We start from the raw sequence: 285,912 nt of genomic DNA on the forward strand, positions 1-285,912 counted from the left end.
TAAGCACAGTGGGTATGGGTGGTGTGTCTCCAGAACGCTGCCCTCCTTGCCTTGCCTGGAAGGCTGAGGGTCCCACCTGGGCGATGAATTCTCATGGCCACTTGTCTGTGGCCTGGATGCCTGTGGTCCCCACGCTAAGAGACACCTGGGGCTAATTGTAATAATCACGCTCTGCACAGTGAGGACCCATGGAAGGCCAGGCTCCAGCCAGGCAGCATTGCAGCTCGAAGGTGAGGGACAGGACCCCAAGTCAGGGCACCAAAGGCCTTCCTCGGAGCTCCTGGCCAGCATCTGCCCTAGCTGCAAATCTAAGAAGGACCCAAAGTCTAGCCTGCTCCCAGGCATGGTCACCTCTTTCTGGTCTTTTTCCCAAACAATCTGCATTGTTTTCTCCTGTTTTTTCTCTGGATCCAACCTGTGGGGGTTGGGGCAGTGGGGACAGAGGATTTCTTTAATTTGACCACTTCAAAAGCAGTTGTCAATGTGGTTTTCTATTTAGAAATGTCTCAGTAGGGATCAGTGGGTCCTTCCTTCTCATTTTATGTCAGCCTCACCTTCACTGAGGACTTACAACATCCTAGGCACTATTCTAGGTGTGCTTCACCTTGACCTCATGTTGCTCTCATGATACTCTCTACTAGGCCCTCACTTATAGGGAGGAAAAAATTGAGGCATACAGAGATTAACTTGTCTTTGGCCACATGGCTACATTTTATAAAGTAATAAAGACTCAGAAAAGTAAAATAGTTTTGACACCATGTATTAAGTGTAGATGTCACAGCAGAGCTCTACCAAGTCCCAGAAAACCCCTTAAGGTGGTATATTGATCATAAGCTAAGGCTGAGCTAATGAAATACTGACAACTGGGCAGCTTAAACAAAAGGCTCTAGGGTCTTCCCTTGCTGGAGGCTGGGAGTCCAAGATCAAGGTGTTGGCAGGGCCCTGCTCCCTCTGAAGACTCCGGGGAAGAATCAGTTCCAGGCCTCTTCTGGATGTTCCTGGGGTTGTGGCAGAATAACGCCGATCTTCCCATGGTGTTCTCCTTTTCTATGTCTGTGTCCTGATTTCCCTTTTATAAGGACACTTGCTAAGGACCACTCTAATGATCTCATCTCAACCTATTTGCATCAGCACTTATTTCCAGATCTCACACTTGCAGGTGTTGAGGGTTAGGACTTCAGAATCTTTTTGGGGAACTCCATAAAACTCTTAACGGGCTCCCGTTTTACCAATGAGGAAAGTAAGACTTGGCCCACTCAGAAGAGCTGGTCAGTGGACATCCTGGACTCATGCCAAAGGCTGCACATTGGACCCACCTAGGGAGCTTTCTGCCCTCTCCTGGTTGGCTTCCCCTGAAGAGATTCCACTGGTCTCAGGTGATTCTACGTGTGGCAAGGCTGAGGAGCTCAGAGTGACAGACTGAACCTGGGCAGTTCAACGCCTAGGCAGTTCCACACCTGTCTAGTCTCTGACCTGTGTGGGAGAGAGTCAGGGCTGACTGCAGCCTCCCGGTCCTGCCACTGGTGCTGTCCTGATCTGTTTTGTGATGTTACAACAAAATACCTGAGACTGGGTGATTTATAAAGAAGTTTATTTCACTTGTAGTTCTAGTGGTTCCAAAGTATGATGGCTGATTCCTGAGAAGTTTCCACTAACTTATCACATGTTGGAAAAGCAGGAAGAGAAATAACCATGTGCAGAAGGGGGCAATTATGTGGGGTGGCCTCAGTCTATAAAAACCTGCTCCCACCAGAATGAACTCATCCCTCAAGAACTGATCCTCTCAAGGGTGGTGATGTAATAACCTAATGACCTCTAGTAGGCTCCGCCTCTTAAAGGTTCCATGACTTTAACACTGCCACACTGAACAAATCACATCCAAACCATAGCAGGTATGCCCCCTGCACCAATTTCCCAATGCACATGATTCCCCGCTAGCCAGCACCTTCAGAACAACCCCAGCTCACCCCTGCCGTCCTTGAGCACCTGTGCTCTCCAGGTACGTGCTCAGCTCCGAAACAAGCTCAAGAGCTTCCCTGCTACCCTGGCAGTGCTGAGGCAAACCTTCCTCATCTCAAAGACCTCCTGAGAGTGATCAGGATTTGAGCAGAAGCACAGAGAGACACATGCCAGGGGACAGGCTGGGCACATGTTGTCTGGCCTCACAGATGACGGTCTACCCACCCGGTTCTAAAAGCCCAGATCAAGATGGCGAACAGGTTTCAACTCAAATACCATTCCATTGGCAGACAGCCTCCGTGTTGCAAGGATGTAGTTTGTCAGAATTCAGGTTAGATCTGTAACAAAGAGACCCCAAAGGCATTAAATAAAAACAAAAATGAAAGCTTTTTTTTTTTTTTTTACTTTATTGGTTATTTTTAGTTATATACAACAGTAGAATCCATTTGGATCTAGTTATACAAGCATGGAATGTATCTTAGTCTAATTATCCTCAGTTAAACATCTTGGGTTACCCAGAACAGGTAGGATTGCCTCATGTCGGTTGTTCCTTGAGGTTGCCAGGATTTGCACCTTGCTCTGTTCTGATGCTCCAAATATGACTCACCAATGCCTTATCTGCACTCCAGTCAGTGGAGAGGGTCAGGGAGAGCATGCCCCTTCACTTTAGGGTAGTACCACAGATTTGCACACGTCGCTGCTTTTCACATCCGCTGGGGAAGACCTGTCACAGGATCACACCTTCCTGCAACAGAGGCTGGGAAATGTGGTTGTCGTCTGGGTAGCCCTGTGTCCGGCTAAAGTGTGGCAGGTACATTAATAAAGAACTGGGGAAACAGCTACTGGGGGACCCCAGCCTTCTCTCCCATGGGTTCTGAGAGGAGGGAAGTGCTGTGGTAGCTTTGTGATGCCTGTGGTGGAAACAAGATGTAGACATGAAGGCTCCCAGGGCACCTGTTTCCTCTACCCATCGTGTGACCCACGGGGCTGAGGCCTTGCTGGCCCCAGGCTCCTAACAGCTCCTCTGATACTCTGCTAAGATATTTTCCAAGACATTCAAGAGATAAGTTAGTATCACCTGTCAGAGCTTTCTCAGATCCAGTTCTGACCCCTGCAACAAAGCAAGGAGCAGCGGATGGGGGTGAGGAAGCAGGACAAGGAAGACTGAACTGGGTGGACAAGCTCTCCTTACCTGGATCTCTGTCTGCCTGTCCATTCAGTTCTTCTTCCAGCTGATGTCAGACCTCAGGGAGAGATGGGGGACAGTGGGCACCCAGGCATTGCATGTGCTAAATGCTTTACATATTGTTACACACTTTTTTGAAAAGCTTACAGAAACCCTCACTTTTATTTCTGTTTTTAAAGTCTCAGTCTAGGAAAGGGAAACCAGAAGCAAAAATCTTGTTCAGTCAAGATCTGAATAGCAATGTCAACCACCTTGACCTAATTGATTTCTATAGAATGCTATACTCAACAAATGTAGAATACACATTCTTTTCAAGTTTGCGTGATATGTTTTACAAGATAGACCATACACTGAGCCACAGGACAAGGCTCAATACATTTAAAAGGTGGCAATTACATAGAGTATGCTTTGCGGCCACTATGAAATCAAATTAGAAGTCAATGCATCTATAAAACTATGAGTATTTAGAAAATAGCATTTTTCTAAAGAGGCATGAATTAACGAACTTAAAATCTACTTTTACATGACAATCATTTGTCATTTTTCTGATTATTAACTTGACTTGGTTAAAAAAAAAACACCACATCAAAAGTCTGGCTAAAGCAGTACTTAGAGGGGAATTTGTAGCTTCAAAGGTTTATGTTAGAAAAAAAGAAATATCTAAAGTCAATTATTTAAGGTTCCACTTTATGAATCTAGAAAATGAAGAGCAAAGCAGACCCAAAGTAAGTAAAAGCATGAAGATAAGTGCAGAAACCAAAGTAGTCAGACACATAAGTAATCGAAAAACTCACCATCATGAGTCACAAAAGAACTGAGGAACCTCTAGCCAGACTCATCGAGAACAAAAGAGAAGATACAAATTACCAGTATCAAGAATAAGAAGAGGACATCACTACAGATTTTAAGGAAATTTAAATGTTAAGAAGGAAATATAAATAACTTTATTCCAATAAACTTGACAACTTAGATTAAATGGACAAACTCCTTGGAAGAATCAAAATGTCAAAACCAATTCAAGAAGTAGAAAAGCATTAATACCTATGAAGTAATTTAAATTCATAAATTCTGTTCAAATAAAGGAAATTCCATGCTCACGTGGTTTCTTTGGTGAATTCTATCAAACGTGTAGGAGTGAAATGGTACCAATCCTACTCAAACTCTGCTATGGATTGAATTGTGACCCTCCCCATCCATATGTGGAGCCTGAACTTCCAGTGCTATGGTCTTTGGAGATGGAGCCTTTCAGAGATAACTAAGTTTAAATGAGCCCTTGAGGGTGGGGCCCTGGTGGTAGGATTTGTGCCCTTGTAAGAGACACCAGAGGGCTTGCTCTGCTTCTGTAAGAAAACAGGGGGGGTGGCCATCTGCAAGCCAGGAAAAGAACCCTCACCAGAACCCTACTCTCAAAATTCTAGCCTCCAAAACTGTGAGAAAATAAAGCTCTATTGCTTCAACCACTCAGTCTATGATATTGTTATGGTAGCAGCTGAGCTGACTAATACAAACTCATAAAATAAAGCAAGTGAAAATTCTTCTTTACATTTTTAAAATTTCTTTATCTGCTTTTGGTATTGGGGTAATACTAACCTTATAAAATTAATTGGAAAGCTTTTTCACTTCCTTTACTGCTCAGTCATAAAGAAGAATAAAATTATGGCCTTTGCCAGTAAATGGATGGAACTGGAGAATGTCATGGTAAGTGAAATAAGCCAATCCCCAAAAAACCAAAGGCCAAATGTTCTTTCTTATATGTAGATGCTAATACACAATAAGGTGGGGTGGATAGAAGTTCATTGGTTAAAGGGGAATGAAGGGAAGGGAGGGGCATGAGAAAGACAGTAGAATGAATGGGACATAACTTTCCTATGTTCATATATGAATATATGACCAGTGCTCTACATCATGCACAGCCACAAGAACAGGAAGTTATATTCCAAATATGTATAATATGTCAAAATATATTCTACTATCAAGTAGAACTAAAAAAATAAAAATAAAAATAAAAAAAAGAGGAAGGAAGTAGAGGAAAAATTAAAAATAAAAAAATGAAAATCATAGACCAATAACCTACATGAATATAGACATAAGAATCCTTAATAAAATACTATCAAAATGAGTACAGTTAATAGTGATATTATTACATATATTACATATTATTACATATATTATTACACAAATACATAATAGTTGTATATTTGTATTACATCCTAAGTAAGGTTTGTTTCAGTAATGCCAGATTGGTTTAACACTCAAAAATAAATCAACATAATCGCTAAAGTACTAGAATAAAGGAGAAAAATGATCATATCAGCAGATGCAGACAAAACATTTAACCAAAATGCAAAACTTAATCATAATAAAAACTCTTAGCAAATTAATAATAGAAAGGAACTCCCTCAACTTGACTAAAAGCATCTACAAGACTCTCATAGCAAACATCATACTTAATGATGAGAGACTTAATCTTTTCCCTCTTGTCCAGAAATGTGAAGGGTCTGAGATTTCACCCTAATTGCAGAACAATAAGCCGACCGCAGTTTCGTGGATGCTGATGACTGCTCAGGCTGCCATAGCCAAACACTACAGTGTGTGGCTCACACGCAGAAATTTACTGTCTCATAGTTTTGGATGCTGGAAACCAAGATCACGGTTCCAAGAGAGTTCAGTTTCTGATGAGGGCTCGCTTCCTGGCTTTCAGAAAGCAGCTCTGCCTTCGCATCACTTTCTCTCTGTGCTAGCTGGGTGATTTGGGGGGATGCACTCTCTGGCGTTTCTTCTTATAAGGACATTAATACTACTGGAATCGGGGCTCCACCCTGTGACCTCCCTCGTTCAACCGTAATTATCTCCTTTAGGTCCTATGTCCAAATACCGTTACACTGGTGATTAACATAAACCAACATGGGGATTATGATTCAGCATACAAGTCATGCTATGAACATGACTCAGTCCATAGACATTGACAGGAGCCGAAAGACTCCAGTGTCAGAGACAAAGGATTAGTACTCACAGCAAAGTAGGCAGCGTGAGCTTCAAGTTCTTATTAGCTATCCTCACCCATCAAGTCCCACCAGGCCTAAATGGCTTCTCCATATGCAGTGAGTTTGCATCACAGCTAAGGAATCCTGATCAATAGTAAGAGGCTAAAGCAAACCTGCCCAGCCCTTGCCCTATAGGAACATCCCAGACTGCAAACAAATCTGCCTCTTCTCCATAGGCAGACATTGTCCCTATCTGCTTAGTCTTTTTGTTGTCCAAACCGTTCTTAAGAAGATAGTCTAGAACAACAGGACAACAGGACTTCTGCCTGTAAGCGTTTCTCTTCGGGAGAAGAAAAATGAGAGCAACCCATGCAGAATTATATCCCAATACCTTCCAGATGGAAAGCAAGGCAGGAATTCCCATTGTCACCGCTTTAATTGGACAACCTACTAGACCTGATGGCCAGTGCAATAAAGCAGGAAAGGCATGGGGACTGGAAAGGAAGACATAGCACATAGCACATAGGTGACATGGTTGTTTCCATATAAAAAGGCAAGGGATTAGAAGTTGTTCCACAAAACAAGTACTAGAACTAATAAGTGAGTTTAGAAAAATTCCAGGATATAAAGTCAAATACAAAATCGAATATATATATATCTACCTGTAACAGCAACTGTAACATTTTACTTACAATAGCAACAAATCATCAAATACTTAGGAATAAATTTAAGAAAATAAAAGCGAGACTAAAAAACAAACATTGAGAAAAAGTAATGAAGATCTAAATAACCGGAGAGATGAGTTGGAAGACTCAAAATTCTATGATATCAAGTCTCCCCCAAATTAGTTTCTCTCCACAAATTCATTACCATCCCAATCATAATCCCAAAAGAAATTTTTCATAGAAATTGATATGTTAATTTTAAATTTATATGGAAATGCAAAGAACTTAAAATATCCAAAGCAATCTTTATACTACTTGTCTCAGACATGTTATAAAACCTACATTAATCCAAACAGTCTGGGCTGACATACAGATCAACAAATAGATCAATGGAACAAAACAGAAAGTCCAGAAATAGACACAAATCTAGTCATATTCCATTTTCACCAAAGGTACCAAATCTGTGTAAAGGAGAAAGTGAAGTCTTTTCAGTAAATGGTGCCGAAAAATCTGAATATTAACAAGGAAAAGGTGAATTCTGGACCTTACCAAAAAAAAAAAAATCAATTAGAGATAGATCACAACCTATAAAACTTATAGAAGAAACTAAGGAAGATTATCTTTGTGTCTTGGGGTTGCAAAGGTTTCCTAACCAGGATTAAGGAAGACAACCATTAAATAAATGATTGTTAAATCAGAATTCCTAAAAAGTAAAAAATCCTTGTCATCGAATGGCATTATTGAGAAAGTTAATAGGCAGTAACCAACTGGAAGACATATTTGCAAAACATACATCTGACCAAAAACTAGTATCCAAAATGTATGTATCACTCCTACAACTCAATAATAAAAAGACAATCTAATAAAAATAGGCAAAAGGTTTGGACAGACACTTTGAAAGGAAGAAAAATGAATAGCCAATAATCACACCAAAAAAATAATGCTCAAATTTACTATTTACCAGGGAAATGTAAATTAAGGCCACGCTGATATTCTGCTACCCACCCATTCACGTGACTAAAATTACCCAACCCGACAACCCGGATGTTGGTAAGGATGTAGAACTGAAACCACAGCTTCTAGACTGTGAATGGGAGTGTAAAACAATCCAACCACCTTGGAAAATTCTGGCAGTTTGTTATAAAACTGAACATACCTATGACCTTGTCATCTTGTTTCTGAATATTTACCCAAATGAAATGACAAGCCTATGTCCACTGCAAGAGTTGTATAGAATGTTCATGTCGGCTTTATTTCTAGTTTCCCAAGACGGAGAACAGCCTACGGTTGCATCAGCAGGAGAACTGGTAATGAAACTGTGATATAGTCATTCTGTGAACTACAACTCAGTCGTCAAAAGGAATGAATTACTGATTCAATGCAATCTGCATGAAGTTCAGAAATATGCTCAGTGAAAGAAGCCTTATGCTAAAGAGTATAAGTTGCATGCTTCTATTTATATCAAATTCTAGAACTGGCAAACTATTCTGTCGAAAAAACATCAGAACAGCAGTTACTTTGGGGGTGGTGGTGGCAAGGGGATTGGCTGAGACACGAGGGGACCTTCTGGAGCTACCGTGATGCACTGGGGGGAGTGTGCTGTGCAGCTGCGTGCGTTCATCAAGACCCATCAAGTGGTATATTTGAGATTGACGCATTCACTAAATGTAAATTTCACCTAAAAAAGAATTTGAAGCAAATATTTAAGTCTAGTTAATGATATGTATACTGAAGTACTTAAAGGTAAATTGCACTGATGTCTATAATATGCTTTGAAATCTATCAAAGATAAGCTGTATTAGTGAATTAATAGATGGAAGGATAGGCGGTGGTTAGACATTAAAAAGCAGACATGTTAAAATGTTAATTTCAGAAGATAAGAGATAAGTTGATGAGTGTTCACTGAAAAAAATATTTTATCTGTTCAGAATGTTTGAAATTCTTTATATAAAATGTAGAGAATTAAAAGAGAGGAATATTGTCGGAAATACTTTCTGTGTATAGGCTATAGTTTGTGGGAAATAAAATTTTGCCTTATAATGACATATATCTGCATGCCTAGCTGTTAAGCAACAGATCTACAGCAGAAGATGCTCCCAAAGAACAGAGACAGCATGCACTAATTAAAGAACTTGCATATAAACTTATAACCCCCAGGCTTGGCTTTCGTTTTGCGGTGTGACGCTCCGCCTTCACCAAAGCCATTAGTAGGAATGAGAATGGGATTATGTTTCTACGTGTCTGTTTGCATTACACAACTGCTGGTCAGGCTCAGTCAACACTTCCACGTGCCGATAATTGTAATCAACCCATTTGTTACTTAAAACAAACAAATGATTACTCTTTGGAGAAGAAATACCTTGAATCTAAATTTGTTAATTATTGGTTCTTAGGAACATTAGCCAATTATTCTGTGTGTGTGTGTGTGTTTTTTTTTTTCCCCCAAACATATAGAACCTCTGAGCTCCTTTTTTTTCTTTCCTGGAAGATTAGTGCAGGAACTTTCTTCTATGCCCCACCTGGTTTGTAAATGCCCAATTAAAAGAAATACACAGTGGGTGTTTCTATCTCTCTCTCTCACACACACACACACATTCAATAATGAGAAGATGAGAGGCTTTTCATTTTAGTGCAAGCATCATAGTTTAAATTACACCATTATAATAAAAATCACAATAGGTCAGCTGCAGTCATGCCAGGTAGTGACCGGGATGCCCAGTTACATATGAGGGTCTGGCACACCCATTCAGCTATGTCCAGGCCCTATGCTCCAGAGCTCTGTCCTTCCCAGGTCCTTCGGAACTTACTCAAACACCGCTCTGTGTCTCACAGTGGAATGAGAGTAAGGGGGACTCAGGGACAGTCCTCCTCCACGTGGCTTCCTGGAAAGGCGAGCTCCTGGACCAGTTAAGAATGACAAGAGAATGTGAAAACCAGCACACACAGAGAGACTATTCCAGAAGGCTGTGAGTGAATGAGTGGAGAGAAGGACATAGATACTGGGGAGACGCTCACCTTCCCACGCCCTAGCACGACAAAAGCTCCCGGCCCCAGGTCTCCTCTGCGTGGCAGGTGCTCACTTTAGAAAAAGCAGCAGGCAACCTTGATAAAGCTGTTCAAGCTCAGTCTCTAGCTGGGAGCTGCTCCTTCTCCTACCCCAACCCCAGGACTGAGGAAGGGGCGATGGAGGGCACATCTAGCCCTCTCTGCCAGCACTGCTGCAGAGGAATCTGAGAAGACACTGTTCCTTCTAAGCCTGGGTCACTCTGCATTCTGGGCAGGCATTCGGAGAAGGGAAGCTTCCATTCTGGCCATCCTCAAAGATCGGGCCCTAACTGCTTGGCAGCCAGCCTCCTGGCTCCTCAGGGGCCCTGGCAGGAGTGCGTCAGTCACGGCAGCTCGTATCGGGCCCGCCTCCCTGGCTTCTGCTCTGACCACTGCAGTAGCCTGGATGGTCCCAGTCTTGACTGGACGATCTAGTGACTGGGGCTCGGCAGTGGGGGAGCACAGTCCCTGAGCTGCACACACCCCACTTTGCCAGCTGGGCGTGGGGATCCCGGCCCTTTCACATTCTAACTCCCGCCCCAACTTCCACCCACCTCAGATACACCATCTTTCTGGTGCAGGGCAGTGAGTGACCTTGAACTGGCATCCCAGCCTTTCCCTGTGCCAGCAACACCATCTGGAAAATGGATTTGAACCTTAATAATAGAAGGCTCAAGAAATGAACTAATCGAAGGGAGCTTTGGGCCACGGAGGTGGGACGCTAAGCTGGATAAGAGGCTCAGAGCACCGTGCTGGCTGACTGTTCTGGGCAGGTTTACAAATGGCAACATTTGGTTTTAGGTGTTCTCTCAGCTGCAACCCCAGGAAGGGGGTACAAGCAGCCACTCTGAGTGCAGCAGAAGGGCAGGGACGAGCAACTTCTCTGGGGCAATCAGCCCAGGACTCCCCAAGGAGAATGGATCTAAAGCCAGCGGAGAGGGAGACTGAGATTTTCTTAAGCAACTATTACAGTGCTTGGCTTGAAGCTGGCCCTCTTTAAATAGGTGCCATTATTGTTATTCTAGAGAGATCTGAGAGACAGAGATTGACATAAGAATGTGTATGTGTGTGGCAGGGGAGGGGTGCTGACAGAAAGGGCCACAGAGGTAGAGACCAAGAGGAGTCACAGGAAAAAGAGCCACAGTTCTGCCAACTAGTGAGTTAAAGGGAGTGACAGTTAATAAAGCTTTCCATGGCCCTTATCTAGGTTGCTAGGAAGAGAAGCTCCAGTTTGCAGATGTAGATGTCAGTTAAGGTTGGAGCTGGGATTTATTTCTGATCAGCAAGACCTCTAGCTCCGAAGACTGTGTTCTCTCCTTTGCCCACTCTCTCCCCACCCCCTCTGAGGTACCTGAGATTGAACCCAGAGCTGTGTTACCACTGAGCTACATTCCGGGTCCTTTTTATCTTTTATTTTGAGACAGGGTCTCCCTAAGTTGCAGAGGTTGGCCTCAAAACAGAGATCCTCCTGCCTCAGCCTTCTGAGTCTCTGGGATTAGAGGTGATTGACACCTTATCCAGGTAGCTCTCTTTTGAGTCCAGCATTCTGCAAGTAGGGAAGTGAGATGTATCAGCTGTTAACTTGGGGAGTCCTTGAGGGTGGGGCTTAGGTTGTTTCCAGCAGACTAGAAGCCTGGTAAGAGCTTATCTGTTTGCCATCCGGGAGGCCAAGATCTGGGTCTACCCCTCTGACTGGGATATCTCTGCTCACTGCCGCTTGTCACAACTAGGATGAGGTAGAAGTGTGACTGGTTTGGCCCTGTCACAAAAGCTACCCTTGAGGGACACAGGCTTTTCAAAGACTCTTGTGCTTGGGTGATGGAGATTAGGGTGCTGATCAGAGGTGGGACTCATCCCTCCAAGGGGAAGGGACAGGCTTGTTAGGAGTCAGGTAACAGCCTGTCAGGCTTGGGAGGACCCGCTGCTTCTGCTCCCCTGGGGCTGCTCTGGGAGCTGGTCTTGTCCTGTGGGTGGCACCAGCCCCCACAGAACTCCGAGGGGACTACAAATGTGTACTGTGCTTCCTGCTAAAGCCTGAGTTATTGCTTCTCTTCTCCTCAAATGCAAGCAGCGTTTTATTGGCTTGGGTGTAGAAACAAAACATAAAAAGCGCCTTGTTTTTATTTTCTGACATGGTGAAGCTCTGGCTGGAGAGAGAGGGGTGGTGAGGAGGCATGGAGAAGGTGGTGCGGGGGGGAGGCTAAAGAGGGAAAGGGAGATGGAGGCCATGGGCGAGGAAGAACTGAAGAGGCGCCCCGGAGGCCAGGGAGGAGGACACAGGAAGATGGCGGCGGAGGAGGAGAGAGAAGGAAGGAATTGATGCCGCACAGGGAGATATGGGCAGTCATCTCCCTGGTACCTTCTCCCAGGGGCAGGGGTCAGTTTCAATGGGAAAAGCTTCAGTTCCCCAGAGACACAGTCCAGTTCACATGCTGGAGTCCCCTGGAGGCCAAGCAGAGCAGGCAGGGCTTTCTCAGGTTATTCTGGACCCAGGTCACCACTGGGATTTCTCCACCTGGGCTTTGAGGTTCCCAGGAAGAGGATACAATGCTTACCTCATTTTTTGAAGCAGGAAGGAAAGAAGTTCTGGATTTGAGACCCCTTGAAGTGGTTCTTCTCCCTTGGTGTCCAATAGTGTCACTTAATATTAGTATAGAGATGGAGTGACGCAGGGGACAAGACCCAAGCTGCACCAGTGGCTGCTCCTGAATCCCAGGGTTCTGTGGCTGCGCCACCCCCTGCTCCTCTTGCCAGACCCCCGTTCATGCCCCAGGGCCTGCAGAAGGCTCGTCGCTCCTTGCATCTTAACTCAGACCTTGCTCCCTTCTGAAGCATCTCATGCTGCCCCAGTCTGCGTTCCTACATCGCCTGGATTAATCTTTATCATCATTGGTGTCACACCGAATTTCGATTATAGTTGTTGTTGTCAGTTGAGCATTGATTGGGAGGTCTTCGAGGGCAAGAGCTGTCTATTATTTACCTTTGTGTACTTAACACAGGGTCAGAAACATGGGAAGTGCCCCTAGCCTTCAAGGAAGGAGAAAAGGAGGAGCACAGCACAATATTGTGGATGACATGAAACTGGGGTCGAGACAGCCATAGAGGCTCAGCTGGCCTCTGCCACTTGTGGCTGTGTCCTCAAGAGATTATTTTTCAAGACCGTCATGGTCACCAGAAGGAACATAAGGAAATCACTCAGTAATTAATGAGTTGCTTAGAGTCTGGCGCATAGTAGGTGCTCAATAAATAGTAGTGACTCTCCGCTCCAGACCTCCTGAGGATAGGGGTCAGTTCTGACACGCATCTCCACACCCCTCTGTGCCCATCATCAGCTTCTTCCTCAGGATCTCTGCACCATTTTTTCCAGGAGGCAGACATCGATTTTTTATGGGAGGAAACAGCCTTCCTACATCTTTGCCAGCATCGTCAGAGTGTCTGCCATAGCACTGTTGATAGGAGGTGCAAATGTGTTTCCTAATTTGAGATGATGGTGTTTGGAATGCCTGTCACTGGCTATATTTAGTCCTGAATTCCCCAAATAGCGTCAGGGAGGAAAAGCCTCTCAGCCAAACATCTCCCATCCAGCTGGAAAATACAACAATCATAATTATTATTTTTATTATTGATATTATTATTTGTTGACTCAATGAATTAATGGGACTTGGGTATCCATTGGCATCAGAATGACAGCATTTTCAAGTATCAGGGCCCAACAGTCCTCGTATGCTATCCAGTCAAATATGACCTGTTCTACAAAGAAGGGGGCTGGGACTCAAAGAGGAGATGTGACTTGAACACCCAACTGCGGCACTAAAACTAGAGCCCAGATTTTTGGACTCTCAGTCTGATGCTCCTTGTTAAGTGCTAGGGAAATTTACCTAAGGACATTTGGCTGGGTTTCGCTAAGAAACTGTTCATCTCCATGTCTGCTGTTGCCTTTCAAGGTCTTCTTTCAGCTCTTTGAAGGCCCTGTGGAGTACTAGCTCAGAGGCTCAACTCTGCCCAAAGCTTACCAGACAGGCAGGCTATTTAACTTTTCTGAACTTCAGTTTCTTCATTCATTTGCCCATTGTTTATCCACACCTCCATCCTTCTATCCTTCCTTCCATCCATCCATCCATCCTTCCTTTCTCCCTCCCTCTCATGTTCCCTCCCTCCCTCCCTCCCTCCCTCCCTCCCTCCCTTCCTTCCTTCCTTCCTTCCTTCCTTCCTTCCTTCCTTCCTTCCTTCCTTCCTTCCTTTCATTCTTCCATTTATCCACGTATCCATCCAACAAAGGCATATAGAAAATCTCTATGCCAACTGGGAATGTGAGAGATCTAAGGGAAGTACTGGCATCATTCCTGCCTTCCAGGACCTACAAGAATCCCGTTGGTAGGAAGTAGAGCATCACCTGACTTGTCCACAGTGGACAGTCCTAAAGACCTGGCTATACCAAGAACCCCAAATAGCAAACACCCTACAGTTCCTTTCTCTCTGGTATCAAAAGGTAATGAGAGATGGCCCGTGAGTTCCTGCTTGCACAACCTGTGTGCACGGGTGCACACACACACACACACACACACACACACACACATACACACCCTCCTGCCCATCCATAGCTCCTTATAGTGAATTCCCCAGGAGAGATTCTGGGCAGAGCTAGGAAAGGAAGAATGAGAGTCACAGCTAACCTATTGTAGGCGTGCTTCCAATCACAGGAAGTAAAAGGTGAAGGCCACCGGGAAGGATGTGTTCATTGTCACCTAGGTGTCACTTTCTTGGAGAGCTCCCAGAGAATCAGGCATTCCAAATCACTACTTGTTGGTGATTGGTTGAATACCACTAGTGACCTTGAGTGAGTCCATTCCCTTCCTGGCCTCTGTTGCCACATCAGTAAATGAAAGAGGGTGCTAGAATAGATACCATTTGAGGTCACTTCCAACTTTAGGAATCCTTTGTTTCATGATTGAGTGATCCCCAAAGACCTTCAATCTGAGTCATAATCTGCCTCTTCTTATAATCTAGTCTCAGATTCTAGAATTTGTTGCCCCAACCATCTGACTCCCTCTTTCCTACTCCTATGTCAATGTTTCCAACATTGTCTCTACCACAATCTCCTTCTGCTAACTCTAGTCCCCGTCTAATCTCTTGAAATCTGTCAGTCAAATTAGAAGTCTCAAACTCTTGTCAGGGGAGACTGGGGCTCCCCTCTCTGCTGTGTACGCATACACATCTGGACCCATCTGTGGAAGACGATGAGCCCAGGTCCCAAGAGAGATTCCAGCTCTTGTCCGAGTTAATAGGAGAAGGGATGAGAAGACAGGAACTGAATTTCAATCACAATGTGATTATTGGCCTTTTTGAAGTTTTGCTGAGGTTTTTTTCACCTGGTTGGCTCAATATCACTAACCAAATGCTTGTCGCACAAATCGGTTTTGGCCACAATTCAAATTTAATTACATTCTAGCTAAGTGAAAGCAAGCAAGAAAGCAAAAAAGAGAGAGAGATTGAGAGAGAGATTGAGAGAGAGAGAGAGAGAGAGAGAGAATGTAGCTTATGTTTATAGATCAGACAACTCTATTTTAAATCTTCCAATCCCCCCAAGAGGAGCAGTCACTATGAACAAGGCACAGATAGGTCATCCCTGAGATAGATGTGAAGCAATAACCAGCTTCCTGTAATTTGAAACTAGTGAAACTGCACACCAAGGCTGGGGGGGAGATTGGGAAGTTGGCAGAGTTTGACTGAAATGTTCCAGCTTCCTGGTTCTGTGCCTGGGAGTGCTCCTTGGTCTCCATTTAGCTACCACCTAAGGCATTCAGGCTTTCTTCCTACATCCCCTGTCATATTCTTTTATAAGGAAACTAATTCACACTAAAGTATAAATGACTAACAACTTACTCTTCCTGTTTAAAATTGCATTTTACTAGGAATAACACACACAAACACACACACACACCGGTAACTAAAAGTTAAAATAGCCAGCCAAGTAAAACAGCCTAAATGGAAAATAAAAAAAGCCTAACCAGAGACTACCCTCCTTAAATCACACCTCAACCAGTCCCACCAATTCCTAGTGATGCATTCCCGTGGATATATGTCTTCCTAGATTATACGAAGGAATCCCAGGAGGAACTGGGAGTGTGACTCTGGTCCAGCTCTGTCAGGTGTTGGATGGCCATGAGACTAGACATTTAGGCAACTTCAGATCCATAACTCATGAGATGCTGCTATAAGATGGTGGGAAGAGCAATGTGGAGTCTAGGGTGACCTAAGTCCTAGTTATAGAGAATGAAAGCAGAAAGCTAGTTTGCCAGGAAGGGTGCTGGCATCTGTGGAGGAGAAGATGTGTTTGCAGTGCTCATGGGCACCCAGCAGGGATCTTCACATGGCCTTGCTTGGTTCACAGTACACACTGAGCTGAGACATACCCTTGGTAGTGATTAAGAGAAGCGTGGAACCCAGAAGGTAGAGTGCATGGAGTGAGAACAGGGACAAGCCCGGGATGGGAAGGGACACTGACTTTTTAAGGCATGTTCAGGAGACTGAGAAGGTGTGATCCAAAAGGTAAGAGAAGAACCAGTGTTGTCACAAAAGTCATGGAAGAAATGTCCTTAAAGTACTCAGAGTGTGAAGCAGTAAGATAAAACAAGTATTAAAAGGAGTGTGTGTGTGTGTGTGTGTGTGTGTGTGTTCCCTAGATGTGGAGACATGAGGTCCCAGCTGCCCTCAGCACAGTGGCTTCAGTGGAATGACTGAACTGAGTCCTTAATACAATGAGTGGAGGGATGAATTGTGGGAGAAGACAGGAGAAGAGACTGTAAGACACTCTGCACTCTTTTAGAAAATGTGACCTTCAAAGGAAGGAGAGAGAGGAGATGCTTCACAAGATGGCAGACACTTGAACCTGCTTCTGTGCTGAGGGTAAGAGTCTGTGGGAAGCAGGCTGATGAAGAAGAGGGTGGCTTGATAAAACAAACTTCTCCTAGAGATAGGAGGATAAAAACTTCCCATAAGGATAGAGGGATTGTGCTTGGGCATAAAAAGGGACATATCCTTCTTTATGCAAGAAGGAAAGAAAGAAGGGATTGATTTTTTAATGGGGCTGGTTTTTCATGCCTTGTAGCCTGAGTCTTCATGCTTATCAGGGAAGCCTATTGCCTACCAAGAGGAAGCTAGGCAAGTGTCATGGCCTTCAGAGAAGTTGAAGAAGTATAACACAATCCCTTTGAGAGTAAGAAAAAGAGGTTTCCCAAGTCCAAGACCCAGGAGGGGATAAGAAGTCAGATGAGGCATGAGATCCAAACTCTGGTTTGGATCCAGTGTGTGACTTGTCTCCCAAAGTCTCAGCAGCAGACATACAGGGGGAGATAGTCAAATGAACCAAGGATGGAGGCTTTCAGGATGCATGTGGTATACTAACAAGGAGTTAAGGACAGTGGCAGCTGCATAAGGAGGTAGTGAATAGGAGCTAGTTCTCAAAAACCATGGAGATGGGGATAGAGGGGCGAAGAGTAGACAAGTGGAGAAGGAAAGGAAGGGAAAGAGAGAAGGCGGGAGGGAAGGGGAACGTTGTGAAGACTGAGTGAATGTGTCTGTTGGGTTGGTAGAGTAGTCTTTAGTTTACTCCATGAATATTGTCCACAGGACATCCTTCATTCTACGCTGGCTACTCCCTGGTGTTTCTCCCTCCTTCCTCCATCTTCCACTCTCTTGTCTCCTTCAGCAGGAGTTAACATGATTACAAAGGTACACCTGCAACCCTCTTCCTCCCCCATCCAATTGGCTTCAAATTTAATCTATGCTCAAAATAGAAATTATTTTGTATTACATGCTATTAGGAATTCTACGAGCTTCCTCCTCTTTTTCATTGACACAGGTTATCAAAGCCAAGTTATATTTGATCTTAAATAGCAGGTATGATCACATCAACTAAGCAATCCCATTCACCCCCTGGGCCTCCCACCCAGCCACCTTTACCATGAAGGGGCTGAAATAAGTCATTCCAAAGCTCTTGCCCAGATCTGATGATGTTCTGGGCCTCTGAACACCAACAGCTTGGTCTAGCTCAGCCACATCTAGACCACCAGCCAGCCCCACTCCAGTTCAGGACCAAGGCCAGCACTCAACGGCACCAACAGCTGCTGAGAAAGGACAGGCAGGAGGGCAGCCTTCCTGGACAGGGATGCAAACCTTGTTTTAACCTCTCTAGTCCCAAAGTCTCAGGAGAACTGTGCAATTAACCTGGGTCAGGACTGCAGACTCTTCTACCCATAGCTGGCTGGATAGGCAGAACGGTGTGAAATTGCCATCAGTTAAAGCAAAGGGGGAGGGGAGTCATAATGAGATTAATGGACTGCGGGTTTTCCTCCACGCACTCACTCTTTCCCTACCCTCCTTACTCTGCTGTCCAACCAGCTCTACCAATTCCTGGTGGTACATTCCGGTGATATGTGTCTGCCTAGGGTTTCACGAGTTGATCCCAGGAGGGAACAGGAGCTGGACTAACACCAAGACATGCAGTAGGTAGCAATAGGGGATGGGGGAAAAAAACCAACGTAGGTCTGCAGATGACCAGCTTACCACTGTGAACAACTGGTATTCAATGAGAATTTCTGGGAGATGCTGTAGGACATGTGTTTCAGAATTGTCCCACTTGCCGGATGATGAGATCGTTAATCATCAAACTCCCATTCATCATTGGCTGGGAATTTTTTTCTGGGTGTTAACTCCACAGCACTGACAGCCTGTTTGGTATGAGGGCCGAGTGTGTCGTTACTGCCCGAGGAACCCTCAGGCAGGGAGATGCAGGTGCTTGCAATAAGAGATTCTCAGCAGGCGCAGAACCAGTGAGTAGTAAGGGGATATGGGCAAGGCACTGATAGCATCTGTCATGCATATTTAACATCCTCAAAATTCTATGATTTCCTTTGGCCAAATGAACAGTAAAAAGAATCATTCACCTGAGAAGGACTAGTAAGAAAAAAACCCTTTTTACTATGAACATCTGAGTCTTCCCTTCTCATTCTGAAATCTTTCCAGAATTAAGAAGACAGAAAGTTTGCATGATAATCTCAGGCCACACAGTTACTATGGGCAAGTTTTTCAACCTCTGTGCACTTCAACTTCACACCTGCAAAGAGGGAATACCAATGGTTATCACCTTGAAGAGTCATTATGATAATTAAATGTATTGGGCAAGTAGAAGCAGGAAGAGGGGCTGGGACTGGGGTCAAGAATGGAGATACATCTGAGTGCACCAGTGTTATAGAATTCAAAGGGGATTAGGGAACTGGAACTGGGCTGGAGTCAGCTTGTCAATCTTGTGAATGGTGAGCATGATGGGGAGGGTTTAGTAGTGGGTATACTGAGTTCTATGGTAGGTCACTCTTGAGTGAAGGCAAGATCTTTTGTTTGGAGCATCGGACATCAAACCAGATAAGCTGTTAATGGGAACAGGACCTAGACTTGCAGAGAACTAACCCCAAAGTTAAAAAGCATGTTCAAGGAGAATCCCAGAGGAAAGCCAAATGTAAGTTATGATCCAGAGCAAAAATTGGGGGGAACCCCGATGTTGTGTGTGTTGTACTCACATCATGAATTTCACTTAGAGGTGAAGTAGCAGAAACAGCAGAAATATTCATTCCAACTTACTTGGTGGAAGTGGGAATGTGTCATATAAATTTTATATATATATTTGTATGTATATGTAGACATGTATATAGACATATATGTATATATGCATATATATGTATACATATATACATATGTATACATATGTGTGTGTGTGTGTGTGTGTTTGCATATACACACATAATATATATTATCCCTGGCAAAACCTGGCATGACTTGGGAATCAGATTCATGCAGAAGAATAACACAATCACCTTGTTTAATAGAAAAAAAGTTGTCAAGGGAGGGAGAAGATATCCCTCTGCCTTCAAGTCACATACACGGACTTCAATGGACCCTGAGAAATTAGAGATTGGCACAGAAAGACATAGAAGATGTTTTCCATCAGGACAATTTCTTGAATGAAGGAAGGGGTTTTGGAGATTCAGAAAGGGATATGATTGTAAGGTGCACAATATTGGGAGCTGATGTCCAAAGCATCAGTTCCATGAGAACAGAGAAGAGAAGGGAAAAGCAGAACAGAGCAGTAATGGGGTACACAGTGGGGGATTGGTACAGAAGAGAGAGCAAGAAAAAGCAGTGGGAGAAGAGGATGGAAAGACTCAGTATTTACAAAGAAATGAAGGTGTCTTGTGTGTAGCCTCTGGGTGAGAGGTCAGTGCCCAGCCAGGCTGACTGCAGTTACTGGTGGGATGTCGCTCATCACCCAGGGCCTGCGTTGCTGATCCTACCACCTCAGCCCCACGCTAGCCCCAGTGCAACTCTCTTGGAGTCAAACCTCAGCCCACTCTCCATATAATGTGTTGTAAGGAATCCAGCTCCATCTCTTCAAGGACTTCTCTCACTGGCAGCTGCTGCACACCACCCTCATCACAGATGGCATCTTGAAGTTGGGGACAAGGAATGGAGTTAAGGAAAGATTCTTTGTTTGGAGGGGACTATTAAACTGGAGAGACTTGGACAAGTAGAGAGAGGGAAAATCTTGGGGGAAAGGAACACAAGAAGGAAAGGGGAATTAAAAAGGTTTATGATGCACAATAAGAGATGGAGGAAGCTCTTTTACAGAGTCAGGTGTCCCCCAAGGGCCCATGATGAATGAATGGGGTGATGAGTGCTCTCCTTGGCAGTGTGATCCACACCACACAGATGGAAAGCTGTCTGTGACATCAAGGAAATTGCATAAGAAAGTCATGCAGCCATCCGGGATGGCAGGCATCTGCCCCATTGCGTGAGCACATAGCATGAGCCTATTGGACCCTGTTTGCACGGTACTCAACTGCTTCTTAGGGCACTTATCACTGAATCACATGTAGCTAGCCATCTGCCTGTCCATTTTCTGTATAAGACTAAATCCTCTGTGAGAGCAGCTGTCTGGTCTATAGTGTTTATCTTTGAGAAAACTTAAGGCCAACCTAGAATGTAATGAGTTCTTTAAAAAGTTTAGGGAATAAAAAAGTCATCCATGCACAGGGATGTTGGGGCGAGTGTGTTGCACAGATGTGAGGGTGAGGGGGTGTGAGGACAGGGAAGTCTTGGTAGAGAGCCCAAAAAATCAAGACAGAGAGGTGTTCCAATGCAGTATTTTCCAAACTCCTCTTCTCTGACTAGTGCAGAAGAGCCAAAAACGATGCAAGCTAAAATTATACATTCTCGGAGTTCTATCCCAGTCCTATCAAAAGTCCATAGTTATACCTGGGAATATACGTTTGTTTTCCTCCACAGTGATTCTCATGACCAGTCAGGTTTGAGAACCGCTGTTTACTGGCATCTAATGCATTTACAAGCAATTGATTCTTAGGAGGCTAGAGATCCGAAGATCCTTTGGGAGCATCTGGAAAAAATCGTCACTTGCAAATCAAAAAAGCTGAGACCTGGAGAGATGGGCCTTACCCAGGACCACACTTGAAGCTGGTACTCCGGCAGGGAAGATGTCAGCTAGGTGCTCCATGATACCCGCACAATGTTAGTGGTTCAGATGAAGTTATTCCCCTGCGACTTCCGAACGCTTCCCAGAACTCGCGGTGCGCTGTCCAGCACCACGTGCTTCTTAAGCACACCGGCCTGAAGCTGGGTGAAATCCCAAGGCCCCGCACTGCGGTGAATTCCGCGATGGTGGGCGGCCGGCAGCGAGGACTGCTGCAGTGCCCGCCTGCAGTGGCCCCCGCCCCGCTTCCTGCACCCTGCAGCACTGAGATCCCGCCGCCGCCGCCGCCGCGCGGTCTTATCCCTACCGCGCATTTTCCGACTTCAGGCTGGTTATAAATTACTATGGTGCTGAAATGGTGACCCCTTCCCTGGCAGTTAGTCCGCTGTTCGCTGATCGATTCTCTTGCTAAGGGACCACACAGGCAGAGGAAGTAGATTAAAATATAATGTAATGCATTGAAATTTAACGCAATGCTATATAATATTCAGCCGGATCTGCATATTCACATTGTCCCTCCCCCTCCCAATTTCTCCTAGAGGTTCCCATTGGGCCTTTCCTCGTTGTTAAGCTTCTATCGCTGCCGGACAAAGAAATTTAATGACTTGAGGGGCTTAGAAAGGCCTTCAGCATGTCATCTAATTCAGCTCCCAGTTCCTGGCCCAAGAATATTGAAATCCTGAAGGGCGGATTATTTTTTTCTGCCCTTGAACTTGGTGAAGAGGGAAGGAGAAAGGCCGAGATAGACCTATTGGGTGGTTTCCATTTCACCCTTGACCTACTCTGTCGTGTCTTCTTCCCATCTGGTCTTTCATCCTCAAATCTGCTCCTTTGAGCTAGGAGAATCAGCTGTTTTTTCTCTGCTTCCTCCCCCAACACTCTCCTCTGATTTCCCCGTCTCAGCAACAAGCCCCGCCCACTCTCTTGTTTTCATTAGCATCCCTCTCTTGATTGGGAGCCAAGCTGATAGGGAATAATGTTAGATAAATGCCCAGGCTCCAGAGGCTTCAAATAGTGGAAGGACAGGTACCAGAGAAAAGAACTCAGTGTGTTGAAAGAATGACAGCCAAAGAATCCCATTTAATTTGATGGCACGATGAATATTTAAAGTTTTATAAAGAAATACAGGAAAGCAATCAGGCTTATTCAGGCGTGTGCTCTGGGGAGCAGAGTACCGCTCCCCATGTGTTGGCAAGATGGGGATGGGAGATGGAGGATGTGGGTGGGGGTGGGGGACCCACACATAAATAGTCCATATTCTTCCCATTCTTTGTATTGAGGTGAAAAAAGAGCTTACTAGTGCAGTTCAAGAAGAAACAGGAGGGAGGAATCCTCCCAGATAATTATCATAACGTGCTGACACCCTAAACAGCTCCTTTTTAAAATTGAATTTCTAATACCATCTCTTTGGAGATTATAATATTGAGACATGAATCCCTTGGCGAGTGATTCAGGAATCATACACACTTTGTGATAAAGGCACCTGCCACTGAACAGGAGGGGACATAAATCTACCACCACGTGTGTGGAATGCCTAATAGTGTCACCTGGCAGAGTGGGGTCATCAGATTCATCCCAAACTGCCACTCCAAGGACTGTCAATTCATTATAAATGTGCATCAGATATTTGCATTGGGTACCAACCACTGTCAGATCTTGGCATCAGAGAACTGGGTGAGAATTGACCCCTGCCTTCAGAAAGCTTCCAATCTTCTTGGAGTGACAGATATGCATGCCCAGAATACATAATGCTAGCCTAGCACAGAGCAACAACAAAAAGACAAGCTCAGGGCTAATGGGGCATAGAGCAGAAAATCTATCAATGCTGGTTGAGAAATCAGGGATGGCTTTGGATTAGCCCCTGTGGTGGTCACAGTCATTGCCCTGCCACCATCTCTTGAACACTCACCCTTCTCCAACCAAGTTGCTACTGTGAGCAACTGAGACTTAGGCCTGAAGACTATTTCCTGGCCAAAGAAGTCAGGTGTATTGGGGAGTTAATGTTCCTGGAAGCCTTTAGCCAATGATACATGGCAAGTCGGTGGATAAATACCACAGTTCCTCACCCTTGAGGGGACAATGCGGGGTGTGCGCCACCCTGCATCCCAGACATGCCTGCTGGGGATGAGTTCCACCTGAAAACACTTGCTTGGTAACACATACTTTGTTGGATTCTTTACTTTTTGTTTTTCTTTTCACTTTTCACTCCTGGCCGACATTCTCTAGGTCACCTCCCAAATAAAATATGGTGCACTCATACTCCTTCCTAAAGGCCTGGGTCTGGAGACCTCCAACTAGCTCAATACCAATAGCTTGCATCTATTAAAAGTCAAGTGCGGCAGGCTGCTGTGCTGGATTATACTGTGTCTAATCCTTCTGACCATCCTAAAAGGCAGGGATCACTGTTGCCATTACAGTCGAAGAAACTGAGATCCAGGGAGACAAAGTGATTTCTTTGAGGTCACAGAAAAAGTTCTAGACCTTGAGAAAAATAAGTTTCCCAGGCTCTATCAATGAATGTTCTTCCCCTCTCCTCTGAATGACTCCCAAGATGAAGAGATTGCCTGCGTGCTTCCAGGTGGGTCAGAGTCCCCTTGGAGTCAGCCATGGGCTCTAGATCAAGAAACTCTTGTAAGGAGTAGGATGGCCAGGCTCGGTGGCAAACTACTGTCATTCCAGCAGCTTGGGAGGCTGAGGAAGGAGGATGGCGAGTTCAAAGCCAGCCTCAGCAAAAGCTAGGCGCTAAGCAACTCAGTGAGACCCTGTCTCTAAATAAAATACAAAATAGAGCTGGGGATGTGGCTCAGTGACCTAGTAATCACAATGAGTTCAATCCCAGGTAACCCCCACCCACCCCCCAAAAAGAAAGAATAGGACTTTAAAAAAATAGAGGACAGCATCTGTTTCTCTGGATCTGGGGAGGAAGGAAAACTGTAAAAGGGACATGGTTCAGGAAGGAAGGGCAGGGGAATGGATAACAAACATACCACATTGTGATTACAGTCACTGGAACCAGTGAGGGTACAGAGGAGGGTGATAACTTAGCAGGGTGCAGGACGAGGAAGACACTGGGGTTTAGTGAAAACTGGGATGTTGGGGAACTAGCCCATTAGCCCAAGAGAGTCCAGACCCTGGGCTAGGTGTGTGATTTCCTCTCTGGCCTCCACCATAGATTCACACTCAGAAGTTTCGATGTCCCCCATCTTGGTCACTTGGCTTCAGTGCCTCAGTTCCAAGGCCTCCATGATCACCCCCACTTCAGCCATCCAGATGCCTGGTCACATCCTGGGCTTTCATCAAGTAAAATGGTGTCATCTGGCAAACAGAAATCACCCCAGGTGTTTCAGATGGAGGGGAATTTAATTCAGGGAATGTATGTTAAAGGTGGTGGTTGGATTTTGAGAATCCCGAAGGGCACTATCACACAAAGACACTAGAGTCCATAGAGTGGAAAGAACAAGGGAAAAGTGTTGTAACCCGCAGTCCAGGCCCTGTGCTCCCTGACGCAGACACACTCACGGTGGAAACTGGCCAGGACCCAGGGGCTCACACCCCTGCTGCTGCAGCTACCCAAAGCAGGAAACAGCTGCCACCTTCTTCATACCTTCTAATGTCAATGAGTGCTTCCCATAGGCCCTATGACAGGCCTCAAAGACCAGTCAGACAGGAGCGAGAAGTTCCACTCTTCTCTAGCACAGCGGGAAGATGATAGTGTACAAGAGCTTCTCACCTATTTTATAAAGAACTGGAAAAGAGGAGTTCAAAGGCTCCACACCTGAAGAAATGATAAAGGTGAAGGAGACGAATAGGCTAACTGCCCTGATTTGAGCAATACCCATTGTATACATGCATTGAGTTATTTCACTCTACCCATAAATATGTACAATGAAGTAGATTAAATGAGAACACAAGAGCAATGACAACAAAGGCTGCAACTGACAACCGAGGCTTGGAAATGAGTTTTTCATGTGTCTAAGCCTGTGTGGTACCAAAGTATGAATGAGCAGGAATGAGTCTCTTGCCAACATTCCACACTCAACATGACCGATCCTTTCATCCTTCCATCTCTCACACTGTGTCACCCAGATTACCTTCAGAACAAGACCACTGACTCCCTACCCAATACCTCTGCCCACCCTCACTTGCCTGCTGACCTAGGACCCCATGATCCACTTTTTGGAAGAATCAGGTCATACATCCCCACTCTCCCTGACTATCCCTGACGATAGCTGGTTCTTCCTGCTGTCCCCAGGTTGGTAAACAGCAGGACAAAGCCCTTCACCTTGCTGGATTCCACAGTAAAGCAGTGTGAACAACAGGTCTCCCTGCTGTCTGGAATACCTGTGTTTGCCTTTACTGACCTCATTCCCCAGGAGCTGTTCAACCTGCTCCCCTCAAATTCTCCTTCCTGTTTCCCTGTCTCCCAACTGAAAGATCCAGCCCCTATCTCACTTCCCTCTACCTCAAATTTTCAGTGTTGTCTCCCTACCCTTCGTCCATTTCTGCTGGTGTCTGAGAAGGAGGGCACTCTTCTTCTTTCTAGGGTTGCCTTCCCTTCCTCCCCTGGATGATCTCCCTTACTTGCTTTCTACCCTGGCTGCTTGGCTTTGGCTTACTACCAAGTGTTTCCCACCCCCCTTTCCTTCACTCCAATTTCTCCGGCGCTTCCATCCCACCTTCCACCCTCCTTTCTCAGCTAAACTTCTCAAAAAAGTATTATACACTCACCGCCTCTACTTCCTCACCTCCCACTCAGTTCCAACCACTAGCAATCTGGTTCCCACACCCGTAACACCGCAGACATTGCTCTCTTAAAGGCCACTGATGACCTCCAGATTGCCAAACCTGACAGCTCTGCTTTATCAGTCACCGCCCTCCCAGACCTACTCCTCTGCAGGGTCGGGTATATTACTTAACCCGATTCTGAGCGGGAAGTCCAGCTGGCATGCTGTGGCTCACAAGAGCGGTGCAGATTGGTCATCGTCTGGGCCAGGACATGCCATTCAGTCATGTGAGTGATCAAAATTCAGAAATTCTTCAGTGCCGCCCCCTAAGCTCCCTTTGTTTTCCCCCCACTGCCCAGCTGCCCAAGGCCCTGTTTAGAACCACAAGATGGACCTCCTGGTTGTATAATAACAAGCAGGAAGACGTTCGGGGTTGGCGGGGACTTCTGGTCTTACTGGTCGGGGTCCGGGTTAGACCACTGTTAGATATCTCTGTGTCATGCCAACAGTTCCCTCAGCACTTGGTACAGCTGCATGAAGTCAGGCAAGTCCGAACAATGGATCACTTCTGGTGAAGAACAACCTGTCTCTTCACCCTTCGTGTGTCATGAAAATATCATTTCCTACATGAGTCCTGGCGTGGAATATTTGGGAGGCAAAGTTCTAAGCCCCCTCTCCTACTTTGATTTCTCTCTGGGTTTCTCTGTCTCCTTACCTGGCTTCTCTAAGTAAAGGGTGACTGGAATCTTGTGGAGTCACATTGTCTCCTTATCCATAAATGGGCCAACCAATTTCTGCTTGGCAGGAAGGTCACAGATAATATGTGTAAAAGGGTCAGAGGAGTACCATACATGGGATAAAGCTGAATAAGTGTAGTTCCTAACCCCCAGCTCCCTCTCACCCCACCCTCTCTGTCCTGGGAATTTCCTCCATTCCCATAACCTTCACTTTTAGTCTACCCCTGATCGTCTCTTCCTCACCTTTTATCTGATTGTCTTGGACAGGAGAATCTGAACGTCCTCAAGTTCTCAGGCTCCACATGTCCAATGTGGGGTTCATGGCTTCCTACCTCTCATCTCACTACCTCTCTCCTTTTCCCAGTCTCTCCCAACCATTCTGCCAGCAGTGAAGTTCATATTCTGAAGTGGGTTTTGAGTGCCCCTTCCTCATCCTCAGATACCACCTCTGATCACCTCTGAGTTTCCTCTGTTCTCTCGCTCTCATCCATCTCTGCCTATTGTTACTTCCACAGCCTCTGACCTCTTCTTCCCCCTTGCGTGGAGTCTCCTAACAAATTTAGAATTGCTGCATTAGTTTCCTTTTTGTCACTACAACAAATAACTGCAACAATCATCTTATAGAGAGAAAAAGTTAATTTTGGTTTACAGTTTGGGAGGTTCCAGTTCATGATGGGCTGACCCTGTTGCTTTTGGGTCTGTGGTGAGGCAGCACATCATGGCTGCAGGGTGAGGCCAAATGGTTCACCTCGTGACTGGGGAGCCAGAAGGAAAAGGAAGAGACCAAGGTCCCATAATCTCTGTTGAGGACGTCCCCCAATAACTTACATCCTTCCACTAGGCCCCACCTCTTAAAGTGCCCACCGCCTCCCAATAGTACCATGTGCTGAGGCAAGCCTTTAACACGTGGGCTTTGGAGAAAATGTATCCAAACCTTAGCAACTGTGTTCCTTTCCTTCAGTTCCTTCTCTTAACAGTTGAACCATCAAATTCCTACCCAGATCTGTTCAAAAACATGCATGAGTTACCTGCAGAAATGGATCTGGATACATTACCTTTGTGTTTAGGGTAATGTCAACCTACTGCACCTTTATTTCCCAGTGTATTTGCTAATAAAAATAACAGTAAAGCAACAACTAGCACATGTTGAAAATTAACTGTGCGACACTCTTAAAGTCATTTATGTCACTTAATCTTCTCATCCATCCCATGGCATAGTCACTATTATAATTCCCACTTTAGTGATAAGAAATGAAGGCACAGACAGGGTTTGTAATTTGCCTAAAGTAACCTCCCTTTGCAGATGGGGTCCTTGATTTAAACCCAGAGAGTCTGTTTCCAGAGTCGACATTCCTAATCACCCTACCTTCTTGTGCCCTGTGACGGGGTCTCCCCAGAAAACTGCATGGCCACAAAACTAACTTACTGGCCCATCCCCTAGCCTTCATTACCACCTGAAATGCTGGGTTCTGCCCCTCTTTCCCTACCCCAATGCTGTGTACCCTTCAAGTGTTATTTACCTGTCATCACCTTCTTGAAGTCTTATTTGACTTCTCTAGTCTGATTTCTATACTGGAAATAGAGAATTTCCTCCAACATTTCTATTTTTACCTTCTTCTCTTTCACTGCAGTCATTTGGATACATGGCTGGCCGGCCCTACCAGAGTGTAGGGTTGGGCCACAGCCGATCTTGCCCTTAATCCTTCTCTGTACTTTTCACGTGGAACCACAAAAGCAGTTTTATTAGATTAAATTGAATTATGGTCCTGCTCAGGACCAGGCATGGGTTGGCTCCTGCTCCATTCTCCAAGCCCCTTTGAAAGAGAAGCCAAGGACTTGATTAAGGAATGGAAAGAGTCTTGTAGTCAGTCAATTCCTATTGCGATAAATCTCTTGGGTGAACGATGCTGAGGCAGGGACATAAATGACGATGGCTGTGCTTCCACAGTTGACTGGATTATAAAACAAACCACACACTTATGACTCTATGTTCCAAATAATACATAAAGGAGGCAGGGAGAGGCGAAGGCAGGGAATCAGAGCTGGTAAGAGAGAAGGATGGCGTGCTCTGACCATTTGGGGACTGAGATGCTGGTTTTCCTTCTACTAGTTCTTAAACAAATTGAACTCCCAACCAGCTGGTTCTAGCACAGGTGCCAGGGTTGGAACCGTGGCTCTGCCACCCGCCAACCCTCTGAGTTAGCAAGTTGCTTCGCTGCTCCGTACCTTGGTTCTCATACCCAGTAAATGGAGATAATAACCTTACCTGCCTTGTTGAATCTTTACAAGAAATAAATAAACTAATCCTAATCCAAGAAAGAAAGGAGTGACTGCTACATGGTCTTAGCACTCTCACTGTTGGCGAGTGGGGTGGGGGTGCAGGGTGGCCTGGGGAAGCCCGGGGACACTGGCCTGGGCTATGGCGAGTGTCTGGGCACAGCAATGAGTTGTGATCCTTTCCAGATCTGCCCAGGCACTCGCTACAGCCCACAGTATTTTCTGCTGCCATCCCACTCTTAAGAATTGGGAATTCCCTGGTAGGAGACAGGACACCAAGGAAGTCAATGACAACTGTTGTCTCAAGTTCTGCTTTGAATGGCTGTTTTCTTTATTGCTTTTAATTGGATCTTAGAGACCACTTAGCCCTGACTGCCTCATTTTAGAGATAAAGAAATTGAAGGCCAGAGAGAATAACTGTTGCCTGAGGTCACACTATAGAATCAGGATCTAAAGTCATTACTTTTCTTCTGGTGCTTTTCCTACCATATCACCCCAAATTCCAGAATGTTCTAACCATGCATCTGTCAGTGTGTTTCTCTTGGGCTGGAAAGCTTTGATGAAGCCAGCCCTGGTCACCTTGGTCTTCTCTTTGCCTGATGTTTACTGTACGCCAGGCTGCACTGGGTGCTTCGCCAGCTGGTGGCATCCAGGTGGGTATTGGAGAGGTTGCTCTGTACAAGGGAAGGAGCCTGGGATGTGGAATCAGAACACTTGGTTTGAAATTCAGGGCCATCAGTCCACAGCTCTAAGTTCTTGGAGCTGGAATATTACCTATTGATGACTCAGTGTCTTTGTTAAATGGGGATAATGATCTATGTCATGTGATTGTTGTGCCAAACCAATGAGGGAGCATTTGAGGATGCTCTTTATAGACTGCAAGCTGTTCTGCCAACATTGGTGTGAGCCTTTTCTCTCTCCTTCTCCTTCCTTATCTTCTCTTCTATAGTATTTAGCAAAGTGCTAGGTGGCACATAGAAGATGCTCAGTAAAGTCTTCTCGGATGACAGATCATGAGGATCCCGGATGGTCTGATCCTTTGGTGCATCAGGAACCCACCAGCTGGCAGAGCCGGCACTGGAGCAAGAAGCTGTGATGGGAGCCCACTGGGCTTGGGGGAAGGAAGGAGGTAAACAGAGGGCTGGGTAAACTGGATTTAGAAAACAAACTCTAAACATCTACAGCTAATGGCTGTGGGTGGTGTTAGTCATTCCGTTAGGAATTTGGGAATACATATGCATACTAATAGGAATTTATTTTGGCTGCTTCTTACTCCAGCATCTGGGAAGGGAAGAGTGGTTGAGGAGGATGTGGAAGTTACAGACCGCATTCCACATGTTCAGAAAGTATACTCCAGCACTGGGACCCACTTCCTGGGGATGCATTTGCCCACATTCTATAGGCCTGTGTGACCAGCTGGGGATAGGGTAACTGTTGGTTCTGGAAAAGCTAGGTAAAGGGGATGCTAAGAATTCAACTGGCTCCCAGCTTCTAGCCCATGGAATAGACTCAGTAGACCATGTCCCGGGATCTCTCCCATTCTCTTTGTTGATGGCCACTCTTCAGGCCACGATGAGCCAAGGGAAACTGAGGTGCACAACATGTAATGCTTCCTGGGATTACAAACTGCACCCCTCTTTGATGGAACAGGTTTAATGGTCCCCATCCTGGGACTCCATGACCTCAGACACCAGGCTCCATCCTGCTATCTAACCTGAAGCCCTCACTTTGTTTTGAGCCGATTCCTTCTCTTTCTACTACTTCGTGGACACAGCAAAGAGAAGTACAGCTCCATTCTCTGCATGGGGTTCCTTCCATGGATGTGTAGGCCCAGGCTGACTCAGTCTTCTCCCCAGGCTGAGTGCCTCTCCACCTCGAGTTCCTCTTAGGAAGTCTCCTGATCAGACACAGATTCCAATTAGCCAGCAGGTATTGGGAGCCAGTCCTATGCCCAGAAGTGTGCCAGGGGACTGGTAGAGTCAGAAAGTCAGGGCTGCAGACAATGGGATGAGGCTGGTGAGGAAAGCCCAGGAGAGTAGTTGGCCTCAAGGGATGGTGAGATCTGCCTGGGAGTAGGTGGGGCTTGACCTTCCTTCACACCGGAGTTTTAGAGTCATACTGAAGGTAGAGGGTGACATTGGTGTGCAGCCTGGAGCCCGAGGCATAGGTATGCTCTACCCCACGGCGACAGTGAGAGGGACTGGAAACATCCTTAGGCTTCTGCGGGGAGCTCTCTGGGAAACCATTTATCAACCCTGCACTTCAGTCCTTGATTCCAAAACTGAAAGAAAGATGTCTGTTCAAAGACCCTTAAAAATGTTCATACCCTTAACCCAGCGATTCCACTTCAGGGCAAAAGCCTGAGTAAAGAAATAGGAATGAGGGCAAAGACTTAGGTACAAAGACGTTCACCACGGGGTTATTTAGAAGAATGAAAATGCAGGAGAATCCAAATGCCCATCATTAGAATGTCTCCTGTGCAATGTTCTTCTCTCATACAGAATCATGGTATTACCTTGTAAAGCCCTGCTTCATTTTTGTGGTAAGTAACCAGTGCAAGCAGCCAGGTGCCATGTTAATGTCCCTATCCAGCCCTCTGAGTTTGCTCAAGGGAACAAGAAATCCACCATCATTCGCCGTTCCATGATCCAAGTATGGATTATTTTCTGGGGATTTTTCATGCTAGAGGGGCTGCAGACTGGTTTTCTCTTGGCCTCCCAAGGTACATCTGGGATCCCATCCATCTGCCAGGATTGCTCAAAAGTCATTAGAACTGGAAAGGGTCTTACAAAGCATACCTTTTAAGGGGAAAGGACTTGTCATAATCACCATTTCTTCCGAAGTCATGGCAAGCTCCCACAGGCCATCTAATTCCTAGCCCAGTGCTCAGCAAAGGCAATCTCTGAATCACCCATGATCCAGGGTCTGGCTCTGCAAAGACTATCCACATTTCCTTCTCTGACCTGGGAAAACTTTCCGATAGGGTATGGGGGTTTATGTTGGAACAGGGATTGGGCCATCTTTCCCATGCCCCACCCCTTCTCCACACTTTTTTTCCCTTTCCCAGAACAGTTCCATTTCTGCTCTGGTAGTCCCCTGGTCCTATTTCTGCCACTCCCCCGGTCCTCTCATGGAGGGCTGTGAGGCACAGAAGTAGCCTAACTTGCTGCCCCCACTCCTTGGGGGAATTCAGAGACCAGCTTGGGCTGTAGCTCCTACATCCATGCCTTTCCTCTCCCCAGGAGTCTCCACCCATAGTATTCGAGCCACAGATAAGCAAAGAGGAAACGCCCTCCTCCATTCCCACCTCCTGCTCCTTCTGCCTTTCTCCTTCTTCCTCCCTTCACATGTCCTCCAGCTTCTCCCCACACCTTCTACTTCTACTCCTCCTTTCTTCTTCCTCTCCTTCTTATTTTTCTTCTCTTCCTCTATTCCCCACACTTACTGTGCCTCTCTCCCTGAGTTAGCTTCCTTCTCCCCACCCTGCTACACCTTGAGCTTCCTCCTGGCCACATCCTTCTCCTCACAGGCTCTCCAAAATCTCAGTAGGGAGGGTTTGTCTTCAAGGGTCTGTAGCACGCCAGTGTGGCAGCTTCCCTGGTACGTGGGGAGAGTGCTCAGCGCTCAGCACGTGGTAATTAGCTGCCTGGGCTTCTGCGTATATGCACCCATTCATGTGCCTAGACAAGAGACTGGGTCTTAGGTTACAGAAATCCAGCGGAGCCAGTCCTGTGCTGCAGAGACTCATCCACATGCCACATGTGCCTCCCTGTGGGTAACTGGGACAGGTGCATGGGGTGTTGGCCACCAGGAAAGAAGTATTGGATGGAGATATTCTCCCTGCCCCTGGATGCATCAGTTGGAGACCAGTAGGACTTGACAACTGATTTCCTTCAGTGGGAAAGGTACACGTGCCTCTCCAGGAACCCAGGAAGGCAGAGCCCAGTTCTGCCTTCCCCAGGAACTGGTTGTTACTATCCCAGTGGGCTGAGAGTATAATCAAGGATGAAGAGACCCTGGCCACCCTCTGGCCTTTTGAATCCAAACCCGCTATCTGCTTTGAGTGAGGATGCCACTATCTACCACGTGCCTCGAGCAAGTCGCGTTGTTCTGAGTCTTCTTCCTCTTTATGTCAAATGGGGGTTGCTGGGAAGATCAAACAAGCTAAGAGTTGTAAAGATTCGCGATCCTGTTAAACACCACGGATTCTTGTAATATTCACGAAAAGTCCAAGTGAGTGTGCGTGCACCAGGCGCTGGCTTTTCGTAGGTTCCTCGCTAGGGTGCGGACTCAGAGCGGGGCTCCAGGGCTGGGTGGGCGCGATCCTCCCAGCCCCCAACCTCGGCCCAGGGCCGGCGCGGTCGGCTTTTCCTCCGGCAGGCGGCGGGCTGACGACTGCACAGCGCGCGCCGCACGTGAGGCGGCAGCACCGGCGCCGGCTGCAGCCGCGCGGCCCGGGCCGCCTGGGTCGCCTTGCGCAGGGGCTGCCCGCGTCACCCGGCCGCTGAGCCCGCCCTCCGGGTTCCAGGGCTAGCGGCCCACCAGTTCGTCGCTTTCTTCGGCCGCGGCCCCAGGCCATTCCCTCCGGTCCGTGCGGGCCCAGCCAGTTGCCTTCACCGTCCCTGCGCCAACCCTGCCAGGACCGTGAATCCCTAGGGTTTCCTGGGCCGTGTCGGTCCATGCAGAAGCGAGTGCTCTCCGCGGCTGGCGAGGTGGCGGGCAGGGAGGCTGATTCCGGGCTCCTGCAGCTCCGCCGGCCGCCACTGGGGGCTGCCTAGTCGGCGAACCCGGCGGGGACGGTGCGCACGGCCGCCCGGCTCCCGGTCGCCTTCGGCCGGTAGGCTTTCTCCACTGCTGGCCCTGCGCTGCCTCCGCAGCCGCCCGCCCAGCTCCCTTCCGGATCTGTGCGTGTGATCGTTCAGTGAGTGTGTGTGTGTGTGTGTATGAGAGACTGGGTACGCGCGTGTGCGCGCACGCGTGGGGGGCAGTGTGCATGCGGGGAGTGCGGGGGAGTGTGTTTGTGTGTGTGCGTGTGGGTGTGAGTGCCTGGCTCCTTCTCGCTGACACACACACACACGCGCGCGCACACACGCTGTCACTCACACACACACACACACACACACACACAAACACACACACCCCGGCAGGCTCGTCTGAACTTGAAGATACCCCACATTCCAAGATGCCCTAGGTTCCTGGGAATGCCTAGGGTTCTTCAATCCGGAAAATCCTACCGGCATCTTCCTAGGAAGGAATTATCTTTTCTTTCCTTTTTTTTTTTTTTTTTTTCCTAAACCTGGAAGAGAAGAGAACAAGTTGTGCTCCCCCCACCCTTCTTCTTGCTAAATGCCATGGATATAACTGAATAAGCCGCTCAGGGCTCTCCCCGCGTGGACGTCGGAGGCCACCATCTGCCTGCATTCGCCGGAGCCGGAGGTTTAGCTCGAGCCTGTCTCGGGCGGGGAAGGATGCGTGGCCGAGCCGGGGAGCCCGAGCGCCCCGCGGAGCCGGCCTCGGAGCCTCCCAGCCGAGGGTAGATGCTGCCTTGCCCAGGTGAGTGGTCGCCGCCGCTGCGTCTCGGTGATCCGGGGTGTTCGCGGGAGCTGGGCGCCGGGCTGAACGCACCCGAGGGAACGGGGAACTTTGCATCCCTTTCTTTCTCACTTGAGGACTTCCCTCATCCTGGATACTCGTGCGGGCACCCCCTTCTTTTTTTCACCCATCCGTATCGCGAGAGGTTTCCTTTCCTTTCTTGTTTTTCGATAGTGGGGGTGAAACTGCCGGGGAGCGAGGAGAGTGGGTCGGTGTGAAGCCGGGAGCGGGAGGGAGAGACCGGGAGCGGCGGGCAAATGGAACCGTTGAAAGCAGCAGGAGAACTTTGCCGCCAGACCACTCTGTTGCATCTCGGCACATGCGAGGCCTGGCGAGAGCCATTGCTGGGGTCTGGGTGGGGGCGCGGGGACTCCGGAGCTCGGTGACTGGGTAGGGTGCAGTAGATCGAAGTGCTGAGGGGTTGATGCAGCGCCGATGGAGCGGAGAAAGGCATGGTTGCAGTTTGGGGAGGCAGGTAGGGCAGGCACAGGACCCTATCCTGGCTTGGGTTGAATGCAGGGAGATGGGGGGAACGTGCATGTGCAGCTTGGGGCATCGGAGTGGCATGATGAAGCAATATGGAAACTGGCACTAGCTGTGCCCTGGTTGGTAGGTCTGACTCCCACCCAGCCCTGCCCTGGTTCTAAGGTTGGAAGGGGAAGGGAAGAGGAAGAGCCCTGGACAGCACGGGGGAGGTAGACTGTGTCTTGCTCTGCACAGACCTTGGAGGGAGTGTCTTGCCCATCTTCCTGTCAGCCCAGTACAAAGGACAGAGGCAGTGAGTTCCAGGGAGAGCAGCAGGAAAGCCAGAACTGGAGAGAGAGAGAGAGAGAGAAGAGGGAGCTTGAGCAGAGACCGCAGAGGGACTGAGCCAGACCAATCCAAGTGCACCCAGAGTCAGGGGCAGACAGACAGACAGACACCTACAGGAGAGGGCGCTTGTCTGAGCCTGTGCTCTGAGCTGGAGTTACTAGCAGGGCTGTAGATGCTGACCCTCTGCCCTGCCCACGATGAAGTGTTTGTGTGTGTGTGTCTGTGTGTGTGTATGTGAGAGAGAAAGGGGGATTTTAGCTGTGAGCTAGATGGTCCGATTGGCCTTGTGGGGCTGGGGGAGGGGGCTGCTTCAGGAAACTGACCCCCGCGGCTGGGGAGGAGCAAAGCAAAGCTGGGGATCTCTAGGATGCAATCCTAGTGACCAGGCATGAGGTTCTTGATGGGCTCCTGTAATTGGGTGGGGGCTAATTTGGAACTTGTGGGGAGCCAGCCCAGGCAGGAATGACGGGGGAACTGGGTCTTGGGGCTGTGCCTGGGCTGGTCACCACCCTCTGCAGGAGCTACATCCAGCGGTATGGAACAGCCCAGAAGGCAGTGGGACTTGCTCCTGGGGTCCCTCAGGGCCTGCAGGGGGTCAGGGTCGTGCAGGGAGGACAGGAAGCTCCCAAAGGCCTGTGCTTGGAGCCATCAGCCTCCAAGCATCAAGACAGCTGCGGCCCTTCTGCTGACGCTGGAATGTTGTGTTTCCCTTGTGCCGGGGGCTGGGAGTGCAGGGTTCACCGCTCCTCCAGGCTGCCTCTCATGCTTCTTCCCAGGCCCCCTGCCCAGCCCTCAACTTAGAGTTTCTGGTCTAATTCCTGCCCAGGAATGTAATTACCTATCTTCCCGTCCTCACCCTGGGGAATGCAAACAGCAAACTTGGCAGTTCTCTTCCAGCCTCTGGCGGTGCTTCTCAGGAGGTCGCTCCCAGCTGCCTCTCTGGCAGGCAGGACTGGGTGCCTGCCGGTGGCTGGAGGGAAGCTGGGGTTCAGGCTCCTTTCTCTGAAATGCCAGTTCTTATCCCAGGCCCAGAAATGTGAGAAGCTAGGGAGTCTGGTCCGAGGGAGGGTGAGCAGGAAGCTTCCAGAAGGCCAGGCTGAGGAGAAGAAGGAGATGGATAAGGATGGGAGATGCGGTTGGTGTGGGGCACCAATACTGGAGAACCAGGCAGCTTTCTGACCTCTCAGGCCTTGGTGTGGCTAATGGCGGAACCTCTTTTCTTATCCGCACTCCAGGTAAAATCAAGGATTCAGGGGTGCTGGCCTCCAAGTGCCAGCTTGCCAAGCCTCTGCAGCCTGCTGGGTGGAGCAGGCCTGCTCTTTTGTTATCGTTGGGGGGCGTTTGGAGAGGCTTCCAAGCTCCTGGCCAGGCTTCTGTCTACTCAGAGACAGTTGAGAGTCGAAGTTGGAATTAGAATTATTTTCAGAAACTTCCCGGTCCTAAGGTGGAGCTGAGCACAATGGTTGACATCGAGGGAGTCACAGTCTAATGGGGGATGTTCTAAACTGAAAGCAGAGACCTCAAGTACAAAACCACCTGAGCTGGCTACCTGGACTTTGACTCTAAACAAGAGCAACAACAGTTTGGGTGCTTTGTGATTTTTATTTGGCAGACATGGAGTTTTAGTACACAAATTATTTGAAGGGCTAGTATTATCATATGAAGGAACAAAACTTAAATGTAGAGAGTCTGGGTTCAAATCCTGACTCTGCCTCATCTTTGTTAGCACTTGAGCCTCCGTGTTATCATCTGGTGAAATAAAACAGTGGCAAGTGCCCTACAGATGTGTTATGGCCAGATGTTTTCCTGGCAGACCCCACACCCCTTCTCAGAGATGAGGGAGTTTTCAGTGGTAGGGGTGGTTAGGAGACAGGGAGAGGCCTTCAGAGGCATGGTGGCTATTGCCCTTGCCCAGGGAGCTGCCAGGAGGATTCAGTGCCACTGCTGATGAGCTGATCGTTGAAAGACTCCAGGAAGCCCTCCAGAAAACTTGAGAATTGATAGCGGGGAAGTAAATTTCACCTCTGGGGCTTGCGCATCTGCTTCTCTCCCTGTCTTTGTTCACTTTGGAGTCTTGTGACTCAGGGATCAGAGGCTCTGTATTTTACAAGTCATTTGTTACCCTTCCCTGTCTGAGGTTTGAAATATCCCTGAGAACCGGCCTCTGCCCTCTCTTTCTTAATTCTGTCTCCCTCTCCTCCAGGGATGACCTCAGAGAAAAGGAAGGCCTCAGGCCAGGCCATGTGAATGGCCGCAGTCCTCCTGGGGTCTGGGAAGGGCTTGTTATTGGGCCAGGGTCCAGTCTGCAGAGCTGGACACACTCAAGTCTGGGAGGGGGCTCGGACCCAGACATGTATTTAGCGGATGTACTAACAGGCCAACCAGGACAGGGGAGAAGGTGGTCTAGCCTTAAGAGGCAGGCCTACAAAAAAGGCATTTTCCAGGGATCAGGTCTAAAGGTAGCATGGGGAGGGAAGCCCTGCCCAGCCTGCCCAGGGTGAGGGTAATCAGGAGGCTGTCTCTAGAGGAGCTGAGGGTTACAGGAACAGCAACAGCCCATCAAAGCTAACTGAAGGCACATTTTATTTTCTCTTAAATTCTTAGAGGTCAACGAGAATATGGGGGCGTTCAGAGATGGGACACTGAAGAAGTAGGATGGAGATTCTGAGAGATTTCTTAGGCTATCAGCCTCTTCCGTTTCTTATGTGCCAGACAGAGTACTAAGGGCTTCTCATTACTATCTGAGAGAAGGCTCATGATCCTGTGAGATCATCTGTTAGTATCTCTACTTTACAGATGAGAAAACTGAGATTAGAGAAGTTGGGTGCCTTGTAAGTGGCAGAGTTGGCACCCAGTTCCCATGTCCTCCTGACTTCAGAGCCCACCCTCTTAACTCTGCACTACCATCCCCCACCCCGAGGTGAGGAAGGGTAGGCACCATGGGTGGGCACCTCTACACCCCTGCTGGCCTTGTGCCCTGGTGAAGGTGACTTCGGAGCTTCTCCTCTTCCATCCGAGACCCTGGCCCAGCTTAGCTTTCCTTGCGGGTTTAAAAACACACGTGACACAGTGAGGACCGCTCCTCTGAGCTGTGAGCAGGACAGGGCGGTGGGGTGACAGTGGACTTCCTCCTGTCAGGGCAAGCCACTCTGCCTCCTGGGTGAAGAGGGTAGGAGACCAACCCTGGTCCTCCAAGGCCTGGTTTGCCTTTCAAGGCCCCCTCCCCCTCCCCAGGTTGTAAGGATGGAGCAGCAGAGTGTGTAAATGCACTGCAGAAGACTCCCTTCCCAGCTTGGGCTTGGGTCTGTGACTCCTTTCTCATTGAGACTAAGTCATCAAAATGTCAAAGGTAGAAATACCCAGGCCTGGGGCGTGAAAGGTGGGCACGGAAGGATGGGTTTTACACTGGACTGTGGTTGATCAATAAGATCACAGGCCAGGCAGGTGGGCACCGTGCCTGCTGCAAAGGGTGATGATGGCGGGCCTGCAGAGAAGGGACAGTGTGGTCCAGAGAGTTGGGATTGGTGGCAGGCAGCTAGGAAAGGACAGGATGGCACATGCTTCACTGACTTCTGCAATCAAGCAGCTGTCACTGAAGGGAAAGGGCACAGGCGTGGGCACAGGGCATTTTCCTTGGGCCAGTGTTTCTCCATCGTTTTTTCATTATTGCTCCCTGGCAGGAGGCTGTTTAGACACTGTTTCCTGATTGTGCCTCCCGGGAGGTCTTAGCGCCACAGATAGACTGGATATCTCTTTCTGTACTGTGCATTTATCTGAGCCTCATACACACAAAGATGTGTTTGTGTTCATTTCTTTTTTGCCTCCCCACCAAAACCCAAATTTTGCCCCCTTGGGGGCGATATTGCCCCCCACTGAGAATACCTGCCCTGGGGCCAACAGAAGGAGAAGAGGTGGATTAATGCCCAGGGAGAACCCAGGAGGTGACTTGCGGGCAGATTTCCGGCTCCTTCCTGGCCCAGGTGTGGATTGTGGAGCAACAGCCTCAGCCTCACCTGGGAGCGGGTAAGGGATGCGAAAATCCCACCCCAGGCTTCCTGAGTAGGTATCTCCATTTTAGAGGGAAGGGGTGGGGCGACCAGGTTGGATGCACTGCCTCAGAACTCAAGGCTACTCTTTGATCAGAAGGTCAAAGGAAAAGAGGTGAGAAGCCAAAGGCCAGAAATAACTGTCTTGGGTCACCTGACTCTTAAAGCTATTGAGCCCAAATGCACAAAGAAAGTTGAAGTGACCACAGGGTCTACAGGTGCCCTGCTATTGCCGACCATGTTTGCCTTGTCAGTGAAGGCTGTGCAGAAGGAGCTGGAGTCCTCCATGGAGACCCAAGCCTGAGGCCCTGCTTCCAAGCAGTGGAAAGGCAAAGCATCTGTAATTTGGACATATCTGGGACTGCTTCCTGGAATCTTCCCAAGGATCAAGGGCTGTGGGGTTCAGACCAGCCTGTGGGACAGATTGGAACGGTAGAGACAAGACATAAGTGTTAAACTGTGTCAAAGAGGATTAAGGGACAAAACTGTTTCCTGTAATTTATCAGCCTTCTTGGGATAGCCTGTGATACAGCCCAGCCTCCCTGGTGGCCATCCTTCTATAACTGGACAACCCTGAAACAGGGGAGGCTGCACAGTTCCAAAGTGGGACTCTTCGGGGCTCCGTGTGTTTACGGTTGGCATGTCCTCCCTGTTGGCATGTCCTGCATGAATTCATCCCCTGCAGGGCTGCACTGGAGTTGAGGACACAAGATGGAAGCAAAAAGCCAGCTGAGGGTCCCTCTCTGTCTTCTCCCTCGGCACGTCTCTTCCTCGCTCCTTCCCCAAAATGTGTGACACACTGTCACTCAGTCTGTAGGATCTGGAGAAGTTTGGGGAGTGAACTAGATTCAGGCTGTGACTTGAATTTTGGGGGTCCTGGGAATGATTGCAGTGAGGTTAAAAGCATGGTTGACTTTCTGAACCCCTGGAGGCCCTTAGACATGACCCCAAAGGACAGCAGGACGAGGCTCTGTCATCCTAAAAAGATGTCAGAGATTCCCGGATAGGCAAAGTTGATCCCTTAACTCAACATCCCCTGTAATTGCCATGATTATATCCAGGAAGGTCTTGGGTGGGAAGGGAGGGAGGATGATGGTGACCTGGGGTCATGAAGTTAAAGGTTAAAGGTCTTCTACAGGTCAAAACCCTGGGGGCTGGTCATGGAGTACTCTCTGGGGTACAGGGAAGGCTGGAAAGCACTCTTCCAACTCTGCTGGCCATTAATGAGTGACATTGGCATCCTCTCTCCCCTCCCGAGCCCTCTGGTAGAGCAGGGTCTGCCACTCTGCAGTTCAGGCGCTGGGCCTTTGGTTCATGAGTTTAGAAGCCAGCCTCAGAGCAAAGAGACATCTGCTGAGCTGCCTGCGTCCTGGAAGGACTCTCCCGGGGACCTGAGCCTTCCTTCTTCCTCTTCTGCAGGCACCACTGATCTGGCACTTCCCCCTGCTTGAAGTCCCAACTACTCAGTGACCAAACTCTGAGACAGGGTCCAGTTTCGAATGCACAGGATCCAGGGCAGCAGTCTGAATGGGAACATGTCCCACCTCCCCACATGCATGTGCAAACACACACTCATGCTCAAACCCACGCACCCCTGGTTCTGCATGCCTCCACATGCCTTCACACACACATCCACAAGACAGGCCCAAGCACGCACACTCACATACATGCGGCCACACCTGCGCATGCAAGGATGTGCTCCCACATAGCCACCGGCGCACACTCACACATGCACACACACTTATGTACACACTCCCTTTGTGTGTGGCCTCTCTGCCTCTCCCTCAAAGACATGGCCGCATGCTGTCCATCCCTCCTAAGGTGCTGTCCACTCTACCAAGAGCACTTCTGCCATCCCACAGCCTCGCAGGCGCTCAGTAGGGCAGGGCTTTCTCTCTGTGGCTAAGGAAACTGACTCAGATTTGAGTGAGGCCAGGTAAGTAGCAGGGCCAGGATGAGAACCCAGAGCTCTGGTCCCCTCCCGAGGTCCCCTCATCACTCCAGAGCACGGCACCTCTGCTCTGCAGAACAACTGTGGGAAACAGGAAGGGCCTATTTTGTCCCTGGGTGAGTGACGGGAACCACACTGGGTGGAGCTGGCCCTGGTGCCCTCTGGGCTTCTGGGCCAGGACCCAGGTGCATTCCTCATCTTGCTTGGTGGGGACTCCTCCCTTCCTCCTTTCCTTCCTGCCTGCCTTCCTTCCTTCCTGGCCCTCAGGCTGCTGGGAGCATCTATTCATGTCACATTCCAGCAGCTGGGAAATGCCACCCTTGGTCAACCCCACAGGCACCCACTCCAACCTAGTTCTGACTCTTCTTCACCCTGGGAAGTCCAGAGAGACCTGGCACCTCTGTGCTCGGGGTCAGGGTGAGTGTCCTCGTTGCCGTTTCTCATGGCGCTCATCAGGGATCCAGCTCCGCTCCTCATGGGCGGGCATTCTTGGTGGCCTCAGCCTGCCCCTCCTCTCAAGGTCTGCATTTTGGCGCTGCTGCGGGATGAGGTTCCCTTTTACAGGCTTGGAAGCACCTCCCCCACTTCTGCAAGCCTTAAGGTCTGGGGAGCCTGAGAGTTTAAGATGCTGCGGTCAATCAAGCTTGTCCTCTTTCACTCAGCCCTTCTGTGACTCGATGGCCACTGGTCCTCTCCTGTTCAGTCTAACTCACCGAGCACTTATGGAATGCCTACTGTGTGCCCCCAGCAGGTCAGGTGCTGCAAAGATGAATCATCTCCCAGCTCATGCAGCCTTAGTCTCATTGACAATTGGATTTATCTTCTGTACTTTTTATAGCCTTGTCTATGGATGGACTTGTCAGAGTTGGTGGTGAAGTTTTCTGTTTTTCATTGGTTTCTCGTAACTTCCCTCATCTGCATGCTTATGAGTGTGTGTGTGCGTGTTTATTTGCTCAGAACCCAGCCAGAGATCACACACGATGAACTGCTTGATGTAAAGCTGACGGTGGTGGTGGTGGTGGTGATGGGTAATGATGCAGATGGTGTGCTGGGGAAGACCACTTAAGAGACAGACTCTCAACCTGCTTCTCCAGGTCCCTCCCCCCACCCAGCACTAATCTGACATCTGACCCTCGCACCCAGATAGAAACTGAAGGGATGAAGAGATTGGGGCCGTTGTCCCAATTTAGGGGCAGCTGTCCCCAAAGGAACCATTTAATCTTCCTCCTGGCTTGGATACTTGCGTCATAAGGACTGAGCTGGGGAAGAAGGAGGGCTGAGGGAGAGACCTTAGAATAGACATGAATCCTGGACTCTGTGTCTGGAGTCACAGCTTCTAAGCAGTGACAAAGGAGGGCCATCATACTGGGGCAGGACACTGCCCCAGTCTGTAGAGGGGCAAGAATCCAGATGTGGGACCTCTGGCCAGAGGCCGTGCTTGTATTCCCAGAGTAATTGCAAATGGTCAAGCAGGTTCCTCATGCTGTAGAAGTCTTCCTGTGATGCCGGCAGGCCTTCCCTCATCCTTGGGAAACTTATGTCTAATAACAAAGAGTGTCTGTTACTCATGGCCCATGATTAGGGGCCACGAAGGCACAAAATATGTGGAGGCAGCATCCTTCTGGGGGTGTGTGGGTAACGGGGTCCCCATATCTAGGGCCACCACGGTGTTCTCTTTCCCTGGTGGTGTGAGCTTGCACAGCTGTCTCTTGGTTTCCTCATCTGCAAAATGGGGATAATAATAGTTCTCCTAGGGTTGCCAGAGAATTAAATGAATGACTGTAAGTAAAGCGCTTGGCGCGGTGCCTGGCCCCTGTTGAGCGCTGAGTGGGAACCAGCAGCAGCGGTGGCGGAAGGAGCAGGGCTGTTTTCCTAAGCGCGGAGGGGACCAGGGTGCACTCACTGAGGTACACAGCAACTGGGGCGGGCGTTTCCCGGTGTGCGCCATGGTCTCATTTGCCCTTTCTACCAAGCCTACCAGGCAGACCAGACAGACCCAGTGATTCTGTTTGAGGGGAAACTGAGGCACAGAGGTCATGAAGCCGTTTCCCCCTCATGGGGTTTCCCATCAGACTTTACAACCACACGTTCAGCCCAGGGGTTACGGGAGTTTTGGAGCAGAGGGCATCGGGTGACAATGGCTTATGGGGTCAGGACTGGACTGGGACGATAAGGCCCAATGCGGGAGGAAGTCCACACCACATCCAGGCCTGGTAGAGTCTGCATGGCATGGTCAGGAGAGGGCAGGCTGCTGTGTCTACACCGCATGGCACCTCAGGGGTGAACCTGGTGGCAGGGTCACAGGACATGCATATTGAGAGCCTTGGGAAACTGTCCTGAATGCCCTGGGAGGGACTATGATAATGGTACCCACCTCCTGGGACTGTCCAGTGTGTGCTGGGGGAGGGGCTGAGAAGGAGCTCTGAGCAAGCGCAGTAGGGTGGGGGCTGGGCTGGGGGCCTCAGGTGGTTCAGCCTGGCCTGGAAGACGTATCCTTTGGGACAGGATTCCTGCCCTCTCCCTCAGCTCCTGTCCCCGGGGTGCTGCTCTGGTGGTGGCGGAGAGGGTTCCTGGGGCTTTGGGTTTGAAGGAGCTGGGAAAGCATTTGGGGCAAGAGAATGGCCTTGGATCTTGAACTCATTCCCAGCAGAGGGACTGAAGACCTCCAGGGGGAGAAACCAGACCAGGGGAGGGGATGCTTGTGGGCTGGGGTTTCAGGACCTCCTGGGAAGATGGGTGCAGGGGTCAGTGTCCAGAGAGGGAGGCAGGGCGAGGGTGGAGGTGCTACCAGGGAAGTTGAAGGGTGGGCAGTGAAAGCCAGAATGGGACCCGCTGGAGCACAGGGGGCCCAGCCACTCCAGACTGCTGAGAACCCGAGCCCCAACTCAGGCTCCTTGCCAGGGGTGGCAGCCTGGCCCCAGTCCACGCACAGTGGCCTGCTCCACAAATCTCAGGCCGTGTAAATCCGGTGTCTAATTAGGGAGGCACGGCAGGTACAGCAGCTTCTGGACTGAAAAAAAAAAAAAAAAAAAAAAAAAACCCAAACCCAGCCCTGGGAGGGGCGAGGAAGACCCAGCAACGAATCATGAGTGGCAGAGAGGCCAGCAGGTGGCCGGCTGGGCTGGGCCTCCGCTCTGCAGCGCGCGGCTGCTATTTACCGTCTCTTGGTTTTTAAATTACAGAAGCGCATCGATTCCTGCTCGCTCAGTTCAGCCCTTGCGCTGGTCCCCATCTCGCTCAGCCTGCCTCTTCCTCCGTCTGTCCCGTCCCTCTCTGGATCGGGCTTGATTGCTGGGCATCCTCCCCCCTGCATGGCGCTCCCCGAGGCATTCCGTCCACGCGGCGCTGTATTTACTAGGGTTCACAGTCGGGTGCTCCCTTCCCGGTGCGCGGCACTGTCTCCATCGGAAAGCTCTGCGCACCGCCAGGCTTATCTCCTCTGGACCCCATGACAGTGAGGAAGTAGGGCAGGCAGACTTGTCTCCATTTAAACACGAGGACAGCAGCGCTCAGAGAGGCTAATGGAATGACCAGGTCGTGCTTGGATTATATTATATTGTACCATAATAAGAATGGCTCTGGTGTTGAATGCCTGGCACCGTCCTGGGTAAGCTTTATGCACTCATTCTTAGCCTCGCATTCATTCTATGTGGTGAGTACTGTTATTAGTACCGTTCACAGGGGAGGAAGTAGAGGCCCAGAGTGGTTAAGTAGCTTGCCTAGGGTCACACAGCTAGTAAGAGGGCAGAGCTTGGATTCCAACCCAAGTTAGCTGGCTCCTTAGCCCATACTCTTAGGGATGTTCCATGCTGTCACATTCGGATTGTGAGTCCTGATGGGGGGAGGGTTCAGACCTGGTGGGATGACTTCACAGAGATAATGGAGAGGCTACCTGTTCTCGCACACTTTCACTGCACCAAGGGAACGACCTGGGGAACCTGGTAGCCTCAGGAAATGTGGCCTTGGGAGCTAAGGGCCATGTTTCTCTGCCCCCATACCCTCAGGTGACTGGGATCCCATGTTGCCCCCAGTCGGGGCAGAGGGCAGAGGGCAGAGGCAGACTAGCCGCTGATGTGTGGCACAGCGACTGTTCTTCCTCTTCCTTTCCCATGCCAGGGAGGGCTGCCGTCCTGACCCCCGCAACACCAGGGTCTCTTGGGACTGTTTTCTGCACTCTCTGGCCTTTGGGTTTGGCTGTAATCGGAGGCGAAGCGCCTGGGCTCAGGCCCATCCTCTAGCTGCACCAGGCTCCCAGGGCACTCGGCCAGTGGGCGCTGTTGGTACCCTGCTGGGCACTGCCTGCTGCGAGCCCACCTGGGGCTCAGTGTCTGAGCAGAAGTCTGCAGGGGTTCTGCACATCTGGACTTTGGTGGGACTGCCGCAGAGAGAGCCTTTGGGTTCCCTGGGTGAGTCCCTGCCCTGTTCCTCTCCACTCTGCCCTGCCAATGTGGCCCTTAGTAAGGGAGGTGTGAAGGACAAAGTGGCCCTCACGCCCCCTCCCGTGGGCTCAGGGTCCCCAGCTCACACCCCTGTGCTGCCACAAACCAGGGAGATGACTTGGAGGGTCACTCGCTCTTGGTCTTCGTGTTATTGGCGACTGTTGGTTGAGCACCCGCTGTGTGAGCAGTCAGGCAGCCTGGACGCGGCTCTCAGCCTTCCACTGAGAGCTGCGTGCTCTGGGGCAGGTCTCTTGTCTCTCCGAGCCTCCGTTCCCTTTGGTGAAAGGAGGCTAATCCCAGGACTGCACCCGAGGGTGGTCGTGGGCACTGCAAGTATTTGCACATACCATAATTTAATGCACTCTTTCCTTTTGTCTCCCGACTACCTTTGCAAAGTCGATGCAGATGTGGGCACTAAGCTCCACAGAGCAGTGAGATTACTCTCCAGGAACTGTCGTGGGCTGCCTGGAAATGAGGGAATTCCAGAGAGGCAACTCCCAAGTCAACTGGGAGGAGTCAGCCATCCGGTCCAGGTCACAGAAAACATATGGCCAAGCTGGGATTGAACCCACTGCCTGATGCCCGCCGCCCTTAACTCTACACATCTCCTAGATGCCCACGTCTGTGGGGCCCTGGCAGACTTTAGATACAGTTTTATTTCAGTCTCACAGAAACTCTGTGAATTAGGCATTCTTAGCCAGATAAACCAGAGGAAACTGAGACACAGAGGTAAAGTAACGTGCTCAGGGTCACACAGCCAGGAGGTGGCTGGGTTGGGGTTGGAGCCCTGACTATCTGGCAGCAGTACGCCACACTCCTGACCCCTCAGCCACAACTCCCCTCCTATTTTTTCCAAATTTCCTGAACATGTTCATGGTCTCATTTCTTCCTCCCAGTGGCCTGTGGAGTAGTGACTGGGCAGGTACTTTTAACTCTATAAAGAGCAGAAAACTGAAGCTCAGAGAGGCTGTTTCTTAACAAAAGTCACACAGCTCATGGGGCAGGGGTGGGGGCAGGACTAGGCTTCCTCAGGGCTTCTCATTTGGTACTTCTCAGTGTTGTTAACTTGGGTGCTAAATGGGCAGGAGGCCTCCAGTCTGCTCCAGGCTATTTAGACTGATACGCCAGTGTGAGGTCTCAGTCCCCACAGAACCCAATATGTGGCAGGTTGGGGGACTTTGGCTCCCATATTTCATTTGATGTAGTTGTCATGATCTGATCCCTCCCCCAGGTAGAGGAGGCGTGCCCGCCCGCCTGCTGGCCGCACACTGGCTGACAATAGGATCCCACAGGGCTCCACGCCAGGGTTCTCTGTGGACATCCAGCCCCTCCTCACCACCTGGGGATTGAATGCAGAACAGGCTGCATTCCCAGGACAGGCAGCAAAGGCACTATTAATGCCAGGCTTGCTTCTAAGGCAACTAAATAAAAGAGCTGGGAAGGACAGTGACAAGAGTCTATAAATTCTGAATGATGTTCTGTAAAGTGGCCTGGGCCCCAGGGCCCGTAAAACCCCAGACGGTCTGCAGGGTGGGGGTGATTTATGAGCCCCTTCCTTGCTGCAGGTCACCTGCCCATCAAGCCTCCCCTTCTCAGGAGCCTTTCCCTTTTTAACTCCCACTCTTCAAAGTCCTTAGCATTTCATGAGTATCTTCTAGTTACTTATAGGGATGGGCCACTCCGCCCTTTAGCAGATGGGGAAACTGAGGCATGGGCTGGGTTAGTGAATACTCCAATCCCTTGACACTGACCTAGGAAGCTCTCACCAACATTCAGGTTGATTAAGCACGTGTTCGGTGCCAGGTGCTGTTCTGAGCACTCTATACCTATGAACTCATTCAGTCCCAATGACAATCTGAGGGCACAGGTTCTGCCACTGTATCAATCCATCACAACAGTGATCGATGGTCTCCAAGTCCAGTGAGGAAACTGGCAGAGAGCTTAAGTAACATGCTCAGGGCCGCCCAGCTGGTTTGCAGCAGAGCCAGGATTTGAGCCTACACCTTCAACCATTGTGCTGTTGAGCAGAAAGCTACTGCGCTCCCTGGAGGGCCGTCTGGGTGCCTCTTCCAGGGCGCCAGTGGGCCTCCCTGTTTCGGGTACTCTGCCCTGAGTAAGATCAGCACCTCTAGAGAGCTTCATGCCTCCAGGAGCTGCCAGGGCAGGCCAGGGGCTGAGACATGCCCTGGAGAGAGCCCTGAGCAGGGGTCTGGAAACCCGGATGCCCTGCCCAGCTTGGCCACCAACTGGCCAGGTGACCTCTTGGCCTGCAGGAAGCCTCTTCCCCTTTGCCTCTGTCCTCCTGACTTGGAGGCAGGTGGGACATCACATGGCTTTGAGGCCACCTGGTGGTAGTGACAGCAGAGAGTGGCTCACAGAGGCTCAGATGCCAGACCCAGGCCTCCCTCCTCCCTGAGAAGCCCAGAGGAGCAGCCAGGGCCTAAACAGCCTGCTAAATACCTGGGCTATTTAAAACATCCTGCAGTGCCTGGAATTCCGGGGTTCTGCTATTTCTGGCGGGCCCTCGGCCATGGCTCCCTGCCTCCCTGTGGCCCTGCCTAATGGGGTTTGCTGGGGCTGGGGGCAAGGATGGGCCCCGCCGCCGCAGGTATCTGCAGTTCCGTGCTCCTCTCCCTTCACGGGTGGAGGGCGGGGTGAGGGGCTCTGCCGGGCCAGGAGCAGGCGCCACATCCCATTCTGCTGACCAAGGGCCCTGAAGTCCCCAGACCTATTGGGGAGAAGACCGAGTCAGCCAGCGTGATCCACTGGACCCACCTGCAGCGGGCAGCTGTTTACTGAGCACCTGGTACTGCTCAGATGCTGGGCGACAGAGGCCCGTTAGACTCGTCCCTGCCCTTGAAGTGCTCGCACTCTGATGGGGAGGTGAGGAGATAAACAGACCATTAAAATGCCCCGTGGTGGGACTGACTGCGGGGAGGAACCCGGAGGGCTTCCAAGAGGAGCCTCCCGAATGGCTCCGCCTCCTCCTGTACGCCTCGAATGCGCATGCGCATGCGCACTGCTCTGGGGCTTCAACTCCAGGTGGTCTGCAAGGCACTGTCCTTGCCACTTCCGGACCTCCCCTGCGCTTGCCCCATCTCCCACCCCGGACTTTGAGAGTTCCTAGGATACTTCCTGCTCTTCCCTATCTCAGGGCCGTCTGCCTGCAATACCATTTCGATCCTTTACTCTGCTAGAATCCTCCCACCCTTCAGATGTCAGCTTAGTATCCACAGCCAGTCCCTCTGAAGCTGGCCTCTGCTGCTCTCGGTGTGGCTATCCCTTTCCATACCGTGTTTGCTTACTTGCTTCTTGTTTCTCTTTGCAGCCTGTGAGTATTGTGAGACAGGAACGGGGAAGAGGTGGGGTGGTAAAGGGGTCAAGCGCAAACTCTGGTGCTCAACCTGCCTCCGGGCAGATCCCCCTGCACCACTCATCTGCTGTGTGACTTTAGGAAGTTGCTTTACCTCTCTGTGTCCCAGTTCCTCATGTGTAGAAAGGGAAAGATAATAGTACCTGCCGACAGAGGTGTGGTTTGGGTTATACAAGTTAATATATGTAAAGTACTTAGCAGAGTGTCTGGCATATGGCAAGTGCTCAATAAATATTAGCTATCATTATTATTTTTATATCCAGTGCTTAGAATAGTGCCCGACTCAATAAATATTTGATGATTGGTTGAGACACCTGGGCTGAATCTTCAAGGGAGTAGGATGGAGTTGGTTAGAGAGAGAACTCTGTTTCTCAGTCCTGGTGGCACATTAAAATCACCGGGGGGAGGGGACTTTAAAAAACATGAGGCCCAAGCCCTACCGCAGAGTCTAATTTAATTGGTCTGAATGTCACCTGGCCGTTGGAGTTTTAAAGTGTCCCTGGGATTCTGATTCCACATTCACAGCCTCAAGAATGTCACCCGGCCAGGAGGGCCTTGCTGGAGGAAGGGCACCTGAGTGGAGGAGCTTGGAGCTGAGTGGCCTCACGGAAGGCCGAGCCAAGGAGCTTGGGCTTGGTGGGGAAGTCAGCTGGGCCTGGAAGGCCTTTAAGCCCAGATTGACAGCAGGCTGCAGGCCTGAGCCTCTGTATGGAGGGTGGATTACTGAGCACAGCAGGGGTCAGAGTGCACCAGCCCTCTGCCAAGCCACGGAGGTTCAGGGCCAAGCTTGTCCGGGGAAGGCGACCTGTGGGTCCCCTGCTAAATTACTCCAGCCTCCTTGGTGTTTCTGAACAGTGGAAGCTGGGCAGGGCAGCCTTTTCCCTGTCCCCAACCATAATACCAAGCCGTGACCCTCTCGTCCTGATCTGAGGGTTCTGCCTGGTTTCGAACCCCTGAGTCTCTGTGAAAATTCCCTAGTCCACAGCCCCTGAGCTGGTTGTGTCTACCTGGAACTCCCTCCTGGAGATGCTCCCTCGTTTAGAGTGCCCCCCAGCTCAGAGCTAACCCTCTAATGTGCCAGCTCTTCCTGGCTTCCAGGCTGGTCCAGCCTTGATGCAATAGGCCACCATCCTCCAGGGCTCTAACTCAGCAGCAGCGTAAGTCAGTCTGTCACCTGGACCCTGGATGGGAGTCACACTTCCTGACTCCCAGCTCCTGGGCTCCCAAGCAGTTTCCCTCTAATTGTTCATGTCTTCCCGCAGGAGGTGTGGCTCCCAGAGCTGCCTTTGTGTGGCAAAGTGAGCTCTTGACAAAGTGCTCTGTGACCTTCCCAAGGAACTGCACTATCTGCCACCCCTTGGAGTCAGTGTCCGTAGGCGCTCTGGGCTGACTTTGTCGTTTGCTAGCTGTGTGATCTTGGGCAAGTCGTCTGACCTCCCTGTGCTTTGGTTTCCTTTTCTGTTAGAATGGGTGACAACTCAGAGACATTTAGTTGGTTCAGTGACCCCAGTGGTGGTCTCAGGTTCAAGTGGGTCACCCAATTCAGAGGACACTCTAGGCTTGAATTTAACTCTGTGGTTCTTAGTATCAGAGAAGGATTTGGGACAGGACAGGAAGCAGAGCGTGTGCAGCATCCTGATCTGGTGAGGAGGACCAGAAACTCCCCAAACACACACAAGCACCTGTTTATCGCCCCTCACACACTCGGGCACGTGGGTAGGAGCTGAGATGCATGTTTGTCTCCATGTGCAGAGAAGCTGCGAGACCTAAGGCCTGCAGGCCACCTCACAGTTGCCCAGGCCACAGAGCAGGGGCTTAATGGTACACAGGGTGGAACCTCAGCTCCCACGTGTCTTACCTGCACTGTGGGAGGGTAGCCTGCGAGGCCTAGGCCAGCCCCGTCTAAGGTCAGAGTCTAAGGGCTCCACTCACATTATCATCGGCACACATTTCTCTTCTTAGGGGGACAGTCAGTAAATTGCTGTCAACCAGTAAAGGCAAAAACCAATTTATAAGACAGAGAGACAAGAAATGAGGGAGGGACGGCTGCGCACAGTGAACCCTGTTTTCACATTTTGGGGGCAGATCTCAGTTAATTTGGGCATCAGTGCTCTTCAGCAGGTTGTCTACAGGACTCGAAGCATCTGACGTCAGTTGTGGGTTTTCCAGAAGGACCTCAAGAGTTGGAGCTGGGGCAGAGTCCCTGTGGCCTGCCTGCCCTGCTCCTCACCAGCACCTCCGTGTTGACCGGGCCAGGCCTGCACTTCCCTCCCTCAGATTTCCTCCTGGTGGGGCTGCTGGGGGTTCAGCGGATCGGTGTGTGACCCGTCGAAACTGAAGGAAGCTCTGGCGTGTGAGCACGCTGGTCGTCGGTGCTTGAGGGAACCTCTGCCTGCCATCACTCTGTCCCTCCAGCTCTGTGGCCTGTGTCCCACGTCTTTTCTGAAGCTGGGATTGAGAAGGGAAGAAGGGAAGATAAGGACAGAGAGGAAGCCAGGAATCATGACAGCTTTGGCATAGTGGGTTTAAAGTCGTCAGGTCACTTCATTTGTGCCTTTTAGGGACTGGAGTTGAGGGGGATTTCTTGTTTCCTCTTTTAGTCCCCCCCCCCCAAAAAATGGCAGCATCCATTAGAAGGGACCCACCTCAGCATTTCACTGTACTGGTGGGGAGTAGACTGTGACCGCCATTTTGTTTTTTCTCTCAGCTTTGGAGAACAACCAGAAGCCCAGAGGAAAGTTGTCCTACTCATTCCTCCTTAGAGCCCAGGGATGAAGGCCCTTATTTGAATGACTTATTTGAATGGCTCTTATTTGAAGATTCCTTATTTGAATGACTCTCCTCTCCACTCCCTTTTCTCAGAGCCAGGAATCCTGGCTGCATCCTGGCTGTACTAGGGACTTGTGGTGTGACCTTGATCACGTGCCTTCCCCTCTCTGATCCTCTTCTGTTTCTTGAGCTTTAAAATCCGGGGATGCAGGAGCTACACACATAATATCTGAAGGGCTCAGAGAGATGAGCCTGCTTCTTCCTCCTTTGACCATGTTCTTTGTGTTTCTCTCGAAGGCTGCACTCTAACGTCTTCGTGCCAGAGTTTAACCTGAGTCTGTATGTTGGTGGAGGGTCCTACAGTGACCTGTCAGGGGCTTCACATCCTTTGCTGGGTGGTCCTGGCTATCGGGCATCCTGTCTGTAGGGCAGGGAGAGCAATGCTCCCTCCAACTGGGGGCTGCGCGTTTTTTCTTAGAGCAGGAGGAAGTCTGGAAACTCCAGAGCAGTCTTATTAAGGCTTCCCTTTGAACAGACAGATACCTGACTGTGTGATTCTGAGTGCGCATCTCCGCTTCAAGCAGGGCTGTTCCGCTTCATCAGCAGGCCCTACACGTGGCAGGGGCCTTCAGGCAGGCTTGTGCTTCTGTGAGGGCGAAGACTGCTGCGGTGGTGCAGGATGGCGAGGCTGGGATGGGGGCTGTGAATGCCCTGAGGATGGAGGTGGCTGGTCAGGAGAAAAGGGACCATCTAGATGGTAGGTAGGGCGTCATGAGCTGGGAAGAAGAATTTTTGCAAAGAGCAGTGGAAAGCCTTTGCAGGATTATAATTCAAGGGAAGGAGAATCAGATTTGCATTTTGAAAAGATCACTCTGATTACATTGTGGGACACGGTTCCGAGCAAGGCAAGGTGGTTGAATGCAGACCAGCAGGGAGACCCTTGGGTGAGTTCTAGACACAGACCATGGTGGCTCGGATTGTAATGGTGGGGATGGAGGCCAGAGCGCTGCAGGTGGACTTGCTAATAATGATCAGATAACACCTTGACCGGATGCCAGGGAGCTGTGGACAGGAAGGAGCTAGCAAAGATAACCCTGAGGTTTCCAGCTTGGGCAACTGGGTGGATCATTAGATTTCTAAGCTCCATGGGGGCAGGAACTTCATTTTGTCCACTATCTTCCCCAGCCATCAAGCGGTACCTGGCATATGGTGACTCCTCTGGAAATGTTACTTGGATGACTGCTGCTTGGTCATGAGTATGACAGAACTGTTTATTACAGTTTTGGGGTCCCTGGCCATATCCTCCACTGGACACTAAACATTCTTGGCGCTGACCCACAGGGATGGCTACTGGTTTAGGAACTGGACTTCAGACTCAGCTGAGCCCAAGTTTGAAACTCATGGCCTTCATTTACTGCTTACATGATTTTGGAGGAGTAACTTGACCTCCCTGAACCTCGATGTATTCACCTCTAAACTGGGGATAAGAAGAATACTTACCTCACAAGTTCATTCTACCAGTTAAATGAGATGATATAAAGCCCTGAGCCCTGTACCTGGAATGTGATTGGTAAGTGTGATGTGGTCATGTGTGTAGATCCCCTGTATCTAGAACCCAGCACCCTGTAGCACAGGGAAGGCATGTCTGCAGACCAGGTGAGGAAATGAGCCCACAGGTCCTTGGAACCAGGGGGACAGTGAGTGGGGAAGATTTTGGGGACACGGCAGGCGATTGTGGGGGGAGTGTTGTCCCCTCCACATTCATCCTTTTACCTCCGCCCTGGTTCCTGTTCATATTTCTTAATATCTCAGGAGACAAGGCTCCTTGTGATATGGCCCCTGGGCCCATGGCAGGTCCCCAGTGCCCAGGGGGAGGGCTGACATCTGGGGACTCAGCTGCTTATACCGTTACTTCAGCTCAGTACCAAAGAAACAGGCTTTAAAATGGCAACAGGTGATATTCTTCCAGATGGAGCCCCTAAACAACTGCTCCCCAAAGGTCTCTGCACCGTGATAAGTGACTGAGGACTGACAGGGAGCCCCTGGCAGCTGCTGCTCCCAGCATGTTCTGCTTTTGATGAAAAGTGGAAACTCAGGGAGCCTGAGGACCCTGAGGGCCCAGAGGGGCTGATGGCCAGGAGCTCCTTGTCCTTGCCACTGTCCCTGCCACTGTCCTTGTTTGTCTGGGCCGCAGTCACAAATAGAGAGCAACTCATTGGAGGCAGAGGCAGTTATTTCCAGAGCAGCACAGAGAGAGGGGACCAGGCACACGTGGATCGTCTGTGGGTCTCCTGTAGGTGTACAGGGAGGTGTCTCCTGTGTCCTGAGCCTCCTGAGTCACCTGTCAGCTTAGAGTTAACCCCCAGGAAAATGCAAGTGGGTTGGCAGCTGACAAGGGGGCAATCGGCTCTTCAACAAAACATGGAGGTAGATTGTAGGGCTACCCCATGACCCACATCTCACACGTGGGCACACACACACCCACCCTCGCAACATCCATGGCCAGCCGCAGACTCAACTGCAGCCCCTGGAGGAATGCAGCCAGGGGAAAGCTCCAAAGTGGGCCTCCTGGGGATAATGGTGTGTGTGTGTGTGTGTGTGTGTGTGTGTGCACGCGCACGCGCGGGCATGCCTTTGCATGCACAATGGAGGCTTAATAGTCAATTTCTGGGGAAGCCTTCATCTCTAAGCAGTGACAGAAATAGACCAGGCTTCTTTTCCGAGCTTTCTCTAGCTGGTTAATATGTGTGTGTTGCCAGGAGGCCCCAGGCCTGCTGCTCCTCCAGTGGCGAAGGGTCCTTTAAACCTTGCGAGCTGCAGAGGGACACTCCTTTGGAGCTCCTGCCTCCGGCTGGAACCACAGTGCTCTGGCAAGATGGCCTGCTCTCCAGGTGGTCCCCATTTCCACCCAGGGATATGAAATTGGAAATCTCCTCTCCTCGCACACCCCTCTCTCCTCCCTCGGCTACCTACCTTGCCCGCCCCAGACCTAGTCACCTGGCCAGTTCCCCTGCTCCTGCTGACCCAACCCTGCGAAGCCTCGGGTGCCTTCAGGTCTGCACTAGAGAGCCGTCCCTCTCCTGTGCATCTCGGATGTCCTGTACTTCCCCAGCCTCCCCTTCCGCCTGGCCTACCCTACCTGGCCCTAACCCCACAGGCAGGAAACCTCCTGTGATTGCCCCAGCTCAGTCTTGACCTCTCGCCTCATTCGTGATCGGTTCCGCTCTCTGTTCAAGTCATCTTTCACTATCACTTTCCTCACGTCCTAGAGGGACCGTCGTCTTTCAGAGACAGACTCCAGGCTCGCGGCTCTCAGTTTCTGGCCTTCACTCACTTGGTGGTTGATTCAATCATTCCTCAAGTGCTTCTTGAACACCTGCAATGAGTCCACACTTGCCTAGGCCCTGGAGCCACGGCGGTGAGCAAGAGTCACGGCTTCCCGTAGGGACTTCTGGACTCAGGTCAGCAGGGTGGCCGGGAGAAGCCCGGTTCCCTCACCTGGAGCAAGGAGGCCTGTGTCTAGCTGGGCTCCCTGGCCTGCCGCATCCTGCCCCTTTCCTGCAGCCTCTCTGGCGCTTGTCCTCATTGTCATTCTCTCCATTCCTGACTCTCCCTCCAGGGCTAAATGTGGATAAAGCTGGGGCTCTTGTTTTTCTAGTAGCTAAAAAGGCTGGGCCTCCCTCGCCTCCAACCCAGCCTTGAATTCTGAGCAGCTTCCTCTCAAACCCCAGGGCTGATGCACCTTTGTGCAGAAGCTCAAGAAGAGAATATGCAGCAAATCTCATCAATCCTCAGTGCACAGTGAGCTGGCTGGTGAGGTCTGCAGCAGCCAGCCCACGACCCAGGAGAGAGCCCTGTGTCAGCGTGGCCCACCGCTTGACCCTGTGCTGGCCTCTGGCAGGCCTGGACAGCAGTGCTCACCCGGAAGTTTTAGGCACCATGAATTCTATTTCCAGGTCCCTTCCAAACCAGCTATTGGCGTCTCATGGAGGCTTTAGTTTCCTCATCTACTAAAATCAGGTTGCTGCCAAAGCTCCTTGGGGTCCCTTCCAGCCCTGACCTACTGTGAGAGGCCTGGATCCTGGCCAGCTGTCCTGCAGCCCACACAGACTTGTGCTTCACTTTCTGTCCTCCTGAAGGCAAGAGATCAGTTCCTGTGTCCAACTGAGCCAAGTGTCAGGGGGCTTGTTGCTCCTGTTCTGATGGTCCTGTTGCTGGGGACTGAGCTCCCAACACCACCTCCTATCTGTGTATCATAAGGTCCCAATGAAGGTGACTGCTCAACATACCCTGCTTGTGATACTGGGTGGAAGATGGTTCTGCACAGAGTCAGGGTTCTGCTCACAACGTCCCTTAGCACAGATGATGCTGGTATCTGCTGCATGAAATCAGGGAGCAGGTGAAGGCACACGTCAGTGAGGATGGGAGGCTTGGGTGGGGTCTTGATCACTGTGTCAGAGGTTTTCAACTCTTGACTGGAACCCACTGTTAGAATATATTCTACATGGCAACTTAATATATGCATTTGATACATAAAAATACCAAACATGAGCACAATGGTAACAAAAACAAAAACAAAACCAGCACGACCGAAGTCCTTACTAAACACAGTGCTCTTGCCTGTTCTCTCTGGTCCTCTCCTATCTTGTTCTGTCCTGCTAAGCATGCTGGTCATGACCTCCTGCATTGATTCCCTGACCCGCTAATGGGTCACGAACTGTGGTTTGCTGAGCGCTGCTCTGAGGGATCGGCGGACCTGGCTGGATGGATGTGGGAACTTCTGTCTATTCTGGTTAGTAGAAGCTTCACCTCCTGGCTTGTCTCCAGTCTGGCGGATCCAGACAGAGAGCATTTCCGTAGGTAGGGACCTGCAGAGCCCTTTGCCTGTGGGAGTCAGGCTGATTCTCCTCGTGCCACCCTGTTCCACTGCTTCTGGATATCTTAGGGTCCCTGACTTCACCCCCATCCTCCACCAGGGATGGTCTCTCAGGCATTGCATCCTAGAGCTTGGTCCCAGGAAGAACCCAAAGGACCTTGAGTATGTGACCTCTGAAGGGGTGACTGGTCACAGTGGCCCAGGCTGCTGGCTAGAGCATCCCCCGGGGAGGGTGCAGGCATCGGCAGCTTCCAGGTTCAATCAGAGAGTATTCCAGACTGGATTCCCTTCAGTCCACTCTTACTTAGCACCCTGTTTCCCACACTCTGGGAGATGTTAAGGCTACAGAAACAAGTCATTTTGTCCAAAGCAAACGTTACTGAGCTTCCTCCGTGTGCTCTGCCCGGGCTCACCAAGGTGGTGCAGAGATGAAGGAGAGGGGTCCCTGCTCTCTAGGAGCTGGTGGCCAGGGTGCAGCAGAGCACAGAGAGGACTTGGGCGATGGTTAAATGCTTCTTGGCCTGGGGAGAGCTCAGTCAGCACTGTGCCTTCCAGAGGGAGATGACGAGAGGCTGCCCTGGGAGCCTGCTCCTCCGGCATGAATGGAATTTGCCAGAATGGCATAGAAGGATAAATGAAGGATTGCGGATGAGACCAGAGGACCCCTTCCTGGTCGGGAGGTAAGGGTCTGCCCAGTCAGAGAGGCTGGTCAAATGCCAGGCGGCTCCTCAGGGTGAGGTGGAGCTTGGGCCAAGCCCCTGCAGAGGCGTGGGTGAGGCATCTGCCCTGGCTCTTCTGGGACCTCTGCTACTTCTCTCATCTCTGAGGCCAAAAGGTGAGGTATTAACAGGGTATTAGCAGGAGGTGCCACGTAGCCACTTCCCCCCACGCTAAGCCTGAGCCAGATTCCCAGGCCAGGGGACCCTCTGCAGCTCAGCCCTGGACAGACAGCAGGGCTGGGGCTCCCCAGGGTGCAGAGGCATCTGCCTCCCGCCAGCTCTCAGCGGGATTTACAGCAGTGGGACTCATAAACTAGACTCAAAATAATGTCGCAAACAGGGGCATCGGGCAATAGACTGAGTACTCCCACCCAGTAATGGCTTTACTTATGAGCCCTGATTTACGGCGTCATCAGGAAGCCTGGGCCCCAGTGCTGCGCAGAAGGAGCGTTTGGAGGCTGACCCCCTCCCCAGCATGCCCGCTGCTGGCTCCCAGGACGCTTGAGAAATGCAGGAAACAGTGGCACCCCTTCACCCCACCCAGCCAGCACCCCCACCTCGGGGGCTTCCCCTCTCACCATTCTGACCCCACATACTCTCTTTGCTATGCCCCTCCCCCGAATCCTGGTCCCATGGCAGGGACAAGGATGGGGCATGAGTCCTCAGTGTCCTTATCTGCAGAATAGAGGTGCCAATCATGTAACCCACCTCTTAGTGAGTTTTGTGGGGATTAAATGACAGAATGCAAGCTAAGAGTTTGATGGAACAGAGCAAGAGTTCTATGGCACTAAGAGGAAGAGTTAATAATAATAATAATAATTTAATAATTCTGACAAGAGTGCAGCCACCCCCTTCCTCCACCAGACCCCCCCAAACTCCACAAGATCAGGAGCCTTCTTGCCTATCAGACTGAGGGCACCCTCTCCCCGTCCTCTCTCTGTCCTTCGCTGTCTTCCTGTGACCCACATGTCCCCCACTCTCAGCCCACTGGCTGTTTAAAGCCCAGGGAGCAGGGTGGGCACAGTCGCCCCCACCCATCGCCTCCATCATGGGCAGACCAGACCTCCCCCTGCCTGGGACTCAGGATGGAGGACAGCAGGTTCTTAGCAAAGCACAGTGTCCCAGACCCTTCAGGATCCAAGAAAGGATGTCCAGCTGTTCCTCCACCCAGCACAAAGTCACAGTCAGGAAAAATCAGTGCCCTATCTGCTGGTAGTGCAGAGGGAGTGGTGGCTGCTGGCCCTGCCTGGGTCCCCAGGGAGAGGAGATGTCCACTGGGGAAGCTCGACTTCAGGAGACTGCTGCTAGGGGACTCCTTGGGGGCATTAGGTAGCTTCCCTGGGGCCTTGGCTTACCCATGCCCAGGGCAAGAGAGACACCCATCACCCAGCTGAGACCTGGCCCCTTCACGAGCAGAGTCGAGTGGCGTCCACGTGGCTGGCCTGTTACATGACACCCCGTCAGGAATCTCCACCACTCACCGCTGCAATCTGGAGAGTGGGCGAGTGACTCCTTGCCCAAGATTTAGAAATGAGGTAACAGCAAAATTCCTAGGGATTCTGTTAGAAAAGGCTTCCATGCAATAAAGTAACAGGAGCATCAACGATGTCTACCAGTACCATCTATAGAGAACCCTAACCCTAACCCCTCCCTCACTCTCACCCTGTGGCCAAACACGGCTTTCTGTTCCTTGTGAGTATCAAAGGACTTCAACCTCACAAGGATCTTAGGAGTTTAGGTGTGTTTGTTGACCTTCCATCACTGTGATAAAATGCCTGAAAAACAACTTAAAGGTGGAAAGATTTTATTTTGGCTCTTGTTTTCAGAGGTTTCAGTCTGTGGGAACTTGTCCCCATTGCTGTGAGCTTATGGTGGGGCAGAACATGATGGCAGGGAATGGGTGATGCAGCATAGCCTCAGTGACCTTCTTCCTCCAACTGCGCCCCACTTCCCAATAGCCCTTCAGCTATGAACTCCTCAATGGGCTCATCTACTGATGTGGTCAGAGCCCTCAGGGCCCAGCACTTCCCAAAGCCCCGCCTCTGGACATGGCTGCACTGGGGACCTTCAACACATGAGCCTTTGGGCTCATTCCAGATCCAAACTATAATTACAGGTGCTGTTTTGAACCCTATGCACAAAGGCTAAGTAACTTCCTGCTAAGGTCACACAGAGGGCCTGGATCCGCACACTTCATCGTGGGCCTGAGTCTTTGGATGGGATGGTTTGGATCCGGCACTTCACTCCCATCTTTATTTGTAGATGTCCTCCTATCCTTTGAGGCCACGGTCTGCCTCTGACCCCAAAGCTCTTATGGATTCTCCCTGAACCTCACCACTGGGATCACCTGTGGATCTTGTCTTGCTGTGGCTCTCCAGGGTGAAGGCCAGTAGTGGCAGCCTTCCCTGCCTGTCACCTTGCTGCCCTTCTCTGAACCTGCTGTGACTCTGCTTTCTTGGCTTGTGATGCTCTTGACCTTGTGCCTTGTTTCTCAGTCGCCATGGCCTTGTTTCTGCCAGTCAGATGTCAGTGCCTGGCTCGGCATGTCCTCTGATTCTTGGAGCCCTCAGAGAGGGGACACATGCTGGACCCAGCAGGTATTGCCCTGGTGAGCGAGAAGGCACGCCCTGCCAGCACCAGCTGCATCGTCGGTACACAGTCACCCAACCCCAAGTCCTTCGGAATGCAGTCCGGGGCCTGCACAGAGCCAGGCCTTGCCTCGTGGCAGGAGGGCTGTGAGGCTTGCAGCCAGGACTGGAGGAGCGGGCAGCGGGAGAGGGGACCCTGGGTTGTGAGTATTGCTTATGACTCTGGTTATTCCGATGTCTCTCATTCTTAAGGAGCTCACAGTCCCAGGGAACATGGACGAGACAAAAATTGAAAGATCCCTTGAGCTGGATTTGTATCATGAGAGGTTGGAGCATGGGTGGCCATGGCCTCAGGAATTCTGGGGCTGGCCCAAATTTGGGGTCACTCAGTGACTTGGCTCAGATAGGAGTTTAGGGTATCCTCCATTGAAAAGAGGGCCCAGGGCGCCAGCAGTGTGGGTGTTGAGAGAGAGACCTGGTTCCAGTTCCTTCTCCATATTAACCAACTTGTGTGACCTCCTGCCCACCCCCATACCCTCCCACCAAAGTAATTTGTCATCCTGAGGACAGGTGTGGCCTCCTCTGATTGACTCTTTTGTGGTGGCATCTCCTGCAGAAGCCAGGTGTGGGTGAGTCCTTCTGTGGGGATGGTCACACTGAGGTGGCCTCCACTTCCCCTCCCTCTGTCCTTCCCCAGGGTCACATGGGTCACAGCCTGATCCTCACCATTCTGCACCTTCAGCCCAGTCTCTTGTCACATTCTCCTCTGCAGCAGAAGGGCCCGCACCCTAGATAGAGGGTCCCGGTACCCGAGAGGGCCTGTGCTCAGACGACTGGGTCCTGCAGCCTGAGGAAGTGCTGTACAGGAAAACTGGCACCCAGCCTGGGCCCTCCCACAGGGGAGGAACCCCGGGAGGGTCTCCTGATGCTGTGGCTCCCCACAGCCACTCCAGACCCTAATTCAGAACCACAAGGCCAATTCTAGACCCACCAACAGGGGGAGCCTTTTCCAGGTGGCTTAAGTGGGTGGGATTGGTGGAGCCTGGGGAGAACAGGTGGCCTACAGGGTCAAGGTGGCCAGAACAGGCTTGATGACCTAGGTGCCTGGAACAGAGTGTTTTATTGTGTCTCTTGGGATTCCCAGTCCAACATGGACTTAGCCAACAAGAGAGATTTAGCAGAGCGAAGCATGAGCACCAGGTAGAGACTACATGGTCAACATGCATGTCAGACACGTGGGCGGGTGAGGGTCAGTAGTGGGAATTGTAAGTTAGAGGACAGGGGCCTGGGCCAGTCTCCAGGTTCATCTGTTTTGTGGTGGAGGGCTTCCCACACGGTGGAGATCCCTGCAGCCTTGGGGAGGACGGGAGAGAAGCTGGAGAACAGGCGGAGGTCAAAGAGAAGCAGTGACTGCGAGGTGTGGAGCTGAGAATAAAGGGTTTCTGGCGCGCAGGCGCTCCTCCTCCTGCGCTCAGGCCGCAGCGTGGGAGCAGGGGCTCTGATTGCCTTTGGTGGACCTCCGCTCCCGGATGGGGCTAGACAGCCCATCACTGGCTGCCACCCATCCCTTTGTGATCAATACTTCTGAGAAAGGTTTCCTGCATCCTGTCAGCCCAGTTTCACATACAGAGGGGAGGAGGAGGGTCGCCTTCCCTCTTTGCCATGGGTGAGCTCATCTCCGGTGCATCCTCCCCACCCCCACCCCAAGCCCCTGCTGTCTACCCTCCCCAGACCCCAGCCTTCTGCTCTCTCCAGGGTGACCTCACTTCTTCCTGGAGGGGTGGTAGGTGGGCAGGAACCTGAAGTGCCCACTCTCTCACAGCCTGCCCTTGGCGGGGCTTGCTGAGGAGCAGGCAGGAGAGGGGGCCCCCAGCAGAGCGCTTAGAGTGCTTTTAATCATACTAGTCCTTCTAAAGCTGGAAGTGACAATGCCATGTATTCCCAGGGAAAAGAGAATTCTGGGGAAATTATTTAATCAACTGGAGAGAGAAGGACAGAGTTATGTTAGATGTCAGGAAGAACTTTCCACTGGCATGTAAGGAAAAGGCCTTTTGAAAAAACACATTATAATTAATTATACATTATTGAAATGGCTTTGTTAGAAAAAGAATGTCGCCCTTACCTCCTGCTTTGGCTGCGGAAGCCACTGAGCTCATAGGTGGATTTGCTGTGGGGTGACTTTAAACAGAGAAACTGGCTGGGGGCGGGGAGAAGCAATAGCTGGAAGGTATATAGGTGAAGTTCAGGACAAGAGTGATGTCTCAGAGAGGGAGGGGGGACTGAGTGCCACAGCACTGGAGACTTGGGGCCAGTCTTCTGTCCGGGGGCCTCTGTGGGCTCATCCGTACCAGGAGAGCTCATTTTACCTCAACTGCGATTGCATCTTGATCACCAGAATACAAACTAGTGGTCTGGAGGGCTGAGCCATTGTTGGGTTCACCTGACCTTGAATTCATGGTTACTCCCGGGAAACAAACCAAAAAAAGAATGAAAATATCTGTTCCCTTGGGACCATTCTGCTTCTGTCAGTTTGTCCATCCAAGATGGCGCCTGTCATTTTGTCTTTCTGATCATCCACCTTCACATCTCTCTACCCATTCACCTTCCCACAACCATCCATCTATCCCCATCATCCACCCACCCATCCATCTTCCCATCTGTTGACCACATCTTTCTATCCATCCACCCATCTCTCCATTCTCTTGGATTCTGACTTACTCCTAGATGAACCCAAGGTAGAGGGGACAACTTTGGGGGAGGCCCAGTGAGAGGAGACCCTCAGGAGGGCCTGGGCTTAGTCTGATGAGCAGAAGCTCCAGAACTGAGGGATCCCATAAACCAACACCAAGGTCCATTTAACATGCCAGTTCTTGGACGGTCTCTTCCTTTTGCTGTAGTACATCTCATGAACGATTCCCCTCCTTCTTAGGAGGGAACAGGGAATCAGAGCAGGAACTTGTCTCCAGTGAGGCCACCCTGATTCCCCAGTGGTGGTCACTGAGGGACCAATCTGTGGAAGGGTCCAGGTGGCTGGGGGAAGGAAAGGTTAAGTGTGATGTTCTCTGAAGACCTTGAAAGGTCATCTGAAACAGGAGAGCCTGCCTGAAGCCACAGATAGACAAAGGCCTCTCTGGCCCCACGGGCAGCCATATTCAGGGCTAGAAGGACACCTGCGACCCCAGGTGCAATCTGAGAGAAGCCTCAGAAGTGGGAAGCACAAAGCCAGGGTCCCAGCCTGCCTGGGCCCCTAGCTCCCTACCAGGAAGCACCACCACGTTTTCCACCTGTGGAGTTAAAATAAAACCTGCATCGTCCACCTGTAAGACTATGGTGTGGATAATGTGTGACTCTATTTCATCTTTAAAATGTCATTCAATCCAGGGTTGATTCATTAAGAACCCTAGTTCCCTGGTCACCCACTTCATTTGTCGCTCATTTATTTCTTGTTATTGGACATTCGCTATGTGCTGACCCTGATCTTAGAACAGAATGGCCTTGTGCTCACAGACCTTCCTGTCTAGGGTGCAGTGGGGACAGTCCTCTCCTGGTTATGTACAGTGTCTAGAAGTCCTGCACTTAGCTTGTCCCCTGGAATTGTTGCTTCCTCAATTTCCCAAGATACCCAGAGTGTGAAACATGTCCTTCATTTGGGCATTTGGGGCTTTCCTTTGGTGTGACTCAGTTTCCATTGCTGGTCCTAGCTCCTTGGCTATCATTATATTTGTTTATTTTTCTCTCTGTGTAGGTTCTGTTGATATAAAAAAAATCAATTGTGTTGATCTCATCATTGCCTTGTTTAATATTTCAGTCTACACTGGGTGATATTTACCATAGCCAAATCTCTTTAAATAGTCAGGAGGCAGAGCTGGGCTGAGAAGCATCTTTCTCCTAGGGATGTGGGTTAATTAGAAACTAGAAATGGCTGAGGCAAGCAACTGTCTCTCCACAGGAGAGGAGAGTACCTGAGAAGGGAGATGCATGCTGGCGGGAGGAAAAACCAGAGCCAAAGGTCATGCACCTGCTCTGCGTACCCGGAAGTATCAGCCACTGCAAATTCAACAAAGTATGGCTCTTCCTAACTTGCTGATTGGCTGATATATTAATGGGATGATTAGACTTGAGATTTTTGCTGATTAAGATAAATGAGAATTGAATAGCAGCACTCCAATGCAGAATTGTTCTAGTCGAGAAAACTCCATGGTACTCTTTTTTTTTTTTCTTTTTTCTTAAGGATACTTATGAATAAAATTGGAAGGAATATGCAAATATAAATAATAACTGCTTGGCCAGGGTGATTAGAATGTGAGTGTTTTTTCTTCCTTTTCTTTTCTAAAAATCTTTTCATAATATTGCTTTTATAAGAAAAAGATTTTTTAAAGTGAGAAGGGAAATAAAGCAGGTTTTGATACTTTATTTAGCAACTTATGTTTTGTACTTGAATTATCTAATGGGTTAAGCTACAGGCATGATTTGGTATAAATCTATCCCTTCTGTGAGGGGATTGTACTTTGTCAAGTCCCATGTGGTTCTGTCTCCTCAGCTACCTGTTTAAGAAGTTCCCATTTCCACAACTGACGGAAGGAGAAAGGAAACTGTGCTTTGGTATAGAGAACTTGTCTGTTCAAAGTGTGGTCTGTGGATGAGCATCGGTTAGCATCACCTGGGAACTAGCTAGAAATGCACATTCTGGGGCCCTGCCCCAGATCTATTCAATTTGAATTGACATTTTAACAAGATGAGATCCCCAGGTGATTTGTATGCACATTAAAATTGAGAACTACTGTTCTAGAACAGCGGTTTTCTAAAACTTGGGCATACATTGAATTACCTGGAGGGCTTAGGGAAACCAGGCTTGCTGGGCTGGCCTCAGAGTGTCCAATCAGCAGAGCTGGGTGGGGCCTGGGAATTTTTGTTTCTAACAGGTTCCCAGGTGATGCAGAAGCACAGGCTGGAGACCACACTTTGAGAACCACTGCTCTAGAGAATGCAGCAGAAAGACTTGGTCCCCAGTGTGAGCACAGGAGGGCAATGGGTGTGTCCTGCCCTTTCTAAGTGGACTGTAGTGTGGGCAGGACTTGGGTGGGTCTCGTCTTTCCTTTGGGCTTCAGTTTCCTCATTAGCAATGTGGGTACCTTAGACCTGACTAAAGTCTGGACTTCAAGTTTCCTTCTTTCCACCTCTGATCGTTCACCTTTGGGCCCATTAGGTTGTATGTCAGAACAGAAAAGATCACGGTGATTATTTTCCTCCTCTTCTTAGATGCTCTGACCATTCTTGCGTCTCTCTACACTGCTAGGTTGACTCGTCATGTTCAATCTTAGCACGATGGCCTCCGTGGTTCCATCCTGGAATCCATCCACTTCTAACACACATTCGATGCTTTTCCGAATTCGTTTATTCATGCATGCATTTATTGATCACTGTCTGTGCTCCTGCCAGTGGTCCAGGTGCTATGATGGAATCCAAAGAAATGAATTAAGCTCAAGGGATAAATAGCAAGCAAGTAATAGAAAACTCAATGCAAGCTAGATTGAATGATCCAAAGCATTTATTGGGTCATGTGTCTGAAAAGCCTAGGGGTGACCTGGAGCTCAGAAGCAGCTTGTGTGGGCCTGGGGCTCCATCTCTTGTCCTTGCTCTGTGTACTGACTTCCTGCTCCTCAGGCTGACTTCCTGGCCTTATGTCTACATACCACACTCTCGTGGAGAATGAATTCCTGGAGGACAGAGAATCATGCCTGGTACACTTTCTGTTAGCCCCTGTCACTGAGTGCTTTGTCTCTGAAAGTCACTCTAAATGGACTGACTTGTATCACAGACTCCCCGGGAACCGCCCTTTGCAGCCAGCGGTCACTGATAGCCTAGTATGTTGGAAATGCAATCAACTTCCCCAGACTTCACAAGATGCCCTTCCTGGACATCAGGTAACTTTACAATGGCTCTCTGGAAGGCAACCTCTGCTCTCTACTATAGTCCACTTCTTTGGCTGAGGACACGTATCCTTGTACCATACATACACTTCTGAAAACACCCACCTAAGTGCAATGCACATGTCTCCAGAAGGAGACATATGAGGCGTCACTTGGTTGCTTCCTATGGCTCCTAGTCCAGCCCCTCTCGGTTCTGTGAATCCTCTTCATCTTCTTCAATAAAATATGAAGACTGAACTGGACCACTGGTCCAGATCCCTAGCATTTTCTGGCAGTGCATGATTTCCTTAGTTAGCTAGTCTGGGGTGGGAAGCTCTCCCTTGTCCCTCGTCCTCTTAGGACCCCTCTGAGATGGACATTAAAGAGGACCAGATGCCACCTTTTGGATGAAGCTGAGAATTTGGGGGTTGCCTTAAGATTTGAGCAATCAAAGATTGCTGTCAACCAGGCTTGATGATGTAACTCTAAGGACCTTAGATTTCCTGCCTATTTACCTCCCAGTCAATACCAGGTGCCAGAAGCTGCAGCCAAAAGGTATCACTGAGTCAGCCCTAAGTCTGGGCCTTGTCCTAGGAACAGGCTCCTGGGTTTTAGCTTCACAGCTCCTGCCTCCATGTTGGTCTGCACCTTCTAGAGGTCCCTGCAGCACGGATCTGCCCTTCCCTTGCCGGCTCCACCCCAGCTCCACCCTCCCACAGGATGGCTTGCTTGTGCCAGGAAGGGAGTTGGTTGCAAGCATGTTTGTGTGAGTGGCACTTCCTACTGATCCCCACTCCTGCCCCACTGCAGTCCCCCACCTGTCTTTGCTCAGATAGCATCACACCGCCTTCAGATCACCAGAATCTCAGGAAAGCTGGATGCCAGGCCACAGGTGGCGGCAATGGCCTCTCCTGATAAAGCCCTATTTTCTTCTCTCTGTTCTCAGGGGCCCGGCTGGAACCACAGTTCATCTTTCCACCGTCGGGCCTTCACTTTTTATTGAAGGCCACAGGAGTAACCAACTTGTTCCAATATCCAAAAGTTCTCTTACCCGCCACAGCCTTATCAGGAACTTGGCCTGACACCGAAGGAACATGAGCTGCAGGTCAGCCACCTCCCTGTCGTTGCTGATTTGCCAGCCCAGGGGAGCGACAGCTCTGCTCCTGGCCCCGTTGATGTCTCTGTGCAAATTAGGAAAAAACCTCCCTTTTCAAGTCACTTCGCTTCCTTTTGCTAGAAATTCTTCTTGTAAATATACAAACCTAGGATGACTGAATGTCAGCAGTGCCCCAGAGTCGTTCAAGACATGGCACTCGGTGGCCCTGAGAGTGCCACCTTTGTTGTCTGCCATCCCGATTCTTTGGTTTGGTCACAGAAACCCTACCGAGAATGCAGGGTCAACCTCACACTCCCAGTACCAAGTTCCCAATCCGATGGATGCAATCACTTATAAGTAAACAAAAGCCCAGTTATTTTTGTTGGGTTGTTTTGTTTTTGGGGTACTGGGGATTGAATGCAGGGGCACTCAACCACGGAGCCACATCCCCAGCCCTATTTTGCATTTTATTTGGAGACAGGGTCTAACTGAGTTGCTTAGTGCCCTGCCGAGGCTGAGGCTGGCTTTGAACTTGCGATCCTCCTGCCTCAGCCTCCTGAGCTGCTGGGATTACAGGTGTGCAAGTCCGGTTTGATCTGACTTTAAAACATGAATTCTATTGGCTTGTGTTAGTCAGCTTTTTGTCACTGTGACCAAAATACCTGACAAGAACAACTTAGAGGAGGAAAGATTAATTTTGGCTCATGGTTTCAGAGGATTCAGTCCATGGTCATCTCTAAGTGGAAAGGTGGGCAGGGACAATCTCATAGACTCTGGGGAGGAGATTGAGAGAGAGAGAGAGAGAGAGAGAGAGAGAGAGAGAGAGAGAGAGAGAGAGAGAAGAGAGAAGAGAGAAATCCTTCCAGGACACACTTCCAGTGACCTACTTCCTCCAACCTACCTCCTACCTACCAGTAGTCCATCAAGCTATCAATGGATTAATCCATCTATCCATCAAATGGATTAATCTACTAATGAGGTCAGAACTCTCATGATTCGGTCATGTCTAGAAACCCCTCTTCTCAACTTTTCTGCACTGGGGTCCATGCTTTCACATGAACTTTGGGGGGACTTTTCAGATAAAAACTATAGCACTTTTGTAACAAGAAAGTGGTGTAGACCTCAGGTATGGATTCATCAGAGTTTGGCTCCATCTCTCTGCTCTCTGTCAATTGGCTTTGTCCACAGATCAGCCTTCCCCCAGTACCAGCAGGGCCACAGCAGATGTAGGCTGCATGTCCATAGATCACCATCTGAAAGGAGATGGCACAGATCTCCAGTCGTTGAAGGGAATGCCAAGTTTCACACTGACTGCTCCTGCTTAGGCTAGGCGCTCTTCTCCTAACTAGTCACTGTGGCCCCTGGATTGAAATGCCTGGATTGGAGCTAGGCTGAAATGCACTTTCTAGAACCAAGCAGCTCCCCAGACTGAAGCCAGAGCTTGTGGGGAGCTAGCCATGCATCCTCCTGACCTAACTATAATGCCACAATGCTAATGGCTGACATTTATTGAGTCCTATTATGGTATTGTCAGAATAACCTAGAAGGTAGTTAGTATTTTACACCTAATTTTACTCTCCCATAAAAATAGATGAGAAAACTAAGGTAGTCATATAAGTCACATGGCTGGTAAATATCAGAACAAAAAGATGACCCAAAGTCCCCTGGACTTTAATGAGAACGATGCTTTTGGATGTCACCAAATGGAAGCCCTATGTTAGTGGGAGCTTCATCATCCGAGGGGCAGACAGACGGCACAGGGAAAGTAACTATTTACAAAGGTGCAGACGTGGTGTGGAGAAGCCAGGGGAGATGCCAGCACCCTGGGGCTCCTAACACTGAACTTGAAGGAGCCGGGGAGGCCTGGTTCCTGAGCCCCAGAGTACGTGAACGTGAATGGAATGCTGCCTGCTGGGAGTGACGCCTGGCTGGAGGTCACAGTCAGACTGCCAGGGAGGAAGCAGGGGGGACAACTAGCAGGACACCCTCCCTTCTCCCCCTTCCATTTCCTGCCTCCCATTTCCCTACTGGCCTCACCCAGCAGGAGGCCAAGGATCTGGTGTCCCCTGATGGGGACCACACTCACCAGCCTGTGGGACAGTAATTGGGCGGAGAAGTATGGATGGTGGCTCTGAGGGGGCAAACAAGCTAAAATGCTAAAGGCTGCAGCCGTTGGAGGAGATTTTAGAAGGTAGGAGCACCTCCATGGTTGGGACCCTTACTGGCATGAATCAAGATCTGCCTTATTGCCATTTATTACCAACAGAAGTACACTCTCCAGTCCGTAAAATACAACGGCTGCAGTTGGTTGGCCACCTCTTCACCAAGTGCCTTGTGATAGATGCCGAGTCCTCTCAGTGACTCCAGGAAGACGACAGCGTCTTGGGTCTCATTTGGCAAAGGAGGAGACCAAGGTGCAGAGAGATGGAATAGTGTTGTAGGCGGTAGTTCAAGTCCTGTTTGTACCACTCCCTCCTTGGCTCTGGGCCTGCTCCTTCACCTCCCCATGCCTCGGTTTCCCCACTGAGAATGGGGTACACCCAGTGCCCACCACAGACGGTAGTGAGCCTGTGTGCAGGACTCTTAGTGACTGGGACAGAGCAGGTGCTCACCTGTCATCAACTTTGACTCTTTACTAAATGACTCAAGGCCTGGGAACTGCAGAGCTGGGCTTTGGGCCCACATAGGCTGGACTTGCACCAGTGAATGTCCTCTTGTCATTTGGTCTGTATCAAGAGTCGGCCAAATCAATGGGGGCATGTTATGGGGGTTCCTGGGCTCCCCACCAGTACTGGTGAGGCAGTGGTGATGGACTTGGGCCCAGCTGCTCACCACTGCCCCTAATGCATCTGAACCCAGCAGTCAAGGTGGTTTACAAAGGCTGCAGGGAGACCTGGGGTCAGTATCAGCAGCTCACGGGGATTCAGACTCCACCTTCTTCCCAATGAAGGATGAGCCTTTCAGTTACCATGCAAAGACCTTTAGCCTCTGCCAGACCCTGTGACCAAGTGGACACATCAGAGCCACATCCTCAGCTGCATTCAGGACATCTGCACTGACCCCCGCCACCATCATCTACCCAGCCCCCATGCTGTCTGTGAGCTCTCCTTACCTCTGCTTTCTCGGCCTTCTTTCCCTAGCCAAGCTGTGATCCTCAGAAACAGCCCTGAACTGCAGGACAGAGGTGGGGTGTGGCTCAGGGGCGGAGCACTTGCTTAGCATGAGCAGGGCCCTAGGTTCCATCCCAGCACCACACAAAACGAACAAACCAAAACCCAGCCCTTAGCATGATATTCTCCAATTTCATCCATTTGCCTGCAAATACCATAATTTTATCATTCTTTATGACTGAGTAATATTCCATTGTATATATATGCCACAGTTTCTTTATCCATTCATCAACTGAAGGGCATCTAGGTTGGTTCCACAGTCTGGCTATTGTGAATTGAGCAGCTATGAACATTGATGTGACTGTGTCACTGTAGTATGCTGATTTTAAGTCCTTTGGGTATAGGCCAAGGAGCGGGATAGCTGGGTCAAATGGTGGTTCCATTCCAAGTTTTCTAAGGAATCTCCAAACCAAAGGAAGAATGATCTCGCTGATAAGTGGATGATGACACATAATGGGGTGTTGGAGGGGTTAGTTTTAGGGTTAGAGTTAGGGTTAGGGAGCGGGGCAAGAATGGAGGAAGGAAGAACTGTATAGAGGGAAAAGAGGGGTGGGAGGGGTGGGGGGAAGGGAAAAAATAACAGAATGAATCAAACAACATTACCCTATGTAAATTTATGATTACACAAATGGTATGCCTTTACTCCATGTACAAACAGAAACAACATGTATCCCATTTGTTTACAATTAAAAAAAAAAGAAAGAAAGAAAATAGTTAAAAAAAAAAAAAAAAAAAAAAAAAAAAAACCCAGCCCTGTTCTCTCTTGGGAGTCCCCCACTGCAGCAGGTGCACGACAGAGCTTCCAGAAGCTTCCCAGCCAAGATGTGTGTGCTGAGTGCCTGCCCTGAAACATGTTCATTCACCAAACAGATATAGAATGCTTTCCTAGGCAGGGATGATTCTTAGGAGCTGAGGACAACATTGAAAAGAAAGGGAAAAGAATTGGTCACAATAAAAATGTCTCCACCCCTCTGGGGCGTTTTTTTTTTTTTTTTTTTCTTTTTTTGTATGGGGGATTGAACTCAGAGGACCTTAACCACTGGGCCACATCCCCAGTCTTTTTTAATATTTTATTTAGAGACAGAGTCTCACTGAGTTGCTTAGGGCCTCGCTGAGTTGCTGAGGCTGACTTTGAACTCGCCATCCTCCTGCCTCAGCCACCCGAGGTGCCAGGATTACAGGTGTGTGCCACAGTGCCTGACTGGAGCTTGCATTCTAAAATACCTTGCCCCTGGGCCAAGGATGTTGGCAGACTCCTTGAATTGTGCCCTCTGCTCTCCCTCTTCTTCCTTTTTCCTCCCTGCTTCGCCTCCGCTCGTCCCCAGGGCTCTCTCTCCCCCTTCTCTTTTCCTCCTCCTCCTCCTTCCCCACCCCTGCCTCCCCACCCCTTCCCTGGCCTTCTCCTTGGACCATCCCTGTGCCTCCTTTCGCCTCCCCAGCCCTCGGGTCATGGCTGCCCGCAGCCAGAACCCACTTAGCCTGCTCCAGGAGCTGGCCCGGAGCACCCACGTGGGACAGTGGGAATAGAAATCATCCCATCAATTCCTTCTCAATGAGGGTAGCTGCGCTCTCTCCCGTTTGTCTACGGTGGGTTATTGTGGCAGCTCAGTGAGCTTCGGGGCTGCCCGCTTTGCATTATGAATGAGAGAGTGGTCTTGCAGGACCCAGTAGGGGCTCAGAACTCAAGCGCTCTGCCCCACACAGTGACCCCATCTTTATCCTGTGTCAGTGACCCACCCCAGGCTCTGCCCCTAAACTCCCAAGACCTCTATCACTGCACAGTTCTCCAGCATTGGAAGACAGAGTTCCTTGCTGTCTGGTCAGTTTCTGAATGGGGAAAAGAACTCTCCCATCTGTGAAGTGCTTATTTTATACCAGGTACTATGCTAAGCACTGCTTGAATTGGTTCATTTGACCTTACGACAAATCCATGAGGTACTCTCTTATTACCCCTGATTGACAGTGCAGAGATAAGAAGTGAACTCTCCAGGGTCTTCAGCTCGTAAGTGGAAGATCAGGATTCAAATTCAGGATACTGGGCTCCTAACCACTACCTCATCCTCCCCTGTCGACATCAGCCTAACTATCACAGCTACAGAGGTTCCTGTCACCCAGTTGTTCTATCCCCTCATGATAAAGGTGAAAGTCTGGGGCCCAAAGAGGGAAGCCAGCTTGCATGAGGTCACTCATGGAGCTGGTCACTGACTTAGAACTCGCTCTCCCTGGCCAGTACTGCTTCTGCACCGTGAAAGATGAGCCACACCTTTAAAACAGCTGACTTGTGTTGCGGAGACGGAGACAGGCAGTTCCTCCTCATGAGTATGAGCTTGGACCAGCTTCCTTCCTTCTCTGTCACAGAAGCAAATGACTTCCCAGCTCAGGTGTTATGAATCTGGGGCTCAGGAGGCGGAGGGCTAGGCTTACAGATCTTTGGGGGTGAGGGCATATGGCCACTCAGGTGCCCAGTCAGGGCCTTGCCAGGAAACATGAGATACCCAGAGCTGTTTACTCAAATCCACTTAGAAATGTTCAGCTGCAGGAACCCCAAGCCTGGGACTTGGGGAACAGAGGCTGGCTTTTATCACAGCTTCATGTTGACACTGAAATTTGTGCTAAAAAAATTTTTTTAAAAAAACCAGAACAGGCCTAAACAACTGGTGGGAACTTCAGGCCTGGCATTTTTGGGGGTGGAAGAGGGGCTCCTCAGCCTTATGCATGTGACTTGGAAGTCTCTGTGCTAGGGCCGCTCTTTCCTTGTGCTCTCTCGCTCCTCCTCCTCCTCATCTCTCTCTTTTCTTTCCCTCAGTTGGGCAGATTGGATAGTCCCTTCCAAGCTTGGGTACCACTGGCTGGTGGTGCCCTGGGGTGAAGTCGCAGCATGGTGGCCCCTGGAAGGAAGCTGGAGGCCAGCAGCGTGCTCCCCAGGATGTGATGAGCGCAGGGGGCAGAGTGGGGCTTGCCCGGCCCAAGTCCCTCTGTGGCTCCAACCAAGGACAAGGACAGGAGACTGTTCACGGGAGCCCTGCATTTCATGAGGGCAGTGGATAGAGGGAAGAGAGGAGGCCAAAACCCAGGTGGAATTTCTTTCCAGCTTGCTGCCAGGAAGACTGGCTCTTTGCTGATACAAAAGATGCCCAAGCAAGGGAAGCCCCCATGGCCCGCAGCTGCTTCCCGCCTGGGACTTGACCCATAATTATAATCCCTTTCCTTTGATTTTTCTCTGCAAAAACAGCAACATTCTAGCTAGACTTCTAGCTGAAAAAAAGCACCGTGTCAAGCTTAAGAGATTTATAAACACAGTGAAAAATCACAGGCTTGTTTTCCCACAGCTCGTTTTCCTAGGTGAGTAGAGGTGGGGGAGAGGACAGTGGAGATGGGATGACAGGAGTTGGAGTAGGGAGGACACAGACGTGCACGGCCCTGGAGCTGAGCGTAATCCACGACTGTGACTCAGCCACAGAGCACATAGCTCGTGTCGTCTCTGTTGGCGAGGAGACAGGTACATACACATGGCCGTGTATGTGTCATTACCATGTGGTCTGGCTTCATCCAGAAAGGATCTGCAGGGCTGGTGGAAGTAGAGAAGCCGGAATAAATGAGCCCACCATGGATGAGCCCACCGTGCTGATGAGGCAGGGCTGGGATAAGCCAGGAGGTGTCCATGCATTGAAGGAAGGATGGATGTGTGGCCTTTGCAGTGTGCCTGCTCATGTCTGAAGGGCTGTCAATCAAGAGTAATTCAGAATGTCATGGCCTCTGGAGGGGCAGGGGCTCTAGAAGCCTTGAGACCCAGTCACTATGGGAATGGTTTGCTGCCCATTTTGTGGATGAAGCATGTAGTGGCAGGATGGGGGACTGGGAATCAGCACCCTGATTCTTAGTGGAGGAGAAGATGGGAGAAGGTCTTTGAGCATCTTACTTCCCTCCACCCAGCTGGCTCAGGGGTTGGTGCAGAGTCCTTGCTGGTGGCCTGGGTGGTGGTTGCTCTCCTGGGAGGGGATAAGGAAGTCACTACTCATGGAGGCTGTTGATACCAGTGCCCCAGGGCTCAGCGCTCTGCAGATGTGCTCCAGGTCGCTTTGAAAGTCTCTCTGATGCTGCTGTCTCACTGCAGCGCCTCCCACCCCGCATCTGCCCACCACCCCCAGTTCCTCCTCCTCCTCCTCCTAGCCTGCTGCTACCTGGGCTGCATCCTAATGACCCACTGTTAACTCTCAGGGCACAGGTTTCCTAATTGGAAATCTCTCAGCCTGCATGCCATGGAAAGGCAATCACCCCGGGGCCTAGGAAGCGCCTCGCACCGAGTGTGGCTTCCTCCTGCACCGCCTGGCTTCTCGTTAGAATTGGCACGAGTGCCCCTGCAAATAGCATCCCGCCCAGAGCAGCCCACTTGGAGAAGAAGAGAGAATGTGCATGTGTGTGTGTGGTGGGGTCCCTGTAAGTGGCTATAAGCAAGAGACATCCTGGCATGGTGGTGTGTGCCTGCATGTGGCACTACTGAGCGTGCGTGCACGCGGGTGCGTGTGTATGTGTGCATCTTGTAGGCACGCAGGGACCGGAGTGGCTCTTTGGGTTGCCTGCAGGGGTGGGGTGAGCCTCGGGTGTCCATCTGCATGCTGCTGCAGCGTCTGATGATGCACGTGTCTGAGTAACATAATGAGAGTCTCTCTGTGGCCCAGAAGCCAACAGTTGGGCGTGAGTCTCTCGGGGAGGGTGCTGGAGGACTGAGGGATCTAGTTGCCTTGGCGGAGCTGTGTTTCCCAGCATCCTTTGCAAGTGAGAACATCCCCATTCATGGTAGCTGAGATCTGTCTCCTAGGCCTGTGGTCAGCATGTCTGAGACCGTGCAGTGATCTCAGGGCTGCCCCCTACCCCAGGCCTTCTCTCTGTCATCCTCATCCTCTGGGTGTTCAGAGCAGCCTCATGGGGCTTCCCCTGAGGTCACCAGCACCCCAGTCTCTGCCTCTGTCATTTCCCTCAAGCCCCACCACTTTCCATCCTGGACTCATGAACACCTACCAGAGGCCTGTCACCTCTTGACATGTGGGACATGCAGAGAACAAAGACCTCAGAGAGCTCACAGCCGTGCCCAGGGGGTCTGCTCTGTCTGGCAGCTGTGGGCTCCTGCAGGGCAGGACCATGTTTTACTCCTCCTGGCCTCTGGCACAGACGCATCCTCGGGGAGAACAGGAGGTTTGGATGAGTGAATTGACAGGTGTGCCAGGTGGCCCTATGCAGTGGCCAGGGAGGTGTCCCCCACGCAGGTCATGGGAGGAGACTATTTGGGGTAAAGCCTGTAGCACCCCCTGTGACCAAGCTCCTCTCTGGGTGCATAGCAGTCCTGCTGCAGCAGATGGCATGGAGAAAGTGGGCACCAGGGCCCAGCATGGTCAGGCTCACAAGCCTCTGTTCTTTCCTCGGGAGAATCACTCCCTCCCTCCCGACTCCAGTGACCTCCTGCAGCCTCCGCACCCCTCCTGACCCCACAGGGAGCTGAGGAAGTACTTCAGTTGGCCAGACTGCCCTCTTCCATCATGGAGGTTTGCCTCCCTGGGCATTGGCAGACCCCTGCTGTGCCCCTGGGGCCTCTGGGGGCAGTGGCACATGTGTCCCCCGACAGCATGCCGGTGAGCTTCCTCCAAACGAGGAGCAAAGGCACACGGTGCTCTGCAGAAGGCGCCGCCTCCTCTGCCTTTCCCTTTCTCTGTGGAAATACCGTTCCTGTCCCTGCTCTCAACGATAGCACAGCAGAGGCAGCTGGCAGCCCCTGAGGGCGGCATCTTCCTTCCCTGCGACACCAGTCACGGCAGGTCCACGATGAAATCTGCCCCATCCCACCTCTCTGACTGTCCCTGCTGCCTGACATGGGCGCCTGGGGTGCAGGGATGCTCAGGGCCCTAAGGGAGGGCCTGGGGCCCAAGGGAAGAGACCGATGATTTGTAAGAGCTTGGATTCCGGGGGCAGGTCTTAGGTCCATCTGCTCATTTTACAGGCAGCACCCCACAACCCAGAGGGGGAACAGGTGGGCCCACGATAGCCCAGCAAATTCACAATTGGCCATATTTACCAAACACTTACCAAGTGCCAGGGACAGTTCCAGACATTTCATTTGTAGCAACACTATCGGGTGCGAGGTGGTCTCTCCCCCACACCCGCTGAGGACGCTGGGCCAGCGAGTGCTACAGAGGCTTTCCCGGCTCACACGGCTGGTGGAGGTAGAGCTGGCAGTGACGCCCGCGTGGACACAGCATGCCCTCTCAGTGACTGTGGCCGCAGCCCTGACTCCAGCCCGGTGCTCCCTCTCTGCTGGGTCTGCCAGATTTCAAACGATACAGCACCCATCCCCTCCCCATACCTCGCAGGAGAGATGGAGGATTAGCCTCTCTTGGGACCTCAAGTCCCAAGCTAGGAAAATCAAGTCAGGAGTGGCTGAATCAATGCCTGCCCCATGTCTCCCCTCCCCATGGAAAGTAGGGCAGAGACTAAGATCACACTAAGACCCTGGCCTCCCGAGACCCATCCAAGGCCTCCACCCTACACAGAACTTGACTTCTCCTTTTATGTTTTGCTCAAAACACAAACCACACCAACCAGTTATCACGGGCTGCCCAGCACCACGCGGGCTGTGGACGCCAGGCGGTCGGGGCCATGGAGGTCTGTGGGTGTGACTGAGCCTCCCACCTTGGCACCTGAATGGGAGCTCCTGAGGGCAGGATGCAGATCTGTTCTCCGCTGCATCCCAAGTCCCACCGTGAATGCTCCAAAGACGTCTGTTGAATGAGCGAGCGAGTTGGCCCTGGAAGCGCCCCAAGGCTGCCGAGAGTGGCTGTTTGCTGCATGTCCCCATCTTATTTATTCCTCTGTTCTCCAAACAGTTAGTATTGGCTTCAGTGATCCCTTGTCAGTGGCTGTCAGGGAGGAAACATCAAGATGAGTAGAGCTGGAGAAATGGTACCTCTGGCACAGCGTCGACAGGAGGGGGTCAGTGACCCCTCAAAGGAGAGGGTCACCTTGGAACTTGTTTAGGAAGCCTCCAGAAATCCACAGCTCACAGCCGTTCTCAGCTTCTGCCCTCCGCGGTCTGGCCTGGGCACAGGGTAGACGGCCGGCAGAAGGGGGAACCTGGGGCCGGGGTGGTAGAAGTTGGGGTGAGCATTGGTGGACAGAGCCCCAGACTTCCAGCCTCAAGGGTTGGGTGTGAACAGGGTGGAGATGGGGGAACACAAGGCACAGCATTCAAGGTGATGCTACCACACACGCGTCCAGATGAATAGCCTGTGCGTGTACATTCATAAAAGTGAGAATGAATGCACGAGAGCCGACGAGCCGGACATTCAGAATGGGACGCTTGCTGCTTCCAGGACTCGGGTCTCCCTCCCCAGCCCAGCCCTGGGCCTGACAGAGGTGGGATCCTTGCGTGTGTCCCCCAGACTATAGGAGGATGGGGAGGACTGTGCTCAGGGGAAGCCCTGGGACAGACACAGGTGTAAGACCCACACTGGAGGCTGGCGATGGGACAAGGTGTCCATGGAAAGCTGTAATTTGGGGGAAGGGCAGCAGTTGGGGTGCTGGTGAGCAGGGTTTTGTGATTCAGGGGTGGGGATGAGCCATGAGCTTCAAATGACCAGTTTACCTGCTACCGCAGAAAGAAGGGAGAGGACAGAGGCCTCCAGGGTGAACCCTCTGCCTGAAGCCAGCACCCTTTGCCTCTGATTGGACCTGTTGTGTGTGCTCGTGATGATTCTCCTCAGGTGCGCAGGCCTGGGCTGGCTGGAGGGACTTCCTCCTCTGGAATGAGCTGTCAGAGGGAAGGCAGTGGGTGGCTAGGGGCCATGGAGACGTGGGGTGCTGCAGACAGGGAGGGCTCAGAGTAGGGGACTCTGTTGGACCAGGGCTTCCCAACAGCCACCCAGGCCCAGCCCCTCTCCTGCCCTCCCCTCTCCCTGGGCAGCCCCTCCCTTCCTGCCCTGCCCAGAGCCCTTCCCATTTGCCCTTGCTCACAAGAGCAAAGAGGGGCTGGGGGAGGCCACCCTCCCTGCCACAAGCAGAGCAGACGGTAGTGGTGGGGCAGGGGGTCATCAGGAGGTTTCCTCCTGCAGGGCCTCAGGCCTGAGCAACCTGAAGCTGGAACCGTGAGGCCATGGCCACTGGCCCCTCAACTGCGGGGGCTCCGGGCCTCATAACTGCAGGTGGAGAGAGGAAGAGGCTGAACAATAGGGACGTTGTGCCCGTCGCATCCCCCACGACCTCTGCTGTCCCTCCATCTTTAACACTGACGGGTGCCCCCGGTTCCTAACTCTATGCCAAGCCTCTGCGCCTGGGGAGCAGCATCACTGTGTCACGCAGGGCTCTGTCCCCACAGCGGAGCTGGTGGTCTGGTGAGGAGGTGAGCTACCCCTCTCCCCAAAGAGGAACTGTTCCCATGGTGTGGCTCGGGACCACGAAAGAAGTGAACATGGAAGGAGTCAGGTTAGGGCTGGAGCAGTCAGGGGGCTTCCCGGAGGAGGGAGACCGAAGCTGGTCCTGCCCTCAGCTCCCTCGGAAGCCCTCACACGTGCTCCTTGGAAGTGTCCTGCCTTGGGCTTCTGTAGCTGGGGCTGGTTCTGGCCACCTGTGGGTGTGACCTGGTGGGGGCCCACTCAGAACCTGTGGCCGTGCCTTGGCTATGGCTCCAGGAGGGAGGGGACATGTGTCCATGTTTCCCCCAGAAGAGTGTTCACTTCACAAATATTCCCAGGCACGGTTCCCTTTTGTTACAGTGCGGATGGGCCGGTCACACCAGAGGTGACAAGCCTCTGCTGTGCACTTCACACTCCACTGGGTGCCTCAGCCTCTTTAGAGGTAGTGAGACCCCAGCCCCTGGGAGCAGTTAAGTGGGCAGCTGGCAACCCCTGCCCTGGGCCCTCTGGGTCCAATTCCAGCTCCACCCCATACCTGCTTCATAACCTTTGGCAGGTGACTTACACTCTCTGGGCCTCAATTTTGTTTTTTTTCAACCTGGGAAATAAACATAATAATTGAGGTCAGGTATTTCACACGGCCCCCCATCCACATATCTGAGACCCAAAATCTGACATGACACTCAAAAAGTTGTGGCTTTCAGAGCATTTCAGATTTTAGGCTTTTGAATTAGAGATGCTCTACTCATTATGTCTATGTAATTATTCCAAAATTCAAACACTCTAGAAATGACTTCTGGCCCCAAGTATTTCATGGAAGGAAAACCTAACCTAACCTGTAATACAGTTGGCCTTCCATATCTGCAGGATTCTCATCCACAGATTCAGGTGGAAAGTATGTTTTTTTAATTAAGTAAATTAAGTTAGTACTAAATATGTACAGGGTTTTTTTTTTTTTTTTTTTTTTTTTTTTTTTTGGTCACAATTCCCTGAGCAACGTGGTATAACAATTGTTTACAAGCATTCACATTGTATCAGGTATTAGTAGTAATCTAGAGATGATTTCAAGTGTTGGGGAGGATGCGCAGAGGTTATTTGCAAGTACGATGACATTTTACAGAAGGGGCTCTTGGGCCTCCCTGGATTCTGGCAATCCCCACAGATCTGGAGGGATGACTGTTCCTTCCTCGGAGAACTGTGAGGTTTAAGAAAGGTTGTGCGTGGAGCGCTGAGAGCAGCAACTGCACATACTAAGCGCTCAATAAACAGCACCGTCGGAACAGCTGTGGAAAGGGTGGGTGATGGTGTGCTGCTGTGCTGGGGGCTCCTTCGCTGGCGCCCAGGAGGGGAGAACGAAGGCGTGCAGCCCTGACCTGTGGACAGAAGCTGCCTTCGGTGTGACTGGGCTTCCCCTGGGCCTCAGGGACCTCAGTGGAGGCTGTGGCCAGGCAGAGCGACCCAGGCCAGTTCTCCTGGCTCTGTGGGACAGGCCTTGCTGTCCGGCCCGCCTGCCTTCTGGGGGACCCCTGTTCCCGCCTCTGTCTCACAGTAGCCCCGCCCCTTCCCCTCGCCGCTCTGGTTCTTTTAGTTCTCCTAACTCAACCAGTGGAAGGAAAAATCCAACCACTTATTTGAAGTCATTCTGTTTAGTCCCCAAAACGTAGGATGGTTACAGGACGACCTTGGGAAATAGTTCGTGGGTGGCTAATGCGTGTCCTGGGGTCTCGTCAGGGAAGACGGCGAGTTTGATTCATTTCTCAGGCTAGAAGTTTCCTGAAAGTAGAGATTGTTTCTCCCCTTCTGACCCGAACTTCCTGAGAATGGGGCTGAGTATCCCCAGTTGGGGGGTCCCTGAGGACATGGCCCTGTCTCCTCATCCTCAGGATCCCTGAGGACATGGCCCTGTCTCCTCATCCTCAGGATCCCTGAGGACAGGGCTGTGTCTCCCCAGCCTGGGGGTCCCTGAGGACATGACCCTCTCTCCCCAGCCTGAGGGTCCCTGAGGACAGGACCCTGTCTCCGCATCCTGAGGGTCCCTGAGGACATGGCCCTCTCTCCCCAGCCTGAGGTTCCCTGAGGACATGGCCCTGTCTCCTCATCCTGAGGGTCCCTGAGGACATGGCCCTGTCTCCTCATTCTGAGTGTCCCTGAGGACAGGGCTGTGTCTCCCCAGCCTGAGGTTCCCTGAGGACAGGGCTGTGTCTCCCCAGCTTGGGGGTCCCCGCCTTCCAAACCTAGGGCTCTCTAAGGACAGGACGGTCTCCCTCACACTGCAGCTCGGGGACTTGGTTCTCTCCCTGACTCCTGCTCTAGGACACTGGGGAGCCTTCTCAGTCTTTTTTTGCTCTGCCTCTGCTGAAGAGGCGCCTCCTGTGACTGGTCACACATGGCTGGTATTGACCTCAAACTCCTTTATTTCCGTCCCCTCGCCTGACTCCATCTGGGGCTTGCTGGTGTCTTCCCAGCCTTTCAGCTCAGGCCAGCCGCATCTGCTTCTGCATCGCTGAGCCAGCTGCAAAACCAGGTCACCTCCGTCTCCTTGTCTTTCTTGTCCCCTTTCCCTAATCGAATTATTTTTTTTGTCTGCATTGTGCACGTCAAAGGAAGCTTCCACAGGCTGAGTTCTCTACCCTCGCTGAGCCGCTCCGAGCACAGTGACGAGCACAGTGACGAGGGGGCATAGTAAGTGTCGCAAAGCATCATCAGCAGAGTGTCAGGCTTCACCCCTTGCTGCCCCCCTTCTTCCTGCCTGCACCCCAACCATGCTGGCTGCACAGCTGAGCAGGTCACTGGTAGCTCTCTGCCCAGGCTGCGGGAGAGCCTCAGAGGGCACCTCCCACCCAGTCCTGCCACCTGCCAAGGAGGTGCCCAGATAGGGAGGCAGGTCTGGGTGGTTAACTGGATCACATGACCACCCTTTCCTGGTGGGCTGCAGTGGCCATGTCTCCTGCCCATGTGGTTCTTGTCCACCCCCTGGGGACATCAGGGCAGTGTAGGGATGGCCCAGGTCCTGCTCTTCCCTCCTCTTTGGAGGTGTGAGTGCAGGTCACAGCCTGGGATTCAGGCCACCCTGCTGCCTGCCAGCATTCTGGACACAGCTGCCTGCTTAACTCGGAGGCGTCAGTCATCCTGGTCACGATAATGATGATGATCATCATGCAGCCTGGCTGTAAATGTTCCTGTGCCTCCCAAAGGGCATTCCTGGCCATCATCTCGTGTGACATGCAGGCGGGGCGCCGGGACTGGGAGACGGAGAGGTTGGTTAGGATGGCGGTGCACACCAGCCCTCCCGCCCCGCAGGAGCACTGCCCTCGGGCCCTCTGCCTGCTGGGATGGCCTCAATGCCCAAGGCCTGCGCTACAGCTGCCCTCATAGAGAAGCGGGCTGCCTGGTTGAAGCGGTGACCAGGAACCTGGGCCCTGGAGTCAGGCAGCTGCTGGCTCACAGCTCAGCTCTGCCACGCAGTTGTGGGCAGGGCGGGAGGGGGGGTGACATCACTCCTGTGAGCTCAGGTCTCCCTCTGTGAAGTGGGACAGTGGTAGTATCACTGCTCAGCATCCAGGAGGAGATTGGCTTCAGGACCCCCACAGGTACTAAAATCTAGGACACCCAAGTCCCTTGTGTAACTGGCAGAGTGTCCGCACACAGGCTAGACTCACCTCCGTATACTTTTAAGTCCTCTCGGGTCAACGCCTAACACCTAATACAGTGTAAGCGCATTGTAAATAGCTGTTATTCTGTTTTGTTTAAAGAATAGTGGCAAGAAAAACGTCTATACCTGTTTGGTACAGATGAAGTTTTCTCCCCAAATATATATACGCATGTATTTCTGCTCTGGGGTCATGGATGCAGAACTCACGGGTGTGGAGGGCAGATTGCTTTCCTCTCCTAGGGACTTTCTAAGGTGTGGGCAGGGCTCCTGGCTCTTCGTGCGCCCCCAGTTAAGTGGGGTCTGTCTTGGTCTTGTCCGAGAACTCCATGGTCCTTTCGTCTCCCCAGACTGACTCAGCAGGGTGGCCATAGCTGGTGCCAAGGACAGTGGCCCCTGAGGGGGGTGAAGAATGAGCGTAGACAATACTGACAGCAATACCCGGGCTGTGAAGCTCATGCTCAGTGACAGGCACCATCCATTCTCCTTCACATCTTTGTGAAATATATTTGCTCCTATGAAGCCCATTTTCCAGAAGGGAAAATTGAAGCACAGGGCAGATGAGGATCTGCCCAGGGTCACGTGGGTGCTTTCAGAGCCAGTGCAGATCCTACCTGCCATTGCGGAGGCAGCTGCTCCAGAGCCATGAGTTTGTAGGGTCCCTCGTCACAGATCAGTAGGGGATGGCTCCCAGGGCTCGGGGGTCCCTTGTGTGTATGGTTCTGCAATGAGGCACAATTCATATTTTCCTTGGAAGAGCTCTCATGAGGTCCTCGCAGGGGCCCACGATCCGCAAAACATGAAAAGCAACTCACCCAGTCCCCAAGATGTCATCTCACAGGGAGAGGATGGAGACTCCGGAGAAGTGACAGCGTCTAGGAAGTTGCAACTCACTTTGGGGCCAGTGAAGGTGGGAGCAGAACTTTTATTTCCCCTATCAATAGTTAGTAATTGATAGAAAAGATGACTTGAAGCCGGGCGTGGCGGCGCACATCTATAATCCCAGTGACTCAGGAGGCTGAGCCGGAGGATGGCAAGTTGGAGGCCAGCCTCAGCAACTCAGCCAGACCCTGTCTCAAGATAAAAAGCACAAAGGACTGGGGGTGTAGCTTGGTGGTAAAGGTCCTCTGGGTTCAATCCCTAGTACCAAAAAAAAAAAAGACTTGAGGGTCCCTTAAGGAAATGGAAATCTGAGTTCTGCCTCTCCCTCTTCCCTCCCTCCCTCCCTCCCTCTCTCTGTGCGCATGTGCGTGTCGAGCAGGAGAGAAGTAAAGTAGAAAACATCCCACTCATAGACTTTTTACAGCAGGGAACAGATAAAAAAATTCAATTGGTACAACAAGTAATGGAAAATGTATTTTGGTTCTCTATTTCATCCAATTAAGGGAAAGATAAAGAAAGGACAAAGGAGAGAGAGAAAAGGAGAATGAGGAGGGGAGGGGAGAACAGGGGAGGAGGAACAAAGGCAGATGGAGACCCAGTTTGCAAACCAAGTGCATGGGGACCAGGACCCCCCAAGAAGCCCAGAGAAACACCTTGCCCCTGGAGACAAAGTCTCTGCTGCCAAGGACCTTTCCGCGTTGCCTTTTACAACCCGAGGTGACCCGCTGCTGGACCTGCGGTCAGGCCACGAGGCCGAGGACTTGATTAAGCCTGGAGGCTGGAGGCCTTCATTATGGTCCTGCTGTTATTATTACTGTGTTGCACTCAGAACTCGCCTGCCCGAGACTTGGGGTACAGAACTGACAGGGTTCCGCCCTTAATGAGCTCCCATCCCAGTTGGAGAGGCCGACATGTAAATAATGATTATAATAAAAGTCAGGCTGCTATAATTGCTATAATAAAAGTTCAGATAAAGAGCACAGAAGTGAGATTAATTAATTCCGACTGGGAAACCCGGAACTGCTTTGTAGGGAAACCACTTAGAGGAGGTGGAGCATTTCCGTGGGTGGGGCAGGCAGGGGCAGCGGTGGTGGGTGGCTTTTGCATCACAACCTCAATTTAATCTCTTAACTGTGCCACTTCCTAGCTGTGTGTCTGTGGGCAGGTGACTTCACCTCTCTGAGCCTGTTTCGTCATCTATGAATGAGAGTAACGGGATACATCTCATAGGGCTGCTGCATGTTCATAAAGGGCATGACGCTGTCTTGTAAAATATAAATTGTTGAGCAAACATTTAAAAAATCACCTTGGGAGGCATGGTTATCATAAGGGTGACTGACCACTAGGTGCCTTGCATTCCAGTAATGTGAAGCTTTGAGCTGTGATGAAGCCCACCCCAGTCCCCTCTGGGTCCAAGGACCCTGAGCAGGACCAGATGACACCTGCCGAGTGCTGTCTCCGAGGCAGGCCAACCTGAAGGCTACCACCCAGTGCTGACCAAGGCAATTGGCACCCTTGGGACAGGGACGCTTGAGCAGCTCCACGGTGTGTGGTATACAGTCGTCCCTGGTGTGGTCTGCAGGCCAGCCCCGGAAGTGTGATTGGAAAGGTCAGTGGGGCTGGAATGTGAGGTGAGCTCAATAGGTGTGGGAGCTCCCCAGGTGCTCTTTGGGGACTCAGGTACCCTGCGGAGATGCACAAGATCCCTGCTTGGAGACTTTGCCCTCGGTACTCCTGGGCTTCCTGAGCAGAAGGGGACTCTGATAGGTGTGCAGAGCACCCTGCTGTCACGTGGAGGAGGAGGCAGGAGAGGCCAGTGCAGGCTTGCAAGGAAGGACAGGAAATGAGGGCGGATGAAGGCAAGGGCCTTGCGACGGGATGGTCCGTACAAAAACCACTGTGTCAGTAGGATCAGGAGGACCTGCGCGCCCCGGGGAAGCAGCCTCGTAAACAAAGAACTGGCACACAGATAGGACAGCTAGAAATGCTGCTTGGAGAGGGAGGGGTCCAAGACGGCTCCGAGGGCAACTTGAGCGCTCCCGCACGGCTGGAGGGAGATGCGGGCAGCCGCTGGAGGCCGGCGGTGCCATTGACCGCAGCTGTCTGCGCCCTGCGCCGACCCCGCCCTCCTGCTATATGAACCCGCAGCAGGAAGGCTCACGTGTGGCCCCGCAGGATGCGTTCTTGAGGATGCGAGTGGCAGCGTGCAGGAAGCCCCCGCTCATCAGGCAGGGAGAGGAGAAGCCCGGCCCGAGGGAGGTTCTCACACCCAGGAACACCGCCCAGCACCCAGTCACACCACGTGACCCGTGGGAATCTCAAGAACTTGTGCAGACGGCCGCGACTGGAAGAGCGCGCCCTGTAGGGCTCCTTTCCTGTGATTTACCAAGACGTGATCTGTCGTCTAAGTGAGACTAGCAGTCGCCCTGGAGGCCGGGCTGGAGGGGAGCAGGAGGGGCTGCTTACACGCCTGTTCTTTTGCACAAATTCATGGCACTTATGATACGCACGCTTTTCTCTATATGTATCTTATACGTCAACAAATTCGTTCTTCAACATGTGGCCCGCCTGCCCCCCGAAACTGGCTCCAGGGATTGCAGCTGGGAGCAGCCAGCTGTCCAGACCAGGAGCACAGCGGTGGCACCAGGGTATGAACGGAAGGGAATTGAGCCCCGGGTGTCTGTGGACAGGTGTGGAGAGGGCACTTGGAAGTGTGTGCTGGGGGCTCCCGTCCAGCCAGCTGCAGGGGAGAGTAGGTGTGAGGACCCGGGGCCTGGGGGGCATCACGGAGGAGGGCCAGGTCACCCAGGTGGAGCATGGAGAGTGAGGGGAGCAGGGGGCAGCAGTGGGGCTCTGGGGAGCACCAGGGCTCAGGGCAAGCAGAGAGGGATGACCCGCCAAGGTGATGGGCAAAGAGAACAAAACGCAGGGAGAAGAGAGGAGAGTTTCACGGAAGTGGCGGCTGGACCCTCTCCACCAGCACCATTGCTGTTGCTCTCCACATCACTTTCTTCCACGATTTTCTCGCATGGCGAGCTGTCGTTCAGTTACTCTCCTTTACCCCAACCTCCCTACCCACCTCTGCCATCATAACCTGGGCCCCTTTCCATCTCTGGGCCCAGGTCTCTCCCTCCTAGGCCTGTGCAGGTTTGCATAACCTGGACGTAGAACTTACATTCATCTGTGTTGGGCCTCACCAATTCTATCAGTCGAAGGCTCAGAGGAAGGTGGAGACAGCCAAGATGTCCCCGGGCAGTCCTGCATGTTGCGGTGGCCCAGAGCCCCGGGTCTATCACAAATGAAAGCCTGTCTCAGCTGCAGTCCCTTCTCTATCGACTACCTGGGGCCTGCAGTTTCCCTAGGCTTAAAATGTCACAGTGTCCGACAGTTACCCAGAGGGCCCCCACCTGCAACTTCTAAGCAGGGCAAGCAAATAAATCTTTATGCTCTTATTTGGGTGTGTGCAGTTTGAGATGAGGGAGAACAGGAACAATCCTTCAAATTAGGGTCATAATAGTAACGGCCACTTACCAAATCTTCCGCATGCACACTTGCAGTCTGCTGAGGTTTGCAATTATGAGTCCCACCCCATGACTTAAGCAATTAAGGTCCACAGAGGTTTTGTCACCTGCTCGAAGTCTCTTAGCTAGTAAGTGACAGAGCTGGGGTTTGGACCCAGACAGCTCTGCACCTTTCGTGAAATATTACTGTGATGTGGACATAGGAGCAGTGCTGGAAGCAGCATGATCGGAATCCCTAGGCCATCCTCAGACCCTACTTGATGGTCTGGCAGCAGATTTTCTTCCTTTCTCTATTCCATTTGGTTTAAGCAAATATTAGGATGAGTTAAGGCCACAGTGACTGACTGCGGAAGCAAAGTGGCTGGCATGGTAGGCAGTCTGGTCCACAACTTTAGGTTTGCAGTAAATATCCCATTTTCTTCATTATATTTACAGTGGTGCGACACCGACCCTGAACTCCACATAACTTGGGAACTCATTCTGTCCTGATTGGGACTTCCCATCCACATTCAGTCAGGGTGATGCAAAGGTCCTGAGGTCCTTTGAAGTACTGACCATCCTCCTACTTCTTCCCAATGATTTCAGAGATGCTAAGCTTGCCCTCCTCCTCTGGAAGACCTCAATAACTTTCCCACCAAGTTTAGACGTGTGTAATAGACAGGTAGGGCTGTGACCTCAAGCATCTTTCATTTTCCACAGTGAGACAGTCTCTGAGGCATGGAGAAAAGAAAATAGGGGTAAGGAGAACCTACCCAAGTTAGACTTGTGTTCACAGGGAACCCCCAGCTGCTGAAGGAAAGGAGCTCTCCACCCAGGGCCTTCCAAATATGCAGGTATCCGGAGGCCACCAGGCGTCCTGGTGGTGGCAGGAATGGGGTAGGCCTGCCACTGGTTAGTGTGAGCCATCTAGGAGGCTCCCTAGAGAATCCACCGGGACATGGGATGAGGAGCAGGAGCCCAGGGACCCTCCACCCCCTGGAGAGGAGAAGCAGGAGGATCAGCTGAGCCTGGGGCCTCTGCCTGGCGGGGAGCCATGTGCCTGGCTGTGAGTCCCGACTCACCCCAGCTCCCTGGGAGCAGCAGCCGTGGCAGGAGACTGGGGATTGAGGCCAATCCCCTGGGAAGCCTGAGAGGGAGTGTCCCACCAGGGAGCTCTGTTGGGACACCCAGCCCACATGGCATCTGGAGTGTCTGGAGATCTAGGCATCTCCCAACCCCTTCCCAAGTTCAGCCTGGTCTCCCTGTGCAGCCCCACCCGACAGGATGCAGCAGGGAGAAGGGGCTGGAACAGGGGCTCGTGAACTTGACCGCGTTAGACTTCAGGAGTTGGAAATAAGAAATTAAAGTTTTCCTTTATGATTCCTCTTTTTTAAAAATCAAATATGGTCGAGGGGTTAAGTATTTAAACTCCAACACCAGAGAAAAGTGAATTCAAATCCCAGCTCTGGCCCTAACTAGCTGTGTGACCTTGGGCAAGTACCTTAACCTCTCTGAGATTGTTTTCTCCTCTATAAATGAGAATAAGAGCAGCCACTGTGTAGGATTACCTTATTCTTGTGTATAAAGCACTTGCGTCCATTATAGCTGCTATGGTTAAGATCACTATTTTGTCTGATGGCAGGAGACTCCTTGATCTCCTTTAGAGAACTGAACTTGGCCCAATATCTAGACATAACCATGCAGTTTCAAATGCCTGCAGGTGCTTTGCTTCAATTATTTTTAAAGCAGTGCCGTTAAGTAATCATTAATGAGTAAAATAATTTATGTTATGATTTTCAAACTCTGGCCAAGTACAGTGGGGCAGCTTCCTCCTTAATCACTTACATAATCACTCCATCTCAGGCTTGTTATCAATTCTTAATAAATGATCTGGAATCCAGCTTTGGTCTCATTCTTTCAGACTGGCCTATCATCTCTGGTGTCTCCAGGCCTTTTCTTTCCATGACTGGAGACTTGGGGAACTGGAAAGAGCCCAAACGTTGTAACCAGACAGGCCTGAGTTCAAATTCTGACTCTGTCACGTGCTAGCTGTGTGGCTTTAGGTAATTTTCTTAACCTCTCTGAGCCTCTTTGTCTCATGAAATATGTCACCTTATTGAAAATAGGGCCAACTGAATAAAATAAAATCTACCAAACCCTGGTGCTGAGCAAACATGGCCGGGCATTCATCTCTTCCTTGTCTCTTTGCATTTTGTTTTTTTGTTTGTTTTCACCCATCTGGCTGTCCTAAATTTTGTTGAGAAGTCACAGAAAATAGAGCCTGACCCTAGCTTGGGGCTCCTGGCCTCCCCGAGGCAGCATCTGGAGAATCAATTTCCATCTTACTTTCACCGGTGAGTGAGGAGCCCTTTCTCCAAATGCATTTCTAGAAGGGCTGAAGACAGGGTACCACTGGCCCCGCATTTGGGGTCCCTCCTCAGCCCCCTTTGGTGTCACGGCGCTGTCTCTCTGAACCCCGGCGACCTCGTACTGAGCAGGCGCTGAGTGGAGGTCTGTGTTCTGTGGAAGGAGCCATACGGCCCCAGCCAGTCCCGCTGCCCTCCTGCCTGAGCGCCCGGCTTAGTGCCGCCTCTGTCAGAGGAGGGATCTCACAGGCCACAGATGACCCAGGCTAGAGTCTTGCTTTTGGTCACTGCTTTGGGGACATGTGAGCTCCCAAAGATGACCCCTAGGGAAGAGGGACCCCCAGAACTCAAATGGTAGACGGGAGGGCCACGAGGACCGTGGAGAAGGGAACACTTTGGGGTGGTCCTCCTCAGCCCTGGCTGGTCGTCCCTGTCAGGCACTGACCCATCCTGCCCACGCGTGCGGTCTGTGGTGCCCTAGACCTGGCCTTGAATCCCAGTGGCCCGCTCCTGGGCGTGTGCCACCGGGACCCTGCTTCGCCTCCTGGGTTTCCACCCTTGGGTCCCTACCTGTGGGCTGAGTGTTCCTGAAGCGGGTTCAGGAGAACAGCGGCGGGCGGGCCGGTGGGGCGGGGTCTGGGGGTCGGCCCTGCACACCTGTCTGCCCCCCGTCTGCCGAGTGACCTGGGAAACGGCTAGCCTTGCCCTCCCCGTGGACAGCAGGGGAGACGTGAAGAAAATAAACGCCGTGCTGGGCGCCCCGGGAGCTCAGGGGTGTGGAGAAGGTCTGGCGGCCAGTGGGAAGGGCCCCTGTGCCTCAAGGAACAGGGAAGACCCAGGCCTCGCCCTGCTTCCTGCCGGGAGCAGAGGCGGAGCCCGAGGGAGGCTGCGTGGGTTTTCTGTCTTTGCTGAGCTTTGTTTGGTGGCCCTTCAAGGAGTGCAGTAAGAGAGATGGGGTCTGGCACTTCAGAGGGCCACCTATGGGCACCATGGCTTGGAGCGGCCTTTTCTGCTCCTGGGGAAAGGCCAGACTCTGGACCACACCTGATGCGTCCAGACCCACTCCCGTCCTCCGAGCTTGTTAAAGGTGGTGACATTTAGCTGGCCCTTGGAGGGGGACAAATTTCAGCATAGAGGAGGGACCTCAGGGAAAGACCGTGTCCAGTGTCCCCTCTTGGGGGCCAAGGTCCAGGGCCAGAGAAAGCTCAAATTGTCCAGGGGGTAGCAGGGAGGGCCCTCCAGGGTGGAGGCCTGGCCCTGGGTGAGGGTTGGAAGAGCCAGCGTGACTTCTGGCTTCGGGAGACAAGTCCCCTGGGCAGCAGGAACCCCGAGAGGAAGGCCTGGCAAGCCCCTGAGGCTCCAAAAGAGTCTGGGGGGCAAAGGGTGGGCAGGGAGCATGTGTAAATTTCAGCTCAGCTCTGCTCATAAAGTTCTGCAGACGCGTATTTCTGTCAGTTTTATATTAACATTTACATAACAAGTAGATTGAGAGATTGCATTATTTACATATATATGGAGGCCGGCTGGAACCGGGGATCCTTGCGCCTGTACATGACGTTTTATTGATTAATAAATTAGACACTTACAGATCAAGCACAAATCAAATCCATCCATTTCAGACACCCATCAGGTGCAAATGAATGTAAATCGGCGGCTTCATTTGCATACGCAAAGCAAACCATTTAGTCGTCATTTGTCATTGGCACCCTTGAGAGGCTGTAATTTGCCTAGCGAACCAGCCTGCAGCAGGGCCGCCCCTGTGCTCTCTGGGGTGATTTCTGAGACTGGTGCAGGAGCACCCTTCCAAGCAGGGCTGGGCACGCTCTGGTCTCCAGAGCTCTCCTCCCGGAAATGCCAGTGTGGCCCCAGAGGACATTGAACAGTGGAGCCAGGCCAGGTGAGACACTGCCTTGTCACAGATTTGGAATCCAGGTGGTGAAACTGGAGGGAACCTGGAAGTCCATCTATACCAACTCTCTAATGTATAGATGATGAACTCAAGTTCAGAGAGGGGATGTGACTTGCCTGAGGCTACACAGCAAGATAGTATAGTACCAGGACTAGGGTAGGTTTCAGGGAAGGGAGAGAGTGAGCAGAGGAGCAGGGATCCCCTGCACCATGAACACGGCCCCCAAAAGATGGAGAAGGGACAAAAAGGGACACCAGAAGCCAGGCTGCACCTCCCTCACAGGCACCCAGAAGAGGGCTGGGGAGACAGGGGGGCGTGTCCAGCTCACCGGTGAGTTGGGCACAGGTGGAGTCCCTGGGCCAGAGCAGGAATCCAGATGGTTACTGGACGCCTGTCGGAGGCAGAGGGCTAGCTGAGTTGACCCTGAAGGGATTTTTTTCTGTGTTTCAAAATCGGCATGTATCTTGGGCAGGTTAAGGATCAAGGTTCAGACGTGGTTTTTATTTCATTTTTAAGTGTCTCCTGTGTGCTGAGAAAAGCAGGCTCAGGGGAGCATTGTGCCCCAGGTCCCATGCCCCCTGCTCACCGCTGTGAGGAAAACAGGGTGGAATTTTCATCCTGTGACCTTGGGCCAGTCAACTCACCTTTCCATGCCAGAGCAGAGGCACTCGGGAACCTGGGGGTGGCACCCTGCCCTGCGGTGGGCAGGGCTCAGTGCTATCATGGACCACCCTGTGGCCTTGGGCGCCCCACTTCACCTTTCTCTGCGAATCTCACGGGTGCAAGGGCTGAGGGCAGCACCCGGATCCTGCAAGATCATGCACCTCCGTGCCTGGGGCTGGGCTGCGCACAGTAGGTGCTACCTGAGCAATGAGCAATGCATGGCAGGCCTGTGTGGAGGGGCAGAACTGGAGGCCAGGGTCCTCCATGGGCCTCACAGGGAGCACACAGAGGGTTCAACTCGCCACATAATTAAGCACTTGTTGAGCACCTACTCTGCGACAGGCACTTTGGGGGGCATGATCATCTTGGGCCCAGTGATCAAGTCTCCTTCCTCTGGACTTCAGTGGCCCATGAGCCTCTGAAGCAACAAGGACCACTGTAACTAAAGCCAAAGCTTGCACTGACGGAGACTGTCTAGGGCACCGTGACACACTCGGCCTCTCCGGCAGCCTCTGCTGCAGCCTCCTGAGCAGGGCCCCAGAGCATCTTGTCGCTCTCCCCTTCCTCACGCTCCTCTTCCAGGCTGCTGCCCCCACATCCAGGCAGGTCCCGCTTCTAGCCCACCACACTGAAGACTGGGCGAGGCCGGGTCAGGGGACGTGGGGGCAGCCCTCAGCCCGGCTCCTCTTTCCTTCCGCAACAGCACTTCCAACCGCAGTGCTCTGGGATTGAGGCACAGGCCCACCTGCAGGACTCTGGAGGTGGTGGGCAGGGAGGGGGTCCAGGTGTCCTGGGCTGTATGCAGGCAGGACCTCTGGTGTCACCTCGACCTGCCCCCCGGGGGCCCCTCACCCCCACAGCTCCCCTGGGACTCGGGCGAGCCTGGCCTCAGCTGGACTCCCACTTGAGCACCCCATTCTGTGGGAAGTTGCCAGAAGCCCGTGTGATTCCATCTTCCTGGGCGCCCTGAGGCCCAGTCTGACTGTCTGGGCTTGTCCCTTTTCCCGGACTGAGCCATTGTCTCAGCCCCATGCTGCCAAGTGGCTTTCAGTGCGTCCCCCTGCACCTGGTACAGGCCTCCCCAGCTTCCTGCCTGCCTCTCCCAGCAGAGTCTCCCAGCATGCCTTGCAGCAGCAGCCTCCCCACCACATCCTGCTCTGAGCCTCCCTTCCGGAGGCTGCTTGGTTTGGGGGTACTCCATGGGCGGAGCAGTACCACACGACCCCACGTAGATTCCTCCCCTTCCTCTGGCCTCAGCCCTTGAGAAACTCTTCAGCAAACCCATTTCACAGATGAAAACTGAGGCCGTGGAAGGATGGAACACACCCTGCACCTCAAATCCCCCAGCTAGTTCCCTCTCCGCGTGGAGCTGCGCAGCTTCCCCTGCGGCTCTCCTGGGGGCTGCGTTCAGCTTCCTCACCCTCCCTCGTCATCAGTGTCTATTCTGTTCTGTTCCGGGAAGTTAGAGATGGATAGGAGGAGCTGGGTCGGGGTGAAGTTGCCCACATGAGGTTCCGCACAGCCCAGCGTGGGCCGGAAGCTCCCTGTCTGGACACCTCTGCCCCCCACAACTCCCCGCCATGCAGTCTCTTAAGGGCAGAGCCCCAGAGCATCTTGTTGCTGTTTTGTGAATCTTGAATGATAATTATATGTATAAAATTCGACTGCTTAAACCGTTCAGGATTAATCTGCACCAACACACAGAAATGCGCCCTGCCTGTAATTAGCGATTCCTTGGCAAATGCATTTTGCAAAATAGCACTTGATTTTAATAACAGGCTGTTAGTATTAGAACGCTGTGCCCATTTTCTTTCAAATTGTCAAAGAAGCCCCCTCTCTCTGGCCGCCCCAGCCTCAGCTCGCAGATGCCTCCAACTCCAGTTGGGGGCCTTGGACCTTCTGGGAGGGGTGTCTTAGTGGCTGTTCTAATCCTGTCCCCTCCCCCTTCCCTTGAGGGCCACCAAGATCTCCTTAGCTGCAGACAGATTAGCTGTGAGAATCCCCGCCCTGCTCCTCATGGCTCCTCCCCTCCCTCTGCTCTTCCCTATTCAACCCAGGACATCCCCTCTCTTTCTCCTCTCCTCTGGCTCCACAGTCCCCCCGATTCTAGCTGTGTCTCTCAGGTCCCAGTGGTTCTCTGTGAAGGACTCGGTGTCCGTTTCCCTCCACTCCTAACTCTCTACCAGCTTCTCCTCCTGCTGAGTGGTTGTCCGGTGGGCCAAGTTCTCCACCTCCTCCCTCCCTGGGACAGAAAGACCTGCCCCTGCCCTGCCCCTGGTGGCTGGGAGCCGCCCTCTGAGGATGCTCCCGGGGAACTGGGGACAGGTCTGGCAGTCTCCCTGGCCACATTCCAAGGCCAGGCATGGATTCTGTGGGGGTGGGGAGCAGGCCTCAGGTGTGGCAGCCACCTGCCCCTCCCTCTCATTACTGCCACCCTGCCTGGCCCACAGAGCCCCCTTTCTTTGTCAGCATTGCTGGCTTTGTCCTCCCTGGAGTGCCTGAACAGCAGAGACCCTTAGGGGACCTGTCTGGTGGAGGTGGCATGAACGGGAAAGGATAGGAAGCCAAGCGTCTCAGGCTGGGCGGGGGAGATGGCTGGGTGGTGGGGCAGGACCCAAGTCTGCCAGGGAAGGGGAGGCTCCTCCCTCAAGGAGACCCTGGCCCAGTGTTGTCTCATCTCTCCCTGGGACCCCAGAACTGACCCCTCCTGTGTCCCCACAACCTGTCACTCAGTTGCTCAAGGGAGGCCGGGATGGCATTGTTGACGCCTCCCCATAAGACCTCCTCCTCTGGCCTACGTCACAGCTGCTGGCTGTCCTCTGCCCTCTGCTCTCCTGTTCCCACCCCTTCACCACGGCCAAAAGTCACAACTGTCTGCTGGTTGCCAGTGAGTTTTGTCTACACCCGAAGCTGAGTCTTATCACTGCATTTCTGCGAATGCTTTAAGGGTCTCCATCACCTCTGAGGGAGGTCCTAACACCCCCACCCGGCCTGCCTGGGTTTGCGGCTTGTCTCCTCTTGATCCCGCCCATCCTTTATATCCAGATGTGCCAGGCTCTGCCTGGGACCACTGTGCCCATGGAGAAGCCCTTCCCTCTGCCTGGAATGCTCTTCCTGTCTCGTTTGAACAATAGTAGTGCCTAGGCCAGTGCTGGGCACGTGGTCTGTGCGCACGGTGTTTGCTGAATGAATGATGAATCGTTCGTTATTTCTGCTGCAGTTCTTAAGGCTCCTCTGGGAATCTTTCTTCCCTGCCCTGCCCTGGCCTTACCTGCTCCCCCTGTGTTATCAGGGCACCTTTGACATAGCAGATTTTCTGCTCTAAATGGAAGCAGACCGGCCGTGCTTGTCAGCTGATGCTGGGGAACACGCCCTTCCAGCACTCCCTGTCTGAAGCAGCGTGTTCGGCTCAGCTTGGCTGGAGAGCTGGGGGGAAGGTCTCATATTTTTCCGGAGAGAGACACGCGGGCTAGCCCAGGACCGTTCTCATCATGCATTGGTGGAGGTACAAAAATGCAGGAGGAACCCTGTGAGTCCCCTTGAAGCCTAGGCCCCGGCTGGAATTAGCACCATATCACTTCCACTGTATTCTACTGGCCAAAGAAAGTCACATGGCCAAGTTCAAAGTCAAAGAATGCAACGATACACTCTGCCTCTTTATGGAAGGAGCATCAAAGTCATGTAGCAGAGAACATGAATAAGACATTGGGAGCCTTGCCAGTGTTTGAATCCCGGCCCCACTGATGATCAACACAGACAAGTCATTTCACTTCTCTGAACCTCGGGGAGAATTTGAATCACTCATGCATTCATGTGAAATATGAGCGCCTCCATGCCTCAGACACTGTTCTAAATATTGCAGATACAGCCGTGAACAAAACTGATAATTTATGGAGAATGCTGAGTTCAATGTCTGCTCCAAAGAGTGAGTCCCCTGCTTTGTCCCCCGCCCCTGCAGGAGCAGTAGCTCTTCCCTGGTTAGCGCCCCCAGGTTCCCTGTCACCGGCCCGTGCGTCTCTCCATGGCTCAGGGAAGCCGGCTGAAGGTGCCGGACTCTTGCTGTCCGGCTCTCCACTCCTGTTCCTTCTGCCTGTTCGACCCTCCCCACCCCACCCACCCCTGCCTCTTCCTGCTGCTCCCAGCTCCCAGCAGGCCTCCTTTCTCTTGGGGAGCACTCATCACGCTGCTGCATCGCTGTGTAGAAGCTTCGTCCCATTCATCTCAGAGCCTGCTATACAGTAGGCACTCAATACATGTATGGAGACGAGAGTGAGTGGGGATCGACTGTGCCTGAGTTGTCTTATTTGTACAAGCTCAAGGAGGGCTCCTATGGGGCCACTGGTGCCAGGCCATTAGAAAATGATGTGAGTGCTGGCCAGGTGGCCCCCCAGGCTGGGCTGGGCTTTGGACTGGAGCAAGCCTGCCTGTTTGACACCTGTACTCAGTAGGTCTTCTAGGAAGAGGACAGCGTAACAGGTGAGTGTGCAGGTCTAGAGCCAGCTTCCAATCTGGCTTGGTGAGCTTGCCAATCTGCCAACACTCTGTGCCTCAGTTTCTCCCTCTGGAAAGTTGTGGGAAGAACTCATTGAGTGAATATTTATCAGTCACCAACTATGGGCCAGGCACTGAAGAGAGAGCAGGAGACAAAAAAAGATCAGGATAGGATGAAATAAGAGACTCCGTGAAAAGTTTTTAGCACAGGGTGCAGTTCTCGGCACACAGGAAGTGTTCCCAATTGTTTTGGTCATCTGGTCCAATCTTTTCATTTGATAGAAGAATCTGAGTTTCTGTAGCCCAGAGAAAGCTAGGTGCTAAACTCATGGTCACAGAGCAAATAAGGGAAGGCCTGGGACTAGCAGCCACGCTTACGGATGCCCAAGTACAGCACAGAGCTTTTAATTCCTCACCACCCATTTCTACCTCAAAGGGGTGCATTGAGAGATGAGCGGTCGGCACCGGGGCTGGGGCAGGGAAGATGGCCTGGTCTCCCCTCGCTCCCCTCTCAGCTCATGTGAGCCTTGGCTGATTCCATCTCTGTTGTTATCACCTAGTTGTCTGCCTTAATTGAGCAGAGATAATCCCAAAGTGTGCTAATCCCATAAGCCCTTCTCCCCAGCTCTGCCATGGCTTGGGTGCGGCTGGTGGGCACATGTGCCAGGGGAAGCTGCCCCCTAACTCCCTGGTGAGGCTTTGCACAGAATCCTTTCAGAATGAGTGTGCGGCGCATGCACACCTGAGGCAGGAGGTGTCGGGGTAGGACTCCTGGTGGGAGGCAGGTGCCAGAGCCCAGAGGGGACATGGATGACCCATAGGGAAAGCTGTGTATGGGGTGGAAGGAAGCCCAAGAGCATTCTCTGGCCCTTGTCCTGGGTTCACATCAACAGCCCAAGGTCAAGCTCAAATGGAGCAGCCTGAGTGTGTCTCAGATTGGAACAGCGGAAGAGGTGCATCTTTAGAGGGACTGGCCTCCCCATCCTGAGCTCTCTGAGTCTTGCCCAGCCTGGGTTGGAACCACACCCTCCTCTCCCCTGCATGCTGGGCAGAGTAGCTGAGTCTTCACTCCCTGATCATGAACTCCTACTTGGCAGCAGAGTTCTTTTGGAGACCGTGTATGAATTCCACCGAATAGACTTAGGCTGAGGTTGGGGCACTGGGAGTCTTTGGTGGCAGTTGGGAGTCTTCCAGCTGTGGGGAGGGCATCAACCTGCTCTCATTGTAACACCTGGATGGCAAGGGTTTCTATCAAGGGCTTTTTTGTTTTGTTTTGTTTTTAGTGGTGCTGAGGATGGACTCCAGGACCTCTTGCATGCTAGGCAAGTTCTCTGCCACTGAGCCACATCCTGAACCTGCAAGCTTGGGTTTCATAGGCAGGAACACAATTCCTTTGCAGGCAGGGACTTTTTCCCTGATTTATCCACCAGTACATTTCAGGTACCTAGAACAGGGCCTGGGTCATGGCAGACATTCAGTGAATAATAGCTCTGGGAGGGAGGAAGAGAGGCTTCGACATTCCCAGCATGAAGGTCTTTTCCCTGCCGTTGGGATTATGAGAAAGAGTTCCAGAGAGGTGAAGATGTTTTCCCAGGGTGATTCAGCAAGCCAGGCTCAGACTGGAGACTCGCTCATCCCCAGCCGTTCTTGGCCCCTGTGCACCTCCAAGAACCTGAGACCTGAATGGCAGCAGACGCGACCAGCACGGAACGGGTGTGTGTGAGAAATGACAGTGGGGGAGAGGTCAGGGAGGCCAGACTGGCCCGGCGTTAGCAAGAGGATGGGCAGATGCTAGGGGAGGACCCTCGGGGCAGGCCGCTTCCTAATTGGCAAAACAGGTGGCATCAGCTGGAGATGCCTGTGAATTAAATCAGGTGACCCCTTCTTGCCCTCCCCCAGTGCCGTGCGGGCTGAGCTTTTGCATCAGGCTGCGGAAAGCGGCCTCTCTTCTCTCTCAGCATTCTCCTTCCTAGCTCTTTATGGACATTTTGGTTCCAGTGAAGTCTGCTTGGTGACCCTCCCCATGTGGTTGGGGGTGGGTAACAACAAAGGCTCAAGGTTCAACCACACGGAGCCGGTGTATGTGCCTCATCCAATGACCCGGAAGACTGAGGCTTGGTCCATGCTAAGTCGCTCTTCCCAGGTGGCTTAGTCTGAGACCAGGATTTGAGTGTAAGTAGTTTATTTGAGAGGTTGTCCCAGAATATATGGGCAGATGCGGCCAAGGAATGGTGGACACCTGCCCGTCGTGGCAACTGGAGCTTAATCCCACTGGGGACCCCTAGGAGCCAAGTGAAGCCAGGAGCTCAGAATCGTGCCACTCAGGGTGAGTGGGAGGCGTGTTGACGCTCCTGAGCTGGCAGCCTCTGGGAGGGCGGCTTGGGCTGGGGAGCGGAGTGTTGACTTCCTGGCCCTTTGGGCCTCTCCTGGGGCAGGTACAGTGGCCTTGGTGTGAGGAAAAGATGCAGGTGCCGACAGTCAGGTGGGGTCAGGCACTGGCATGGAAAAGTCACAGGGGGACATATGGCTAGGACACCAAGACCCTGGTTCCAAACCCTCGGCTCATTGGCTTCGGCGGGGGGCTGCTGGTTTCAGGGGTGGATGAGCCCCTGGTGTCCAGTCTGGAGGTTCGTCCCAAACGCGGCTGAGGGAGGAGGCGGCCACACGGTGTGCGCCGTTCCCTGTCGGCCTCCCAGGCTCTCTGGGCCCTGTACCCCCTTCACTCAGCTGATGTTCAGAAAGCAAATTCGTTCTACCATGTGTCTGTGTGAGGCCAAATTAGGAAGGTAAAGCTGAAGAGAAAAATAAACTCACACTTAAGCCTGCCAAAAATAAATGGCTTTGGATTATCTGCTGCTTTGGATTATGTGACCTCCTGGAGAACACCGTGCCTTTTGTGTTCACCTGTGGCAGGTTCAGCAGGCTGGCAGCTGCCGGGGCGACTGACCCAGGGTGGCACCATCCACCAGGGACGCTGGCCCGGGGCTCGGGTGCTTCGAGAGCTCTTGGCGGCACGTGCCCCGATCTACTGCTTCTCCAGGCGGTTAACAGGGACGCCGGGAGAAGGAACAAAAAAAGGTCTGTGGTCAAGTTAGTTTTAAAATGCTGAAGTTGGCAGAGTCAACTCTTTTTTTGGTACTGGTAATTGAACCCAGGGGCACTAAACCACTGAGCCATATCCCCAGTACTTTTTATTTTTTATTTTGAGACAGGGTCTCCATAAGTTGCTTAGGGTTTCGCTAAATTGCCGAGGCTAGCTTTGAACTCACAATCCATTCTCTGCCTCAGCCTCCTGATCCACTGGCTTTACAGGTGTGTGCCGCTGTGTCTGGAAAAAAGTCAACTTTTTAAAATCTTATGAAGTTAAGAAAGTCAAAACTTTATTTGCAGACCTTCTCAGATCCTCTGCCTTCATGTACACACACACACACACACACACACACACACACACACACGTATATTCCCTTTGGGGTAAATAACAACACTGATGTGCATATATATGATACAAATATAAATGTATAAAGAGTGTATATATATATATATATATATATATATATATATATATATGTTTTCCAGTGCTTTGGGAGGCTGAGGCAGGAGGATCTCAAGTTCAAAGCCAGCCTCAGCAAGGGTGAGGCACTAAGTCACAGAGTCAGTAAGACTCTGCCTCTAAATAAAATTCAAAGTAGGGCTGAGGATGTGGCTCAGTGGTCAAGTGCCCCTGAGTTCAATCCCCATTACCAAAAAAAAAAAAAAAAAAAAAAAAACAAAAGGAAGAAGAATAAGAGGAATATAAATGTATGTTTATTTTCCTTTTCACCCAAACCCTTTGGGTCCCTTCTGGACCCCTTCCCTTCCTGTCTGGTTCTGTGGTGTGCTCCATGGGGATGCTGTCCAGAATTTTCCCAGAGGTTTCTCCTACCCAACTCTCATTGGGTCCTGTTGAAGCAGGATTGTGACACTTTCCTTCAAATCCTCCAAGTTTCCCCAAAGCTGTTGACTGATGCTCAGACTTTAGCATGGCATGCTGGCACCTCCTGACCTGGCCACCTCCTGCCCCTCCCATGTCCCCTCTGGTGAGATCTCTCCTCTTGGTAGCTCCTCAGCCTCTTGAACCTTCGGACCTCCGGACCTTTGCACACGCTGCCCCCTCTGCTGGAAATGACTCCCTCCTGCCCCATCTTCTTGGTGACATTGCATTTTTGAAAACTCAGTTAGGGCATCCACTTTGGGACCTTTCCCTTGATCTTGTCCCCATCTCTGTGAGACCTTCCAGACCACCCCTGCCCCCAGGCCTCCCTATCCCTGTTTCTGGCTTTTCCTCCTTGTCCTGTATCATCTTCCTGTTTCATTTACTGCCCTCCAGCTGCTTTCCCTGGAGCGCTCAGTCCATGTGGGCAGGGAGCCTTCTCTATTCCGTCCACTGTTCACTGTGCCTAGCACATAGTAGATGCTCAAAACTATGTATTAAATGACAGATTGTGGTTAATGACTTCCTCGGCTCTTCTGCCTCGTCCCCTTAAATGAATGATTATTGAGCGCTTGAGCTAGCAAACAAATAACAGCCATAGTGTCCTGCCTCCCGGGCACACTGGCTTCTCCAGGGCCCTTGCTCCAGGCCCTGCCTCTGTGGCCCAGCAGTTGACAAGCCCCTGCCACTGAGGATTTGCTCAACTAAATGCCGAGCATCTGTTTTGGCTTTTAGAAACAGAAGAACCGTCTTTCAACTTAACTGAGCTGGGAGCTACGAGCCGGAACCCGGCGGGCCCCTGATCCTGCCCACCCAAGGGGACTGTTTGTATTTTCCTCTCGTGTCCCAAGCTGGCTGTTGTCCCACCATGTGGAGATGCTGGCTAGAAATGATTTCTTCCTGCTCCAAAAGTGCAGCCATTTCCCCTCCCAGAGAGGCTCAGCGTGGAGGGCAGGGCCGGAGCTCCACCGCCCTCACGCCAACCAGGTTTTGGGGCAGCAGAATGGTAGCCGCCAGGATTCACAGGGTGGCACAAGGCCAGCTGCTTTGCAGAGATGGTCAAGTCCAGGAGGAAGGAGGGCTCAGGGGCGGGCAGTAGCCACGGTGACAGCTGGTGGAGGACCTTCTGGCCCTGACTCCCAGCTGTGCCGTCCTGCAAGTTGCTGGCTCACCCTGGTCTTTCCAATGAGAAGGGCTCCCGCCTCAAGGTGGATGGCAACATGCCTCATGTCTCAGAAAGGCGCACGTGTGTCCGTCATCACTATTCTTCCTGCCATCGTGGCATCGCTGTCAAGACGCCTGGCTCCGCGTTTCGGCTTGAGGTTTAATCAGATTCAGATAGAATCCGAAACCTTTCAGGAACTGAACATTTTGTGAGTAGGCTATTAAGAATCCCCCAGAGGCATGACTGAAAAATCAAATTCAAGCACAACAAGATGTTACCAGCGTTCCTTTCTTGGTACTTACGGTGTGCCAGGCACTGCACTAGGCGATTTTTCTTTTATGTCCTCATTTGCTCTTTAAACAAGTGAGAAACCTCCGTCTTCCCAATTTTCAGATGAGAAAATCAAGGTTCAGAGGGTCCCAAGGATCCGCCCAGCACTGAGGTCAAGAGCAGGGGCTTTGGAGGCAGGCGTGGTGGCACACATCTGTAATCCCAACAACTCCGGAGGCTGAGGCATGAGGACTGTAAGTTCAAAGCCAGCCTCAGCAACTTAGTGAGGCCCTAAGCAATTCGGTGAGACCCTGTCTCTAAATAAAATATGAAAAAGGGCTGGGATGTGGCTCAGTGGTTAAATGCCTCTGGGTTCAATCCCTAGTATCAGGAAAAAAAAAGCAGGAGTTTTGAGGTCCCCCATTTTCAGGCCCAACTCCAGTGTCCTGCTTAGCCAGCCTATGTCTCTTAGCTTCTCTGGGCCTCAGTTTCTGAAGATCCAGCCCTTCTCAGCAAGCTTTTGTGAAGATTGAATGGGATGCTGTGTGCCCCAGGTGTAGCGATGTGTCTGACACAGAAGGAGCATTCAATAAACGTAGTAATCAAAATCCCATCTGTGTTTTGTTAGGGCAAGGAAGACAGGGGATGCAGCCCTTTTTAGATCATCAACTAAACCAAAGCAATATTTGTCTGGCTCGGGGAAAGTTTGAGGTGTTGGCAGAGGTTTATTAAGAACCAACCATGTGCTGGATGAGTCAAGGCTCCTACGGTTGAGCAGAGATGCTGAGCTAAGTCAAGTAGGCATCGAACTCCCAGCTCCAGCCTCCAAATCCAGGGCTGAGGGCATCGCTCCACATGGGGAGCAGAAACAGGATCGATACCACTTAAACATGATTACCTGGCTTATTGTTGCCATACTTTCTAGATGAATAATGAGACATGAGCTGTTTTGTATTTTATAATTTGAAAATGGTGTTCTCTTTTACAAATATTAAAACCTAAAAATGCCATAGTCTTGTTCTTTTGTTGTTTTTTTCTTTTCCAGCTTTACACCCCTAGGTCAAGTAGGGGCAGGGCATTTGACATCTGAGGAAGCTGAATCTTAAAGTGCAGGCGTTAGCTGAATCTCAAAGCTGGTGTGCTAGTTAGTTCTCCATTGCTATGGCTAATGGACCTGGTAAGACACATCAGAGGAAAAGCTTATTTGGAGCTGTGGTTTCAGAGGTCTCAGTCCCTGGTCGGCCAACTCTATTGCTCTGGACCCAAGGTGAGGTAGAACTCTGTGATGGACAAGCCAGGAGGAGGAAAGCTGAGCCAGGAAGCAGGGAGAGGAAGGGGCCAGGGACAGATAGTGTCCAAGGCCATGCCCCCAGTGACCTTCTTCCAGGTATGTACTACCTGCCTACACTTATTACCCAGTGATCCATTCCATTTATTAATCCATTTATTAATCATCAATGGATTAATCCACTGATGAGGTTACAGCTCTTATAATCCAATCTTTTCCTTAAAGGCCTACTTCTGAACCTTGCTGCATGGTGACCAGACTCAACACATGAGCTTTTCAGGGACACTTCATATCCAAACTCCTAACTGTGGGATTCTCACTGACCTCCAAACTGGGCTCCTTAGTGAGGCGTGGCTTATCCCATTTGGGGATAGTGACACCTTGGAGGAGGCATCTTCCAAGAGATCTGAGACAGTGAGGCTGAAGAGCTGGGGTCAAGCACCCCACAATCTGGACTTCGAGGTATGTAAGTATGTGTTTGAGGTCCCACCAGCCTGCCAGCCCCTTCCCAAAGACCAGGTGCACCTTGCTTGCCATCCTGGGTGCCAACTGAATGAAGCACCAGTTAAGCTTAGAGAGCAGTTCAGGGCTCCACACTTCGTTTCACAGTTCTAGAATATATATGATGTAGGATGTAGGTTTGGCTCCAGTGAGCGTTGTTTCTGGGGGTATCCTTTTTTCCTCTTTTTAAAAATAGTTCCATTCATGCTTCAGAGAGCCAGCAGGTCCATTCTGGTCCGAACTCTGCCTTCAATTTAAGTTCCTGCACAAATCTCTGCATGAACAGGGAACACAAATCTATCTGGATTTTTATTCAGCTGTTGGAATAAACCCATGGTGGTGGTGGAGGGGGGCTTCCAGGTTCATGGAAGGAAGATAATCCTCAGAGGGAGCAGCCTGGGGGTCTGCACCCATTCTGTCCCCTACGTGGGTGACCCTGTCACAACTTTCCTTCCTTCCATGTCTGCCCTATGAGGATGCTGAATGAGATACTCTCCAAGGTGCACTTGGTCCTGGTGTGGTGGAAATGGTCCCAGCTCCTTCCTGGGGAACCAGAGAGCTCAGACCCAGGTCACAGGATCCTGGGGATTGAGATGGGGAATGACTTGGGTCTCTTTGCTTTAGCAGATGCCTGGCAACACCTGCTCAGGTCATTTGGATCCCTCCATGGCCAGGTGGCAGGGTTACACCCTGGGGAGCCACAGCCAGGACCTCCAATCTCTGTTGACATGTATGACCTCAAAATGTTGGGAAGACAGTCATCCATGTGTGAGATGAAGTCCCACAGCCAACCCCACTGAGTGCCACCCTAAAGGCCATGGGCCCAGGCTGCTCAGGGATTCCAAAATGGCTCTTTCCCAAGGGAAGGAGCTGAATTCTCTGCCTGCCTCCCTTCCAGGCAAGGGGAGGCTTTGGTGTGGCAACTTCCTGATTTCACATTTTAATTTTCAAAAAGGAAATAAATTCTCTCCAACCTTAGCTGTAATTGACTTTGGAGCTGTGACTTTATCATGCAAATGGTTATTTGTGGACTTTTAGAAACCTGCTTCATGGAGCGAAATTACATACTCGGAGACTTCGGAAACTATGGATATGGTCCCAACAGATCCTAATGATTCTCTGGGTGCCATTAGGGTATAACGTGAAAATGCATATTTAGAAGATGATTAAAAAGCAAGTGAGCACGCACGGTGAAATTCCTTGTGGAAAGTGGCGATTACACTCACCAGGAGGCTATTTTCTCAGGTTAGGGATCGCGCTGGCTAGCCCCGCCCCCCACCTCCACCCGGCAGAAACCCCAAGGTCTCCCGCGACAGACTGCAAACAATCCAGATGCTGCCTACCCCGGGGAGATCTGGTACCGCCCTCTGGAAATATCCAGGCCCATCTCATGCACCATTTTCTGCCCTGCACCATACACCATCCACGTTACCGGGTCGCACTCCTTGGTAAGGATTCCGGGGAGAAGGCTTTGAGGGGCTCTCCCATTATCCAGCGCAGTCTTCAGCAGCTTTGATCTGGGGACCTACTTTCAGACCCATTTCTGCCCTGGCAACTCCCCTGGGTGCCCCCGGGGGCGGGGTTGTAACTCAGGACACGCGAAGCAGAAGCGCTGTCTGCAAATGCGATTGTGCAGGCAAAGGGCTTTGAAAATGGAAAAGGGCTGAAGAGAGAGGTTCACCCCACACCTGCTTCTCCGTCGCGGTGAGAGCCCCTGCTTTGCGCTTGGGCTGCGGGTTTGGCCCCTGCTGGGTGTCCTTTCAGTAGCTTTCCTCCCTGTTCCCATCTTTGCTGTCCTTGGCTCAAGTGGATTCTGGGGGAAGGAGCCTCTTCACTACCTGCAGCTCCAGTGGATGAGGAGTCGTGAACAGCCCAGCTCTTTAGGATGACAGTGGCTATTTTATTGTGACTGGAGAATTAGTTAGAGACACACGTTTGAGCACCTTGTATGTTGCAGGGACTGTGCTAAGCTCTTGCTACGCAGGGTTTACTTTAAGTTTATGAGCGTTCCTTCAGAATTCTGCTTTACAGATGAAGAAACTGAAGTTCAGACAAGTTAAATCACTTTCCCAAGGTTACACAGCTACTAAGTGTTTGAAGCTAGGACCTACCTCAAAATTCAGCACTTACCTCTAAGTTATGGTTGTCCCTCACAGACCAGATGCAACAGCCAGTTTTGGAGTGTGGTTCTCTGCAGGTCTCTCCTGCTGTGTGCTTCTGGTCTTTTCTAAGGGAAGCCCTTACGCTGGCCCTGAGCGCATCCATTCTTGGAACCAAACCTTTTTCCTTCCTTAATCCCACAGCCCTTTGGCGCCTGCCAATCCTTCCCCATCCCTGCACACACATTTTAGAACTGGCTCCCTTCTCTCCCTCCATGTCTTAACTCCTTGATTTGTTTTGATTGCCTTTGCTCTGCTTCTATGATGCAGGGGCTCTTTCTAGGGTCACCAGCAGATTCCACGTATTTAAATGCAAGGGACATCGTGAAGCCCTCTCATCTGACTTCTCTCTTGGAGGTATTGGATCTACTAACCACTTCCTCCTTTCCAGAGGAAAGTCACATGCCCGATCACGTGGTGGGGTGGGGGCAGTGTCTCTAGTGTCTTCAGCTGCACCTTTCAGACTTACCAGTATGGGACTCCGGGAGGCCGCGTCCCCCAGCCCCTCCCCAGAGATCTCATCCACACTCGGTATTCATTTTCTCTCCACGTATGGATTCTCTACAAGCATGCTTCTCCTACCCAGAGGTTCCTGTCGGGCTCCTGCCTGTCTCTTCAGCTGTCAACTCCAGATCCCCTCTCAGATGTCCAAGAAGTGCCTCCTCACATGCCACCTTTCCTGGACAGAACCTGTGGGAGCCCCAGCATCTGTGGCCTTCCCCCCACATTCTCTGTCCTAGTGAATGGCACCCTCTATCATCCAGCCTCTATGCTTCTCTCCTGCTCTCCCGCTGCAGCCTTCCCACCACGCTTGTGCCTCCCTCTCTTCCTGCTCCATCTATTTTCCACATCCACCTCCACTCACATCACCCCCCACACACCCTCACCCTGTGAAAATCACTTCCCAAATCTATGACCTGACCTGGAGGCCCTGTGCAGCTGGTGGTCCCCAAAGGTCACCATGTATCCTCCCTGGTATAGATCCCTATCCAGAATATTCTGTCACCTCTTGCATGCCAACCCTCTCATCTTGGTTCCTGTCTTATTTCCTGATGGGGCCACAACCCTGCCCTCAGATTCCTTCATCCATGTGCGAGCCTCTTAAATAGACTTATTCTTGCTGGAGGTGGTGGTGCACGCCTGTAATCCCAGGTACTCAGGAGGATGAGGTGGGAGGATCATAAGTTTGAGACCAATCTGTACAACTTAGTGAGACCCCTTCTCAAACTAAAGCTAAAAGGGCTGGGGATGTAGCTCAGGGGTAGAGCACCCCAGGGTCCGCTGCCCAGTACTGAAAAGAAAATGTTTTATCCTTACCTTTCAAATTATAAAAAAATTCAGAAAGTTTCACATTTATGCTGTGTAAAGTGGGTGAATGATGTATCAGACGGCACTTCTCGCCCCTCTTGCTTGGTTAAACGAATCAGCCAATTGATCTAAGATAAAGGCAAAGCCAAATCAATCAATCAATTAATATCTCTCTCTCACAGACACACACACACACACACACACACACACACACACACATATGCATACCACATACACACACAGTGCACTATCTGGTCACTGTGTTTGACTTACCTGGTGTCCTATATTAGGACATCTAGGTTTTCCTTTTTTTTTTTTTTTTTTTGTCATTATAAACAAAACTGTGATGAACATCTTTGTACAAAAACTTTTGTGTACAAACATGACTTACTTGTACTTTGCTGCTTTCACTCTTCTCCAGAAGACTTAAGGAAGGGACTGTTCACAAAGGTGTGAGCAGAGAGGACAGAATCAACCAGGGATGTGGGGCCCACAGATACAGCATGGAGGGAAGCCCCAAGCTGCCGGCCCCAGGCCTGGGGTGGTGAGGAGGAAGCTGAGTGACATGCCCAGCCTCAGCTCCCCCTGTCCTTTGACTCCCAACTGCTGCTACATCCGTGGGCAAAGCCCAGCTGGCATTGAGGGCCAGAGTGCTCAGGGGCTACCGACCACAGAGACCAGCCTCTTGAGCACAGAGCCAGGTGAGGAAGACTGGGGAGAGGATCTGGAAGGGTGAGCAGTGGCTGCCCTTGTCCCTGTGGGGGATGAGCCACCTGAGACACCAGGCTGATGGCGTGGCACTTGGACCAGGACCTGTGCCTTGACCCATTCCATGCTGTCTGCAGCGGGGCTGGTTCTCTGCAGGTCTCTCCTGCAGTGTGCTTTTGGTCTTTCCCGAGGGAAGTCCTTACCCAGACCTTCTGTCCGTCCATCGACAACCCCCAGAGTGAGCTCTGCTGGGGAACAGGATCTGACCCAGCCCACACCTGAATGCAGTACACATCACTGTGGCCCTAGGCGGGGGCTATTATTTCTCCCACTTTCCAGATGAGAAAACTGAGACACAGAGAATTCTTTTATTTTACTTTATTATTATTTTTTAAAATCTTGCTTCTACAGCTAACAGAAGGCAGAGCAGAGATCCAAACCTGGGCCTGTGGGTCCAAATCCATCACCCTGGATGGCCCGCTTTCCCGGGTCAGGGGGGCCCTGGTCTCCCACGGAGCTCGACAGCAGATCCAGCATTCAGACTTCCCCTCGGCCTGCTTCTTCTGACGCAGCGCTCTCCGTCAGGGGAAAAGCGAAACCACACACACACACACACACACACACACACACACACACGCACACACACGCACTCACGACCTGAAGAGGAGCCCCGCGAAGCCCTAAATCCACTCCAATTGTATTTCTCTCCATCCCTTGGAAAATAAAATTGCTGAGCGCCTGCTATTTTCCCTGAAACTGTGTAGCAGAAATCTTCTCCTGGGCTCTGACCCTGGGAGTTAGCTCTCTGCCCAAAGCACATTTTTACAGCCAAGTTATTTCTGATTCTTTAAAAGCAAAAGCAGAGGCAAAAAAAAAAAAAAAAAAAAAAAAAAAAAAAAGTGTCTGGAAGGAGCAGGCTCTGTGGCAATGTAATGTCTCAGCAAAAATCCCTGGCCACCCGGCCACGCCTGGCTCCTGTCCTGGTGGTGCGGAGTCTGGGAGACGTCTTGAGCCCCCTTGAGGTGGGTAGGCTCTCAAGGCTGCAGGCGGGCAACCCCTCCTCAGGGCCACAATAGGTTGGGGTGGAGGTGATGTGATGTGGAAGAGAGAGGGGCAGGCAGCCAGGTGGAGGAATGGACAGTCTACAGATCTGACTTTGAACTTGGAAGGGCCTTCATTCTAAACGAGCTCCTTTCCAGAGCCTCCTCAAAATGCCTCGGCTTGGGATCTGTATTTAAAATCTGTGTGTGGGTGTGTGTGGCCAGGCACACACGTGCGTGTGTGTGTGTGTGTGCGCGCACATGGTGAACGTGAAGGTGTTAAGCCTGTGTTTGTGAGCGTTCCTTCCTGGCTGTACAATGAGGGCAAGAACCATGATGGTCTTGCTCACCCATGTGACCTCCAGTGTGGCGTCGTCCTCCGGGAACACAGGGAGCCCGTGCTCAGCGTGTGTCTGTGGGCCATGCGAGCACCTGTGTGTGTGTCCATTGGGCTGAGTGTGCAGGTCAGGGGACTTGTGTGCCTCTCTGCAGCTGGTGCACAGGGTGTCAGCTCTGAAGGGCAGGGGTCACATCCCAGTGCCCATGACAGTCACCATGTGTGGGTGCAAGTCCACGCGGGTATCCCAGAGCAGGGTCAGCATGATCGCGTGCCTCGCACATGTCATCACGTGTCTGAGAAGTACTGCCTCTGGCTACCTTAGCTCCTAAAATACTGGACACGAGTATATTTGTATGTGGAAGCAAGTGTATGTGCTTGTTTGTGAAGATGCAAGACATGGATTTATGTGCAGACCGCCACAGGGTGCGTGGCTGGCAGCAGAAACATCAAGGAAGTATCTAGAAACACCTTCACCAACGTACTAAGAGCTTCACCTGAAGGCTCTGGCCTCTGTGCCTGTGACCCTGGGGAGTGTGGATTTGGGACTGAACTGCAGACCCCTTCAGCCATGCGTGCAGCTTAGACTCAGTTGTCAGGAGGACTGGAGGGCAGGGCACTGGACTTTTTGGCACAAAGACTCTCTACCTCTGTCTCTGTGATAAGCCCTCCCAGCTTCTTCTCTTGTCTTCTATGTACATTCCAATGCCATTTTCCCCCAGGGAGTGTCTTTCCTGGCACCTGGGGACACCTAGGCCTTTGAACACACTGTCATCCAATCAGTACCCCCTCCAACAGCCTAAACCTTGTCCCCTCACCTGGCTGCACCTGTCCTCCCATGTCCCTGTTCCCCTCAACACCCCAGCAGGCCCCCAGTGGGTGATTCTCTCCTTCTTCAAGGTCAGCTGCTTCTTGGGGCTGCTCCCCAACAGTTAGGATGAAAAATGGCTCTCGTAGCCTGAGACTGGGGAGGTGACATTTCTCTAGCCTTCTGAGAATCCCCTGTGTGGCGGCTATTGATGTCCGGATCTTGTTTTTGTGATCATCCTCGCTTCCCGGGGAGCCTGAGGCCCTCACTGCAAAGGCCAGGCATCAATCCTGGGAAGACAGGCGGCGGGGAGGGGCGGTGTGGAGGATCTGGAGCACCTGTGCCCTGGGGCCTCCTGGGTGCAGAAGGAAACTGAGGCACGGCCCGACACCCTGCTTCCTCTTCTCTCCTTAGCCCTGTCTATCGTAAGTGCGTTCTTCACCCTTCTCCATAGACCCGATGTCACTGCGCGTTGTGTGGAGCATGGGGATTTGTTAGATGCTCATGTGGTGAGGGGCGACTCTGAGAAAAGGAGAAGATGGAGCACATTCACTCCCACGGGTAAATAAAGCCACAAGACCGATTTGGAGGCAGGTATATGGGTAGGGGCAGGGCGTAGGGGAGGCTCAAGGAGAGAGTTGAGGGCAGAGACAGTGAGACCCAGAGTGGGATGGGCAGGGGTGGATGTGGGCAGCTGGCTGGGCCCAGTTGGCTCGGAGGAGATGCTGGAAGAGAGGGTCATTAGGGTCCTTGGTGTGTGAGAACTGGGGAGTGGGCTGGTGTTGGTGAGGGTCAGAATGTCGAGAACAAATGCAGAAGGGTCTCTAAGGCTGGGCCAAGGCAGAGGCATTGGTGTAAACAAAGCACATGGACACCTCAGCAAGATGGCGGGTGGGATGGCAGCTAAGGGTGTGTGAACTCCTTCCCTCCAGCGCATGCCCCTCTTGGCAGAGCTAGATGGAGTTAACTCCTTTGCATGGCCAGGTGGGTGCACAGCTCTGGGGCATCCGCCCATGACCTTGGCCAGCCCTGGAGGCATGCCTGGTCTTAGAACCCTCACATTATAGAGCAGAGAGGTGCAGGGTGGTCAGCAGGCTTCTCCAGGCCAGTCAGCAAGGAACTAAGGAGTGAGCGTTATTAGCTAGGTCTAGTTCATATGCACCTACTATGTGCCAGGTGCTTCTGAGATGCTTGGATTAGGATCAGGAACCACAGGGACAGAATTGGAGTCCTCCAAGTTCTTAGATTCTATCAGGAGAAGGGAACCGCACATGAACCAGTCAGTACAATAAAGGAGATAGAAGAGGTACACATGGTGGTGGGTGCTGGGACAGTGGAGGGCAGCGTGCCCCTTTGGGCAGGCGGTCAGGAGAGGCCTCTCGGAGGATGGGACACTTGAAATAAGAGCGGAACCATGAGGGGCACACAGGGAAGAGTGGGGTTGGGGTGGGGTGTAAGCAGAAGGAACTACAGTTCGAAGATCCCGAGCTGGGACAAGCTGAAGTCAGGGGGTCTGGGGCTTCGTGACCAAGGGCAGGGCTGGGAGGGCTGCAGTAGGGACTATGGCTTTTGTCCTCAGCATAGCAGGGGCCACTGAAAGGTTCTAAAACAATGGACCAACTGACCCCATTCAGTCGAGACAGATCCTGCTGGCTGCTCTGCGGAGGACAGGGTGGACACAGGTCAGAATGACAGGAAGGTGATCCATTAGGCGGCTGGTGTCGGGGTCCAGGTGAGAGGTGGACAGGCAGCGGCAGCAGACGTGGAGAGCAGTGACTGTTCAGTGGAAACACGCTTTGGAGGTGGAACTAGCGAGACTTAGTGACCCATGGGATATTTGGCATGAGGGAAAAAGAGGAGTCAATAATACTTTTTAAGTTTTTGGCACAAGGAAGTGGATGGTGGGCCTTTCTGAGGTGGGAAAGGCTTTAACGAGCGAATAATTAGGGTGAGAAGAGGGAATTCCTTTTCCCATAGCCATCCAATAGCCATTGCAATGGAGATAGCGAGTGGGTAGCGAGATGTTCGGTTTTGGAGGAGTGTGGGGAAAGGTCTAGGCTGGAGCGGAAATTTGAAGAACGTTCGTTCATCAGGCGGAAGGCATTGGAAGCCACGCTGCTGGGTGTGCTCCTGTGAGAAGAGAGCACAGACTCACAGAGAAGGGGCTGAGGCGGACACCCTGAGACAGGCGGATGGCCAGAGCACCAGAGTGGGCAGAGGAGGCCAGAAAGGAACAGCCGTGTGACCGGGGCAGATCCAGGGGGACAGGGGACAGCAGGTGGCTTCAGGAAGAGACTGGACTGAGGCACCTGTGCCAGATGCCACAAAGCGTGGTGAGTTTGGAAACAGCTGGCCCTGGGCTTTGAGAAGATGTTGGCAGGGTCAGCTGGACCCTGGTGACCTGGGTCAAAGTCTCTTCCATGGGAAGAGAAAAGCCCCAGAGCAAGAGAGGAAGAAGGAAGTGCGCAGCTAGAACTAACCAGTCCGTCTTTTGCTATGAATGGGGCGGGCAGGGTGACAAGGGCGTCCAGGGAAGTGTGCACGTACCTTGTTAGGCATGGTCTAGGTGCTATTTTATGTATATGGAATAGTAAGACATGTTTGTCAGTGGGAATGATCGAGAGAGTGAGGAAGTGATGACACGGGGAGAGAGAAGAAGGAGTCATTGCAGGAAAGAGTCTTTGAAAATTTGAGGGTCCTGTTAGGATCATGATCACAAGAAGAGAGGCTGGCTTGGTCCCACCCCGTTTTTTCATTTTAGTAAAAAGGAAGGCAGAGGATGTGGGCACCGAGGCAGGTTGGCTGGTAAAGCAGGGTCAGACGGGTCAGCCGTCGGGTTTCCTCGACTTCTCTATGTGTCAAGGCCGGCATCTGGTCAGACAGGGAAAGTGGTAAAGATTTGAGGAATCATGGGAAACTTTGAAAGTGAATTTCCCAGGAAGGGTAGAAAGCGCACCTAGAAGGCTGAAAGGTGTGCTCAGTCATGTGTTAGAACCAGTGGACACATGGTGGGCATCACCCAGCCAGCTGACGGGTGCAGGTGCCAGGTAAGGAGACGGCTGGTTTCACCAGGGTTGGGGTTCCCCAGCAGGTGAGTGGAGGAGGGAGAGGCAACCCAAGGACGGCATGAACACTGGGAGGAGGATTTTGTTCTATTTTGGTTTTCGTTTTTGTTTTTGTACTGGGGATTGAACGCAGGGGTGCTGACCCACTGAGCTACATACCCAGCTGGGTTTTTTCATTCTTTTTATTTAGAGATAGGGTCTCATTAAGTTGCTGAGGCTGGCCTTGAACTTGTGATCCTCCTGCCTCAGCCTCCCGAGTCGCTGGGATTACAGGTGTGGGCTACCTGCACTCAGCCAGAGGGTGGTTTTGAAGCTGGTGCCTGAAATCCGGGCTGGGTAATGAGGGAAAATAAGAACAGGTCTGTAGTGAACCAGACGAAGGGGCCAGGACTCTCAGTGAGGGGGGTTGACTGTTGGCACAGGAGTCGAGAGTAAGAGAGGGGCTAGCGGTCAGACCAGGGGATGCTGGAAACCAGGCTTTGCAGGGTGAGGCGGTTGTGGCATGAGGGGGTCTAGGGTACAGCCACGTGGGGAGCTTGAGAGAATCTTTGGTGCTAGTGGGTCAGTGTGGTGATGGGCCACCTGCCAGGACACCAAAGTGGTCAGGAATGATGGTGGCAATCGCCGTGTGGAGAGAGACGGTGAGCTCATGGTGAAGTCATCGCTTGGCCGTGAACCCTTCATTCTTGGAAGCTCAACACCGTCTGGTGAAGTGGCTTGAAAACTATTTGTAAGACGCTCGGCACAAAGGAAGCATCTCGAGGCCGCTTAGACAGGGAGGTGTGGGCTGTGTGTGTTGGAAATGCGGTCGGGCCTGGACGGCGCACTCTCACCTCCACCCCAGGGCCTTCGGGAGGACTCCCAGAACCTTCCGTGGCCTGCCATTAGAAGTCGCTGGCCTGGCCCCGAGCCCCTTCCTTCACATTTGAGGAACGAGCCTGACTTATCCAAGGCCGCTCGGTAGTCGGTAACAGAGCCAGGACTGGAGCCCGAGCTTCTGTCTCCCCCTGGGCGCGAGACCCGTAACTGCCTCAAACCCGTCTCCCCTCTGTGCTGTTGTCCCCTAAGGCTCCTGACACTCTAAACACAGGACTGGCCACAGCATCAGCAGGACACTCCTCTCCACCCTGTCCAACCTTTTCCAGGACCACTGCCCAGCACTGTCATAACAGGCTGGACTCCAGGGACAGGCATGCGGGCAGGGCCAAAGGACTCGCCCGGCATGGGGTCTGCCCTTGGAGGTCAGCATCCAGAGGTTCACGGCATGGAACTTGACCATGACTGGGGTCCTGGAGTTCGGCTGGAAAGAGAGTGGGGTATTCAGCCCTGAGGCTAGAAACCAATGCCCAGGGTGAGGCCAGCTTCAGACAAATGGACTGTCCTGCTAAGACACCAGTGCAGTCAAGAGGGAGAAGCCGGCTCAAGGCGACAGGGCAGAAGCCAGACTCTAAGAGAGGGAGGGTCAGGAACAGGGGAGGAGACAGCACTGGGGGTCTCCTAGAGCTGCTGGAGAGCACAGGGGGCATTTGATGGGTCCCCTAGGGCCTCGTCCTTGGCAAGAAATATATCAGACAGGATTCTGTGTGGAGGAGAAGGCCCAGTTCAGCAGGTTAAGGCCAAAACTGGGGGCCGTGAAGGCAGAGGCCATGCTGGGCCCAGCCTGCAGGCCCGATCTTGAGCTGCCTACTCAGGCCTCACCCGGGATGCAGAAAACAACACCTGTGCCCCCGGGAAGGGGCTGGTAGCATCACACAGATGTCAAGCAAGTTGGAGTTCAAGGCAGGACTCCAAGAATGGAGGAGGCAGAGGAGTGCCCAGCAGGGACCTGGGTGCCACGCAGAGAAAGCGAGGCAGAAGTCAGGATGGCCTGACAGGAGCAGGGGACATCTACAGCGACACACTTCCAACGCTGACACTCGGCACAGGTCCCCGTTCCAGTGTCCCGAGGACTCCGGGTGTGCCCTCTGCGGGGAACGCCCACCCCGGAGGCCAGCTGTCCTGGGAGGGGCAGGCCTGGGAGGGGCCGGCCTTCGCTGCTCTACCGGTGTGACCTTGCCTACTGTTTCCCTGAAGCACCTACTACTCCCCGACATCTCATATATGGGTGCTGACCGCCGTCTGCAGGTTGCCTGTGCTGGAATGGGGGCTCCCCTGGCACCCAGCCTGAGGGGCAAAGGACAGCTGGCAGAAGGCAGGAAGGGCAGCTCCTGGCCCCTCTCCCCATCTCTTCCTTCCCCAGGGCCTCTCTGCTCTGCCTGCTTCAGCACAGGGGAGCTGACAGGCTGGGCCGCTGTCCTCCCTCTCCCTGGTCCCCAGCAGAGGAGGGACCCTGACTGCCTGATGCTCACCCCTCCCTGAGAACCGGGCTACAGCACAACCAGCGCGGGGCGGGCAAGCGCTGGGCCCCTGGAACCCCCAGCCTGGTCATATCAAGGCCCATAAGCCTCAGTAAGTGGCTCTAAAGATAATCAATTGTTTTTCATTCTGAGTGAAACAACCGGCTCCAAGAAGCCTCTATTTACAAACCGCACACATAGGCCAGATCCATCTTTTGTTAAATTGTTGCACACGCTGATCTGATTTAACCTGGCGGCTCAATGTGCTTCCTGCTCAGTGCCAGAGAGGGGCGGGGGAGGGGAGCAGGGCTGGGATCCGAGCAGGGTGGGAGGGCCTGGCAGGTACCTGGGAGGGAACCTCACCTCCCTGCTTCACCCACCTTTCGGACTCATGTGAGGTCTCTTTTCCCAAGCTGGAGATCCTGCCCATCCATCCCCCACCACCCTCTTCCTCTCCTGATCCATAGTGTCTGGCTGGAAGGGAACTTAGACCTCAGGGTACAAACCCTTGATTTTCAAGAGAGGGAAACAGAGAATCAGAGAGGGTGAGCTGTATACCCAAAGTTGCACAGCAAAATAATGGCAATAGAACCAGAACCAGGACACAAAAGGCCCACCTGCTGCTCCTTCTGTGGCACTGCTGGGAAGGAAATCTTCTCTTCCATGAGGTGAGAGCCCTGACATGGGCAGCCAGAGGCCACCTCTATCTCTCCTCCCCACCCTAGCAGGGCATACTCTAAGATGGGTGCCCATAAACACTTGAGTGAAGGGTCAGGCCCGGAGCTAGGATAGGATCCCTGGGGCCGGGGCGGGGAGGGTGGGAGAAGGCCCCTGGTGCCAAGCCTCCTCCCCTCAGTTCTCGAGATGGTTCCAAGTCCACCCAGTGAAGACCTACGTTCTCCCAGTGACCTGCCGGGCCCTGTGCAGGCCACCCCCCTCCCCCCCGTGGCTGGCCTGTCCTCCTCACGCTCCTCTCCGCGCCCATCACCCTGCAGCCACACTGGTCCCTGTCGTTGCTCCTCCCTGCCATGAATCCTTCCCTCACTTCACCTGCGAGGCACAGAGAGCAGCAGCCAGTCAGAGCCAGGGAAGCCAGGGAAGCAGGAGCCCTCCTGCCCCAGCAGAGAAAACCAATCGCCTCTTCTCCACACCCAGGAGCAAGCACTGATGTCCCTGCCCGGGCAGGGCTAGGTGACCCATGCGAATGAACCTGCACTGCCTCAGGGGGCCTCTGGGGGCCGCCCTCGCGGCTGTGGCCTGTGCCAGCCATGGTGAGCATGGGAGGCGGGCAGGGAAGCGGCGGCCGGAGAGGGGCCATGGGGCCGGGAAGGGCGGATAGCAATGCTGTCTCCTGGGACAGTCTGGAGAGTGACTTGAGAGCTGGTCCCCGTGAGGAGCGCTTCTGCTGAAGACCCCGGGGCCTGGGGGTCGGTGACTGCACCCCGTGCCCGGGCTTCAAGCCCGTCAGCTGGTCAGCTGGTCCTGTCTCCCCCAGGAGCGGTGGCGCCTGCTCCTCCCCCGTCTCTGCACCCTGGCGGTGGCCTGAGGCCTGGACACGGCCATAAATAATAGTAATAAGGAGAGAGTCTGTTCCAAGCGAGATGATTTTATGAAATTACATTTTTGAAAAGGTTAATTCTTCCATCTCCCCACTTGTACTCCAATCTGGGGAGGCAAATGTGGATTAATTGGTCCCATTTCCTCCCCGGCCTCCACGGAACCCTGGGGAGACGTCTGTTTCCACAGGCCGGCCTCCTGCCCAGGCCCGCCAGAAGCCACGGGCCTGGACCCGTCCTCCTCCTGCATTCTGGACACAGCCGAGGCCCCCTCTGCCACCAGGCTGTCACCACTGGGACCGAGGCAGAGATACAAGCCTCTCAGGAGAAGGAAGTCCTGGCAGGAGGAGCAGGAGAGGAGGCCCAGGAGGCATAAGCGCGGCCTTGGGCAGCTGCAGGGTGGGGTGCAGGCAGGGTGGGCACCAGGGCACCCAGGCATCTGCATAGAGTGGGCTGTGTGGCTGAGTCGTGGAAGGGGAGGGACTGGAGACAGACGGACGGACGGACAGGAGTGCGGAGCTGCAGTGAGGCCCTCTGGTCTCTCCTTAGCACCTTCGACTTGTGGTTTTCTCCTAAGGAAACGGGAGACAGGTGCTGGGGAAGATGCTTCCTTCAGCAGGAGGGAGAGGGAGGACGCGCTTGCCTGGAGCCCCAGGCCCACCCTCAGCAGCACCCAAGGCAGCCCTCCCGCCTCCCGAAGCCTCTTCCCTCCCAGGTGCTGCTGGCCCAGGTGTGGGGCGGCCTGCTGGGGTCCCCCTGCCCTGCAGCACTACCTCAGACAGGCCCTTCCACCCCGCCCTCAGTGTCCCCATTGGTGAAGAGTCCCAAGGGGCTGCTCTCCGTCCCCTCTAGATCTGAAGTGTGAGACTGTCTGATGGGAGCTCAGGGGGTTGGACCCCCGCCTCGTGGTTTCCGTTTGGGTTTCCACTGGGAGGCCATTGATGGCATTCAGGCACAAGAAAGGAGAAGCAGGGTCACAGGGGTGTGGTGGCAGCAGGTAGCAGGCAGGCCGTGAGCCTGTGGTGTATGCATCTTAGAAGGAGCCAGGGTGACTCAGGTGTGTGCTCACAGCTCTGCCTGAGAACACACCTGGACACAACCCATTCAGCCCTGCCACCAGCACTTTTGTGTGGCTTTGTTCCTCCTAGTGTCTCACACCTCCCCAGGTGACCCCTCGTCCTGGCCACCCCGATCCACCACCCTGGAGCTGCAGGGAAACTGAAGTGCAGGCCAAGGCAGAGGAGGTGGCAGCTCACTTCACCCCGCCTGAGGCTGGGGTCACCCTAGCGGCACAGAGTACAGAGGGAGGCGGTAGGTGGGGCTGAGGGGCCTTCTGAGGGCTTCCTGGAGGAGGAGTCCTGAAGCCGGGCCTGGAGGCACAGGATCCACCACTTCCTGTGGGTCACAGGAGGCTGGGCACATGGCTTGGACAAGGGACAGGGTGGCAGGCGGCTGCCTGGTGTGCAGGACAGGTGGTGAGCGGGCTGCGGGGCGGCTGGGACTCGGGGGTCCTGTGAGAAGGGAGGTGCAGGAAGGCAGGCTGCAGGCGGAGGCTTGGGGAGGGCGGCCTTGCTTCCCAGGGGTGCTGGTGCTGGGAGGGAGCCAGGCCGGGGGTCAAGGTGGGCGTGGACAGGGAGGCACTGCCCGCAGGGTGGGGAAGGGAAGGTCCGGAGCAGAAGGTTCCTTGGGGCCCCTGCACCCCGTCCTTCATGGCTCCAGGATGGGCCGGCCACCTCCTCCCTGGCGTCAGCTGCTCCTGATAGGCCGGCGTGTTTCCTCCTGCTCAGAGAGCGGGGAAGACCCATTTCCCTCCTCCAGCCTATTTATTCCACTTTCTCATTTTCCAGTCCAGCAGCTTTACGGCTCCCCGTTTGCCTTTGCCTTCCCAAGCACAGAGGAGCCTGCCCCTCTCCTTTGTGACCCCTGGCTGGGGAGAGTAGGGGCCGTGGCTCTGGCTGGGGGCCCGGGGCCTGCTGAGCCCTTACCCCACACCCCAGCCAGGTGGGCCTGGGGGCCCCACGCCCTGCACAGGGCTTCTCGAGGTGAGACTGAGGTGTGGGGTTCCGGGGTGAGTGGTCCTGACCGCTTAGCCTCTCATTGGCCTTGCAGCCCAGGGGCCACAGAGAAGAAAGGGGGCAGGGCCACCTGTGGGGGACCCCGAGGAGGACAGAAGCAGAGAGGGGCAGGAGGAAGGGTGTGGTGGGCTCCCCACAGGGCACCGCTTGTTGGCCTGGGGCACTCCTTGGTTTACTCCTGATGAGTCTTTTGCGCAAGGTGGATGCACCCTGGTCCCTGCCTTCCCCATCCCCCACCCTTGGATCTGCTGACGAAGCCCACTGACTTCTCATCACCTGCCCTTCTCCCTGCCACCTTTCCAGAGAGGGCACCACCTGTCACCTCCCTGCCCCTGCCCTCTGTTGACTCGCTCAGATTCTGTGGAGTTCTCTTCACAGAGATGAGGGAGGAGGCAGGAGGAGGAAGCTTTGGGTGGGGGTGGGAGGGGGACAGCAAGGACTGTTGATGGAAGAGCGGTCTGGGACACCCATCGCCATGGCAGTGGAGAGGTCAGTGAGAGCCATATTGTCAGTCTGGAGCTAGTGGGAAGCTGAGACCCTGGGCTCCGCTCACCTGAGGCCCATCATGGTATTTCCTGCAATGGAGCGTGTGGAGGTCCCCAGGGGAAAGACAGGAGCAAGGGGCCAAGAGGGCCTGGAGCACTTGCCTGTTCTGCAAGAAGAACCAGTCAAACAGACCGAGCAGGACAGGAAGGGGACCAGGAACGGGTGGCATCTATCCCGGTGCTTTCCTCACGTGGCTGGGCCCTGGGGTTCTTCTGGTCACTTTAACTGCCAGGTTCCTGTCCTTGGGGGACAGACCAGAGACGACACAGGCTGAATAAAAATGCCAGCCCCAGCCCTGCTCCGCTGTGTGGTACTGGGCAACATCTCTGCCTCTCTGAACCACGTTTCCTCATTCTGCACCCAGGAGAGTCACCCTATGAGACACCTGGCACCTCGTAGCCCCTCCATAGATGTCAGTTCCTCTCTCCTGACTCTTCCCAAAATAAAACCGCCATGGCGCGCCTCATCTTAGAAGGAAGTCTTGTGGCGTTTGAGATGTGTCTTTAAATACATTCTCTTACACTTGCCCACACGGCATCTCATCTGTCACTTTCCTGCCCACTTGCACACACCCTCGTGAGAATCGCTAGCATTTCCCCACTGGCCTGACATTTCGGTCCCCAAAAAACATAGTGCCATTCGCACATCTCCAGCTTGCCCCATGTGACTTCTTCTCTCTTCCAGAAGATCTATTCACATTTCAGATGAGATGAGTCCACTATCACCAAAGGCCTTCTCTGTTGTCCATTCTCCACCCAGAGGACTGTCCAGCAGGTCCTCTGACTGTCTGCCCATCCCCGGCCCAAGAGCAGTACCACGGAGACTCCTTCTAGCCATCGCAGAGGGCCTCTGGGAGCCTCAGGGAACCCCCACAAGCCTTGCTACCTGCAAATCCCCCAAGAAGTCTGCGCTTGGGGCTCAGGCCCCACCCTTCACTAGAGATGCATGAGTCCTGCACAGTTAGAAAGTGAAGTTCAGGGTCGCTGGGTCCTGAGTCTCTTCTGAGACTACTCTTGTGGAGGTTGGGCTCCTACAGGGCTCAGCCCCAGTGGAGTGGACACTGTTCAGTTCACACCAGCCCGGCCCCCTGGCCTCCCTCTGTACCCTGTGCCTGCATGCCCTGCCCAGGCAGGCACAGGTCAGATGCACCGGGGATGCGATGCCCTGGAGCAGCCCTCAAGCCATGGCCCACAGGCACTCCCCTCTGGCCTCTCTACCTCAGGAGGGAGGGGTGACACTGATGGGGTGCTCTGCACAGTGTTCGGGAGGCCCCCATGGGACTGAGCCCAGAGGCCACCGCCGTGACTTGCTAGTGGTCTGCCTTTCAGCACCTGCCTTGTATCACCCATCGCACCCCCTTCTCCCCTCCCAGGGTTTGCAGAGACCCTCTCCCAGTAAACAGCCCTTGTCTCGGGTCTCCTGGAGCCACCTAAACCAAGGTGCACAGCTGGCTGGCCTGTAACCAAGGATGCACCCCCGAGGTCCCTTGGGGTCCTGCAGCCAGGACCCTGGGCGTCCTCCCTCCCCATCGGGATTTCTCCTAGCTCTGGCCGGCAGCCTGGCCTTGCCCAGGACCTCAGGGCACCGGGCCAGAGCGTCATCCTCTGCATGGGGCCATTCCCCGGCGTTGCTGCGGATGTTGGAGTTGATCTTGTCGCTGGCTGCATTGTCTGCTGATTTATCTCCGTCCAGGGGAGCGGGCCCAGCTGCAGACAGCAAACATATTGAGTAAATTCCTAATGAACTGATTACTGAGCTTAGCATTTTAACTGCAGCATTAAGCATCCTCTCACCCTCGTAAACATGTTGAACCACCGGAGGGATTATGGCTTCCAGGCTGGCCGCTCTGTCACAGGGAAAAATTAATCTTGAGGTTTAATCAAAGTCAAAACCACAAATCGCCATAGGGAAGGGACTTCTTTCCCTCTGTGATGCCCGGGAGAAGCCTGGAGTTCAGGCAGTCACCCTACTTGGGAGTGACCTTGAGGTGTTATCCTGTCCATCCTGTGACTGAGTGCTCACAGACCTTCTTGGGCTGATGGTTGAAGCATTTTACAGACAAGAGCTGGCTGAGAAATACCCCTTTTGTAAACAGAAGAGTGAACCCAAGAGGAAGGAGGCCGAGGATCTTTCCTATATGAGGTTGGAGTGCGGCCTGGGGAGCGAATGCAGAGTTCTTGCCTGTTTGGGGCCTCTTCTGTGGTTGTTCCACCATGACCCTCAGATTCTCTTCTGGGGGCCCTTCGAGTAGCCAAAGCTACATTTAGAAACTCTCGCTTTTCTTCTGAACTCCCTTGGCTTCTGTTTGATTAGGCAGAGGAGTGAGTGCCAACAGCAGGGCCCACCTTGGCAACAGGGTATGCTTTCACTGAGGGCTGAAGGGGTCTGTAAGGACTGCAGTCCCAAGACAGGGGCTACATTTTTGCCTTTCGTGACTCCAAACTCACGGAAGCAGGCCTAAGGCAGGGAGTGGAGAATCGTGTGATGCTGCAGAGCCCTGGAAGCTCCCCTCTCCAGGTGAACTCTCGAGTGGGGGTCCTAGGTCAGGGAGGCCCTCACTACTCCAGATGTGGGGTGTCCAGGCAGCACAAATGTGCAGCATCTTGGACCCCCTCCCCCACCTCCTGCTTAGGCCACGATTACCCAGAATGTGCAGGTTAAAGTGTGAAAGGCCCTGGCATGGCCCTCCAGAGACGCTGCCTGGATGGACGCTCTGGAACTCAGGTGGGCACAGGAGCAACGTCAGCTGGGGCCTGCAGGAGAGGGCAGAGTTAGAGAGGGGCCAAGAGGCAGGGTGAGAGGAAGAAATGCATCCCTGGGAGCTCACCCGCCCTGTCCCTTCAGGGCACTGTCTTGCTTCTGGACTGAGACTGTTTCCTGGACACTAAGGAGGCGGGCACAGCCAGCCCCCAGCCCTCCAGAGTTGACCCAGTTGGGCAGGAAGACCCTCGCTCCTCCCCTGGTAAAGGTATTGCCCAAGGAGATGGAGAATTCTGCCCCTTCTGCCTGCTGACAGCCATGCTCCTGGTGGGGAGAGGGGCAGATGGCCATTCTTGGGCTGGGCTTGCTGGGAGGCTCTGTGGGTGACCTCTGAGGGTGCAGGGCTCCTGCCCCTGAGCTGTCCTGGTCCTTCCCCCACTCGCGTCCCAGGTTGGAGTGTGGCTAGAGAGCGAATGCAGAGTTCTTGCCGGTTTTGGCCTCTTCTGTGGTTGTTCCACCATGACCCTCAGATCCTTGTTTCCTGACACTTCCAGACCTTGGTCTCCCTGGAGGTAACATGGGTTTGGCAGTAGTATGCACTGCTGAGGGGCAGATGACTAAATCGGCTGGTGTGTGAAAATCTCCTCAGATAGTCTGGCGCTCTGTGAGTGCTCCACAGATGTCTCCGATGCCTCGAGTCGCCCCGCCCCCATCAGGGCTCCCTGTCAGAGCCAAGGCCCACCTTCGTGGACCCCCATCTTCCCCGAGAAGCCCGGTGGCCCCGAGAGGGAGGGTGAACCCAGGGTGGGAGCCCTGACAGTGGCCCGGCTCTGCCAGCTGCACCGGTGCTCAGTCCAGGAGGGAGGCGCAGGGAGGGGAGAGGACAGCGGAGAGAGAGGGGCCCCTGCACAACCATACAGGAGGCGGGAGAAGGGGATTGGGGGCCCGGGGCAGGGAGGGCGTGGCCCCGGCATCCGCAGCCAATCGCAGACGCACATTTTCCTGTTTTTGCCCCACAGGCATCCCGCATCCCGTGGATGAGGACAGAGGGGCCCTGAGAGGTGGGGTGACTTGCCAGCTCAGGCAGCTAGTGAGCCTCGCTGGTTTTCACAGATTCTTTCTTCTCCACTCTTCTGGTGCCCTCTGGGCTTTGGTGGAGGAAGAGAGGATTCCAAAGGACAGTGGCTGCAGCAGGGACAGGGAGCGGAGCGGGCGGTGGCGCAAGCACGGGCCCTTGGGCTGTCCCTGGCAGGCCTGTGCCACGCGGGAGCTCATTACTGTCACTTACCTGCCTGTACTCTGGGCTCCTCTGAAGTCCTCCTGCCCCAGCCATTCCCACTGCCCAGGGCATCTGAGCTGCTGGGCCTGGAGAAACCGGAGGCCTGGGGCCTGGGGCCTGGGGCGGAGCTGAGACTGGTGGGGCAGGAAGAGGGGTGGACAGGAGGAGGCGGTGGGGAGGCTGCGAGGCCGAGGCCGCTGGAGGGAGCTGAGCACCGACTTCAGAGAAGCTGGCGGGTGTTGCCATGGCAACCGCAGACTAGTGACATCTTTGAAAAAAGAAAAAGGACAAGTTTGGCGATTTTGTTCACTGCCTACGCACCTGTTGCCAGGAGGAAAAGTGAGGGCCTTGGGGACCACAGAAGGAGCCTGGCAGGTGGTGTTGGGGGTCAGAGGCAGGAGTTCCTGATGTGGACCTCGGGGGTGGTGGAGACTCCTCCATGTGACTCCAGGGCCTCTGTCCTTTCCCAACACCAGTCTATCTATACTCTGCCTCCGGGAACCTGTTTTGAGAACCTGGGGCTTGTCCTCCAGGTCTGATTCTATGCAGGTTCTGTCAAAGACCCGTTGAGAAACCCTCTTCAGGCCGGGGCACACCTGGAGAAGGAAGCTTCCAGAAGCCAAGATTTTCCATGTCCCACCCTCCCCATCCCCACCTAAAAGATTCCCCTTTTCTGCAATGGAATTGACACTCATAAGATAGGGGCCAGGGGATACAAGTTCAGACCCCTGAGTCACATGCCACCAAACTCCTTACTCTTGGGCAAACTGGATAACTACCCAGCTACTCAGTTGCCCCAAGTGAATTGGAGACAGTAGCAGTATCTCCCTTCCAGAGCTGCTGGCAGGACTCGGTGAGTTACCACAGATGAAGTGCTTAGCATGCCACCATTGTTGGGTCTGACCTGGTGCTGGGGGTGTCTGCAATCACCCACCTTAACACTTTGGAACTGAGTTGCCAACCCCCCTCTCCTGGCATGGGGCACATTGGCCTCTCAGGCCTGGGCACTGATCTCCTGCTACCCAGTCTCACCAGGGAGCCTCCAGCACCAACACTGGGGCACTGGCTGGAAGTGAAGAGTCCTCTCCCCTGAAGTCTGCAAGCACATTACACTACCCAGGCCTCAGTTTCTGGAAAGTGCTTTCTATCTCTGGCAAGAAATAAGCAACTGAAAAGCAAATTGATTTGGATCCTCAGGGGAGGACTTGTCTGCCTCCATGAGAGTCAGACCCAGGGACTCTCTGCCTTCCCAGTCCAAGCCGTCCCAAGGCCTTCTTTCCAGAACAGCCTGGACACTTGTCAGGGTCTATTAGCAACTGGTGACAATCTCCAATTAGATGGCACTTGCAATTAACATATAAGTTCTCTGCAAAGATTCTCTGTGGACATTTACCCCAGGGTTTTTTTTGGCTTTTAAAAATCTCCCCTGCAGATATATAGGTGATGCTATTTTAGGTTCTATCTTACTTACTATGAATTTCAGAGTAATTAGGTTTTGCAGCTAAGTACCAGGTCAGCAGTCTGATATTCCTTTAAGTCACAAATAACTACTATTAGGGCCTATGCCCCACCAGGCACCACATGAGATATATGCTATTGATAATTCCTAACATAACTCTGCAGTGTAGACTATCTTATCTCATTTCCAGAGGGAACAATGTGAAAACTAGAGAAGGCCAGGAATTCATTCATGGTCACACAACAAGCAGGCCAAGGAGTCAGGATTCAAATCTAAAGTGTGGTCCCTGAGGTATGGGACAACCCATGATAGTGGTTAAGAGCCTGAATTCCCGACTGGACAAGTGGGAACCAAATCTCCATATCACCAGTATTTTGATAAACGAACTTGCCTTTTCAGTCTCTGTTTCCTCATCTGCAAACCAGGGATAATACTACTAACCTGGTGTTATGGGAAAACGCTAAGTGAGTTAATGCATGCAACGCCCATAGAACACAACCTGGTATACAGCAAGCACTAAATCAGTGTTTACTTCATCTTTCCTGCTAAGCCACGAAGTTGCCATATCAAGATCAAGTAGTCCTTGCTACATTGAAACTTTCCTAGAATTTTCCTTTAAAAAGAGAAAAAACAATTCTGCCAAACTATTTCCCAAGCAGAATTCCACTCAGCTCAGATTCTCAGTGCGGGCAGGGCCTTGCCCAGTAGGGCGGAGAAGGAATGTGGCCTGGGCTCCAACCTCCACAGAATGGGACCTGGCACCTCTGCAACCTCCCCTAGAGGCCAGGTCCTCCCGATGGGCCCTGGGTGGAGACAGAGAGCCAGCAGTCCCCGCTCCCAAGCGGGTCCTGTCCCTGAGTTGGATTCCTGCTACAGGTCCCAGCTCCCTCCCCTCAATATTGAGGACCTTGCTTTGACTGCTTTTAGCAGTACAGACTCAGGGTTATGCCCCTCCCACCCCATGCAGAGAGCGGCAAGACCAGGTGGCCAGAGCAGGAAGGACGCTCCTGGGGTTCTGGAAGTGAGAGCTAAAGGAACCTTAGAAAGTCACTTCCTACACTCCCCATTTCACATGAGGCCCGGGGTTGGGGTGACACGCAGGTCAGAGCTGGGGCCAGAACCCACCACGTGTCCTGTCTCGGAGGCCCAGGCCCTGCAGCCACTACAGGTACAGCGCAGCGGTGTGAAGCCTGACACCCTTCCCAGGGCCATGCCGTGGCCACTACCGTCCCCTTGAGGCTCTATGGCACAAAAGCAGAGGGGCGCACCTTATATCCATCGTGGCACATTCAGTCCTAAGAGCTTCATGTCCCTTAGTACTGAAGGTCAGACCCATCGGCATCTCCCTCCACCGTGAGGGAGCTGAGGCCCGGAGGAGCAGATGCTGCCCCACTGGCAAATGGGCACCTGGTCTGAGTTGGCTGAAATTCCAGAGCCCACCTTTCAACTACCAGGGGTCTCTGTGGACTCCTTGGAGTCTAGGATTGCTACACTTCCAGTTCCTGGAAGCCCGAGAGAGGGTACTGGACTCAGTTCAGTTTAACTCTGTTAGTGTGTCGTCACCACTGATTATGTGATCAGCTATAGCGCCAAATTCAGTGATTGGTTCCTATTAAATATATCAATATCTATGAATAGATGGAACATGGCCTCTGGCACACTGCCGGTAAGCGTGTGGGCACACATATCCACACTCACTCTCATACATACACACATGCACATGTTAGGAAGGTTCCAGAACATGGTTGAGCAGGAAGCATAATCAATTGAGAACGCCAGAGCCCCTCCCTGCTCAAGTCCTAGTTCACTGCTGACCTGCTTAGCGGGCTTACTCACCTGCTCTGTGGGGGGTGATGCTGTGACCACATCCTGTTCACTTCCGACTTTCCAACATATGAATGGATTATCTCCTCCCTTCTGCTTTCTAGCTGTGTGACCATGGGCAAGTTATTCAACCTCTCTGTCACTCAGTTTCCTCCGCCTGTAAAAATAAGGATACTAATTGTACCTACTCTTAGGGCTGCTGCAAGAATTAAATGAGTGGGTATGTATAAAGAAGTTAGCACTTGGCATAGTACGCACTAAACGTATTAACCATGGAGATGGTGTTGATGGCGACAAATAGCTATTATCACTTTGTGTATGCCCATAATAGCATTAAACCTCCTAAAGTTATCCTGGGGACCAAGTTAAGTAACATAATAGCACAAAGTGTGAGCTCAGATTCCTGGCTTGGGGACAGGAAAAGGAGGCGTGTACCGGGCACCAGGACACCCTGCCACTCCATTGGGAGGCAGAGGATGGTGGCAGGGCTGGGCCAACAGAGCAGCAGAAAGGGCTGACAGCCCTGTCCCAGCTCATCTCTGTGGCTTCCCACTCTGACGCTGCCACTTGGCTCCTGTGACCCCAACTGTCTCTGATGATCAAGTGGAGGAGGGGAAGCTGCAGACAGGTTTACACATTCACGGTTTGCTGCCCGTGTCCCACCCATGTGGCATTGTCTGATAAATTAAACATCTCTCCTTCCTAGGCTTGGGAGAGAGCGCTGGGGGCCTAAGGAAGGGTGGGAGATTCACTGCCATAGCTGCTAAAGAAGCTTTGCAGGGAGCTCTAGGAGCAGAAGGTTCTGGGAGCTGAGAGTGTGGGACTGCAGCAAGACTCTTTATCCTGGAAGATCTCGGATTCTGCCCAAAGCTGGTGGCTCAGCCAAGGCCTAGGAGTTGTTTCTGAGGGAGGTGGAAGTTAACTCTGCAGACCCTGGGATGGGAAGACTGGTGGGTGCTGGGGAAATATATACTCCATGCCATCCCCCAAGCCTTATGTGACCCCCAGTGCCAACCCCTCCCAGCCTATGACCACAGCTCCACTAAAATAAAAACCTGACTTACAACAATTCAGTTCCACCTTCCACCCGCTATGTGACCTTGTGAGAAACGCCTAACTTCTCTGGGCTTCAGTTTTCTTATGGGGAGACAGACCACGGAGATTACCTTGTTGAAGGCAGGCAGCCACATCACATGGTCAGTTGAGACTGCCATCACCTCTAAGAGCCAGGAGATTCTGCCTGGTCAGCCTCGGAGGAGGTCCCTTGACCTAGGAAATGAACCCAAAAAAAGACATCCTGAGAGCAATAGGGAGACATTCAATTAGAAAACTTTTCCACCCACCTGATCATCAGACCCCCACCCCGCAGCTCCACAAAAGCCTTTGGAAAAAATACCTCCAATACTGACACAGGTCCCATTTTCAGAGATTCTGATGTAACTCATCTGCTAGAAGCCAGGCATTGGAATTCTGTACAAGCTCCCAGTAAGTCTAACGTGCAGCCAGGGTGGAGGATCGCTGACCTACATAATCTATTCCCCAATAATCAAGAGTTGTAGGTGATTTTAATTAATGAAGAAGATAGGAAAAGATTCCGGGGAACCAGACGTCTAGGCCATTTTGCATTAGGTCTGAGAAGTCCTTTGGGGCCCAGCCCAGGCAGGCAGGAAGGAGGATGCAGCTTCTGCCTTGTATCCTGATGATCGTGGGCAGGAAGCAGGACTTAACACCAGGCTGGCTACATCCGGGTCTGTTCTGGGCTGTGGGCTGGTCGCTGTCATCAGGAAAACCACACCACAGTGGGAAAACAGCGAAGTACAAATTCCAATGGAATTGAGGGGAACGGGAAATCAGATGTAGACTGTCTGGAAAGGCAAAAGGGGTGCTTCCAGAGGCCGGAGGCTTCAGCGGGGGCTTTGAAGGATGTATACAAGTTTTCCAGGCAGAAAGCAGGCAAGGAGAAGCAAACGCTTGATCACACCTGCCTAGGGCCGCTCCTAGCACTTAACAGGGCTTTGCCTGTACCAGCGTGGGTGGCGGGTGCGGGTACTGTACACATGCGCGCAGCCAAGCGCGCCCTTGAACTGCGGAGACACGGATTCAGATGGGATTTCTAGATGGTTCCATACAAAGGGAATTCAAGGAGACGTGTGTTGTCAAAGAAGGCTACTTAGAGGAGATGCATCTGGAAGAATGTAGAGGCAGACTGAAGCAAGTGACATCCCAGGGCGCTGCAGCACGTGTGGGAAGGGGAAAGGCCTGCATATTTGCTGACCCAGCCCCTGGCAAGTCCTGTCCCCACGTGGGCGAGTCAGGGAGGGGCCAGTCTAACTGCAGAATAGAGAGGCGGCCTGGGCAGAGTAGTGGAGGGTCTCCAAAGCCACACTTGTCCGGTCACGGTGGCACACGCCCATAATCCCAGTGACTCTGGGGCCTGAAGCAGGAAGATCGCAAGCTCAAGGTCAGCCTGGGCGATTTGGGAAGACCCTGTCTCAAAATTAAAAATAATAACAATAATAGTAATAAGGGCTCAGTGGTGAAGTCTGAGTTCAAACCCCAGTAAGAAGGCATGGGGTGGGGAGGCCATGTTGAACCTGCGGGACTAATCCAAACTTTCCGGGTGGAAGAAACATTTTAATTTTTAATATAGCCTGGATTGTATTTATTCTTATATCAATGCAATCATAAAATATAGTTTTTCTCCTTTCTTTCTTTCTTTCTTTCTTTCTTTCTTTCTTTCTTTCTTTCTTTCTTTCTTTCTTTCTTTTTTTTTTTTTATGGCGGAAGAAGCCAGGAAGGCAGGTGTCTAGGGACCAGGAAAGTCACAGTGTCACCCCAGGGCAAAACCCTTGGCTGGGATTCCACATCCCTGGTTGCTCTTCCACAGCCCAGCTTTAATTAGCTGTGTGTCCCTGGGCAAATCACCAACGCCCTTTGAAGCTCAGCTTGGCCTTCAGTAACCTGAGAGTAACAGATCTATTGCACTGGGCCACTTGCAGTACTTAAATGTGGTGCGCTGGAACTGTGCAGCAAGGGAGTGGCCCATAAGGGTGAGGCATCAGCGAAAGGAAGACTGAGACTGCTTTAAAAGCAGCTGTGAGGAGAGACTCCCTCTCAGTGCAGGGGGAAGGAATCCGCCGGCCGTGTTCAGCCCTTCATCCCCTCAGTTTGTCTTCCCGTTGGAACAAGAGCAGTTTCCGGTCTGATGGAACTTTCCGTGGGCACAGCTCGTAGAAGCTCACCTTCTGTGAGCACCCCTTCTGTGCACTCTACTTGTATCCTCATTATCGCCAGTCCCTGAGGCCGGCCCCCTGACGTGCCTGTTCTCAAGCCTTGCTGCCTACCCAAGGCTCCGCACCAAGGCGGGGCCAGCAAGTGGGTGGAGCTGGAGTATGGGTGGAGCCACGCTGTGGGCGGGGCCAGCATGTGGGCACAGCCCAACCTGTGCTCTTGTGGTGCGGAGCCTAGGCAATTCCTCAAAATCCTTCCTTTACCACATTCCCTCTGTTGTCCTCGCACCCTTATTTATTCCCTGTGTTTTAGTCAGCTCTTTTGCTGCTGTGACTAAAAGACCCGACCAGCACAATTACAGAGGAGCAAGAGTTTATTTGAAGGCTCACAGTTTCAAAGATCTTGGTCCATAGAAGGTTGGCTCCATTCCTCAGGGCAGGGGGTGAGGTTGAACATCATGATGGGAGAAGGTGGCAGAGGGAAGCAGCTTATATCACTGTGCTCAGGAAGCAGAGAGAGACTCCACTCTCCACATATAAAATATATACCCCATAGCCACGCCCCAATTCCCACCTCCTCCAGCCACTCCTACCACTTCAATTAATCCCATCAGAGATTAATTCACTGATTGGGTTAAGACTCTTACAACCCAGTCATTTCTCCTCTGAACCTTCCTGCACTGTCTCACATGTGAACTTTTGGGGGACACCTCACACCCAAACTATATCACCCTGTGACACTAGGGGTCCGACTGCCATATCTGAGTAGACCAGCTACATCAGCTGGCCCCAAGTTGCCCCATAGCCAGTCCCACCCTGCAGCTGGCTTGCAAAGGAGGGAGGACAGGTCCCCAGCAGCCCAGCTGTCTCTGGAGGCTCCTTCTGCCTGGGTGGGGTACATTGTGGCTGTCCATTGGTGAAGCCTGTGGCAGTGAGTGTGGTCTGGCGTCCGTTCAGGATGCATCTTCCTGCCTGAGACACTGAGGTCCTGGAGTTCGCACCTTCTCACAGACCCAGGAGATCACCAGGACGTCTAGCACCATTCTCTTTTTTGAAGAAACAGAAACCAGGGCCAAGAAAATGTGGAATGGTTGAACTGTGGGTCCTAAATGGGAAGCCCACCCAGAATCTTGGGATGTGACCTTACCTGGAACAAGGATTTCATGATGGAATCATCCCCGATTAAGGTGGGCCCTAGATCCAATGATGTTGTCCTTACAAGAAACACAACAGAAACAGAGGACAGGGGCGTTGGAGGAGGAAGGAGACCCAGAGAGGCCCTGGGGAGATGGCTGTGTGGACAGAGACAGAGATTGGAGCCATGTGGTTTCAAGTCAAGGAACACTAAGGATTTCAAGGAGCTGGAAGAAGCAAGGAAGGACTCTTCCCTAGAACCTTCAGAGGGAGTGCGACCCTGCTGACACCTTGATGTCAGACCTCTGAACTCTCGGACTTGGGGAGAATAACTTTCTACTGTTTAAGCCCCCGGCCTGTGGCGATTTGTTCAGACAACCCTAGGAAGCAACCACAGAAGGCTCAGGGCTTACTGGGAGGTGCCAGGTTCCCTCTTGAGTCAGTGGTTTCCGCCACTACACCTGTCGGATGCTTTGGCCTACCTGAAAGTCCCTTGTCTAAAGTTAACAGCAGTGATAAGACATCTTTACTGGGTGCCTGCCGTGAGTCGGGAACACTGGGTGAGCGAGGGGGGTGGGTGTGAGAGGTGGCGTGCAATAGTAAAGGGATGTCTGGTCCATATGGCCACCCTCAAGCTGTATATCCCTGGGCAGGTGACGTCACCACTTTGTGGCTCAGTTTTCCCATAGCTTTGGGGGCTGCTGTGGGGATGGCATGGATTAGGATGAGGATGCTCTGGCACCATGCCTGGTGCCCTGTCCACACTGGCTGTTCCCATTTCCCCCCAGCCCGGGGAGGACAAAGAGGACAGGTGGGCCATGTCGCTTTCCCCTCTCGTGGGCCTAAGATGGTTGGAGTTGAAACCAGGTCTTCCTGATTTGAAGCACAGGTGCTTTCTAGTCTGACACGCGAGGTCTTGTTCCAGGAGCTTCCTGGAGACGGGACACGGGCTGAAAGCAGGCACGATGTTACCTGAGCTACATCACAGGACATGGGGCCCAGGCGTGGCAGCTGGGGCTGCTTGTCAGTTCATAACCACCACTCCTGGCCACCACCCTGCAGAGAGCTGGACCCTGGAGCCTGGCTGGGGCTCAGAAGGTCACCCTTTTTGGAGGGAAAGAGGTAGAGGGATCCCCCACCCCCGAGGCCTGGGCTGGGAAGATGAGATGAGCCGGACTTGGTCCTGGTGAACCAGGAGTGTGCTGGCTGTATGTCCTCTGGGGGCACAGGGAGGACCTCTGTCCCAGCACCTCACCTAGGGAGACCCGTTTGCATAACAGCCAGAGCCAGGTGCTGAAGGAGCTGCTGGCTGTGCAGCCCAGAGTGAATGAAGCTGAGTGGCGGCTGGGAAAGGCAGGGCGGGTTCCAAGCCCAGGAGGATCCCATGCATGGAAAGCTTGAGCATGGAAATGAGGTTTGGGAACGACAGGGTTCAGACTGTCAGCCTGCCAAGGTGCCTCAGGGTGGGGGTGGCAGCCTCAGGCAGGGAAGAGGCGAGGGGAAACAAATGATATCAACGTGTCAAACAAGGCTCAGAGTCGTGACACATCCAGCTCCCGGGAGCATCCCCTCGGAAGGAAGCACAGGTGCAGAACACCAGCATCGGGGGAGGGAGCGTCTCCACCTCTCTCCGAGGGTAGATTGGGAACTGCCTGGTGACAGGCAGAGGAGGTACTCAGCAGACTGTCTCCAAAGGTCATTTGCCAGGACCCAAGGGAATCCAGGCTGAAAATGGCCATGTGGCCCCCTGATCCCTAACCCTCCCTCTTCTGTTCTGTGCCTGCTGTGGCCAACAGCGCAGGGGCTCCAGATGCAGACTCAGCCAGCAGAGAAGTGAAAAGTTCAGGCAAACAGTGGTTTGTTCTTGCGTTGCCAGAATAACTCTCCAGATTCCTGCAAAGCCCTGTTTGCCGTGGCCCTGAGCTGATGGAATCGACCAGTTGTTTTGACCTAGAGACATCCATCCAGCCCTGGGGAGGAGGCCGAACTGAAGAAGCCAGAGAGGCTAGAGGGAGGGCAGAGGGGAGGGGAGCAGGCGGAGAGGTGGGCAAGCTGTCCGCAGCAGCCTGGTTCTCTTTGTCTTTTGTGGCACACACGTACACACACACAAACACACACACCGGAATCTGTGGTGTAGCCACACACTCACATGGGGGAGGGGCATCTGTCTGTAATAGGGAAATAGGTGTTTGGGTTCCCTGTGACATTGCACATGCTACCCATGATGATATCTTTCCAGTGAACACATCCAGGGACGGTCTGCTCATTACTTCTCCAGGAGCCTGGACCCCATCTTCTGACAGGTTGCATTCTGGGAAATGTCATTTTGATATTGATCCCTACACTTGCCTCCCTAGTCCCTCCTGCCCAGCTTCAGTTCTGGTGCTGCTGAGTGCAGTCCTGCCCCTTCCTGAACCTCCTTCAGATCCCTAGTGCCATGCCTGCAGATATAGGTGGCACAAACTTGAGGTTCCCCAGCCCCTCAGCTGCTTCTGGCTTTTCAGTCATTGGCCTGCAAACCCCTCACTCGCCAGGCTCAGTCTTGCTGCTCCAATTTGATAATGTCCTTCTTGGGCTTGGACTGGGCATCCCAGCTGTGACCTGCTGCCCCTGGTCCTTGACATACCCTGTGGGGTGAGGGCTGGCTCAGGCAGCCCTGTTGCTTCTCCTGACATTGCAGGATCTGTGGTATAGCCACCTGCACCCCCACATCCTGTTCCTTGTCTCTCATGTCGGGGAGGTGGGCACAGGCCTGGCCATTCATGTGCAGGGGGGATCATGACAGCAGCAGCAGGTAGCAAGGGGCACTGTGCCCTGAGGCTGGGACATTTGGGTGAGGGAATCACCAGAGGTGGACACAGCCAGCTGTTTGGCCCTCCAGATCTACCCCTGCCTCACCCCCAGGGATTCCTCTGCAGCAGGCCAGAAGCAGCCTGTTAACTGGTCCATTAAATGAAGCTCACTGGGCCCTTCCACTGTGGTTCCTTTGGCCTGGGGAGGTGGCAGAGGAGGGAGCATCGCCTTTTTGTTGTTGCATCTCCCACCATGACTGCCCCTTCCAAGCCCACAGGCCTCATCCCAGGCCGACTGGGCCAGAAGGGCTCTGCAGGCAGGATGGGGAGATACTTCACAGGCGGGAAGCTGAGCCCTAGACATGCCTCCGATGACAAGGGGACATGGTCACCCAATGTGTCAGAAGAAGAACCTGCCAGGGAGAATTCAAAAGGAAGGGGCCAGTTCTAGAGTTATTGGTCTCTCCCCCTGTCCAGAGGCAGGAGGACACTGTGGCTAGCAGGGACCTGGCTACAGATAGGTGACCATTTTCCAATGTCAACTAAAGAGATGTGTGAAAGACGTGTTTACAGAGGTTGGACAGAGTCGGGGATCCGACAGGGGCTGGCAGCTCTGGGCACTTCCAGGCAGTAGGTATGGCTGTTGGGGCACAAGGAGGGAGCAGGGGTGCCCTAGAGAGTCATGTCCAGGGAGGAAGGCTCTGGAGAGAGAGAGAGAGAGAGAGAGAGAGAGAGAGAGAGAGAGAGAGAGAGAGAGAGAGAGCCATAAGGACATAAGGAGCAGCCAGTGCAAGAACTGAGATGGAGAAGGTATGTCCACAGGGCCACCCAAGAAATTCCTCACTCCACCACCCTCCAGTCTCCTTTGGGTGCCTCCCAGTGACCAAAGCTGAGAGAAAGCCAGAGGGCAGGGGAGACGGTAGGGGCCAGCCCTGGGGGGCAGAAGGCTTGGGGAGGTGTGGGCTCATGGTGCTCACACCCCAAAGCTCACAGTGCCTTGGTTTCCTGTGGCTGCTGTGACAAATTACTGCAATCAGGTGGCTTAAAACCACAGCAATGTCAACTCTCTCGCTCTGAGGACCAGAAGCCCAGATCAAGGTGCTGGTGTCTCACTCCTCCAAGGCTCCAGGGATGGATCCTCACATGTGTCCCTGGCTCCTGTAGCTCCAGGTATCCCTGGTCTTGGGGCTGTGGGGCTCCAGTCTCTGCTTACGTCACAAGGAGCTTAGCTTTTCATCAGAGTGACGCAGTGCTGAGATAAGCAACTGGCAGGAAGGGAGAGGTTGAATCTGACTCAGGAGTTTAGGGGGTTCATTCCGTCCGCTTGGCTGCATGGCTCTGGCTCTGTGGTGGCGCAGGACATTGAGGCAGGAGCACAGGGCTAAAGAGGCCTGATCGCCTCGTGGTGTCTGGGAAGTGAAAAAGGAGAGGAAGAGACAAGAGTCCCAATGTCCCCTCCAGGGCCCACCCCAGTGACCAGTTTCCTCCCACCAGGTCCCACCTCCTGAAGATCCCTTCACCTCCCAGAGTGCCCCAGGTATCCCCTCTCTGTCTCCCCTGCCCCCTGTGCATCTCCTCTAAGGTTCTTGCCGCTGTACTTGGGGCCCGACTGGCTCATCCCAGAGACTCTCCTCACCCAACTCAACTACATCTACAAAGAGGCTTTTTCCAAATGAGGTCCCATTCCAGGTTCTAGGGACGAGGATGTGGGCATATCTTTGGGGGGCAACCCACTGCAGTGTTTATCTCAGGTGAGATAGAGACTGTCCCTCCTCATGTCCCCTACACGTCTCCTCATTGCACTGGAAGATTGGCCAGGGGTGTAGACATTGTTCCCATTTTACAGATGGAGCCAGAAAGGAGAGGAGGAGTCCTGTCCGAGGGGCAGGGAGCAGAGGGGAAATGGGGACGTGAATCTGTTGGGTCCCCTGGGTCCCTCCCCTTGTGCCGTGGGCCAGGACCAGCCCCCGTGTGCTACTTCGCTGCCCCTTCACCACCAGTCAGCTCGTTTCCACGGGGTGTTTCCTCCTCTCTGCGTCTCGGGCACCACCTCTGGTCTCCTCTCACTCCTGACGGGTCTTTGCATTACCTGCTTTTCTGTGGATATTCCGTTCATTTTTCTTAGGGAACAGGTATTTGCAAACCCCACAAACCCACAGCCCCAAACAAAGCTCCACCAGGAGCACATCTGCGCTGGTTCCCACCCACAGAAACACCCCCTGCCCCGAGGCGCCTCTCCGTGTCCTGCTGGGGGCTTCGCTCTCCTTCCAGCGGACTCAGCGCACCCTCTCCCCAGGCTTCCTTTCTTAACCCATGACTGCCTGGGGCCTGCAGAGGGTACAGAGAGTAGGGCGTTGACACCGGCCTTGCTGTGTGTTCAGTGAAGCAAAGGACTTCTGAACACCTGCTCGGGGGCTGGAGCCCGTGCCGGATGCGGGTCTTGGTGATGGCCAAGGTGGGCCCAGCATTCGGTGGCACCTGGCGAGGCATCGCTGACCTGCAGAGCCTGGGGAGGAGCGGAAGGGCAGCGGGCCGAGGGCCTGCTCGCCTACCGACCTCTGATGCTGCGCCGGGAATCCAGCTGCTGGACTGGGCAGAGGCCAGGTTCAGAGAGTTCACTGAGTCCCCACTGCTGGCCACGGGGCTGCTACTCACACACATTCACAGAATTAACAACAGAAGAGGTTTTAGAAGACACAGAAGCCTCCCATCTTTGATCAGGAGGGCCCATTTGTGCCCTGATGAGGGTCAAGAGCAGGCTTAGGGTTAGATGGGGGGCAGGTTTGCAAGGCAGTCAGCCCCTCCCCTTGTCTCATTCCAGAGAACCATCCATAAGGAGCCCTGTAGATCCTATGTCCCCTGCCATATGGTGACGTGTCGCGCTGGCTTTTGGCAGGGACACAGTGTGTTCGAGCCCCTCAGTTGAGAGTTTTCTGAAGCCAGCATTTGGGGCTCTCTCTGAAGATGGGAGCTGATCGTCCCTGTCCAATTTGGAGGCACAGGCTGTCTACCCGCTTCAGGTCAGGGGCTGCCCGTGGCAGGGACTAGGCCTCTTCCGTCATGGTGGGAGGTGCCCCTCCTTGCTCTGGAGGTTGCACAATCCAGACAGACACATGTGGGATGGTTCTCCTGCCGTGTGGCAAGTGTAGGGACAGAGAGCTGAGCCGGGGGTTGGTGGAAACGAACTTGGAATGGGAACAAGAGATAAATCAGAGACAGCATCCTGCGGGGGGAAGCTCGAGTTAGCGCAGAAGGACTTTGAGGAGTTGGCCAGACAACAGGGGGGTCACCATTTCAGGTGGAGGCAGAGACACGTGCAAAGGCACTTGGGTAGGAAATGATGTGGTGCGTGCAGGAAGCCCAGAGTGGAAGGAGCAGCCTGACTCAAGACACGGGGTGGCCAAAGGTGGGGAGTGCCCTGGAAAGTCAGCAGGAGGGTGGCCATGGACGTAGCACCAGGCCAAACACCATACTACACACGTGGGAAGCCACTGATCGTTTTGAGCCGGGAAGTAATGTAGCCAGGGTAGCATAGCTGTTAGGTCCCTTCTCCACAGTGTGGGACACAGATACTAAGTAGTAAGAGTGGGAACAAGGGCTGGGGATATAGCTCAGTTGGTAGAGTGCTTGCCTTACAAGCACAAGGCCCTGGGTTCAATCCCCAGCACCACCAAAAAAAAAAAAAAAAAAAAAAGAGTGGGAACAGAAGCTATTGCAGTGGTCCTGGAAAGAGGGAGAGTCTCCAAGGTAGAATTCTGGCTGAAGATGTAGAGAGGCATCTGTCTATATCCTAATTGCAGGTGAGTCGTAGATACAATACTATTGCTACTTAGGACAAGGTATGACTTTGAGAGACAGAAGATCCAAATTGACAAATAGAAATTTATTTTCATCTTGTGTGAAAGCCCAGTTAGAAAGTTCAGGGTTTTCTATTCCATGGCCATATTGGGCATGTCCTCCTTTCCCAAACTTACCTCATGGTTCAACATGGCCACTGTGACTCCATCCATCATATTCACATTTGAGCCAACAAAAAGTAGAAGGGAAAACAACCCAACCCTTCTTTTCAGTACACTTCCTAGAAGTTGTCCAGACCTCCACCACTTATCCTATTGACCAGAACTTAATCATGTGGTCACCTTTTCAGAAGTTATATGCACAGTCATATATGCATACTAGTCACAATTATCGGCACAAAGGAAGCATGCAGTGGACATTGGAGGGAATTGGTTGCGATGAGTTGATGGTGGCATGTGTATTGTGACTGGACCACCTGGCTCTTTGGGAACTTGGACACCTCCTCTGAGCCTTTGGTGCCCTCATCTGTAAGCAGAGATGCAGGCTTGTCCTGAGGAATCAATGAGCAAATGGACTGTGTGCTGTGTAAACCCTAAGAGCTGTCACTTCTGAGCTGGTTGTGCTCAGCATGGCCCCTTTGATGACCAGGATTGCTTTGCAAGGACAACATGAGACGCACAGACCTAGAATGCCTAGGAGTCCGCAGACACGCTCGCAGAGCAGGAGTGAAGGAGGAAGGTTGCTGCAGACTTCTCCCTAGCCCAGGCGGGGTTAGGGAAAGGAGGCTGGGAAGCAGGTACTGAGGGGACCTGCAGGCTGTCTCATCACAGAGTCCCCGTGCCTCTTAGGGAGGAATCTCCAACCAGAACCAAGAGAACGTCCCTGGCTGGGCATGGTGGCACACACCTATACTCCCAGTGTCTCGGGAGGCTGAGGCAGGAGGTTAAGAGTTCAAAGCCAGCCTCAGTATGAGGCCCTAAGCAATTCAGCGAGACGCTGTTTCTAAATAAAATATTGAAAATAACTGGGGTTGGGGCTCAGTGGTTAAGCACCCCTGGGTTCAATCCCTGGTACCAGAGAGAGAGAGAGAGAGAGAGAAAGGAAGAGAGAGAGAGAGAGAATGTCCCTGGGATCCTGCAAGATGGGTCGTCTCTAGCTTCCTCTCTAATCCACACACTCCTGGTGGCCATGTTCCTGGGCTCTTGATCACTCTGCATCTGCCAAAGCTTCTGTCCTTGGACCCAACCAGGGTTGAGAACTGAAACCCAGAGCAATCGTTCCCGGACTCATTGTTTAGGTTCTGTTTTTCTCTTTATTGGCAAACGAAGTCATTTCTTGGTTTTAGATAAGGCTCCCTCACCTCCGTAGAGTAATTATTGCTCTCTCGGTAAATGGAAAGGTTTTAATTTCACCAGGGTAAGTGCAAATTGCACATTTTGCATTCCCCTCGCCTCAGTCGATACTGTAACAGAATTAAGAGGTCCCAGCAAGGTTTGTGATCTTACCTAAGCTAATAAAAAATGAGCCTACATAACTGCAAACAGGACCTTGGCTAATGCTTTTGTATAGATAGCGGGGGACCACATTTTTCTGTCCTGTATCAAATCTTCTCGAGTTTGTTCAGGTGGTGACTAATAGAGTTCGTGTTTCTCGGAGGAGGGCCCGATCTATCACTGCTGCTGTAGATGAAGATTCTGTGCGGTCTTCTTTCCTGTCACCCAGATGACCTAAAACTTCCACCTCCACCTTGGATCCTGCCTTCTCCACCCTCTCCTCTGCATTTTTCCCGTTGGCAGTTACCATCTTCAAAAATGCTGTTCACTTGGTGTCTCCAACTGATTCTCTGATCCCCCAACTAGAAGAGAGGCCCTGTCTTTGGCTAGGATTTGTCCATTTCTCTTTTGTCTACTTTGTTCTCTCCTGCATCTGGAGGGCCTAGAACCATGCCTGGCATGGGATGGAAGCTCAAGAAGTGATTTGCTACAGGAAGAAATGAAGTTACCTGGTACAGGGCAGGACATGCACCGGGTTATCATTGAACTATCATTTTTTGGATCTAAATTTCCGTGTTTCCAGAGGTTGGCAGATAGCACTTGTTTCCTGAATCCCTGGCTGGTTGGGTCGATGAATGTGCAAATCAAATGTTACATGATAGTGATGCAAAATAACGCGGGTCCTTCATTCAGTAGCCTACCTTCTCTCCTAGCTCTTCCGCAGCCCCAGCTGGCCAGCAGGAAAGGCAGCATGGAAAACAAGCATATATTCTCTGCCCTTATCTCCCCAGCACACAGCCAATTTCTAAAATAGCATTTAATGGCTATTGCATAAAGATGTCACTGCCTGAGTGCTATCCCTAAGCAGCCGGGAGATTGTGAAGCCCCTCAGATGATCCATCCCAGGGGCCACAGTGGGGGCTTCCTGGGCCAGATCACCTACTTCATTTGTCACCCAGCTCCCTGGATCGGGCATTCTGCTAAATACCTTCTCTCCCTTCTAGGCCTTTCCTATGGTAATGCTCTTGCTGCACAAGCCAGACAATTAGAGGTAATTGGGATAATCGGCATTTATTATGGCAATTTGCATTTCTACAGCAGGCAGCACAGAACTTACTCCCCGGTTTGGGAATGCGCTTTTTGGATCTGGGCCGCTTCCAGCTCTTCAAATGCACATTTCCGAGCCCACAGGATTTGCCCCTCCTGTGCTCAGGGGAGGTCCTTAGGACCAGAGGAGGTGTGAGTCTCACCAACCAATCAGAGGGAGTATCAGGGCCTGGGTCCTGGGCTCCTCTCTTCCTTACCACCTTGCCTGGATCCAGGGAGGAGACTGTCCCCTGGAAGGAGTCCTGGGTCTGTGGCCAGACCCTGGTGACTGATTTTTCGCTACATTGAACAGATGTTTGACTTAATTGACAGAATTGTTTCACTGTCTCCACTGAGGAACTCAAAGCTCAGGCCTGCTGTTGGTGAGAGCCTCAGCAAGGGAGCCCCTCTGAAAAGACACAGTTTTGGATCTTGTGGCTGCTCCTGTTTCCTGCCTCCTTCTCCAGTGTGGACAGCTTCATGGGCACCCATTTGTTTCTCTCCTGGATGAGGGAGATTTGCCCAGTGGTTATAAAGATTGGTTCTGGGCTGCAACTTGCTAGGTTTGAAAAATCTCTTCTCGGGCTGGGGAGATAGCTCAGTTGGTAGAGTGCTTGCCTCGCAAGCACAAGGCCCTGGGCTCAATCCCCAACACCGCAAAAAAAAAAAAAAAAAAAAAAAGAAAAATCTCTTCTCTACCAGTTGTTAGCAGGGTGACCAAGAAAAAGTGACTTAACCTCTTTGTGCTCTTTGGTAAGGAGGAGATAATAATCATGCCTGATACACTGAACTGGCTTAAGAATCACGCGAGGCAATGCACGTGAGGTCCCTAACGGGATGCAGGAGACAAAGGTCCTCCCTCTGGGTATTCAGCAAGTCTTCATGTTGCACTTTCACCTGCCTGTGTCCCAAAAGAAGCAGAGAGAAGAGCTTTGGCAGGTTGGAGAAGGGTGCAATTAACTTGGTTTTGGAGAACATGGCAGGTTTTTCAAGATGAAATGGGTGATATTTGTTCTGCATCCTGAAAGACTGATAGAGTTAGGGCTTGAGAGACAAGGTGGAGACCATCAGGCTGCAAAATATCTCCATTTACTATAAAAAGACAATATTTACAATTTGACTGCAATTGACTAGGAAGTTATATGTCACACACAGCAGAAAGACTGCTTAGTTGCCATTGGTCCCTGGTGTTCTCGGAAAGCATGCTTGGAATCAACTAAAACATCAACTCGTGGCATCTCTTCATCCAGTGTATTAGTTAGGATAAAGGTGGAGCTGCTATAACAAAGAGTCCCCAGAGAGAGTGGCTTAAATAAGATGGGAGCGTTATTTCACTCCACAGAGCAGCTTGGCTGGTTCAGGCTGGTGGGCAGCTGTGCTCCACAAAGTGAGTCAGGCCCAGGTTCCTTCTATCCTACGGTTCAACTATCCCCTTAGGTATTGAGCTCATCTGCATATATGGAGCTGAGTCACTGCCACATTTGCCATCCAACTCATGGGAACTGGAAAGAGAAACAGAGCATAAGACTTTCTTTTAAAGTGAGGGATGCGGAAATTGTACCTATCACTTCTGTTTCCCTTTGGAGAACATGGGTCACACTGGCATACCTATCCTACTGGAGGATGGGAAATAAGGTCTCTTATTTGGATGGCCCCATGGGCCCAACCAAACCCTGGGGAAAGGATGGGGGGTCTGTTAGCATAAAGAAGAGAGGGGCAGAGCATTTCTGCTCTATCTCAGTCTTGGGAGAACAGAGAACACTGAGATGTGCTTTGCACTGCTTGGGAACACAACTTACTGTGTGACCATGACTTAGAACCCAAGGTGAAGATTGCAGAGGGCAGTTCTGCACTGAGCATCAAAAGGAACATGTTTCTGTTTCCTGAGACGTGCGGCTTTTAGCTCTTCCTAAGTACTTGTCCCACAAGAATGTCCAGTGCCTAGCTGTCACTGCTGCCTCATACACAAGGGTCATCACCCCATGCACGTAGGAAGGACACCAATGGGCAATGAGACCTCATCCTCATGAGTTGTCCAATTCCTGAACTCACCTGAATTGATTCATCTGTTCCTCAGATTCATCCTGGGATAAGGCTGGGCAGGTTTTCTCCACGTCATAGAAGAGACGCAATCTCAGTGAAGTGAAGTGATGTGCTAGTCAAAATAAGTCAAGTTTTGCTTTGGCAACAAGCAGTCCCCAATTGTGATATTTTAACACACTGAGGGTTTGTTGCTAACCCTCATGAAATCACAGTGAGTCTGAGTGACATTTTGTTTTGGGAGGTGGGGGGTGGGGAGAGGACCATCCTTCATGTGGTTTTCAAAGATCCAGGCTAATAATGACTGCTCCTTCCTGTAGCAGCGACTTTGGGAACACGCAGCCACCTCGTCCCTCATGGCAGAGATTCTGGGACATTCTCATGTGACAATGACACACATTGTTTCTGCTCACATTTCATTGGCTGGAGGCGTCACAGAGCTCATAAACCCGCGGGAGGCTAGGAAGTGTTCTCTAGACAGGAGGAAGGACTGGCGATGGTGAACACGGTGCCGGTCACAGATGCCTGGCCCACCATCCCACAGCAAATTGTGGCACCTGAAGCTATTTTCTGATTGTTCTTATTTCTGATATAACCGTGGGCTGACGATAAGGCACGCTCCTCCTCGCTTTCCCTAGGAATAACAGCGAATATTTCCGTGTTACTGATTAGACAGGTATTTTGAGGAGAAGAAGGCTAATCCCACAGAGAACCTGCTGGGCTGTTTTCCAGACTAGGCAGCTTATCTATATGTCAAGACCCCAAAGCCACATCATTAGCGTCCCTCCTTGGGATCGGGACTCAGAGAAACCTCTGAGAAGACGCACACTCTCTTGGCTTGGAGATGGAGCGTAGGACCCTCATTCTCCACTCGTGCCTCCAGACGTGGGGGTCCTCAGTGAGCAGAACTGGGGAGTCAGAGCAGGTGTGCTTCCACCAGGGAGAGGAGGCGAGGGCGGAGGGAAGTCTTGCAGTGGGGACGGCACTGTGGTGGAGGGACAGCATGATGACCGGCCGAGACCTTCTCTGACGAAGAAGCCGCAGAGTCCCATGGTCCGTGGCTGCTGGTCAGAGGAGGTTGTGCCTGGGGGATTCTGGGAAAGCCATTCTCCCAGGCACCAGCATTCCTAGGACTAAGTGCCGTGACCTTGACGGGGGTGGGGGGGTGTGGGGGGGCACTGCTACTACTTTTCTTCCTTTTCTCTTTTCTGTCCCTCCCTGGAGGGAGCCATGAGCCTTAGATGGGGGTCCTGCATAGCCTCTGATCACCGTGTCACCACGGAGAGCCCCCAGGGATCTCTTTTCATTTTCTCCATTTATAAAATGAAGGCAAAATCATCAAACATTCCCCTCCAGGGTCCTTGGAGGATCACCCAAGGTAACACGTGCACCAGCTTTGACAGCAGTTCTGTGACACACGTGGGGGACACTGCTGCATCCTTGTCACCACCATGGTCATTGTCATCACGGTTATCGTGTGTCCTCAACCATTCATGACAGCAGAGATATCAGCCACTGCAGGTTCCCAGAGCAGCTACCGAGCCAGGCTGTTTCCGAATTAAGAAACAGGCCTCATGGACGCCTGGATCCAGTTTCTCTTGGTCTCTTTCTTAAATCCCCTGCCTCTGAGCTTTGTGTCCTTCTCCAGCTTTGGAGCTGTTAGCTCTCTCTGTTGTTGTTGTTGTTGTTTTTGGTGTGTGTGTATGTGTGTTTTAACTGCTGCATCACAAATGACCATAACCTTAATGGATTACAGCAACACAGACTTATTGCCTCCATACCTGTGGATCCTCTTCTTGGCCTCACCTGGCTGAAACCAGGCCTCCTCATCTGGCAGCTGGGCTGGAGAAATGATTCAGGTCTCCCAGATCACTGGGGATGGCAGTTCCTCAAGATCGTAGGACTCAGGCCCCACTCTCTTGCCTCTCTGGGGTCCTCTCAGCTCCAAGAGACTGCCCGCCATCCTGGCTATCTTGACATGGCAGTTTGCTCTGTCAAGGTCAGAAGGAGAAACATCTCTCCATGAATATCGCCATGAATCTCTGTGACTTCAAGAAGAGCAGAGTCCCCCTTAAGGGCTCACCTGATGAATTCAGGCCCACCAGGATAATTTCCCTTCGAATAACCCAAAGCCAATTGATCAGGGATTTTCATTAATATCTTCTGCCAAGTCCCTGCTGCTGCACAGTGGAACACAGTCACAGGAGTGATGTCCTGCCATATCCACAATCGCCACCCCTCACTTCAAGGGGAGGGAATTGTCCAGGAGGTAGGGATCTCAGAGGCCCTCTTAGAATTCTGTCCCCCACAGTTTCCAGGAGCTCTGTGCTTCTGGTCCTCAACTCTCCTCTCAGATCAATCTGAGATCCAATCCAGGAAAATGTTAGAGAGAAAGAGTCGATGAGGAATTGGCTCATGCAATTATGGAGGTTGAGAAATCCCTTCCTCTGCCACATGCAAGTTGGAGACCTGGAAAAGCCAGTGGTGTAAATTCCAGCCCAAGGGCAGGAGACAAGGAGATGAGACGTTGCAGCTCAAGCAGGAAGGCAGGATAAAAAGTCCTTCTTCCGCCACTGTTTGTTCTACTGGGGCCTCAGGGGATTGGATGATGCCCACACTGGGGAGCTGCAATCCACTCAACCACCAGGTCTGCAGATTCAAGTGCACCCTCACAGACACATCTAGAAACGCGTTTAATCCTGGCACCGGTAGCTAGTTAAACTGACACATGCCATTAATCACTGCAGAGACTTAAAAGCAAGTAGTAGAGTGATCACCTCAGCCTGACACTCCCAGAACCCCGAGGCTGAGGCAGGGATGAGGAGCTGCTCCCTATTTGGAGGCAGAGTTCCAGGGTGGAGAGAGTGAAGGGCAGGGAGGCAGAGAAGGCTGGGGAGCCATGCAGGGTGACATGTCTCTGTGTTGGCTTCAGAAGCCAAGAGGAGGCAGTACAGGTTATGTTAGGGGCGTGAGCTCAGCCTAGGGAAACTGCTCTGGAAGGGCCTCTGGAAACCCGTGTCCTGGGGAAGCTTGCTGGAGGACCTGTGGCTTCCTCCTGTCTCCTGCTTCCGTTGGCCATGCCCCAGAGGGAGTGGCCTCCCCGGCCTTCCGGGCGGTGTCTTGGTCTTTTGGGGAGCTGCTCTAGAAACCAGATCCCATGCTTGGGGCGTGGGGGCTTAGTCCAGACCCACCCACGGGAAACCCCGCCCCCCTCCTCCCCCCCCTCCCCCCCCACATGAAAGTGTCCTGACACGGTAGCAATGGGGGTGAGCCAGTGGCTGATGGTCTGGGATGCAGATGAAGCTAGGAATGCTGACATGTTTGGTGGAGTGATCTCGAGTCACGTCCTGGAGTTGCACAGGCCAACTTGGAGGGGTGAGGGAGAGGGACCTCCAAAAGTTCCACCAGAGGCCACCACCATGGAAACAGGGCTTGAGGGCAGAATTCCCCAGGCAAAAGAGGGGAGAGAATCAAGAGGTGTTAACTTACTGTAATTATCTACTTTATGACGACTTTTTAAATTATAAAAGTGAGACTTAAATACAAAAAGGGGAAAGTACCAAAGTGTGTATAATGAAAGTCTTTTTTTATGTCCTAGGTTCTCAGTTGTAGTTCTCAGAGAAACCTTTTCAGATTTTTTTTTTTTTTTCTGGCTTATTCAATCGAAGGGGGAGAGAAGGTAGATAAACGGATGATAGATAAATAGGATAGATTTGTGGGTGTGTGGGTGTGTGGGTCCTCTTCGAGATACAAATGGGATCTCATTTTACATTGGTTTTGCAACCCATATTTCACCAATGAGTGTGCCAGGGGTGAATATTTAAGTTACGCACAGTCTTTGGCTACTATAAATAATGCGGTTAAATCTCTGCGTCGACATCGTGTGTGTAAGTGCAAGTGAATTGTTTAGAATAAACTCCTGGAATTGCTGGGTCAGAGCGTGGATGGCGTTTAAATTTCTGTAGATATTGCCAACTTGTCTTCCAACAGTCGTGCCCTAGTTCACACCTCCCTCTCGCCAGCCCGGTGGTGTTCGGTTGCCTGTTTGCCTACAGCCTCACCAGCACTGGGAATTAGCCAATATTTTATTCTTTGTCAAACTCAGGGAGACATGATGTTGAAATGTTCCTTTGCATTTCCTTCATTATGAATAAGGTTGAGTCTCTTAGACCCTGAAGGTCTTTTTAAAATTGTCCACAGATCTTGCAGTCTTTCCCCTGGTCTAGGGCATCCTGGCTCAGCAGGAGACCCTGCCTCAAGGATCGCAGGGTTGCTCCTAGCAGGATGAAATGGAGAAGAGATATCAGGCCTGGAGGGTTAGCCCGGAGCAGAAGGAGCCAGGGAGAGGCGGGCGGGTGTGCTGAGCCTGGTGAAATGAGAGGGGGTTGGACATTCAGGGGAACATTTTGCTTTTAGCTTTGGCACATCTGAGAGAACCTTGAGATTCGTTTTGCTGTAGAAGATGGTCAGTATCAGTGGCCCACTGATTGTGGGCATACAATGTGCCCCAGCAAATGAAAATCCCTGTGAGCGATGTGGATAAAACTCCTGAGGCTCCGCACCATCCGCCCCGACCCCGCCTCCCTCCAGGAAGAGACTTGTGGGGGGAGGGTAGTGGTTTTTAACCTAGAGGGAAGGAACATCTGGATATCAAAGTCAGTTCTAAAAGAGGTGTGTGTGTGTGTGTGTGTGTGTGTAAGAGAGAGAGAGCAGAGAGTCTGGGCAGGGGGAATAGAGATGGGGAGGGGGGTACTGCTGAGGAGTTAGGGTTGGTGGCAGCCTGTGTGACAGTCTAGTGACACTCAGGTCTTACAGTCTTACAGCCAGAGGCCTGAACGCTCACCCACATGGTAGTGTCAATGCCAGCCACTCAGGTTCCCCTGACGCTGTGACCACAACTTTACTCTCTGGTTCTCCTTGTCCCTCTTCCTTTCTCTGTCCAGTCTGTTGACGTGACAGGTGACAGGGCACAGTTCCTGACAGGACACAGAAGAGGAAAGCATTTGGGCCTGCTTCCTGGAGAGAAGCTGGGGTTCACCTGCAGAGGTGATCAGGACCCTTCTCTGGCCTGGAGTGGGACCACAGAACATCCCCAAGGAGGATCTGTCCCCTGCTCTGCCAGTGCAGTGCCCTGGACCTCACCTCGCACACTTGGCAAGGGATCACTCTTATTCTGCATAACTAGCCCAAGGCTCCAGCCAACTGGTGTGAGATGCAAGACTCTCTGAAGGTCCCTGAGTTCCTTCTCCCCCGTCCCCTCCCCTCCCCTTTCCTCCCTCTCCCCTCGGCTTCAAAATGTTTTTGCGCGTGACTTCCCGGGAGCTTCCCTTACGCTGTCAGTCATTCCTCTCCTCCTTGGGATCTGTGTCATGAAGTACTCCTAGACCTGATTTTGAGGTGGGTCTGGTCCTTTAGTCCTGTCTTTGAACATAGAGAATTCAAGGAGAGTCATGTCACAATGTCCTGTCCCCACATGCTGGATGTAAGCATCCAACCTCGCTCAGGACTCACCAAAGCAAATAGTAACATTACAGCCCCAGCTGGTGACACCATGGGCTGTGGGAACTTGGTCAGCTGATATGGTGAATGCGGATCAGTATTGGCTTGTCGAAGGTCTCACAGGAACAAATCCACGGTGTGCCTGGCCCATGGTGTGGTTGGTCTTGAACTTTTTGATGTTGACCAACCATGACTCTGGTCTTGAGCATGTTAACCTGGGTGACTTAGAGAAACTCTGATATGTATTATCACTGTTTTCCTCAGTCTTTTCATCACTGTGTCCAAAAGACCTGACAAGGACAACGTAGAGGGGGAAACACTTATTTTGGTTCATGGCCTCAGAGGTTCAGTTCATGATAGGCCAACTCCATAGCTCTGGGCCCAAGATGAAGTAGAACATCATGGTGGAAGGGCATGGCAGAGGAAAGCAGCTGGGGACATGGCGACCAGGAAGCACAGAGATCCCTGCTCACCAGGGACCAAACATATACCCCAAAGCCATGTCCCTGTGACCCACGTCCTCCAGCCACACCCTACCTGCCCATGGTTACCACCCAGTTAATCCATATCAGTGAATTAATTCATCTATTAGGCTACAACTCCCATGATCTAATCAGTTCACCTCCCAATGGTCTTGTATTGTCTCCCCTGTGAGCTTTCGGGGGTCACCCCATATCCAAACTGTAACAGTCACCTCACATGGCAGTTCTAGCCTATGTCTACCTTTCTTTCCCAGGTTTTCCTTGAGGATAAAAGGGACATGGAGAAGTAGTGATGGTTCTGGAAGGTTGTCCACCAGCAGTCTGTAGGGCTCTTCCTCATTCCTCAGCTGGAAGGCAGCCATGGGGTATCTCCTCACTATTTCTCCACAGCCAGACTGGTCCAGACCCAAGGGGACATCACACAGAGCAATTCTCTTGCTCTTTGGGATCTCCTACAAGAGGCTTCTTGCCTTCCCTGGTCCCACGGAGCCACATGGGTGGAAGGGAGCTTGTGTGTTCCCGACAGGGCCAGGCTCACGTAGGGACAAGCCTGGCCCTCCAGCTCCTTCTCTTAATTGTTAGAAAACCAGGTTCCACACGGCACCACTGGGTCCTGGTAATGAAACGCCTGCTCTCCCCAACACAGGCCTCGTGGCCAGTCCAGAGAGATGCTCATTAGGTAAAGGGGCTGATAATTCAATCACGGCAGGGCCAGACATCAGCAAACCACGCTGCCTGCCCCAGGGGCAGAGCTCACCTTATTCTCTCCTGTTTCTCCTGGTGGAGTCTCCCCAGGTCTCAGGAATTAGAGCCAGAGCAGGAGGAGCCACGTCTAGAAATGGCCAGTCTCTCTTTATGCAGGGGATTCAGTCGGATGAGTAATGGAGAGAGGTCGGGCGAGGCCTCCCTTCTTGCAGATGAATGGGAGCTGAACTTCGAGACAAATCATCCTCACTGAGGAGAATCTGAGAAGGCCCTGGATGCTCTTCCCAGGAAAATGCAAGATCACCCAAAGCTCAGCACGCAATTGCAGAGTTCACAGGCCTCAGGAAACAACCCCTCAGGAACCAAACAAAGGCTCCTCTGCAGGTTGTGCTGAACAGGTCAGCTTCCTCAGCACACGTCCCTACGTATGGGGTAGCCAGGACAATAGCGGTAACAATAGCAGTGTGCACAACGATGCTTTACGCTAACTTTGAGATGAATGGCAGGGACAGACCCCACCTGCACATACCTCAATGTGCGTTCTTCCAGGCCGCAAGGCAGAGCATCTGAAATCTTTCCCACTCCCCTCCTCCTCCTTTATCTGAGCAATCAAAGAACTGTACTCCTCACGATGGTGGTCTTGTCCTTCTTGCATTACATTCGTATCCCTTATGTCCTCTCTGAAGGAGGGCTTTCCCTGAAGGTGGGGACCACCTGTACTCACTGACTGATCCTCTGCACCTAATGCCAAGTCCTTCATGTGCAGGTCGTGTGGATCTAGTGTTCTCTGGGTGGATGGATGGGTGACGTGGGTGCCCCACCCCGGGTGTTCCTCATGTGTAACCAGACTGTCCATAGTGCCATGCAGCTGGACATTGGTCAAGTGTTCCACACCTGGCTTCTCACAGGTTTCCAAATGGTTGATGCCCCATGCATACCCACACAGGGACAAGGAGGAGGACGTCCCTGAGATGAGGTGCCCCCCTCTCCCCTCCCCTGCAATGTGCTCAGGGGCCTTTGACATTTAACTCCAGTGCAATTTGTTTGTTTTCACCAGAGTTGAAAATACCAACAAATGTCACCCGCCTTCACTCCCCTTCCCAATGTGTCCATCACATGAGACCCATCACTACCAGACACCTCAGGTCTGCACAAATCAGGGGGGAGCCGCTGAGCACTGGCTAGGCGAGAGGGGCTGTGCAGGGTGAGCTCAGCATTAGAGAGGGTGGTGTGGGATGCCAAGGCCAGAGGTGGCCAGGAAAGGACCATCCTGTGAGCACCAGCAGAGGGAAAGCCGGCCGGACATCCTATGCTCCTGGGTGATCTAAAGGACTGGTGGCGGCCTGAAGCCTCCTACCTCCTCACACCTGTGCAGATCCATCTGCCCGCTGAGGACGTCTCTCATGGATGGGGCTGGGATGACCCCACAGACTCCTGGGAAATTATATTAGTTAGAATTAGGTTTCATTGAGAGTGATTTAAAAAATGCAAGCTGGCCTTATGAGATAGAATTTATTTCCATAAGACAGAAATAAATGAGGTAGTTTTAATTCTCTCTCAGGGAGCAAAGTTTGTGAGTGAACAGCACGAACCCAGGTCAACTGTGCTCTGCTTACATACGATGCTATCAGTGGGAAAGTGGGGAGAACAGTCTATGGACACTATTTATACTATTTTCATAACTTCGTATGAGTCTTAAACTATTTCAAAGTTAGAATTTGTAACAAAAAGAAATTGTAGGAAGTCTGCAGGGCTATGTGGTAGTGCCATCATCACCTGGTGTCTGGATTTTTCTCGTATTGTTTTGCCTTCTGAAAACACAACTACCACCTCGTGGCCCACGGTGGCTGCTCAAGCCCCATCCAGGCCTATCTCCCAGTCAGCAGGAAGCAGAGAGGAGCCAGGGAGAGTGTGGACTTTCTTCAAGATGCCTGTAGTCACCACAAACTGCAGTTACTTACAAACCAGTGGCTAGAATTTAATCACATGATCATACCTAGGTAGGAGGCTGGGAAATGTAGTCTTCTGGGCTGAACTTGTGGCCAAATAAGTTGGGGAATTTTTTTAAAAAAATTTAAATTGCTATTTTATAAATTGTGTATTTTTAAGGGGTACAGAGTGAGGTTATAATTTATAAGTATGATAAGGAATAAATATTCAACATTTGAAAACATTTGAAATTTATTTTCTCAGCAATATTGAAAGGTGAAACACTCTATTATTAACTATATTCACTGAATACACCTGGGGGTTCTTACCAGGGAAAGGGAACAGCAGGAGGCTCTGCAGAGTCACCTTGCAGGAAGGGCCCTTTATTCCTCCAATAGCAACAGGAAATTGCCCCCACTTCCTTCCTTTAGCCAAAGGCCCGCCTCCTCCTTTGCTCTGCAGGTCCTCCGCGCAATCTCCTGGACTCCACAGGGAGCTGAGCTGGAGGCCTGGGCTTCCTAGGCTTGCTTTACCGTCAAAGGGCAGGAGGTGCATACGTGATGTAACTTAGAAGAGTGGGCAGGCTCCCCAGCCCCGCAGTCCCTCCAGACACTACAGACCCATTAGGGACTCGGTGCCCGGGTTAAGGCAGTGCAGGATCCTCACTTAACACGACCAGCCATTAATATTTCAACTACCTACTTAACTGATCTTTTAAGAATTGCCGCAAGACAAGCATCCTAAAGGTGAGGGCCGAAAGAGGATTCAAACTCTCATCATCCCCAAATACCCTTCCTATTGTGTATTTGAAGCAACCCAGGGTAACCGGAGCGGCGCGACTGGCTGTGGTCACATGCTGGCAGAAAAGGGTCTCTTGAATTCAAGCCCACCCTGACCACATGATCTTTGGATCATGATTTGTCCACCCTATTGCGGCTGGCTGAGGTGGGGTCTGGAGGGGAGGGAGCCCTCACTTACTGAGCACACTAAGCCCCTGAGTAACTGGAGAAGCCCAGAATTCACTGTGCTCCTTGACACCGCTTCCTCTTCTCCTGGTTCTAGGACAGTGTGAGCCCCGCCCAACTCTGCAGGTGGGAGTCAAGGTGAAGTCACACCCCCCCAGGTGTGAGGGACAGTGCTCAGCAGCACCCAGACTCTAGGTCTCGCGATGGTGGCACATTCCTGGCCTTTGGCACATCTGGTTTGCCTACCCACAAACTCTGGTGCATGCTCCCTATTATGGTTTGTATGTGAAGTATCCCCCAAAAGCTCATGTGTGAGACGACACAAGAAGGTTCAGAGGAGAAATGATTTGGTTATGACAGCCTTAAACCAATCAGTGAATTAATTCCCTAGTGGGTTTAACTGAGTGGTAACTGGAGGCCCGAGGGTGTGCCTGGAGGAGGAGGGTCTCTAGGGGCGTGACTTGGGGGTGCATATTCGTATTTGGCAAGTAGAGATCTTTCTCTCTGCTTCCTGACCATCATGTGAGCCGCTTTTGCCCTGATGTTCTGCCTCACCTCGAGCCTGAGGAAAGGAGTCTGTGTATACAGACTGAGACCTCTGAAACCGTGAGCCCTCAAATCAACTCTTCCTCTAAAATTGTTCTGGTTGGGTCTTTTAGTCACAGCAGCGAAAAAGCTGACTGAAACACTCCCTGTTCTGGCTCAGTTCATTGTCACTTATTATCACTGCTTGATAATAAAGTGATTGCTGTTTGGCTAGAGCTTCATGTTTCGTTGGTTGGTTCTAGTAGAGGAGCATATGGTGGGCCTGGGGGTCCCTAGACCCTGTTGACATCTACAGGGGCACGAGTGGCCACGTACCGGGAGGGTCACCTAGGCAAGTTATCTAAACTCCAGCCTCTGAATCGGTTACCTTGTCCATAAGGTGGGCTGTTGACCACGCCCACCTGGTAGGGTGGAGGAGGATGAAGCAGGTTCCAGCAGGAAGTGCTTAGCATGTAGTTGGCACGCCCTAGCCTTCACCATCAGATGACAGGAGGAAGAGGGTCTGCATTTGAAGTGATGATGAGTGACAATTAATTCAGCTAAATGCAAGTCAGTCACCTTCTGAGAAGTTCACTGAAAGACAGAGGTTGGGGAACAAACTTTTAGGATTCTAATCTCAGGTTGCCCCCAGTTAGCTCAAGTGGAAGAACCGTACCCGCCCCAGATGGTGGTAGCTCTGTCCATGGCGATGCTATAAGGGCAACCAGATTTGGAGAGAGAAGAAAGACTGAGGGTGTGGTCCATTTCAGAGTCCGCGGCTGATGTCATGACATTATGGTGACTTCGAAGGTAATTAATATCTCCCAGGCGTGGTGACACATGCCTGTTATTCCAGCTCCCTGGGAGCCTGAGGCAGGAGGATCGCAAGTTCAAGTTGCCAACCTCAGCAACTTAGTGAGAACTTGTCTTAAAATAAAATAATCATTTAGAAAAAGGGCTGGGGTGTAGCTCAGTGGTCATGTACATGCATAGCACGTGTGAGGTTCTGGGTTCAATGCCCAGTACCACAAACACACACACACACACACACACACACACACACACACAAAGGATAAGTAACATCCAAATTTACACAGGACAAACTGACATACTATGGGGACGTGCTTCGTTGGAAGTTAATGAGAAGTTCCAGGCGTCTTTTGTCTTGCACAAAGAGGAAACAGAAATTCTTGGAGAACTACTATCATGGCGAAGGAATGTAGGGCCCCAGGGAGGCCAAAGGGAGCCCCAGTCTGAGGAAGTCCCAGCCCGCCTCCCTCTCAAGTCCCAGTTCGAGGAGAGGCTGCCAGCTTTTTCTCCAGTCTCTTGTCCCCGGCGGCACACAACTCTCCCTGCCTCTGGAAGAAGGCAGTTGTGTGCCTTCCCTCCCGGCAGCCTCTCTGTCTTGCCTGTAAGAGATGGAAGCCTCCCACAGGACGGAAAGGAGCTCTTGCTCAGACTCTAGATGGAGCTCGGCACAGCAGGTGCTCAATAAATATTTATAGCTGCTAATGATTCAGCTCAATAAATACGTACAGCCACCCTGGCAGAAGCAGGCACACAGCACACGGCAGCCACTGGTGGTTGGGAACCAGCTGGGGAAGAAGTTCCTAAGAGACCTATGGTGACCAGAGAGGAGCCAGGACCTGTCTCCCCTGTAGTCCCCATGGTCACAGGGGTGACCAGAAGTGTCAGAGCAGAGCTACATGGTGACTCCCATGGGCTCCAGCTCCTTTAGCTCTGGCAGGTCCCTCCTTCGTTTAAACAAAAATTCTGTCTGTACCCTTGGCCACCTTTCTTCTGGACCAGAAGCCCGCACCCCACTCTGCCCAAGTCCAAGCCTGGACCCTGGGTCGGCTGGTGGAGGAAGAGTTGGTGGCCCAGGATCACAGCTTCCCTGTTCTCTCCTACCCACACAGCCCACAACAACCGGCAACTCTTCAACTAGTGGCCCAGGTCCCCTGAGAGTGCTGGGTTCTGCGATGGTGCCTTACAGTTTGGAGTTCTACTTCAGCGGTGATCTAAAGTCCATTCTGTATCCAAACTTCCCTCTGAGAGCAGCCAGTCCACAGAATAAGAATTCCACCAGGCAGCACCGTTTTGAGATTTCACAATGTGCTTCAGTGTTTCACACGATTAACCAAGTATGTCCTCCCAATGGAGAGGCCCTGAGAGGTCAAGCAACCAGCCCAAGATCACACAGCTGGTGAGAAGCAAGGCAGAACTCGAGGTGAGGTGAATCCCCAGCCTCCAAGGTCGCTGGGTGCGAGCGCATGTGCTTACCTCCAGCCACCTCTCTGCTAAATCAAGCTTCTTAAGATGGCACTTCTCAACTGAGGCCTCCCAAAGGGTCTTCCTTGGAAAGGTGTCTCTAATTGCCCACCTTGGTCAGCACTGCCTCTCCCCAACCACGACACCTGGCATCTCTGTTCTGCCTTCTAGAACATCCTCATTTAATACCTTGACCTTGGAGTTGCTAGACAGATCCTACCATCTGTCATTCAAGGTCACAGTCAGCACCACCTGCTCCAGGAAGCATTCCCTGGATATTGGGGGGGGAGCTTCTGTGGAATTTCCATGACATGTTGTCACTTCTTTTTCTACCTTGGGAACAGTGTCACCTGTGATGGGGTAGGGCACACCTGGCCTGGGGTCTCAGCTCTGCCTGTTGTCACGAGTCATTGAACAAGTTATATAAGCTTCTGAGCCTCGATTTCTCCATCTGTGGAATGGGCAGGTACTATTGCATTATGGAGTGGTTTGAATGAAATAGCACCTGTCAAGTGCCAGAGTCACCGTAAATAGTTCCCTCCTCCCCTGACTGAGGTCATCCTAGAACACATTTGTAAGCTAAGCACATTCGAGAAGAGGGAGTCCTCCCATCCAGCCCCGTCACCCCCCCTGTGCCACATGTGCAGGTGCAGCAGCTGCTCGGCAGGAGCCTGTCTCGGGGGCAGAGCAGGTCCCCATGTCACAGGGTGGGGGGAAGGAGGGGTTGACGGCAGGGGTCCAGATCTCTATTCCAAGGAGAAGGCCAAAGGAGGGAGAGAGAAAATGATGGTGAAGAGAGAAGTAGAGGGAAACGCAGCACCTTGGAAGGAACCAGGGAGCCCTGTTGGAACTGCAGGTTGTGGTGGGAGACAGCCAAGGTCTCACCCTGCACACCTGAGGTCCTGGGGTGGGCCGGCTGGGTGCTGAGGGGTCTGGGACATCATTGCTCCCTCCCCAAATCTCATCACACTAGGGCTGGAAATGAACCTGAATTGATGACTGTCCCCATCCCTCATCCAGCCAAATTGCCCAGATGAGGAAACCGAGGCAGGAAGAGGAGAAGCAGCTTGTCGAGGCCCAAGGGCGGGCCAGCACGTGGCCCGGTGCACAGAACTCCCATGTCACACTCTTCTGCTGTCCCGTAGGTGAGAGTCGGAGGCTCCTGTTCCAACAGGAAGAGACAGACGGCATTAGGAATGCAGAGAGCAAATCCTGGGGGTAATGGAGCCTGGTGTTTGCAATAAAAATTTAAATGCACTGTCCTGGTGGCAACAGTGGCTTTTATCTGATCAGCCTGTCAGCGCCTTAGAAGGCTGGATTCTGCAAATGGCAAAACCAAATTGAATTCATATTTACTGCCCTTGAGTCTGTAGGGCTTGTTGTTTCCAGTGGATTATTAATTTCTCTCTTCTTCCTCCTTTTTCCGTCTCCCTCCTTCTTTTTTCCTTAAAATTCGAGGGTTTAATCCAACGACTCATTTGGAAAGTTGATAAGAGGAAGACTCTCTGCTCAGTCTCCATTTGCTTTTCCAGATTAGCTCCCTACCTTTACGGGCCCTGCTCCGGCTCAAGCGCTGCTCTGAAGCCTGCTGCAGTGAGCTCCCTGCCCTCTGCTCCTGGCTGGGTTTGCTGAGAGCCATCGGCAGGGCTGGGTGGGAGCGAGAGGCCTGCCCTGGGCTGCTGCCTCCCGGGAGGTGGGTCCCTTGGCTACAGCCGTAGACTTGGGCCGCAGCTCCTGGAGGGCAACTCTCCTCTGGTGGCTGCACTGGCTGAGATCTGGAGAGCACCCGCTGAGAGGGTGGAGGGGGCCCCTGTGCTGCCAGCCTTGGGTGCTGCGCCCCCACTCCTGCTTCCTCAACCCCGCCCAGGCCTCTCCCAACAGCCCATGGTTTCCCTTCCTGCAGGCGCCCCTTTGAGTCTGTCATCTGTATCCTCCCAGGACCCTGATTTTGTGTCAGGGGACACAGAAGGGCAGCATAACAAAGGCACAGAGGGGAGCCTGTCCCACCTGCCTCTGGCAAGGTGGAAGGAGGGCGAGGAGCTGGGGCCTCCCGCCACACCCTCCTGGGAGGCCTTTGCAGTGTGAGCACAGGGGACGGTGAGGGCACATGGCCCAGCACCCTGTGCCCTCAGAAGCCCCGGAAGTCTTGTCCCACAGCCCATCCTGCCCCTTCAGTAGGCCCTGCCCTTACTGTGACCTTCCTAGAGACCTCGGTCTGCCGAGGGACCTGGTGAGAGCTCTGCCTGTAAAGTTAGTCCCAGCTCACACAATGCTGTGCTTCCAGTCTTGGGGTCTGCAGTGAATCCAGGCCGGAAAGGCTTGGGCTCCGAGGTACCACATGGGATCCTTTTGTCAGCGACATTCCCATGGCTGAGCACCCTCTCTGCCACCTGCCAACAGGTGAAATCCAACAGGCAAACACCCACCGAGAAGCAAATTTAATTTTCTACTTTTTTTTTTGTCTGAATGATTATCGGTGTTATTAGGAGCCCAATATTAAATCTGCCATGCTTGATGTCGTACCAAACGCAAAGAGGGCACACGAATAACCTCCAGCCTGTGCAATGAGGCTTGGTCCTCAGAACAGACTCTGTGCTCTGAGCTTTCATGAGACTCTGCTCAGCCCGTGTCCCCGATGAGGCCCAGATATACTGGCGCAGGGAGGGGTGCCAGGTAGACCCAGGCCTCCGCAGGGCAGCTCCCTGAGGAGGGAGGACATTGCGAACATCCGCCTCAGACCTAGGAAGCAGGACTCAGTGCTTGGGGTGAAGGAAGTGGGCACCCCCTGTCCTGGGGAGCCCCGGCCTGCTGGCAAAACACAACCCCTACCTCTAATGAACTTCAAATCTGATGTCCCCCCAAGATGTCACCACATAATCATGTCCACTCACCACAGTGAACTTTAGCACTATCTGGCCTGAGCTAGCCTCCAGCCTGGGGGGGCTCGAATGTGAAAAGCCAATTTTAATTTTAGCCTGAGCCAAACATAATGAGGAGAGTAAATCATAGAGAATGTTCCCCGGCCAAATGGAAACGAGGTCTGGATTATCTGCGGCTTTGAATTATCCACCCCACTGCCCCTTCACTAGCTCTATCCTGTGGAGGACAAGGACAAGAGGTCCTCAGGAAGGGCCAGAGAACACTGGGAGGGTGGGGTGCTGGGCAGTCTGCGTGTCTGGAGCGTCTATGACCCAGATGTGAGGTGTGGTGACGGTGAGGGCTAGGTCCCTGGGTTTGGACTTGCTTGGGAAAACCAGGGACAAGGGGCAAAGGCCCTGAGAGTCCCCAGGGATGGAAGTGCAGCCCTGGGTGTGCGCATTCTCCAGCCTGGCTCTCTGGGGTGAGAAGGGAGTGGTCCTCCCAGGTTTCCACAGCTGCTTCCTGGCTGAAGATTTCATCCAAGCGAAAGATACTTGGAATAGGGTCAGGGTGTCTTTAGAGAAAGAACCTTGAAAGCCACACGTGAATTAAGGCAGAAATCTGCACGCGTGTCACCTGAGCCCCCGCAGTCACACCTGAGTCTGGAATGAAGGCAGGTGGGAGGAGGGCGAGTCTGAGGCCTGGATGGTGCAGAGAGCTGCCAGCCATGGGCTGTCTATGTCCCCAACACGGGGACAGATCACAGGCAACCATGGAGATTAATGCATTTGAAGTTGACAAGGCGGCAGCAAAACAGCATTTGTTTCCATCAAAGCCGAACAAACAGGCCGTACTCCCCTGCCCCCCTTCCTCTAGCAGCGCAGCCTCACGTGCATTGCACATCCGGGTAGTTTGGGAAACCAGTCCTCCTCCACCCACCCGGGTCTGGTCACGTGGACACACGGATCCCTCCCTCTCTCAGCTCCCTTCATGCCCCGCCCCTCGGTCACACACACCCTCAGAGCGCTGTCACTCACGCCTGCTGTCCCACACCGACCTTCCTCACATTCACACCCTCAGTCTCCTCTCCAACTCCTCAGTCACCTCACCCCGCTCAGGCCAGGCCAGACCCTCATTAGCGCAGGAGCTCCTACCAGTCACGACGGCCACGCTGGGCAGAAGGTGTTTCCATTGAACTATGGCTGCGGTCATTCCTGTGCAATCTGAGGTCTCCTTCCTCCAATAAATTGTGTGCTCCGTTGGTCACCGAGGAGAAGCTGCGTGGTTTTCCTAACAGTTTTCATGCCCCTGTATCTCACGCTTCCACCGTGGCCCAGGCTGTCGGTAACTTATATAATGACAATTATAATTAAGAACTTTGCCTTGGGCTGGCTTCCTCAGAAGTGGAACACGGGTTTGAAACAAGGACTTGAGCATAAGTGGTTTATTTGGGTGATTTCAGGAAACATGGGGAGAGAAGTGGGAAAATGAGGCCCGGCAAGGGAAGGAGGCCAGTAGATGCAGCTTCAAGGTGACTTAAAGGGAAACTGAGGCTCAGTCCCACTGGGGTTCTCTAGGGGACACCGTAGAACATGCCTCAATGTGATCCCAGCCAAGGGGAGAGGGAATGGGGGAGAAATACCCCCATCTCCTACTAGCATTGGCTGGGGACTATTCCCAGGGGGCACTCATTCCCCAGCAGGCCTGGCCAGCCCACAGGGACAAGCCCTCTCCCTGCAGCGTGTGGGAGGGCACTGACCTGTGAGAAGCACCAAAGGCCACGGCTGTTCATGGGGAAGCACTTAGTGGTTGATTCACTCATCAGACCCGTCCCGCGTGCCTGCTTAGGCCAGGTACTGGGCTTGCTACTGGGGATTCAGAGCTGAACAAAATACAATCCCTGCCAAGAAGGGGGTCCCAGGTGAATGGGGGATAGAAGGCAGGCAAACACATAATTACCTTGCAGCACAATAAAAGCCATCATGGATGCATTGACAGAGAGGCGTAATGCTGTCACTGAGCAGGAAGGAAGCATTCTGTGCTTAATAACTGAGGCTAACAACTGCTTATCTTGCACAATAGAAGTTTAAAACAGCCTCAATGGCCTCCTCTTCCCTTTCTATGTTTTAGACATTGTTTCCCCTTTTCTTTGCTGTTGTCTGTCCCAGCAAAGGCCGCTCTTCTTCTCTCGTTAATGCAGGGGTCTGGGGGTTCAAGACGTGGCTCCCATCCCCATGGCAGCTCAGGGGAGGCTCTTCCCCATCCTCTGCAAATGTCTTTCTGCTGCCACCAGCTAGGGTGTGAGGGGGCTGGGGCCGCCCTTGGTGATTCTCGCTTTTCCTCTTGGCTCTCTTCTTTCTCGCTGGAAACTGACTCCAACAGCAAAGTCGGTTATACCTCCCCTGTCAGGCAAGGGCTCTCTTCTTCCCCAACACACACTTATCACACAGTTCCCACCTCTTCTCGTGGTTCTAGAAGGATCCCTATAAGCGGTAGTGCTGGAGACAGGGTTGGGAAATCAGCTCTCTGAAGCCTAGTGGCTTTCCTTACCCTTAGAATAATTGTGGTCCAGATTGCACTGGGCCTGGGTCTCCCCCACCCCTGGCCCTGGAGCCAGCGCCCGGCTCCTCTGGAGCGGTGTGATTCAGAGCAGCAGATTGCTGGGAGGGAAGTCTGGAGGGGAGGCGCAGGCAGCTGCCTCCAGGTGGCAGATCCAGCCCCGCCCACTCTTATTAATTCACACTTTCCCAGCCTGGAGCACCCTGGAGGGGCCGATTCTTTTTACCTGAAGCTGGAGACAAGCATCTTGCTTGATTTACAGGCTAGAGGGGCGGGTGGCTCCGGCTGGTTGCTAAGGTATCTTTTAAATGGAAATGGGGTGGAGAGATGGCACAGACACTGAGCCAGCCATCTGCTAAATGTTGCTTCTTCCGTCTGGAGCAGTGCGGAGGTGATTCTGACAGGGAGGTGGCCCCAGGGTGGGAAGGATGGGGCCTGCCGTCTTCCAGCCGGGGAACAGGGCCTTTCCTTTTCTGCTTCCACTCTCTGTCCCCACCTTTCTTTTTTCCTTTTGTTTTAAATATAAACTCCTGTCTGGAGCCTTTGATTGCAAACATACAGCCTAGTTTCACAATTCTGTATTATATGGCCAGTACATTTCTCTCTGTGTACGTGTGTGCGTGTGCAGGTGTGTATGACTCACCACCATTGGGGCCCAACGGGGGTCTTTCTGAGCCGGTGCAGCCTCTGATTCTGAGAACCTCCGTGTTCCTTCCAGGCCTTTCCCCAAGAGGGGTACCCAAATGGAGTGGAACAGCTGGGGCATCACCAGTTCCTAGGCGATCCTATAGTGGAAACAGCCAGTTTCTCTGGGTATACCAGGCATGTGGAAGCCTCCAAAGGGAACTCCTGTGCTCTGAGCATGGCCTGGAACCAGGCAATCCTCAGTGTGAATTATGGTTCTTCCCAGGGTAGCTAGGGGAGATTGGGAGGGCCCGACCTGCTTTGAACCTCACTTCATAGTGGTTAAAATGTCGATGGCAATACTCAGGGCTGCAAGGAATGGTGGGGCAGGTTGCTCACTGCACAAGTTTGCTCAGTTAACCTGCCCTATAAATGTCCACCAGGGACACCACTTTCTCCCTGTACAAGGGCACCTTCGGCCCTGGTGACAGCACTCACCTTCCAGTCTTTCCAGGACCACATGGAGAAATCCAAAGGAGGGAGGAGATATTGTTCTTACCCTGGATAAACCCCCAAGACTGGGCTGATGGGGGCACTGCAGTTTGGAGCAGGGAGAGGGTCTCTTCCTCTCAGACTCTGATTCTGCCTCTCCTTGCGTCCCCACCCTCTCCCCTGGGGCGTTGCTGAGCAGAGCTCACTGGGACTCCTCCTTCAAAGCTGATCCTGACATTTGATACCGGCATCTCTTCTGCAGTCTGGCTTCTGATCCCACAGGGCTCTCAGCTCTGCCCCAAAATAATCCCGCGGCCCTTCCACCTACTTTCATTTGTGACTTCGTACCTGCTCCCAGCCCTTGTCTCCTAACTGCCACCTCTCCTTGTTCCCCTCCACCACCCACACCCTGGGGCTGTGGAGTAACCTGCCCGACTCCCTCCTGCACCTCTTCCCACCCCACCCCCACCGGCTAGGCACTGATTGCAGATTCACTCCTTCATTGTCTCCCTCTGTTCTTGGGGCTTAAACCGCCTTTTGTTTGGCTGTTAGAGTAATGTATTAAGTGACAGTTCTCAGAATACAATTTTAATTAAGATTCAATAGTCACTTCTCTGTCAGTAATCTTCCATGCTGATTACTTAAAATATATTTACCCGGCTCTATTATGTCACAGATCTGAATTCATTAGACATTTGTTAATCCTCAACAAACTTTTTTTTTTTTTTCTTTTTTAAGTGCGGGTTGCTTAGCATCATTTACAAAGCAGAGCTGTTGAAGCAATAGACCCTGGGTTTCGGGCTCTGGGCTACAGGGTGCACATCCAAGTGTCCCACCTTCCCTTCTTGCTGCCACCACTTTTGCTGGCTCCTGGGGGCGGGCAGCAGAGTCCCAGGATGTGGCAGGCAGCCATCCACATTGCCCTGGTGGAGAGAGAGAGGATCCCAAGGGACAATAGAAGAGACCAGCACAGGCCATCGAATAATCTTGGCCCTAGACCCAGATGCATATGACAAATATAATCATTTCTGACGTGTGCCGTGATGAGACAATGTAGGGAAATGTCACGTGGCCTTGGAACACCGAAGCAGTTACTGAGTGACAAGAGCTCACAAGGAAGACAGCCTTCCTTCTGTGGCCAAGGAGCATCTACAGCCACCACCGGCCGTGTCAGCCAGGGATTTCCTTGGCTCTGGCTGTCCCTGACCCCCAGGGAGTATGGAGTACCTCTCAACATAGCTCAGGTGGCCACAGCAGGCAAAGGAATGTCACCTCCTTCACTCTGCAGCACAGAGCCCAATATCTGGAAAACCCAAGGGATGCCTCAAGCCACAGGGAGAAGACTTCTCCTGCTTTATCAGGCCACAGCTGAGCAGGCACCCAGAAGGCCGGAACGCATGTGAGCACAGAGCAGGATAGCAGGTGGGAAGCTTCCAACTCTCCACATCCGGGCACAGATGTACCCGGCTGGACGTGGGGCAGGGAGGGCATGCCCACCTCAGGCAGGGGCTTGGTGAGAATAAGCGCTGGCAGGACGGGCAGCGGCCAAGGGGAGCCCAGAGCAGAACTGGGTGGAATGAGGCATTTGATAAATGCTTTTCAACAGAGTACTCATAATGAAGACGACGAAAAGAAGTACAGTCCTCTACAACAGAGGTCAGAAGACATTTTCCGTAAAGAACAAGATAGTTCAACTTTGCTGGCTACATGTTATCTGCTGCGACTACTCCCCTCTGCCACCGTAGCAGGAAGAAAATCCTAGGCAGTATGCAAATGAATGAGAGTGGCTGTGTTCCAATAAAACTGTATTTACAAAAGCAGATGGCAAGAGACATTCGACCTGTGAGCTGTGGTTCACAGCACTGTCCATTATGGAAACTAAAGTCCATAGGTGGCTGGCGAGTATTTGAAATGTGTGCTAAGTATAAAATACACACCCGATTTTGAAGATTTCATACAAATAAAACAATGTTCAAGGCCTCATTAATAATTGTTTTGACAACGTACTGAAATAGGATTTTGGATATAGTGGGTGAAATAAAATGTTATCAAAATTAATCTTACCTATTTCTTTTTTAGGTTTCTAAAAATATAGCCACTAGAAAATTTACACTTACATTTATGGCTCACATTGTATTTCTGCTCCACAGGGCTGTTTTTAGAGTGCCATGTCCAGGTGAAATGTAGGGTAAATCACTGGCTCTTGAAGGGTCTCAGGTGGGAATTTACCCTTCAACAGGCCCCATGATGGAATTCGAATCTACATAATAAAGATTCTCTTTGGAAAACCGTTTTAAATTACTCCTGTACACATTTCTTTTTCTTAAAACTCTGCTAGTTTTTTGTTTGTATCAATAGTCTTCAAATTGGGACTTCTGGAACTCTACTTCCTCAAGATGTTAATAACTGTTGCTTTAAAGGAATAGCTTTAGAGTTTCAAAAATGCGAGTGAAGCACAATTCAGTACTAACCCAGTGTCTTACTGTAGCAGACTCCCTCAACTCTTCTGAACTGGTGAACGTCTGGAGCTTTTGCAAGAGCAAACGAGTAGGCAGCGCTTCCCCAACTTATTGGCCTCAGAAGCCGGTTTTGCAGAATCCAATTAGCACTCCTAGAAGGCAGTTTGAGAAATGCTGGTCTGCGAGATGCTACACAACAGTGTGCATGATTTTCCCAAAGTCCAACTCAATTGGTTGCTTTTAGCACAAAACAAATAAGGTGGATAAAGTCGCTCTCACATGGACGACTGAGAAAACCTTAAGGTTTGGAGGCACACAGGCTTTAGCAAATTGCTGTTGCATTCTGCCCTAGAGAGTAGATTCATTCAAAAGTGCCTACTAAGGGCCAGTGGTGTATACAGTGGTGAGTAAAAAAGAGCCCCTTCCCCTGGAGGCTTTGCTGCCAGCAGGGAAGACAAACAATAAACCAGACAAGTGGGTAAAATAGCAAGTGAAGTAGACCTTGACAGGTTCCAAGGAGCAGATACCCAGCAGGGGAGAGGGACCTGCTGAGTCGGGGACCCCAGGGGAGGGTTGTCAGGGAAGCCAAAGTGATTTTGAATAAAGACCCAAGTGTGGCCAGGTTAATTCTCACTTCCTTGTAAGGGTGTTCAGATCCCAAATATGTGAGGGTCCACAAGAGGATCCAGCATGTGCTCAGAAGCTGGTTTCTTTGCCTCCCTCCCTGCGTCCCTTTTCACTTCCTTCAACTTATGTGGATTCTCTTTGGGGAAGACATTCTCCAATGCCAGTCCCCTACTCACCCGTGTCTCAGGTTCTCTTCCCCTTCCCCTCTTCCTCCTCCTCCCTTCTTCTTCGTACTAGAGATTGAACCCAGGGATGCTCTACCACTGAGCTAGATTCCCAGCCCTTTCAAATTTTATTTTGACAAATGATCTTAACCAGGTTGAACTGGAACTTGCAATTCTGCCTCAGCCTCCTAAGAAGCTGGAATGATGGGTCTGTTCCATGTCCTTATTAAGTTCCATGTCCTTATTCTTAAGGAATGCTAGCCTAATTTTATTTCCTGTTAAGCCTAAACCAACTAAGAAGGTAACACTGGACTTCAAAAGACAGCCATAATATACCTTCAAACCCAACTATTATTGGATGAACTCTGGATATGGTATCCTCCATCCATCCATCCACCTGCTCACCTTCCATCTATCCATCCATCCAACAGATATTTGTTGAGCACCAACTGTGTTCCAGGCAGTGTGCAAGATGCTTGAGATACAGCAATTCATAAAACAGACAAAGGCACCTTCCCACGTGGAGCTGGAGCTCTAGAAGGGAAACAAGCAATATGCATAATAAATGAGTTGATTAAATAGGATGTTAGAATATGGTAAGAACTATGGAAAAGAGAGACCTGGACCTGAATTAGTGGGACTGCAGGAGAAGGCAGAAGAGCTTGCCTGGGCGGGGCCGTCCTCTGCCTCTCCCTGAGGCAGTGGGTTGGGGAGGGAGGAAGCTCTGTGAGGGCATTTAGGAACTCACCTCCTGACCTTCACCTTCTGTGCCTCCCTTCCAGGCGCCGTGGCCGAGTGACCAGACCATGGAGACCCTGCTTGGTGGGCTGCTGGCGTTTGGCATGGCGTTTGCTGTGGTTGATGCCTGCCCCAAGTACTGTGTCTGCCAGAACCTGTCTGAGTCACTGGGGACCCTGTGCCCCTCCAAGGGGCTGCTCTTCGTGCCCCCCGACATCGACCGGAGGACAGTGGAGCTGCGCCTGGGCGGCAACTTCATCATCCACATCGGCCGCCAGGACTTCGCCAACATGACGGGGCTGGTGGACCTGACTCTGTCCAGGAACACCATCAGCCACATCCAGCCCTTCTCCTTCCTGGACCTGGAGAGCCTGCGCTCCCTGCACCTGGACAGCAATCGGCTGCCCAGCCTGGGGGAGGACACCCTCCGGGGCCTGGTCAACCTGCAGCACCTCATCGTCAACAACAACCAGCTGGCGGGCATCGCAGATGACGCCTTCGAGGACTTCCTGCTGACGCTGGAGGACCTGGACCTCTCCTACAACAACCTGCATGGCCTACCCTGGGACTCCGTGCGGCGCATGGTCAACCTCCACCAGCTGAGCCTGGACCACAACCTGCTGGACCACATCGCCGAGGGCACGTTTGCCGACCTGCAGAAACTGGCCCGCCTGGACCTCACCTCCAACAGGCTGCAGAAGCTGCCGCCAGATCCCATCTTCGCCCGCTCCCAGGCTTCGGCCCTGACCGCCACACCCTTTGCCCCGCCCTTGTCCTTCAGTTTCGGGGGGAACCCGCTGCACTGCAATTGCGAGCTGCTTTGGCTGCGGAGGCTCGCGCGGGACGATGACCTGGAGACCTGCGGCTCCCCGGGCGCGCTCAAGGGCCGCTACTTCTGGCACGTGCGCGAGGAGGAGTTCGTGTGTGAGCCGCCTCTCATCACGCAGCACACGCACAAGCTGCTGGTCCTGGAGGGCCAGGCGGCCACGCTCAAGTGCAAGGCCATCGGGGACCCCAGCCCCCTTATCCACTGGGTAGCGCCTGATGACCGGCTGGTGGGGAACTCCTCAAGGACCGCTGTGTACGACAACGGCACCCTGGACATCCTCATCACCACGTCTCAGGACAGTGGCGCCTTCACCTGCATTGCGGCCAACGCGGCGGGGGAGGCCACGGCCACCGTGGAGGTCTCCATCGTCCAGCTGCCCCACCTCAGCAACAGCACCGGCCGCTCGGCGCCCCCCAAGTCCCGCCTCTCCGACATCACCGGCTCCAGCAAGACTGGCCGGAGCGGTGGGGGCAGTGGGGGCGGGGAGCCTCCCAAAAGCACCCCGGAGAGGGCCGTGCTGGTGTCCGATGTGACCACCACCTCGGCCCTGGTCAAGTGGTCGGTCAGCAAGTCAGCGCCGCGGGTGAAGATGTACCAGTTGCAGTACAACTGCTCCGACGACGAGGTACTGATCTACAGGTGAGCCAGGGCTGGGCAGAGGCAGTGGCTGCATCTGGCGGGAAGGAGGAGGGGGCAACGATGCTTTTGAGCTGTTGCCACCTATACCTCTTTCCCCCCCGGGTGCCTGCGGGGCCCACTGTGCCATTTGTGCAGGTAAAAGGAGACAGAATAACTGCAAATCTAAGTAAAGGACCTGCACAGGGTGTGTGTGCCAGGACCATGCCGCTCTGCTGTGCCTGTGGTAGCTGGTCCTTGGCCCTAAGCCTCAGAATGTTCTGCTATGAGCCCTGCTGGGGGTGGCGCCAGGAGCCATTAGCAGACCTCTTGGTGGAAAGATCTGAATCCTCCAAGAAGGAAGGCACTTGACTTTCGCCTTGGCAAAAGCTTTTAGGTTAGAAAGAACGGGATTCATATCGTGACTCAACCACTTGCTAGTCATTTAATTATGGTCTATCCCAGTTTCCTTACCTGTAAAATGGGAATAATCTATGCCTGACTTAATATGGACATGTGGTGGCAGAGAGGTAAATCAGACTGGCTAAAGAAAACAGAGGGGGGGGGGAGAGAGAATAAAATGGGCACAGTAACGTGTTGGCTTGTGAACTGGAAAGTCAAGAACCCGTTTCAGGCTTGACTGGGCAGAGGTCCCCACAACTGCCCTGCCTTCTTACCTCCCCTAAGTTCCATTTTCGTCTGCATTGGCTTCGCCCTCAGGCAGCCGCTTTCCTTTGGGAGACCACCGCCGCGTCTTCTAAGCCACCCTAGAGGAAGAAGAACATTCCTTTCTGGATTGTGCTCTGCTTGTGTGGGACCAGGGTCTTACAGGAGGTTCACCTGCCACCCGTGCTGACCCCTCTGGGCTCCAGTCTGCTTATGGAGGTGGAGACAATGATGTTGACCTTGTGGAGTTACTGTGAAGGTCAAGGGGTCATTTCCTAGGCCTGGTAGAAAGAGAGGAGCAGAAAGCTGCAGTAGCATTGCGTAACTTATTTGCAGAGTGATACACAGAGTCCCCGGGGCCAGGGTGGCTGACTACAGACAAGCTCTGTTCCTGTGCCAGCCTCAGTTTCTATGACACTCACTCTATGAGTCTCCCTACCCAAGAGAGGCAAGGTGTCCTTTGAGATCCCATGTTTCATTTTATGCATGCTGGTTTGAGAAGAGTGTCAGAATCCCTGGCACAAGAACCCTGGATCCATCATTGAGGACTTTGTGAGTTGATGGGTCTCTGGATGGGAAGCAGAGGGAGAACAGGTACAAGTGATGGGGTAGGGACTAGAGTGGGGCTAGGGAACTCCCTGGCCCACATCTGCAGGACTGGTCCACAGTTTCGTATCTTGGAATGCAAAGAAAGCAGTATTAGATTTGAATGTGAACATATGTACATATGCACATACCTCAAAGTATACAGCTAGAGATACATCATTAAACTTATGTACCCATGTATTTTTCTACTTATTAAAGTTATAGTAGAAAATTTGGAAAGTAAAGAAAAATTATAAAGAGAGAAATAAAAATGACTTGCACTCTCATTATCCAAATGTAACCAGAGGCATTTGGAAAGTGCCTTCCATTTTATATCACTTCTAAATGATATTTATGGTCAATCTAGTATATGCTATTATATCTTAATTCTTTCCCTTCAACATTACAGCTTGCTTAGTTCCCATAATATGAACATATTTTTCATTTGTCTGTACCATAATTTATTTAACCAATCTCCAATCCTTGGACATCCAGGTGGTTTCCCATTTTTCCATATTAAAAGTAGCACAGGGATGGATATTTTTGTTTTTAACTATGTTACTGCAACGTCAGTGATTGCCTGCACCTATTTTCCTAGGAGTTGAATGATTGGTTGAACAAGGAAATTGTCATCTTTGCATGTAGCTTCGAACACTTACTGACCCTTCCCCTGGTGGTAGGTGACAGCGCCCCCTCTTGACCACACCTTTGCCAATATTGAGAACACAATGCCTTTCCTCTAGGCCAATTCCAGAGGTGAAAAATGGAACTCGTTTTAATTTACATTTCTTTGATAACTTGGGAGGTTGACCTTTTGAAAATATGTCTATTTCTTCCCTTGTGAATTTATTATATGGTCTTGACTTTGATAAAAAGCGTGAAGGGAAAGAGCCACCGGCTCTGAGGCTGGCGACGGTGTGGGGGGAGGGAAACAGAGCTGAGGACTGCAGAGAAGATGTGTGCATCCAGGCAGTGACACACCCATGTCACCAAAGTGAGGTCTCAAAAATACCTGGGGGGCAGAGAGGGGAGGGCTTCCGATCTCTTCCTGGAAGAGGAAGTTTACATGTACAATTCAGTCTTATTTTTAAGAAGACAGACTTCCAAAATTTGGGAGAAAAATGTTAAGTGTGGGTCTGGAGCCAAATAATAGTGAGAGTGCTCGCCAGCCAGCATGTTTGCAGTCTTACTGTGTGTTCGATGCTCGGCTTTGTGGGCACTCTCTCATTTAATCCTCCTGGACACACCAAGAAGTATAAAAGGTCAAGAGAATTTGACAAAACTCTCCCAAGGTCACACAGCCAGAAAGAGGAGGGGCTGTTGCTGTGATTTGGGTTCATGTCACCCAGAGGTCCATCTGTAAAGGCATGGTCCTGTCCATGGTAGTATCAGAAGGTGCTGTGGGCCTTTAAGAGGTGGGGCCTGGTGGCAGGTCCCTAGGTCTTAGTGCCCTTGGAAAGACTGTGGGACTCCAGGGTCTGCCTTTCTCCCTCTGAGTAGTTTGCTCCAACCCAGCTTCCTGTCATTGCCATCTGGTGACCTCACCAGAGGCCCAGAACAAAGGGACTCCTGACTTTGGACTCGAACCTCCAGAACTATGAGCCAAATAAACCTTTTCTCTTTATAAAGTTGATTGCTTCAACTATTCCTATGTGGTAACACGAAGTCAAACAATAAGATATGATTTGTACCCCGGTTCCTGGCTTCAATGCCCAGACTCAACCACTGTGGTCAAACTGTCCAGCGTCCTAATGGGCATGGCTTGAGAGAAATAGCAGACTCTAAGCAAGAAACTGGATTTTGAGAAAGTGAAATATCCCCATGAGGAGCAAAACAAAAAACAAAAAAGAAAAAACAGGTATCAGCAGGCCTCATGGACTCTCTACCATGCTTAGATTTTGACCAGAAGGTGGACTGAAAGAGGGAGGGAAGCCCAGTTAGGAAGATGGATATTAAAGATAGCCTAGAAGCAGCCCAAAAGGGGTTTTTAGTCTGTATTCATAGCAAGAAGAAAAAAAGCTAGTCAAGAAAGAAGTTGCAAAGAGCAGACAGAGGCAAAGACACTGGGCCGGGGCTGGCCTCCATCTTCCAGCAAGGGGCAGGGGGCAGCGGGGTGTGCAGGCTGCCTGGAGGGAGGCCCTGCTGTCGCTGTTCTAAGGGCTTAATGCAGGCAAAGTGCCTGGTTCTGGAGAAACCCCAGGGGGACAACTGATCGCTCTGCTCTACATACAAGAAACCTGCCAGAGGTGTTCCCCTGCAGGTAAGTAGCAGAGACAGAATCCAGAACCAGGCAGCCTGTGCTTTTCCAGAGCCCAGGCCAGGAGGGATGAGGCTGGTACCAGGGACATCCAAGTCCAACAGACATGTGTGGCAGTGTCATGCAGGAGTGCTGGGCCCCGCAGGCCACGTCCCAGGGCTGGAGGAGCACAGAGGCGAGATTTGCAAGCCGTGACTCTGAGACAGAAGAGGAGGAAGAAAGATATTCTGCTTTTCAAAGGAATAAACACTATAAAGCTGAGGGTGCAAGAGTGGACATGAAGTCCCTAGAAAATTCTAGAAAAGTCTTTCTCACTAGATGACGGTGAACCCTTGCCAAGACTGCTGACCCACTATGGATTTGCGAAGGACAAATCTTGCCAAGTTATTGAACCCCTGCCTTCAGGAGACACTGTGGACCTGTAGTTCTTGACCTTGTTATCTGCCCCCTTGACGTGCCTGAGGACGGTGCTCTGGAGGACATCCTCCCTCAGTGGCTCTCCACTGCACCCACCTACTGCCCCTCCAGGGAAGTGGGCCGCAATCTCTGGAGTGACAGGTGAATTGCACAGACACCCCAGGGGGTTCCACTGACTGAGTCACTAGCACAAACAGCCTATCACAACTGTGTGGGACATTTGACAAACCTGCGTGCTGTACAGAGGACAAAATGGAGAAGCATGAACTGATCAAATAGCCACCCTGATTCTGACGCTGATGTGAACATGCTAGAAGGTGGTTGACTCACACCCCAGCGACTGGACCCATTTCTGTGCAGCTCAATCTGTCTCGTTGGCATGATATCTATGGAGAAAATATGCTTGGAAAATTGCCATGTCTACCCATCTGTCATCTGTCTGTCTGTCTACCTACCTACCTAGCTTGGTTCAAGGACTTAATTACAATTGCCCAAGTTCAAAGTGAGGAAACCCTGCCTTGACTGGAGTTCCATGTGCATAGGCTCAGAGCTGTCCTTGCTCCAAACACCATAGTCACAAAGTGCTGGAGGCGCCAAGAAGCTCCCAGGGTTCTTAGCTGCGTTAGCTGAGGTCTGCTGCTCAGATCAGGGGAGGTTAATGGTATTGAGTCATTCAGACTGGTCAGAGTGGGGCCCGAAGAGGTTTAATTTAGGATGGTCTGGATTTAGGGGTCACGTACACAAACTGCAATGTCTCCAGAGGTTGTGGATGAGAATGTGATCCTGGAAACTCATGTGAGATGGGGTGAAGTTGACCTCAGAGATGAGAGGATGTAGGAAAGAAATCCTAACTCCTTTAACTTATTTGAAGAACTTATGGGGTAGGAGAAGGAACACACACACACACACACACACACACACACACACACACGACAGCAGGCACTGGCCCTTTGCAAGAATTAAATTCTGAGAGCACCAGCTTTACAGACCCCTCCTGCTGCTCTCCACAGTCTGAGAAGTTGGGCGGCAGCTTTCCGCCCACCTCCCTCTCCAGCACCTGTTATTCTTGTCTACTGTCTCTGTATCCTCAGCACCCAGTAAGTCCTGGCCCACCCAGCTATTGTGTCGATGTTTGGCGACCTGCTCAGAATGAAGATGAGCTTTGATGCTGCCCCACAGCAGCCTAAGGAAGAGCCATTGCGGAGCTGTGGGCTGCCCACCTGAGAAGACCCTGAGGAGACCCCAGCTGGTCCAGTCCAGGGATACCAAGCAGGTGCCCCGACTTTCAGAAAGGAGTGGAAACACTTGACCTACATGACCCTGGCCTTTTGAGGCTCTGGCTTCACTTTAGACTTCCAGAACCCAGTGAGCAGGATGATGCAGCTCCTGCCATTGCTAAACTCACCTGCTTTTACAGGTTGGGACCGCTGCAGCATCTGGCGCCCCAGTGTTAGGGAGACCTGTCTTGTGGACATTTGAAACCTAGGTTCTCAGGTCAGAAACAAGGACCTAGATGGAGGTTCAGAGGGCCCAACCCAAGGTAGACACAGGCCATCGGCAGGAACTCTCTGCGCTCCAGGGGTGCCGTGCCGGCTTGGGTAATGCCAACTCTGGCTGGCTCGGGTGGGATCGGGATCTGACAGTGCAACAGAACCTTGCTCTTCTGTCACACGACAAGCTCCCTAATTGCCTAATGACTCTGGCTGCCCTCCCAAAGCATTCGTCCTCCCCAGTGCACATGGCTGAGCCCTGCAGGCGGGCACTGGGACATGCTGTCCACAAACAATCCTCAAACGGGGCCTGGCCTCTTTCCCAAGTGACTGGGGAGAGCTGGCAGTCACATCTCTCATGGCCAGGGCCTGTCCTTCCAGAATGGGGCTAGCATCGAAGGGGACATATCAGGAAAGAGGAGTAGGCGGGATGGGAGGGGCGTCCCCTGCTCCCTGCCCCAGAGGGAGCAACAACCCCGCCAGCTGGACCTCATCCCTGATGTGACATGGGAAGTTAAGTGCCCTGCATGTCATTATCAGCCCGAGTGACATTCACAAACACTTGTCTCTAAGAGTCGTCAAGAACATCTGTCACCAGGCGTGATGTTGGAACAGTCCCCAGGAGGGCCAGGGGAGCAGCGAGCATCTTCCAAAGCACAGTGTGGAATTAGCCAGGATGCAGAGTCTCTTCCATGTCGCTGATCAGGAGCGCAGCATCTCCACACGGGCGAGGGGAGGGTCTGTGGGAAGAGGGCCCCTGCTCTGTCTGCACACTCCTGCCACGCCCTCCCCACCCCGACAGACATTCCAGCTTACTGAGTTTGGCGGGGCTGGAGGGTGCATCTCTTACTGCTGCTCTGTCTCCCATCTGGGGAAAGGACAAGAAGACAGATTTAGACCGTTTCCACTGCAGCCGGAGCTTATCTGTCACACCTTGGCGGAGCTCCGCCCCCAACCCAGGAAAACACAGCCACCTCCACCAGAGGAAGGAGGGAGATTTACTCATCAACTGGCACCCAGAGTTCCGGGAGCCTGTGGAAAAGCGGATAGGGACAGAGGCACCCTAAAGGGAAAGGGGCGTGCCAGGACAGGGTCTGCCACCAAGCCTGGGGAAGCTCCTGGACTCAGCTGTGTCCCCAGTCTGGCTTCTCCTGAAAAGGTGGGTTGAGCTCTCACTGGCAGAAGAAGAGAAAGGCCGGAAGGGGAAACTGGGGTGACCGGGGCAAGAGTCCGCTCCTTAGGCAGAGCCCAAACCAAAATCAGCCTGCCCTGAATCTCACACTTCCACAGATTTCGTCACATGGATCATCTGGCATCCACAAGTAGGGGTCGGGCAAATGATATTGTGCCCACTTTGTAGTTGGTAAAACCAAGTCTTAGAGGAATGGAGTAGATTCCCTAAGTTTCACAAGGCAAAGCATAAGAAATACAGTCTCCCAGACCCGGCCTTCCCCACCGCGCCATGGACCCTGCTGCAGGCACACCTCACAGATGACGCAGAGCGTTCATGAAGCCTGGAGACGGGGCGTGGGGACAACTGGGGCTTCTCTTTCTGGGAAGAGTGGGGAATCCCAGAGTCCACAGGGGTTTTCTCTGTCAACTTTTGTTGTTTCCCCACATTTCCAAATTCCAGCAATGTTGGCACAAAACAGACAGAGAGGTGCCAGCCAGAACCTTGAGTCCACCTAGAGACAGCCACCGGGACCAGCTAGCAGGAATTCTGGGCAAGATGAGGATCTCTGCATCCCGTATCCATCAGGTGAGCCATGGAGGAGTGGCAAGCTGCCGGAGGTCTCACAGAGAAAGCAGATGAACAGAAAAGTGGATTTAACCTGGCTTACATCCACAGGAGTTGATATGTCCCTCCATTGAGAGAAATTCAGTGGAAGAGAGTTCAGGTCTGGTTTTCTGTGCAGCATGGTCACAAGGGGCCCAGCTCCTTCTGTCTTTCTTCCCTGCCATCCTCAGCACACAGTTTCTGTCTTTAAGGTCACTTCATAGTACAAAGTAGCTGCTGGAGCCCTAGCTATCACAGCTCTCTTCCAGGCAGCAGGACAGATGAAAAACAGAAGAGTAAGAGGAAAAAGTGAGAGATTTCTCAGAAGCCCCATCCAATTATTTCTGTTCACACTTCAGTGGTGCACATTTCTGCAAGGGAGTCTGGGAAATGTTTTGTTTTAAACTCCAGCACAGTGCATGCAGTGATCCAGAGAAGATAGGGAGGCAGCCAGCACTTTCATGGCCTTTGCATGCACCCCAACTCCATTATTCACTGGTCCTGAGACCAGAGCAGATCTCTTCACTGCTCTCGGTCTTCATTTTTTCATCTGTAAAATGGGAACAGATTCCTGTATGTATAGGATGGGGTGAGGATGGAATGAAGTCACGTCTTGGAAAGAGCATCCTTCACGGTCAACTAGGACACACTGGTAACATAAGTAAGTACTTATGTTAGGAGAAGCCTCCCACTTTTGCTTCTCGGGCAACTTCTTGCCTCTGTTTGCCAGGATGCCTCTTGTGTCTCCATTTTTCTCAAAACCTAGAGAACTGTAAACCTGGAAAATGATACGATGAGGGATCCATTGCAAGGGATGGAGGTCTATGGCGTGTACCTCCTTTTTGAAATATTTGCATTTCCGTTTGGAGCTCTGTAAAACCCAAAGGAGTGGATCTCTAATGGTGGAATTTCAAAACCCACCGCAGGCTCGTGCCCAGGGGAGACGGTACCAGGGTACCTTCTAAGAGTGTTTCAGATCCTGTCATTGGCCCTTTATCCTGCCCCGCTCAGATCAAGAAGGTGACAACACTTGGATCCCAAAACCTTCAGGGCAAGCGTTCAGAGGTGACTAATTTCTCTGCATGTCATTCCCTCTTTACTCTCCAAAGAGCTCCGACTGGAGCCGTGTCTGAAGAAGGGATGATTCACAGGAGTGAGACTGTAACACACATCCACCTCCCACCCGAGAGGTGAAGCTGTTTTCCTGCTAGTAAGAGAGGACCAGCGAGCCCGCCCTCTGGTAACTTTACACACGTTTGCTTAGTTGGAAGGGCGGGATGGAGATACCATTGACTTCAGACCTTGAAACCCCAAAAAAGGTTTGCAGAGGGAGGGGCTGGGCTGGGAGGAGCGTAGGGACTTGGGGACAGTGCTGCTGCTGGTGGTCACTAGCACCACACTGAGCACTGGTCTGACACCAGACTTTCCCCGGTGTGTTCACAGGACCCATCTCTTCCAAGCCCCGTCAGAGCCTGGGATGGCCAGGGAAGGGACAGTGTGGGCTCAGGTGTTCACCCCACGCCCAAGGCTTCCCACCACCCAGTGCCCCCAGCCCAGCTGCGCTTCCAAGTCCCCTGAAGAACTGTGGGTTCCACCAAGAGTTCGTGAGTCCACCCGGGCTGTACCCAGACATCAGGATTCCCAAAACTCCCGTGGTAACCACCATGCACTGGGCATAGTGCCACTGTGCCCAGGGTGGCCAGGGGCTTGGGCAGTGCTGGTCGACAGCTTCTATAGATCCATAGCTGGGGGTTTGATCCCTCACTTATAGGGAGAGAAGCCCTTGGGAGACCCAGGTTGGACCCCGGCTCTACTGTGACCTCTCTGGGGCTTTGCTTCATCTAGAACATGGCACCTGCAAAGAGCAGGACTGTGAAAACTCTTTGGAAACAAGACCCGGCCCTGCAGCTGCTGCAGTCATTTGTATTAGCCGAGTCTGGGGCTCCAGAGGTGGCTGCCCTGTCCTTCCTTGTCTGAGCCTCGGGCTTCTCATCCGTGGAATGGAGCCAACTCTAACTAGCCCGCTACCTCACAAAATGGTTTGGAAATTGGAAGGAGCCGACAGACGTGAAAGAGGACCATCCTCGAAAGGTGTGAAGCTTCCAGCTGCGGAGATCGGATGACAGCAGCTCATCCAGACCCAGGGCTTGTTTCTGTCATGTGAAAGAAGCCCGTGTGCACGGCGGGAATGTGAATCAGCGTGACCACTGTGGACGAGGTTCCGCCAAAAGCCACAACTAGAACTAGGACCTGCTCTGGTCAGAGCGTTGCAGGGGCTAGGCCTGAAGGAGTCAAGGCCAGCACACTGCGGAGACGCTGTTCCCAGGAGCCGAGCTGTGGAGTCAGCCTGGAGCCCATCAACAGATGAATGGATACAGAAAATACCTGATGTTTGCACAGTGGAGTTTTTTGGTTTTTTTTTTTCAGCCACAAAGAATGAAATCCTGCCGTTTGCATGAAAATAGATGGAACTGGAGGACATCATGTCAAGCAGAATTAGCTGGACACAGGTCAACAAACGCCGCATGTTTCTCTCATACATGGGAACTTAAAAAAAAAAAAAAAGACATGAAAGTAGAGGAGGAACTCTTAGGGTCTGGAAAGAGGGTCAGGAAATGGGGAAAACTGTAGACAGGCGGGGCGCACGTTCCAAGCTTGCTGTACGCATGTGTGGAAATGGAAGCCCATTAATGTGTCCAATTAACACGTGCTGGCGATGAGCAAACACATAAACAAAAGAAGCTCAGTGTTTCAGGGCTGGCTGGGGAGCTCCCTGGGCCCTGGGGACTGCGCCAGGCAACCTCCCGGTCCTGAGTCTGCTGACACTGCCCAGCGCTTTCTCAGCAGTGCCTGGCCATGGTGGAGCTGGCGTCCCCAGGCGCAGCCCCCTGCCCATTACAGAGACAGCTGGGGGTGGATCCCAGGCGTCCTTGCCCTTGGGGCCGCGGGGAGACGAGGAGGACAGCTAGGGGGCATGTTCTAGGCACGTGGGGTCCATAGCGAAGCTTGCCCAGCAAGACCACCTGTGTCGACTCCTTCCGGCTCCTCTACCAGTGCTTCCGGGTCCAAATTAACTATTGGTACCCGATTCTGTAAGTAAGTAAGGCCCCTGTCTCCAGGATGTGTCTGCCCTGTAAGGACAGAGCCCCGAAAGTCCCGCCCCCTGACTGTTCTGTGTCACTGAGTCCCCCAGTCTGCCGTGGGGGCCCAGCAAGAGAAGCGTCTGATCAGGCGCGGTGACCCCTCCCCAGAGAAAGTCAGCCTTGTGCTGGGAAATGAGAGGAGGGTGGCCGGTGGGTGGCGCATGGCCACCATGGAGTCACGAGGGCAGAGGCGTGCTTATCATGAAAGTCCCTCTCCACCTGCCCACACAGTCCCTGAGACCAGTAGTCAGTCCGTCGAGCCAAGGCCGGCCTGGGAAGGCGGCTGGTCTAGGTCTCGCCTCTGTCTTGCTGCACCGGCTCTTTTCTCATCTCTGGGGACACGGGGACACAGAGGGAAGCTAGGCCGGACGTCTCAGTTCTCGCCAATTAGGCCTGCGGTCTGGCACGTGTGTGGGGTGAGTGTGGGTACCCTGTGGGTGACAGAAGGGTTCAGGGCCAGATGTCAAATTAATGCCCATCATCTTCAGATGATGGGGGGTGGTGAATGGGAAGAGTCACAAGAGCATTGTGGGCTTTGCACTATACGATGAAGAAGCCCCTGATTATTCAGAAGAGGGTTGTTTCTAATTGGCATGGGCCCCCTCGTTCTGTGGCTGATGGCTTGAGGCTGAGGGTGGTAATACTGAGCCAGACATGGGGACCAACTCAGATTGCCTGATAAAGAAGACAAGTGTCAGGAAAGTCAACGTCAAATAGAATTATTAAACACGGAACCTCTAACTAGGTAATGAGTTAGTGGTGATAAGTTAAAGAGCTTTTCGGCTGAGTAATTGGCCCCTTCAAAGGTTAACACGGAAATGAATTGCCTAGAGAAATTTATCCTCCTGAGCTTTTTCACGAGCTTACTAAAGCGCATCGGGTGCCTGGCTGGCAGGACAGTACGGGGACTGCTGAGAGCTGGTGGAGTAGAGGCTGTGCCCTGGGGTACAGGTGGGATTTGGGAAGCTGGGAGAAGGTAGCTGTTCTAGGTGGAACCAGTGAAGAAAGAGACAGGGAGGTATGTGAGGCGGGGTGGCGGGGTGTCAGCCAGCTGCTGCGGTCTCAGTGTCTAGTGGCTGCAGCCGCTGATATTTAATTTCCTCCTTCCTGGCTCTGGGTGAACTGGTCTCAGCTGGGCTGGGCTGTACTGGGCTCTAAGTTCCAGGTTGGGATCCTCTCACTGTGGCTTATTCTGGAGTCCCAGGGGAGGACAGGCGTCATCCGGGTCTCTTTTTCTCATGGGGAGAGGAGAACAGGGATGCAGGTGGGCAAGTCAACAGAGGGGCAAGCATCAGGTTCTGCTTTCCTCACGCCTGCCACTCATATTAGTCGCAGCACGTTCCACCACCAGACCCAGGGCCAGGGAAGGTCACCCACCCACCACCAGGCCAGGACTCAGCCGTGCAGCTCCCCACGACCTGAGCCGACCGGCCGTCTCTACAGCAGTGGTTCTCAAGCCGGAGCCTGTGTGGGACTAACCCTGCGTTTCAGATTCAGTGGGCCTGGCGGGGTCTCTGGAAATCTGCACTGTGAGCACAGCCTCTCAGCGATGCTGCTGCTCTTCTGCTGGCCCAGGGACCAACACTTCGAGAACCACGGGTCTACTGAAATAACAGGAGGTTTGTGCAGAGAGGCTGGCAGAGGGCAGACGGAGTGGTCCTGCCTGTCACTCACAGCTGCTATGTTCCCAAGCCCCTGCTACATTTCAGGACTGTCCTGATGACCTCCTGTGTGTTTTTTTATCTGACAGTCACCACCAGCTCTGAGAGGTGGGGCCCTTTTTTGTCAATTGGTGGATGAGAACTCTGAGCCCCAGGGAGGTGATGTGGAAGTGGTGGAGCCAGTGGCCCAGCTTTGAGCTTGCTCATGTTGGCAGCAAGGAACCAGAGCCTAGTTTTGAGGAGATAAATGATGGGTGGTTAGGAAAACTCCGGATTTGGCACTGATATTCATTGATCTCAATATTCACTTATTTAACCAACAGATCTGTATTGAGAGTCTGATCAAGACCCAGGGTTGGAACAAGATAGGCAAGGTCCTTGCCTTGTTGGGGAGAGAGAAACAAGATTAAAAATGTGCACAAGGAGGGTAAGGAGACAGGAACTGGGACTACTGTATTATATGGATGGTCAGGAATGGCCCCGCTGAGGAATGACATTGGAGCAGAGACCTGAATGGAGTGAGAGAAAGGGCCAGGCAGAGGAGGCAGCTGGTGCAAAGGCCCTGAGGCAGGCTGCACTCACACCGTTGGAGAAGCAGTAAGGACTCTGGTACTTGAGGGGAAGTAGCAGGGAGTGAGGTTGAGGCCCGGATGGGGCTTCAGCAGATAGGGCCACATAGGCCAGGGTAAGGCCTTGGATTTTGTCCTGAAAAAGGTGAGAGCCACTGAGAGATTGAAAGTAGGAGACTGGCATGGTGTGACTGAGAAAGAAACTTCGACTGCTGCAGGGAGAACACACTGTAGCAACAGGGCGGGAGCCAGGAGACCAGCTGTGCCCTAATCTGAGCTGTGTCTCTAGGCCTCTCGCTCCTGAATGTCCACCTCTATAAAATGGTAGCAGGATGCAGCGTCCTCTGAGAAGCAGCTCAGCAGCGTGTTGCGATGGTTTTTCTGACAGAATCCTTGGGTCTGGGACCTGGATGAGGCCCAGCTCACCATTCCCAGTGGAAAAAGGGAGTTTGTGCCCTCCCTGTGCAGCGTGGCGGGTCCCACACTGCCACTGTCCCAGGTCCTCAGCCCGGCACGTCCCATCCCTCGCCACCTGTGTCCTTTTACCCTGATGGGGAGTAATTATTTATGCTCTTGTTTAATTAGCTCATTAGGCATGTGCCGTGGCGTTTCTGATCATAAATCACCTTCTCTAGTGGCTCCTAAGTGCGTGTGTGCTGATGTCCTGCCACAGGGACCACGGCGGCAGTTGCAGGCTAGAAGGTGGCCTGGGCCCCTTTGGGGTCCTATGCTTCCCTGTGGCATGTGTGGACAGGCAGGGGTGCTGCTGAGGACAGGACTGGGCATGGGGACAGGACCCTGGAAGCTGGGGTGCTCATGGTGGCAGTAGCTGGCACTGAGCTCAGAAAGATATTTTTAACCACCCTTAAAAATGCCACCGTGGGCGAGCTAGTGCCAAGGACTGCGCCCCAGGGCTGCTCTGCTCTCTGCCCCCCAGGCTTTGAGTGTCCTAGGAAGCAGGTCTGAGTGGAAAGGGAGACTTTGAAAATCCCCAGCTTGGCGTGGCTAGTATTCAGCAGTCTTCTCCTGGGGGCAGGCAGGGGGCTGCTGGAAGATGCCTCTGCCCTGCAGCAACTGGGACAGGCTGGGTCTGCCACACCTAGTGTCCCTGTTCAGATTCAACCCTATTTTCCCCCACCCTACCTGGAATGGGCTAAAAGCAGGAGCCTTTCCAGAAATACAGCTTTCACAGATCAAAGGGACTGGAATTCCACCATTAGAGATGCATTTCTTTGCATGTAAAATGTATAGAAACCTGGGAGATGCAGAGGTGGCTTCCTCCGAGGTGGGCCAACAGGGGATGCTGACTCTCTGGAGGACACAGTGGAAACCTTGGCAGCAGCAGGAGGGAAGAGGCCAGGAGAGGTCACCTTGCGTTGACATACTGCAGAGGCTGGAGAGAGTTTGAGAAGATGAAGCACAAAGCCGAGTCCCCTGGATCCACCCAGCTGCTAGCTCATCCTAACTATCCTGGACTCAGTTCCTCTGTCTTTAAAAGGGCCTCGTTCTTCCTACATGCACAAGCTGAAAAAATCCCTGAGTGAAAAGGGCCAGTTCAAGATCACCCAGACCAGCCTCTCCTGTTTGAGTTCTAAGTTGCCCACCCTCCTGCCACCTATCATCTCTCATCCCACCACCCCCATGGGACACTGACTGGTCCCTCGTGGGGTAGCTCCCAGGAAAACTACCCCACATTTCCCCCAAGAACCCACACCCCTCTTTGGTGCCAAGGACTGAAGAGCTCTCCCTTAGTACAGCCCCAAGATCCATCTCCTCTGCCTCCCGCCCTGAAATCTGCCTTCATCCTCAGCAGAAGAAAAAACAATTCTTCTATAATTTGTCTATAATTGTCGTGGTCCGCCTAATGCTAACTTTTTCAGATTTAACTGCTTTCCCTGCTGTCCTCCATCCTTGCCCTTTAACCTTGAATCATTCCGAAAGTCACAGGCTTATGAGGTCAGGTCTGGGCCCCATGCACAGGAAGACTGGGCATAGGACAGATCGCGTTCCCCAGAAAGACAGCTGTTAAATGGCAACACGGGTAGGGGATGCGGGTGATCTGTGGGTAACCTGACCCAGCTCGGGGAGTCGGGAAAGGGTTCCTGCAGGAGGGACCAAGAGAGTCAGGGAGGAGGGACGCATGTGCGTCTCTGGAGCAGGCGGGACCTGGAGCGTGTGTGCCCGTGGCCTCTCCCCTGGGCCCTCGCCTGTCTGCCCCCATTGTGGGCTGGTCAGTGATGATTGCAGTACCGGGCCAGCCCTGGGCGGAGGCGGCCCTTCCTGTCTGGAGCGTCCCCAATCTAAGGCAGCCTCAGCAGCCCAGCACGAGGCCACGCCCCTCTCGAGGCCACGCCCCTCACATTGCTCTGTGCTCTCCGCTCCCTCCTCCTAGGGCTGTTCCTGGGATAAGGTGGCCACTGGCTATGTGGCAGCTCCGTGGTGGGGTGGGGTGGGGTGCGTAGCCAAAGTCAGTGCTCGGGGTGTCACAGCAAACCATCCTGGGGGCCTAGGGCCTCTAGCTCAGGCCTGATCTTGACTTTTGATTTTTAATAAAACATTAAAAATCACACTCGTCTCATTTTTGCCTGTTTCTATGATGCAAGTCATTGTGCATCTTTGAGTGGAAGTGAGTGGATTAAAACCACGAAGTTGAGGGCTGGAAGTTAGGTAAATGTGGGTGGTTTCTCCTCCAGTGTCAATGAGCATAACAGCCAACCTTCCTGAGAAGCTCTTAGTGCCGGGTACTTCCTACGGCCGCAGCTGATCAGCTCATTTAGTTCTTTGGACATCCTCACCAAGAAGGGCCTGCGATTAACTTCCCTTTACAGGAGAGAAAACTGGAGCACAATTTGGTTAAGAAGTTTTGCAAAGTCTCAGCTGGGATCTACACCCAGGCAGGCTGGCTCCAGACCCTGATGCATGCAGCTAGCATCCATGTGAGCGTTTGCTGTGTATTCCCGCTGCCTAGAGCACCTTCACGGCTACCAAGAAGCAGCTCTTAAGCCTGCTTTACTGATTGGAATCTCAGTGACCAGAGCAGGGAGGCAGCTGCCTGAGGTCCCCCAGCCAGGAAGTGACAGATCCAGAATTTGAATCCAGGTTAGATTGATTGATTGATTGATTGATTGGTACCAGGGATTGATTGAACCCCAGCCCATTTTTTGACTATTTTATTTTGAGATATGCTTTTGCTAAGTTGTTGAGGTTGGCTTTGAACTCACTCATGATCTCCCTGCCTCAGCTTCCTGAGCCTCTCTTGGCCATGCCCTTGAGAGTTCTAATTTATACCATGCCATTTGGACCATGGCTGCTACCTCCCCATTGCCGCCTCCGCCCAGGCTGAGATGGATTCCCATCATGGTCCACCCCTAGGAATGGGGCAGACCTGGGGGAGAGGGAGGAGATGTATGGCTTGGCCTTTGCCCTCCATGAGCCAGCATCCCCCAGAGCCAGCGAGGGTCTGGCAGGTGCGCGGGGCTGGAGGATGGCACCATGAATCTTTTACAGCCATGGGGCTCCCTGCCCGAGGATGTCCAGGGGAGGAAGCAGCCAATAGATCACAGCTGGGCTGTTGACCTTGAGTCTTAAGCAAAGTGAAGAATAAAAGGTCATATTTATAACATCAGAGCTGCAGGAGCCGTGAGGTATTGGTGTGAATGAGTCGGTGGTAAATCACGCAGCACTCTTCGGAACTCGGTGATCTGTCTTCCACCTGTCACCTGCTAGGCCACCGGGCATCTGAGTGCACAGAGGTGGGGGGAAAGAAGATTGGGGGTCCCCAGGGGTCTCCAAATGGCACTCACTCTGGATTATAGCAGTACTGAGAATCACTGAGATTCAGAGCCTAGAGTGGATGGAGTCCCTGACCTCCAATGTCACCCTCTCGTCCAGCTCAGCCTGACACCCAGTTGGTGCCTGGCTGGTCCCCCTCACTGACACTTCCTGCCCTCTTATCCCGCCGAAACCCCTTTCCATGTTTCCATGGCCTATCCAAGTTCTAACATGCGGCGTGAGTGACCCCTGAGCCAAGCTCCATTCTCGGCGCTTTCGTGTGTGCATCCATTGAACCTGTCTGGCCACCCTAGGAAGTGGAGCGCTCCTGCGACCGTCCCCATGTTAACAATGAGGCAGATATGCCATCAAAGAAACACTCTATTCCCAGTGCTAGGGATACCAGGGGAAGCAGGACAGCCGGAAAGGCATGTCCTGCTGGAGGGACCAGGTCACACCACCATCAATGAGCATGCAAGGATAGAGGTGCTGGGAGGTGACCGGCTGTGCAGGAAGAAACAGCATGGCAGGGGAGGGGCCTGGGGGACGTGGGTGGCAGGAAAATTGCAGCCTTAGGTAGGGTGGCTTCCTTGGATGGACTTGAAGGAGGTGAGGCAACTGGAACCTATGGAAGGGATCCCAGGCAGGGGGACAGCAGGGAAAAGCCCCATGGCTAGAGTGCATGGGGACACCCTGAGGGGGCCAGGGTGGCTGGACAGAGAGAGGGAGGGCAGAGGACTGGCCCCTGGAAGGACCTTGTCTCAGGGTTCACCCTGGTGTATGCACTCACAGGTGGTCTCAGCCTGGACCAACACCCTCTTCCTGCCTCTGCTTGCTCTTCCAGTGATGCTTCCATGCTTACACACTGGCCAATGGACACACACTCACACACATGCACACACACATTCACACACACATGGTTCAATGGACATCCTTGCACACGTTATCGGTTAATAGACACACACACACTGAGAAACACACACTGGCCAATGGACGCACACACTAACACTCACAAACACACTGACCGGTGGACACACACAGCTCCCTTCCACCCAGAGTGAGGAGCATGGGCCATTCCTCACCAGCCTCCTCCCCTCGGCCCAGCCAGAGCAGGAGAGGGGGACAGAGAACCAGTTTCTGGGGACTCAGACCAGGGACCTCATGGAGAGCAAGTCTGTGACTTCCTCACATGTAATTCACTCATGTCATGACTTCTAAACTAAAAGGTCTCCGGCCAGCATGGCGTCTTCCAGGGACAGTGATGCCCGTCGGTGGCTCTGGTCTGTGCTCTTGGTGCCACAGGAGCCGCGTGGGGATGGGGTAGTGACATGACTGCTTTCAGTTACTCCCAGTCAAAGCCAGGATTGTGCGCCTCCCGGCCGGCCCGAGCACCTAGCCTCCGTGTCCCTGACTGAGGAGTCAGTTGCATGGTGAGGCTCACCTTCCCTGCAGCACACAGGAGGGGACCAGGGCTCCCTCTGCCTCACACAGCTCACCTTCACCACTAGAGGGCTCCTGCTGGGAGAGGGTGGGTCAGTGGTGCTGAGCCTGTCTGTAGGAAAGATGAACAGTTACATTGGTCATCAATCAACCCATCTATTGACAGGTGATAGAGGAGGAAAGCATTCGCCATATGCAAACATGGCTGACTGAACTATATTAGATATCAGTGCTCTGCACATACCAATTGCTCCCACAACAGCAGTTAGATTTGCAAACCGCTTTTACCATCAAGAAGCATCAAGAAGACAAGCTGGGTATAGTGGCACACACCTGTTATCCCAGTGCTTGGAAGACCAAGGTAGGAGGATCGTGAGTTCAAAGCCAGCCTCATCAACTTAGCAAGGCCCTGAGCATCTTAGCAAGACTATGTCTCAAAAATAAAATACAAAAAGAGTCGGGATATGGCTCTGTGGTTAAGTGCCCTGGGTAATCTCTGGTACCAGGATTGGGGGAGACTGACCCTCTGGGAAATTAGGGAACAAGCTAAAGATATAGCTGGGAAGTTGTGGAGTCAGGATTTAGCCCAGAGCCCAGGTCCCTTTGGTGCTAAATCTGTGTGTGTTCAGGTTTAGGGACCTGGTCCCTGCCTCCCTCTGCCCTGCCATGGCTGTGCCTGCCCTTCCCCTTCCTCTTCTCCTCTTGCGATATTCTTGTGGAAATCTGGAATGTCAGAGGTGGGTGTTGAAGCACAGAGAAGGGAAGTGACTTGCCCCGGGTCACAGAGTGGTGGGGGCAGAGCTGCTATTCCAGTCTTGTGTACTTGGTCTGAACTTGGGTGTCTGGTGGGTGGGAACAGCTCTGTCCCTGTCCTGTCTCCCTTGGGCTCCGGGGTTTAGCCTCTGTCAGGGCCTGCGTGTGTCTGGATAGAGTGGCCTCCCAGCTGTCCATGGGAAGTCTCCCTCCTGAGGTCACATCTCCTCCTTTTGCTCCCTTCCTGTCTGCTCGCTGCAGATGAGGCGTCTGGGAGGATCAGCAGAAACAGCCCAGAGAAGTGCTGAGTGGGCTGCACCTGACCACTGGCGGAGAGGGCATTTCTCCAGGGGGCCAGGCAGTGGGCAGATGGCACAGCAGCTCTGCAAGCCAGATGACCAGCAGGTCATGCATCCTAGGATCTGCCTCCAAGCACACAGCGTGCATCAGCCCCCAAGGAAGCGCCAGCCAGTTTCTCTACCAAGCCTTCATGCCCAGTGTCCTCGTTATCAGAAATGACAGATCACTTTGGTGCATGGTTTGCCACTTGCAGCCTGTCCAAGAAGGGGTGCGTCTCTCTGGGTTTCTCAGCATCCCTGAGGGGTAGGTAGTAGTGTCAGCCATTCCATCTTCTTGTCCAAGGTCGCTCAGCTGACAGATGGTGAGGCTGGATTTGAACCTGACCTTCAGACACCTGGTTTCATGCCCACAGTATTCCCCTGAAGGAGGGGTATAGTCTTCCTGGGCAGAGGGGTCAGGTAATCTGCCCAGGGTCACACAGCTCATCAGTGCCAGCGCAGGCTTTGAACCCAGGCCCAGGGGCCACGGATCGCTGGGTTTTAATCTTCAGCAGCTCGACTCTTCCTGGGCATTGGATTCCTGCCACGTCCTGCCCCGGAGCTGCCCAGTCTTCAACCCTCGGCAAGTATGGGGAGGAGCAAGCAGATGGCCAGGGACTACCCTACCCCCAGGCTCCTCCTCCGGTGCTACCTGTGGCCCCAGATCTAGCAGGGCCAGCCAGCCTCTGGGCAGCAGAGCCAAGCAGCCCCTGCCACACCGCCTGCCACCCCAGTGTTCCTCAGCCCTGCTAAAGCCACACACAGATTTCTGACAACCTCTGTTCTTCCTGTTCCCTGGCAGAATTTGCTTTGTGATGACATTTTCTTTTTCATAGGTACAAAATGTGTGTGCAGAACAGGGAACATTTTAACCACTTTTAAGTGCCAGTCCGGTGGCATTGAGTTCATTGGAGTTGTATACCTATCACTTCCATCCGTCTGGAGACGATGGAAAAGCTGGGGTCGTCATCCCCACGTGAGACTCTGCACCCTTAAGCAGCAACTACGTTCCCCCTCCGCCAGCCCCCAGGTCACCCTTCCACTTCGTCTCTATGCATGTGTCCACTCCAGGTCCTTTGTGTCTCTGTGTACTGTCCATTTGCACCTAATGTCTTCCAAGTTCATCCCAGTTGTAGTGTGTATTGGAATTTCACAAAACATGGGGTCAGTTTCGCAGACGTGCACCTCACCTCTTACAGGGGCCACACTTGTCTTCTCTGTAAGGTTCCAGTTCAGTCTAAGTGTTGCTGAAGAGAGCACTGGGGTCGCATTCTGAAGATGCTGCTGCCGGCTTTGCCCCGGTTGCTGCCCCATGGATTATGGGTCTGCCGATGAGGCGAAACGTGCCATCAGGTTCCTGGTTGGGCGGTGCTGACTCGGCGCCAGCCGGTTGTTCTAGCGCGTCTTGGACACAGCTGGTGGGGAGTCTTCATCTCGCACACTTCTGTTTGCGACGAGGTGTGATTGAGCTGACACCTTCTGCGTCTTTCTGTAGCGATGATTTGTTGAGCAAACTGTTCTCAGCTCCTCCGGGAGATAAATGACAACTATTGTCACCATAGCCATCATAGTCGTGGCCCTGAAAGACCCCGGGAGGGGACAGGTGTGTTTATTCCTATGCATGTAGTTTCTCACAGAGGGTTGGCGTGGCTATCCCATGTCACATGTGAGGAAACTGAGAGGAAAAAATGACCAAGAGTCACAGCTGGGCAGAGGGAGGGGTCTTCAAAGAGGTCTCTGTCTGATTCCAAAGCCTCTAAGTCATGCCAACCCAGTCCTTGAGGGGGTGCCAATTGAGGATGAACGAATCACAGGGAAGCCCCACATCTGGGAAGACCTGGATGAAGGCAGACAGACAGAGAGGGAGACATACGACAGAGGCCTTGCACGGGCTAGGCGGCTGGTCCCAGTAGCTCAGCCCATGCCGACAGAGCTGGACTCTAAGAGGACAGAGAGAAATGTGTCTCAGGAGCAGGCCTGGGGTTGCACCGATTGCTCAGTGTGAGCCACCCATGGGGCGCTGCTCCCAGGAACCAGTGTGGCCCTGGGAACAGGATGACCCAAGTGTGATGTCTGACAGGGAGAGTGTGGGGTCCAAACCCAAAACACGTGGCGAGAGGGGAGTAGCTAAGAAGAATGCCGGCACTGTGCCTGGGAATAGCTGGGAAGGGGTGGGAGGCTTATTCTGGGGAAGTGAGGTGACAGTGGCCTCGCATTGGAGAAAATCAGCCGGTGTAAGAGAAAGAAATAGGAACTTTTCAGGTGCCCACTGGGTTTGCACTAGGGACAGTGGGGACTGTCCTAGAGAGGGTAGTAGCAGGCTATCAGACTACAGCCCACCTGACCTGGGAATCCAGAAAGGCCCCAGGCATTGCCCAGAACCGGGATGGGCTGCAGCAGATGGCACGTCCCTGGAAGTGCAGGAGCAGAGCGCTGCGGGCAGAGGGGACTGTGGTGAGGAACTGAGGAATCTGGTGGCTGTCAGGGCCCCTCTTGTTCCTGTGGTCTGAGTGGACATGAGCAGAAGAACCAGAAAGAAGCCTGTAGTCAGCTGCGCGTCAGCGAAGGCAGTGCTGGACAGAAGGGCCCAGGAGGCCTAGGGCCTGCACCCAGACAGGCCACAGACCTCAGCCACCGGCCCCTGGGGGCTGTGTGCCTGCCTCACAGCTGGTACCCATGCACACCTGTGGTCATCTTCCTGTCCTCGCAGGGACCGACAGTGCCCTCAGTCAGTGTCACCAGCATGAACTGAGTACTGACTAGAGACCAATTTACAAGGCACTCATCCAGTACTGTCCAATTTACAAGGGTCAACTCATCCAGTCCCCACCACAACCCTGGGAGGGGCTCCATCACCTCCTCATTTTTTGAAGAGAAGAGGTTAAGTGGCGTGTCCAGGGTCACACCACTGTTTACTGGTGGCACTGGGTTTTGAGCCCCAGTAGTGATTATTAGCACCTGTCCACAACCTCCTAGCTTTCTCCTTTCCATGAAGGAGCACCCCAAAGGAGCACACACCACACAGGCACAGGCAGCAGGATCTGCCCTGGTTCCCCCGCCAGGGAACAGAGGCAGGGCCTCCCTGATGGGGAACTTCACCTGTCCCCAGGTAAGCTCTTACTCTGGGGAGATGGGAACAGAGGCAGCCTGCTGGGGCTTGGCTCACTGTGGCTTAATTTCCAGTAGTGGCCAGGGCTTTGTCCTGTGTCTGCTGAAAACGAGTAGCAAATCCTGCAAGTACCACACCCAAGATGGTTCCCTGCAAGTGCCACACCCAATATGGCTCCCTGTGGTGGGGGGCCAGCAGGAGCAGTCACAGCCTGTCTTTAGCTTCCAGCTTGGCTAACCAGCACCAGGGATGAGTCTCTTTGGATTGTGTGGGTAAAGTATTGCCCACTCCTGTATGTGGCTGATCCTCACGCAGAGCTTCCTCTATGCCGGACCCTGACCTGGGTTCTTCATGGATTATGACTGTCCGAATCCTCAGGATGCCCCACTGAGGGAGAGACAACGAATGCCCCATTTTACATTTCTAGGAAACTAAGGCACAGAGGAGTTAAGACAATTGCCCAAGGTAAGGTGTCCAGCTGCTCTGTGGCAGAGCCACCACACCTGCTGCTGCCTTGGCTTCCCTTCCTGATGGCAGATTCCTGGGAAGGGTGACATCCTTGGCATGAACTGCCCTGAACAGCACCTGTACAAGCCCACCAGCCTGGTGAGTCAAGGCCCACACAGAAAGTGACACTAGTGAGACCATTGGCTGGGGTACATGGATGAGGTCACCCAGTCAGACTGTCTCAGTGGAAATGCTCCCTAGCTGCCCTGTCCAATGTGGCCATGTGTGACTGTTAAACACTTGCATGGTGGCTAGTACTACTAGGGGATTTTTCCTATTTAACCTTACAGTGAAGTTGAATTTATTCATTTATTCATTTATTTTTACCTTTTTAGTACTATGGATTGAACCCAGGGACACTTTGTTACCGAGCTACATTTCCAGCTCTTCTTAAGTTTTAAATTTTGAGACAGGGTCTTGCTAAGTGGCTTAGGGCCTCCCTAAGTTGTTAAGGCTGTCCTCAAACTTGGGATCCTCCTGCCTCAGCCTCTGAGCCCCTGGGATTACAGTCGTGTGCCACCGTCCCCCATGAAGTTGAATTTAAATGTTCACAGGCAGCTGCTTTATTGGGCAGTGAAGATATAGAAAATTCATTTGTCACTTTGACAAATGGCATAAAATGCCTACTATGTGCCAAGTGTTGTTCTAGGCACTGGGAAATCTGTGAACGAAAGAGATAAAAAGTTCTGACCTCACGGAGCTGACATTCCAGTGGAAGGAGAGAAAGAGAGACATTGAACAGCAAGCATAGGAAGCGAGTGATAATGCCTCCCAGGCCAAGAGCAATGGAGAAAAGTGAACAAAGTAAAGGGCTTGGGGGAGTCAAGATGGAGGTGACCAGATGCCCACAGTCTTAAACAGGGTGATCAGGATGATCTCCCTGAGGTGACATTGGAGCAGAGGTTTGAAGGAGATAGGGCGTAAGCATCTAGCTACCTGAAAGAAGAGCATCTAGGCAAAGAGAACAGCTGGTGCAAAGGCCCTGTGGCAGGAGGCCCTGGGCAGGTCTGAGAAGCAGCAGGCAGTCCAGGTTACAGAGTGAGCAGGGGGAGCATTTGGGGAGGGAATCAGTGAGTTGAGGGGCAGGTCACCTGGGGCCTGTGCACTATGTGAGGGCTGAGTTACATGAGATGGGCTTCACTGGGTGGCACTGAGCAGAGGAAGAACAGGCCTATGGTTCAACTGGATCCCTCTGACTGCTGCAGAGAAGCAGCTGGGGGAGGGGAGCAAGGGAGGACACCCAGAGGCCAATTCAGCAGGGGCTTGACCCTTAGCCTGCCTGTGGTCACCAGGGCCATGGGCAGGCATGTCTGGCTGCACTGAGGGGGAAGCCTTGGTTGGGTGCTTCACCTCAGAGTCTCAGGCATGATGGAAGGAAGTGTCTCCTCCACTCTGACAGGTAAAGCGGCTGCTACTAAAGCAGGGACACTTGCAGGGGTCCCATGTTCTCAGGAGGGCAAAGGCGGTGAGCAGGGTCAGAGCCGCCCTTTGCCCCTGGCCCTGGCTTGCAAGTTGATAAAAGGCCTCAAGATCTCCCACACCCTCCGTGATCATCCCACCCTGAAGAGTGACCTGTGCCCTCTCCTGTTCCCACGCAGGGCCCTATGATTAGGCAAGGCCAGCGTTTGGCACCAGGAGAGGGGACTCCACGACCTGCACTGGTAATTCTGACAATTCTAACTACTCTGATCCCTGGACCAGAAACATCAATGTGAGGCCAGGTTCCTCCAACACACTGTGCTCTGTCCCACAGAGTTCCAATGCAGCCTCAGAATCCTTCTCAACAAACCCTCCAGCAAACCCTCAGGGAGGGAACACAAGAGCGAACATATTTGCAAACCCTCTCGAACCTGGCTCCTGGCCGCTACCTTGGTGACCTCATTTCCTACCATTCTCCCTTTCTATCTCTGTTCCAAGCATGCCACTGTTCCTGTCTCAGGGCCTTTGCACTGCCTTTGCATGCAGTTCCTCTGCCTGAAAACTCTGCCCCCATGTATCCACGTGGGTCCTTACTTCCCTTGGGCCTCCTGCCAGCATGTGTTCTGAAGTACTGAGACCACCCTCATCACTCCCTGGGTCCCATCTATGTCCCAATTGGCTATGTGACCTCAGGGAGTTCATTTAATCACTGTCTTTAAATGGGGAGCAAAAGCATTACATGTACTTTCCAGGGTTGTTGTGAGCATAGCTTGAGAAAATATGAGGGTTCTGGGTTTGCATTTGGCTGTGCACAAGACTCTGCAAGACCTTAGGCAAGTCTTGTCATAAACTGAGCCTCAATTTTAGCATCTGTAAAATGGGGCTAATAAGGGCACCTCCCTAACTGGCTACTATGTGGATTAAATTAGTTAATACACATAAAATACTTCGAATGGTGTTTGATAAACAGTAAATGCTCAATAAATGTCAGCTGTTACTGCAAGGTAACATGTTTTCTTCTTTGATAATTGCTGTCAAACAGTTGGCTTGACTGGAAGACTTGCTTCCTGCCAAAATCTGGTTCTGCTCAGTTCAATTCAAGGTAATACAGAACAGTCATCCCTTGATGTCTGAGGAGAATTGGTTCCAGGACCCCTGCAGGTACCCAAATCCACAGATGTTCAGGTCCCTCATATGGAATGGCATAGTATTTGCATATAACCAACACATATCCTTCTGGGTACTTTACCTCATCTCCAGATTATTCATAATACCTAAGACAATGCAATAATAATGCTAAGAACAAGAGTCTGTGCACAATCAGATTTTTCTTCCAAGTATTTCCAACCCATGGTTGGTTGAATTTGAGGGTAGAATCCGAGGACTAGGGGGAGGGCCCAGGGCATAGGGAAGATCAAGCTTGGTGGCCTGGCAGGCCTGTGCAGGCAGCCTCTCTACCCAGCCTCTGTTTGCTCATCTGCAACATGGGGCTAACTATGCCTGCACCATAGTGTGCAGAATGAGAGACCCTGCCTGCCGGAAGTGCCGGCCACACAGGAAGTACCCTCTGAAGGGTGTGCGAGATAGACCCGGCCAATCTCCTCTCCTGCTTGCGTTTGTGCAGGGAAGCAAACAGATCCCTTTGGGACTTGGTGGAAGGGGGAGAGGCTGCAAAGTCAGGGCCTCCTGTCTTGGTTTAATGAGGCCCTTTCATGTGGTCCGAGATGTGGAGGTGGCCGAAGAGGTTGGCAGGCCAGCCGGTCCATGAAGGGCTGGTAATGAGGACACAGAGTCAGGGAAGGGGAGCGAGGAGCTTGATGTGGCCTTGCCAAATTAGTGCTGGGCTCAGCAGGCACCAGCTGTGTGCATCCTGGGGGAGGTGAGGTGAGGGCAGAGCTTCTGCAAGGGGAGGTGCAGGGGGAGCTGGGGGATGGGTCAGGAGGAACCCCAAAGGCAAAAGAGGGGTGTCTGTCGACAAGTTAGGAAAGGAGGGAGCCCCTCTCTTACGCAGGTGCCAGCACCCACTTCCTCCTGGCACAAATGCGCCGCAGGCGTCCCCCACCTGGTGCCACAGCTGCACACACCAGCCCCTCGGCTCACGGGACTTCTCTCGGGGGCTGCCTTTGACGGGGAGGTTCACTGCTGCTGAAAACTGCTGCAAAAATGCACAGCCACGGACACCACAGAATGGATGTCTTGCCCTGACGTCCAGGCTGGGCGGGACACCCTCCTCACGCACAGGCTCAGGTCTGGCCTCCAGCGCCCCTCAGGCCTTGTCAGGGTCAGGTTATCACCAAGGTCCAGGGAGGAAGGGAAGGGGCACGTGGGGGAGGCGGTGCTGCTCTTAGGAGGCCCAGCACACACAGTGCCCCTCAGGCCATTTGCCGGAATGGACTACTTGGACATCCCTAGCTGAAGGGAGGCTGGGGAAGTCTGGAGGGAGGCCCCAGTTGGGGAGAGTGGCTTGTGGTAGCTGCTAGGCTTTACCATGAGGCCTAGGTGGAAATTCGGAATCCCCCCATTCCTGTTCCCATTCCCAAGCCCGGTCCCTGAGGCCCCAGAGGTGCATTCTGGGTGGTAAATCGTGCCACTGAGAAAGAGCAGGCCCAGCCTGCAGACGTCTCTGGGAGGTCACTTGGGGCGATCCCTCAGAGGGTCAGGGAATGTGGGAGCCAAGTGGGCTGGCCTGGGTGGAAGAGGGGCAGAAGAGTGGCTAACGCTGCCTGGGACTAGACCTTCTGTAGGGCACGAGGCCACACCTCCTCTCCGCGCGCGCACACACACACACACACACACACACACACACACTCACTCACTCACACACTCACTCACCTACACACCTGCACTCATGCACCCCAAACCCACACACGCACGTCCGTGAATGGTCTTCAGGAGCCCATGCAGTGAGCCTTGAGGACACAGAAAATCCTCTGCAGATAGATCCCAGGCCAGCTGTGTCTGAGGGCCCAGCGCTAGTCACCAGTGAGTCTCAATAAGCCCCTCCCCCACGCACAGAGGGACCCAGCCCTGAGCAACCTAACCAAGCGCACATCCCCAAGGAGCATCCCCCAGTCCCCATGCCATAAAGTGGGGCAGGACACAACCCTGTTCTCAAGGGGGAGGCAGCATGGATCAACAGTCGCTAGGGAAGGGCCCTGACAGGAAGGCACGGGGGCTGAGAAGGCAGGCAGAGCACTCTCTGGCTGGGGTCAGAAATGACACATGCGTCAGGCCTCAAAGGATGAGGACCCTGGGTGGAGAAGGAGGAGGCCTTTCCAGGAAGAGGAACGGTCCCATGCAATGGGACCAACCCATGCCTTCACTGGCCCGCCCCACCTGGCAGCGGGAAGGAGGCCCCCGCTGGAATTCCCCCAGGCAGAGCCGGGATGTGAGCCGCTGGCAGGGAGGAATGAAAGTCTAATCCCCGACACAAGCAAAAGATGGCGTGGATAGGACACTGGCATCCGTGTCAAAGCTATCTCCTGTGTCATTCAGGATTCAGTCAGAGAGGGGAAAGGAGCCCTGCACGTCTTTCAAAAGAGAATTCAGAGCAAGGACTTGTGCGGATGATGGACTGACTGGGGGTCACCCAGGAGACAGTGAGCATCACAGATGAGTCCCATCCAAGGTTGGAAAAGTGAGGGTGGTGGTATCAGCAGGATGGGGGTCCAGATCTCTCTAGAAGGAGCTGGAACCTGGGAGCTGACCTCCTAGAGGGGACTCAGTCTATCAAAGAGAAAACATTTGAAAAAGAAGAGGAAGAAATACCACCCCCAACTTCTCCCTCTTCACACCCTCTGGTCTTTCCTGCACCTGCACTGGCCAGCTGGACCTGGCAGCCCCAGGGCGCAGGAACCTGGGAACAGCAAGGAGGTCTGGGAAATGTAGTTCCCTGGCATGCAGGTGCTGCGGAGCGGGCAGGGGAAAGAGAGGAGGAGATCTGGGAGGAAACAGTAGCGTGACTGGGCCACTCTTGCCTATGAATTCCTCTTAAACTTCTGGGGTCAGCTGTAGATTTGTGTGACAGTGTTAAGCTGAATGAACAAATGCGAAATGAATAATAACAGAGCGGGTGGGGGAGAGAGAGAGTGACTCAGAAACAGCCATTTAGGCCAGCTTTGTTTTCCTGGGTAGGCACCGGGATTGCGATTTCAAATTGTGTTTTAGAGTGTGTGAGCTTAATTAAATTTAACACGTTGGAGCAACTTAACTTAAAATAGCAATTCATATTTTCTGCTAACAGAGATGTCGCCAGTTTATATGATGGAGAAAAATGCATCGGGGGTTCTGGAATGTGTTTTTCATAGACAGGCCAAGACCGCTGGCTATTCAGTTAATGTCATTGTCCCCTGGGGTTCACTCTCCCCTCCTGCACCGTGCTGTGGAGGAAGGCTGGCCAGTGCCACCCAGGGTCTCTGCCTCCAGTAGGCTTCCTCCATGGAGAACAGCCACAGAAGGCTGGGCAGGGAAGAGCCAGGTTGGGCTACTTGTCTGTCTGGTCCCCACTCTGGGAAGCTGCCCTGGAAGCTTCTGTGTGTCACCCAAATCCTGTAGCTATTGTGTCTCAGTGAGGGGGATTTTGACCCAAGAGGACATGCAGGAGTGCTTGGAGACATTTTTGGTTGCTAGGGCTGGGTGTGCTCTGGAATCCAAGGACTGGAGGCCAGGATGCTGCAAACATCCTGCAGAGCAGAGGGCAACCGGCGTGGCCATGACCTAGCCAGGCCAGGGGTCCTTCGGGCTGAGGTTAAGAAACTGTGCTCTCACCGGGTGCTTCTCAGATCCCTCCCAAAGGGCCAGCTGGTCTTCCCGATCTGTTGCAGACCAATGCTTTTGTAGCTATGGGATAGAAATTAGAAAAAGTCATCATGCGCTTGGATGTGACACCCAGTGCCAAGTGCTTATACAACTGTATGCCTACTCTGAATTTCTGTGCAGCCGATCACAGAGCAGGAGTAAACAGTTCATGGAGCAGTGTTCACTTGCGGGCCATCCTATGAGCAGGACCCACTGTTGGATTCTCTGTCCTTCCTGGGACAGCAGGAGGTGACAGCTCCTTGCCACTAGCCTTGGGTTACTGCCTATTCCCTTGTGGCCCCCATGCCTACCCACTCCTTTACAATGGGTCCTTTGTAAATACCCTCGGTAATCATCTCTCCGTGAGGAGCCTTCTGCCCTGCAGGATTCTGGGATGTTTTCAAACCTGAGTAAGAAAAGTTAGAGGGTGTGTAGGTGGGAAAACAAGGAAGTGATGTGCAGCCTGGGGCTGAGACTGCCCCTTGAAGGTCATGGCTAGCCCTTGACTAGCATGCCGGGGGCCAGGGACACAGCCACAGTCCTGTCTTGGGTGGAGCACTCTGGAGATGGTGGTGCTGAGATGGACCTCTGAGGAGCACGACCCACGCAGAGCACCGCGCCCCCTTCTGGACCGGAAATGGAGAGGCCCAAGCAAGGCGTGCCTGTGGAGTTGTGAGGCAGGGCCTTCAGAGGGAGGACCACGCCAGAGGCACAGGCAGGCAGGCATGGGGGAATCCAGGCTCCCAGTCCAGCCAGGATCAGTCCATGGTGTTGCTGGGGGTGTCCTGGGGGGTACAGAGCATGGGGGTGGCAAGTGAATTGAAGCATGCCCATTCCATGTGACTTTCATGCAGCTTGTCCTTGCAGCCTGGAGCCAGGAGCCATCTTGGTATAGATTAAGAAGCGTGGGATCCCAGTGGACCCCATCTCTGCTCCATTATCCCCCAGGGAAAAGTGCAAACTCTTCGGCCTCCTCTTCTTCTGTGTGGGAATGATACTAACTTCCTTAGGGGGTTGCAGGAGTTTCGTTGGGATAATACATGAGAACTTCCTAGCGTGAGGTAAGGACTCCGCAAGTCCTGGGTTTTGGTACTAGCAAAGATGAACGTGACCTTGCCAGCGGGGGCCTTCTGAGTCAGCTGCTCTCGCTCTCCTTAACACTTTTTGCCCAGGTGCACGCGAGTGTGCAACACACACGCCCCAGACCCCCACACACCACATACACACACACAGACCTCAGACACACACACACACACACACACACACACACACACACACACACGGGAAGAGGAGCCAGAAGCTGCCTCCTTGCTCTCCATCCTGGCACCGGGAAGCAGGCTTTTCCTCCTGCCTCATTGCTGGGCCAGATACCAGGCTGACCCTGCAGCCCTCGTGCCAGCAGCAGGCCAAGAACCAGTCTCACTGCTGACAGCTCCGCGGGCAGCAGGGTCTGAATAACTTTTATCGCTTTGTGACCTCCCTGATTTGGGGTGCGGCAGGAGAGAGAGGGCAGGCAGGGCTCCTCACAGACACCCAGGGATGGCAGGAGGACGAGCAGCGGCTAGGAGGAGTGGAGGCCGCGGAGCCAGCCTCCACTGCCTGGTTTGGGGCCACACCAGAGCTGGGCCCCCTCGGGAAGGTAGCTTAACCTTCCTGTGCCTCTGTCTCTTACCTGTAAAGTGGAGATGACGTCACAGTAACTACCTCCGAGTAATTGGGAAGATGACCCGAGTAGGAACCTCCGTGAAGCTCTGAGGATGGAGCTGGCCCAAGGCAAGGCCTGGGGCAGCTGTTCTCACGCCGCTGCCATTTTATTAATGACAGCGGGAGTAGTCACGTCTGCCTCCCAGGAGGCAGGGACACATGGAGATGACCTCGGGGGTCAGGGGCAGGTCCTGTGCTGGGGTGGCTGGGAGCGTTAAATGCAGGAATGAGGAGGGTTAGGGACACAGCACGCCCCCTCCCCCCAGGCTCTGCTCCGTCAACATCACCCCGATGGCTCCGGGTGGGGGAGGGCAGAGATTCCCAGCCGCTGCAGCTGGGCGGCTCTGCATGTCCCCTTTGCTTACCTACCATCTCTACCTCCTGCTGCAGAAGGAGCACCAGGGCAGTGGCTACCCAAGAGCTGCTGGGGAGCGAGCCGACAGGCACAGGGTGCTCGGGAGCTGGCACACAGGTGCCAGGCGCTAGTTGCTCTTACCCTTGGCATTGTCCTGGGTGTCCTCAGCTCCCGCCTTGCCAAGTTGCATCCTTACCCCCCAGAAGGAGGAACTGGGCTTGGGGATCGCCAGTGTCCCCTGCAGCACTGGCCACACAGGGATTCTTGGGCCCTGCCCAGTAGGCCAGGGTTCCTGCCAATGGAGGGTGAGCTGCAGCGGGCTCTACAGGACTTGAAATGAAGAAACATGTCCCATATCCAGCACTCAGTGAGGAACAAGCCCAGACTGTGGTCCTAGAAGCTGAAGTTAAAGTCCCCAAACTGCCTCATCCCAGTCGTCCCAGCTGTGTGACCTCTGGTAAATCACTTACCTTCTCTGAGTCTCAACCATTCCTCCTCTGTGAAATGAGAGCACTAAGTACTCTTTCACAGTTACCTGGCAGTGAGGCTGGGGAGTCCTTGGACAGATCCACCTCTCCTCCCTTCTGGCCTCTTCTGCCCCAAGCCCTGTGGGGTACGGTAGGGCTGGCAGGCCTTTCCCCAGGTGTGGCTTTCCCAGCATCACCACACAGGAGGCGAGGGGGACGGCAGAGCCTCCAGGGTCGCACCCTGACGGGATGTCAATATCTGCCTGTCAGACTGCCCTCCTTGCAGGCTTCCCAGGTAGAAGTGTTCAGGCCTCAGGATTTCATATCTGAGGTCTCAATTAAGGAGCCTGACAGGGGCTCGAAGAGCCGATGGAGCCTGTTCGTTCTCAAGTCCCAGTGAACAGGAGGGGCTAGGGGAGGAGAGGGGCCCCCGGGAAGCTATAGGGCGCTCCTTCAGGCCAGGTGGGTGTTTCTGCAGGAGCATTTACAGTTGACCCAAGTGTCATCTCTGCAAACAGAAGCCTGACCCCTTGATGACACATCAGACTACGTGTCCCTGCTTCTACCTGGAAGGCCCAGGCAGGAGGGGCCCAGGCTGCAGTGTGGGCCCGCTGCCCCCATCAGACCCTCCCTGGAGGAGGAGGCCCCAGCAGGGTCCTTGTGCAGAGACTTCCCCCAGGGCTGCTGGGCCAGAGGGCCTGCTGAGGCTTGGATGGAGGGGAGGGCTGTCCCTTCCCTCTGGGAGGCAGGGCAGCTCTCCTCTCTCCTTTCCTCTGACCCCTGGTGGCTCCAGTTCTCTTCTGCTTAGACCGGCCCCCTCCCCAGCCCCACAGGCCACAGTAGCAGACACCGCCCTCCTGAGTCAGGAGAGAGCCTGGCAGGTGAGGGTGGTGCTGGCGGCCCAGGGCAGGAGCCTGTCTGGCTGGGCACACACCTGGCCCAGAGAGGGCTCGGTGCTGGTGGTCCCAAGGAGCCTTGGAGGACGGGACAGGCTGGAGCAGGGCAGGGCTGACCTGACCCTCCCCCAACTTCCCAGAGGCCTGGGGTGTTTGCAGCAGATCCGGAGGGGTGGCTGGGGCCCTTTGTCTAAGTCCTGTTTCTTCGCTTCTTTAATCTCTGCCTCTGGTGTCTCCCTCTGCTCCTCCCTGTGTGTCCTCCCTGCACTGTCCCCTGTTGCTCTTCTCACCTCCGTGATCCTCGCTCGCCCTGCTTCCTCTGGGTGGCTTCCTCCCCTGACCTCCGCTGCCGTGTCTCTCCTTTCCCCAACTTCCTGCCTGGCTACCCCTCCACCCGCCCTTCCTGCCTGCTTCCTTCCCTGGGTCTCGCTCCCCATGGCCACACCTGTCACGCCCGCCCCTTCCTCCTCTCCTCACCTGTCTCCCTTTTCCTGTCCCCACTCTCCCTGTTGCTGTTCCTCTGTGTCCCCGTCGTCACCTGGCCCTTCCACGGCACCCTCCCTTACCCTGTGTCTACCTCCCTCCCCAGGATGATCCCAGCCTCCAACAAGGCCTTCGTGGTCAACAACCTGGTGTCGGGGACAGGCTACGACCTGTGCGTGCTGGCCATGTGGGATGACACGGCCACGACCCTCACGGCCACCAACATCGTGGGCTGCGCCCAGTTCTTCACCAAGGCTGATTACCCGCAGTGCCAGTCCATGCACAGCCAGATCCTGGGCGGCACCATGATCCTGGTCATCGGGGGCATCATCGTGGCCACGCTGCTGGTCTTCATCGTCATCCTCATGGTGCGCTACAAGGTCTGCAATCAGGAGGCCCCTGGCAAGATGGCAGCCGCCACTGTCAGCAACGTGTACTCGCAGACCAACGGGGCCCAGCCTCCGCCCCCGGGCAGCGCGCCCGCCGGGCAAGCCCTACCGCCGCCGCCCAAGGTGGTGGTGCGGAACGAGTTGGTGGGCTTCAGCGACTCTTCTTCTTCCAGCTCGCTGGGCAGTGGGGAGGCTGCGGGGCTGGGACGGGGTCCCTGGAGACTTCCACCCCCCGCCACCCGCCCCAAACCCAACCTTGACCGCTTGATGGGGGCCTTTGCTTCCCTGGACCTCAAGAGTCAGAGAAAGGAGGAGCTGCTGGACTCCAGGACTCCAGCAGGGAGAGGGTCTGGGACATCAGCCAGGGCCCACCACTCAGACCGAGAGCCACTGCTGGGGCCCCCGGCCGCCCGGGCCAGGAGCCTGCTCCCCTTGCCCTTGGAGGGCAAGACCAAGCGCAGCCACTCCTTTGACATGGGGGACTTCGCAGCTGCGGCTGCGGCCGCAGGAGGGGTCGCTCCCGGTGGTTACAGTCCTCCTCGGAGGGTCTCAAACATCTGGACGAAGCGCAGCCTTTCCGTCAACGGCATGCTCTTGCCGTTCGAGGAGAGTGACCTGGTGGGGGCCCGGGGGACTTTCGGCAGCTCCGAGTGGGTGATGGAGAGCACTGTGTAGCCCCGCGGGACCCTCCCTCCCACCCTGGAGGAGTGGGAGAAGTAGGGCAAAGGACCGGTACTGGCAAGTCTTGTGGAGTTTCCATGGTGATGTTTACATCCAGGGGCAATTTCGTCTCCCTGTCAAGGCCTCTCGTCCCCCCCCAGATCCCCGCCCCCGTGTCACCTTCCCAGGCCCGTCCCCACCACCCAGCAGGGTGTGCTCAGGGAATGTGACTCCCTCAAGTGTCCGCCGAGCCCTGGGTGTTTGGCGAGGCGGGACCCCCGTCTTTCTGATCACACATGTAGCGACGACGAGGAGCAAGGGGCTTCGGATTGCTCGTGGGTCCAGGGCTGTTTTCATTTCTAATTTATGTTTCCATTTCCCAGACTCCTCTTCATGCACACCGATAACCGAGAGAATTTCCTCTACATGAGAAAGAGTCCTCCCTGGCTGTGGGTGACCACGGCCACTTGGCTAAGGCATGGGGACGACTGTGCTCTGTCTTGTTGGGGGAAGAGTGTGGAGTCCCCTGCCCAGAGCCCCCATTACCCCCAGCCATCCCCAGGCCCTGCTCTGGGAGGCGGGAGAGGCTGATGCTGACAGTGTCCTCTGCTTCTCAAACAGGACACTCTCACCCAGCACAGGGGCTTAAGCCAGAGGGTGACCTCCAGGACTGACATGTGGGCAGAGAGGGGGCTCGAGCCTGTAGGGCATAAGGGTCTTGCTCTGGGGTTGCTTTGGGGATTTGCCTCTTTTTCCTGGGAAGCTGGGACACGAAGTTCCCATGAGCATGTGCTGGCTGAGAAGGGTCTTCTTAAGAGAAGTGGGGTGGCCAGGGGGCAGCAGACGCTGAGCCCAGAGCTCTGGGAGTGGTTTCCTGAGCCACAGGGATAACCAGTTGAATAACAGGGGCGAGGACATTTTCTGTGTAGATCTCAGTTTCCTAACTGGGAAAATCCAAGAATGGTACTGGAAGACCCCCACCTCCTTTCCAGTCTCAGGACTCATTGGCTTTCCCCAACTCTAATGTATGGTGTCCAGCTCAGTGGACCAGGGGCACCAGCTGCCAGAGCAGTCCCTATCCTCTCTGGACACAGAGGGAACATTCTAGATGTTTGAGTGGAAACTGAATCATAGTTTTAGACTTGGGAAGGTGTTGTGATCATCCCACCCTCATCCCTTCCTGCCTCTCCCAGACAGCAGAGACTGGCCCACGGTCTCATAGAGCATTAATGACCAGCCAGGGCAGGGCCAAGGCTGCCTACCTCCTGGGGGCATTGGGATCCATGCCCTGTCTTTACCCCAACTAGAGCAGTTCTGTGTCCCTGGTCTGTCCCACGTCTGTTCCTGAGGAAGACGGCTCAGGATGGGATGTAGGGTGCCTTCTGGATGGCTCCCTGAGGAGGACCCTCCCCTAGAGATGGCAGGGTGGGAGGGGAGGCTCAGGCTCTGTTCACCTAGGGTTAACCCAATCCCAGAGAGCTGGGGAGAAACGCCCGTGGACGAACCTGGATGGCGTTCCCCGCATCTCTGTTGCCCAGGGCCTCTGCCTCCTTCTAGGTCTCTCCTCATTGCCAACGTACTACCTCTCCCTCCCTTGGTCTCCCCAGTTCATTCCTCCTTCCCCCAAGCCTCCTCCATGGACCTCCACCCTATTTCTCTCGTTCTCCCTCCTTCTTCCACTTGCCAACCACACGGTGTAAAAAGCACACAGGTGAGACCATTCTGGGCTTGGTAAAAGTTCTGATGGGCTCAGACGTGATGCTGAGCGGCTCGCCACGGCCCTTCCTCCCAGGCACCCGCGGGTGGAGGCGGGGCCACCTGTAGGGTGGAGGCGGGGCTACCTGCAGGACCGCCTTCTGGCTCCCGCCCGCCCCTCCTAACCCAGTCGGTGCCCTCCCTCCCGTCTCGGTCCTCCTTCTTTTCCTTTCTGTTGCTCTCTCTGCCTTCCCCCAGCCCTCTCTGGTTCTGACAAGTCATTAGCAGATCAGGCCAGTCTCTCCCAAGGCTCCAGGTTCATTCTCCAAGCCAACCCCAGTGCCAGGGGGATATCCCTTCCCTGTCGGCGTGGTACCCACAGAATTGGGCTACTCGAAGGGAAATCTCTCCCCGTCCCTTTACCCTCCCCCCTCCTCCTCTTTTCCTTCTCGGTGACTCCTTCCCATTCACCCCATCCAAACGTAGCCATTGTGGAAGTGGTCTCAGATGCCACCCGACGTTTTGCCTTTGTCAGACCCGCAGGGGGCTGTGGTGGACAGCGGAAGGGGAGGACCCAATTCACTGTCTGTGCCCCTCAGCGGGCCGAGCTCTGTCGTGACACGATATGTACTTGCTCTTTTGATTGTCATGTTTCTGACTTGGGGGTTGGGAAAGCAACATCCCTGTGGTCAGAATATAAATGCCAATCTTCTCAAAAAAAAAAAAAAAAAAAAAAAAAAAAGAGAACAGTACAGTCAAATGTATGGTTTTCAAAACAGCTACCAACCACTCTTCCTGGGAGGGAGGTAAAAACAAACCACATTCTCCTGTCTGTGAATGTCTGCTGTTCATTTCTCTGGAAACTCTGGGTTTTCTAAAGATGACTTTGAAGTGGCATTTTCTCTGGCACCTGTGTGTGTTACTGCCCGGCGAAAGCTTGCTTCCTGCCAAGTTCATATACAAGGTGCGTGCGTTTTCTGAAATAGAGGGTGGGGCCGTCCTCCCGGAATAAAGGTGGACTCTGGAGTGAAGTTCAGGTGGAGAAGGGAACAGTCCATTGCCCCCCACGCCCTGACTGCCCACCTTCTCTCTTCCCTGATTAACACCAGCTTCCCAGCCCTACCTTTCCTGGACCGTGGCCACCACCGCATCTGGCCACTAGGGGCGCAGGGGTACTTTCCCTCCGTTTTGGTGGCGTCCTGCATGGTGTTTTCAAAGGGTCTTTTACCAGAGACAAACCAACACTCAGACCGAAAGTATAGGAAGAAATGAGCTTCCTGAACACAGCTCCCCAGCGCCGGACCCTGTCTCTATGTCTGCCTCAGTGCCTCCCATAGGGATCAGATGTGAGCCACTCTGTAATTTTAGACTTCCTTGTTCATAGCGGTGAGAAAGGTGAATATAACATTATATATATATATAATGTTATGTTTTTTAATTTAATCCAATATATCCAAAGTATTATTTCAACATGCAATCATTGTGAAATTAGTAAGAAGACAATTTACAATTTTTTAAATACCAAGTTTTGGAAAGCTGGGGTGTATCCTCCACACATGGCACATCTCCATTCAGACTAGCCACCTTTAATGCGCTGGCCCCTGAATTGGAGAGCACAGCTCTATTCCTACAGCAATTGACTTGAAAGCAACTTTTGGAAGATGAGAGAGGTGAATGCTTAATAAGTACCTTCAGTGTCCAGGTACTGTGCTAAGTGCCTCGCAGACTTTTCTTACTGAACCCTTTCTACGTTTTTTCAAGGGAGATGTTATTATGCCCTTTTAAAAAATAAAGCAACTGAAGTCCAGAGGTCTGTGACATCACACTGCCCTGCTTTCTCCCTTCAGCCTGTTAAAGGTTGTATTCTACACTGATGGAACTTCCCAACTTTGGTCTGTGAATTAGCTTCCAGTTCTGATAAAATCCTCAGTTTGGACTCCAGGCGAGAACCCCTTGGTCAAGTGGCTCATTCAGACCTCATGCTGACCTTCCCAGCTCTTCTTGGCTTGGAACACACTCTTCCTCTGGCCAGGAATCTTCCTCCAGGATTCAGACTGTTGCTTGGCCCACCCCGTGGTCACCCTTTTGCCTGCCTTGGTGATCTCTGGGTTAATGAGCCTTCTCTTTCCTGTCTCCTTGGGTTCCCTCTGCCCTGAGAGCCTGTAACTTTGCCCCTGGAGATAAAACCCTCACACCAGCTTTCCTACAACCAAACCTATCTTCTCACCTCTTTCTGCTCCAAAACGCTGTCCATCTCAGGGGAGATACCTACTCACCCAGATCTGCTCTCCTGACAGCTCCTCGTCTTTGGCAGAGGAGAGATGGCAGAGATGGAGAGAAGCGTGATTGTCATGTGTTCCGGCAGACAATTCGGTCCCCTTGCCTGCCTCCTTGATAATGATACAGCTCAGGCTCCCCTCAGAGGAAATGTTTTTCATTTTTCCATCAAAACAGTGTTGAAATTGTACCAGGCCTTAGGCACACTTTTTTTTTAAAGGGTTATAATTTTCAGTCAGGTAAGACAAAGGTCACTGTGTCAGATTTTTCCCCTTCCAAAAATGGAAAGGAACTATCTTCCAAAAGCATGAAGTATTGATTGCTCATAAGCACAGCCCAAGTGCTCCCATGACTTCTGATCTCCAAGTGTCTACCATGAAGGTCTCAGGGCTTCAGCAAGCTGGGGTGGAGGCTTCCTCTGCTCTAACAGCTACTGGGATTTCTGCAAACTGCTGCTGGAAAAATAGCATATTCAAAAGAAAAGACAGTTGACAGGCAGCCCTAGAAAAACCTGAACACAGAGCTTTAAAACCACACCTAGATTCCCAAACTCAGCAGTCTCATGAGATGCTTTTGGTGACAGGAAAAGTTTGTTGTGCCATGACAGCCTCTCACAGTTGAATACCTCGCATAACAGAACCAAATCCACCGAAGTTGCTCTCCCAACATGTAAAAAGAACACTGACCCTCCATGGTTTAAAAAATATCTATTTATGCTTTTAGTCTTTACACCAAAGATCATAGTTTCTCAGCGTCCATTGTCCTAATGGCGCTTCTCCACATCACAGCCCAGCGGTGTTTACAACCAAACACCGCTGACCTGTTTCCCCAGACCAAAGAGAGGAGCTGGAGTTGACCTCTAAAGCTGTCCTGAGAACCCCATCATAACCACGAGGGTCTTCTGACAGATCAATGGCCTTGACCCTGTCCTCAGCTTGGATAATGTCTACCATCTTTCTTCTGCTCACTGACGCAGGGTAGGTAGGTCCAGACTCCTGGTAATTTTCCTGTTCCTCTGGGGGTAATTAACCTCTAGTCCCTTTATCCAAGAGCAGGTTGTACTACTGGGGAGTAAGCCAGCATCCTCGACCTCTCAGGCTGGCATCTGTCTGGGACTAGGGCAAGATCTCCTGCTGTAGTCCTTCTGAGATGTCAGTGGATCCTGCAGGTATATGCTTGGCTTCCTATTGAGGAAGAAATGGAGCTAGAATTTCCCCCATCTCCATAGGATCCCCAAGCCCCCCGGTCTGCAGTCCATTTAACAGCCTCCCACCGCCCCAGGTCCCTGCATCCAACCCGTCTGGGTGAGTTGATGGTGGACTCACCACCTCTGCTTTTGCACATGCTCTGGAATATGTGTTTGTGACACACCCTGGCACACCCAGCAGCCACTCAACATTTCAATACTTTGCAATAGTTAATTTTCTTTACTTTGAATCCCCTGAACTATATCCAAGATGTCCCTGTCCCCCAAACTACAGTTCCTTCTGTTAGCTGACCTACCTGTCCCTGTTTCTACATTCCCATGAAGAAACCTCAGAGCCTCACATCTACCCCTCCATCACGGACTCAGCACATCCTGGTAACAAGCAAGTATCTCATCTTTTGAGGAGGAATATTGCAAGAAGAAGGGATTTAATTCCTGTTACATCCACTTCTCTCCTGGGTCCCCTCTCATGCTCTTCCCAGTCATTGCTGTGGATTTCTTGAAGACATGGTTCTGTCTCCCAAAGATGACCTGACTGCCTTACTCTCCAGACCAATTATAGGAAATTTCATTCAGTGGACATAAGGTTGGCATTTTTCAGGTGGATATTGAACTGCAAAATTAAATTTGTAATCATAGCTGATATTTATCTAGAGTTTCCTATGTGCCCCATACTTTCTAAGAGCTTTATGTAGATTATCTCAACTTATCACCAAAACAACACAATGAAACAGGTATTACTACTTTCATTATGGCCAGGGAAGCTAAGGTAAAGGAGGGTTAACCTTGCACAAGGTCACAGAGGTAGTGCCGGGAAGAACTGGCTAGACTGTGGATTTGTCCTGAAGTTGCTTGCACAGCTGCAGAGGAGATTAGCAAGAAGAGTTGTTTGGGTTTCATGTCAAAGGTCTGCAGCCTGGCTTGTGAACCTTGACCTTCAGGAGACTGAGCCCAGCAAAAAAAGTGAGTGAGATGGAGAAATCCATGTTGCTTATTTAACATGCATTTGCTGACCTCCCATATCAGAGAAAATTTAAAGTAAAAATGACAGTTGCTGCATATGCCCTTGAAGATTGCATGTTTCTGTGAGGGGCACAAGCTGGCATCCAGATCTCTGGTTTTACAAAGGTGGGTGGTTCCTGCTTGTTTTAGAACAACATATAGCCCTGGGAAAAGAAATAGAGAGGTACATTGACCAGAGTAACAAAATTCAATATGGCACCTCTGACTGGAGGAATTCCCTAGATTTTAAGTTCCAAATCTTGGGCCATATTAGAGGGAGGGAATTAAGATTTGACTTGGGAAGTGGCTGGTGTTCGGTGGAGCAGGGCCCCAGTCCATACTGGAATCCTGCACCTGGAAAAGCAGGAGCGATAGAAGGCAACTCTAGCTGTCCCAGGAGCTTGCGAGGGGCAGGGTAGGGTGGAGGGAACCAGGCAGGCCTGGAAGAAGGACAGCTGCAGAGAACTGGAGGGTCCTAGGTAACCCCAGGCAGATGCACATGCTCCAGGGGGGAGGAGCTGGGTTGGGGGCCTGTTTCTTGGCCTCAGTTTCCTTTTCAGAAAACTATCAATGGTAAGTATTGACCTCAGCAAGTGTGCTGTGGAGTACTATGGAGTTACACAGAGTATCCAGCGAATTGGAAAGGCAGAATGATAACAGTCGTTATTAGTAATGATATGCAACATTGAAAACATTATTATAAATTATAGCATATTAAGGATAATATTAGGTATGTCAGGCTCACAGACTCTCAGGAGTGGCAGAAGCTCTCAGAAGTCATCCACTACAAAATGCCCTGTTCAATATCCATGCAAACTCTTATTAATCTTCTTACAAGGAAAATGGTGCGTGATGAATTTCAGTGCTCACCCAAGGCAGGGAGTGGCTCCCTGTGCTCTGGCCAGACCAAGGTCTCGTGTTTATGGCTCCATTATGGGAAACCCAGAGCCCAGGCAGAAAGCAGCTCCCAAAACTACAACAGCAAAATAGTGTTGGACACTGGGTACGGAGCCAGGGCCCTCACTGGGAACACTGTGGCAGGTGCTGTTCCTTTGCCAAATCTTCATGACATTCGAGAAGGAAGAAGAAAGAAGAGGGACAGGGAGGACACATATGGTCATCTCTGTGACCCCTGGTGCACCTTTATTTTCTGACATACACAGTTCCAAACAGCTAGAAAGACCTGGAAAATTCTAGAACTCACTGCTGGGATGAGGATGGTAATTCTACCCCTTACTCAACGAGTTCTCCAGTCCTTGTTCACCCCTTGTTCCCACAGAAGCATAACAGCCAGAATCTAACCAGCAGGGCTCCAGAAGGACACAACAAATAGGGCCACCAAAACCTCCCACTGGTTGGTTTCCTCTCTCCTTCCCTTCCTTCCTTCCTTTGGATTAGCAGACTTTTCTGGGATAGGAAAACTCTGCCAGGTACCTGGAAAATCACCCCATGAAACCCTGGCCCTACTCAGAGGCTGAAAAGTGGCCCAGCGGTTCCTGTTGACAAGCCCACCCGGCCTCCTTTTAATGCAAAGGCCCCCTCCAACCCAGTGCCCAGAGGGCTGGGAGGTGGTGGGAGGGGCTCAACAGGGGCCCAGGTCATCCTGTCCTTGGTCTTCACACTTAGAGGAGTCCCATGAGCTTCCACCTTCTGAGGGAGGAATCATGCACGCAACTTCAGGATCCTTCTGCCTTTACCTGGGGAAGCACAGACTAGGACTTTTCTCTTGACCTTCAACATTTTCTATCCTCCCTGAGTTTATGGAAAATGGGAGTCTGTGCTAATGGTGTGGAAAGAAGAGCAGGCATGCCAGCTTTGCTTTCTATGCAAATCAAAGGTGGAAGGGCAGCTGAGCCCACCTGACACCAGGAGTGGCCAGCTGGGATCCTCTGCTGTCTGCATCCAGCATTGTCTGCAGAATAGTGAGGAAGACACACTTCTGGAGGTAGCTATATGGAAAATCAGCAGCAGAGTCTGAGAGTATCTCGGTTTTCCAAAACGTTCTTTCGCTGGACTATCACTCCTTCACATCTTGCCCCCAAACTCCCATTGGCACATCACTACTCTCTCCATTCTGCAAATTTCCTAAATTGACCAGCAAAGCTATTTATTTATCTACTGATTTATTTATTGCTGTGGTTCGAGATCTTGTGGGGTTTACGGAGCAGAAGCACGTCTCAGACTCTAGCTCTTCTGACCCCAGAAGTGGAGTCCTGTCACACCAACCCCACGGGCTCAGCCCCTACAGGGAGACCTGCCACAGCGGGAGAGTGGGCAGAAGTGAGGCTGCCAGGGCAATCCAGAGCTGGGGGAGAAAGTGTCCACACACAGGAGGCCGTCAGGCCTGGGGAGATGGGTACAGGACACGGGGCCCTGGAGAATTGGGATGGGGCTGAAAAGGGCAGCTTTACCAGAATTCTCCATGGACACGAGGCTCTCAGCCCTCCAGAGTCAAAGGACCCAACTGGGAGGGGTGAGATTCCATTGTCCATGGTGGACCAAGCAGAAAAGAGTGGTCCAGGCCAGGGAAAAGGGGAGGGGCAGAATCAGAAGAGTCTGGTTGGGAAGACACAGCGGTCCAGGTCCAGGACATGGTTCCTGTCCACAGTCAACACTGAGGGGAGGGAGGATGGGGCACAGCATCCCTGTGGGCCCTCCATCTGGTGAAGCCAGGAGGCCAGCAGGGTCCACCTGGTGTGTAGTCATGTTTAGGACTCAAGTGTCTTGTCTGTCCCCTGTGGGGACAACTCCTTCTACCGCATGTACCAGCAGAAGCACACTGGGCAACCTTGGCTGAGTCTACAGCTACCTGCCAAGGCCCAGGGAAGGAAGAAGAAACTCATTTCTCAGCAAGTACTGATGGCTTCAAGGCACAGTCCCACTCACTGAATTTACTTGTCATTTCCAGGTCCCATAAGGGGAAGGTTCAAGATTAGATGGGTGGAGAATGACTGAAGGCAAGGAGCCCAGCCTTCTAGGTTGTTCTGCAGTCCATTGACTGTCATATCCATCTCCTTGCACAGAAAGGTGGGAGTTTTTCATTGGATCTGGATTGGTCCTGAACCAGCAGAGAAGGTGTGAGCACCGAGCTCAGGACTCTTCTGCCTTTTGGTTGTGAGGCACCATGAATAGGAAGCCTCTTAGTTGAAATCAAAGGACCTTCCAAACATGGAAGAGGAACCCACATTACTTACCAAGCATGGTGGTTGCCATATCATCTTTTTCACATGCATTATCCTTGTCCATCCCTGAGCTGTAGGGATGTGAGGAAGTACAGATGAGGAGGTGGTTCCCTCCCTAGCCAGGAAAGGTACACTGCAGACTCCCTTCTTCAAGGGCACTGAGTTTTTGTTTTGTTTTGCCCTGCTTCTAGAATCTGCAAATGTAGAATGGTATGGTATCTATCTCAAAGGATTTTTGTGTTGCAAATTAAGAGAGCTCTATAGAGTTACATGAATAAGCCATAGGATTCCAGGAGTCATAACTCATGATTAATGTAACAGACCAATCATAACACTATTATAAATTATAGGACATTAATTATCATTATATGCGTATTAAGCCCAGCATCTCAAGGATGGAAAAGATCAGAAGTCTTCAAATAAACCCTCCTCCACTCATCAATATCCCTTCCAGGTGGTATTATTTGAATTATGATTCCATAGTTTTAGTTCATAAGTCCTCCATGGAAGAGAACACATGAGAAGGTATTGTGTCCTGTGCTGATGAGCAAACAGTTTGATGATTGTGGCTCCAGGTTTGTACAGACCCCACAATTCCTGCTCCTAAAAAGACCCCAGAGCCATTATCAAAGTTAACTTCCAGATTCTTCCATGGCCACCACGGAGGTAGAAAAACAGCCAGCCAGGGCCCCTACTGAGAAGTCTTAGGGATGTCCTTATTCTTTCACCAAATCAGCTTCCATGACACACAGGGAAAGCAACAAGGGGAAGGGGCAGGGGTGGAGGGCACTGGGCAGCTATGAAGTCCCAGGAAGTGGATGTTTTGTGTTCTGCTCACTTTCACTACCAGATGTGAGGTGCAGGTAAGTTGCCCACCACCTCCCAGGTGTACAGCAAGACAGTGTTTTAGTCAACTTTTTCCACTGCCGTGACAGAAAGACCTGACAAGAACAGTTAGAGGAGGAAAAGTTTATTTGGGGGTTCACAGTCTCACATGGTCTCAGTCCATGAACAGCCAACTCCATTCCTTGGGACGTGAGGTGAGGTAGAACACCATGGCGGGAATGCGGGGCAGAGGAGCAGAGGAAAGCAGCTGGGACGTGGCACCGGGAAGCAAAAGCTCGCGTCACCACCACAAAATATAAACTCCAAGGGCACACCCCCAACGACCCACCTCCTCCAGATACACCCTACCTGCCTACAGTCACCGCCCAGTTAATCCATGCCAGAGGATAACACTGACTAGGTTAAGGCTCTCTAATCCAGTCATTTCACCTCTAAATCTACTCACATTGTCTCGCACATAAGCTTTGGGGCGACACCTCATATCTAAAACACAACAGCCTGTGGTGGTCATGAGCACTCTCTCCACGCTTGAGGACACCTCTCTCCCAGTAAGTTTCCCTTTGTCTTTTAAATACTAGAACAAAGGGACAAAAGTCATAATACAATCCCAGGACCTCAATATCCATCACTCTTGCCCCTCCCACATCCTCTGGGTGCCCTGACGTTCTGCAGGACACGCATTCCCTTTAGCTCTTGCCCCATCAAAATGTAAGTGTGCAGAGAAAACTCGCCAGGTTGTCTAGTAAACCAACTGTTGTCAGGTCCCTACTTAAGATCCTGAACCTTTTTCGGAGAGGGAGGTGGGTGGGCCAGGGACCTGCCCTCTCACAGCTGCCCTCATTGCCCACCTCCCTAGTACACCAATCCACCTGGTTTGGGTGGGAAGGAAGTGGGATTCAGGCTTTGCTGTGAATCAGCACACCAAATGCGAGTCAGGGCAGTAAAGCATGCTGCCACGCGTTTATTAAACTCCTCCCACTCTCTCCTGAGGTATGAGGGACTTTATTGGGGCCTGGGTGGCTGACCAGGCTCCTTGGGTCCCCCACGCCTTCACAGAAGGGCAGTTTTGAGGAACAAGATAATGCACGAAAGAGGGAGAATATACCCATGTGAAGAGCCAAGTTTCCATGTTGATGGTAAATGGAAAAATCTTTGGGTTCGAGCTAAGCTCTGGGAAAAAACGGAAGAGCGAGGAAGGGAAGAGACTGGCTTCCTCTTACTAACTTCAAAACACACAGTGGGGCTCCAGCGAAGGTCAGCCCTCTAGGGAATTATGGGAAACTTTACCTCTGGAGGGCTAGACTTTTCTTTGGCTGCCTGAAGCTCAAATCTCCTTCCTGAAAGTAGAGTACTGAATATTTAGAGGGGGAGTCATAGGGGTGTGGATGCAGGGAACGGAAGTCCCTGGTCCTGCCAGCAGATCCTTTTCCAGATAGCTAAAGCTCAGCCCAGGCTGGGAAGGATGAGTCTGGGCAAGGTCATGTTGGCGAGGGTTCTCATGAAGGTTGGCTTCCCAGTTCCTAGAAAATGGTCACGTGGACAAAGGGATTGGCGGCTCCTTGTTATAGCTTTACTGGAGATCCTGGGCAGTGACTCTTCCTAGGAAAGAAAAACAGACACTCAATAGGAAGGAGGCAGGCAGCATCAGGGAAAACAGAGTTGAAATCACAACAACTAATTGGCAGCACATCTGTTTCCAAAAACCAAAAGCATTGCCATTCTCACGAGAACTCTGAATGAGGCGTTAATAGGCCCTTGCTTTTCTGGGGACATGGAATGCCCACAGAAGGTAAGGCATCTTTCCCACGATCCCACAGAGCTTGGAGGAAAGCCCTGGGGCTTGAAAATGGCATCTCCTGAACCCAGCCACCCCAACCCTTTACCAATCACAGCAGACTGGGACCCGAGCAACGGAACTGAGGAGATCGGAGAGAAACGTGCCAGGCTGGGAGGCGCGCAGGTCGGAGCGCCAGCAGCTGTGTGTGCACCCGCAGGCAGGCGGGCGCGTCCCAGGCCCTCTCGCCGCACGCAGGAGACTCGCTTCCTTGGGAGAATGGAATCCTTCTTCCACGAGAGATGCAATACCACAGCAAAGGGAGAGCAGCTGGACAAGTGCGAGGGGTGAGTCCCCAGACCCCAAGGGAAGGGAGCCGAGCGGAGGGGCTTCGAAGCAGCTCTGGCAAACTATCCCAGGACGGGGCTCCGCACCCCAGAGCGGTGGCCCTGGCAAAGACTTCTGAAAAACTTCAGGGTATCAATGAGGGTAAGTGAAGGGGCATCCCTGGCCTCCACTGCCCGGGTCTCAGTGGCTTGCCGCATCCTTAGAGAGGTCCTCATCTTCCCGGGATGCCCACCAAGCATCTCGCAGCAAGATGTCAGCTTGGGGACATTTCTGAAAATGACTCTTGGAAGATAACCGCCAACGGCTGCCCAGTGCCGTTGGCCACGCCCACAGCCCTGGCATCCTCCAATCAAAGGCCCAGCTCCCCCAACCCCATCCCCCCACCCCCTTACCCCTACCCTTCCTGGGTTTCCAGAAATTTCCAGGGCCTGGGAGACCGTCTTGGGCTTCTGGGAGACATTTGGGGACAGGGAGCTAGTGGGGAGGGATATCCTCTTGGGCTTGGGACTTTCCAGGGCAGCCCTGGCCTGACTTCTAAGAGGTATTTCTCCTGCTGGGTATTAGCATCTGAAATCCTGGGCACCGACCCTCCTTGAGTGCCCCCTTCAGATTTACCCCGGAGAGAGCACGCCGAAGACCCTTGACCAGTGGCCCAAGAGTGAGGGGTGGGACTGCAAGCTGGACCCTCCTGATACCAACGGCTTACCTGTCACTAGACAGAAATGCTTGAACAGGCTCAGACAACTCGTGAGGATCCAGATTTCTAGCTGAAGGGTTGGCAAACCCACCCGCCTCAGCCCTTTTGCCCCTCCCGCAGTGCAGCCAGGAAGACCTGATCCTCATAGTCCCAGTATTCAGGGTCCAGGGAAGAGGAGAGGGATGCTGTGGCTGAGAAGGGGAATGTGTCCGAAAGGCCCGTTGGAAATGCCTGCATATTAGTAGTCATTGAGCACGTGTTTGGAAAGATCCTGTAGGGAAAAGTTCAAATGCACCATCATATTAGAACCTCCCATAACTCTCTTTGTTAAAATTGGCATAAAAGGAACATAACCTAAATTTCATTTGAAGTGCATCATTCAGTGGTTTTTGATGCATTCACAAATTATGCAAACATGATCACTAATTCCAGGGTGGTGTTCTTCCCCCAGAATGAAACCCTACAGGCATCACGTAATGTCTCCCTATTCTGCCCTCCCCTCAGCCTCTGGTAACTACTGATTGACTTCCTGTTTGAATGGACTTGCCGATTCTGGACATTTCTTGTAAATGGACTAGTACAATAGATAGCTCTTATGACTAGCTTCTTTCACTTAGCCTGAGGTTTGCTAGATTCATGCATTTTGTTGCATGTATAAGTCTTTGTTCTTTTAAAGACTAAATAATATTTTATTGCATATGTTGTTTATCCAGTTGTCATTTGATGGTTGAGTGTTTTCTACTTCATGAACAATTCTGCTGTGAACTTGTGTACAGATGTTTTTGTTTGGACATGATTTCAACTCTCTTGAATACATGCGTAGGAATTGGATTCTTCGGTCACGTGGTAATCTTATGCATAGGTTTTTGAGGGATTCTCAAAAGGCTTTCCAGAGTGACCATTCCATTTTACACCCTTACCGGTCATGTATAAGGGTACTCCTGCTCTTTCTGCATCTTTATCAACCCTCATTCTTTTCTTCTTTTTATTTATAGCTTGTACTATGTGTACCGCGGTCTCTCTTGGGTTTGATTTGCACTTCCCTAATGTTGAAAGATTTTGATCATTTTTTAGCATATTTCCTGGTCACATCTTCTTGGTACCTCTTCCATGGAAAAATGTCTGCAGTCCTTTGCTTGTTTGGAAAATTAGATTATTTTCTTGTAGTCGAATTTTGAGAGTTCTTTATGTAGTTCATATACTAGATCTGGTGCTGCTTGTTTGAACCACTATTGCAAAGTACCATGTGTACCAGAAGTAGTATGTAAGCAATAAAAGTTTACTTTTCACCATCGTATAGACTGGGAAGTTCAGGATCAAGGTGTTGGTGATTTGGCATCTAGTGAGGGCGCACTACCTGGTTTATAGGTAGAAGACGTCTCACGCTGCTTTCTTGAGTGATGAAGGGAACAGCGGGGTCTCTTGCACCTGTTTTTATAAAGCTGCTTGCCCCTTCTTCAGGGCCCTCATGAATCACCTCCCAAAGGACTCACCTCCGATACCATCACCTTGGAGGGTAGGATTTCAACCTACAAATGTTGAGGGAACAAAAATAAGCTGTCCAAGGCAAGTCCCTTACAGGATAAATGATTTGTAAATATTTTCTCCCAGTCTGTTTGCTTTTCCACTTTCTTGAGAGTGTCCTTTGATGCATGAAACTTAATTTTGATAGAGTTCAATTTATCCTTATTTCCTTTGTTGCTTATGCTTTTGGTGTCAGATCTAAGAAGACATTGCCCAATCCAAGGTCATTTACCTTTTTTAAAGTAAGATTTTTTTTGTAGTTTTATTGCTTCCATTTGGTCTTTCATCACTTAAAATCAATTTTGTGTATGGTGAATAGAGGTCCAAATTAATTCTTTCACACCTGGATGTTCAGTTGTCCCAACCTCACTTGTTGAAAACTGTCTTCTTTGACTGGTCTTGGGACTCTTGGTGAAAATCAATTAAATGTAGGTAGGTGAGTTTATTTCTGGACTCTAAATGTAATTTCTTTAATCTGGATGTCTATGCTTTGTGTGTATTCATCAGTCGATTTGGGGTAGTTTGCCTCTTTCTAGGATTTCATGAATGTTATCTAATTTATATCATTGGCTAGCTTACTATCGTTCTATTATTCCCTTATAATCCATTTTGTGCAGGGTCATAGTAATGTCCCCTCTTTCATTACTGAATTTAGTAATTTGAGCCTTCTCTCTCTCTTTTTTTTTCCTCAGACAGTCTAAAAATTTCAGTGTTGCTAACTTTTGTAAATAACTAACTTTGGGGTTTGTTCTTTCTGTTATTTTTCTCAACTCTACATCATTTTTCTCCACTCCAATCCTTATCATTTCCTTTCTTCTGCTTGCTTGAGTTTATTTTGGTTTGCTTTTCTAGTTCATTAAATATAGTATTTAGTTATTGATTTGTGGTATTTCTTCTTTGCAAATAATGCATGCAGCTAAAACTCTCCTAAATGCTGCTTTCATTACATCATATACATTTTGGCATTTTATTTTTTCATTTATATCAAAGAATTTGAAATTTTCTCTTGTAATTTCTTCTTTGACCCATTGGGTTAGGAGTGTGTTGTTTTATTTTTATGTACTTGTGAATTTTCCAAATTTATTTCTGTTGATTTCTAATTTTATTCCATTGTAATTGAAGAAGATACTTTATATGACTTTATTATTTTTATACTTATTGGGGCATATTTTGATGCCAAACTTATGGCTCATACTGGAGCATTTCCACGTGGTCTGGAGAAGACGGTTGTGTTGTGGTTGAGTGGAATGTGCTATGTATGTATCAGTTAGGTCCATTTGGTTTGTGGTGTTGTTCAAGTCATCTGTTTTCTGGATAATCTCTTATCTATTTGTTCTATCCATTAAAAGTAGCATGCTAAGGTCCCCAGTGTCTCAGTACAGTTTTGTGCTGCTATAACAGAATACGTAGGACTGGGCAATTCATGATGAAAATTAATGTTTGTTGCACAGTTCTGGAGGCTGGGAAGTCCAAGATCAAAGGGCCATATACACCAAGGGTCTTCTTGCTGTGTCATCCCCTGACAGGAGAATGGACAGGCAAAAGAACATGCAGCATCAGAGAGGGAGGGGACTGAACCCATCTTTTGATCAGGAACCCCCTCCCTAGATAACTAACCCATTCCCATGATAATGGCATTGACCCATTTGTAAGGATTCTACCCTCAAGACTTAGTCATCTCTTAAATGTCCCACCTCCCAACACTGTCAACTGGGGATTAAGTTTCGAGCCCTTACACATTAGGAGTATATTCAAACCATAGCACCAAGAATTATTGTTGAACTGTCAATTTTTCCTTTCTAACTTTGTTGGGTACTTTGTTGTTAGGCACATATAGTATATCATTGTTAGATCTTGACTTAATGGTTCCTTCATTATTATATAATGTCCTTGTTCACCTCTTGTAACCATTGTGCTAGAGTATATTTTGTCTTGCATTATTTTGTCAATGATTAGTCTATCATTGTGTTAGAGTCTATTTTGTCTTTCCATTTAATGATTTGAAAGAGATTTCCTTAAACACCCAGAACAAAAAAGGAAGAAAAAAAAATACTTCCATTCTATACCTTTTTGGCTTCCATTTGCATGAAAATTTTTCCATCCTTTCAATTTCAACCTATTTCTTTCTTTGGATCTACGTTATATATCTTACAGACAGCATACCATTTAAAAATCCATTCTGTTGATCTCTGTCTTTTAATTTGAGATATTAATCCATTTATCGTTAACATACTTTCTATGAAGGAAAAGCTTTCATCATTCTTGTTTATATTTTCTATCATATTTTCCCAACCTTCATATCTGCTTTTCTTAGCTTTAGTAGATATTTTTAATGTATCGTTATATTTCCTTTTAATTTACTTATTATACCTTCAAAGTTATTTTCTTACTGCTCCCTATGATTGCAATTAGTAATTTACTCTGTAACAATCTAGTAAGAGTTAGTACCAGCTTACAGTTTGCAAATCTGTGATCTCATATAACTCCATCCCCTCTGTTATTTGCACAAAACATGTCTTTATACATTGTGTGACTGTCAAAATAGATTTGTAATGATTGTTTTATAAAATTGTATTTTAAGTCATAGAAAAAAGGAAGAATTATAAACTATAGTAACACAGACTTTGATATTTATCAATGTAGTTACTTTTGCAGGTGTTGCTTTTTCTAAAAAATGTGGATTTGTGGTACCCTCTCATGTCCTTTCATTTTAACCTAAAGGACTCTCCTTAGCATTTCTTGTGGGGCAGATTTATTAGCCACAAACTTGTTAGATTTTTTTTCTCAAAAATTGGGGTACTGTCATAATTTTTTCTTTATATTTTAAGTATAGTTTTGCCAGATATAGAATTCTTGTTTGACAGGGTTTTTTCCCCTCCTTTTAGCACTTTGAATTTGTCAGTTCACTGCCTTTTGGCCTTCATGGTTTGTATTGAAAAATCAGCTCTTCATGTTATTGAGAAATACTTGCCCATGACATGTCATTCCTGTCTTGTTGTCCTCCAGACTCTTTGTCCTTGAATTTGAACCCTTTGATTACAATAAATCTTGGTATAGATATTTTTTAATTTATCCCACTTGGAATTCATTGAGCTTCTTGGATGTGTAGATTCACATTGTTCATCAAATTTGGAACATGTTTGATTTGCTTTAAATACTATTTTTATTCCTTTTTCTTTTCTACTTTCCTTCCAAGATTCCCATTATTATGTAGATATGTTTGATGATGACCCACAGGTCTCTTAATTTGTGTTCACTTTTCTTTATTTTTTCTTTCTGTTCCTCCAGCTGTATAACTTTAATTGACCTATCTTCAAGTTTAATCTTTTCTCTGCTCAAATCTGCTATTGAACTTTTCATTTTTTAATTATACTTTTCAACTCCAGAATTTCTATTTGGTTCCTTTTTGTAATTACTAACTCTGTTGTTTATGTGTATTGTGTATGTATGCATGCATTTATGTACTAATATTTATTAGTATTTCTCCATTCTTATGGTTTCCTTTAGTTCTATATACATGGTTTTCTATGACACTCTAAGAATATTTTAAATAGTTAAAATTGCAATGTCTGGGCTTCAATTGTGATAATTTTTTTTTTCTCTATGTAGGGATCATACTTTCTTATTTTTTTTTCCACACCTCATAATTTTTTGTTGAAAGCTGGACATTTTGACCATTATAATGAGGAGACTCTGGAAATGAGATTATCCACCCTAGTATTTGTTACTTCTAATTATATTTGTTGTTTGATTATATGTTAATGAATTTTCTGAGCCAGTTTGCAAAGTTGGTATCCTATAGTCACATTATATTCTATTAGAATAGTGATCAATTAGTGATTTCAGAGATTTCCTTAAACACCAGAACCAAAAGGAAAAAAAATGCTAGGTTTTTAGGATGGATGCTACATGTGTTGGAGTATATCTTCAAAAGCCAGCAAGATTGCTTATGATTCTACCTTAGCCTTGTTTCCTGGTATGCAGATCCTTAAATTTGGCCAGAGGTAAGAGGCTAGGATTTTTCACATTTTTTCTGAACCTAAATTATGTCTGCCCTAAATTATGTGCATGACCTTCTGGATCCCACGAATTGTGGAAGCTTTTAAAAGAACTTATTGTCCAAAACCTCTCATTCCCTAGAATTTCTTCCCAGGGTTTTATGTTAGTCTATTATTTTTCTCAACTGTGATCTCTTTCCTTGGGCAGGAATAGTTAATACACCGGCCTTTAAATGTTTTCAATAAAATTCTTTTCAGATAACTGGATCAACCCTGATGTGTTCCTGTTTGGTATAATAGAGGCAAGCACTTTTGAGATAGTTCTTCAATGAGCCACCAGATGGATCAAAATGAAGTCCCAGTTCTTTGGGGGATGGGATCTGTTCTGTTCCCTCTAGTGTTTGACACATGCTGGGAGTGCTGTCTATTGTCTTCCACCTGCCGCCAAGCTGGGGATGGGGGACAGTACCAGGGTAAATAAAAATGTCACAAAACTCTCTCTCTCTCTCTTTTTTTTTACTTTATTAAAATACTGAATTTATTTCACATGTGTATTTTTGTCTCCCCACTGTTTCCATGTCTGACCACCACTACTACTATGTCCTATCATAACTTTTCATACATACTTAAAAGACAAGCAAAGGGTGGAGTTCCATCTTTGAAAACTAAACAGGCATTTGGGGCACCACCTTCTTGGCAATGGAACCTGGATCACCTTGATCAGACACCGGAGGGAAAGTTCCCACTTTGCATTATAAAAAGGACAGCCAGATAGCAACTGTTACAGAAATGAAATAAGATGGAAATTTTTAACAAACCGTTTAAACTATTTTTTTAAAGAGACTTCCTCCCCTGCCAGAGATCTTGAATAGCCTCCCGGTCAGTCATCCGGAAGCAGTTCTTCACATAATTGGGAAACTTGGCTTCCACTTTGGGAAGAGAACCACCTTTCTCTACACTTGCTTGTATTTCTGCTTTATTGTCTTCTACAGAACTAGGTCCTTTTGTTGTCTTAGGAGTTTTTTCCTGTTCTTTTTGAAGGATTCTTGACCTTTGGACCTTGGTGTTGATGGTTTTGAGTCTTTTCCATTCTGGTTTGGATTTTGTGCATTTTTGACTGGAGTATCGAGTGCAGATTTCTTCACTGGAGCTTTTTCTTCAGTTTCCCCATCATCATCATCATCATTATCATCGTCATCTTCATCAGCAGCAAGTTTTACTTTTTTCTGGGGAAACTCACTACCACCTCCAGGGGAAGATGGCTTTCCAGATACACTGGAGAGTTTTACTTCCTCCTCCTCTTTATCTTCTGACTCTGCATCTGTCCCAAAGCTTTCTTATTAAGACATAATTCTTTTCCCCTTCATTAAATGTTCCCCAGCTTGCCTAAAGCTTTTGATTAGGTTCTGGAGTTCCTGAAATGCTGATCCCTACAGCCTTTGCCAATTTGTTCTTTGAGGTCCCAGGAATGGATCTTCCACTCCCTCTGACATTGCCCTCTCCTTATTCCTTGAAGTTAATATTCTTTGGGAGCTGGGCTCCAGGGCAGTGAGTGTTGTACCCAAGTTGATCTATAACAGGAAAGCAAGGCCTTGGACACAGGCAGCTTGAACCTGTTCTACACAACCATAGCACTTACGCATTCATTTAGGAGTATTTATTTCATACCTACTAAGTACTAGGCACAATTCTAGAAATTCAAGATTACTTCATTCTGCAAAAGAGCAAATCTTTCTTTTCCTGAGGGCTCATGTTTTTATGGTGGGAGATTCATAATACACATAATAAATAAATAGTTGGTAGTGGGGCTTAAGAAGTGCTATGGAATTAAGAAATTGGGGCACTCATTGAGCATCAGGACTGTCATGGGAATGGTCCAATTATAAAGAATTTGCTTTGTCCTAGTTGCCAACTTATAGAAAATTTGCAAGAATAGCACATGGATTTCCATATCTGCTTGCTTGGCTCTGCTCATAAGTAATATTTTGCCAGATTTACTCTATCTTTCTCTCTTTCTTGTTTAAGAACAAGTTGCATTACATCAAGTTTGCCTACTCCATCATAATTATTTCCCAAGATATTCCCTCACATAAGTGCAGGATATTATCAATCAGGAAAGTTAACTGCTATCCTGTCAACAGTCCATGTTTTAATTTCCTCTATGATTCCAGTAGTGTTTTTTTTAAGCAGTTATGTCTTCCAGTCCAGAATTCACTTTGATTTGTCATGGGTCTTTAATCTGGATCCCTTTCCTCACTCTTCCTTGGTACTGTCTAACATTGACACCAAGACCAATGATCAGTTATTTTAGAACTCTCCATAGTTTGGGCTGGCCTACCGTCTCCTGTGGATTAAACTTCATGCATTCTTGGCAGAAACACTACTTAAGCGATTTTTTAATTTGGGACCATGTTGTTTTGTATTTTTGTTGACAACATCAACTTAATTCATTTTATGAAGAGGTACTGAGCTAGATTTCTCCTTTCCAAAGTCATTTTTTCTTTCATAATTAATAAGTAATTTCATGGAATATTCTTAGGGATGTTGCTAATTCCTTTCCCTCAGGTTTCTTTGATATGATTCTTTGAATATGGAGAATAATAACATGATTCCAAATGTTAAGCCATATACTGTCTTCTAATCAGAGAGGGTCTGCTTGATTCTCTACTTTTTCCACTCAATTTATTTGCACAAACATGAAAAATATCTCCCAATTTTATTTTGTTTGGATACTGGGAATTGAACTCAGGGTACTCGACCACTGAGCCACATCCCCAGCCCTATTTTATATTTTATTTAGAGATAGGGTCTCACTGAATTGCTTAGGGTCTCACTTTTGCTGAGGCTGACTTTGAACTCTTGATCCTCCTGCCTCAGCCTCCTGAGCCGCTGGGATTACAGGTGTACCAGCACCTCCCAATTTTAAAACAAACTTTGCTCTCTAATCAGTAGACATTTCTTCCTTGTCAATTATATATACATATATTTTTCTATACATTTTTAACATATTTGTTTCTGTTTTCTTTAGTGTTGGCTTAAAAAGAAACTGGGATTTTTATTTGTTGTTTAGGTTTACTATATTCCTGTCCTCTATCTCAACTATCTATATATTTAGATTATTCACTTTCTTGTACTTTTGGGGAAAGCATTACATATTTTAATTATTTTCCATTTTCAGTGTTTATAGGTATGATTTTTATAGCTGTGGAGAACTTTCTGATCACTGTTCTAAATACATCTTATGATGGGATACTTAGTGGTTTGATTATCCTTTTTTTTCAGAATTTTTGAATTCCCTCTTATGTTTTAATTATCACTGCAGAACTGTTCAATAAGAGATTTTTTAAAAACTCTAGTTGGAAAGGCATTGTTAAAAACATTTTGATATCAAAGTCTTTTCCTAACAGTCTTATTGAAATACAATTGTCATAAGATAAACTGCACATATTTAAGATGCATGGTTGGATAAGTTCTGACATTTATAAACACCAGTGAAGCCATCACCATGATGAAGATAGTGAGCATATCAGGAAAACCCAAGCCATGGTAATCTCTCACCCTCATTCCTGCCAGGTAGTGGCCTGCTATGTCACTGTGGGTTAGTTTGAATTTTGTAAGATTTAATATAAATGGAATCATATAGTATGTGCTCTCTTTTTGCATAATTTCTTTTACACAGCATAATTATTTTGAGATCCATCCATGTTTTAGTGTTCATTTCCTTTCATTGCTGAATAGAATTCCACTACATGGATGTCCAACCATTGGTTTATCCTCACCCGATGACTTTTATGCTGTTTTCCATTTTTAGGTAGTGCAAATGAAGTACTAGGAGCATGTATTTGTATAGTCATATTCTTTCATTCTTCTTGGACACATATCTAGGATATGAATGATTTATCTATGATGGGTAAATTTAATTTATAAGAAGATACCAAACAGTCTACCAAAGTGATTCTACATTTGACATCAAGAGCAGTCTATGACTGGCCAACTGGTGCACGCCTGTAATCCCAACAGCTTGGGAGGCTGAGGCTGAAGAATCTCAAGTTCAAGGCCAGCCTCAGCAACTTAGGGAGGCTTTACACAATTTAGTGAGATCCTGTCTCAAAATAAAAAAATAAAAGGGCTGAGGATGTGTCTCAGTGACTGAGTGTCTCTGGGTTAAATCCCCAGTATGAAAAAGAAAAGAATTTTAAAAAGAAAGGAAGGAAAGTAGTATATGCCTTTGCCTTTTATTTCCTTCAAATTGTTACCAATACTTGATACAGGTATTTTTTTTTTAATTTAGTCATTTAAAAATGTGGGCAGTCAGAGCTCGTAATATTTTTAATTTGTACTACTCTAATGACTGCTGGTGTTGAGCATCTTTTCATGTGCTTGTTGTCATCCATAGACCTTCTTTGGTGAAGTATCTGGTCAAGTCTTTTGCCCATTTGTATTGATTTGTATGATTTCTTATTTAATTCTTATTATTTTGAGAGTTCTTAAATACTCTGGATACAAGTTCTTTATCCAACATGTAGTCCTGAAAAATATTTTGTCTCAGCTTATATATTTATTCTGAGAGACAAAGAAGAATATTATGTAATGATCAAAGGGTCAATCCATCGGGAAGATAGGGCAATTATAAACATTGGAACATCCCAGCAACCAACATCAGAACAGCTAAATATATAAAAGCAAATACTGACAGAAACAAAGAGAGAAAAAGACAATACAATAATAGTAAGAGACTTCAATACCTCACTTTCAATAATGGATAGAACATCCAGATGGAAGATCAGAAAGAGAACAGAAGACTTGAATAACAGGCCACTGGAGTTGACAGACATATACAAAACATTGCACTCAACAGCAAAAGAGTAAGTGTTCTCAAGCACAAATGCATCTTTCTGAAGGATCTATCACATTAGCTTACAAATAAGTCACCTTAATTAGGAAGCTTGAAATCATACCAGGTATCTTTTTCTAATCACAACAAAAGAAACTAGTAATCCATAGCAGAAATGAAACTGGAAATCCACAAACATGGAGAAATTTAAAACCACATACCTGAACCACAATTAGGCCAAAGAAGAAATAAAAAATACATTGAGACAAAAGAAAATAAGGAAAGAACATACTCAAATCCCACAGGATGCAGCAAAAGCAGTACCAAGAGGGAAGTTCATAGCAATAAATAGCAACACGAAAAAGGAAGAAGTTCTCAAAGAAACAATCTGATTCTTTCTGTTCTTCAAAGGATTAGGAAAAAAAGAACAAACTAAGCCCAAAGTTAGAGACAGATAAAGAAGTAACATTGAATAAAGCAGAAATAAATGCAGCAGGAAACAGAAAAATAGGAAAAAAACAAACAAACAATGAAACATAGTTGGTTTTTTGAAAAGATAAAACTGATATTTAGACTGACTAAGAAAAAGAAAGAAGTCTCAAATAATTAAAATCATAAATGAAAGAAAAGACATTATATCTGATGCCATAGAAATAAAAAAGGATCATAAGAGACTGTTATGGACAATTATACTCCAGTACACTGGATATTCTAAAAGAAAATACATTCCTAGAAACATACCATCTACCACGATGAAGTTATAAAGAAATAAAAAACTACAGGCCTATAAATTCTGTACAGTTTGAATCATAAGAAAAGAGAACAAAAAACAAAAAAAAACTCCCAATGAAGAAAGTCCAGGACCAGATGGCTTCATTGGTGAATTTTACTGAACATTTAAGAAAAAATCAACACCAATCCTTTTCAAAAATTAAAACTTTGTGACCAATTCTATTGCTGTCTTTAAATTCACCAAATTAAATTTGCTAATTTTTTCTTCTCCAATTTCTAACCTTCCATTAATTTCATCCAGCATATCTTCATGTAAAATATTGTAGTTTTCATCACTAGATGTTCAGTTTGGCTCTCATACAAATCCTCTATCTTTCTACCAATTTTTTGAACATATGGATTACAATTATAACTGTCCTCATGTACTAATTATAACATGTGTCCAGTTCTGGTTGGTTTTAATTTATTGATTTTTCTCCTCATTATAGATTATGTTTCTTACTTCTTTACTTGCCTGGGAATTTCTTATTGGATACCAGACATTATGAATTTTAACTTATTGGATTGGGGGTATTTATGTATTTCCTATAAATACTCTTGAGCTTTGTTCTGGAATGCAGTCAAGTTACTTGGAAACAGTTAATTCTTTCATATTATGCTTGTAAGATTTGTTAGATGGAACCAGCATTTAATCTAGGGAATTCTTAGGCAAAATCCTTCTGAATACTCTTTCTGTTTCTATGTGTATTGTGACATTTCCCAGTTCAGCTATTTGGGACCGACACTGTCCTTGCCCTGCAAGAGTACCTGGCACTATTTCCTGTGGTCCTTTCAGTTGATTGGACCAGTATGTGCTGAGCAATATGAACTGATCAATTTTGTGTTGAGAGAGACTTTCTGTAGCTCATGGTGTCCTATGAACTTCAGCCACCTTGGTCTCTCCAGACTCAGGTACCCAGACTGGGGTTCTACTGAGCTCTGCCTGGATCCGCTTCCCTGCACCGAGGGCTGGGCATTCTCCCACAGCAGGAGGCCAGGAAAAGGGAACTCATGGCATCTCCTCCCAGCTCTTCTGGATCACTGTCCACCATATTTTGATATCAGTGTCTTAGAAAATGTCATGTTTTTGTTCAACTGTCTCTGTTGTTTTAGGAGGGAAATTCATCTCTTTCCTTCATCTTTGGAAGAACACGTATAAAATTTGCTTTTTTGTTTCTACTTTCACCACTTTGCGGTCAAAGCATTCTGTGGCTAATATGGAACTTACATTACTTTTGCAATCTAATAGATGATCTGATTCAATGACTGCTTCACGTCTGCTTGAGACGAAAATACATTCTTTATTAAAGGCTACACCATTTGATACACATTTACAAAATCTAATTTATCATCCCTGTTGACTAACTCTTCTCTACCCGTCCTTACTTTTTCATTCACGTGATCTCTCTTGTGCTGAGTAAAACTCTCTTATCATTATTTTTTCTATCTATTTCTCCTTCCATGGCTGTAATTTCTACTTTATGTTATAGATGGGATTTTTGCAATTTGGTGCATAGATATTCATAAATGGCATATTTATGTTGTGGATGTGGTATATCACATAATAATGTCTTTCCGCATCTTATTTAATGTTTGGTGTCCTAAATTCTGCAGCACTGGGTAATGTCAGAGCTCTTACTGTGCTCTGGAATTCTTCCCATTCACCCACCAAAACTTTTCACATCCTCTTTTTTTTTTTTTTTCTTTGTAAGCTTTTTAATCATTTTGTTTAAAATGTTTCTCCTGTCCATGCAATAGACCAGAGTCTATTTCCTTCTTACATAGTCTGAAAATCTCTTTCTTTTATAAGGCAACTTAAGCTCATTCACATTTGCAGATATCAGTAATATGTTGAGTATCAACTCCTTATGTCAATTTATCTTAGAACTGTTTTATGTATTATGCTTAAAGGTGTGTTTCTTTCTCTATATTAAATGTCTTCTTACTCTTTAAAAAAAGACTTGCTTTGATATTTGCACAAGTGCACATTTTTGCTCTGGTAGTTCCCTTTCAACATATCCTCATTGCCTTTTATCTTACTTAAGCTTTTGCTATCTGAATTATTCTAAATAATATAATTTGATACCTCCCTATTTCCTGTGCAATTATTATCCTTTTCTACTTTTCTTTTTTTGTCCTTCCGCACAGTTCAAATTTTTATGAGCAATTATAATGTTAAAAATATCAGAATACATAAAAAATCAGAATTCATAATTAAGATCTCTCAGACATAGATGAAATATGCCATTTTCTAAACTTACCAAAATTAACCTAGGAAGAAATACTGAACCTGAATTGACTTCAAACCATAACAGCAAAAGTTCTGAAGGAGGTTCCCAGTCCAAAAGGACAAGACTTGGGATTTGTCAGAAGTGAAAATTCTCAGGCCCCACCCCCATATGCTGGATCAGAAACTTGGGGTGTGGGCCAGCAACCTTAGGTACATTTGTTACTGTGTTACCAAGTCTTCTAGGTCAGCTCAACTTTAAGCTGCATTCTTTCTACTTTGTTAGAACATATGATATTTACAATTATTGTCCACCCTTGTTCCCGATCCTTTTTAAGTCATAGATCTATATTTAGAGACACTCAGGCTCTTTTCCAGAGTTTCACCCTACTCTTGGTGGGGTAGAATTCATCCTCCAGCAGATTATCCAAGAAGAGTTCCTGCATGTGAAGTTCTCTCACTCCTTAAATGTATGATTTATCTTCCTGTGTCCTTGATAATGACGATGACTTTGCAGCACATGAAATCCTGGCCCACTATTTATTTTCCTTTGGTTTCTTGAAAAAAAAAAAAAAAAAAAAAAAAACAACTCTCCACTCTTTCCTTGCTCTGCAGGATGCTTCTGATATCCTGATGCCAAAATACTTTCCTTTTTCCTTTGTAGGTTACAGTGTTGTGTCCAGAGGCCTGGAGTATAGTTCCTCCGACTCAAAGTTTTGGAGACTGTGCCTCAGTTGATCATTCTCAGTCAATTTTCTTAGGTACATGTGTCCCATGTGTTTCTTATTTCTATAGAGTTTTTGGATTCCATTAAAAACTGTTAACCCTTATTGCATGCTCCCTCCGCTTCTCAGGGAAACCAACGTCTTAAGCAGGCAAAGAGGACCTGGATGGTGTATAGCGGTGGAGGGGTTGCTGTTAGATAGGAGCACTTAGTTTATTTACTAGAATGGACAGAGAGACAGAGGACATGGCTGTGGAGGCAAAAAGGCAGGCAGTCATGGAGGAAGGTATCCAGGAGGGGTTCTCCTAATGACTGTGATTTTCTCATGGTAGGGAAGTGCCATCTAATCTAACTCCAATCCCTCACCTGGAGAACAGATTGGAGATGAGTGCATTTGACAAGGTTAGATTCCTGGATGGAATTCCAATCAGTTACAAACTCCATGAATAATGTTCTAGGAGCAGCTCCGAGAGCTATCTGTCCCTGGCCCTTTTACCTAGTACAAGACCCAGAGCTGCTTCCTCCTGGGGTCTCCACATCCAGGGAGACTGAAAGCAGTGCTAATGCGGAACAGGAGCCTAGCAAGAGGCCAGGCTCAGGGAGGACTTGGGGCACATTTATTGGGGAAATGGAGGATGTCCTGTGAGAGGTGGTGGGTGGAGGTGTGCCCTGTGTTACTTCAGTGAAACACAGGGACATGGATTTTGAGTTAGTATAAGAAAGGAGGTTATAGGTCTGGACAGGGTTGCTGTGTGAGGTCATGGGTTCTTTGCCAGGTGCTGTGGCCCTCTCATTTCTCTGAGCTGCAGTCATTAATTCAGGGAATAACACAAGACAGGGGGTGATGGGGGGATGAAGAAAAGACAAACAGACACACACAGAGAGAAAAAGGTGGGTCCAGGTGGACAGCCAAACTCTGATGGAGTTCAACTGACTCAGAGTTAACTCAGCACATTTATTATACAGGTTTCACCATCAAAGTGTTGCTTGTGGGAAAGTTTTAGAAAAGCAGGCAATCTGAAGGATGCAGGGCTGATGAGACATTAGGGTTATCTTGTTATACTCAGAATTGTCTATCCCTGGGAGTTGGTGCCTGAACTCAAGGCCTCGACTGATAACTCTGAGCCTTTGCACAGTTTGCTTGGACCAGTGTCACCATACAACTGGGTCATCTTGACCTGCACCTTCACACAGGCAGTTCCCAGCACAACACACCATGAAGGAGGAGTCAGACCATCATTCAAATCACCGCTGTCCACAACCAGGGAGTGTTCATTAAGGCTGGATGTGATGTCAGGGATGTTGGGTAGGAGATTCCCTGGTCAGCGGAGTGATTGCCAGATGGTCTCTATGGCAATGCCAAGTTTATCATCTGCCTCTGGACACCCAAACTCACACTGTCAACAAATCTTCAACACTCTTCCCAATGTCTTCCAGTCGGGACAGACACATAGTATTCTGATCCCTGAGCTATTTCTGTGGCCTTCTAGATAACTTCTCTGCTTCTTTCTTTCCCCTCCTCCCCAGACTTTCCTATCCATCTGTTTTCAACCATGGTCAGATGGATCCTGTTGGAGCATAAGTCAGATGATGTCCCTCTCTGTCAAGCCCCATCTCACTCCCAGGAAAAGCCAACACCCCCCACAGCCCCAGCCACTGCCCCAGCCCCACCAAATTGATTTCATCTTCCCTGTGGTCCTGCTTACCTGTGCTCTTTGCTGAGCCTGGCTTCCTGTCTGTTCCTTGGACATGCCCAACACACTCCTCTCTCAAAGGACCGTGGCAATATTCTCTTCCTGGAATGCTTCTGCCCCTAGTATTCAAAGTGTTGGCTTTTCTGTTCTTTCTCTTTAGATGTCATTATCTATCCAAAGAGGCTCTGCCTATCCACCTTTATAAAAAATAATTTCTATCCTTTGCTCTTCCTTTACTTCTCCTAAAGGCACCTAACACCTACACGTTACACAGTTAATTATTTGTTTGTACTCTGACTGCCCTGACAGTGGCTTTGTCTGTCTTCATTTTTTTTCATTGTTGTACTCAGTTTCTAGCTACAGAATTAGTTGTTAAATGAATGAAGCAATGAATAGGTGCCATGGCATTTTTATGGGGATACAGGACAATGCCCCATCAGCCAGGCTTAGGCCTTCCTCCTGGAGAGAGGAGAAGGATCAAGAGTTTGAGAACATGATCAGGTGTTGACATCTTGTGTCCTGCTTGCAGGTGAAGTGAGGACAACTCTTGGCACCCTCTCTCCCACTGACTGTGCCACGTGGACAGAGTGCATGGGGCAGCCATCTGAAGTCTCCAAACAGGCAATCCAGCAAGTGGATTGGAAACAAACAAACAAAGCAGGATTTCAAGTGCCACTCAGCTGGCGGTGAGCTGAACATGTCTTCCTCTGGTGTCCCCTGAGTGACACCCAGCCCATCCTGAAACCCAGAAGCGGGTTCCATGGTACAGAGAGAGATGCAGATGAAACCCTCTGATTTTGGCTTGTGCAACAAGGAAGGAGATTCTGCAGCTTCAAGCATGGGGACAGACAATTGGCAGCAAAGTGCCTGTCAACATAAAGAGGCGGGATGAGACTCTGAGGGAGGGGAACTTGCATCCTGACCTCAGGGTGCTCTTTCCTCCTCCTTTGGGGGTCACAGCTCACCCTCAGGAAGCTCACCTGTTCCCATCACTCTTACCTGTCACTTTTAACCCAGCACCAGTGGGGGTTGGGGACACCTGCTCCTGAGGACTTGACAGTTGTCACATCGGGGATAAGTCGGGAAGCCTGACTCTGGATCCTCTCCAGCATCCTGTGACAGGGCCATCGCCCCTCCCCATCTCCTGCCCCAGGCCTCCTCTCATGGGCCTGAAACACAGGCTTAGCACAGAGGGAAGGGGCAGCAAGTCACTGACCTTTTAAAACTATGTGGTCCCCTGGTTAGCAATGCTGCCCCTGGATGTGGGCGGGGTTGGGGCAAAGCTGGACTTCTGGGATTTAGGGTTAGCCTGGGGGAGAGCAGCACAGGAAGCAATCTGGGGTCAGACCTTATGGGATTCCAAGGGCATGGAATGGGCCAAGCCATGGTGGTGGTGGTGAAGCCTGCTGACCTTCCCTGGCTGTTCTGAGCCTGTGAAGAAGAAGGCCCTCAGCCATGTAGAGAGGGCTGTGTGAGCAGGAAAGGGGGAACCTAGTGTTTCTTTACACAGTCCCTGCTAAGTTCACACACCTGCCATGCCAACTAAGCCTCTTTAAGTTCTCAGCGTTCACAGTAGGGCTCTCATTTTTCAGATGAGCAAAGCGAGGCACAGAGAGGTTATGCCATGCATCTAAGGTCACAGTCCTGGTAAATGACAGGACCAAGCAAGTCTTCAATAAGCACATTCACCTATACTGGAATTGACATGAGACTCAGAAAATTCCTTAGTTCCTGAAGTGGCCAATCTGAGTTCCCAGGCCATGAGCTTTAGAAGCAGAGTCCAGCAGCAGTGCGAGGATAGGGGGACAGAGCAACTCCCCACCAGGAACCTGCTCCCCGCCAGGAGGCTGCTCCCCAGCTGTGAGAAGGGCCCTCGAGGCCTTGCCCAGGCTGCCTGGAGAACTCACGCCTGGCTGATGGTCACTCGTGTGCTTCTCCCACATCTCACCTGCTGCCTGCGTCTCTGGGCAGCACGCTGCCTGGGCAGGGTGGGGAGGCAGAGCGGCACCCAGCTGAGTTGGCTCTTGGAGCTGGAAGAGCTCCTGGGTGCTCATGGTGGGTCCCAGGCCCACATGCCCATTTACTGGAAGGTGACTAAGGGGAGGAGGCCGGCAGTCAGGAACCAGCAAGGCTGACTGTCATTTCTGAGGACAGCGGATGCTTCAGGGAGCAAACAGCAGCTTCAAATTTTGGGGGGCTGCAGCTACATTGTCTAAGCGGGGTGGGCCAAGGGGCCTTGGGTCTTGGACCAATAGGAGGTTCCATCAGCTGTCAAATCAGGGGAAGGGAATAGGGTTTTATTGCATGGCATTACTTCCTTAATGTGTAAAATGGTCATGGAGAAAGATCTAGCTCAGAGGGTTGTGTGTGTATGAACTGAAACGTAATAAGCAATCAAATACATAATGCACAGGGCCAGAGAAGCGCAAGTGCCAACAGCCTCCTTTATATTAATCATACGCCTCACTGAATTCAATCGTCAGTGGCAGCATATGAATGATGATATTGGGTAGTCTGGGTTCTAGAATCACTGGGCCACCCCTCTAGTCTTCTTTATGTGATATGAGAATTTGCTGTTCAAGATTTGTGCCCAAGAATACTGATATTGTCCTGGGTAATAAGGGGTATGTTGAATTTCAGAATTCATCCAGGGACAGAGGAGGGTGCTCATGCCTGCCAACCTCCCAGCAGCTCTGCGCTGACCAGATCCACTCTTGCACTCTTAGATCTACCTGTAGAGCACATCCAGAGTGGGCTTTGGTCACCATCTGAAGAGAAACATCAGCTCTGTGTCAGGGCTTGGGCTGGAGAGAATCTCCACCGGGGTGGGGTTGATGGCTCAGTTCACCCAGGCCCAGGAGGAAACCGAGTCTCAGTGTCCTTAGTATGAGCTGAAAGGACTCCCGTGCCCCCGATGAGATACATAGCACAAGCCCAGGGCCCTGATTCCCTGGGGCTCACATTCCCACCCAGATGTGGACCACATCTGTTAGCCAGGACTCACCCTTTCACTGTTCTTGGTAGAACCCTCCAGAAATCACACTAGTGAGGGACACTGGTCTCCTGTGGCCTTGCCTAGGATGCCACAGAAAGAGAGCACTCCTTGAGCTGCCAGAAGTCCCTCTGCAAAGCATGTCTGGGAAGGTGGTCCCCACTCCTTCCAGTACGACCCAGCTCTGCTCCCAGGAGCCTGGAGGGCACAGGACGCCAGAACCCCTGGAAGAGGAGGAGGGAGACCCTGACCAGGCTTCCTGGCCTTTCATTCTCGTCTCTCTTCTCTCCCAAACCCAGTATCCCTAAGGAGTGGAAAGTAAAATGGACTCTTAATTGTCTTTGCCCCCAAGCACATCTTTGAGAAGTAAGGAGTGTGATATAAAGTGTTCATTAAAGAACACTTCCTGGCGTGGGAGTGTCTCTGCGGGATCCAGGGTTGCTGTCGGGGCCCCATGGGCTGTGGATGAGGCCGATGTCCATGGTCAGCTTTAAGGCAGGGTTGAGGTCTGCCAGGACACTTGGTGGAGGGGCAGGCGACCACCCAGGTGAAGAACTTAATCTATGTGAATATAAAAGAGGGCCCCGCTGCGCTGTGGGATGGGCGGGAAGGAGGGTATTGGGACAGACGACCACAGTCCTCATACCAGGATTTCTGCCCCCCTTGAACAGCGGGAATCTTGTCCTTGGAAAGGAGGAGGAACTGGGGCATTTCTTGGGGTGCCTTACTTCTCCCTCTTCACCAGAGTTGGGAACTTCAAAGGCAGGAACAAAGACCCCGGTCCTGCAAGCACCTGCAAGTCCTTCTCCAGGTTCCTGAGCTCAGAGGGTGCAGGGCAGAAAGGAGCCTGGGAAGATGGGGCGGAGTCTGCCCAGAAGGAAAGTGGGTGGATGGTCCTCTGCCCTGAGATCTCACTTAGCTAAAGATCCTGAGCTTTGATCCTTGTGAAAAAAAGTCACCCAGGAGACCCCTGGAAGACAGGCAGCAGCAGGGAGCCCACGCAGATACAGCGTCAGGGAGAGGCACAGCCTATCCTGTCCCGCAGCTGAGCCGTCACGTGCATTAGTCACTCTCATGGCGATGTGGACAGGATAAAGCATTGCTCCTGTGGTCTATTTTCCCCCATGGTGGTGAGAACTCTCTTCGTTTTTGAGGTGTACAATGTGGTATTGTCAACTGTAACAATGGTGACGATGTTGCACGGCAGATCTGGAGAAGGAATTCATCTTGCATGACTGAAGCTTCACACCCACTGAAGAGTGACTCGCCACCCTGTCCCCGCTCCCCACTCCCGCCAGCTGCACTCTGGGAGACACCTCATGTAGATGGAATGTGGCGCTCGCTCTCAAGAGACCTCCCATCTTCACTGCGGCATCTTTCACAGTCGCCCAGATATGGAAACAACCCGAGTGTTCATCGAAGAATGAATAGATAAAGAAAATGTCATACGCACGCTATGAAATGCTTTTTGGTGAAAAAAGGAAATTCTGCCATCTGCGCCAGCATGGGGATGGGGAGGGTTTCCACTAGAGGTAGGGGCAAGGAGGGCGCTGCCTTGGGGCACTAAGCAGGAAGGACACCTTTGGGCCACATGGCCCTCCTGGAGGGGATTCCAAGTCCAGAGAGTGAAGAAAGGAATAAGGCAGACGCTCAGGTGGCCCCATTGCTGTTCTGGTTGTGCTGAGTCCTCTCCCGTCCTCTCTTCTTTCATCCTCTCAAGGATGCTCTGAAGAGGTCATTGTGAGGCCCATGTTACAGACAAGGTCTCTGGGTGGCTGGTGACCAGGGAAGGATGCTCTGAGAAGGACAGTCTCAGCTTTGTTCAGCTTCCCACTTCCAGCCAAAGCTTTCTGGCTTCCCAAGAGTGCTGGAAGTATCAACCAGGGGGAGGAGAAAGGTTTGCACAGGTGTTCCAAAGGCTGGAGCCAAGAGGATGCGTGTGGGGCACATGGGCACATTCGAGCTGGGAAGGTTTCCAGGGCGCATACCCTGGGTTGGCTTCCTGTCCTGGGGGCATGGGCTCCCCAGGTCCTCTCCCCTGGGGAGTTTGCACAGTGCATTCCATCCAGCACAGGCTTCCAGGAATCTTCTCACCTGGGAGCAGGGGCTCTGGGGATCTGCCAGACCAATGAGGACTAACCCAGCCCCTGCCACCAGGGACAGTTCTGGGGCACATGCTACACCCCTGTCTCTCCCCTAGGAAAACTTCATGTTTAACTCCGTGGCTTGGTTAGGGCATTCCGCTCCTCCTACCGTGCGAACCTCTGCCCCCTTGTGCACATTCACAAGCGCGCGCACACACGCACACGCACACAAACGAGGACTTCGAGCAGCATACAAACTGGTAAGACCTAAGTGCCCTAGAAAAAGCCCCATCTGCTAGAATTGGGCTGTTTGTGACCACCAAGACCACGTGTGACCCTGCATGCCCCCAAACATCTGCTGTCCAGAACACCCTGGCTCTGGGCAGCACGGGGCAGAACATCCATGAGCTTGGGTCCCGCTACCCCTTTCTCTCCACCTCTCTGCCAGGGGCAGAGATGGCACTGCCTCCCCACAGACCGGGCCTGGGATGAGAGAGGCAGAGAGCAGGCCGGTTGCTGGGGCGAGGAGGGTGCCCTCTGCACCCTGGCTGAACTCTGCCTCCTCAGCTCCACGTCTGATGGCTGTATTTGGCGAGCTCACCTGGGTGACCAGGGCGCCTGGGCCACCCGAGCCCTCACCCCTTCCGCAGCATCTGGAGGGGCTGGTTTCTCACGCCTGTCAAGTCTTCCATTTCTCAGGCAACAGACGCAAAGGCTTGGCCCAGGTGGCAGAGACACTCGGGCCCTGCGCGCAGGCTCTCTTCTCCCGTCTGCATTCTTCTAGGCTGGCAATTATGAACCCGTCCCCAGAGATTTCTGTTAGCATCCGCTGCTGGGAAGCCTGTTGGTGTCAAGCTGGCCTCACCACTTCTGTCTGGTGTGACATGTATCACAGACAGGGTGTCCATCTGCGGCCTGCCACAGTGCGCTCACAAGCACACTGCAGCGTGTGTGCACGAGCTAGTGTGTGCACCCAGTGGTGTGTGGACTGGGCACTTGTTGTCTCTTAGCACCCGCTGGACGCCAGGCTGGGGTGGTCTACGTGAGGGGCCATGCAGAGTTTACGGAATTGGTAAAATCAGCGACCAGCAAATGAGATCCTCTCAGCTGGGGCAGAAGCGCTGGGGGAAACACAGCAGAGAGATGCATGGTGAATGAAGGCAGGCGCCACTTTAGACTGAGCCCCCAGGCAAGGCCTCCTGAGGACACGGGAAGGTGGGAGCCCTGCATCCAGGTGAGGGATGGCCAAGGCCAGAAGCCAGCATAGAATGGTGTGCTGCATGGACAGCAGAGGGGCCAGGAGGGCAGGCATGAGGAAGGGCAGGATCTGAGGCCGTTGACGGACTGGTCAGCAGGGCTCTGGGCTCCCGAACCCACACTCTTAAGTCAGATCGCCCGGGGCCAATCCTCTACTTTGCCACTTGGTAGCTTTGTGATCTTGAAGGATTTCCTTAACCTCTCTGGGCTTCTGAGGGGTAATGGTGCTACCCTCCCCTTTGAAGAGTTAACCGTGATGATTGATCTAACTTATGTAAAGGGCACACAGTAGGTTTACTATGCTTGAGCCTTTCTTAGTAAATATTTACTATTGTGACCACCTCCTTGTCCTGGGGAAGGAGCTTAGATTTCAAGAGATGTGCATGTGTCTACTGGGACAAGTTCCAGACTGGAGTTGGCAGAGACCTGAATCTCCCTGTCTGTCTTCAAGTCCCCAGGTGTCCAGTCCCTTAGAGAGGATTCCAGGATGGTCCTGTGGGGCTCTAGCCTAGTGGTCGACACAGGAGTCAGGTCCTAAGGGTGAAGTCTTAATGAGAGATGAACCGGTTACCCAGGAAGTGAGTCCAAAACTCAACGGGAAGGGTGTCATAGCCTAGATAAAGAAGATGGAAAGACGGGGATCCCCAAGAGCAGGGGCAGGAGACCAGGCAGGGCAGCGGGAGGGGGCAGGCAGGGGGCTGATGGAGCCTGGCCTCCAGAAGCTTCTTTATGATCCCACGGACACTGGTCTGGGGGTCAGGCTGCTTCCACAGGGTTAACGAAGGTGTTGGTTGAGATCACTGAAAAGATCTTTCCTAGTGACCCAACTCAAGACATCCCCAGGAGGCTGGGCTGGCTAGGGGGTCAGGGGCAGGAGCAGGAGATGGGGACCTATTGGAGAATCAGGAGCCCTAGCCTTGTGGCAGGCGAGGGGTCCAGTGCTTGGTTTCCCCTTTGCTAGCTGGAGTGGAGAAGGAGGTGATGTTTGCACTCCCAGCTAACTAGAGGCCATCCTGTGACCAGACCTCTTGGTGGGATGTGCCCAGTCATCCTGGAAGTGACTTGCATCTGAAAGGCCCACCCTGTCCCCAACTGGGTGATGAGAGGCCCTGACAAGTTCTACTTCTTCACACACACACAGGCACCCCCCATGAAATGTGAGCTTCTGAGAGAATTTACAGGAAAATCACATTTTTGTAGATCCAATTCTATTTTTAATGCATTTTGGATTCTTACTATTGAAAGAAGTCCTGTTGCAAATCCTTTGGAGAAGCAAATACTTCTCCCCCCATGGCTACTGGTGTTCATATTTAGGCTTTCAAAGAAGGGGAGCCCCTCTCTGTTCAAGTGTGTGTGTGTGTGTGCGCACACACACATGCGTGTGAAAGAATGTGAGTGTGCATGTGCATTCACTCCAGCATATGAAAAGATTCATGAATACATTTTCCTTTCTCTTCCAGGCTTTGTTATGATGGCTTGCTGGAAAAAGACACCCACTGTTTATGCAGAGGGCAGATCTGAGCTTCTCAGATCTCCATCTGAGCTTGCTGTCCCTTCTCCCTGGTGTGTGATTGCCACTCCCAGTGGGCATGGCCCTGGGGGCCACTTCAGGAGGAGGCATGGAGGAAGCTTAATAATTTGGGAAAAGTGGAAAATTTCACTGCTGCTTGCATTGGGACAGGGAAGGGAGGCAGATGTGAGCAGGCAGGAGAGGGTGCCTGGGAATCCTCCTGGAAGTCACTCAACAACCAATATCCATCAGGGAACATCCGGGGACCTCTGTTGTGTGCTTCTGGGCTGTCTGAAGGATGAGGACTGTGTATATTTATTCATTTATTTTTATTTTTATTTTTTGGTTGTAGGCGGACACAATGCTTTTATTTTATATTTACGTGGTGAGAATCAAACCCAGGGCCTCACGCAGGCTAGGCCAGCGCTTACCACTGAGCCACAACCCCAGCCCCAGGACTGTATTTAAATGCTGGAAGAATGACTTGGCTTCCCCGGAGGGTTCGTGGTGACTCCCTGGGCATTGTCCCTTGTCTCACCACCCCATGCCAATGAACTCTGCGTGGGGAAGTGTCCATCGACTGCCCAGCCTTCCACAGCAGGCACAGGGGCCAGTGAAGCCTCTGGAAAGACTCTCCTTCATCATTTATTAATGGTCCCTGGCCTCATCCCGAAATAATTAGGGTCGGGATATTTTCACATCATGCAGTTAATTGCCGTCTGCACTGCCTAACAAGCCAGGGCGCCGGGTGGCAATCTGAGGCCCACTGAGGATTGTGGGGGTGGGATGTGAGTCACGGTGTTGACTGTCACAGCCTGGGGGCGGGGGATGGGCCTTCAGTGGCTGTGGGAGCTGCCGGGCTCTCATGGCAGCTTCCCAGGGAAGGTGCAAGTGCTCTTGTCCCCTGGGAGGTGGAGAGGAAGGCAAGGTCCCGGCACCAGGCCCGGTTCCCGCCACCGTGGGCACCCGCAGGACGTCCAGCACTCACAAGAGCATCTGCACTGGGGACACAAAGTCCCCAGGTTCTAGCCCCTCTGGTTCCACAGAACCAAAGTCCAAGCTGGGCTCTGCTGTGGGATTTGTGGGGGAAGAGCTCTCAGAGAAGTCCGGGGAGCGGGAGGGGAACCACGGCACAGAGGCTGCTTCCGGGGAGGTCCGGCCTCTGCTGCCTCGGGAGGCTGGGGCACGTGGGGTGTCCACCTGAGTCAAGGACTGGACGTGGGCAGTACCAGCCATTCTCCAGGACCTGCTCCAGGGCGGGTGCGGGTGGCGGCTGTGGTAGCCTCAGCTTCTTGGAGAAGAGGTCCCTGCAGCCAAGGGCAGCGTGCTGGCAAGGGAGCCATTCCCAGCCATTTAGCAGCTCCAGCGGCACCTGGCTATTTAAGACCTGGGGAGCCTCCGAGGCGTCCAGGGAAGGGGCGGCGCATCCCGCAGCCCTAAGGCTCCAGCTCCTGCCCCGGGAAGGGGTTCAACAGCCTGCCTTGCTCTCTGGTTGTGCAGAAGGGGCAGAAGGCGAGGGGGTGAGGAAGCGTCTTAACACCGTCCTGTGCTGTGTAAACCAGCCAGTGTCCCCGCACTGTCCCCATGCTGGACAGTGGAGGGAATTCAGACTTAACTTCAGATGTGGATGGAGCACAGACCCACCGGGCTCCGTGTGCTGGCTCTACAAGGCATCCCTCCCCCTTGTCCTCCTGCCTGGGCCCCCTCCACTACCACACCTTCTCTCGGGATGCCCTTGTTCTCTGCGGAGATTTAAAAAGACAGTGTGGCGGGCAGTTGGCAGGAATCAGTCATGAAGACTGGCATGAGGATCCTTTTTCCACTAGAGCAGGGGAGCGGGGAGGGGGCTGCCCAAGGGCCAGACAGGGGGGTCTGGAGTTCAACGGGGGCCACAGGATGGCTCTCTTTCCATCCTCGTCCATTTGGGGCAGGGTGATTTGGACGCTGGAAAGGGCTGAACACTCAGGCCTGGTGGCCCTCAGTTCCCCAGAGAGGACAATGAGAACAAAGACACCCCACACTCTGTCCCCAGTACAGCCTGCTCCTCCCACCACCTGTAGGAAAAGGGGGACTTGCAAAGCCATGTCCTGCTGGAGGAGCAAGCTGCTGTTGTCCAGGCCATGGCCCAGGGAGGGCTGGTCCCTGGGGTTCTGGGAGTGGGCAGGGGAGGAGTGGGCAAACGCCTGTGTTCAGCGGGCGGGGGATGGGCTCCTCTGTCCCCTGCCACACCATGGTGAGCCCTGTGTTCCTGGGGAGACAGGTCCTGCCTGTCCCTTAGGGGAGGAGGGTTCCGTGTTCATCCTCCTGGGTGTGGTCCACCTCCCTAGAGGCCCAGAAGGACCCTGGCCTGGTCCTCCCGGGAGCTAAGAAATCCAGAAAACTGGTTTGGGAGCAGTGTGTTTTGATTGTCATTAGTGGGGATGTGGGGTTATTTCTGGGAAAGCTGTTGGGTTCTATTTTACAGGACATAAGCTGTGTGTGTGTGTGTGTGTGTGTGAGAGAGAGAGAGAGAGGGAGAGAGAGAGAAAGAGAGAGGGAGAAAGGGAGGGAGAGAGAGAGGGAGGCAGGGAGGGAGAGGGAGCCCTTGCCTGTCTGTTGGGGGACAGCTCATGCCTCTCACCCACCCAGGAATCCAGAGTTCTGCCTGGATCCACGGGGCGTCTCTCCTCCATGTCCTCTCATGGACCCAGGAGAGCTTTGAGGTTGCTGCTGTTGGCCCCACATGGGGCAGGAAGGAGGGGTGTGCCTGGCAGACTCCTTCAGGGTCTGGAGTCTACATTTACCCAGGGGCAACATGCTGGGGTCGGGCGGGCCTAAGAGGGCTTGGAGAAGGGGGGAGGAGACCCCCAAATGGTCAGGGAAGGCTGCATGGCGTAGGTAGGGCTTTTAAGAAGTGGAACGTTTGAACTGGGAGGGAAGAAGAGGAAAGAGACACTTTCAGGAGAGCAGCTGTGTCAGCTAAAGTGTGGGGGAAGGAAGGAGAGAAGGTGACCTGGCTGGAAGAAAATCTTTCCAGAACCATCATCATCAAAGCTATACTAATTGAGCACCTACTATGTGCCAGGCAACATTCTTAGAGCATCACATATCAACTTACTTAATGCTCACAACCACCCCGGGTATTATTCTTGTTCCTTTATTTGTATGAGAGAAGAAACTGAGGCATTGTTCTCGGGTATGTGGACTTGTCCACAGGCACTGGGAGATCTGGAGAGTTCTGATCTCCAAGAGGGAACAGAGAGGTGGGAAGACGCTGGGCCGGGGCTGGTGCCTGCTAGGGCCAACTGAAGCCGGAGCGGGGCAGGGGGAAGGGCCTGCTCCTCCATGGCTCCTGTGGCCTAGTTTCCAGGCGGCTGCCAGGTAGTGCGGCCTGGCAGTCAGGTTATAAATATCCTGGAGTGACAGCCAGGCCTTCGCTCTGACGTTAGTGTGGATTAAGCTGGATGTGCAGCCTCAAGGTCATTGGCATGGCTGTGACTTTGATAGCTCTGGGAGGGGATCACAGAGCACTGAAGCCTGAACCCCAATGTCCAGCCTTTCCTCCCACGGGGCCCAAGTGCTGGGCTCCTGCCCATCCCCACTCCAGCCTTCTCTGCCCTCCTGCCGCCTGCGCGTAGCTGGTTTTCAGTCCAGCTTGGCCCAGAGGCTCTCAGGCCGCATGTCTCTGGAGGGGCAGTCCCCAGCCTGGCCTGCCTCTGCGACAGCCAGACCTCTTCCCCCAGCACCTATCTTTAGCCTCCTTCTAGGGCAGTTTCACAGGGATGCTGGGTGAGGTCAGCAAAGCTGTGTCCAGCTCCTAGGGACTGTGCGTGGGACCATGTCCACTCTGTTAATAAACAGAGGATGCTGAGAAACCTCAGCCTCTCACAGTAGGATGAGGCCTGGAGCCACTTCATTCCATGAACGAGGCTGGGAGGGGCCACCAGCACGTTTACAGCCAACACCCCCACGAGCCTCCTGAGCCCGGTCAGTACTCTCTAGTGACAGCAGTTCGTTAGCTTTGGTGCCACCCTAAAGGAGCCCCAGAAGGTCCAGGGAGATACAGTTGGCTTGGAAGACCTCAAGGAAGGAACTGGGAGGGGTGATGGAGCTTGGGGAGGGGCCAGTCCCTGCTCTGGCTGGGGTGGGGACAGCCCCACGGGTCCATGCAGCAGAGACAGGCTTGGCGCTCAGCCAGCTGGACCCGCAGGCCAGGTGGGGTCTGAGCGAGTCCTGGCATGTCAGATCTTGTCTACTAGCTCTGGGCATCCGTTTCCACCCCCTTTATGTGCTGCTGAATCACAGGGTCTAGAAGGATAAATGCCACATTTCCCAGAGTCCCTTGCTGCTTGGATTCTAGCCACAGGTAGGTTTTGCCAACCAGAGGCATCCGGAAGGAGCAGGGAGGCAGAGGCCATCCCTCTGTGGTGGTGGCAGATGGTGGGCAGGCTCTGGCTGACATGAGGATTTGTGGCAACGGGCATATCTCTGGTCTTGTCACCAGCTTCCTGGTGTGTGGGGCCACTGATGTGGTCCTAGCAGAGGCAGCCACTGTCTCTTGGTCTTGGGCTTATTGCTGTGAAGATGTGACTTAAGTCGAAAGCCTAGCGGGGGTCCCGACTCCCATTCATCCGGACCCTCTGCTCAGTGCATAGCCCCATCTCCCCTCTTACACAGCTGGAGATGCCCGAGCACTTCTGTTTTCTACCCAGAATGCTGACTGACAGCTGGGCATGGCTGGGACAGGTGGACTCCGGGCCGAACGGTGGAGGGGTTGAACTGGGACCTGATTCAGTGGCCCAGGAGTTGCCAAGCCTGGTGTGGTTGGGAACTGCCAGCTGCAGGTGTGTGGAGAGCCGGGCTCTTGTGGTGGCCAGGGATGGACCACTAACTGGGCCTCAGTGACCCTTTGGGACACTGGAGGAAACAGGGCAGAAATCCCAGCAGGCCCCTTTCAAGATGAACGGGCACTATCCTCATCCAGAACCCCGGGGCTGCTCTCCTGCAGAAAGAGAAGGGAAACAAACTCAGCTGCAGCTCACCGGGCTGGGGGCCCAGGCAGGGCAGCCTGGGGGAAAATTCTGGAACATCCAAGGAGGACAGAGCAGCAGTGCCTTCCAGAAGGCCGCTTGAAAAAGTGCAGACCGTCAGCAAATGCTCCCTGGGGAAACTGCCCAGGCTGCCTTGGCTCCAGGGTCCGCCTCCCGCCTCCAGCAGCCCCGTGGCCAGTCTCCCTGGAAAGGTGAGGAGCCAGGCTCAGGTGAGGGCCCAGGCCCTGGTCCTGGCACATCTGCCAACTGAAGCCTGCACCCTGAGGCTGCCCTGGAAGCTGCCAAGTTCCTGCCAGACCCACATTGGAGCCTCACACGTTCCCTATACAGGAGAATAAAAATAAAAGGACCGAAGAGACTGGGGCATGCTCTGTGCTGCTCCTGGCTCTCTGGGAAAGGTGATTTGCTGAGGGCAGCCACCTAGAGGGACCTTCAGGTACTGCCCCCACTGCCATCAGTCCTCCCAGGAGTTATCATTCATCCCCACGTTGCAGATGAGGAGACTGAGCTCAAGGTGGTCCAGTAAGCCACTAGCCTCCATGGGGACTGGAATTTGAACCGTCTTTCTAGTTGGGAGCAGCGTCTAGTGATTGGGTGTACTGCCAACCCAAGCAAGGGCCTGCCTGTGCCTGTGAGCCACGTCGCTACCTTAGGCCCTCCTGAGTCACCACGCCAGTCCCTCACATCTCCCTGTCCTGTGTTCCCTCACCACCTCCTGAGCTGGGCACGGCAGGTGAGGAGCTCATATGGAAGCAGGGCTCTGCTCTTCCTCCTGGCTGGGCTTTGGGGTTTTTAAAATTTTTTCTTCCCTCTCTTTCAGTTTAAGCAGGTAACTGTCATGGTACTCTGGTATCAGTCACTGACATTTAAGTCCCAAAGCTTTCTAAATAGGGAAAGGAGGTTGGCCTTAGCTTGTGCCCTGGGAGGAGAGGGGGCCTTCCTGGCTCTTGGGCTCCCTTTGAGGGGAGCAGGAGAGGAAAGGCCCCCAGAGAAGCTTCCTTTGCTTCAGTGGCTGTGGAGCCTGGAGCTCATCTGGAAGGTTCTGAAGGTGGAGGAACATGCTGCCACCCATTCACACTCAGCCCTGAGCCTGGAATCTGTCCCTTCTCTGCACCAGATGCACAGTGGTGTTCCTCCACTGACTGGGTGGCCTACTATTTGGCCAAATTCTGATGCTAACTGCCTAGAGTCAGTGTAGACCCCCCAAGTTATGGGCTCAGACCCCTAAAACTGCCCTCACCCCATCTCAGATTCTCCTAACCAATCCAGGTTGCCACCCGTGCTATGAATTAGAGTCCCAGGACCTGCTTCCGATGTGCAATTCTCTGTTCAAACAGCTCCCAGAACTGAGGAAAACCTCTTTCTTCCTTGCCTCCTCCATTATCTGTTTATTGGAGAAGACTGCAGCTCAAGCTTGCAGACGGAGGAGACGCACAGGGCTTGGGATGGGGCGGGATTGGGCGCGGAGCATCCACACCCTCCTAGGCATACCACACTCCCCGGGCAGCCTGCCTGTCTCGCCGTCCCGAGAGACTCTCCAGACCTCTTCCCATTTGTGTTCACTGTTTTCCTGGGCGTTCCATTTCACAGGTGTGCTTGACTCGGTCATTGGCCATAGGTGATGGGATCAATTTCCAGCCCCCGCCCCAGAGGATGGAGCTGGGCTAAAAGTTCTAACTCTGATCATGTGACTGGCTCCCCTGGCAACCAGCACCCTATTCTGAGGCTATCCCGGAGCCCTAGCCACGAGCCATCCCAGCACATAAAAGTGACGCTTCTTCAGAGATTCCATGAGTTCTAGGAGTTGTATTCCAGGAAAAAAGGTATAAGACCAGAATACCTATTCCTGCTTCATCACTGAATCACAGATCCCCACATCCCAGGTGGGGAAACGGAGGCCGAGAGAGGAGCCCCCTGTCCAGGTCTCCACAATGACCAAGAGGGCCTGGGGTCCTGCCGATGCCGAGTCCTCTGGAGCCCCGCGGTGGTGTGCCACCTTTGTGGGCAGCATCTCTTCCCCTTCATCAGCCACGAGCCATGGAATCGTGCCTTCTCCTTAGGACCCAGGCTGGATGCCAGCCCTGCCTGCGACACATCCCCTGGCCGACAGAAGAAGAGATGAGCAAGCAGGAAGCTTCCCACCCAGGGGTGGCTGCCGGGACGCTCCTGCCTGACCCCAACAGGAATGGCCAGCAGCACCTCCGGAGGCTCGCCAGGCCCCAGGTTGTTGGAGGGCTTTGCAGGTAGGTGCTAACGCTCTGGGCTGCCCGACCCTGTAGGCACTGCATTCTAGATGGGCACCAGCTCTGCTTCAGAAACGTCCAGTGCCCCACAGCTGACAAGTGCCAGGGCTTCTGAAGCAGGCTGGAGCAGCACGGGACTGCAGCCAACTCACAGGGCACCCCAGGAGCTGCTCCCCGGAGCCCAAGAGCCAGATGAGTTCACGGACCTGGGCAGGAAAGGGCCTTGCCCAGGGCCACCTGGCTGGTAGGAGGAGCAGCAGGGTCTCAGCTTAGGTGTTCTGCTTGGTCGTTCCTTTGCCTGTGGTGGCCGGGAGCAGGATGGGGAGGTGGCAGTTTTCAGCTCTGTCCTCATAACTCAGTTGATACATGCCGGGTCCCCAGCCCCCACCCACCTGGAGGGGCTCTGCCAGCAGCGGAGGGAGGTGAGCAGCCTGCGTCTGAGTAGCGCCGTCTGAGCCTCTCAATCCCCAAGAGTGGTTCTGTCTCATGGATGAGAGCCTCCGACATCTGTACCTGTCGGGTGACAAATCCAGATGCGTGCTCCCTGTCTCGTTAGAGATGCATCAGGCCCGATTAGGCCCACGAACCTGCCTGCTGCTCCTGGATCCCTTCGGCAGAAAGCCACAGGAGAAACAGAAGCCAGGAGCAATTCACGCCAGGAAGTGCCGTGTGGCCAAGGGCCCAGCATGGCGGTCCAGGGGCCATGGGGTGGGTAGAACGCCACACATGTGACCCTTGAATGGAATGACTGACTGACTGCAAGTTCAAGGCCAGGGGGCCCCAAGCCTAAAACCCCAGCCCTCGTCCCTTCCTCCACTGGATAGGCGACAGGTAGGGTTCTGGTCCTTGGGGCCTTGCTCTCTCAAGCTTGGAGAGGAGAAGACACAGGAGCCAGATGAGCAGACCCACCCTCCGGGAACGGGTCCACATACGTCACAGCCAGACGCTCTGCCTCCCGCCTTCCAATCTGTGTTCCATGTCCTCGCTCTGGGCCCATGTCCTCCAGCAGGTCTGGACAGCTCCCTGGCAGAAGACGGGCCGCCGGTGGACAGGAGCCAAGGTTTGTCTTCCCGCCTCCCGCTGAGCCCGTCCAGACCAGCTTGCCCTCAGTGCCCACCCTGCCCGGTCTGGTATCGTGTCCCCTCCTCCACAGTAAGTTCATGTGTGCTCCATGGCAGCTGCCGGTGACCTACCTGCTCCCCACCCCAAGGACGGCACCTTTCTGAGAGCCGGAAGTGTGTCGATGGATCTACTTCCCCCCAATGTGATGCACTGGCATAAATGTGGGAGACTGGAGGGTGACTGGCGGCTTTGTTCAGTTCTGCCCCTGCACTCAGCTCCAGGCCGGCCTCCTCCCCGCCCAAGAGAGCATCCCTCATGCTTCCTGGCCACCCGCCTGTATTTTTTTTTTTTTTTTTGGTAATGGGGATTGAACTCAGGTGCACTTGACCACTAAGCCACATCCCCAGACCTGTTTTGTATTTTATTTGGAGACAGGGTCTTACTGAGTTGCTCAGTGTCTCACTTTTGCTGAGGCTGGCTTTGAACTCTTGATCCTCCTGCCTCAGCCTCCTGAGCCGCTGGGATTACAGTCACATGCTGCCGTGTCTGGTCCTACCTGTCTTGAACAGCCTATTGGGGCATCTCCTGCTCTGTGGGTCCTCCTTTGGGATGAGAGACGAGAGACTCTTCCCCAGTGTCCCTCATAGCCAGGACACAGGCACAAACATGGCCCCTGCTAGTGTGACCCCCCTGTCCAAGGCTTCGGCCGGAGACACTTGTGCATCATGTGCATTGTCTGGTAAGAGCAGGGGGCAGAAGCATCTGCTGTAGGGGTGGAAGAGGTTTCTGGAACCCCTCGTGAGCAGTCAGAGCTGCGACGGGTGTGTCCGGTCACAATTGTGAGCTTAGTGGGAGTAGGGCCGAGGGCTGGTTGGCACCGTCTAGCCACTCCCAACACCTGGCCACCTGAATACCGAATACCTTTGTTTCCTATGTAAGGATGTGGGTTTGCAAACACCCTGCCTGGCCCAACACTCCCGGGAGTGGGGCTGGGTCTGTGTCAACAGGGAGTGTGGGTGAGCGTGCCTGGACAAACATGCACACACAGGAGGCGAGACAGAGCCAGGTCACGGTGACCGGGATGACAGGGATGTAGCTCACGGTGACCGGGGTGTCTTGACCAGGAAGAAACCTTGGAGCAGGAGGAGGTGCTCAGAGTACAGGGAAGACCTGGGCAGCGCAGGCCCCCGGCCTGCTGGGGAGGGGCGCCATCTGGGACCAGAAGGGAGCAGAGCCAGCCTGGCAGAGACCAGGGGCCAGAGCAACTGAGGACAGGTCAAACACGGGGTCAGACCCACTGGCCACCCCTCTGCATCTCGCCCCTCTGCCGCCACAGCCACCCCTGATGCCTCCCGGCTGCTCCCCTGGCGGCTCTGCAGCCCTGGGGCCTCCTGAAGGGGAACAAGGTGGGAACCAGTGGGCTGCCCAGACGTCCAGGCAGGAGCCAGGACAGTCTGCACAGCCGTCGCCCACTCCGGATGCGCGGTTCAGTAGGGCTGCTGCGGCAGTGGCTGCTGCCGGACAGTCTGCTCGATGGCCGCTCACCAAGAACCATTCTTGCTTAACAGGCTCTGCCAGCCCCTGCTTGGAGTCCCTCAGCCTCCTGCCCTGGCCTCCCTCAGCCACTCCTCCCTCTGCCCTGGGCTCCAGGCCTCCTTTCTTGGGTCTCACCTCCCTTCTCCCGCCCACTTCCTCTGCGTTCATCCTACCTGACACCCTTGGCCCACCTCCTGCTCCCTCTGTCCCTCTTTCCCCTCACCCTCCGCAGTCACTTCTCTGCCATCTCCTTTCCTCTCCTCTTCCACTCCAGAGCCTCACCTCCTGCCCTCCCCTGTGAGTCTTTCCCAGGAGCCCCTGCCCGGCCTCACCTCTGCCCCTCACTGGTGCCAGGGGCAGTCCTCAGCTCGGGGAACAACCCTGGGATGGGCAGGAAGAGGGGGATGGTGGCGCCCGGGAGTACCCACCCAGAGCGCTGAGTGACAGCACCCTGTAGGACCAGGGGGGCGGTTCTGTCCTGGGGCGGGGACTGCTGAGATGGCCCCAGGGGACAGTCTGGCACTCTGTGCTCAGGCTGGCCTGCCTCTTCTCTCCCTGCCTCTGTTCTCTGCTCCCTGCTCTCCCCCTGGCTTCTCCGCCCCGCTCCGCCCCTTGGTCTCCCACGTGGGGACTGGAATAACTTCTCGGCATTAACCACTGCTTCTGCGCGGGGAGCATTATCTTAATTGAGTCTCAGCTTGCTCACAGCCACTCAGCTGTCATAAATAATGAATGTTCAGACTGACTGTAAACCAGGGGGCTGGACAGCGCCTCGCCTCGCCATGGCCACCGGCTTCAGCTGCCTGCAAAGGAGCCGAGTGTCCCTTAATAACGCATGGTCCAGGTCCACCTCGCGACACCTGGAGCTTCCTAGGGAGGAGCATCACCGTGCGTGCTGCGGGAAGGGGCTGGGGACTCGCAGGCCTCTGATCCCTTCCGGAGAGGCCCTGAGAGGTGTCAAGGCTGCCGAGCCTCCTGCGCACGCCGTCCTGCCAGCCACATCGTGAGCAGGAAACCGGCCTGCACGGCCCCTCCTGCGCGCTCGGCAGATGTTCTTTTGGTCGTGGCTCTAATCCTGGGGTACAAATCCTCTGGCCAGCTGCTCACCAGGTCCCCGGTGACTGTGCTGTTTTCCGTGTGTAAAGGAAGCCGCTGTTCAGAGTCGGATGCCGTTTTAGCACATTGGCACTGTCTGCAGAGCCATTGGCTGTGGGTGAGGGTGGTCTGCAGACTCACGTTGTTGGCCACTTCTGCCCCAGGGATGCCAAGTCACTGCCTTGGCTGTGCATGTAGGATGCATGTAGGGCCTCCCTGGTCCCCATGGCCCAGCTTCCACTCAGTGTCCCCTCCCTCTGGCTGCTCTGGGTTTTTAACTGACCCCTGACTGCCTATGTCAAAGATGCCCCCACCCTATCCTCCTGTGTCATGGTTGTGCTCAGAAATTCCGCAGCTAACAGGTCCTGAAAGTAGGCCTGAGACCTAGAGGTTTCTGGGAGGGGCGAGTCTGCTCCCGAGGCCCCCTGTGGCTGCTCCTTCCAAGGCCTGGGGCTGGCCTTCACCGCGCTGGGCAATGGGAAGGTATTAATAAGCCTCCGTGCCCTTTTCACTCCCACACACGCTTGTTGGCTTGTTTTGGATGCCTGGGCGGCAGGTGAGGGGACGCAACCTGTGGTCGTTTAGAGATTTTTAACGTTAATAGCCTTAGTAATGTAGGAAGGCCTGCTCAACTTCTGTTGTAGCCGTACTCAGAGCTTTGGGTGAAAACATCACCGGGTCATCAGGTCAGCTCTAACAGGCCTGGCTCAAAGCCCCAGACCACCAGGCTATTCAAGCCCCTGGGAGGGGCAGGGGATGCGCCTCCCACAAGCAGCTGCTTTCGTGGGGTTGCGGGCTGTGCTCCTCCCAGGGTGGTCCTTCCTGCTTCCCCTCGGCGTTCGCGGGTTCATTTTGTCATGGACAAGTGCAAAATCACTGGTTAACGATGCGACTGATAACGACAGGCCCATGATGGAGCTTTTCGCCAACACGGTTGCGGGAGATGGTCGCGGACCCAGCAAGGAACCCGCCTCAGAGGTGTTCTCTGGCCCCTCCAAGCCGGAACTCAAGCCCACTCACTCCACCCCTGCGACAGTGGGTCTTCACGGGGGTTCCGGAGAGAACTTCAGCTTCCACAGGGGTTCCTGTGAACCCAGAGTTGTTCGCACAGCGCCGCGTGCGGAAGCGGGCGCAGCTCCACGGCTTCCCCGAGGCGCTGGGGTCCACTGTGCGCAGCGTGCCGTCTTCCATTGCGGCTGGTGGAACCGCCACCCCGTTCACTCACGCAGCAAACTCAGTTTGTGGAGTGCCAGGAGGTGCCAGGCTCGTTGCATCCCGTCCTCCCGCAGCTTTCACTCCAGCTGAGCAGGGGACCCGCAGAGGAGTCACAACACGCTCAGCTGAAGGATCGAGGGCAGCGGCGGGAGAGAAGGACCGGAGCAGCACGTGACTCTTCGCCTGGCGCTGGCCCTCGACGTCTCCCCCAGCATCCTGTTCTGAGAATGAAGACCGGTGGGTTGAGCCCAGCCAGAGGCCCTGACCTCAGGGCTCCCGCCGCCTCTGCCCCTGAGCCCAGCACCCCATCCTCCCACCCATGCTTTAGAAAGCTCCAGAAGCCTGGCCCCTTCCCCTTTCAGAGCCGAGCATGTAGCCAACACTGGCTGCTGCCAGTTCGTCTTCCCGGGAAACTCATTCTTCAGGCTCCAGGCTGGCCTGAGCTGCAGCACCAGGAGGGCCAGGTGGCATTCAGAAAGGGCAGGAGGAGGTGCAGGGACAGGGGACAGAGGAGGACAGGCTGGGCCCACAGGAACCCCAGGCCTAGAGGACCCCCGTTCCTCCAGAGGAGAGGAGGTTGGGACAAGCGCCTCCTTTCATTAAAAGGCAGGCGGAGCCCGGCAGGCTGGGGGCTCCAGTGGAGCGACCTGTTCTGATCAGAAGGCGCAGCTCAGAGCGCTCAGGCAGACAGGGCCTCCGCTTCCCAGGAGGAGGCGAGTCTCAGGACGGCCTGGGGCCAAAACCACGCCTTTGAAAACACTGCAGAGGGTCTTTGTACACACACGGAGCAGAGGGAGAGAGCCAGGCTCCTCAGCTGACATGGTCACAGGTCCGACCAAGGCCGCGCGCATGCGCAGTGAGAAGAGACCGCCTCTGGGGACCCCAGACACGTTGAGGGCAGAGCAGGTCAAGACAGGCTCTAGAAGCAGCAGCGACAGGCCGCATCCATCCCTTGTTCAGCCCGATAAACATGGGCTGATTCTCCGCCCTGTCCACCGGAAGCCACAGGAGGCAGAACTTGCCCATCTGGCCCTAGTAGGTGACTGTGCACGGGGAGCTGGTCCCCTCTGTGCATGGCGCCTAGGTCTCCTCGACCGAAAGCAAGGCTGCAGTAAAACAGGCAGCAAGACCTGTAATCCCAGCAGCCGGGGAGGCCGAGGCAGGAGGATCGCCAGTTCAAAGCCAGCCTCAGCAACTTAGCAAGACCCTGTCTCTACATAAAATATAAAAAGGGCTGAGGCTGTGGCTCAGTTGTTAATCACCCTGGGTTCAAGCCTTGGTACCAGAAAGAAAAAACAAAGAAAAGGGAGAAGAAGCGCTTCTGGAAACAGCTCCCTCCTGCCTCGCTCTATCCAACCAACACTTATTGGGGTATCTGCCTGTGCCGGTCACTGTTCTGAGTACTCAGGACCAAAGACTAACAAGACTGTCAGTTCTCCCTTCTACGAAGGAGCTCAGGATCCAGTGATGACGTGAACAACAAGCAAAGCAACCAAAGGTCACCGTGTCTGGGTCTGCCTTGCCCGGGCTCCTGTTCTGCAGACCGCGGGAGACTGGATGGTGACGCGCCCTCTGCTCCTACTAAATCTTCACACAAGCCCCAGCGGAGTGGAATCATCATCTCCTTCATCGGTGAGGAGACTGAGGCAGGGAGAGGGTCACCAATTTTCCCAAGGACACACAGTTGCCCAGTGCTGGTTCCAGGTCCCAGTCACCCTCTGCACCCAGGCCAGGACCCGGGGTCTGGGAAGTCGGAGGCTGCCCCCTCTGACGGCAGGCAGCTGGCTTCAGAGAGGAAGGGTTCCTTCCTGGTGTCTGCTTTGTATGGTAATAAGGAGAAGCCAGGTGCCTTTCAAGTCAGTGTCCCTCAGAGGAGAAGGCAGCAGAGCAGAGGGGGCCTCTGAAGGGAGGGCTGTGCTAAGGAAGCCGCCCCTGCACAGTCAGCACCAGCCGGTGGCATGATTGGCAAGCACGTGGGGCTCGCCTGATGTTCTCCAGACTCCACCTGGTGATGGAGGGGTGGGTGGAGTCAGGCACATCTGGCATCAGATCCTGGATTTGCTACTTACTGGCTCTGGGACTGTGGACTAATGATTCGTTCTTAATGACGCAGTCCTCTGCTCTGTAAAGAGAGCTGACTGGATCCCATCTACACGGTCTCACTTCTGTGTCCCAGACCCTTGCCCTCCTGTATCTCTCCTGTCCACATTCATAAATCTTATATCAGAAACTGGTACAGTTGGCTTGGCAGACAACCAGTTCCCATCAAGAAGATCAAGAAAAGAGGTAAGAGGCTATGTTTTCATCAGCTAGGAGTTATTTGGCCACCTATATCTGAAAGATATAAGGTCCTAGTTACTAAAACAATATATAAGCTCATACTATTGTGAAAGAAATTCAGAAAGGAGTCAACCACACAGAAGGGTGGATTTCTGTGTCAGGGATCTGGGCTCCTTCTGTCTTATATTTCCCCTAAACTCAGATCCTACTTTGTGGTCCAAAATGGCTGCTAGAGCTCCAGCTATTGCATCCACCTTCCAGCTAGCAAATAAGACAAAGAGATTAAGAAAGTGGTGCCTTTTCCCTTTTAGGAAGTCTTCACAGAAGTCCCACACAACACTTCCATTTAGATCTCAGACATGCAGATGCACCTATCTATAAGGAAGTCTGGGTAATATAATGTTTTAAACTTGCTGAGTTTCAAGTCCATTGCTCAGCTATGGGAACTGTTGCTGCCATGGGGAGGGAGAGGGGATACCGTATAGACATTCCTCGGTCTCTCTTGACTGTAGTCGGAATACGGAAGGAGAAAGTCTATCACAGGAGCGAGGTCCCAGAGTACTCGGAGATAGAGTGGAGGGTTCTAGACTTGTCTAGGCTAAGGGGAGTCAAAGACATGGTCAATGGTGGAGCAAGAGCTCCAGGAGCAGGACCTGACACTGTACTAGGCCCACCTCCCACCTGGCCCTTCCCACTCCTCACGTGTGCAGAGCAGACCCCGCCCTGTCGTGGGAACTGCCTTTCCCCGCTGTGGGGTTTGGGATCCTGGGACAGGGAGCAGGCAGCTCATTACACTAGGTGGGGGCCTGGGAGGAAGGGAGCTGAGCAGATGGACAGGTCAGAGGCTTGGACCCAAGTCGGAAAGCCGGGGCTCCTGGTCAGAGCTGCAGCCGCCCCAGGGTGGGTCCCCACAGCCTGCGGAGCTGAGCTGCACCTGGGAGTGGGGACCGGGAGGGTTCCAGAAGCCAGCTGACGGCGAGCCCCTCCGCCGTGGAAATGGTATTCTAAACAGGAGAATAAAGCTCCGTGGCAAAACAAAGCCATTCGCTGAATAAATGCTCGGCATTAAAGCGGCCAGAATAGCGATGAATTAAACATCAGGCCGAATGAAGGGAGAACGCGGTGATTTATAATTGCTTCAAGCAGGAGGCAGCCTGGGAGAGAGGCTGAGGCCCCATTGGGACCCGGTTTCCCCACAGAGCTGCAGAAGCGCAGAGAGATGATGTGGGCTGCCCAAGGCTGGGGAGGCTGGCACGGAAAAGGGGCTCCCTGGGGGGAAGAAAGGGAGGTGCTCTGGAAGTCAGGAGGCCCCGCCGCTGGTCTCAGCTCTGTGTGACCTTGGCTAAGTCGCTGGGCGTCTCTGGGCTCCTTTCCCTCTCCTCTGGTGGGGATGATAAGACTGCCTCATCTTACTCGGTTCTTGGGGGGCTAAAGGCAGACAACGGATGCTCAGGGGTGCTGCGATGCGATGTGCTGCTCTTGGTGTCTGTCTCGGCGTCCCTGTGAGAGCAGACGAGATGCTAGTGGCGAGGTCTCCTGGCTTCTCCAGGGCGATCCGTCTTCCAGGAGGGGGATGGTGCTGGGGGAGAGAGACAGGACATACTGGCAAGTGCCCGGTGGGACGGCTTCGGGCTGCAGGGGTGCAGCTCTTCCCAGGCAGTGTGGTGTGGTGGTTAGGCTCCTGGGGGCCTGGATTTAAGCCTCAGCTCACCCCGAGAGGGGGCATGGGACCTCAGGCCAGTTAGGTGACTTCTGCCCCTCATCTTCCTCCTCGGTGAAGCATCCCTGGGAGGATTAAATAAAAGAATACCCGCAAAGTGCTTGACGCGGAAACTGCTGGTAATTGCTAGCTTGGATTGAGTTGGGAATACCGAGCCATCAGCGGGAGGTCTAGAGAAGCAGCCGTGGCCGGCCTCATGGGCTCTGGGCTCGAGCCAAAGCCTGGCCCCTCGTCGTCTACTGGGCTCACCTCCAGACTCCCCTCCGTGGTCCTTCTGTGGCCTTGGGCTCTGTGCTCCCCACCAGGTCCCAGGTGAGGCCACACTGGTTCCAGCTGCATGTTGAGTAGCTCAAGGTGAGGGGATACAGCTGGCTCCTGACTTCTCCGGCCCGGGGACACGTGGCTGTTTCTGGAGGCGGTTGGGGAAGTAGGTGCGTCCACTCCACCCATGGCCGCCCGCATGGAGCTGCTCCCAAAGCCTCCTTCCTGGGAAGAGGGATCGTGGACACACAAGAGGGATGAGCCTCAGTTTCCCACTGACGGACTTTATCAGCACACTCAAGACCACCCAAAAGGCGCAGGCGATCTGTCTTGCTGGGATGTTCCTGATCTATTCTAAATGACACAGGAATCTATTCCAGAACATTCCCAGCAGTGGAGGGCGCGTGCAGCCTGGAGCCCCCGAGCTTCCCACAGTGGGCTTCTCCAGCAGTACGCAGGAATCACAAGGAGCCCCGCTCCCTAGATTGACGTGTGTGCATATCAAGAGTTGTCTGAGATTGACTGTGAAGAAAGCAAACCACAGAAAAGCTTAATTCCATTTGAAAAAAAATATACAATCACATGTATTTGAAAACTCACAGGAGAAGTCTAGGAAAATCTATATCACACTGTTAGCAGTAGTTTTCTCTGGAAGAGAGGTAATTAGGAGGGACTTTTACTTTCAGTATTGTAAATTTCTCTGTGTTTGAGTTTTAAAATAATGAGCATGCATTACTTCTTTAATGGGGAAACCTCCCTTAAAAAAAATCGGTGTGAACATGGCGAGTGGCAGTCAGATTGTGGAACTTTGCCGGCACAGACCCTGGGATCTGGGGCTTGAGGCTTGGCCTTTTTCTCTAGCCGCAACATGGCTCTCATTAGGCGACATCCCACCCTGCAACCTCCCCTGCCTCTGAGCCTCAGAGCTGCTCACGCTGTTCCTGCCCTCTGGGATGCCGTTCCCTCCCTCACCTCGCGGCTGCCCGCTCTCTCCGGGAACCCTCCAGCCGGCTTCCCGGGGCGCTGCTGAGATGGCAAGCAGGGATCCGGGCGTCCCGCTAGCAGGCTCCTGCGTCCTGGGCTCGCCCCACCGCGCAGTGATCACATGTCTCCCTTCGAGACTGAGCCTCGGGCAGGCGGGCGCCGTGCGGGGCATATACTTTTCTCCTTCCCGGGGTGGCCTGGCCGTCCTCCGAGGGGTCTACGGAGAGGCGGGTGAGAGAGGCTGGAGAACCCGGGCCGCGGGCCTGGCGCCCTCTAGCGACCAGGTGCGGGGCGGCGGCAGCCCTGCGGAGCTGCTGGGAGGGCCCGGGGCACGTGGCTGAGCTGGGGGCCGGGTGCGAGCGTCCCCAGCTTGGCGGGCAGTGGTCCTCTTCCGCGGTCCCCGACGTGGGCTGTGGCTTGGCTTAAAAGCATTTGGAAAGCTGGAGGGAGCGCAGACTGGCGCCTGGGGAGGGAAGGGCGGCCAGTGGAGGCGCGTCACCCAGCCAAGGGTGCTTGCCGGGCGGGAGAAGGGGTACCCGAGGCCCCGAGCTGCGCCCCCGGGGCGGCTCTGCTCAGCGTCCAGCTCACACCTTGCCTGGCGCCCTCGGCTGGGGGAGCGGCCTCCAAGCCCTCGCTTAGCATGACTGGGTCTTTGGCACGGGCACCCACATAGCACCCTCGGCGCCTTGAGGAAGCTCAGTGGGGTGCACGCCTGTTTCCAGTTGCTTCACCCCATTCCCAAGCCCCTCTTGTACCTGGCCCCAGAATCCCGCCTTTCCTGTGGTCCTGAAGGTTACCTGAGGGAGGGGCAGTGAGGACAGCAGGGCGTCCCCCTGGCTCCACCTGCCACCCAGCCCGGGGAGGGCGCTTCATTTTCCCCTCCTGCCCCTTCCCCCTCCCAGGCCTCCATCCAGCTCTCCCCTCGCCCTGACTGCTCCTGGTTCTCCAGCTGGCCTCTGAGAGCCACATGGGCGCAGAAGGGCAGGAGGCACCGGCGGGAGCTCCAGGCCCTCCTCTTTAAGGGGGTGCGTGTGTGTGCGGCGCGCGGGGGGCAGGTGGGGCACTTAGATAATCTGCAGGCGTCCTTTTAGTCCTGATATTCTGGGATACATTAGTTTCCCCAAATCCTCTGTGACTCCTTTCCTAAAGCTGGTCCCAGGGCCACAGTTAGAACTTTTTCCATCATGAGCCATTTCCTAGGAATAGAGCCATAGAGGAAATCACTTAAGAGGAAATTGCAAAATAGCAAATTCCTGAAGTTTCACTCCTTCTGCACATCCCATGAGGAAACTCCAAAATAACAAGTCATCAGTCCAGCTGATGGGACCAGGGAGGGCCCACCAGTGTCTTCTGAGAAGAGGGACCCCTGACGGAAATGACTACTACAGAAGCCAGACCTCCTCCTCCAATGCAACACTACCTTCCACCAAGGTTTGCTTCCTAGAGTCTAACTTAAATCTTTCTTACTGCTGTACCAACCTATGTCCCCTAGTTCTGTCTCTCCCCAGAACTAGAGAGCTGCTTGTCAGTATCCACCTACCTCCCTCAGCCCCATTTGGCTCCCACCTCCCCTAGGCGTTTCCTACAGTTCCTATTTTTTTCAACCTTTCATCATTTTTCCTATTGGCTCTGGCTTCTCTCCAGACCCACCAAATCTTTAAATGTGACGACTAAAATTAGCTGCCAGGAGAAGGCCAAGTGCCGTGGGACGATCACACCCTGCCTTGTGTGCACCGCTTCCTCTCCCCGGGGCCTGACCCAGCGTGGCGTAGGCCGGCCCCTTCCTGTGCGTGCGAGGAGGCTCGCGGACCTTGCGGTCTTGGGTCCCTTTGGCTCTCGTCCTCACCATCCCCTGGCCAGAGGAGGCTCATGCCTTGCCCCTTCCGAATGAATCATTTTCCAGTCTGTCCGGGTCCTCCTGAATCATGTCCTGCTCTCTCTGACTGCTTTCCTTCTGGTGGCCTGGGGCGAGTCGGGACTAAGATGCTCCGAGCTGCTCCTCATCTACCCATGTGTTCCGGTGCTCCTCTGTCGGGTGACGGCTGTTTCTCCTCCGCGCCACACACGAGGCAGTCCCTGGCCTCCCTGGGGATCATGTCTTAGCGAGGAGAAGTGACAGGGAAGGAGGGCTGCCTAGGGGACCATGGAGGTGAGCAAGAGGGGACCTGTCTCTCTGTGATGTGACAACAGCTGTTGACTTCCAGGTGACAGCAGCAGGGAATGAACTAGAACTCATGCCTGCCTCTAAATACCCGGAAGAGCCCTGGTCACCTCTGCTGTGTCCTAGGACCAAGGGCAGAGAGCCTGACCATCCTACCCAAGCAAGACCCGATGGGTCACGTCCTTGGGGCAGTCAGGGTGAGCCTTGGCATGGCCCTCACGGGCTGTCGGAGCTCCCGTGAGTCTGTTCAATCTCTCCAGGTACCTGCTGCCGGGGGGGCCCCACTGGGTTGGCCTCGAGTCCCTTCTGGGAACCATGCGTTCATCCCGCCCAGCTCTGCATCCTGGGGCTGGTCCCTGCGGCTGCCTTTCTCAGACTTCCTGTTAGCGGGGTTCCATCTCAGCTCCTGTCCTGTAGGCTGACCAGCCATGGCTCCAGGCCTCGTGGGCAGCCCCGGCTCTCTCTCCTTGCCGAGACCCTTCCTCCACCTCTCTCCAGCCCTAGAGCTGGCAGTGGCTTCCCGGGGTCGCTGATGTGTAAGTTACTTCACTGCGCCTCATGGGTCCTGGCTTCTCCTGCACCTGGGTAATCAGGTCACTGCTTTAAAGTCCTGCAGCCTATGTGTCGTTGATTTCTGTTTTCCTGCAGACCCTGATGTACTTAGCAGGACCCTGGGGGGAGAGGGAGGGGAAGGTGGAAGGCAGAGGGCAGAGGGCAGAGGGCAGAGGGCAGTGCTGTCCGTTGGGGTAAGAGGATGAAAAGAGAAATCCAGTGCAAGTGCCCATCTCTTTCCTAGCCTCTATTTGTGGTCTCCGACACATACACCCACAGTCCCCAGGGCTGTGTCCTCCAGCTTGGTCCTTGCCCCTGGCACCCGCATGCGGAAAGCTCCAGCCAATGCTCCCTGGGTTGGTCCTGAGGCCAATGGTAATACAGACAGTGGCACCCTCCAAGTTCAAAGGGAATCCTTCCAGAGCCTCCTGCCGGTGACACCCCTGTCCCCCCACTCATTCCTAACCCCATGCTGGGACAGCTCCCTGCAGGTAGTGGGTGCCACAGCACGTACGTTGCCCCCGGGAGAGGGCCTGGGCTCTTCTGCCAACGCGACGGGCACGCTCTGCCCATCCTTCCAGGCGGGCCCCCAGCCGCCGAGCAGCAGACCACAGCCTGAGTTCTCTGTATGCAGAACAGCTAGCTCTGAGGCGGGAGATAAATAAACTCAGAAACCATAAATAAGCCTGCCGGCCTCAGACAGGGGAGCAAGCAGCCCCCTGGGGAGCCAGGCTCTGCTGCCCAGGCGATTAAATTCCAGACCCACCCAGTCACTTGCATTGGAAAGGCAGGGCCAGGGCTCCTGGGCTACAGGAGGGGACGGGATTGTAAAATATCAGAAAATGTCGCGATTTCAGTGTGGAGATGAGAATTTTAAAATTGTGAAGGATGGTGGTGGCGCTCACCCCCTGCCGCATATTAGGATCATCCGTGGTGGGTTTTTAAAGAACAGACTGGCCACTCTTCCCTTCCCCAGCCCTGCAGATCTGAGGCAGAGGGTCTCCCCAGAGGAGACCCAGGCCCACCTCAGGCCAGAAGCTCCAAGCTCCATGCTGAAGACCTCAGGGGCTCTGAGTGTGGGGCCAGGGCTCCCTCCCGTGACAGCCAGTGGCCGCTGTTCACCCGGGGAACAAAAGACCTCAAGTTAATGAACAGAATCTTCTGTATTTAACTCCCCGTCACCTTTTCCTCCTCTTTTGGCACCTGCTGCTGTAAGCCTGCCAGCAATAGGTGACAGGAATGCTCAGAAGCCTTTGGTCATACCTGCTGTGACGGCTTGTTTTCATTGTTTTTTGTTTTGTTATTATTATTTTGATAAGCCCATGTGCTTGAGTTGCTTTTTGTTGTTGTTGTTGTTGGGGGTGGGACTGAGGTGCTTAACCACTGAGCCACACCCCCAGCCCTTTTTATATTTTATTTAGAGAGAGGATCTTACTGAGTTGCTTAGGGCCTCAGTTGCTGAGGCTGGCTTGGAACTCAGGATCCTCCACCCTCAGCCTCCAGAGCCGCTGGGATTACAGGTGTGCACCACCATGCCTTGCTGTGGTTTTTTCTTTTTTTTTTCCAATTGTGTTTCTAGCACAAATTTAATTAAAGGCTACATCTCTGGGCGATATCAGCCTTGGCTAACTAAATCTGCAGGTGCCTAGAATCCTCTTTAGGACACAGGGGAACTGGTGTAAATGGCCGAGACTCCCTCTCTGGATGAACCTCCACTTCCAGGGGGTGCTATCTCGCCAGAAATAGAGACTCCACCTCCCCAAAGGAGCCTGCCCAGGGGCAGAGGGTCTCCCCAGGGGTGCCCAGGCCACCCTCCTGCTCATTGCACAGGGCCTCAAATAGCTCCCCTACTCTGTGCCTCAGTTCTCTCACATGAGGAGCAGAGGAAAGTACTACTACGCACCCCGGGTGATTGTGACCATGAGCGAACAAGTCTGTGTGTTGACAGCTCTCTGCGCAGCACCTGGCAAGCACACCATTGGTTGGGCACATCGGAGGACACAGTGGGAGTGTGGGGTGGCAGAGCCAGAGTCTTCAAGGGGGATGTGTGAGTCAATGCAAGAGTCTGCTCCTCCATCTCTTGCAGTCACTGGATAGTGTGTGAATCATTCTCATTTGAAACATCTAAACAATATGGCAGTATCAAGAAGAAACTGCCCCCTGTAGACTGTCCCCTGTGGAACCCCTTCCCCTGCCTGCCTCTTCCTGCAGCAACATCCACGGTCCTCTGAGCGATGCACGTCCTCCGGGCCTCCTCCTGCTTCATATGCATGCTTGAACTTGGCCCTGAGAATACACAAGTAACTAAGACCACCCTGTTCTCTGGAGACTGATAGGACAGACAGGCAAGGAAATCAAGCACATTGCAGAGTGGCCAGTGCTATGGAGAGGTGGCTGAAAGGAGGAAGAGCCTGTCACGTGCAGTGTTACCTTCGACAGGGGTCGCACAGGGATTCTGGTGCCCGGTCAAGAACTGGACTGGACTGGTGGTTCTCAAAGTGTGGTCCTCAGGCCAACAGCAGCAGCAGCCCCTGGAGGCTGGTTAGAAATGAAATTCTCGGACCCACCCAGAACTGTGAACCGGAAGCTTCGGGGCAGCGGACAGTGGGGAGCCATCTGAGTTTCAACAAGCCGTCAGAGGATGCTGATGGACCTAGAAGATTGAGAACCACTGTCCTGAAGAAGTACAGCTCTCTAAAACCATGCCCTGCCATGCCCTGTTCTTCCTTCTGGAAACCAAGAGGGAGACGAATGAAGTGGCTCTGGACCTGCCCAGGGGAGAAGACGCCATGGACCACGAGTCCGTCTCCCTTCGCCGGGCCAGCTGAGTGGAGCCGGAGAGGCAGGAGCGGCCCCCTGGGTGGGAAGGTGGGGACGTCCTTCCAGCCATTTCCCTATGGGCCTGACCTTTTCCTGGGAGTCACGTCTCAGCCCCTCCCCTTTGCTTAAGGAAAACGTTGCTGCAAACTGCTTAACAGATTCCTCCGGAGGACTCGGCAAATGCACACCATCTATAATGAATGAGCCCATTTCCTGCGTGAATCAGTCCCGAGTCGCGCAGATCAGCCCTGGTAATGGAGTTAAAGTCAGGCTCATTTGTTTGCAAGATTATTGGGAAGTCAGAGTTCCTTCACGCAGCTCTGTCTGTGGGGAGCAGTGGAGGGGAGGCAGCAGGGGTGGTTTCCTGGTAAGGGTGCTGTTCGTGTGTGTTTCTGGGTTCGTTTATGAGTGCGCCTGTTTATTTTGCATAGGTAAATGGAACACCAACACCTTGTTTCAGAAGCAGACCCTGCCTTGGTTCAGTCGTGCTGGGACTCTGTGGTCTCTTCTAATTCTGGCCCACCTAGGAACCTGTTTTCACCTTGGCCACCTCCACCCCTGGCCCTGTCCTGGTGGGGAGGGAATGGGAATTTGTACTTTCTCAACATGAACTAATAGTTTTTTTATTTCAAAGTCCCTATTCCTGGATTTTTACATTAAGGACCCAAAAGAATGATAATCTCTTTCTGAACCCATTTAGACCCTCCAAAGGAACCTACCTGGGAAGAAAGTTTCACAAGGGAAAATAGTGGTCACCTTTGTCCCCAGAGTCACCCTATCTTTAGGTTTTGCAATAATTACTGCTGCTACCACTTGGCTGGCCTCAAGAGCATTGTGGCTGCATTTGGAATGTTTCCCAATAAATTTCCATTTTCCTTCTTTTCTGTCCAGGTTGGGATAGTTGGACAAGGCTTTACTGGAAGCTCAGATGTACAATACGTAGAAAAAAAAATGCAGAGAGTGATGTACGACTGGCCGATCTGGCTCACAGGGCCCCCCCTCCTCTGGGGTGATCTGGCTTTTTCCCTCCCCCATCTCCACCTGCCTGGCGGTGTTGGGCGCCATCTTGGTTCCCAGTTCGGAGCTCCTGGACGACAGCCCCCTTGGGGTTGAAATCCGGGAGGATGCGGTCCAGAGAGCTGCATATTTCTTCTGGCTGTCTAAGAACTACCTTTCACATTCTGGGTCACTGTCTGAGGATTTTACTCTTCTAGATTTGACTGAAGAGGAACGTAAGGACATTTTTTTAGGAGAGATTTTATCACTTCCCCATGAAGATGTAGACCTAACAGGCACCAGTACTTCCAAATATAACATGGCAAGCCTAAATGAATTCCAAAGATAAACAGAGAACCAAGGTCCACTACTGTGGAGGTACACCCTGCTTGGTCTCCAGATGGTCAGGCCGTATCCTTCAGACGCGGGCCTCTGTACCTTGGACTCATGCCCAGAGATGTATCCAGTCCTGCCCTCCCCCATCCTTCCCTTCCGGCCTCCTCTCCTGGTGGGCAGGTCTTGCTCCCTAGCCTGGGCTCCCTGTCTCCCTCTCCAGTGAAGGTGAGCCGTATATGAGCCGTAGTAGGAGAAACTGGTCTGTGTTTCCGGGAGGATGGGAAGCATTATAGCAAATATGGGCCTAAACTCTGATTAGAACACCGTCCCGGGTTGGGTGGACTGGCAAGGCTTCAGTCACAAGCAGAACGCCGGGCCCTTGGGAGGAGGTACAGGGGTTCAGATGCCTTCTGCTCCGTCCTGGGAGAGCCCAGGTTTCAGGTAAGATCATGCTGGTCCTCACTGGGAAAGTTACGCCCTGCCTTTGCCTAAAACTCTCCATGGCCCCTAATGCCTGCTTGGATGAAGTCCACACTGCTCGGCACGACCCCCGGGTCTTTCAGGACTTTGCCTTTGCCTGGGGGTCTGCCCCTTGGTGGCACCACACTACCTTTGCCTGGTGACCTCTGAATGGTCCTGCAAGAGGCAGTTCTAATGGACCCTCCTTTGGGTGCCCTCCGTGGGCACCCCACCCGAGGGCCTCCTGGTGGTCCCCCGTCTGTTCCCCAGTCCCCTCTTCCTCCCGAGGGACTGCTCACACCCTCTGGCAATGATTTGTCTACAAGCTGGACTCACACAGTGGCCGTGGAGCCCTGAGGGCAGGGAGGTTCCTGTGCACCTTTGTTTCCCCAGGGCTTGAGCCATGACCAGGACGGCTGGTGACTGGGGCGACATGCACTTCCCAGGGGACCTGCACGCTACAACACTGCCATTTTCCTCCTAGCAGGACCTGTTTTCATCACCAGAATGCATTTTTTTTCCCTCCCAAAATGCTAAAACAGAAACCGTGGGGGAGGGAGACGTGTGGAAGCCCACTAGATGACTTGCCTTATTGTCTCAAAGCCAAGCGTCCCTGGAAGGGTCAGGGCCCACTCCACTCCTCCCACCTGCCAGCTGGCTCCTTTGAAATAGGCAAGTCTAATTTTACAGCGGGAGGGAGGCTGCAGAGATGGAACATTCCTGCTTTGAGGAGTATCCACAGCCTCCTTCCCAGAGAACAGGGTCTCAGAACCCTGAGCCATTGCCATCTTTGGGCGTGGGCAGAGGAGGCTGCTGCCTGTGTGTGTGATGAGGGAGGGAGGCACCCTCCACCCGCCAGCGCCTCTCCCCACTGACTAGATGCTGCTCAAAGACTCCTCATTAGCATTTTACTCGTTGGTCTTGGCTTTGGATAGACTCTGGAATTCAAACGTCCTGAGAGAGATAGCAACTTAAATGATTATCAGTTGATTCTTCAGGGAAAGGCACTTACCAGATGATCAGAACCATCTTATTTGGCTCAGGATGCCATAACAAAATACCCTACACTGAGTGGTTTGAACACCAGAAATTTGCTTTCTCCCAATTATGAAGGCTAGAAGTCTGAGATGAGAGCACAGGCTCAGCCAGAGTTTAGTGAGGGCTCTCTTCCTGTCCGACAAGATGAAGGAGTTGACTTAAAATTCCTGGCTGGAATAATAAGGTAAACCACTTATATTTACATAGTGCCTCATATCCCACAAACAGGGACACACATATTGTTGTTCAGGCAGTACACTGAACAACCTTAGTGGTTACCAGTCACATCAAAGACATTGTAGATTTGAAACTTAATATTGTTTATGGAAGATGGTCACCATGTGTCTTAATCTAGGTACATTAGCATAATAGAGTAACTCAATGGATGGAACTTTCTTTTATCTCATACACACAAAGACAAGATTAGCTCTTCTGCCAAGTCTCCTTTTGCTATTCTACCTCAAAATATGGTTAGGTGGTCTGTGTCCAATTTTACTGGTGAGGAATCTGAAATAGGCAAGGTGGAGTTAATTCAATGGGTAAGCAAGGAACTCATGACCTGAGATGCAAGCCCAAGATCCAGCCACTTTCCTGCTGTGTCCTGGCCACTATGGGCAGGGATTCTGGATCTGGTTCCATCATCTTCTATGAGCATATGACTACTGACAGTGGTCTGCCAACTTCCCACCCCTCAGTCCTCCTGGGAACTGTAGTTCCTTGTGGTCATATAGGAACTCCTTGGCACAGGAGGATGGTGTGCTGACAGCCTCATCCCCAGTCCCAACGCAATTTGGTGGTTGAAGCCAGAAAAAGAGGAGGTCCCTGTGGAATTTGGAGCTCACTTTTTTGGAACTTGAGAGATAGTGGAAGGGAGATTGGTCTCTCAAGTGTGATGTTACTAAAGTCCTCTATGGAGATGTCCTGAGAAGTGAAGAGCTTCTACCTCAAACCTAGGTGGAAAAGCATCAGCACCCTCTTAAAAAAATAAGTTTACTAATAAAATAAAATTTAAAAACAGCACAGACTTGAAGGGTGTGGAATGTCTATCAATCAAACTTGTGAATGAATTTTTTAAAAATTGAAGTATGATATACATATCCCAATACAACTTGTAAGTATATGAAGTATACAATTCAATCTGTGTGCAATAAAGTGCACAACTCTTTTTAATGTCTTCTTAGTTATACATGACAGCAGAGTGTATTTTGATATATTATCTATACATGGAGTATAACTTCCCGTTCTTGTGGTTGTACATGATGTGGAGTTACACTGGTTGTGCATTCATATGTGAACATAGGAAAGTTCTATCTGATTTATTCTACTGTCTTTCCCATTCCCATCCTCCCTCCCTTCCCTTTTGTCTGACCCACCACTGTATGACCTACTTGCTCTTTCTGAGCCTTGGTATTCACTATCAGTTAAAAAAGGCTAAGAATATATCCCTCAAGGGGTCAAAAAGAGGGGTAATACTTGTGGAACACCTTGTACAGTGCCTGCACACACTTGACATATTTCCTTTTCCTTCCCTCTCCTAGTCATAGTTCACTAATCTCAGCCCAGATTCTCCTTGGGACCTGGGTGACTTAAACCATCCATACATGTGCTCATCTCCATAGGCTGGTGTGGCACTATAGATGAGGTGCACTGTCAAAGCTGCCCCTTGACTAGAATGCTTTGCCCTCCTTCTGCACAGAACAGTTCCTCATGTGGGCTGATGAAGGCTGCTAATCACAGAGCGGCCACTCCTGCCCCTGAATCAGGGGTCAGTCAGGAATTGATCACATGATGCAGGCCTGCCCAATCAGCATCTTTCCCTAGGACTGATCACATGATGCAGGCCTGCCCAATCAGAATCTTTCCCTAGGACTGATCACATGATGCAGGCCTGCCCAATCAGAATCTTTCCCTAGGACTGATCACATGATGCAGGCCTGCCCAATCAGAATCTTTCCTTCACATTTTCCAACATGAGCTCAGAGGAGAGCTCTCTGATCACAGAGTCTCCAGGTGTGGATGAGTTCAGAGCTGGTCACTGCTCAGTTCCTCAGCAACTCCCCCACTTCTGCCTACAGGTGTCAGGGAAGATGGTGAGTGGGATGAGTTCACAGCCAGCGCAGCTGGGAGGTGGAGGGAGGAAGGGAGTGGCAGAGCGGCGGAGTGGCTCGTCCTTGACTCCAGGTATTCCTGAGACCAGCTTCTTTGCTGGCCTTCACTGTTACTTGGTTTAATGAGATGACAAATCTCTCATTCTCTATATGCTACCTTAAGCTAGATTTCTGTCACTTGCTCCCAGGATCACTCTGGCATGAAAGGATCAGAGCAAAGCCTTTGTGGGTCTTCCCCTCCTTGCTCAGGCTACACCTAGCTGGCCCTTGTCCTGGTACCAGAACCTGTCACACATGCTCCCTGCATGTGATGCCAAGGTGGGATGTGCCTCGTGTGGCATGGGTTTTGGGTGTGCAAGGCAGAGGGACGCCTGGCCCTGACCTTGAGCTTCTCCACGTCATCATTCAGTTTCTCCGAATCGCTCCCTGATTTATGCTGCTTTCTTTGGCATGGTATTGACAATTAGAAGATTTGACAGGTTCTCTGCAGGTCATCTATTTAGCGCAGCCACGGTTAATGCAGGAAAGAAATGATGTTCGGTTTTTAAGTGACCGAGCTGCAGCCACATTTTGTTTTTAGCAATATGCCTGGAGACCTAAATGGGGCCCCTGGCTGAGCTGGGGAGGGGACTTGGTGATGGCAGCGAGCTCAGTCCTGCTGACCACTGCCTCCCTAGGCTTCTGTGAGGGTGAAAGTTGTGTGACCAGCAGTTCTAAGCAGAGGCAGGCGGGTAGCAAGAGGCGAGTCAGGTGCATCACAGACTCAAAGGCCCAAATAGGATTGAGGGAGGAGAGTTCTGTCCATCCATCCCTGCTGCAGTCCCTGAGGGACACACTGAGGTCCTTTAAACCGCTGCCTGACATGCTTCCTGCAAGTGTGCTGCCCGGCCCCAGCTGCCTCATCGGGCCCCGTTCCTTACCCTTCCCTGTCTTCAGACCTTTCACCCTGAGACTTTGCTGTGTGCCCATCTGGGCGCAGGGCTGAGCTCCATCTTTCGACTCTGGGCTTGTCTTGTGACTGGCCTTGGCCAGTCATGTATTCATGAGATACAACAAGGCTCACTAACCTGCCCTCGAACCTCTACACTTGCCATGAGAACATGTCCAGGTCCTGGTAGAGAGCAAGAGACACCTGGAGCAGGGCCAGGTGGCCTGGTCCTCCCAGTAAGGAACCCATCCCAGCCATTAGCCACCTCCAGGCATGTGAGTGAGCCCAGCAACTGAGTCCCAAAGGGGCAGACGTGCTCCCCCTACACCTGAATCACCCACCTGCTACTTTAATGTTTACAGTTGAAAGACACTGTGTTTACTGGATAGCATGATTGTGACAATGGATGGCAAATACCTCAGCTCTAATGCGGTGATGGACGGTCACACACATGCAGACCAACCAGGTAGAAAAGCATGCTTGCTGAACGGCGCAGAGACCTGAGTGAGGTCTCTCCGCCAAGGGGAGGGTTCCTTCTGGGGTGGCTTCTTAGGACCCACCAGCAGGAAGGAAGGCACATGGAAGCAATTTGATGTCAGGTTGAGGAACACACTTGAAGAGAATTCATTTGCCGTTTACGTACTGGTAAGACATTAAGAGTACTAAATAGTTTGAGAAAGAACGTTAGTTGTTAGTGGTAGGATTTTTTTTTTTTTTTTTTTTTTTTTTTTGCAGTAAGTCTAAACCCAGGCATGTTCCCTGGTCCCCCCAAACATCTTTTTGTTTTCTTTCCTTTGATCCATTTACCTTCCTCTTTGTTTCATGCCTGCTAGGCAAGTGCTCCCTGGAAGCCACCCCAGGTACCACCTCCCTCTTGTCATCTTACTACTCCATTTCCAGTGGCCCCTTCTCCACAGGTACCTGCGGTCCTTGGGCACCTTTGCTGAGAAAGGAAGCAGTTAAGAAAATGAACTCGTAAGAAAACGTACTTGAGCCAGGTGCAATGGCGCATGCCTGTAATCCCAGCGGCTTGGGAGGCTGAGACAGGAGGATCACAAGTTCAAAGCCAGCCTCAGAAACAACGAGGTGCTGAGCAACTCAGTGAGGCCCAGTCTCTAAATAAAATACAAAATAGGGCTGGGGATGTGGTTCAGTGGTCAAGTGCCCCTGAGTTCAATCCCCAGTACCCAAAGAATAAAAGAACAATAATAAAGAAAATGAACTCGGGTTAGCGTGGGAGACTTACCCACTGGGTCAGTGGAAGCAAAGTCAAACTTGAAGCACACTCTTCTTCCCAGATTCTTGTTAGCAGAAGAGGGGGAAAATGGGCCTCTGGGAATCTAGAAAGAACTGAATTTTGGCCTTGGTGGCATGACCTCAAAGACTCATTTAACCTCAAACCCCGGTGATGTGAACCAATGATTCTGCACTGGTGGAGTCGCCAGCAGCCTGCCAGAAGCGAGTGCAAATCTCTTTTGAGGAACACACACTGTTGGTACCGATCACAACAAATTCTCACTAGCAAAATAGAGAATCTGGAGCACACAGTTGAAAATCCTGGACCACACGAGGAAATGTCACCATGTGTAAGAGTTTGAAAAAATAACAAAGGGATCATTTAGTTAAAAAAAAAAAATAGCAGCATTGTAGTCGTCATTATTCAGAGTATTAGAGTTCTCCACAAAGATATAATAGGTGTCTAAGGATGTATGATGGGAATTGACTCACATGATCACAGGGGCCAGAAATTCCCATGAAGTAGCCTGCAAACTGGAGAACCAGGAGGGCTGGTACACTGCAGCTCTTTCAGCCCAAGGAGGATGAACCTGAGGCAGGAGAATGGGGGGATTTGGTACAAGTACCAGAGTCCAAAGGTGGAGAACTAGGAGGTCCAGCCTCCAAGGGCAGGAGATAAAGTCCCAGCCCAAAAAGAGAGAAAGAAAGAGAAAGAGGTGGGAGGGTGGGCGGGTGCAGAATCCCCCCTCCCTCATCCTATTTGTTCTATTTGTGCCTTCAGTGAATGGGATAGTACCCACCCAGGCTGGGGAGAGTGGGTCTTCTTTGCTCAGTTCACTGATTCCATTGCTAGTCTCTTCCAGAAACACCCTCACAGACACACCCAGGAAGACTATTTTACCAGCTACAGGAGGACCCCTTAACTCAGGCAAGGCGACACATAAAATCAGCCCCCACACCCCATTTAAAGTAGTCTGTTTTATATGTTTAATGAATTAAAATGGGATCGAAAGTGTGACAGATTTATGAAGAGCAACCAAAATTGAGTGGATAATTTGCAAAAGAACTAAATGTAACTTTCATAAGTGGAAAAGAAATTGAAGTCACAAACTCAATGAAAAGGTTGGGCGTGGTGGCGCACACCTCTGCTCCCAGGGATTCAGGAGGCTGAGGCAGGAGGATCACAAGTTCAAGGCCAGTTTGGGTCACATAGCATGACCCTGTCTCAAAACAAAATAAGAAGGGCTGGGAATGTAGCTCAGAGGTAAAGCACCCCTGGGTTCATTCCCCAGTAACCCCCAAATCAATAAACAAATAAAAGAGAAGGAGAAATAGCTGATTTAGGCCTTATCAAAACTAGAATATTTGTCCTAAAATGGACAGGAATCGATCCCATTGCGTAGAATGGGGAGGTCTGACCCAGCACTGAACCCAGCCCCAAAACAGGCGGCCTCAGGGAAGACCACCCAGAGTCACGGAGATGTCCCAAAGGCACGGATATCAGGGATTTTGGTTACATATTGCTATGTAACAACCACCCCAAAAGGTAGGGGTTCAAAATAGCATCAGTCATTTATTTGAATCTGCCATTTGGACAGGACCTGGTGGGACAACTTGCCCCTTCTGCACTAGGGCCTGGGAGATGGCTTCGGTCAGAGCAGCTGACCTGACTGGGCAGAGGTGCAGGCTGTCAGCCAGGAGCCCATGGGTCTCTGAGGACTGTGTGGGCTTCCTCACGACAGGGTGACCGAGTGCCCACAGGGAGGGCAGAAGTGCATGCCGCTTTTACTTCCTGGTGTTGAAGGTAAATGGTGTCCCTTCAACCACCTTCTGTTGGCAGAGGTGGTCACAGAGATCTGCCTGGATTCGCAGGGAACGGAGTGGAAGATTCTTGAGCTGTCATTGTTCTTGAGCTGTATTTCTTTTCTGGAAATGCCATCTGCTGCAGACGAGCCAATCCAGGGTCGGTGAGGGAGCCCTAGGCAGGTGGTGGCTCAAGCTGTGGAGAGGCCAACCCAGCGCCAGCCATTTGCTGATGATCTAAGCATAGATCTAATGACAGATTCTGGAGCTGAATTTTGAGTTCTGGCTTCATGAACTGATTAGTAGTCTATGATCTCGAGCAAGAAGCATAACCCCTCTCTGCCTCAGTTTCCCCATCTATGAAAAGGGATAACCACAGTCCTTACTTCACGAGGCTGGGAAGATTCGGCAGGTCGATATGGATTCTGAGCTGAGAACAGCGTCCAGCTCCTGGGAAGGGGCGTGTGAGAAAAGCCAATTCTGTGAATTAGTGGCTCCGCAGAAAAGGACCAGGAACCAAACAGGGAAGCAGGTAGCCTGATGGTGTACATCAGAGCTCAGACGTGAAGCTGCCTTCCAGTAGCAAGAACTGGGGAGCACACCACCCCTCCAAGCCCTCTTGGGTCCTGCCAACCTGGGTGTCCCTGGAGGCTGGCTGAGCCCCTCCCTGGGGTGGAGGGGACCTCAGAGGTGGGGGAGGCAGGGCCTGGGAGTGTATCCTTGTGAAACCAGGACAGTGTCCTGGGAGTGGGGCCTGGGGTCCCTCAGCCCTGCCTGGGGTTCCTGCTGTACTTGGAGGTGACACCAAGTAGTGCAAACCCTATAGAATTCCCTGCAATGTTGTTTGAGCAGTAAAGAGTGAGGAGTCCCGAGGCCACCGAGACAGAGAGCAACTGCTTTCCTCCTCGCTGAGCAGCCATACGCAGCATTTAATTAAAACCGCGGGAACATCCGAGAATGTGGACTGGAGGAGGGGGCAGTGGCCATTTGTCTGTCAGGACGGGGCGCCCTTCAGAGCCCGGGCGCAGCCAGCCCTGCGTGTGCTCTGCCCCCACCTCTTCTCCCATGCTGCCTCCTGGCCCCCACCATCTGCCACAAGCATCTCGGCCTGAGCAAGAGTCCCACTCCTCCAGCTGCTAAGAGTCTCAGGCAGCGTCCACGGAGCAAATGACTTTCTGGGCCTCAGTTTCCCCATGTGGGAATGATCAGAGGAGCTCTCCCTTACAGTGTTGTTGGAGAGTCACATGAGTCACCTGCAGGGCCACCTGACCTTCACCCGCCCCACCCCTTGGACATCCTGCATCTGCATGATTGAGTCTGACCTGGATGCTCTGGGGGCGGTAGCCATGGTTTTCTGAGCCATGTCCTGCAAGATACCCCTTGAAAAAGTGGCTTTAAAGTCAGAGAGGTTGGGGAAGACGTGTGCTCTCTGGATGCTCCTCCTGCTTAGAAGGCTGAGACCCACAGGGCATGTGAAAGTCCTGCTAGGAAGAATCCCACTTTGTCTACCCCAGTGTTTTCTAGAACCTTCTCGCTGTGGAAACCTTTCTTAGTTTCAATACATTTTTCTTTGTTTCACCCATTAGCATCCTTGAGACAGTCCCTGGAAAACACTAGGGTGAATAAATCATAAAACTGCTTAATCTCTATTAACTCATTTCTCATCCAAAAAATGGCAGTAATTAATACCTAGCTTTCACGCTGCTGAGGATTAGATAAAACTACCGCTTAAGGCCTGGCACACAGAGCGGGGGCAGTAAATAGCAGATGGTGGGATATAGGCAGGGACACAGCTCAGGGAATGACATTGAGGGACGCAGATCCTACAGGTGAGGACTGAGGCAGGGGACTGATCACAAAAGGCACAAGACTGGCACAGGATGGCTCGGTTGAACCAGGGGATGTGACTAGGGGATTCCAAGTCTCCTGGACCAGCAGGGAGATTGTGCTGGGCACCGGGGCAGGTAGGGAGTCATTTATTAACTCTCTCATTTCACAAATATTTATTGAGCACCTGCTACATGCCAGGCATCTTAGGCCCAGAGAATACTTTAGTGAACAAAACAAGCTCCTGCCCTCATGGAGTTCACACTATCAAAAAGTTTTTAAAACCAAAGTAATAATACATTAGCTGATGATAAGTCCTATAAAAAATAAAGCAAAAGGGTGAACGGATGTTATGTTAAACAGGGTGGGGTCAGTAAATGGAGGTGATGCGAGCAGCAAGTGAAAAGAAGCAAGTGACTGTAGACCCACTGACCCATCATCATCATTGTCATTATGGGTGACATCATCACTTGTAAACACGGCTCCCCACCCCCATCACTTTGGGCCAAGCTCCTCTCAGGTCTGGCTTTCCCAAGGTGCAGTTCCAGCAATGACCACTAGGTGGAGCAGTGACTAAACCCACGGCGGGGGGGGGGGGGGGGGGGGGAGGGGGCTGGGGTGGGGTGCTGAGAGTTTGTTAATGAACCCAGAAGAGTGAATCCCAAGTCCCCTTCTCTGGAATCCTACCAAGGTTGGAGGTCACTTTGGGCTGTCCGCAGCCAGCAGTCACAGGTATCACTTGGGATTGGCTTGTAAACTTGAGCGTGTGGTTGGGGTCTTTGGCTCTCTGACATCCAGTGACTGGAAGAGCCACCAAGAAATTGCTAAGGAGGCCATGATTGGGAGGAGTGACAGGCCCACAGTCCAGGATCCAGGGGCTCTGGTGCTGGGGTTGGCATGGTCATCAGGAGAGCACATCCAGGCCAGACTTGTTCTCCATGACTGAGGGACTTTAGCACGTCTGTCTGCTTCTAGCTGGGGGCAAAGTCAGTGGGAAGCAGGACGTGTAGAGCAAGCCCTAGTTCAGCAATCCGGGTGGAGCCAGAGCAGCCCCTCTGCCTGTGGCTTATGCCCTGCTAAGTGCTCCTATCGGCTCACCTAAGTGTGAGAGAGGGGCTGCCTGGCAGGTATTCTGGGGACAAGGGGACCCTCTCGGGCCCTCCCCTCCCCTCCCCTGGACAGTGGCACAGGACTGTCCACAGGGCAGAAGCAGCCAAGACCTCCTGTTTGGGGTCTGCCCTGAAAAGAGCCGGGCTGGCTTACTCCCTTCGCAGCCCCCACTGGCAGACCGAGTCTCCTCCTGGACTCATCCAACAAGGAGGGATTAGAGACCGGGCTTTCCTGGCACTCTGTTCCCCAATAACATGGAAACAGATGCCACAGGCGGGCTCTCCCCAGGGCTCCCAGGAGAGGAGGGGAGCCTTCTCCAACAGGTTCTTTGCTTTTCTCTGGGAGCAAAAACCTATTTCTCCTTGCTCTGTGATTTCACCTGGTGTCCACGCACGGCTGAGGATGGAGGGTGAAGTCCCCCTGCCCCAGCTTTCCTCCTCCGCAGGTAAGCCACTGATACTCACCTAGGGCAGGCGGTCTTGGCACCTGAGCGGGGCCCAGTGAAGGGTGAGCGCCCTCATGTCTAGGGAGGGCCTGGCACGACTCCATCGCTGGCTGGTCTTATTTATTCCACAGAACAGTCCTATTTGTACATTTATCCTTTTTTATTTGTATTAATGTCTTCACATAAAATATCTGAAAATATCCTCATCATAACTGTCGAGCATGCATCAATATTTAAAGTAAAATACTCCTGGCTTTGCCAGCCCTCAGCATCCACCCCGATCCCAAGGCATAATGGACCCTGGTTAGCCAGTGGTGGCAGTTTGCTATTTATCTGTCCAAACGAAAATACATACATAGGTTATATTACTCATATTTTATATACTAAATTATAAATTATATATACCATATATATTTGTTATTAAATAATTATAGATTATGATAAATAAGTAATCTAAGTATTTGTGGGTATATTTTATTTATGTTATTTAGGTGGGGGTGGCCCTGGGCTCCGCTCACCGAGGAGCACGTGTCCCCTACTCCTGGTCTCCTGATCAATCTCAGTGTGCTAAATGAGCTTTACTGTGGAAGACCCTCAGAGAGGCCTGGCAACACCTTCTAAACTACTCAGATGATGTCCCGAGGGTCCTGGGGGCGTGGGTATGTGATCCAGCTTCCCGCTGAGTGACCCTGGCCTCTATTTCAAGCTCCCATCTCTGTGGACCCTGTGGACAGGACTCTTCCAGCCGCTTCCTGCCAGCGTGAGCAGCCGAGCTGGAGCGTGTGCCCGGCTGAAGGAGGCTGGGGGGCCTCCACGCTGGGTCCTGGGCTCTGGGAGCAGAGAAGGCAGCGCCCTGTGGACCCGAGGGAGGCCAAGGGCCAGCAGTGGGCGCTGCAGCCCCATCCCCGCTGAGTGTCTGCAGGGAGTCGAACCCATCTCCGCCACTCCTGGAGCCAGCTTTAGGAGGTGGGTACCATGCCGGGTGTCCCTTGTGTGGATGGAGACACTGAGCTTGGAGCAGCTAGGCTCCAGGGACGCAGGCTCACAGGCAGCAGCATGGGTGGGGACTGGAGCTGGCCCGCTCGAAATCCCAGTCTCCGGGAGCACAATCTTGTCTTCTGCTGGCTTTCACTTGTTCAGTTTATTCTTTCTTTTTTTTAAACACACACAATACCGATTATATGTAAAATAAAAATGTCGGACTTCCTCAGCGCCCCCACTTTGGTGACCATCATTATCAGTTGAGTATACCCTTCCAGAAGGTTATTCTTCACTCACCCCCATATACTAAGTTGCCATTTCAAAATTACACAAGGGATCACACTACACAAATATTCCGAAGACATTTTCCCCCTGCACTGTTTCTTCCTCATTCACATATCTGTACCTGTTTCCCTTTCTAATGGCTCCAACGCCTCTGCCATAACCTCAGTATCCCGACAGATGTTCAGTCTACCCCTCTGTCAGTGAGGTCAGTAAGATACGTGCGTGGTAGGGTCATTGTGAGGTTAAGTGAGGTAAGACCTGTAAATTGTACAGAGTCAATCCTGCCGCACACCCTCGTAGACAGCCACTGGCTACCACAGTCTTCACAACAGCCATATTATTATTGATGGACCTTCAACTTATTTCTAGTTTCCTTCATTATAAACACTGCTGTAATGAAGACCCTTCTACTTCTGTTCTGTGTGTTCATGTGAGTTTTTCTGTGGAGATTTCTGGAATGCTGAGACAGAAGATGGGAGGTGAGAGGACAGAGCCGCCAGGGTGTTCTCTCCCCACCCAGCCCCATGTCTCTGCCGTGTCCTCAAACTCCAGCCCCTGCAGGGCAGCCCCCCTCCCTGAGCCAGCTCTGGGCTCAGAGGACTCCTCCTTGCACTGCCCTTTGGGCTTTCTGCTTTGCCTGTCTCTGGTGCCTCACCATCCCTGCCTGACCCTTGACCCTGCCCACCCGTCTTTATGCTGCTCCTTTGTTAATCACCACCATGCAAAGGACCTGGGGTGAATTCTGTATTCTGCCTGGGTCCTGTCTGACACATTCCAGAAATTTGTATACATTTTCTATTTTTGACTCATCTTCTACAGGGTTGTCTTTATTAATTATTTATTTTAAAAATCTTTCTATATTATAAATAGCATTATTTTGTTATGGCATAAATATTTTATTTTGGTTTTTACTTAAATTTTTTTGGTAAGTAAAATAAATGTTTGGTTTTTGTTTTTATTTTTTTGGTACCAGGAATTGAACTCAGGGACACTTAATCACTGAGCCACATCCCCAGCCTTCTTTTATATTTTATTTAGAGACTGAGTTGCTTAGGGCCTCACTAAGTGACTGAGGCTGGCTTTGAACTTGCGATCCTCCTGCCTCAGCCTCTGAGCTGCTGGGATTACAGGCGTGCACCACTGTGCCCTGTGAAATAGGTTCTTTTAAAACCCTCTGATAGGAAAGAAGGTTATAAGGTGATAGAATTAGAAGCAGAGGTCCCCTCCCTCTCCTCTCACCTGTAGGCCTCCTGGGCACTGTGCATGTGCACCAGGAAGAACGGAGGCGGGGGCACGTTGACAAAGGGAGGACACCCACCTGCCGCCCTGGCTTTCTTTAGGTGGCCATTCCTTTTTTATGAAGAGCCCTCTCCTGGTTTTAGCTCAGGGATCCTTACCACCCCTGCCAGTCATGCTACCCAAAGGGCTGGGGGTTGCTGACGGACACAGCTGTTTTGTGGACAGTCTCAACTAGCCACCTTGACCCTGACCCGCCTTCTACTCCTGCCCCGGGCATTCGTGGACTTCCAGGAGAGAAGAATCCCCTCTGCCCCTGAAAAGTCCTGGCGAGTTCTGGGTGGTGGCTCCTTCTGACCCATCAGACCCAGTTGCCCCTTGTTCTCCCTCAGAGCCTCTGTCCTGCTGGTGGCCCCTCCTTGTCCTTAGCAGGTTGTCGATAAACTCACGTGGGAGCTTCTTTACTGTCATTCAATGCAGTTTAGGAAGGAGTGATGGGTGTGCTGTGCCCGTCCTGTGCTGGACGCCTGCAGGGACCTGGATCCTACGGGATGCAGGACTGCCCAAGGTTCACCTGGGGAGGGGGCTTCACGGCAGCCCGTGTCTCCACCACCCTGTCCCTTGGGTGCAGGTGAGCTAAGCTCAGGGTTCGGCATCAAACTGTCCACACTGCCACCACCTTCAGAGGGCCCCACCAGTGCCTGGCTGGCGTTGGGACTTCCCTGTCCCTAGCCTCCCAGCCCTCCCATCCTCTGCTGAAGCCTGCATCCCCCTCTCCTTCCCACCCCTCCTGCCGCAGTTCCTTGGCAGCTCTCAGGCAAACCTAGCCTTCTGCCTGGCACATAATTCCAGTCACGTACTGTGCCTGTGGCTCTTGCAGGATGCAGTGGCAGAACCGAGTCTTTGTGACAGAGACCATCCAGCCCACAAGACCCAAAATATTCACTCTGTGGCCCTTGACAGACAAGGGAGGCTGCCTTCCTCTAGACGTTCTACCGCACAGTATGCTGCAGGGTGAGAAGTCGCTCCCGACTCTCCTGCCCCGACCTGTGGCCTGGTCAACAGCTCTTCCAGGTGACTCTTGTCCCCTGCTCCTGGTGGTTATAGTGACCCGAAGCCTGAGACACACTCAGTGTGACCTAGCCTCTGGGCAGGGAACAGCCTCACTGCCTGTGGCTACAGAGACCCTGGCCACCAGTCACATCAGCCCCTGCCCCAGACAAGCTGTGACCCTGTCCTGTGGGAGCTGGTCAGTGTGCCCTCGAGCCCCGCTGGTGATGACCAGGGAAAGCCATACCCATCTTAATCCCTAAAACACAAATTCAAATGCCATAATCCCAAATATTGAAATCCCCAAAGAGCAAAATCCCCAAAGTCTAATCCCCCAAATCACAATCCCAAAAGATTAAAATCCTGAACGTTGAAATCCTGAAAGCCAAATGTAAAAGTCACAGTTCCCATGGAAAGAAAATGGGCGGCAGAAGAGGGGCAGGATGTGGGACCCAGGGTGGGACGGACGCACCCTCAGTTATACGCAGGTGACTCGTGGCTTCAGGTTCTACAAATGCCTAGATGCCGGGCAATGCCTGCAGGGGCTCACAGGGGGCTCAGAGGGGATGAGTGTGTGGCTGGGGGGACCCTGTGGCTGGGGGGACCCTGTGCCAAGGTCACCATGCAGAAAGGGATCACGCCCTCTGGGGAAGTCGCCCGCTCTGTTTATCTCAAAGCAGGGCTTCAAGATAGGGCTTGTGACCCTCGGAGCAGCTGGGCACGCTCGATCCCTGTGATGCTCTTGACTCATGTTAGACCTTCTTTCCCATTTGTAAAGGTTATTTCTCCTGCTTTTCTTTTAGTTGTTTCCTCCCAACGTTTTAAACTTCAGCATTATTTTTTTTACCTTTCTCTATGCCGGGGAGGTCACCTTGCATCACCTCCAACGTGGAGGTGGAAATTGTGTGGCAACTCTTAGGAGTTTTATGCATTTTTCTCTTGCAAGTTCAACTCGGCCCGAGTGCATTATTACCAAGGTGACTTTGTACATAAGCACATGCACAGACGTAGAAACGCTGAAACTTCCTCAACCAATGGAGAGACGTCCTTTTTGTGCCTCTATAATGGTGAAAAAAAATGAAATTTCTCAAGATCCCAGTTGTTTGGACAACTGTTTATGTGGGGGCGACCAATGGTGGTTTTGATTGATTTTGACAAAAGACCTAGGCCGTCCATGGTGGTGTTTCCGATGGCCATAGTCATAGTGCTGGGCTCACACAATCACCAACCAGTGTTTTAGCTTCATGTAGTTTTCTTTTTGACCTATTTAAGAATATATTTGGCATCAGATGGTCCACACCAACCGGTTGGCTAGCCCACGTGGCGCTGTTGGTATTCCTGAGTGTTTATTCTTGCCGACACGTCTGACACCACTGCCTATTTCACTGTGCAAAATGACCCATGAAACGTCATGTTTGTATGTTTCCAAATAAATCCCCTTTTGGAAATGTAAATAAAATGTCTTCTAAAGAATTCTTTAATTTTTTGGGTCCAGATGTGTATTTTCGGGATTTTGATATTTCAAGGTTTCAGCTTTTGTCTAAAGATCTTTCCAAGACTCTGGGGAGTTGGATCTTTCCGATGTCAACATTTGGGATTACGGCGTTTGAGAGTGTCTTTGGGGATCGTGGCCTGAAGCCCTCCTTTGATCCTGTGGCTCTAATGACCACGTGCTGCTTCCCTGACTTCTGTCCCCAGCCCTGATTTCTCCACTGGGCTCCAGTCTCCGGTCACAGAAGAGTCCGCTGGCCACGGCTGCCTGGAGGCTTAATGTCCTCTCGAGTTTCGTGTGTCCCCAAGTCGACGTTTCGATCCCCACCCCAAGCCTGTCCCTCTCCTCGTCCTCCCAGCCTCTCCGTGGCTTTGGCCTCCACCCACTGCTCAGCTCCCCAAACCAGACATCATCCCAAGTGTTCCCTCCAGCTCACCCCTCATTTCTGGAATGGTGAAGATGTTCCATGTCTGTGGGGTCCAATGCGGTAACCACGTGTGATCATTCAGCACTGAGAACGTGGCCAGCGTGGCCGAGGGACTGAATTGTTAATCACAGTTAATCATAATTAATTCCAAGATAAAAATGCCACATGTGGCTGCCATATTGGAGACTGCCAGGCTCTAAAGCAGATGCCCCATGGGCGCAGCGTGCCTGGCCTGGGCTGTGGACGCGGGGTCGGCTCCGCTCCTCCTCCCCCCTCTCTGCCCACTTTCCCTTCTGGCCTCTCCCCTGCCCTTCTCCTGCCCCAGGCCCGGCCTCCCGAGCCCTCTCCCTCTAGGTCTGCTGCCATCCACACCGTCTCATCGGCCAACTGAGCTGTCGCTGTAAATCAGCCCCGATCATTTGCCATCTGGTCCCAGCTCGTAGCAGAGAGCAGAGGGAGCCAGGTGGATTCTGGCTGGCACTGGGCTGGGTAACCAGGCTCCCTGGGCAGCCAGGGATACTCCATCACATCCATGGCTGGCACTGCCCTCCCCCGGCACCCAGCGCCAAGAATCTGTGCCAGATTCTGAGTGGACCACCAATCACAGAGGAGCCAGGGGCCCTGGGGGAGGAGAGCAGCCCGGAGCCTGGCTGCAGGTGCCTCCAGCAGGCGGCAGATGGATGGAGCGGAGGCGGCCGTGGTGAGAGGCTGCTGGGCGGCGTCCGGGAGCCTCACATCACCGGGCATCTGGGCCTCCTTACCCTCGCTGCAGCTGTGAGGCCTCAGGCGGCTGCAGGAAGGGGCCCCGCAGAGGAGTGAGGGTGGAGAGCCAAGCCCCAGGCTGTGCCAGGCCACCGCCAGCCACCAGCCCGGGGCACTGAAGCACCTCAGTGGGGGCCAGCATGCATGGGGACAGTCCAGGGCCACAGCAGCAGAGCACCACATTAGTTGTCAGGGACACCAGGGCCTGAATGTAGCCACACGTCCAGCGTGGGTGAGGGAGAGGGTTACGGTCGGAGGGATGAGCCAGCTATAAGCTAATCACTAAGAAACTCATTTAATAGAAGAAGCACAGGAGACAATCATCTCTCTCGAATCGCGGCGTGACGGACTGCGCCATGCTAATCCGGCTCTCATCATGGAGGAGCCCACCTGTCCTTTATTTATAGTCAGACAGGTAAAGGGGGACCAGGAGGAGCTGCTTCTGTGAGGAACAGGACGGGCTGCACTCAAGGAAGCCGTTTGCTCTAGCGGGACATCCCAGCAGCACCTGCGAGTTCCGGGCGGTGAGCCCCTCTGCCTGGACCCCCCATGTTCCCGGCGATCTGGAGCAACCTCTCAACGGCTGCCAGTCCCTGGAAGCCAGATCTCCATGTCTGACCGCTCACCAAGCTGCTGTTAGCTGCTGGACTCCCCACGAGTCCTCAGGGACACCAGGGCCTGGAGCTGGGGCAGGACCCTGAAGTACAGCTGAGTGGGCTCGGGGGAACCGGCCCGCAGCGCCCCCGCCTTCAGAACAAGCCATGGAGCGACTCAGGAAGCCCAAGTGACAGACCGGTCAGCTCCCCTCCAGCTGTCACTGGAGCAGCCAGTGGCCTTCACTTGGGAGTGACCAGGTGGGGCTTCTCCATGACAGGCAGGGAGTGGTGGGCCTGGGAGCCAGCATGCTGCAGAGAGCGACCGTCCCACACGAGGAAATATCTCCACCCACGCAGCCATCGCGCAGCCCACCAAGATGGCCCTTCCCACTGGCTCCAGCAGGGACAGCTCAGGTGTCCTTGGTAGCCACTGTTGTCCACCCACAGGCCACTCCCAGGATACCCTGCAGCTGGCCACAGCCGCACATCTTGGCCTGTGCTTTCAAGGGCCACTGCGGCAGGGGAACGCTGGGGAAGGAGTAGCCCCCGACCCACGACTGATGCCAGTCGGAGGGTAGGAACCCAGCTCTAGGGTGACTGATGTGTGGCACCTTCTCCCAGAGGTCCCAGGAGAACCCTGAGTTGCTCACACGGTGACCCCAAGCCAGTCAGCCTCCCTCCTCCCCCGAGTCCCTCCCCCAGCCACCGTCTCCTCTATCCTGAGGCAGGCTCAGCTTCCTAGGGAGCCCAGAGCAGGAGCGACTGGGAGACCTCTGCCTGTGCTGAGGGGAGGCTGGGAGGCTGGGAGGCTGGGAGGCTGGGAGGCTGGGCTGCCCTGCAGGACTGAGATTCAGGCCCACAGAGGGACATTTGCATGGCATTACTGCAAGAGGCTAGGCCCCAGGGTGGGCGGACTTGGGGTCCCAAGCGCAGATGGCCACCTGACCTCCCAGCATCCCAAGCAGACAGAGAGCTGCAGGAGGCTTGAATTCCACTTCTATCCACACTCTTCTCTGGACTTGTCACCAGGTAAGACCACCCAGGGGCCAGAAGAGGGAAACAAGGAGACCTCCTCATCGTGTCTGAGGCTCAGGAACTAATAATGATCCAACGCTGCTCGCTTCACCTGTACCAGGGCCTTCTCTTTTCAAGGGGAGCTAAAGTGGAGAGGAGAAATTCCAGAGATGATCTGGGTAGGAGTAGCGGAGAGGGTGTGGTGGGACAGGGGAGAGGCCAGCTCCTCTACAGAGGAAAAGGAAATGGGCCTTGTCTGTGGCAGGCAGACCTGGTTGGCTGCCTCAGTACTCATTCCTCCCTGTTCCCAGCAGAGGTGCCGAGTTATGTATGGTCCCTTTGGCCAAAGAGTTTTGGTAGAAGTTGTAGGTTGCAGTACTCCTGGAGATGGCTTTGGCTCATCTGATAAAGATGCTGTGCCTGTTCCCATTCCCCCAGGCTTCCAGCTTTTCTTCCTCCCGGAATTGCAGATACGATGGCTGGAACTACAGCAGCCATTCTGTGCTCATGTGGGAAAGGCTAAGTAAGTCTTAGACTCTGGTGCTGACATCTTTGAACCTGTGCTACCAGCTGTCTATCTCTGGATTGCTTTCTATGGGAGCAAAATACACCTCTCTCGGGACTGGAGCCAGGCACTCTGATGGCTGCTGCTAAATGCAGTCCAACCGGCCACACTTTCTGGCCCTGGTACAGCTCAGTCATGTGTCAGGCACCACTGTGCCCCCTCGCCAGCTCCTCAGCCCGGCTCACTGCAGCCATTGCCGTGGGATGGGCTGCACCTGTGGCTCTGGCAGCCCTGGCACACTGCACCAGCCCTTCCTGTGCCTCAGTGTCCGCTGCCCCCAGGAGCCCGCCCGGCCAGGCAGGCATAGGTACAGCCCAGGGGTGCGAGGATGTCACACCCAGGGGCATGGAGCGGCCATTGCCAGGAGATTAAGGCTGCATGGACCCTCTTTCCCCAGGTCAGGGCACACTGAGCACTCAGGGCGCTGTTGCAACAGCACCTGCAACCGCAGCTGGCATGGTGGCAGGCTTCCCCGGGCTTCCTCTTCTTCCTACTTCTGTCCCCTCTTAAAATACCCCACCCAGGTATAAGCCTCGTTTCAGACTTTGCTATAGAAGGAACCCAGGCTAAGACAGTTCAGAATGCTGGGTGATCTTGGGCAGCCCACTCACCCTCTCTGGGCCTGTGTTCCCCTCTGCATAGTGGGAACACTCGGGACCTCATGCTCTTTGGGGTCTCTCCCTCTGTGCAGCCCTGGATGCTGTCCTTGCCCCTCCATGTTGACGTTTGCCCTGGGTCTGTAAAAATAAAAAAAAAGATTTTAATAAAAAAGGATCAAAAAAATAAAGAATCCCATCTGCCTGAGCCAGTGTTGGGCCCAGTCCCCACAGAGCCAGGGGGGAGGGAGGAGAACAGCCAGGCGCGAATCACAAAGGAAACCAAACAGTCAAAAGAGAAACACCACCAGCCCGCGGAAGCCGGGGACTTGGGTTGGTGGGGCTGCAGTGACCCGAGCCATTCCTGGGAACCAGCCAGCGGCGGTGGAGCACATGGCAGGTGCTGGTCGGCTCAGTGGCTTGGTGGACGGTGGCTGCGGGGCATGCTGGGTGTCAGACTGGAGCCACCGGCTGGCCTGGCTGCCTCAGGTTCTCCCCGCCCAAGCCCTGGACCAGCCTCCCCAGAGAACCCCGCGCAGACTCTGTGACAGAGGGAACCCGACCTCACGGAGGGAGGAGAGAGTCCGTGTGCCAAGGCCTTCTAGAAGGTTCTTGAAGGGCCAAGCGGGAGGCTGAGGAGTGAAGCCTCAGGAGAGGGCCGGGAAGGAGCGTCTTCTTCGTTGAAAACCAAGAGAAATGTTCTAGGAAAGCAAACCGGGGCTGTGGGGAGGGGCGAGCGGGCCTGGGGGTGGCGAGTGCAAAGGTCAGAGGGAAGAGGGCAGGGCACAAGCAGGGACTGCCCTGGGCTCTGGCTCCTGGCTTCCCCCAGTGCAGGGTGTGGCCCAAGCCAGGTGCTAGAACTCCCACTCCAGAAAGGACCAGAAGGGAAGCCTTGGGTCACCTCTGCAGGGTGAGGCTAGAGGAAGGGAGCCACAAATACTGAACGCCCACAGTGCCCATGCGTGCCCACCGTGCAGAGGGGAGCCCAGGCCCAGAGAGGGTGAGCAGGCTACCCAAGATAACCCAGCATTCTAGACTGTCTCAGTCTGGCAGCCTCCTGACTAGGATGCAAGAGTCACAAAGCTGTGTGAGGTCCCTGTCATCTGAGTCCCCAGCAGTGGGGAGACAGACACTTATAGGTCATTACAGAAAAACCAAGTGACGGTTGCCGAAGCATCACAGAGCTTCCTTCTGCCTCACATCCATCGACCACAGAAGCAGGCAGTGAGGCAGGCATGGCAGCTCCACGCTCCCCAAGACCCATCCTCCTCTCTTGCTCTTGCTCCTCCACCTTCCTTGGCACATAGCTTCCTCAATGATCCAAAATGGCTTCTGGAACTCCAGCCATCTCATTCATGTTCCAGTCAACAGAATGGAGGAAGTGAGGGAGAGATAAGGCATACCTCCCTCTGGCCATATCTTCTGTCAGTCCTTCCAGTTTTAGTTACATCCTATTGGCTAGAATTAATCCAATGACCACACCTACCTGCCAGATGGGCAGGAGAATAGACTATTTCAGAAATCTATGCAACCAGCTAAAAATTGGGGATACTATCACCAAGAAAGAGGACAGGAAGAAAATGGGACATCTAGCCGTCATCGTCACAAATCCTGGCCGAGCACGATAGGAATTTCCACCAGTGCATCAGACAGGGGCCAAGAGGACTCTGCTGTGTCCTCAGGGACCCTCAGTTTGCTGTTGGGGACCAGGGACTGAACCCTTTGCGATGATAGTGCTCAGCCCTGGGGCTCTCAGGGAATGCAGGACCGGGACTCCACCACCGCGGAGGGTTTGTCCTCATAGAAGAGGCAGCTAGTAAACAAATCTTCATGTAAAATATTAGTTCAACGATGGCGATGAGCTCTGAGACCAGGAGCAGGAGTGTCCCTGATCCGAGCTGCAGTTGTGTCAACAGCTGGGCCACTCTCCCGGGAGCCGTCCATTCACACAGTGCCTTCTGGGCATCCAGCCTGACCCGCGTGGTCACCTGCTCAGGGAGGCAGTGCCCGCTGTCTTCCCGGGCGGAGCTCACAGTGCCAAGGAGGGGGCGGCAGTGAGCTCCTTAGCACGGGAGAGGGAGGCCCCCGAGATGGGTCAGGGCTCGGATTGCGCTCCTGCGGCCACGCCCACCCGCGGCCACGCCCACCCACGGCGGGAGACACCTCCCCGGGGCAAGCCTTCTGGGCGCTGCCCAGAGCGCGGGAATAAACCGCCAATCCAGCGGATCCGACCAAGTCCAGCCCCGCCCTGTGGCAGCGAGGGTCCCATATATGTCACCCACGATAGCGACTGAAGGGGAAGGAGCTGGGGACCCCTGCTTCCTAAGCCCACAGGCATCTCCAGTTCAGGGCAGGCTCCCGTCTTTCCTTGAGAGCGACAGTTTCCCGAGGCCACTGGGGGAAGTGATTTTGAATGTGATTTCTTTTTACCTCTGTCTATTGACTCTTCTCCACGTTGCACTGATGTTGTCCGATAATCAGCAGAAGGACCGGCGACGCCAAGGCGATGCCAGTGAGGGTGTATGTGTTCACGGTCACCGTCATTCTGCTTCCCAAGCAGGGACCCTGCTGCAGCTTGTCTGGGCTCCCCAGGACCGAGGGACTCTGCAGGTAGATGGTCAGGTCCTTCCTTCTGCCCTCAGGCCTTGTTTTGTGTGGCTCCTTGTCCTGAGTCCCCTGAAGGGCGACCGTAGAAGGGACATAAACAGGACTCAACTCACAGGCGTTGGCTGTGCTGCTGAAAGCCAAGGGCAGGTGCAGAAGCCTGACAGGTGAAACCGAGTCAGGCAGGTCTTGGTCTCTATGCAACCAGCTAAAAACTGGGGATACTATCACTCTCAGCTTGAATCACCCAGTTGAGGCCCGACGATATGTGTTAGGACGCATGTGTGGAGTAGGACTGCGGGGGGGGGGGGGGGGGGGGGGTCTCCATGCTGGGGCAGGGGAAGAGGGACATCACAGGCTGTAGCAGGCATGTCAGGTCTGCAGGGGGCACCCCTCTGGTCTACCTGTTTTGATTTCTGAACCGGAAGTGAGGATCCCACCCTCTCCTCCCATGGAGGAGACCATGTTGACCGTACTGAACATAGTCAGAGCCCATTCCTATTTCCTCAGGTGCATACCAACCAAATTCCAGATGTCCCCTGTTCCTTTTTTGGGCTGAGAGTGGGGAGGAAGCCTCTAAAGCTTCCTCTAGTTGTTTATGGAGGCTGGAAGAACTGGAATTAGCAGCTCTCAACCCATGACCGAAGGTAGGTGTATAAATACCCCAGCTCCCTCATCTGCAGGGGACACACAGATCCAAGATGCACACACGTTCTGCACTGGCTCCTAGGCCTGACAAGCAGGAGGCCACTCTGGCTGGAAATCTGCTCCTTAATGCAGACATCGAAGGCTTCCCTTTCTTCCCCTTCCCTCTTTTCACACCCTTTTCCCATGTTTCCAAGAGCTCCTAAATAAGGTACTTGCATTGGAGTCCTTGACTCAGACTTGTCAAGGACAAAAAGACAGGGGCATCATTGCTAAGTGTATGTATTCAAACCCGATTTCTGTCACTCAAACCCCAGGGCTGGTTATTTAGGTTTTCCTTGCCTCGGTTTTCTCATTTGCAAAATGGGTACACAGACAGACCCCAGCCTATAGCGTTATTCTGAAGAGTAAGTGAGTGAGCACATGTAAATCCTAGGCATGTTACAGTGGCCCTGGGAGACGGGACTCCACCCTCCCGGGTTCTAAAGAAGAAGCCTGCTGTGATACAAAGGAGTCTTCGGAATATTCGTCAGTGTGAATGTGTTGGTGGCACAAGGGGACAGCACAGGGTCCCCTGTGGGATTAAAATCTTACAAACTAAACTAAATGTTAGTACGTATCAGGGCTGTCACAATATAGACCTGTGGCAAATGCTCAGATGTCATTGAAGCGTGAGCCCCAGCAGGCCAGGGGACTCTGCAGGCTCCTCCCCCAGGTGTGCTGGTCGCTGCTCCCGACAGGACCTGGCAGCTCTACTGAAGGGAATTCATGGACCTGGGTGCTGCCAGGCTTGCTTCCTCGTGCATTCCTGACCACATACTCTGTTGCCGAGTCTGTGTCCCCAGACCCTGGTCTTTGGCTCCCAGCTGAGGTGGTAGCTGCCCCACAAAGCACTGCTTCCTTCACTGATGTCATGGCCGTTTCTAGGCAGGGGGCCCGAGAGCCTGGCCTCCCAAGGCTCATGCCAGGTGGGGAGGTGGCAGCTGGAGATGACTCCTTCATAGGACCTGAGCACCTGCTCTGGGCTCTGTTCCCTTCACCTGAACCAACAAGGGGTCCAGAGGAAACTCCCCTTAGTACTGCAGTCTCTAATTAGCTCTAATCTGTGGAAAGAGGGCAATGGCACAGAGAAGTGAATAAACCAGTCTCGCTGGGGTGGGGATGGCGTCCCTTGGTCCTGGACAGAGGACCTGCCATAGAAAACAGGACTTGAAGGTCAGGGACCAGGAGTCCAGGCCCAGCCCTATGCTAACTGGGCAATCTTGGATAAGGTAGGTCCCCTCTCTGGGCCTCAGTGTCTTCCTGGATAAAATGAGGACTTTAAAGTTCCCTCCAGTCTCCGATTCCAGGGAGTCCTTGCCAAAGATTCCAGGCAGGGGGCCAGATAGTTAATAGCATTAAGTGCCAGAGGACTTTCGCCCAGGTCTAATTCTGCACAATGATCCTGTTATATAACGATTTCCTCCTGTTTTATAGATGAGCACACCGAGGCA

The 285,912-nt window shown here is 52.1% G+C and overlaps 1 protein-coding gene and 1 non-coding gene across 2 annotated transcripts; both read left to right on the plus strand.

Annotated features, from left to right (window-relative positions):
* Positions 1–33,932: 33,932 nt before the first annotated feature.
* Lrfn2 (leucine rich repeat and fibronectin type III domain containing 2) lies at positions 33,933–200,382 on the plus strand. Its single transcript, XM_047558709.1, has 4 exons — positions 33,933–33,953; positions 34,420–34,669; positions 165,226–166,649; positions 199,336–200,382. Exons 3-4 carry the CDS (start codon positions 165,250–165,252, stop codon positions 200,291–200,293), a joined length of 2,358 nt encoding a protein of 785 aa, XP_047414665.1. The 5' UTR covers positions 33,933–33,953; positions 34,420–34,669; positions 165,226–165,249; the 3' UTR covers positions 200,294–200,382.
* Trnav-uac (transfer RNA valine (anticodon UAC)) lies at positions 137,467–137,539 on the plus strand. Its single transcript has one exon. It is a non-coding gene; the product is annotated as a tRNA-Val (tRNA).
* Positions 200,383–285,912: the final 85,530 nt, after the last annotated feature.

The sequence above is a fragment of the Sciurus carolinensis genome, chromosome 7 (assembly GCF_902686445.1).
Source record: "Sciurus carolinensis chromosome 7, mSciCar1.2, whole genome shotgun sequence".
NCBI classification, from domain to species: domain Eukaryota; kingdom Metazoa; phylum Chordata; class Mammalia; order Rodentia; family Sciuridae; genus Sciurus; species Sciurus carolinensis.

Coding starts and splice junctions, on each gene's coding strand:
- Lrfn2 (XM_047558709.1), top strand. CDS start 165,250: ATGGAGACCCTGCTTGGTGGGCTGCTGGCGTTTGGCATGGCGTTTGCT. Junction 166,650..199,335: donor GACGAGGTACTGATCTACAG/GTGAGCCAGGGC, acceptor CTCCCTCCCCAG/GATGATCCCAGCCTCCAACA.